We start from the raw sequence: 259,373 nt of genomic DNA, 5'->3' as shown, positions 1-259,373 counted from the left end.
GGGTCAACAAGACAAAACAACTGTGAACTAACAAATTACTTTTTCATGTCATTTGGTAATTTATCATTACCAGTATTTTTGCACACTTTTTGCACACCTTCATTCCAAAGTGAAGAGTGAAAGGAAACATCATGGAGGGTTTTAAAGGCCTCAGATCGCTGAGCCAACAGGATCCTTCCACACTATATGTATGGACTCTTATTTATCTATTTTGGAAAACAGCACATTTTGGAGGTCTCCTCATGCTGTACTGTGCAAACAGAAGAACTTAATGCCCTTTTATGCCCTTTACCAGCATTCATGTTTAATATTAAAACACATATTCGACCATAAGTCTCGATTTTTCATTTACAAATCTTATGATATGTCTTAAGATGATAAGTGTTGGATTTTGTCAGCTGCTCCATTCTTATTTACATCCTACAGAAATCAAGTTATTCAAGGTTGTCCACCTGCCTGTGTACCCAATGGCATTTGTTTATGTGAGTATTTGAGTGTGTGTTTATCCCTATGTACCCCATCATGCCCTCCACCCAGATCATTGAGTCATCCTTTGGCCCGAGAAACTAATAATACCCCCATGTCTCTGCTGCTATTTTAGGCCTTGAGGGCCTGCAGGGTTGGGCGTGTGTGTGAGCATGTTTGGAGGGGGGTGATACGGCTGTGCACTCTCTCTCCATGTCTCTGCCTCTCTCACAGGGCAGCTAGGGTGGGCTAAACTGGAACATAGACACACACAAACATACTTAGGAGTGGGTGGCACTGGGGCGTCCTATAGTTGCTCATTGACACGCTCACAAGGAGTAGGACCCTGTGGCAAAACCTGGAGGTTCCCTTTTGTTTTCATACATCAAGGAAACGGTTGTGAGGATTTCATTTGAGTTTGGTTGGATTACTATTGTCATGGTGCGGCTGCTGGATAACCTGCGTGGATATTTGATGTAACTCATTGCTGCCCCTGCGGACGCAGACACATATTTTGGCAATTGAGTGTCTGAGTGTGAGGAGACAACAGATAGACAAGAACAAACAAGCCAACACAGCTCCTGTTCATGGTGACAGAAGGTAAGTGGGAGAAGTACAGTATTTATTAGACGTATTTTATCCAATAAAACAGATCTGGTCTGGCTACAGCGTCTTGAGTACAGTCAGGTATTCAGGCAGTAATCCAGTTAATCATCCATTCATTCATTCAGTTAGTCATTAGACAGGAGCCTGTCCTGTCCTTTGGCCCTTGATTCAAATTCCAGTAACACTGTTCCTTTATGGGTTTGACAACCAGCTCTATCAATAGCTCCAATAAATCAACTGTTTATATGATCTGTTTGTTTTGTCTTCAAATAGAAACCAAGATGTTCAGTTGTCTTGCCCTCTTACATGATATCCTTGACATCCTTAATGTTCTATTTTTATTCTAACTACAGAATATCTTCGAATTCTTCCCGTCCTTTCTCCTCCACTTTCAGAGGCAACCCATCATCTCTATTAATTACCAGCTCGATATTTGAGATTTAGATTAGATGAAACTGGATCCCAATGGAACAGTTCCATTGACTAATGTAGGGCAGATGAATGATCGCGGCGCAGACAGAAAGCATCTGTAGTAGCTGCCACAGTGTATCAACTGCTTCCTATGAAGCAAGCAGGAAGTGGTTAGACATAAAGTGCTTTTCACAGGTCTGACTGTGTTTTATCGACACATCATAAAAAGCTGCCAGCTCCTGATAAATCAAATCACTCAATCCTTCCCTTTACTTTGCATCTCTGAGTTGGGATGGCTAGAAATAAAAATAGCATCAAAAATAAAAAGGGAGTCGTAGCTGACCTTCCAAATACAAAGTAGCCAATCAAAGTCTACAGCCAATTTGTTTTTGTGTTGCTAAACTGATCTTTGCTGGAAATATTTTGTAGATTTGCATTTCTTGGTATCCTGTCGACCACAGACCAAGCCTGGTTGGTCAACACGGCCACGCTATGTGCTGTTTACTGACACAAGCTTAAACGTTTTTTTGAATGGCCTTCGGAAGCTAATACTGTGGGAAGCTGCGTGGCACAGCTTTACAAAGATTATAAAGCTTCCAGATATATTGACTGGAAGGAAGGTGTTGACTAGTGGAGTGCCATCTTGAACCAGTTGGCAGTCTAACCATCTGTTCATCCCTCAAGAGGAGGCAAGATGTCGAGGCCTCCTTCCTCCCAGACCACCCCTCAGTTCTACAGGGTCAGCGACAGAGATCTCACCGAGATCGAGCTCCATTCTGTGGACTCCATCAACGACCTCCACCGAACACACCACGAACACAGCCACAAAGGTACACACACACACACACACACACACACACACACACACACACACACTATGGACACAGCTTCAAAGGTACACACACAGATCTCAAACACAGACACAAAGATGCACACACACCCGCGATCCAAACACAACCATAAAGGCACACACACAAACAACGGAGGGGCACACACAAACACACACACACACACACACCTTGAACCAGCGACAAAAGTACACACACATCGACACTAATTGACTCTGCTGTGTATGATTTCAGGTACACGGCCTCCTCGTCCTGCTTACACACCCTCCCCGAATGGGAATCTCTACACATGTGACGTGACAGCTGCCAATCAAAGAGGCCATCCAGTCAGCAGCAAATGGCAGAGCCGTCTACAGGAAATGTTGACACCCAGTTCATCACGTGCCTACGCCATGGGCTGCGCTATCATCACTTTGCTTCTGCTAACAGTATTACTCATCTTCTACTTTTTAGGTGAGATATCATATTCATTTTTGATATTCATTTGTTTCCCCTGATATATCCTGGATATTTTGCATTTCCTGGATCTATGAACTACACTTCATCCACTGTGTTTGCCCGGATGTCTTTGCATTCATCATGTGATTTCCAATTTTTAATGTAATCATTATAAACCTCTCTGTGAATCTAACTGAATTTTGCTTTGTGTAAACCAAGATGGACCAGCTGACAGGTGTGCCTTTGTCTCGGTTTCTCCTCCAGTCCAGCAGGGCGGCGCAATCCGGATGCTGACTGAGGCAGTGAGGGAGAAAGATGCCGCAGCCACAGAGCTGTCACTGCTGATCCAAGAAGTGCAGGCACTGAGACACAACCTGACAGTCATGAGAGGAGGGACATGAGGAAGACACGCACAGAAGACTAATCATGCACATGTATACATACACGCAGATACACTTTTAATATTGGTTATGAGATGCTTTAATAATTGAGTAAAACTGATTTACAGTGGCTTCTCCTTGAAGTGGAAACATTTGTTAAAATGTTCTCTAAGTGTTGTCTGTGTTTCAAGATTAAATGTAACTGACGAACCATGAGATGAAGAGATGGGAAGTTTCTGGAAACCTTTCCACTCTCTCCGGCCCGGGTCACTATATGAAAATGACTTTTGAATGAACTCAGATACTTTTTGTTCTGTGATGGTGCCGTCATTAGACCAGTGTATAACTGGTCAGAGTAAATGAATGGAGGCAGCATATCTCATAACATTACATTGCATAATACACATTTAACATCTTTAGCAAACTGATTACTCAGCATTATTGCTCAAAATAATGATTGACTTTAAACTGCTGGGTGTTTAAATGTCTTTTGAAACCTAACAGGTCTATTTTGTGCTGTCGGTCATGTTGTGTGTCTACGTGTCAGTATCATTTATTTAACATTGTGCATCGCTGAAAAAGTAGCATGTGGAACAACACACAAACAAAATGTGGTGATCACAAACACAAATCATTAAATGCGCTGACAAAGACAATACTGTTTTTCAAGCATGTATCTTTGAGCCTGTTTGTATTCTTGTTTTGTTCTTTTTTGATAACCCCCCCCCCCCCGTTATATTAAGCAAAGGTTAAACTTCAACCACCAATTTTAAGATACTAAATATATAATTATCAGTTACTTAACAGTTCATAAACTGTGTGTGATTACATCATCATTGTTACTCAGCTTTTTCTTTTTGCTGACTGTCACCAAAGTTGTGTTTCCTGCTGCAGAAACAGAAACTGTTCACTGCTGTTAAAACTAAATCGTCTTAGGGTGGCCACAACATGGAAAATGCTTCCAGTAACAAAAAGTAAAGAGAAAAATGAAGAAAATGAGCTGCTGCAGGAGAAGTGATGAATAAAAAGTTAAACTTACTTTGTGTTTGCACTATAGATTTTTATGTGAATTTAACCCTTTTTAAAAACATGCAAAATAAACACGGATGAATTCACGTATTTATTTATTTTCACATTACATAAGAAGCTGTCACTTCATTAAGCGTAATGATGTGGACGCCTCAAGCCTCTTTCATGAACGCTGACCGATGGCACCCTTGATAAAAAAAAACGTTTGGGTTACTTCTTCTCTTGACACTCCTGCCCGGTCCAGCCCGGGTAGCACTGACACATGAAGTGGTTGTGATAAGGTTTGCTGCCAGAGGAGTCAGTGAGGAGGTTGATCTCATTAGGGTCGGAGGTTGTAGCCGGACCCGAGGAGACCATGTGACTAGACCCGGGCCATCGCCTGGCGCAGCGGCCGTTGCCTTGGCAAAGCTGGAGGCTGCAGCGCCGGGTGTCAGACCTCAGTGACCGGATGAAGGGACCCAAGACAGTGTGTATGTAGTTTCTGAGAAGGATGCACTGATGCTGGAGGGTGGGAGTAGGGGAGAGGGTTACACACACACACACACACACACACACACACACACACACACACACACACACACATAAATACTTTGTCACAAACATTACATACCTTGGATTCTGCAAATGCCATCTCTCCCCACAGCACCACTCCAGCAGCTCCCAGCGCCGCACTCTCCCCCAACGTGTGCACCAGGTCTGTCTGCACACACACACACACACACACACACACACACACACACACACACACACACACACACACACACACACACACACACACACACACACACGTACAATAGCTACTTTGAATTACACATTTGTCTCTATTAAATTGGTATGTGTGTATGTTTTTTATGACTTGCAACAAACCCCACCTTGTTAAGAAAGGTGAGAGTGTGCGTGAACGCTGGCCTGGTGTATGGAAGGACTGGTGTGGCATGATTGGTATTGTTGCCATGGCGCCAAACTGACCCCACCCTCAAAGCCTCCCGCAGTCTGTGTCTGAGTGAAGAAGACAGAAATGTCCGTCAGTAACTCGTTAAACACCTTTAACATCCAGGGTGTCCAGCATTTAGTTCAACTATAGATGAATAACTGATACATAACATTAGCTTTTATCCTTTGTGTCAGAACTGAAGCAGTAATGTGGGTGAACGTTTCTTCATGTTCTCTCAGTTCTCTGTACCTGACCATCAGAGCTGCATCCGTGGACCCTGCCAGCCATTGTGGCAGGTAGATGCTGGGATAGAGAGCGGAGGACCGCCGCCAGAGCCAGGACAGCTGATCATTTCGCTTCTTGGTCCCCCTGTGGCAGCGTCCTGTGTAGCTTTTATCTGATTCCACACGCGAAAGAAGAAAAAACACAGGTCAGTAATTCATTTGTCATCAGTAATAAAACGTATAATTTTAAACACAAATAGCCTGTATGTAGGTGTTTCTTTCTTTTTAAATCTCTTTCTTAAAAGTGATAGACACACACTGCTCAACCCACGGTTAGGGTTCGTCCTACCTGTCTTTCTCTTATGCTTATTAAAGCAGAAAGGTAAACCATAAAACCCCCAGAGTCCTTTGGGGCGACCTCTGGCCGCCAACCGCAGTGTCTGCTCCATGAACCTCCGAGCACCCTCCTCAAACCTTTGCCTCGCCAACGATGTCGTGACCCTCTCTGACAAATCCGGTCTCTCCTGTCTCACCAGCAGCTTGGACAGCCTCCGGTACTTCATCTTGGCTCCAAAGTTTGTCTTCCACAACGGCCGCCACTCTTCCCAGTCGATAACGCCAAAACCGGTGAAGTTTGGCTGCAGCGAGCTGGAAATCTGAGTCGCTGCAAGGTACAGGTGAGCTGAGAGGTCGCCGAGCTGCGGCAACCCTCCGTTCACCTTCCTGTTGTCTCGGGAGAGGTATGGATATTTCCCCAGGCGGTCACGGTAGAAGATGGTCATTTTCTGGAACATTTGCCCATAGAAATTATTACCAAACTGTAGCTCTACGGTGCTTTTTAGCCTCTTTTAGCTTGTTGTTTTGGTTTTATGGCACATCTAGTGTTTGCTTCGGTCTTAGCACCCTCATCAACCCTGTTTCTAACAGCAGCAGGCAACTTTATTCAGCAAACAAGATCTGATAAACCCACTGTGCTCTACCCGCCCAGCATCAAACTACAGACAGACAAAATCAGCGACTAGCCTATGAATGTAGCCAAATATCTAGCAGCTAAAAAGCCAGATATTTTTCTGAGGAGTTGGTGGAAACCGAACCAAAGATAAAAGGAGAGTGAACAATAGGAATATTGGTGGATAGAGACACGACTCCAAATGAATGCTTGACTTTCTTGTTTGCCATAACACATAAGGTTAAAACATATTAGGCTGTGTCTGTCCATTTGTTGTGGAGTTCTTCTGCCTCAAATTGGGCAAAACCTAACGACAGCAGCTTTATAGAAATGTTTGAGCAAATGCAAAAAAGACAGCATCAGATTCTGACACCAACCACTACTATCTTGTCTATTGTGTTCATACAGATCTTAAGATATTTTGTAAATGTATTCACTTGAATGTATCTGAAAAGTACTCCAGTATATAATGTGAAAAGCTGTTTAAATCTTTAAAGAGTCTCAGACAAATAGTAGTTAAACACAACTGAAATACAGTACATGTACATGTCACCCACAGAGATCAATCACCTGTCCCTGGAAGCGCTGCTTCCGGTTCTCCACGATGTCGAAGTCTCCCAGGTCCAGGTGGACGTTGTAGTGTTTCTGGCACCGTGCCGTGGGCATGTTCCACACCACAACGAAGGGCTGGTCCGGCAGGATCGGACCTGCTGCAGCCACAGCAGGCAGGGGGCCGCGGGGGAGGGCGGCCGCTTGGGTGGAGGTTTGTGACACAGATGTGCAGGGGATGGGTGAGAGGAGGAGGAGGAGGAAGGGGAGAGGGAGGCGAGACAGCACCATGGCTGCTCACCCACTGATGTGTCCTTCCTGACAGGAGAGAGAAATGGACTTCTTAATGAATACAGACTGTTTCATAAGAAGTGAAATACACACATTTACAAAAAAATAAAAAAACGCCTGACAGTTATTAATATGGAAAAATAAACACGTCAAAGGCATGTTTCATTAAATTCTCTTTATTTCCATAATTTAATTCATAACTGAAATATCAGATGAAATAAGATGCATCACTTCCATCAACATAACAAGTCATAATAAGTTCTCTGGCAGTTCAACAAGGCACATTCACAACAGCGTCACATATTTCAATAGCAGCAGATACAGACTGGAATTTGGCAACATTTCTGAGGAGCAGAGCTGCTCAAAGGGCAAAAGTAATTTCATTGGTTGAGTTCTGAGCCGAAATGTTTGATCTTCACTGAGCTTTCACAGTCAACATTAAAAAAGTGAGCACAGAGAAACGTTCCCCCTTCAGCAGGTGAATGTGAAAATGTCTGCATGTACATCATCCTGCACAGTGAAGCTCAAACATCCATGTGAAGTAACAATGAGCAGTATTTAAGTTGTTTTTTAATAAGGTTCCACTTCTTGTACAACCTGGTTCTTATTTTCATCGTGTTGGCCACCATTTCCATTTTACTCACTGCTTTCGAGACACCGGGGGCCCAGGATGGACACAGACACTCCACTGTAAGCACGAGCTCAGCACAATGTGCAGTTTTATGTAATTATCAAAAGTTATTTGGAAGTGAAAACAATATCCAATAAGAATGGTGGCCCAAACTATGAACAATAAAAGGCTGTGTGAAGTCAAGTGTCTTGCAATTTTCACTTCAGTATCAAATGATGATCTTTGTTTGGAAGCTTACAGCACAAGACATCTGTGGTTGTGCGTTTGTACCTTGTGTGTGTGTGCGTGTGTGTGTGTGTGTTGTGATAATGTCTGGCTCTGTGTTTCAGATACAAGCATTTACAGACTGTGCTTGAAAGAGACTGTGTCTAAATGTGTAATAGCAGTGAATGAATGTGTAAACTCTGTGTGAAATTTCTTTGGTTTACTAAAACACTTCAGTCTCTTTCTGACGTTTTCCTCCATTACTTTACTTCTGTGTCTGAGAGACCATTAATGGTGTTTATGTTTCTGTCTTTTGATGTGTTCCTAAGTGTGTCTGATTGTGTCTTCCTCAAATGTCTTTGTGCATCCAATAGATGGGAACTCCTTTGGCGTCTCTGTGGGGAGTTTCAGTCAGAGTCTGAACTACAAGCTGCCCTGCAGACTGAGGAGGAGGAGGAGGTGGTGGAGGAGGATGAGGGATGGAGGGTGGAGGAGGTAGAGGAGGAGGAGGAGGTAAACTAGAAGGTGGAGGTGACCCTACAACACAAGCACCTCCTGAGTCTTTGTTCCCTTGTGGTATTTGAGGAGCCATCTTTGTCCGTGTTTGTTTCTCCGTGTTCGCCTCTTCACCCGGCATTCTGGAGAACCTCAAAAGCATCTCCATGGGAACAAACGCTGTCATGGCGCCTGCGTTCTGCACCGGCGTCGACAGCACGTAGCCAAGGTGGGCATAGAAGTGCTGCTTATCGTGGGTGGTCAGACACAGGCGCTTGAAAGCTCTACTCTTGGCGTAGCGCTCAATCTCCTCCATCAGAGTCCGGCCGTAGCCCTTCCCTCGTTCCGCCTTAGACACGACCACCGACTCGACGAACAGGCTGCTGCTGTGACCTACGACCCGCGACAACCGCGCGTGGCCGACCAGCCGCTCTGTCTCCCTGTGGCCCCGCAGGAGAACCAAGCAGACGGGGAACTCTGGACAGGACTTCTGGAGGGAGTGAATCCGGGCCGCCTGGCTCCTCTGCCACTCGGAGTTGACCAGGTCCGCGCAGGGAACCAGCAGGTCAGGACGCCGGTGGATCGGAACTGCACGGGTCTTCTCTGGTTGTTCAGAGTCGGTGTGCAGCTTTTCCGTAACTTCTCCATCCAGTGTTGAGATCTCACAGACGTTCTCAACATGTTGTGTCCGACAGTCTAATGTTGAGATGGGGTGCAGATCGGCGTTCGGCTCACCTCCGCTCTCCAGTTTGGAATTCGTTGACGTTAATGGCTCAGACCTGTGGTGATCAAGGTTTAACTAAAGTCAGTCTTCATTCAACTCGTACTGCTACGCGTAAAATGTTAGAAAACGTAGATGTGGGAAAATTCAAGCAAAAATGTAAAACGTTTGCTGGTCCCAGCTCCTTAAATGTAAGGATTTGCTGCTTTTCTTTGTCGTTTATGACAGTAAATTAAGAGTCTTTGGGTTTTGGACTGTTGATTGGACAAAAGAAGCAATTTGAAAGCGTCACTTTGGGCTTATGGTGAGCCTTTTTCTCAATTTATTGACATTTTATAGACTAAACGATTAATTGTGACGATAATCGGCAGATTAAGCGATAATGCCCATGTCTGCGTGTGCGTGTCTACACCGTGATGCAGCAGATGTTTGTGTGTCTTGATTCACTAACATCCACCAACAGCCTCCCTCTGCTGTTCAAGTTTCTATGTTTCAGAAAGTCCTTGTTATTAATGACACCGCTGGCTGTTAAATTAACTGCAGTCAAAACAGCGATGTGAAATACACGAGACTGATTTACTGATGATGATGATTTACAATCATATTTAGAATAACGTTTCTATCTGTTCCCATATTTTATTCAATCATTGGCTCCATGATACTAACTAGCTAAATTATTATCAGCTAAAGTTACTAAGCAATAAACGCTAGATCCATGCTAAGGTACAGCTAGTATTAGCTAGTTACAGTAATTTGCAAACGGCAAGCTAGCCAATTTACCAGCCAGATCAGCCTCAGGAGTCTGGATGAATTAGATGACGTTATCCACTCAAGTCAGTATTTTACTAAGATAGCTAGCTCGCAATTCGTCCGTGTTAGCAAGCAAGACTTTGTGTTGGAGTCTGTCATTTGTTGGCGTTAGCGGACCCCCCTATCTAAGCTAACGATAGCTAGTATTGCACACTGTTGGAAGTGTAGGGGAGCTGAAGAGGCAGCTGAACACTGAGCCGTAGAGAGGCTCAGGCACTCGGGAATGCACATAAATGTCACATCGTTTGGAAAAACCTTCCAGAGTCCTTTGCATAGAAATCAGTCCACAGGCTTTTATAGGTAACTGAGAAAGTCGGGGAAGGAGAAATTTTTAAAGTTACATTACAATCCGTTCACACATTGACAATAACAAGTGACTAGTACATGTAAATACATGTAAAGAAACTCCACATAGTACCTTTAACCACAGTTGTTTTTAGGACTACCAGATGAAGTCACAACTTTCATCTCAACAGAAAAATCACGCTGCATACTTTAACAGTGAGAGTCTGTATATATGCTTGTGTGAGTCTGTGTATGTTCAAATTTTGCCTGAGCAGAATGAACTGACTGACTTCTGCCAATGAGTTGCCTCTTATCGCACACGCATACTGATGACTGATCACATTGATGATAGCAAATATGAAGTCCTGATGTCCTGTTTGTTGAGAGCTATTAATCTACCTCTCATGTAGTACAAAATAGTCATCCATCCTTTGCTTCATACTGTAACTGGTTACACAGCTCCAGCCTACTGTCCACAAAGTAGCTGCAACAGGAGGATGCTGGGAGGTTGAGGACAGAGGGTGCCAGATTTAGTAATAAAAAAAAGTATTATTATTTTCTGCGTTTTTTCTTGGTAATTCTATGATATACTGGTGTAGCAACACGTTACCTTTGGCTTAATCCAACTGGATTTAACTGTAGATTGAAAGCTGGTGCATTTATTGTCAAGTTATATAACGTTTTAATGCTGCCATCATTCTGCCTCATCAGCCTCTGAATGGGGAAGTAGACCTTCATCTGACACATCTTACCACAGTTTGTTGAGAAGGCTGAACTGCAATGTAGTGAAGATCCATATCCTGCTTAGTATACTTTCTTACGTTTCTTTTTACAAATTATTCAAGCTAGTTCAAGTTTTAGCCTTGTATTCATGCCTATTTTCTTGATTTTAGTACTTTAAAACATTCCTCAGAAGTGTAAACTCTGATGGATTCATACTGCAGTTTCATATTCTCATATTATATCATGTTATTAGACCATAATGTCAATCAATAGTTTGCATTTTGTAGCACAAAATGAGCCACCACATGGTCAGAGATACCTGTGTTTTTACAGTTAATGCTATCATACATCCCTAAGGCGTCAACTCTGTTTACGAGTACAATTCATGTAGATTTTTCACAAGAGTCTCAAACTCTATTAGCCCTTAATATCAGCTTAAAGAGGCAGAAGCACAGATAATCTTAAAGCTGTGAGGAAACACTGAGGGGTCTCTCTATTTTCACCATAAAAGTTCCATGAAGAAATAATGCACATGTAAGATATTTATAAAAAAATGTTGTGGTCCAAATAGTCTGGGATTCTTTTTAGTATTGCAGAAATAGAAAAAAACAAAGCAACAAACCCCACCAATAACTAAAACATACTAACTTACCAAGAGGGAAAAGCTGAAGCCAAACTCCTGACTGTCAAACAGCTATGAACTTGGTACTGCCTACCTAACACAATGCCACATTCTCACAACATGCAAAACAAGAAAAACCCCAAAAAAGGATGTTAGAAAATGCAACAGGAAACTGGCAGTTGACTGATACAGACATACAAGATTAAAACATGACTGTTCAACCTCCCTATTACTTCACATATGGCATTTCCTTTGAGATAATGACCACCACTACTAATGTGACTTAGTAGATATACTGGTTACATGAGCATTAAAAGCAGGAAATACAGCTGATGGTTTTCCAAAGTGGTGTTTGGAGTATTCTTAGTGAGTGCCGCACTACAGAGAAAACTATAACATTAATTCGCGATCTGCATTCTCTAAATTTGTCTAGAGTAGCATTTAAGTATCAAAAATTACCAGAATTAATTTTTGATAGATTACCAGACGAAGTAGAAATACACAATCTTTGTTAAGTTTTATCAGGGTTATCAGGTTTTTTTTTTGTAATTGACACTGTCCTTTTCCTACTGTGACATGTCAAAATTTCTCCACTGTACTTTTTTTTGTTGTTGAACTTTTTAAAAATGTTATTATCGCAACATTTAGTGCTTTGATATCGTGTTTTGTCTGTTTGTGTCTTTCCTCCCCAGTGCGCCTTGTTATGCCAACATTAAGCTGCACAGCCACCTTTCGCAGGATCATCGTGGCTAAATGTACTATTTCAATGAAACATAAAAGGTGTCCACGCGCTTTTCTGCTTTAAATAAAATAATATTTAGGATCAGTTAGATTTAATTACCATGTGTCATGTGTATGACAATGTGACAAAGTTATTTTCCTATGAACATGTGATATAGACTAATTGGTGAGTTTGAAAACAGGGTTTTATGTGTATGTAAGTGACGTGATCCATTCAGGAAATTTAAGAATTAAATATATTCAAACATCAACCAAAAGGAGCCCTTTTGGACCAGTTCCCAATAAGACATATTTTAATCATACATTATTGTAATAAAGTTACAGTCTGTTCAGTATGAAAACATGTACTATCTACTCATTAAACAGACCAATCATGTTGATATTCCTGATTATATCATATTGTTGTTCTGACAGTGAAAGAATTCTCCGCCGATAAGCAGAGCATCAAAAAATTGATTTAAACTCTTATTGTTCCTCCCCACGGAAATCTTTAGTAAAAGGCGAAAGATTTATACGATCTGAAGAGAAACGAGAGCGTATTGAGGATATGTGGTTAAGTGCTGGACCCGATTCTCCGTCTTAGGTCCCTCTGTTATGTTTCAATGATGTACGTTAAGTAGTACACGCGAATCTAACTGCGTCAATCAAACACATACTGTGTTTATATTGTCTACTAATGGCATCACAACGTTTGGAGTGTGATATAAGTATAAATAGTTTGAATATACGGAAATTGCTACGCCCGCGCTATGCATTATGGGACCACGGCCACGCCTCTACTCCTTGAACTCCTTGTTTTGTTTTTGTTAAAAATGCCATTTCTTGTCGACAACAATTTGATGATTATGTGACATTTGAACGAAGACAAGATGTGAATTGTTTCCACCGGACTTTCACCACAGAATAGCGCGACTTTTCCCACTTAAGCGCTAAAACTGTACTTTACTCTAAGTTTAAATGAATGAATGAGAGTCGTGGCCTTCTGTTCAGCTTCAACAAAAATAATATTTCAAGCTAGTGTCGTTAATTGAAACTTACACCTCATATTTATTTCCCGGGAACACTGTGTGCTCTTCTTTCAATGTAGTGACCGCATATTCTGAATTTAAAACATTTTACAAAGTAAAAACTTTGCTTTGTAGTAGGGTCAGTTTCGTACATGCGTAGTATGACCATTGCGGCAGCTGCTGACTAGCTAACAAGCATATTTTGTCCCGGGAACTCTGCGTCTGATTGGCTGGTACTCGTTGGGAGGGTTAGGGTTATCCAATCAGAGGCAGAGTAAGGGCGACAAACTGTGATTAATCTAAGTTAACTTTGAAGTATTTTAAGGCTGTTACGCCAACGTTAAGATTTCTGGTCCATGTACCATCTTAAACACAACTGTATGGTGTTATTTTGTTGGGTCTTATTTCGTGTGTAAACATTTCTGATTAACAGAGATCAGTCATCGGCTATACTCTTGATCCAACAAATCTTTGCGACCTCTTCATCCGAGTTAGTTATTGTACTATCATGTACCTTACTGTAAGCATCTTCGCTTTTTTTAATAAATCCTTGCCCCAGTTTTCCAATTGACTTTGTTACTAAGAAAATAAACTGGGTGGGTGGGCAGTAAAATAAAGGCACGTTATATTCTAAATAGTAACGTAGCTTATGACTATGCTTTTAGGAAACGTCTTTTGCCCAACTGGTAACAGCAGTTGAAAGGTTGCAGATTTATGCATTATGGTGACTATATGAATATATGAGATTTCAAAATGTCTTCTTTATAGTTTGTTACTCGTATGTGTTTTTATAAACCCTAAAGTTAAAACGAATTTTATTACTTGACTTGTAACTGTTAGACACCCTGCTTTTAGGAGCGTGTTCTTCCTTTAATGAGACAAAACAATACATAGGACCCCCGCAACAGATATCTGTGACACACTTAATAAACCATTTCAACGTCCATGTGAGGCAAGTGTACTAAATTGACGGTTGGACGTCGGTCCTGCATGCTAGCTAGCTCATTTGGTGACTTTCAGCTGTAGAAGTGCATGGATATTAGCAGGAGCCACAAGCTTACAGTTCATTAGCGAACTAAATTCTACATTATTGATTGTTTCTCACCACACTGTAACGTTACGTACATTTTTAGTCTCGCGGTTCGTCTTCTCGATTCACCGCCGGTGGTCGTCCTCCTCACAGAGCTCGTGTTTCAGTGACAGCTGATCTGTAATCGGCTTTATTTCTTGCAACGCGGGACAGCGGCATGTAAGCGTCAATGATATCTGCTCCACGATCAGTTTCTAATCGTGAATACTTCTGTGACAGGAGGAAATGTTGTTCTCCCACTGGTCGCTGAGACCATGTCTGCCGCCCTGCGGATGGGAGTGTTATTGCATAGAAAAATAAGGAAGCGACCACCTGTTGGTTCTGTAGAATAAATCACAACTACCCTGCAGTAAATACATTATATTGTATCAAGGTATTCATTATTTACAAAACATGATAATCATCAGACTTCTGTTACAGCTAAATAAATATGACCTAACCTGTGTATCTGCATTTATTACAGTAACAGTACTGCCTGAACTGCTGGTCTGGTGATTGCAAAGAACACATGCAAAGGGAAATTTGCATGAAACAGTGCAGCACAGTTGTCTCATATGGAGCCTCACCAACACTGAAACACACTTGACAGGATATTTGTTTTATAGCACTGCAAACTGGTCCATCACAAATGATCATTGAGTTCAAACATCACCTACGACAGTTAAATACTGAATGTTATGTGCTTACCAATTTGTATTTACTGCAAGGCTGTTGTATTGCAAGGTAAGGTGTTTGTTATTGTGTCCATCCCTTGTGTATGAGTGTAAAGTGCATGACTGAATCATCAAAACAACAGTTATACCAAATGTTACACAAACGCACAGCATTGAAGTTGTTAGCTGAGTTTGGGCAGAAATTCAACAAAGAGATCGGAGATTTTTAACAAAATGTTTGCTTTATTTTTTTCAGTTTTTTTTATCCAGGACAACTCATTCAAGGATAATCAGGGAGAAATAAGCACTACTGTTTGTATTAGAATTTTTTTTCTGTTTTTACATTTTGTCAGAGATGGATGGTGAATCTTTATCAGAATTGGTCAAAGTAAAACAAAAAATAATAAATGAATATATAATAACAATACATTAATAATTAATTCAATACAATGAAGTGTGGCGTCAATGATAGAATAACAATGGCCCAGAAAACGTAGGGTTGTTATTGTTTTCACTGCTTCTTCTGTGGTACTGCAATAATCACCAGCACTAACTCAACTCAATCAACAACAGTAGAGGAAGAAATGGAGCGCGCCCACAAAGTTCTGCACCCCGGCCTCCCAAAGAGGAAACACTTTTTTTTATTTAAATAATATTTTATCAAAGCTTCTGTTTTTTTATCTTCATAAAACGTTTCTAAAACTTATCTGTCTTCTTTAAACTTTTCTCTCTTTTTTTTTTGCATTTTTGATTCATTTTCCTTGTCAGAGATTTTTAAAGTTTTTCGTCTCCATTTTACCACAATGTGTCCGTTTTTGCAAGTGTGGTAACCTATGTGTTTTGAGTATCTGCATGTGTGTGTGTGTTTGTATGTCGATGTGTCCTTTACTGAGGCTTCTTGGAACAACTTTGAGTTGGTTAAGCACTCGTGAATGTAAAGCCTGCGCATATGAAGGATGATGAGGTGTTATGTGTTTTTAAACGTGTATGGCGTGTGTCCGTATGTGTGTGTGTATGTCCTTACACTGCTTTACCTCTATTAAGGTCATTGCAGCAAAGACATTCATACTGAGAGGTTGAAGCTGGCTCAAGCAACAAGGTGTGTGCTAGCACTGTGTATGTGTGTGTGTCTATGAATCTACAAAGTGAGTTTATCAAGGAGTGTGTTGAGCTAGTAAGTGCACGAGGTTGTGCAGACTAAGTGAAATGGACGTCTCTCAGTCTCTACATAGGTGTCAGTGTACATGTATGTGTGAGTGAGAGTGTGTTCATACTGTGCGGGCAGTTATGTACTTGCAGGTGAGCCAATTGTCTCATGTGTTTGCACGGCCGTTGTAAAGCTTACAATGAGTCTGTACAGCCACTGCATGATGTGAGAGAGGACGTATGTCTGTGTGTGTGTGTGTGTGTGTGTGTGTAATAGAAGGCACGGAGGGTGGTGTGGGAGGCTCAGTCTCTCAGGTCCATGCTGGAGCCGAACAGGGCCACCAGCTGCTCCTCATAGTGGGCGATGTTCCTCTTCATGATCTCCTTACAGGAGCCCAAGAGGCGCTCAAACGCCTGCACGTCTATTACTGCAGAGAGAGAGAGAGAGAGAGAGAGAGAGAGAGAGAGAGAGAGAGAGAGAGAGAGGTGTTAGGTGTGTCTCTGAAGAGTCATCTCAGTTGCTCAAACAATCCACAGGGCTCATTGTTATTGGCTTTAAACATGAAGTGAAACAGTGACATATCTTTAATGCAACAACAACAAGTTAAGCGGTCCCGTCTTAAATGTCCTCACAGGGCCCCAGTGGAGGCTTAAAGTCCTGCACATCTTTTACAGCCGCGACACAACAGGGAGAATGAGAAGAGTACAACAGACAGCATCTGTTAGTACGGTTGAGTGACATTTTTCTCTGCTCCAAAGCTGAGCAGCTGTTCAAGACAGGCTGTTGTACTGTTAGTACAGTAAATAGAGAGTACAGCCAAGACAGACAGGTGAGTGAGTATACAGACAGCGTGTGCATGGTTAATATTGGAGGGGAGAAAATAAAGGAGCACATAGAGTGAGTGACTGACACTACATTATAAAATAATGTGTGTGAATAAATAAAAGCTGTGCAATTAGAGCTACAAAAAAAAGCTTAAGCAGATTTCACAACGGAGAGAAGTGAGGTGACAGAGAAACATGACCAGCTGTTAAAAATCCTGTGTTCATTTTCAAAAAGTGAAGAGCTGCTCATCCACTGTAGAGCCTTAATTAGAGCACCCACTTTAAAAGCAACATTATTACTCAACAGCCTTTAATCAACAACAAAAAAAAAATACAAGGTGAGGACAGACGAGATGAAGAGCCAAACGTGAATTAAACCAAACTCAAAAAGCCACTTGATATCTCATGACAAACCGCTTGTAACAGTTCAATTAGTGGGAAATGAATACCAGACATTGCTATAAAAAAGTTGAGTTGTTTTTAATTTCACATAAAGTTTGAACTATATACCAGGGGTTTCTTGAATATTTTAAACCATAGCTTCATAAAGAACTTGGTGTGCAAACACCTTGAGAATGAATGGGCTGAAAGCAACTCACAGAACAAAAACTATGGCATAGAACAATATGAAAAATGCTGTAATCAAATGAATGTGTTCACATAGATGTTTTCCACGTAGATATCACATTCGCAGACACTGGTGGAAATCTAATAAGCTACTTTATATGCACATCTGACTTCATTATTGTTTGTCTTGTGAGCAGCGGTAGCATCGATGTGGACAAATGCATTTAACAAGAGTGTCAGAGTGAATTTCGTCTTACCCAATAACTTGACACTGCCCACTGCGTAGGCTGAGGCGGCCCGGGGCTTGTTAGTGACCAAGGCCAGCTCCCCAAAGTATTGACCCCTGCTACAGCGCGTTATCTCCACCTCCGCATTGTCTGCATGGTCTGCCTTCGTCTGTAGGGAGGAGAGGGGAACAGAGGAGAGAAGAGGATTAAAGGTTAGCCCCATTGAGCGCCTCTTTTCTTTCTTTTTTTCCCCCCAGCGAGAAGCACTCAGAGGCTGAGCAGACATGTATGATTCCCACTGTTGCTAGGCAAAACCAGGAAACACTTGTACTCTGGCAGTTTTTACTAGGGAGTGTGGGTTGTCATTGTCAAAATGTTCTGCACAGAGACTACCCGGTAGAAGAATACAATCAGCGTTTATATCAGTGCATATTCCTGTACCAATAAAACTGTTTTTTAATATTCTGAACCAACAGAGAAGTGACAAGGGGGGAAATGTATTCACCTACATGTGTCTCTGTGGAATAAATTAACCCTCACAGTAAAATCCTATTAAAATGCAGAGTGGTGAAATTAGAGAAATGGAGAAGGTGAGGAGGAATATCTTACTTTACTCTTCATCATGATCTTGACCTCCCCAGATTCTACAACATAGAAACAGTCTGCCTTTTCTCCCTGAGGACAAAGAAAACAGACAAATTATAAATACATTTAAAAGTAGTTATGTACTGTATTTGTATGTTGAAATTGCTCTCACTGTACAAAACCACATCAGCTACTTCCATGTCTTACCTGTGTGATGATGCGCTCACCATCTGAGAACTGCTTCGCTCCTAATACATCCACTATCTTCATCCTCTCGTTTGCCTGGACAGAAAGAGAAATAATGAGAGAAACCGTGGGAGCAGAGAAGATTATGGATTATTAGCTATCTGCTAGCTAGCTGCTGCATCTACTGTGTAGTGGGACTCTACACTGTGAAGGAGAGGAGGGAGGGAAAGAGCTGAAAACTGCTGGAGACAGTGAGAGGATTTTCTACAACCACCAAACTCACCTCCAGTGACTTGAGTAAGGGCACAGACTCAATGAAACACTCGTACATCCTCCTCTTCTTGGCATTGTTCTTCACAATGAGTCTACGAAACGTGGCACGGTCCTAGGGAAAACAAACACGAGTAAACAAACACCTCCTAAACGCAGATTCTCTCAGACCGAGTGGCCGCTGCTAGTCGTCCTCTGCTTGGCCACAGAGAGGCGCTGCAGCAGCATGAAGCATCAGAGAAGAGCAGCAGGCTCCATTCATAGATAACAGGACTCCATTCTTAACATGTTTGAGCATCACAGCTCAATGTACTGCATCCTAACAGAAACTGTACCTAACCTGCTCAAAATGCAATCCTCAGAGACTTTAAAACTGAGCCTGGAAGACTTAAACGGGTGACACAGGGCAACATTAAAAACATTAAGGTATTGATTGTAATGAAACCAAATACAAATTGGATCATTTATCACTTAAAAGCACTGAAAATAACCTCTAGGTAAATAAGCAATTGTTTACTTTGACAAAAAATGGCTCCAGAGTGTTTTAACTTTAACTCATGATGATTATAAAATACTGTAAATATAACTTCTCCCCTTAAAATCTACAAATGCCTCAGGTTTTGCCGTTTATGTGTGTGTGTTTGTCTATTTGTATGTTCTTACTAGTCCCCATAGCGCCCCCTCCTGGGTGGCGATGATGGTGGCTGCGCGTGGCGTGTTGTACATGAGTGCCAGCTCCCCGAAGCTGCCCTTATTGTCATACTGACCCACGCATGTTCCCGACACCGCTATGTCATACACACCCCTGCAGAGAGAGAGAGAGAAGTGAGGGAGAGAGAGTTGGGGAAAGAGAAAACAGACATAAATCCAACACAGAAAAGAAATGGAATGAATTTGATTTATCTAATTGAGCCAAAAGTTAAGAGGTGGTCAGTGTTTTGTTTATTGACCTTCTGACTGGTTTAAATAGACATCTAATTACAGATTATCTGTAGCCTCTGGACAGAACCCTGTGTTAGTTTGACACACTGGGTGAGAAAATCATTGATTGTGTTTGTGTGGGTGCTCTAGTGTGTGTAATTGTGTGCATACATCTATTCAAGTAGATGTTTTTCATACATTTTTCAAGTGCTTAAATGTGACAATATGTTAAGGTGAGAGACATTTAGTTTATCTGCGCACACTGTTGTGTATCTGCAAAAATGTTGGTCATGGTTTTTATATGTTTCTGGCAGACAGTAATACTGTCTCCCCCTCCCTCCCTCCCCCTCTCTCTGTATAAGGATTAAACCTGGGGAAGGTAATTTGCAGCGTTGTCGCTCGGCAGGATTAACCAGTCATTTTAGCCTGTCCTCCCATTGGCTGCGTAGCGGGGATAAAACCCTTGTTGCTGGTGGATTATTAACTTGGTTTGACTGGATTACCATGACGATGGGGACGATGATCACTTGTGTCGTCGCCTACCTGAGCACACTTAATCGAGACGATCTACGCACCGTTTAAAATGCCATGCTGCTAGCACTTTATTAAAGAGACTAAGCAGGTGTGAACTGTAATCATTGATACACTTCACACAACAAATCAGCTTGGGCCAAGAAGGACAGATGCAGAAGAAAGAGCCAAGATTCTTTTAATAACCATTTTTACTTCTTGATAAAACAAACAACTCAGCCATGATCAGTTCAATGTTTTATTTGCCAGAATTTTGAGGTCTTACCCTAAAATCGACTTGCTAGTTAAATATTGGACAGTCACTGTACTCCACTGTAGCCAGAGGACAAATGGATGTTCCTTCTTGCACTGAGAGGATGTGTGCATAACAAGGATTTTCTTTGCCTCGTTGACCCCTGGGCAGTGCCAACAGCTCAATATCAACAAAAACAAAAAAGAAACCTGACTTGGGTTCAGGTTCTCAGCGTTATTGGAAAAATGCAAGCACTAAAAAGCTGTGATAGAATGACTAATGCAAGTTTGAGAGCCTTACTGATTTCAAAACTGCAACAGAGAAAGCCAACTAGGTAGTTCTTTCTTTATTTGATAACAATATAATAATAACATTGATACTGGATCTAGTGATGACTTTTTGATGGACCATTAGCATATATACAAATTAACTTGTGTGGTTAAGTTAAAGCCGCTTCAAACATGTTTCAGCCAATCAGAATGGAGGACAAAAATTATCCTTTTCACATCATACACGTCACCCCTCCCGTTATATATTTACTCCTCGTCCCTGAGGGCTTCTGAGTGATTTCCAGTTACTTCCTGTGTTCAGGGCTTCAGAGCGGGATTGTTTGTGAAGGGTTCTCCTCACTTTATAGTAGCACACAGGCCAGCTAGACACGAGGGTACAGTTACGCTTTCAGTCTTCTTTTTTGCCTCATTAAATTGTCGCGATGTACCATTTTTGATGTGCAGTAGAGATGATTCGATTACATAATAAAAAGTTTGAATAAGAAACGTGTTACTCTGCGCTATTTTCTTCCCTTCTTTTCTTTTTTGGTTTACGTTTATCCCTCCATCTCTGTGTGTGTCCATGCTCACACCACACCCTGCTGGTGACTTTAGCAACCACCTACGCCTTTTACAGGCCAGGGAAAACCCCGGGATATTATATGACCAGGCAAGCGTGGTGCTCTTAAAGGTCATCACATGTCTGTTGTACAGGGAGCACGCTGTGTTAGAAGGTGTGTATGAAGATGGAAAGATAGCACACAACAAATGGAACTAAACTGCTGTGCCGAACTGATATGTGCCACGCCAAGAATGAATAGATGCAAGGGTGGGCTAAACAATGGCCAGCCATCAGCCAAACACTGGCAGGTCTGTTCTCTCTTTAAAATCCATCTTTAGGTCTTATTCTATGCAAAGTAATCACTTGGTGATTGACTATGGCTGTTCAAGAAAGAAATGTTAATACCTCTCAGTGCAGTCCAACGGATTATCCAAGTTGCCTCCATTATTTCAAAATAATAAATTCAACAATCAAACCTACATGTTTTCATTTCACCTTTTTACACCACAAGGACTTGGGAATACTATACAACCGCCTGAAGCTTGATGCATAATTATAGTTTTCCAATCAAAATGCCTCATTCATCACACAAGTATAATGGAGAGACCCATTTCAGTGTTCCTATAACCCAACATTGTATTCTAGCCCAGGCAACACAACCTGCCCTATAAAGGCCTGTGTACACAGCTACAATTTACATTAGCAATATGGCAGGGAAATTACACACAGCCTTCATAGGTACTGTGTACATAAACACAGACATACACACCTCCCTAATCATGATCAGCGCAGCACAAACACAACCCAAGACCAGCAAAATGGCCATACTGAATGCTGTTCATACAACCACACCACAAAGTACAGCTTTAAACAAAAACAACAGAGCTGTTTTAACACACAAACATCCAAAGTAGTAAAAACTATAAAGGGCCTTGCATTATAGAAGTGATTAAATGTTGTCTAGTCATTCTATGTAACACATACATACGTATCAAACACACAAAATGAGCACACAGGCATTGTCCTCGTCTTCGTCAGTTTTTGCACCTAAACTTAATGACCCAAAACAAGTGTCTGCCTCCTACCTCTCTATGACGTAGAAGTTGTCTCCATCGTCTCCCTGGTCGATGACGTGGTCCTTGGGCTGAACCTTCAACTCAAACATGGCGTCCAGCACCTCTGAGAACTGCTCCTGGATGGGGGATGAGAAGCAGGACGTCAGACACAGATGGGGTGGAGAAACAAGGAGCAACAATGGAAATGTGTATGTGGAGTTCAACTAGCAATGTGAGTGCTGTTCCTGGAGGGAGACGAGATGAAATTGAATTATTCCAACAGGGAAACTGTGAGAAAGTACACAGCGGAAAGAAAAGGGGACACTTTTTTTTTTAATATCGTGACACTTTTTCCATGTTTTACCAGGATGTGCAATTTCAGGATATTGTTATCTCTGGGATTTGAGCCAATCACAATGTCATAGATTTATCATAGTAGATGCCAAGTGCAACATCGTTCACAATGGGAACAGAAATGGGTTTTATAAAAATGAAATAAATTCAAATAAAGTGCATCTTCTCCGCCAAAACAAACGTGGATAAATCAAGTATAGTGACATCACACAGACATAGGATTTTTGGAGTTGCTTTTTGGGAAACAGGGAGACAATCTACTTATGCCCAAATATAGGAGGGTTTAAGCAGAGTAGTTTTACATGGCAACAAAAAAAAAATCAAGCACATTAGAACACCATAACATGGGCTTCTATGACTTTAGGTTTCTCTGCAATAAGAAAAGCAGGTTAAGATGAGTAGAGATTGCATTGGTTCATGATATAATGTACACATGCAAAGATGTTTAACAAGTACTTGTTTGTCCTTTTTCTCTGAATTTCAGTGGTCACAGGTTTATTTTTGTTTTTGTTTTTTTACGAACTTATCATCTGACCCGCCCCAGGAGTAGTTGCTTCTAAGTGTGGTTCCTGAGGAAGTAAAGTGATGTTATACATTGATCGACTACAAAGGAACTCCCTGTTCTTTGTAAGCAAATCAAATGGAACAGTTATGCAACAAATACAACTTTTATGAAAGACAGAATTTGTCCTGTTGAAGCAGTAGTTTGTGCTGCTGTTGCATTATCTTATATGGTAAGCTAATATTTTTGCTCCATCATGATGGTGTAGTGACAAAATATTAAAAACACCTCCTGTATAATGCCCTAAAGAAACCAAAACGCTGCCGAAATCGACTCTCTAACTGACCTAATTTCAGTAATGTCAATGAGTTTGATAAATTCATTCCTTCACATAGGCAGCAACATACCCCTGTAATGTACTTGAAAGTACAACAATGAATACAACAATAGGCATACAAACACAACCAGTCAAAGTTTGATGTATGGGTTCATTTCATAAGTCAAGTCTGTATTGTTCAACCTAGCTTCTTTAAGCAATGTAATTATGTATGTCCAGTCTCACTAGAAAGCGACACAAATGCTTGAGAAAATGCAGCTGCAGATGAGAAACAACTGTTACAGAAAAAAGATGCCAAGTCTGTCATGCAGACACACTTTGACTTCAGTCAACACGATACAGGACAAAACGAATCTAAATGGAAACACGGTCGGAAAATAGAGGAGTCGTCTCCAGACAGCTGCATGTGTATGTGTGTGGAAAACAGCAGGGAACCAGGTGAGCTAGTGGAGTCAGTTCAGCAGTAAACAGTGAGTATAACAGACAGTGAATGTTCAGTATGAGCTACAGTTTGTTTCAAAACAAATGCAACAGCTCTTGAGAACCGGGCAAAGTTCCCGAGCTTTGTTTATCAGCAGCTCAGAATAGTGACGGGTTTTGTAATTTGTCACCCATCTGTATGTGAATAGTTTAGTGTATTGAGATGTTGACTGTGTGCACATGTCTCTTCCTGTGTAGGTTTGTACATTTTATTTACCTGATCTAGTGTTTTGAAGAGTAGGATGTCTCGGCAGGCCTCCTGCAGTCTGCAGCGCTGTTCATCTGTTTTTGGGTGAACCACTCTGGGCTCCGTGTCTTCGTCGTCCTCGTCTGGGTTGAACGCCTCCGCACACACTGTAAGGAAGACAGGTAAACTCACTTTACATATTGCATTACCACGTCCTGTGTGATTACATTGTAATTAGACAGAGCAAACAATCCAGGTAAGTAAGTATTCTATGGACATCTATCTATCTTAAGTACTGTAAATATTATGTATATTAGCAGAGGTGTAATGTAATTTACCCACACTTACAGATGCTTATTGTGATTCTACACTGATCTAAATACAACCTCTGCAGCTTCCACACAACACACATCCATCATAGTGACAAACAACTCTGATGCATGTGGAGATGCATTGAAATGCGACAGTTAAATGATATCTTGATACAATCTGGAATAGGGTTGCAAAATTCCAGGAATATTCAAGGTGGAATCTTTGCATGGGAACTAACAGGAAATACACGGCGATATAGGACTTAACATAAATAAAGTAATTTTCCTCTCAGGACTCCATATCTTCTCCATGGACTTCCTCCATGTCATACTCTGATGCCTTATCTTCACTATTCAAGCTTGTTGAGGACGGCTCTGTGTCAGACTCAAAGCCTGCATTCAGACCAAATAAGGATTTTGTTTTTATTGAAATTGTGCAAAATTTCCAAAATTCCACTAATTCCCAAGCTTAAAGGGGACCTACTATGCTCATTTCCAGCAAGGGATGGACTGATGGACAATGCCATTGTCTTTAAGAAACTTTGGCCACATTTAAAATGAACATCCGACATTGTAACGTTATATATATTGAAAATAAGGGCATGCATAATAATGCAAGACCCCTTTAACTTCCCATGGAAAATTTCCCGACCCTTTGGAACCATAATCTGAGCACAAGATGCAAAAGGTGTAAAGGGAAATCAAAGAATCATGTTATGTTTTCAACACACACGCAGATGAGCAAAGAAAACCACAAATATGCTAACACAGGACATCATTACTGCAGGGCACTGAAGGAGCCCAGAAGTGAGGAAGTGACACATGCACAGGGACATGTTTTACCACACTGGATGACAAACACTGACAAGGTCATTTCAAATTGTCACTGTGTATCTGTGTTTCCTCCAACTCTGTAGAGGCACACTCCACCTCTCACATGACATTTATCACAAAACACATGGAGTGTATGTGTGCGCGCAATCGTGACTGTAGTGTCTTATCTCTCAGCATTCATACCAATCATGTTTGGAGCAGCGTGACCTCTGGAGGGTCAATGTGTTAACTCCTTTAGTTCAGCTTGATCGGGCAGGTAAATACAATGGACCAAACAAAAAGCGGTTCAAATGAATGCGAGCCTCTGTGATCGGCCAACCAGAATGTGATGCAGTTAATTAGGAGCGAGGACATAATTTTAACCAATGACAAGATACAACCCCAAAAACACAAGGGTCTTATGAGTATGAAGTATAAATATTAAGCTTTGTGTATTCTTCACTGCTATGAATGCCATTAAAAATATGATAAAGCAGAGAGTGCAGGCAGGTCCATCATGCTTAGCTTAAGTTGCAGGAATCAGATTTGTTTAGTTTCCCTCATGTTGCCAAAAACCTCTATCTCTCCCTGGCACGAGGACAGGACATCAAAACACCGGCCAAAAACATGCTTTCGTTTATAAGCCCTAGTTCACTTGTAACAGGGCAGTGAGATCAACTATAACACACATATGTAATCAAGTCAATATTTCCACCCCGTTTTTGGCCAAAGAAAATAAACTGTGGATGCGATTGTGGCGTTATGTTTCTCATGTGAGAAAAAACTGATTCCTAATAACGCTGATGCTATCCTTTTTCCTGAACGTAGTGTGCATGTATCTGTGTCCGTTTAGATGAAAATGGTCAAGAATCTCTTAATTAGCTGTGTGTCATCTTCTCAACATGCATCACAAGTTTAGCTAAACCGGCCCAGGAGTAAAGTTAACCGAATTTGGGACATTTTTCTTCTTTGAATAACTGGCAAAGTAGACAAGTAAAGGCATGTTACTAAATGTATGTCACTGGAAAAGAAATACGTGAACTTTAATAAATAATTACTTCATGTAATATTAGTTCATGTTCGGAAACAAGCTAATTAACTGATTGATTTGATTGTTTTCTACATAGAAAATGTATTTTCTGAAATACTGAAACAAGTTAACCAATTTGGTAGCAGTAACATACAACTGGATGTAACAACTACCAAAGTCCCAAATATATTTAATGTTTAACATGTTTATTGGTTTTAAAAGTCAGATCACTGAACTCGTTAATCTTTTTGATGATGGCCAGAGGTTTACACCTTGCTTCAGTGATGTACAGGTGTGCTCCAGTACCCCGTGACATCACTGTTGGGTGTGGTTACAGGTGCGACAAAGCATACTTTAGACAAACACCCATCAGTGATGCTTTCTGTGGTCAGAGGTGAAAGAGACGTGAAACGATTCAGCCTTGTATTAAGTTGCTCTTTAAAAGTTTTTGTTGAGAATATGTCTTTAAATTGGTTGTATGTGATTCAATTATGCTGTAGTTAGTGGTGGTGTTGTATTATGCAGTGTATTGAAAATATATAATATGTGCCCACCTAATTTACATATATGGACGAGCAAAACGTTTTGAAACACCTGAGAATATAATGTAACCCAGTAAAGTAGCACAACAAACTGATCACCTCTCTGACAATGTCAACAATAATTAAAAAGATTATATAAATTACAGAACTAGTTTTCTTGGACTGCATTATAATGTATGAGAGCTTCTGTGTTTCTGCTAAGTGTTCTGCACTGAGAGTGTGTCATTGTGACACCTTGTCCTGTGCATTTTACCAAATAGCTATACCAATTATCTCAAAAAGGATCATCATGTCTTGCAACATCACCACAACACAGATGGTCTACTTGTATCACACAACATTTCTGTCAACAAAGAAACTTCAATCCACTTTGTTTACCACATCATAACGACAAGGAACTGGATGTTACATCTACAAAACAGTACAACGAAGTTGATAGCTTGCACAAATGAACACCACATACTCTGCTACAGACTTTTATGGCGTTGCAGTACAGACAGCAGGGTCAACAGTGACGGTAGGACAGCAGTAAAGATAAACATCAGCTGGCACACCCAGGGCCTAATCAAAGTGCAGCTCTCTGTGACGGCTGACGACATTAAATTACTCATATGTAAACAGTAGACGAGTACGACGGAGCGTGAGAAAACAAGAGCACCGTACACACAAGACCACAGAAGCAGGGAGAACGCAGACACACCGCAGTGATGCTCCTCAACACTGCATGTAAAACACATGCATGACATACACAAACACACTTGCTATGAAAGCACTGCCTGAACAGTGTTTGACATCAACGTCGGAGACAGACATGAATCAGTAAGTCTACCACTTGGCCTCAACATGCATGACAAACACAATAACCCTTGCACAAGCTGCGGGTGAGCCACTTAGGTGGTGATGTGTGCAATGTTGTCCCTGGTCTGGATTACACTTAAGGGACATGACGTCAAACACATGCATATACACACATCTTACCTGACACTCTCCTGTTGAATCTGCTGGGTGGTGGAGCTGAGGAGAGAAAGAGAGAGAGAGTGAGAGGTGAAATTAACATCATTGTTTTTACATAATGACATTTAACACAATTTTTTGATTGCTTTGAAATCCTCATTACCATTATCTTCTCTGAACAGACAGTGTTCATAGCAATAATTGAAGTGAAAGAAGGGGATTTAGAAAAGGAAAAGGGACAAAAAGGCAGACAGTGAGTCAGAGTGACAGTCAGCTTTGGGAGGAGAAAGATACAGACAGTCAGACAGATAAAAGCAACAAGAGGTGAAGAGATGAAAAGTAGGACACTTGCAAAGATATAGGCGGACGTGAAGAAAAACAGAGAGACAGAGCGTAACCAGGAAAGAAGACATGAGCTAAGAGATGAATTGGGGAAAAAAAGTATTTTCCGTATTGCAAAGTTAGTATTTTCTTTATACACATGAATACTACTGTAAGCAGTAGCTACAGCCTCCAGCATTATCATCACACACACATACACACACACTTTCCCTCTAACAAATGGCAGCAGCATTTTTTCATGACTGCAAATTGAAAACTAATAAAACAAAACGTGATCAAACTCAGCGGCAATAATCGCACAGTGATTGCCTGAATGCAGACTGATGTGAGTGGATTAACAAACACCTTAATAAAATCCCTCCCTTTACAAGTGAAATATTTATATGGAATAATGCATTAGGGGAGAGAAAGGAGGAAAGGGTAATGACAATTATGTTGATATCAAATCGGTTATATTATGGCTTCATTACATCATGTCCTAACAGCTCCCATTACATATAATTAGGCTGTCTGAACCAGCAACACACGTCTTTCCCCAAATATTATAAGTATCCTATCTTTATTTTTGATGCCAGTGTCAGCTATTCCCACTCTCTGTGTTCATTTCAAATGGACAAAAGAGGTTTGTTTATGTTTTGACTTGACAAGCAGACTTGTCTAACTGTGCCAGTACGGCCAGCCTCAAGCTTTTGCAACGTACTGTTTGGGACACCAGGATGGCACTTCTGAGGTCTCTCTGCTTTAAAAGTCAGCGTTCAAGGACTCCTGCCCAACTTAAGGGTTTCCATTAGCAAAACATGGAACCAGGAGAGCTGTTGAGTAGCTGGCCCCGATCTCTGACCCTCTCCTTGTAGATCTCTGTCAGAGATAGTATTACAATTATATTCATAAAATAAAAATATCATCAAATGCATGATGCCTCTCTGTAAAAAAAGTCAGTCATTACTGAGCCCTGCTTCATGCTCTAACATCTGGGTCGGATCCGGTAATTGAAAAATGGCATGTCTTTCCCAACAAAAGACCATAGTTAATCACACTGTTTAGCTTACTTAGAATGCAAACATTGTGCCAATGAATGTGTTTATATTCACATTATGCTCACATATTGTTTAAGATACTAATCTATTTAAGTGTTGGCCCATGAGAACGCCACGTGCCTCTTACACTAGGCCAGAAGAGCTTATACACTGATTATGTGAGATATAAATATAACAGGTGAGAGATGCTGATATTAGCTAGGAAAAAATAGCATATGGCCTAAATGTATTATCCTGTTAATGAGAGTAATGGTTCTATGGAAATATGCAGAATACTGTTTGCAATCAGGATATTAAGCTGATTAACAACCTAACCCAAATCAACTCCTAACCATAACACAAATAAGTATTAAAATGTAAAAATACTAGCACCCAGTGCAAAGAAATGTTTCTTGGCATATGCTTTTTTCTTCTTTAGGTTATTGGGTAACCAGTCCTCTGCTGTTAAAAAGTCTTTCATCCATCTATTTTCTGCTGCTTATCCAGGCTAATGCAGAGCAACCGTTTCCTTTCGCTGGTGTTAGGCTCACATGGCAGCAGCCCCACTTTGGGTTTTTTTTTTTTCAGGCTTTGCCCAGCTGAGCCCCATGAGTACAGGAGCGTCTTGCCTGCAAGCTTTCCACAAACCTGGGAGACCCTTGGGGCGAGAAGGCTCTTGCTCATCTGGGCCGATTTACAAAGATAGTTTGCTGATAAAATACTGAGGGTGGTAGGTTCAATGTATGTAACAGCACACACTGTAAATATGTTTAATATCAATTCAAAGCATGCAATCAAATACAATGGCTTTAATGCTTAAGTCAGCAATCATTTATTTCAGCATTTGTTTGGTAAATGTAATAAAACATTATGCAACATTTTGCCAGATGATGACACAGGAGCCAGCTCTAACAACTGTTTGTGACAACATCAAACAAAACACAGGAAAAACATCCTGTGCAAGGTAGAGGATGCTTCCTGGAAATGTCCAAACAGCAGCTGTAATCAAGTTTAATTTCTGGTCATGATTTCGGCGCTGTGCACTTCACACTAGACAGTATTCATCAGAGTGGAGGCAGCCTGGAAGGACACTGCTGAATATGAATATGCAGGGCTAATAAAGTGGCAAGTCAAGAGAGAAACAACTGTGTGCATGAGGGAGAAACCAAAGGGCTATGTATGTGTGTGGCTGCACAGTCAACAAAGTGTGTGTCTGCATTCTGCGTGTATGGATTCTGGCCTTGTGCAGCATTTGTGTGTCAATAGGGGCATCCTGACCTTGTGAATGTAACAGGGGTCCTAACAACCAGCTTACTAACGTTGGGCTGTTACTAGCCAGCATGGACATGGCTCACTGCTGACACACACACACACACACACACACACACACACACACACACACACACACACACACACACACACACACACACACACACACACACACACACACACACACACACACACACACACACACACAGTGTGTGTCCATTGCTACCTTATTACCATCCTGTCAGAGCCCATTAGATCTAGACTGTGAAGATGGGAACCTGGGGGAAACTCACACATACACACCACTTTCCTCCGGTCACCTGGGGAGATGGACAGGGTTTAACACTCTACTCTCCGTGGAGATCATTCTTACTATCACTCAACACAGAACAAGCAACAAGATGGTCTCAGCTACTGCTATGCTGACATTTGACGCATCTGCAAGAAAAGTAAAAAAACGTCTCTCTTTTTAGGGAATTACCTAGAACAGTCTACAAACTGGTTAAAAGGAATTTTGTTTTTTTACAGCACATAGGCAAAATGCATTAAGAATGACTTCTGCATATCCACTCTATTTGTATGCATGTGTGAACTCTCACATACATACCACAAATTCAGAGTTGGTTTGGCATCTGCTTTACCCACCTGAACTCTTATTCTGCCTGCCCACATATTAGGCTTTAATGACGTTTAAACACAGGGTTAGAATTTACAACGCAACAACCGCCAAATGAGTTACAAACCAAAAAGTGCCAAACACCAGCTGAACTTGTCCTTGGCAGATAATGATTTCCCTGCAGGCCACGGTACTTTCTGCCCATTAACCAATCAAAATAAAGCAAAACCATGGCTCTATTACACAAGCTCCTTAAATGGCAGCCTGTACACAAAGCTCTGGCAAGTAATCTCTCGGTTTCACAGACTGGGTGGTTAAAGTTAATGAATATTGGTTGAAACAGGAAGGTGCCGGAAGTGCTGAAGTTCACAGTGAATTATAGTCAATATGAGATTGACTCAAAACCAATATTTGGGTAGAGGACAATTGTCTTATAGTACAGATACAAGAGACACTTCATAATTTCTAGACTGTAGCTTTTATATGATTAAATTTATATGATTAAACATCACCTGCTGCATGTTAATATAATGCGTTTGCATCTGGCTGTATTTGTGTACTGATATTCATTTAATCTTCTAAGCACAGTTTTGAAGATTTGTTGAATCAGATGGCCAATAGGTAGTGGGTTTGCTGCTGAGTCAGGAGGATACAGTGTGTTAAGACTGACAACACATGCAAGTCATGCTATTTTACAGATACAGAATGTATACCTAAATAGAAAAAATACAAAAGGCCTTTCACTCCTCAATATCTTTCACTAGCTGACACTTAATGGTGCAGGAAGGCACTAATAATTCAATCACTCTATTCAGGAAATTAAAGGTTATGGGCCTTTCCCCTCATGAGGCGGCTTTGCATGTTATGAGTTGCATCTTGAAATAACAAACCTGTTTCAACTCAACATATAAAAAAGCTCAAGGCACCAAATGAACGCACAAAATTCTATCAAATTATTTAGAGAAAAAAAAAGAGAAGAAGAATTTATGAGGTAAAATGGTAAAATGTATGGGTAGCAACAGGTGCACTGTACACTGCTTACATATTTTTTTCTCCTTCACTTTGCTTGACTCTTGTCTTTACTCACAAAAGCTCATCTCTCTTTCTAGATATTTTCATTCCAGTCCATTCATCTGCATCGTGTCTGTAACTATGCATCTGTACGTTATGTCTCGGGACAGAACTTTGAGAACCTCACTTGTAACTACTCAATTGATTTTTAAGGATGGAAAGCAATCTCCAAACCATGTTTGGTTGCCTGCCAAAAAGACTGGCAGGCAAACCTACCAGCCACAGCCAAAATGGAGAAGAAAATGAGAAGCACCTGAGTCAATTCTTTGACCTGCAAGTCTATGTCTCCCTTTGTGTCTTTCTTTTATTTAAACCCCATCCAAGTACTTGCAGGGTATAGCTAACACTGTGACAGTGATACCAGAAATCCTTGTAGCTTTTACGATCACAATGCGACTGTTCTTAAAAATACCGAAATATTACTGTGTTCACAGTGAAGACAGTAAAACATAAAGCACACATTTAGATTTAATTCCCCATCAGCGTGATGCTTCTTGTGCATATAAAGGATCTCAGCTCTCTTCTTTCCATTAATGTGTCAATTCCAACCCTCTTTCTACAAAAGGATTACGGTGCAAGTAGTTGTAATACACTCACATGAGTTCAACACTATTCTCGGTTTCAGTAGCTCCCTCCTCTGTCATTTATCGTATACCTCGCCCCCTCAGCTGTCTCAAAGGAACAGACCTTCCTCCCCCGTATTGCTCCAAAAGCTTCATGACTCCTCTCCCTCCTTCCATCTTCTCTTTTGCATCCGAGTCTGGTTTCTTACTTTATATCCTTAACCTCAGGACATAGATTAGTCCTTTAGAGTTGGTCATTGGAGCTTATAACAAGATGACAAAGACTGTGAGAATGGCCTGACACATTTTCTAATTTAATGTCTTAACCAGTTTACACCCAACATCAGTAGTTCAGTAGTTAACAGATACTAGCCTCCTGTTCAATGCTGCATAGTAAGATTGTTTATTCTACTAAACACCTTGGCAGGAAACCACAATCGCACTTACACTGCTGGCCCTCATGTTCAGCTACAAAACCAAACCAATATGAATGAGCAACAATGTCAAAGCAATGACTAGAGCAACGATTACAGAAACACCTCTGCTTTTATTTTTCACGACCAATGACAGTTTATGTCTTAGAATGAAGACTGAACTGAGGCTTCCTAACATCTGCTATTTTCATACTGCTTTTCTCCCATGTGTGTTGTTGTACTCCATGCTAATGCCCAGCCGAGCTGTGTGGTGCCAAACTTATGAGTATCGTGTCTGGTAAATTACACTATATTTACACATTTTCAAGGCAACGCAAATGAGATTCAGTCAGAGCTACCACCACTCAATTACAGCTCTGGACCTGACCTCGATCTTTGACCTCCTTGAAGAGAAATAAGAGTATGGACAAAAAAAATATATAGATGAAAATAAGGGGATGGCTAGTTTAAATGTCTCGTGTTTGACTTCATTCAAGCACAAAAAAGCAATCATATAAATATGGATATGGCAGAAATTTCCATGGGAAATTGAATGAGTCATGTGTCCTAAAACATATACAGCCACATCCTTTAACACTACTGAACCTTCCACCCATTAGTCATCAGTTATCTATTCCCTGATGCTTATTTCCCATGACTCCCATTTAAACCTAAACCTCTCTTCCTCCTTCACAGCTGGACATTTTATTTACAGTACATATTCTTTGACACGAACAAATTAAAACTTTTCTTTATATTCCTTTCCATTCTAACATCTTTCAGTTTCTGCTTCTCCTGTCAGTTACATTCTTGCTGGCAGGCTGTCTATATCTTTAGGAAATGGTCAGCAGTAAGTAGAGTATAAGCAATTTGTGATAAATGGAATAAACATGTAAAACCACAAGGGTCCTTTAAAGAGGTTCATTCACAGAAATCACGACAACACCACCTGGGAAAGTAATTAGAATTATCATTTCAGCGACCTAATTTTTACCTCCATTAATACTACTTATTTGTTTCCTTCAACACAATCCTTCTGCCCTCCAAAACTCTATTATCTGCAGCATAACCTCCTACCAGGAGGACACATTCCAAGCTGCTAAAAACTATTTGTTTTGATCAGTCAAACTCATGAACAGGTCAGATCGCTGCAGGTGCAGGTAGCTCTCGAACTCTACTTAAGCACATATTATACAACTAGTAAATCACCTGAACACATTACCCCCATTTTTATGAGGAACTTAAATCAAGAAAATAGGATCAACACTAGTGAATTTTCCTTGTGTGAGTTGTTTGGGGGGGCATTTTAAACCAACAGCAGAAACAAACTAGCTTTATCAGCACGTGTTCAGTCCCGGTGTTTCCGCCGTTTGGAAAATGAATCATGTATTGTCTCCAAGTCTCCAACAGCCACATAGAACGCAGTTTTGTCTGTCAAGAGCAGGTGGACATAATAAAAAAGTGTGTGTGTGCACATGCTATTGTGTGTTTCGATGTGTGGGTGCGTAAGTCTGAGTTTGCAATGTGTGAAGTGCTCTCCCTACAGTCATGGGGGGGGGGGTATGTGGTGATGGTGGCTGTATAAAGTGTACGCCTGAGGTTGCCTTGGCAACCTTACACAAAGAAGATCTCATCACCATAACAACTCTACCCCTTCACCCTCCCTCCCTCCTCCGCCGCCACCCCCCCAATCCAAGTGGCAGATCACCCCCCACCCCCCTACGATCTCTTTCCATCTCTCCATCCCTCCCTGTACACCCACTCACTGCCATAACAGCATTAACAGATGGAGAGAACAGAGAGATAGAGGGGGAGAGAAAACGAGAGCAGGGAGGACAGAGGGAGAACCAGAGGGGGAGAAACAAAAAGACAGGGGAGAGAGAGAGAGATCTAGTGATGTGAAAAGAGAAATAGACAGAAACAGTGAAAAAAAGGAGAAAAAAAAGACATGATAGCAACCGCTAATATGATGGCAGTGATGAGTAGTAAGCTACTGTATATGCCCGTTGATATAGAAAAAGAAATGAGAGAGATAACGAAAAAATGGATGACAGCAAACGTGCAAGACATTGTTTATGTGTACATATCACTATAGCATGTGATTCAGAAAACATGTAGAAAAACAATCACAAAGGAAGAGAGAGAGATAATCATTGAGGCAGAGAGAGCGAGAGAGAGAGAGAGATAAAGCCCACTGAGTGAATAAGTGAATAAGGGAAAAAAAAAGGGAGCAATCATCCGTCCCTGCCTGGTGTTTTCCATTGATTTCTCTTACAGTCAGTCTCAGTGTGTGACTGTCTGTCTGCTTGGCCCGTCAATACATCAGCCAGTTAGCTGGAGGGGAGACCAAGGCATGAATGTGGCCACTCTGCCTCAGACACTTCCAATTTCAATATTTTACATTTAGCTTTAACAAAATGGCTACAGAGTGGTTAGACTGTTAAGATGGATGAGACAGAGGGCAATGGACAAAGAAAAACACATGGACAGAAAGACAGATCCGGCGACACACTTAAATTAAACGGATTAAACAAACCCTAACCTAAACTGTGGATGCAACGACTGGCTTTCAAGTGGGAGAGTTAAAGGAAAATAGGCAACATAAACTAAGTTTGGACAGGTCTGTTATTTGTCCGCCCACCTGTTGTTACTCACACCTCCTGGCTTCCCTCTTACCACTCTGCTTCCTGGAATAGAAACAGTAAAACGCAGGAATATTTTGGCTTTTAAAAAGGACAAGTCTGTCCATTACATTAGCCACTTTGGCGGCGAATCAACCACCATTTGGAGCCTTTAATTTATTTGACACAATGAATTTGGCAGAATAAAATAGTGACAAGGGCTGGAACATGTTTGGGGAAGGGTGTGCTGCTGGAAATAGTCATGTAGACTATGAATGGTGCCCGCCTATTAATTTGTTGCATTAAAGATTAAGCTGTTTTGTGACATCCCAATTCTAAAATGTTAACACACACTCACATCTAAATATTAGTAAATATCATAAACACAAGCCTGTGAGGAGTGGAGGCACTGTCCCACCACTTCAGCAGCTGACTCAGTGACGTTTCTGTCACCTAAATGGCCAATTTGTGTCACTTTCAAGCATCAGGGGGCAGCTGACAAGTTCTCCAGTCATTTATTCTTCTTCCATCTTTCCTTGATTCTCAGACAGTCCAGGGCACAGAGGCAACTTTTATTTACAGAGAAATTTAAAATCACAATTAAGCACAACCTGTGAATTTTTTCTTTTTCAATTCATCTAGGTAGCATGACTTTGCTTCACAGCAAACTGGAAGCTGAGTGGTAAATAATTAAATGATTACAGGTTGACCAACAACCTATTCCAACCAGACAAACCATTTTAGTCGTTTATCAAGAAAAAATAAACATTTGCTGATACACTTTTACATGTTTATGTTTATGTTCAGCTCCATTTAATATTATTAAGAGGAATGAATACTTTGAGTTCTTTGGGATGAAGCGAGCAATTCACAGACACTCTTTTGTTCTCCTTTAAACTTGTATTTTGGCATGTATTTATATTTTAAAGACTTAATGACATTGACTCTTATACACCCCCCACTGTACGTTACATTGACATAAGTCTTCACATCTGACTCAATGCATTACATTAACGCACATTTTTTGGATTAGTATCTTGCACATTGCAAATACTCTTTATACCCATACTGTGAACTTTTGCACATTCCTTAGTCAATATTTTACACATCCCTGCACAAAACTGTACAACTCTTTCATTTAAATAACAGCGATATTGTACATATTTTTTCACATTTTATTGTCAATTTTACATTTTAGATTTATGCTTCTTGAATTGAAGTACTTGCTTTATCTTTCTTTATATTTTCTACTTACTATGTTGTTAGCAGTCACACTTATCTCTCTCCCTTCCTCCCTCTATTACCCTCTCTCCCCCCTCACCTATAGTATCTCCCCATTTTTGCCCACATTTCTCTTCCCAAACAGCCTCCACCATCTGCTCCTCCTCTTCTATCCTCCCACTGTCTCTCCCTCCTTTCCTCTCAGCGTCTCTCCTCTCTGATATGCCTCTTCCCCTCTCTCTCTCTCACCCTCTCTCTCTCCTCGTCTCAAGGCCTGATTGATAACAGCAGGGTCAGATGTGGAGCAGGGAGCTTCCCTCACGTGTTGCCTCTCCTCCAGAGCTTGCAGCCTCAGACGTCACTCTCAGCCTCTGCTGGCATGCACTCACACAAAGATACGCATATGCGCGCACACACAAACACACACACACACACACACACACACACACCACACACACAGCGTCTTAATCATGCACTTGGGCACACAGTAAGGCAGGCAGACACATACATACAGTACATGTGTAACCTCATGCTGTACAGACACACACACACACACACACACAAGGTGGGAGATGCACAATAACTGGCAAGCTCGAAAGCAGACTCAATAAAGCACATCATCAGCTCCAGTCTCCTACTGCACACCCACGTATACATAGAGATTCATGTTCAAAATGCACACGTGCAGGAGAGAGGATTTTGTGGCAGTGTTTCCTCTACTATATCAAACGGTGGCTAACTGTGAAATAAACATGATAAACAAAAATAAGATTATTAATAATTCCCCCTCTCAACAGCTTATATATGATCGTTGAAATTAGCAGTTGTGGCATCACTTTCTGACTGTCTCCAAGAGCTTGCATGGCCAGCAATCTGATCAGTACCTTACCTTCTCCCAACTTTGAGCCACTGCTTTTTCATCATGATCTGTTATCAATGTATCTTTCATCTTTCCAAGTTTCTGTCCTCATGTTTTTTCTTCTGCCCTGTTTCATCTCTCCCCAAGACCCATACAGAGAGGAACAAACATAAATCCTATCCCTGCATGTCCTCCTCCCCAGAGAAGATATATGTAGTCTGGCTCTATATGTCAGCAGTCATTGCATGCTGAAGTGCTGACCTAAGCAGCAGGCTAATGTGGAAATCTAATCAAAAAACGTATAATGCCTGCACTACATATATAACTTTGCACACAATTATAAATGCAGTCTGCGAACTTGCAGTGTATGTAGAGAGACGTATAATGAGAAGCAGAGGCACAGACAGCAGAGGAGGTACACAAATACTGTACATACAGCCTTATTCATAAAACACCCACAATATCACCACAATCTATCATTGCTTTCTTTAAGACAGGCTGTCCACCCAAAAACAGATTTTACATGTATTTTTATAACTGAATTTGGGGTTGGGCAATATGGACAGTATGGACATTAGTGATATATTTTACTGAAGTAAATACATCTTTTGGAATGGAAATGTAGGTGTTGCAGCCCACCACAAGTGAATGAATGTAGCACAAACCTCTAAAATTCACCTCTAAAAGTTGCTGTTGGAGATAATATAGTATTGTTATGCGGCTCATAATTTTCAGCTTAAGCTAATTACAGGGTTCGTACAACTTTTTAAGAGTCAAATTCAAGCACTTTTCAAACCCTTTCAAGGTACCTAAACCAAACATTTCCAGACTCTGGAAGCCTTTATCATCACATCTAAATTGTTATTATAAATGCAATTGCGAAAAATAGTTTACAGAATTCCTTTATACCCATAGCAATCAATGTATAATGTTTCACTTTGTTTATTCTACCAGCTGTTCATTATTGAATAAAACGATTTTTGATGTACCTGAGTGATTGTGTAGATGAAACACCAGATATGTTGAACATCAAGCATTTTTCAAGGAGTATATTCGAATTCATGCATGTTCCTAACCTTGAAAACATAACGATTAAGATTTTGTATGAACCCTGTAATTATCACTGAAATGTACATAATGTTTTAAAAAAAAGGAGCAGATCTGATGAAACTGATTTTCACTCAGATTTGATGTCCCTAGTGAAATAATTAGTTTCGGTGTCATTTAGATTTAATCGGTTTTCCAATTTGCGAAAACTCATCCACTGTCTTCTAAGCTCGTGAAGTCATGACAAGAAAATAAACAACAGCGCTAGTAAAGTATTTTCTCCTCAGGCAGAGTGACAGACAGGGCAGAGCATAGTCAGACGGGCCATCGGGAGCACCGGGAGGACTCCAGTGAAAAATAGGATGTTCTGAGGTTCTCCTTTGTCATAATCACAGGGAGTTAATGTGTGTCATTAGTACTGGCTTTTTCACGCCAGCGGTTGTTTGTATCATATGAGAGTCAGCTGGGAAAATAGATGACATACCATTGGACTCGACTGTTAAGAAATAATACATTGTAATGTGGGTGGCAGTAGAATAGGGGTTACAGAGAGCAAGCTTCTGACCTTATTCTTACCAGTACAAATCCTAAAACAAGCCGTGAACATTGTGGCAACTAACTTTGAAACAGCTTAGAGCAAGGCACTAAGTTCAGTGGATCTCCTTGAAGGACTGTGGGTACACCGAGTAGTTGGCAACTACTACAACGACAACTTCATATCAAATGTTGCAGAGCTCATCTGCTTCGCATCAGCTGTTCACAGCCCACTTTAACAAAACCTAATTTTCAAAATACTGTAGGTGTAAACCTTGGGTTAACTTGTTAGCTGGAGGACTACATAAGAAAGCAAAATGAGAAAAAGGTTCTGTGTGTACGGTGAGAAATAACAATGAAATAAAAAAAATCAGGGCTACTCTGAAATGTGAGATATTTAAAGAAAGAATTCTAGAGCAGAGAGGCAACAACGAGGAAGAATTGGCGTGAAAAGCAGGAGCAATGAAAACTGGGTAAAGGTAGTGGTGTACTATAGGCTACATAAAATGTTGCATAAAAAGTCTTAACATGCGCCTCTGCGCTGCATGGCCTTTTGACAAAGACACAACAGTGTAGCTAGATATCATCAGGCACGGAGATCAACAAAGATGCTTTTTGACATGTGCAGACATTTTACAACTATAGACTTGTGTCCAGGAGAAACAGCTTTTACAACTTTGACAGTAAAGTACAGTGTGTTTCCTATAGTGACACCCTTTTCTGTCTTACAGACAGCTAACAGGATGAACTGGTAGTGCCAAGTAGTAGAACAGATTAACATGTTATTAGGTTATACCTTACACTCCCTGTTGTGTGCTATCACTTAAATTAATAGGAGTGGAGATCTCACATACTCAGGTTCAGCTGAACCTGTAAGCAGAAGGCAAGCGTGATATATGGAGCATTTACATGAGGAGAACACACATACGAGTTACATTAGCAAGCTTGTTGTATCAATCTACATTTTCTCAGCTCTGTGATTTATAGTAGTGAGAATTTGTTTGAATGTGGAATTTATTACACAGAAGTTGTAAACAAACAGATATATGAGGTTACAAGATATTACCATATAATAAATACGTATCATCTGCACTTCACATATACACAGATACATACTTGGGGTTTCCTCTGTGACAGATGTACAGCAGGGGTCCATTAGATTACTCAAATAATAGCTAGTCACTCTAATGGACACATTTTATCACCTCGTCTGTTCTGGCTTTTCCTCTCCTCCAACATACTGCCTTTCCCCATCAAACAATGCTTTTCCTACACTGAAACACTTCCACTTACTCCTTCTCTTCATGTTTTTACAGTTTTGTTTGCTTTCTTGTTTACTGTAACCTTTGTGCATCTTTCTGTTCCCTGGTTGAGCCCGTCTCATTTGCTCTCTTCTCTCACAGCCTATACCTCCCTCTTCCTATGTCATCAAGCTTCCACCATTATTCTCACGCTCTGCACTTTCTGTTTCAGTCCCTGTTTCCCACCATGCAACTCCCTTCGCACTCTTTACCTTTCCCATTATCTAACTCAATTTCCCTCCCACAAAATCTGTCTCTTGTTCTCTCTCTCACACTCTCTCTCTCTCTCTCTCTCTCTCCCCTTGCCCCATATCTGACTCCCCCCTCCTCCCTATTCCGCTCTCCACAGGACTTAAGCCCTTAAAAGGAAGTAGCCATGTCCTGCTTATAACTGCACTGGTGTTAACCCTTTCCCAGCATCACCAGGTTTGCTGATGCCGCTTAACCCCTTTAAGCCCGACTTGACCTGACCTTTCCTATGATTATCACCATCTATGCTTCAGCATGTCACAAGCAGAGGGCGATATCAACATCAGAAATTAACCACATGATTAATTGTCAATTACCATATAAAAGTAATAATATGATCAAAGCCTCTGCAGTTAACCAACTTCCCCAGTAACCCACCAACAGATACATGAGTTGCTAGGTAGTAGGGAGCAGATACACTCTTATTCACTTGTTCTGGCTAGTGTGTTAACAAATTGCTACCTAGTTAGACAGAAAAACATGGACATCCCAGTTTTGTTTATGTAATTGGGGTGTCGATTCTACACTACACTAGTAGTCTACTATGAAAGGTACTAGCAACCCTTGTACATAACAGTGAGTTTATTATAAATATCACTTATCGCACTGGAGTTTTAATGTAAAGAGGATGATGATATAGTAGCTTTTTTAATAAACTGAGGGAAGGAAACTGTCAACTTTTCTGGTATTTATCAACAACTGATGAATTTACAGAACCAATTTACACCTCAAAAAAGCCTCTATTACTTATGTCTGCTTGTGTCCACAGTGCCATAACGTTCTTAACATACCACTTAGTACATGGTTTACTGTGTGGTCCAAGCAGATAATAAAACACTCACACACACAAAAAAAATCTGACTAAGCAGTACAGTATACATACCATGGTGAACTCAACTCAGTTTCGCTAAAAAGAATTATGCTTACTTCGATTATGCCCTTGGCAAATAACATTATCCGATTATGGAGTTTACATGAGTAATCTCAGTTATCGCAATATTCAAACAGAAATTCCACAGTTTGTATGCATTATCAATCCACTGGCTACCATTTTATGCTTTTGGTAGCAATAGTAATGGCAGTACACATATACGCCATTTAGCAGAGGCTTTTTCAAAGTATCTTAGAGCACCATGAGAAAGTGCTTTAGTGTCCGTGGAAATCCCCCCATGACCCTAGTTGTGTTAATATTATGCTTTCCCCATTAGGTTACACAGGCCAGCAGTAGTTGCAGTGAAAGAAGGAGAAGTGATTGTTTTACAAATACCATGAGTGTAATATATATATTATTCAATAACTGGACATTGGATCAAACATAGAGGGCATAGAGACAAGGTATATATTCCACTTTCCTGCAAAGGAACTACAGACCTCTTACTACTTACTGTCTCTTCGGAAGAGTATTGAAAGGCTGTAGCATTTTATCTTCTTCTGATAAAAGAGGCTTATGGAAAAATTCTGCAGCAATGTAGAATTGCAGACTGTTTTGTGTGCTTGATGTCCACTTCAAAAAATATTGGTTAAATACTAAATCAATAACATGTAAGAAAAGAAATGAAACAACATAAAATAATCATTTACAATTAACGTTAACATGTAATTAGGGGTAAATGGGGAGGAAAAACTACAAAACTGTATACCAGCTCTCTCTCCTGTATACTGAAAGAGGGCAACAAGGCATTTGTTCAGAACTTATGCACTGTGTAACAGTAGCAGCTATGACCTATGTCAACCTAAATAACTGACTGCAGATTGTTTATGAGTTGCTTTTCCCAGACGTCTTTCCTCAGGGGGGAGCAGTAAGCAGTTTGAAAGCGACACATTTGTGAAGAGAACTAGCAGGCACTGCTCATCAATGATTATTGCTTTGTGCTTACATTGAAGCTGGTGCACTGTGTAATGGAACATGTGCCAGTGCTGAAGAATATGATAACAAATAAATAATAATAATAATAATAATAATAATAATAATAATAAAAGTCACATTCTAAATACGAGGCCATAGCTTCAAACTGGGAAAATACTACTAAATGCTACTAAATTTGTTCAAGCATTACTACGCAAGCCCAGTATTATGTAGCACTCAGGTTCTGTTCACAAAGTCCACCATGTTATCAGTGACAGCCTGTATGATTATAATCCTGCAGAACATGAGGAATGTTACCTGTCACCTGTAGATTGTGACAATGCAGAATGTGGCTGAAAGGAATCCTTTTTCTGATCTTATCTGGCGCTGAGTTAAAGAATATCTAGATGCTGCAGGTTTTCTGCAACATTTACAGTGTCAGAACCAACAAATAATTTATCTCTACCCTCCAGGAGCTTGTTTCATTTAAACATATTGCCTCTTTTGCTGTAAGGGAACCCACAAGAGATAGGCCTGTAATTATTTTGAGGTCCTGACACACAGTTTAAGAGATGAGACCCTGGAGACACTACATACATGGACCCAGTAGCCTGGGATGTGGAAAATCCTGTGTGTGGCAAAGACAAGGTGAAAGAGATTAGTTACAAAGACTCAAGCTCATATCCTCAGGATGACACTCAATTTATTCACTTTGGTTTCTAGGGTGACAAAGTTTACGAACGCACAGGCTAGAAGCTGAATGGTATTAACACAGGACAATATCAGCCAGAAGTCCTGTGTGGTGGTAAGACGTCAAACTGTAGAATAACATTAGCGGCCAGCCTGCGGGTAGGAGAACGCAACATGCTCTCAAACCACTGGGGTGTAACGTAAACAAGGCCAATCTGGTCTCCCATTACGTGACCATTTACAGTCACAAAAGAACTCCAAACCTCCACATTCTCAAGACTGTGTTTCGAGTCAGGCCATTAAATGTGACTTGGAGCTTGTGGGTGCCACTTGCTGTGCCATGGAAACTAAGAATGTACACTTGTATGCTTACTTTAAATCCAACTATTACTGCAGCCATAAAAAGACAAAACTAACATTTGACCAGGTACTTGTGTCTGGTGAGCAACAGGTCAAACTTTGTGTTACTTGAAACCTAATTAGCATGACATATACAGTCTTGTACAGGAAGAAAAGCAGTTTATACAATATACAACCTAAACAGCATGGGCAAAAAATGAGACAGTTTGTGCTCTTCTTCCCTTGTTGTGTTCAGCTCTCCCTTTCAATGACAACTTTATTCCTCACTGACAGACAGTAAACAGTGCAGCTGCCCTTTAACAAGATAAATAATAAGAGGGTTACACAAACACACATTATCAGAACTGAAATACAAAGACAGCGATATGAAAGTCTGTCATATCAAGGCTATGCAAATATACTGATAAAGATACTTGTTCAAGAGCGGAGGGCTGTGAACTACTAGTGACCTTCCGACTTTCTCTATCTGAATCATGATTAAGCGAGGCCACTGCCTATCACAGTCACTTCCAGCAGCGATTGGCCGAGAGCAGTTTCAATGTCAGTGGTTTCTATGGTGACCATGGTTGTGCCAGTTTAGGGTACTATGTTAAACCCACAATCTACACAGTATTAAAATGGCTCCCAAATTGATCTTTTTTTAAAGGACGGTTATTTGGCCTTCACTGGCTGGTAAATTGGCTGGTGGGGTTAGGGATCCATCAGTAATTGTTACGGAAAGAAAAAACTGCTTTCTCTGCTGTGTCTAGCCCAATCACAGCCCACACTATCCAACATAAAATGAAAAAGTGGAACCTCTTATTGCCCCCAACAAGGAGGTTATGTTTTGTCTGTGTGTATTAGAAACCTCAAAAACCTAATAACAAATTTCAATAACATTTGGTGGCCATGTTGTATTGGTGTATTTTTGGTGCAAATCCAGATCAATGTGCAGATTTAGGTTCATTCTGCAAAATCTCCAATCTCTAAACCATATGTACTAGGTGTAGACTTACCATACTAGGTGTAGACTTACGTAAAAGCGACAGTGCAGAATTGATAAAAATGTATCCCATTTTCACATGTATGCTTTAGTTGATGAGTCAGAATGATGTCTGAGGCCGGGTGCAATACAACCACCAGCGACACGCTGGTCTTTGTCTGTTCAGCTGTCTGCTCTAACAGCCAATTTGGCAGGAAACCAACCATTATCCCTTTTCTAAATCTCATACTAGCTGGAGGCTGGGAACTCTTCTGTTCACTCAACACAGTCACAGGTGAATCCCAAAGTTAATTTATTGCCCTGGTCTAAGGTTACTCGGAGCAGGCATGGACGAAGTGCAACAAATTAATCACCATTCCCCATATAGTATGAAACGTACATTTACACATATTGCACACGCATTGACTAAATCCAATATTTTTATACCTTCTCTTAAAGGGGGTATTTCACCCCTGGAGAGATGTTCTGCAGTAGAAAGAAAGAAAGAAAATATTGGTGCTATATAACAGGGTTATGGTATTCCCTTTTGGTCAAAAGGTAGAGAAAGTACAACAACAAAGAGCACTGAGCCTGTTGCCGTCCAAGGCCACTCCCAGGCCGCAGGCTTGACCAGAGCTTCCGGCGTGCAACTTTGTCTACAACCCCCACGTCAGCTGCAGGGATAGTGAGCACAAAGGATGATGAGGAATCAGGAAACGTCTATTGATTGCTTTTTTTCAGTTGTATTCTAAATGTGACTCACTCTTCGGTCTTTGTTTTTACAGAACACTGGTGGACCTGGCACATTTGCACCCTCCTCTGCATCACAGAGTGTCACACTCCACGGGCTCCCTTACCTCGCTGCACATGAACACTACTCCGGCTGATCGAGGACAGACTGTAAGTTTGGTCTACTATTGTATAAACAAAGATCATAGTCAATAAATCGCATTCCACATACAGGACCAGTGAAAATTATGGACACACTATCTCTTGGTGTAATACATTCAAAATAAAATCTGGTGTTGATGTAAACCATGTTGTATTCCAAACATGACTCACCCTTTGGTATTTGTTTTTACAGAACACTGGTGGACCTGGCACATCCACACCCTCCTCTGCATCCTCCACTCTCCCTTTACAGAGGACAACTCTGCTTAGCAGCCAGAAGACGACACCAGTGAAAATCCTTCCATCTGATCAAGGACAATCTGTAAGCTTTCAACGTACTAGTATACCAATTACTAAAGTAAAACTTATACAATATTTCACTTGTAACGAAAACGCATGGAATACTACAAATTGTCGGTTAATAAAATAAAGCAAAATTATTTTTAGGTTGCAGAGGCCTCCAGCTCTGTCGCAATAGAACCACTAGGTTTCAAACGGGCTATGACAGAGATCCTGAACCAAGGCTTAGAAGTGGAGGTGATGACCACGAGCCGCACCCCATCTACTTGAATTCCCTGAGCTCAAACATCAGTTTGACATCTGGCATACCGCCAAAGGTAAGTTCAAGTTTGTGTATACAGTTCTAGTCAAAAGAAGACTGGCCCTTGAACAGATAATTTTGCATATACTACCCACATTGTAAAGATGCAAAGTTTCCCTATATTTCGAAATGACCCCCCTCCCCCACACCAGAACCAGGCCATTGTCACCTTCATGCGATCCACTCCATTCTGTGATTCAGTCTGTTTCATGAGGATGGGTTTCTAGAAAGCTCTAAACTAAAGTGCTAAATTGGAATTCATCAGTCACATTTCTCTTCACATGGAAATCTAATGCATAGTCATGTTTTATACTGTACAGACATTTGAGAGACATGGATAACCCCAGTTGGCCGGAGTGACTGGCTGGCTGTTTAATTCTCTGTGCCTCCACGTTTGACAGAGCTCCAACCAACCTATCCACCTGAGGCCCGTCTCTCACCTGTCTGTCTGCATGTTTCTCTTTCACTCTCTGAAGTAAACGAGTGGGTATCCATGCAGGTTAAGAAGGATTTCAAAAATCAACAGTCACTTTTCAAGACAAACAACAATATCTAGAACGTGCCAAAGTGGCTGAAAGGGTAGACAAACCCAGCAGCCAAAGTCAAAAATGAACTGCATTTGGCTGGTATTTAATCTTGGCTCTAACCCACTAGTTTCTCTCATTCATGTTTTCCTTCATTCTCTACAAGCCCCCCGCTCCCCCCGTTAATTCTCTCTTTCTTACCGTGCCAAAGACGGTTCTGCTAAACCGCCCTTATAACCCCTTCTCTCTCTAAGCCATCTTGTCTAATGAGATTGGGCCTGTACATCGAGACCAACACAGACAGGAGGATAAAGAGAACGAGAATGTAGGTTCAGAGGAAACAGGGTGAGAGAGTGATGGCTGAATAATAATGACAGACTGACAGACAAATGAAAAACAAAGATGTGGTCATCAATGCCTTGGAATGATAGAGATCTAATCCTGTTTGAAGGCTCAATTTGAAAAGAAGCAACCAGGAATGTGTGACAGAGAAAAAGACAGAGAGAGAGACAGACAAAATCATGACGTGTTTCACCATTCTGTCACTCTGACCATAGTTAAGACCCAGACCCATGCAACCAACCCCACAATGGAGGACAAATTGAATGTGTTCCTGTGACCTGTTTTCACAAGCTTTTCTTGCAGAAAATGATAAAACAGGAATGCTAGGTAACACACTAGTCCCAAAACCTTGGCCAATTCACTCTTATCTTACATTGCAAGGTTGGGAAACGCTGACAAACAAGAACTGTGGGTGGTAAGTTTATCTACCCTTGTGGCAACCATGTTGAGTAACCAACCATTGTTTAATTTAAAACGATCTGGTGGCCTGATGTAGCAGGATATAGGGCTGATAAATTTTTGAATCCAATCACTGAATATATTTCAATTGCCTGCAATGATCTAACTATTGATCTTTTACCCTTCATGCAAATCATGCAAGAACACTGCTCCAAACTCATTTTTTGTAGAACACATATATACACACACACACACACACACACACACACACACACAAGTAGATTGAACTGGGAGATGGAGCTCAAAGATGGCTGCCCCAGGGAAAGATACAGCACTTGGAAAATGGCCACACAGGAACCATGTTTGTAGAGAATTAAGTAGTGGCAAAGATCGCCTGAAACGACAAAACAATGAAAGATATATAGAGTGATGTGTTTTCGCAAGGGAAAGTCTTTTGGCATGCATTGTAAAACAGACTGCCGGATATGTGACAACATGCTGTGAAACCTCAAACACAGAATATTTCCTAACTTGGGCTAAAGTATCATCCTAATTGGGTTAATACTAGAATATTTTCATGGATGAAAACACAACTGAAATAACTTGGATAACAAGTGATGCCATTTGTAATACAGGATAGTGTAAAGATAAAAATATCTGTTAGCTTCTTAAGAATGACCTTAACTCGCTCCTGAAGTCCCTGTTAGAGCCCTCTGAGCCGAATGTGGAGCGAGTCACAACATTGATCGCTGGAGGACTGATTCCCACATCTTCTGTAATTTAAGCACTCTCAGCCCAGTTCATCCTCCTCCTCAGTCTTATTCTGTTTTGTGTTTCTTCTTTCGTTCTCTCTTCATCTCCCTCCCTAACTTTGTTCCTATCCCATGCCCTTCTCTCTTCTTCCCCTCTGTACTTCCACTTCTCTCCCGGGAGAAGCATCAATGCATGGGCATACTTCCAGTACCAGTATTGTAACAGTATTATTTCAACCCAACGTTAGTATTACGGCTGCTATCTGGCCAATTGTGGAATTTGCATTTTTTGCAATCTCATCTTCTATAAGTATTTCACTTAATGCAGTCATCAAATTAGAATACTTTAAAATACTTTTATAAAAACTGCAAAAAGCCTCTTTTGTATATGAATTTATAATAACTACAACAAATGTTCAATTTGGTAATAGCCAATATGCTGATATCCAGTGACTGGATTTTAAGATTAGCTAAAAAAGATTCTTCTCCCTCTAATAAAACATCTTCCCCTGTGACCCTTCGTGCGCCCTCCTATATCCCACATCCCCCACCCATAAATGTCCCTCTGTTTTTTCATTCCCTCCTCTCCCCCTCTCTGTACAGAGAGGAACAGTGGTCAGTTTGGGTCCATGGCCATTGAGTGTTTCTCTTTAAACATCACCCACTTCAAGGCTTTGATGCGTAACTCTTTGCTGCTTTTTGTTTTAACACAAACATCAAAGATGCGGATCTCTGTCTGAAAGTAGTATTGAAAGCAGGATCTTCTTGAATATTTTGCACTCTGATTCCTCACATTTTTCTCAAACAATTTCACCCTCACATATGACCGTTAATGTTTTATTTGTATTATTTATTATTTTGTCTCCAGGAATGGGAGATGTGGCTTTTATCCCATGTTCCTAGTGTGGCCAACTAGCAATGCAGTCTGAGGTGAGAGGTAACTTGTAATGGCTTGTAAAATCACAATAACAACATAAACAGCGAAAGGAACGCACAACACACCTTCTCTAATCTAGATGACGCTGAGTAGGAGGTTAACAAATTCACATAAATGTTTTGGATTGTGTTAACTTACTAAAACAGTCATTCCTTCAATAGGACAGTGTGTGTTGGAGCAAGGGGGGCATGTGAGCAGTGGATGAGGATGTACAGCCACTGGCTAAAGGCCAGCCAACCCCCTCCATTTCCTCATTTTTCCACTACAGATGGCTTGAGGACAGAGAATGAGGAAGTACCAAAGTTCAAATGATGTCTATCAGTAAATGCAAGCAGACCAGGTTGTACCACAGCTTGCTCTGTCAATGCCTCATCCGTCTTCTCTCCTTTCTCAGGATGGGTGTTTTTGTTATTTTTTTATCCATTTCAATTTGTTCTTTCATTGGCTCAGACATCTATGTGTTTTTGTTTTTTCTTTCTTCCAACTTTGTCTCTGTACTCTTGCTCTTGTCATTCTAATAGGATCCTAATAACAAACAAATATGCTGCTCTGTTTATGTCCTTTTGTTAACCACAAAAATGTCCTAGTGGATGCACAGACACGTTGCCTTACATGGAGATTAGATAAAGGCGGATACAGGATGACACAGACTTTCAATGCCTTATTTGCACATGACGTGTCTTTATGACTTGAACTGTGGCCTAAGAATTGATGTCCTGAACTGCTACATTGCACTGTTTCAAGTTGTTTTTGTTTTATCTCCACTATCTAAGCTGCACAATACACAATGTGTCTCTAGCCATCACTGTTAATGTTTCCTAACATGCTCCTTACTTTAAGAAACTGACATAGACACAGAAAGGGATACAAAGACAAATGATTCAAAGACCAAAGAGTCATGTACAGAAATATGCTGACAGGAAGATATAGATGTGGAAGACAACAACAGAAAAATACAGAGAGGCAGAGAGATAAGGCTACAGAGAGATTCCAAGAAAGAGTCTCAAAAAGATAAAAGAGGACAACAATGGGCATGTGGGCAGGAAGGTAGACGAACCAGCAGAACCTTTCAAAGGAATGACGCAAAGACAAATAAGACAATTAAATAGAGAGGATTTTCAACAGGTGGAGAAAAACAGATATAAATGTAAGGAAAAGAGACACACACAGAACAAGACAGACAGCAAGTCCAGTTAACATACATACAGGTAAGGCAGTCAACTGGGCAGAGAACCAAAATGAGTGTTTCTAAGACTTCTTCAAAGGTGGTAAAAATAAATACAGGCTGAGAGAAAGCAAGACAAGACCTGAAAAGACAAGTCAGGGAGATAAACGGGTACTGTATTAAAAAACAGTCAGAAAGCCAGACTGAGTAGCATGAGCCGTCTGAGGGCTTTTCCACTTAGCGCCGTCAGTCAGCCAGTCCGGCAGGTCTCTGTAGGGATGCTAGGCTGCATTAGATTTGCCTGAAGGCTAAATGCACACTGTAGCCCGCTAATCAGGTCACCTGTTGCACAACACTGCACTGAGACCTTACACACACACACACACACACACACACACACACACACACACACACACACACACACACACAGTGATGGGCATTTGTGCACGCATGCGCTCCCTCTCCCTTTTAATCGCTCATACAACCATGAACACACACACAGCCCCTGCAGGATAATGAATACAGACATCTCAGCTCTGCTTACTGCACTAATTACCAGCGCCTATAGGGTCTCAGTATAATGTCCATTTATCACACACAACTAAAATAAATTGTCCACAGTAAAGATCTGAACGACACGTGTGAATTAGAAGAGCATGGGATACAATGAGAACAGATCAGAACAGAGAAAACAGTACATTTTAAAGATATTAGGCTCTCTTTGCTCTCTTCTATGTATGACAGTCATGGGTTATTTTATCTGCTAAACACACAGCCTAAAATCAGCGAGAAAGGAAGAGGGAAACAGAGAGAGAAAGGCAGAACAGCAGGAGGTAAAGCGAGGAACAGAGAGCGGGAGTCAGGGTGACAGAAACAAAGTAAGAGAGAACAACAATTAGGAGGAGGTCACAGAGCGAGGGAGGAGACAGAAAGAGGTCAGACAGGCAGGATTTCACCATGTTGTGTGTGATCACGCCACTCTGGCCACAGGCTTAACAACAACCAAACATGCGAGAAACACATTTATCTGCCCCACACACAAACACATTGCGGTCTGCAAGTTTGTTGGCGCATGCAGTCCGCGTAGACTCATACATTTTGGGCTCACCAACATGGGTAGATGACAAATCTGTCATCGCAGGGACCCTCGTGGCCACTTGGATGCGGAACTATAAATAACGCTTCATAGTGTATCTACCGGTGTATAACACTGTCACGTTGACGATGGATACAAGTAAACACACTGGTTTCAAATATGATAAAATCAACAAGAGAAAAGTTTATATATTATATATTAATGTCACTACTGCCGATTTGGTAAAATAAATATTTCAGTTTTAAGTTATGGAGACAGAGACAGGTGTTTCCTGTATGTTGTCTTTGGTACATAAACCCATATACAGAGGCAGTTAAGAATGAGTTACCCACTGTATGTGGGTAACAATTTTACAAACAATTTTCTTTAATTAAATCTTTTACACTTTTTATCACTGAAAAAAATAATTAAAACAACTGACGGTGGCTACCACTAAATACCACACTAACTGAATTTAAGGTTTTACACTTGAATTCAGTTACTGAAGGTCTCACTTTGGACCTTGCTGTATTTCAGATTATGTAAGGTCTTCAAACTAGTTGACAAAATTTCATTTTAAGACATTTTAACATTTTAAGCCAGCACCCTGCTTAGAACCTTGTCTATGTGTCATGGCCATCATTTTCAAGGCCCTTATGTCATAATTTACTGGAGTGTTTAACACCAACAGAAGAACCAAAATGAACACCGACCATCTGGGAGAATTTGCACCTTTACTGTTGCAAGAGGGCTGCTACGATGAATAGGAAACACTTTGCTGGCTTCTGTTGATGTTATGCGTCTCCCAAGCAAGACCTGTGCTTTCAAAATACCAGAGCTTATAAATAATCAACACAACACACCTAGGTAGGATTTTGAAAATACTGGCTGGTGCTTTTCAGGAAGAAGAAAATACACCCCCAAACAGATCACAGCACTCTGGAGGTAAATCTTCCAAAGTTCCTTGAAAAATAACTGAAATTTCCCATTCATCTGTGGTAAAAACTGCACTGTCCAGGATGAATAAGAGTTAAGCTTTAAGTCTTTTATGTATCCAGGCGACTCGTCATCTATCTGCAAAGCTTTGTTATGTTCTGTTGAGAGTTAGCATGAGGTGATTTCTATTTTTTCTTAAAGACTCCCAGTCTCTCTCCTGCCTCAGTCACTTTTTCATATAGCCTATGCTTTATCCCAGCTGTCTTTTCTTATAAAAAGCCATTTAATTCATTTCTATTATCATCCCTGGGACTCTTCTGTCCCTCCATCCATCTTTTAATAAAAAGCCCCACTCATTTCAGTCACAGAGGCATCCATTCATCCCCTCCTGTTTCTCTCGGTGAACACAGACTGCAAGACTGACACTAGACCTACCAGCTCGAGGGGAAAAAAAAGAAACATTCACATACTAGGACATATTTGTATTGCACCTTTTTTTTGTATAAAGCCTGTACATTCCTTCATCTACAGCTCTATGAAATTCAGGTGAATGCTGAGTAAAATGGAAAGATCACACATTTCACCTGGATCCACCAGGTAAGTCTATTTAAAGAAGACAACAGGTGATCCTGATACTTCGAGCACTCAGTTTTAGTCAAACTACATTTATTCTTAAATGTCTAGCCCATGCTTTAGTCTTTAAGTAAACTGTTAAAAAATAAAATACAGAACCTCTGAATTAAACGTTTATTTCAATCTGTCAATATACAATTTCTTAACTGAAACGCAGCCTCAGCACAGGATGGGTTACTTAAAACTCTTTGGCCCAACGTCACTAGATATGATGAAGGTACAACAGTTTGTATTCAAAACAATATCTCCTTTTGTTAAGCAGCTTAGGCCTGTGTAGTGATCCTGCAGTTGATTTAGGCAGCAAGAGTTAGGAAAACAAAGCAAGTAAAATAGGACATCATGTTTTATGTGTATACTGTACTATCCATGGGAATACATTACCAGCTATCTAACTCACTTACATTTTAGGGAATTTGGTCGTTAAGCACTCACACACAGTGATTTCCTGCTGCGCAAATGAAAGGTTAAGAGCACACTGGTGAATCATCATAGCTGTAAGTAGCCTAATAAAAGACACTAAAAAGGGTGTCAAGATTTTTTTACATACAACAGATACAGATGTTACACAACTGGCATTTCACCTTGAAGCTCTCTAGACTTTTTAAACAAATTCAGGTCCGATAAAACTTCTTCTCCCATACAGAGAGCTGTTCTGTGCGTCTCAGCTCAATACAATATTTAACAATGGCCATATTTCTTAATCAAGGGATCAAAACCCACAATGAGTCATTAGCCTACTTCTAGTGGGTTACTGCCTGACAAAAGCAGCATTATTTTTGAATGTGCTGTGCTCTACAGGTGAGAAAATGACTTTCACTCAAGTCTTCAGCCGAATTTCTTTCAAAGTCAGGCCTTAGAGAATATGCTCAATCTTGGCACTAAAATTCTGACACAACATGTAAAACACTATTTTATATTTTAGACAAAACGTTTTTAAAGTACTTATGGTTGCTTAAAGTACTACTTTTTTTCTTCCTTCCTGGATAGTGTACAGTAGACAGCTGTGGTGACATCCAACACAGAGCCCCAGCCGACTCAAACCAGGGAAGATGTGATTACATGGTCTTATCATCTTAAACCCCTAGGCCACCAGAACACCCCATAAAACTATATTACTTATATATTACAGATATGCTTTAAGTTACATACAGTGATACACTATTTATATTATAGTGGTCCAAGTACTGTGACTGTAATGTCTTATTCTCTATAGATTAATCAGGTTGGGTATGTGTTACCTGTGGAAATAACTAAGAATATCCATCCCTGTTTTGCAATCCTGAGTTTCAAAAGTTATTTTGGGGTTTGATTCACAAGACCAAACTGTTTTGGAGCATGTGCTGTTGAACTAGTAGCACTATAGTACTCTTTATACCTATAGGCTACGACAGTGGTCAGGCAAGAGCACATGATGTCTTTCATTACACAGGCCTGTGTTGTTCCCCTCAGAAATGAATATCCCCTAGGGGCAGTGTACACAAGCCTGGCTAGATAATCTACTGTCATGGATGTCGTGTGTGCAACCCACAGCATACAGGCAAAAGCTTCACCTTGGAGAACAACAGTATCAGCTCCCTGGCCTTTATTGCCACCTTGGATGATGCTTAACAACTGATCACTAATCAGAATGTACTAGGAAGAACTGCTTCATGCCGTCACCAGGCTGGAATTTGAACGGGCGTGAAATCAAGTCATAACACATCTGTTTGCCTTCACAAGCACGTACATAGACATACACTCACAGACACAGACGTACACAACCTGTGCACACACATGCACAGCGCTCCCTCAGCTGAGGTCACAGCTGTCAAACCCCACTTGTGTGAGCATAGAAACAGAAACTGTAATCCCCCCTTTTACCCTTAGCCAGCTTGTACCAATCTACAAGGTTGGCCAATATTGCTTTCAGCAGAGATGAACATTTGCATATGGGGCATGATAAGTATGGTTAACCTATAAATGAAACAGAGTAAAGCTGGAGCTTAAGTTTACAACAAAAAATACTATCCAAGATGCAGGAAACACGCCTGATGAATTCCAAAATTCACATGGGTGTTTACTACTTTACCCAGCAACTAGATGTTACACTTCACCAATACTAGTATCTGACAATCATACTAACAGGAACGAAACCATAATCATACTTCAGAAGCATTTAGACTGCGTTGCCATTTCCACACACAAAAAGCATTGTGAAATTCTGTCATTAGCTTTAAAATGTTTTACTTCATCAGTGAATTTTAGAAGACACACCTACGATAGATTCGCAGATCATCGCAGTGGATCATTACAATGGATAAACTCATTGAGAAAACAGAACCCCCATTCACAAGGCAACAGCCCCTGGCTCCACAGCACACTGATGTGATCTAGGCCACGCTGCTCTCAGCAGCACAGAGGAGAGCTGAGCTATGGAGCAGCTTACATCTTCTGCCAGTCTGTCAAACACAGGGGGGTGATGCGAAAGAGGCATTGCCTCGCTTTAGCTGAACCATAGTAGAGCTACAAAGCAAAGGTTATGCAGTTCATGAACTCTTAAATTTAAATATGTATACTGTTGCTAAGAAAAGGAATGCATTTTATCATGAAACTCTACTATTACTGCAAAGTTGTACGTGTGGGCCTATTTCAATTTTCTGACAGCATGGATTTAACTTTCAGAGCATATCCTGGTAAAATGGTATAGTATCAACTTATCGCATTAAAGTGGTAAAGACAGGCTGTTTGCCGATAGCTGCAAAATGTTTCTTCACTGCCAAAGTTTCTTCACTACTTCAAAGATATCCAGTTTTTCCCAGCTCACAGTGCATCTGCAAGTTGCCTCGTTATTTTTCAATGCTTGCTAGAATATAGAACAATTTAACTAAAGTGGAAAGCTTTCATGAAGGTCTGTGTAGTGAGACCTTTTAAGGCCTTGAAACTGACTGTTCACATTAAAACATTAAGTACTATTTCAGATCCTGACAGCCGGAGAGAGATAATGAGAATGGAGAAGACCTAGATTAGATGAGTGGCAGATGAGGGCTGCCTAGCTGACCTGTCTGCTCAATGGGATTTTCTAGATGCAAGTGTGTGTATGCAAATATGGCAGAACTCACACACAGAAATCTGTCTCTAAGGAAGAGGTGAGATATATTCTGCATCAATGACAAGGCTTCAAGCCTCATCTTCACTTTCTGACCCCCTCACAAAAACACACACATACACTCTCTCTGCCCCAAATCCATGACACAGACATGTTCAAAGCAACAGCTGACAATCATAACAACAGAATATCAACTTACGCTCAAAGTCAGAATCATCATCTTCGTCATCCTCTCCATTGGACTCTGTTTGCATCGGCTCCCCATCAAACATCACTCCTTTTCCCGTCTTGCCACCAGCCCCGGCCCCATCCTGATTTCTGGTGTCCCGCAAACGGGTGAAGTACTGTACTGCAAAATCCACCAGGTCTGACGGCCTTTGTCGCAGCACCTCCACAGTGTAGCCCTGCAGAAGTTCTGTCAAACCCACCGGTATCTCAATACTCATGGCTGTACGTGGCTCAGTGGCGGCGTTTGCTATCTATCTACAAAAAAAGAGAGAAAATTAGTCAGTTTGTTTTGGTACAGAGTCATACTTGAGAACTGGGCTGTGATGTGGTTTTGGATTGCCTAATTGTTGATTTAAACAGCTGACTTTGACTTTTACTATGCCAGTATGCTGTGTGCGGCCTGAGAATGTTAAGTGGCTGATGACAGCTCTGCATGGCAACTGGAAGGTACTGGAACAGCCTGGCTAACTTAAGAAATAACCATCAAGTTTGACCGTTGAACAGATACTGTATTGACATTAGAAAGCAAGGTAGTGTAATGCCGTACATTGAGTGTTACTGTGACATTGTCAGTGAGCGGCCACTTTATCTAGGGTTGAGCTAGAGAACACACAGTTCCCGCAGCTGCACCAAACAGATATTGGCCTAACATTTGCTATGGGGAGAACAGATAACCAGTGACATTCGTTGGGCTTCAACAACATTACTGCTTGGCATCGTCAGAAACTGAACTGTCAACTTGGGTGGGTGGCCGGCTGGAACTAGCTAGCCAAGCAGCTAATTAGCTAATACTCATGACAACTGGTTTACTGCGCTGATCGATCCACAAATAGACGAGCTGACTACTTAACTAAACTTACCTATCTAACTTAGCTAACAGGGGACGACTGTAGCAAATGTATTCGAGTTGCTATTGAAGTGCAGCCTCACTTTCAACCCATCAGACATTAGCTATCTTGCTAGCTAGTGTACCACCTTCAAGGAAGCCTTTACCGTTAGCTTATGCTATAGTATGGCGCATTGGCTGTAGGAGCTAAGCCACAGATAAGTGGCTGGCTGGATAAACGTTGCCATGCAAGCACAGCAAGTTGTACAGTACCGCTAAGCCGTTTGGTAAGCTAACTTAACGTTACCAACTGTGTGTCACTTACGTGAGATTCTGTCTCCCCGGCTAAACTAGCCAGTCCCCTCCTTCTCGGCGTCTTCCTTGTTCTCTCTTATTTCGCCTCTTCTTTTTAGCCAGTCTCTTTGCCAGTGTAGCGACCGTGTCCCTCCACAGAAGTGACCTGTCCAACGTTAAAGCCAACAATCTTACGTTGGCGTCACCTAGCTAACGTTTAGAGGGCTATTTTAGCTTGCCAGCCAGCTGAACAGCGATGCTGGCTAAGTTGAGAGGGAAAAGCACTCGACTTCACCGCTGCAGGTTCTTACGACTTGGTGAGGGTGGGACTTGTGTGGCAGTAGGGAGAGCTGGCTAGCTGACAGGCTAACTGGCTGACTTGCTAACTACTTGTTAGCAACTGCCTGTTTTCTCTTGGCAACTGCCTCGCGACTCCACTCTCCTCAAGACACAAGTAAGTCAGCTGCTGCAGCCAGGTGACAAATCCTAAGCCCAGTGTTTACAGCGTTGCGCCACACCGCCGTTCAGTGCAACCCGAAGTATCGACGAAAACCCTTTTGTACGTTACTCCAGCGGAATGACGGCTGATTACAACGGAGGAAGCATGCAAACATTAACTGAAAACACGTTTCTTCCCTCCCGGCGAGGTACTCCACAGTTCTACACGCACGAATGAACCGCTGGCTCTAGCAAGCGTGAGGAGGCGTGGTCAGTCAGTGAGCAGAAAGCGTTTGACATTGATTGACAGAAACCACGACCAATCAGAATAGCAGTCCAGAATACTCTAGCCAATTGGATATATTCATGTAAGTAGAGGCTGGATCAGAGGCAGAACCACATTTGTACACTCAGAATAGGACCACACCCACAGAAGTGGCCTTGACGATTTGGAAGAGAGGGTCGGGGAGAGCTCCAACAAATTCCAGCCAACTTGCATGGATCTGTAAAGGCTGGGAGAAGATGTGCTTTTAAATATATTTTCTAACCGTGTCTTTTCTAAAATGTGTTCAGAGTACTTTCTTTTGTCTTGCAATTAGTGTGACGTCTCCTTGGAAATATACCTGTGATGTGATAACTGACATGTGAAAGGAAAATGCTCAACGCAAGTGTTGTTTCATTGTTTGTGTGGTTTGACTGAATTACAGACTTAATACATATCTATCAGACACCTTGGTACACAAAGACTGCAACAGAATGCCTTTCTTGAAAATGTAAAAAACTATCTGGTATTAAGTGTAAAAAGACTTTCTTCTGTCCCTGTGCCATCATCACTCACTCACTCCCTCACCTGCCATCCGTCCATCATTTTTTCCTTCCTTTCTTCCTGACTTTCAAGGCTTTTCATAGGTCTGTTCAGATAAGACAGCACACTCTGCCCTTATCCTCTGAACATATCTATAAAATCTTCACGTAACCCACTAATTTCATTTTAAATTCATTTTTGTCTGTTTTTCTTTCTATTTTCGTAGACACAGCTTCAGTGCATTACTACTGACGTTTCCCCTTCCCTTTTCCTGCTCTTGTTTACTTTGTTTGAATCCAGGGCCCACAGTCAGTTTTCCCCTGCAGAAATAAGCCAGTTGAAATGGAGTGGAGGGGGTCACAAAGGTTGGATCTATAGGCACCTTTTCTGAGAGGTTTGCTAAGCACCACCACAGTCCATGTAGCATCTCCTCTCTTCCATTTCCATTCCTCAGCTGTCACAGAGGTAAAGCCGTTGCCATGGCCACAGAGAGCCCGGATTTAATTCCTCGAACTGGTTTCTGATTGGCTCAGGTCTTTGTTTCAAACAAACAGAGGAAAAACAGACCTCTAGGCTCCCTCTGCTGGGAGAATGAGCGGTAGAAATAACGCATTCTTTAAAAAAAATACAGTTTGCAACCAATTCCAAACTATGTTTTGTTTTTTTTGTTTTTTATAAATATGTATGAAACTCTTTAAAATAAACAACATCATCAGTATGACATTTCTTAGTCTCACAGGGAAGATGATGGAGGTTGATTACCCTGCTGAAATCAGTTAGCTTGTGAACCTTACCGCTCTCCCTTGTCATGAATAATTACGGCTCTATGTACTGTATGTGACTTGGGCCGCAATAAGATTCATGTCTGTGTATCCCCCATGGGAGTGCATTTTTCTGTGGAAGGATTTCCCACTGGACCCACAGGAATACGAACAAGTGACAGATGAATATTCACGTTTAAAGTTGGGACTCTGGTCTTCGCTTTTCCTAGAAGTGCCATCCTTTGGGAGTTGCTGCTAATGTGGTTCCAGCAAACTCCAAAAATGTCTCAAGGAGAGCTGCTAGCCTACATTTTCAGGGGGGGGGGGGGGGGTTGGGGGGGTTGGAGGGTGAAAATGGGGCAGGGAAAAAAAGAAAGCAAGGGAGACAGAGATAGAGTGAAAAAGGTAGTATGTACTGGATGTGAATGTGTGTATATTCTGTGTGAGTTTTATCTATATCCTCCAAACATCTCCGTCTTGGACAGTTTTCTCTTTAGTCATTATCAGGTGTTGACATGAAGATGGACGAGGGGGAGGAAGATGAGTGAAGACAGATTCACTCAGAGAAAACAGAGTGACGATGAGTACTGTACCATATGCTTGCAGTGATATGGGTCACCTGGCTTGTAAACCTTGTTGCATTTCATCCTTACTCATCTGTGCAGTCACTCTTCAATGTATGGAGCCAAATAAAAGCAGTAATGAAAGAAATGATCTTAAATGACACTACGGTCTAATTCCTAAAGATTATAACTGAAAGGTTTGGAGGGAAAAATGCATTGTTCAGACTGAGTGACATGAACAGTGATGGTGGAAAACAACACAAACAATGAATACAGTAGAGCATGCATGAGTGCTTTGGAAACTACTGCTAGGGCTCAAAATGGCTTGGTGGTAAAAGAGTATATTAAGATTTTATTACACTAGACCTTAGTGTTTGGATGACGGTTAAGTCACGGCAAAGTCATGCCCTGAGACTGAAAAGTTTGAGTTCCAAACCCAAATAAAACCCTGTTAAAAGAAACAGAAATCTCTGTATTTTCAGCCAAATCCTTGCTTCATTCATGCCTCGTGTGTGTGCGTGCACTGATCTGGAGACACAGCTTTAACACTACATTCATACACCTAGGCTGTCTTCAATGAATTCTGTGATGTAATACCACCACCTACTGGCTGATGTATGCTTTTTTTAATCTACCTAACAACCGACTACATTGATGATCAGACGAGGTGTTGCAAAGAACTTGTTTTCATGTGTGTTTATAAGATGTGAAAGTATTACAGTCAGTCTGTACAGTTAAACAGTCGTATTGTTTATTCGGTAAGAGATTATGGACATTATGAACATCCTAGTAACAAGTAGTTTGACTGTCAGCGATTCAGAAGTAATCCCATTTTATATACATCTTATATACAGTATTTTCTCCCACTTGAATTAAATTGTCTAATGCTGATACTCAACTTATTATGATGTGACTGTGATGCTTCAGTGAAAAGTGTAGGATTCTGACAATGTCTATATATTTGAGTTGAATTAAGGTTTGGGGTTACGCTGTCTTTAGAGATGTAGAAAACAAACGCGGCACGCTGCTGAACATCTCCTTTTTGTCACTTGATAGTTGAGTATCAGCACTGGGCTATTCAAATAAAGTGTCATCCAGTATTTAGTTAAAAAAAAACTGTGAGAAGAAAACATTACTTTACAAGGAAGACCCAAGAATGTGATGCTTCAACGTAACGCTATAATGAGCTGCCTATAAACACCAACTCCATCTCATGTCAAGGTTTGATTTACATTGTTTTCCCATAATATCATGAAAAATATAGCATTATTTTTTCCATCACATTTATACTGTATGTCTTGATGGGGTGAGCGTTACTTTTCTTGACAACAATTCACACTTCATTTTCCTAGTTTCTGCATCACATACAGGAGCTGAGTTCTCCACTACAGCTGATTGAAAATCCTTTGGTGACGATGCATTTCAACTCTGGCCAGAAGTGTTTGTTTGTTCAAGAATATTGTGTCTTTAGAGAGTGTTGTTCATGAATAAAAGTGCAGTAATGACAAACCATGTTAAAGTTTGTCTTCAGTTCTGCCAAAGATACAGATGCCAACTGTTGTGTTATTGTATAGTTTTGGCTTGAATGAAATCTAACCTTGAAAAAGCAAAGAAAATTTAGGGTGGTCCGAAAAAAAGTGATCTATCATGTTGATTTAATCCATTAGTGTATCTTCATTCAACGCTTCTGCATTGGCTCCAAAGTTTTAAATGTATTGTCACTTTTACAACAGCCTCCCAGTATCTCAACATGTACATCATTCAATACAGAACAGTCTTCATGGACTCAGAGCAAACCACATTTGTTTCTTGTTGTATTACAAATCATTGCGTTATTATCATGTGTTATACAGTCATTATAGCAACCCAAGCAGGGCAAAAGCCTCATCTTTGCTGTGAAGTATTGTGTTTCTTGATACTGTGGGTGTCTTTAGGCAGACTAAAACAAAACAGGTGTTTAAAGGAGATGGGAGGTATTTATGAGCCGTATCTCAGCCGATACTTAAAGAATTAGAAACTGTTTTTGTCCCAAGTCTGCTTAGACCCAGGATTGGACAGGAATTCAGACAGACAGACATAAATAGGAAGAGACAGACAGGAGGAAGACAAGCAGACAGACACAATTACTGAACCAGAAACAGATGTGACAAAAAGACAGCCAGAACGCCAGAGTCACAGATAAACAGATCTGCTCACGCTCATGGACTCACACACAGATACACACTCAGATACACATTCGTCATAGTAATAAGGCACAAACAACACTACACCACAATCCAAAAATAAACATATATTCCCATAAAAAATCTCTTAAATTGAGTGGAATTTTTAGTCGAATGAATCCGAGGCTTATTTTTCCCAGAAACCCGCTGCTGTTGGGAGAAAACCTGATACCTGCAATCGAGTCCTCAAACATATTTTGAGCAAATTGTCGTTGATCTGAGACGTAACTGAAGGTTTTATGAATGGAGAGAGCTACATTAAGTCTCTCACTCATGTCCATTTAATTATTAAGTTCCTGAAAAGCAAATCTGGGAAAGAAGTACATTTTTCCCAAACCTGTAGCAATAACACCCTGGTTGTTAAGATCCTATTACAAAACAAAGACATTTTAATATCAGATGGTTTAAACATTCATAGTTCTGTGACAAACTGCAACAAGATTTGAGTTTTTTCAACACAACGCCGACTTAAACACACAGTAGTAAAATAATCTCTATGCAAAACCATATCAGAAACATTGTCATTCATTTTTGGGACTGCTGACTGTACATACATACAACCTTGAACCAGTTTCCATCTCAAAAAGTATTATGGAGCTTCATGTAGAAGAGCATCAACAGTAAAAATTACATAATATGATGGGTTTATGTTATAAAAAGTGCCTTGTCATGATGTGTAATCAATATATAGTAGCCTATAAATAAAATCAATTCCTATAAATACTCTACAAGATAAATGTTTTTGTAAAATACATCGCAGTCTTGAGTTTTGTGTTTCCATCTATGCTATTAAACAGTGTGTTATAATTATGTCCAGTAATCAAGCAGTGTGGCCACTAGAAATAAATCAATCATTATTGTTGATAAAAACCAGCAAGATTTGAATTGGGGCTTTGTTCAAAAATGCAATATCAACCATTTGAAAATGGCATCTCAGGGGAGGAGATGATGACACTTTAACACCCTGGATCATCTGTATTTCAGACATGATGATGAACTTAAGGTACAATAAATCTTTTCATGCTTTTTGCAGCATCTTTGGAGAAGACCTTTTCCAATTCTTGCTGTACACTTGAGCACTGCCTCTAGACGTCATTCACACAAACACTGCACTTTCCAGTGCAGTTTAATCTCATAAAATTGCAGACAGACTAGTCTGTGCCACTTAGTCCTCCATCATATATAACAGCTCTTTTCTTAGAAACAGTCATAAAGTCGACATAATAAAAAAACAACGGCCCCATTGACTAACAGCGCTCTCCTGCTGCCTCTTATTTTCTCTCCCTTACTTAATATAGAACCTCTGTCCTAAATAAAAAAGATATTAACAGTCGAGTGGATTATTACATATTAACAGAGCAATGCATCTGTACATGGCTATCTCTCAGTATGGCAAAACTGCGTACAAGTCATGCTTGTGTAAGTATACGAGCCTGTAGAAAAGCACATGGATAGGGGAGGGTTACAGTACAAGGCTTCATCATCCACAACTTTTTAATCAAGACAAGAGATAGATGGGGGCAAAAATAAAAGTGCCTCGAAAGAAAATGAAAAAATTGGGCTTAAAATCTCCAAAAATCATTGTCTGCTAAAATGGAAATCGTGTGTTTTCAAGACAAACAGCAGAGCAGCCTGATTTGAATTCATGAGTGTGTGCAGCTCTTGTTATTCACTGTGAACTGATAACAGTAATTGTGTGCACGCTTATCACGACGCTCACACAAAAGGGAATCCTCGGAGCAGCAAAATGAACAACCAGCTCTGAAAGCGGGGCAATGTCTGTCGTTCATTCTGCACCATTAACAAATGCACATCTTTCACCGGCTGATTTCGCTGAAAAATAAAAAATAAAAACGTGCTGCCATGGTTACTGACAGCTTCTCTACTGCCTTTTTCTTTGTCTTCTCCTCTCACTCCATCTCCACCTCTCTCCGCCCCCATAGCTAACGATAGCAGTAATATGCACTCGTGGAGTCTGACAGGTAGAGCTTTTGAATTTTACTGTTCCATAGCAGGGGTGCTATGGAAGAGAGAAAGAGTTTCAATGCAAATGGGACTGTGTGTGCTGTGCCTGCCTGCCTGCCGGCTGCAGCCCAATCAGGAGTCGATTGTGTTTCAAGTGCTTGTGAAATAAACACCTGCAGCTCTGGTTGAGGTTAAGGGTCTGACTCTCTCCACTCCCTGCATCTCAATTTATGTCTGCACCCATGGCAATGTAACCTGATATTTGGTCTGGCAAAATGTCTTCTAATGCCTGAGAAAACAGGGAACAGGATGCACTTAGATCCTGAACTCCTTTTTTTTTTAACTTTTAAAATGTGTTTCTATGCCTTTATCTTTTTTAACATCTCATTTGATGCATTTTATCCATTCTGTAAAGCACTCTGACTTGCGTTTGTGTAGGACATTTACGATATAAACTAGCCTTGCCTTACTTTTCCTGCCGATCTCAAAGCAAAACAGTTTGCAGACATAAGAGACAATAAAAATAAAAATAGCAAAACATGTCGGTGCTGGAAGGTGTTTGCAAAGCGGGCGATTTTAGGGCACACTCAGAATTGTCAACTTTTTGCATGTAGTGTGGTAAGATCCCCAGCTAAATGAGAGGCAGCTCTATGAGAAGAACAAGAAAAAAAAAAAGGTAAACAATAACAAATGTAATGTAACCTCCTGCTGTTCTGATAATTGACCACTAGGGGCAGTGTAGGTAGCTGACAATACAACATGTTTGAATCTATAGTAGAACAAGGGGCTCTGTGATAGACAGAACAAAGAGCGCTGGTCACCACAGCAACTAAAAAAAAGGTGGTGAAACAGGGTGACACGGGGTGAGATAGGGAGAGTGAGAGAGGGCAAGAGTGAGGAAATAGAATGAGACGCGTTTCTGGCTTCATGCCTTCTCTTCCTCTCTTCCTTTCTAACTTTCTGTCAGTCTTGTTGTGATCACCCTGGTTACCACATATGTAAAATGGGATAAAAAAAAATTCTTCCGTGCTGCCGGCCTGCTGCCGTGGTTACACGTGAGTAACCGTGGATACTGCTCCCCTAAACTCTCTGCATGAGTCCCTTTGAACTCTGGGTGATAATGAAACAAACAACTGAAAAGCCAGAGTGACACGGTTGAGTATCTTGCCAAGGACTGCACACTTATTTTTCTATGTCTTTGTATCTCCTATAGGACATGCACTTGTATGACACTTGTATGTCTGAATTGCAACAAAAATCAAAATGTTTGATACCTTTCCATGTTTGATGTTGGGGGCAAATGAACACGTGCAACCTTAACCTCTTGACTCATGCTCCTGAATCTTTCTCGTGCTTGGTGAATAGGTGGGAAAAACTTCTAGCGTCTAGCGACATCTGCTAATTACAGTCTACCTGACAAGCTTATAATTAACAGCTACCAAAAATATAGGCTACCATGACATTATTGCTATCTGAAGCCAGGGTTGACTTCAAGTACTGAACACCGCTGCTAACACGTTGAGAATGTACTTTGAAAACATAGAAAGAAAAAGTGTTAGCTTAACCATGGCTTTAGCCACTTACTGTAGGTGGGATACAAAAACACATCACCTTAGTGTCCTCAATGGCAGCAACTGCCCTGCATGTATCTATTATTTAAACTGGATGATTTTAACATGAAAACATGTGGACTTTATACCAGACTGCTGTGTTTTTTTAGGTGCAGTCCACAAAAGTTGAATTCTCAGTAACATCACTCTCTGAAATGCAATTCCTCGTCGTCTGGAATCTATTCTACAGGACATCCTGCTTTCCCAAAAAATGATGACTATGGCATTGTTTCCGAGGGAGGGATTACCGCTGTGGCCGCCCATGCAAGAAATGCATACAGCCATATTACTTTAAGGAGGTTGGGTGAAAAGTGGTCGATGTGAAGAGAGGAGATCTACTCTTTTGTCCACAGTTACAGAGCGATGCGTTCTCTCTCGTTCTCCAGCTGGGTCGCTGCCTGCAGTCTGAGCTAAATGAAGAAAATATGGATCCAGAGAATGACTCTAATGGTGAAGTCAACTGTGACCCTGAAGGACAAAGGTAACACAGAGAACAGACCTTTTGACCTTTGCCCTCTCCCTCTAATCCCACCTGCAGAGAGAGCAGCTTCACCTGGTTAGTTTGCCTACTCTCTTAACTAGGCTCACTGAAAGAAGTTTAGCACTTTATATGGAAAGTTATTGTGTCCATTGGTCACTCAGACAATAAATGGAGGTGGTGGTGGTGGTCAGATCCATTCACTTAATTAGTAAAACAACAAGCCAAATGAATATAATTATTAGGACTGATATGACACTAGACCTCAGGCTGGGTTTAGATGGATTAGACCAATCTTATAATGTTGTGTAACAGTGCAAAGAAATAGGGGATGTAGGGGAAGTCGGGAAAGGAGAGGATTTGTTATAGATACACATGTGCTTAAAGTACAGTATAAATTTCCGAGTGACAGTGCAATCAAGGAGGAGGCAGAGGAGGTTTTGAAGAGAGTCACCAAATCTGAACCACAACTGGAAACTGCTTCTGAGCAAGCTCTTACAAAACTGTCTCACTGAACATGAGTATTGTATCTACTGATATTGTCAGTTACACATCTACTGACACCGTGAAGGCATTGAAGCAGCTACTGAGTATTCACCCTGCACTGAACCTACTGATCCTCACCTCTGACCTGTCTGTGAATGGTGGATGAGCAAAAAGGAAATGTCCCTGCGCAGATTAATAATGTATCACATTACTTTTTGTCTTTACTACCTCAAAGATCTGGCCCGTGTATAATCGAGGAAATGGAAACGTCATTATTGCACTTTGAACCCCAGCATACTGTAGCTTAAACTTTACTCACTTGGGCAGCACTTGAGTGAGGTCTAATGGAGGTGATGAAATAGTAACCAAATAAGCCCACTATCCAAAATACGCGAGACACATCCCTGATCATAAGTTATTGCAGGGAAACTGACCACTGCTGCTGAATATCTGCTAACAATAAGAAGTGGTTTCGTCCAATTTAAATCAGTGTAACTTGTACTGTATATGTCCAGAGGATAGTCAGTAAACTTTTCATATAGAGAAAATAATGTCAGTCTGTATGCCCAAATGTATCTCCCAGACCAGAGAAGTGTAGTAGTATTGTTATGCCTGACAGACTACAGGAAAGTGAGCAGGCCTCTTGGGATGCCTTGGAGCGCTGATCGAGTCGAAGCACGATTCTAGGAGCCCTTTGGCTGTGGCGACGTCGTGGCGGGGAGGCGCTCTGTGATCCAGCCGGTCACCTCCTTCAACACGGACTCGGCCACCTCTGGGAGGTCGTGGTGAAGGGCGTGGTAGCCTCCCTCGTAGACCTGAACAGGAACAATGAGAGAGAGTCGGGAAGTTGTTAAAAACAGGTTTATTTGAGCTACAAAAAAGGATTCTTTGTAATCTGAGCCATTTGGAAAACATCTAATGAAATGTGAGTGTCCGGCTTCTTTTGAACAGATTGCCGTCCAGGTTGTTAGGAGTCAAAGTTGAGACAAATTCATCACGCTTAGCTAAACCTCCAGGGAAATACTATAAAAGAAAATAAAGCTTTTCTGTGATCAACAGATTTCCTGATACTTTTTGTTCTGATCTGGAAAACCGCAGACATTCGGTACACCAACCACCTCTTTGACATGTGATAGAAACATGTGATAAATCCGTCCCTGAATCTCATGAACACCACCTGATTCTTTACAAATGTCTCACTTTCTGTGTCACTTTCTGTATCAGTCAGCCACACAGCTGTAGCAACCTCCCATACAGCCAATACAAGTGCCATTGTTAAAATGTCAGAAGGCAGAGGTGATTTCAGTTTCTTCAAATTATGATAAAAAAGAAAAAGAAAAAAGACTAAACTAAATAAAAAACAGACATCATTTACGTAAAATTGACTGTGAACAAACCCTCCGCACCTTGATTTTCTTGTCCGAGCTCGGAGCATTCTCGTGCATCATCCTGGAGCCTCTGATGTCGCAGAGCTTGTCAGCGTCGCCATGCAGGAGCAGGAAGGGCCAGCTGATGGACGGGATCTCCCTCTCGATACGCGCCGCTGCCCCCATCAGCTGCATGCCAAACGACACCCGCATGCCGCCATGGAAGTTCAGCTCATCAGCATCGTAAGCCTCCACCTGGCAGGAGAGAGGGAAAGGACTGAGTGGTGGGACAAAGCAGATGTTGCTCAAGTTTATAACATCTCCCTTTAATGCCGGGCTGATTCTGAACCTCTTAGGTTTTTCCTGCTCTTCTGTTTCTTTGAGTTCTTCATTTTGACCCTTTCAATCAACACAGTGTCCACCAACCTGTCAAAGATCTCCCACAGTACAATAAACAATAAACCTCTCTGTCTATCTCTTATTGTTTCTAAATGTAGCACTTGAAGCAGAACAGCATATTTGATAAAGTTGATGTACTTGCATGATTCTTGCAATTCTCTGGTTGTATCCACATGGTTGAATGCACTTATTATAAGGCACTTTGGTTGGAAATGTCAGCTAAATATATGTAAATAAATATATGTAATGTAACACAGAATCAACTCAACAGGGCAAAAATGTTCCCTTACAACTGTCAGAGAGCTTAATTTATCCTTTGATAATGACTGAAACTTGCAAACTTTTACTTCAAATTCTGCATTTTTTCCTCAGTTCTTTCTTAATGTAACCATAGCAACTACACGTATAACATATTTTGTTGGGAATTTAGAGAGTGGTAGTGTAAGGCCTGGATTTTTGTGTCTATATTTAACAAGCACAAGAGATGTTGTAGTTGAATCCAAATATGGAAGAAAGTCAAAAGAAGGAATGCTGCCATGGGAGAAAAGAGGGCCATGAAAATGAAAAGAGAGTTGAGAGTTGGCAAGTTGGAGTAAAGACGGTAAATTAATGGATGGGGCGAAAAATAAGAGTCAGAGAAAGGGAGGGACACACAAATATGAAGACACTTTACATTAGTTTAAGTCAGAGTTGAAAAGCAGAGGACGCATCCTGTTTCTCTGACATTAAACAGAAATTCTCTTAAGTCCCTGTGTATAACACACACACACACACAAACACACACATTTGTATTCAGCATATATATATGTATATATATATACATATATATATGCTAACAGATAACAGAAGCTTCTCTCAGGTCACATGCGCTGCTGCTTTGAATAATGAAGGACTGTAAGCTGAGCTGCGACACAACACGACCAGTTCAGCAGCTCAGAGGAGTCATGACACTCAGAAACGCACTTCAGAACTGAGATCATATCACAAAAAGGCAGTCGGAAGAAATTAGATATTACAAATCATCTTTAAGATTTTGTTTTGGGCCAATAGTTCTACACTTGATCTCACTGTGGCTACGGTAATATGTCATGGGGACCACGAGAACTGTGATTGGTCAACATGGGCTGCTTGTGTTTTAGAGATAATAGAGGGTGAAAATAACTAGGTGGTGGTTACATTATTAGATCTTTAATACTGTTGCATCAATGCATAAGCAGCATTTTACTGTAGCTGGTGGATCTAGTTTTAACTAGTTCATATACTGTCAGGTAGTGCAGCCCAGTGGTTCCCAACATAGGGCTCAGGCACTTTTTCCTTTCAACGATTCAGGTTTGAATCTATTGTGTCAAACTATTATTGTACATTGGACATGTGATGACACTACTTCAGAAATCAGAAATCAGAAATACTTTATTGATCCCCGGGGGGAAATTGTACAGTACTTCCCCCAACAGAAGCAGAAGCAGAAGCATCACGATGTGGGATCCTATTGTTACTACAGACTGAAAGGCCGGCTTTGGTGTGTCAATACTTAGAGACTGACACTAGTATGAAGTATGTGCACAGTTAACCTCAACAGTACAGAAACCACAGAACATGTCCACAGGCACGAGTACGTGCCAATAGAGGTGTGCAGACGTGCCTGCATGTGTGATTTGTTGTCTGTTCTGTAGTTCATCTTGAGGTTATACAAGAAATGTGGGTGCCTGAACACACACAATACACACACACATAAAAACTAAACTACACAATTTTGTTTGTTGAGACCTTGTGATCCCTTTGTCCCCTTGTCCTGTAAGTGACACAGTACATGCACCTGTTTTTATAATTACAAATAACACAATACAACCCACCCAAGGTATTACACACACACGCACACACACACAAGGCAAACCACTTACAGCATGGAAAGGATTCAAAGTATGTATTGTGGGGTGGACCGGACTGTCCAAACAGTCGGTGAATGACTTCCCACACGTACACATAAATCAAACATGCAAATTTCCCCCTTGAGACCCTAAAAATTCTATTTTCAGCAACGCCCACACCTGATATTTCAATCACAAATTACAATGCAGCTCTCCCACCCAAAGACGCAGCCAACATTTGTCTCTTACCTGCTTCTTGTCCCGCGAGACCCACTTGGACTCAATGGAGCCCAGCGTGAGGCTGGGCAGCATGTGGTTCAGGACCTTCGCCAGAAAAACCTGCAAACAGCAAAATAAAAAACACAAAACCCACTGAGCATTTCAGTTTATTTTCACACATCAACACCTCCCTGAGGAATGTTTCTATCCAAATATCTTGTTTTTTTTGCCATCTGCCTAGTGTTACAAAGAGATACAGTCATGAAATGTGTGCACTGTATAATTCACCTGTTAGCACCCAGTGTGTTTCCACTGTATGTTTATGTCAGTGCAAGATTTAAAAAACACATTTCCAATTGGAAAAACAAGTCTCCTCTCCTCCCATGCAGATTTTGACACTGTTTTCTTTCAGTGTTTGGCCTTGAAAATTGGACACACTTGTATCTGTGATTCAGTAAGAGACGGCTAATGCTGCGCAAGTGGCACTGATCGTCGAAACACACAAAATAAAAGGTGTCAGTATTGGCTGAGTGGAGTAAGACGACTGACTCCTGGGTTAACTGAGTAGTATAGTGTGACTCAGCTGGGAAGGAAAGAGGAGAGGAAACGAATGGAAAGCAGAGAATAAAAGTGAAGAGGACAGGCGATTATGTGGTACCTTGAACGGTGTGGCCGAGTCTGGGTTCATCTGGACCATCGGAGCAATCAGAACTACTCCAGCAAAATCACTGGGCCTCTCACAGGCCGTCAGGATGGAGATAGCACCACCCTGAGTGAGAAAAATCACAGAATATGTTTTTTTTAAAGAAGGTGTGAGGTTTTCTTTTTAAATGGTGCATGTTAAGTTGGACAATAGATAGAGTGTTTAAGGTAAAAGCAGGAGTTAAAAATGGAAGAAAGAACATGTTTAGGTAGGGGAGGATGATACCGGTAACTCCTCCGGCCTGTAACAGAAGACAAGGAGTGTCTTTTCTCCTCAGACAGGAGTGGGAAGGTCTCAGCAAAGTAGGTGAGAGGTTCTGATGCGAGGAGCAGTGGGAAAACTTCTCAGAGGTCAAGACGAACATAAAACAATCCGTCTTTTGTTTAGACGGGCGTGAATTTCCACCCAGCTCTTTTGTTGCTGTTGCTCTATACAGACTGGGGGAGAAATGCGAATGTGAACCCACGGCCCCTAGGGCACGGCGAGCACTGTGGAGCGGCAGCAAACAGTGGCGCAGGGCCACACCTTGGCACCCATGCTGACATTTGGGATTGTGATTTAAATCCTGTGATGTAGGGCCATGATAATTACCAGCTTTGTGGCGGCCAAGACTCAAATCAATTTGCCATGGTTCACTTTGTCGTGGTTTCTCCTCTTATATGCAACAAGTGCAACTGTCACACACACACACACACACACACACACACACACACGAGCACAGTGATGCTGCTTGGGTGAATCTGTCCCTCTCTCTCTCTCTCTCTCTCTCTCTCTCTCTCTGGAGACTAATTGGCTTCAACTTTGTTTATGTGAGCGTTCTTTGTCACTTGTGTGAATATTCATCAGGCTGGGGCCAATGACAGGCTCACTTCAAGAAAAGAGGCACTACAAGACAAAACATTTCCCATCAGAAAATCTCACACACACTGTTGCCTGCATGCATATGCCCACACAGAGTTAGAGGAGGAAGCCGGCCAGCCTCATGGCTTCTCATCTTCATGTCTCTCCTTTACACGCACACACATATTCAAAGACAAGCTTAAACTGAAATATCCACGTGTAAACACCATGACACACTTGATCAAATGGGGAAATTTCTCTTGGGTGATTTCAGCTGCCCAAACTGGCTGATCAGTTCAACACATTTGCTTTCCGGTTAAATGCAACAAAATGACAGAATGTAATTTGGTGAAAAGGCCCATTCTGGGTCATGCCCTTCCACACACACACACACACACACACACACACACACACACACACACACACACACACACACACAGGTTTTGTCTAGTGGGCTCCAATGATAGAGAGAGATAAGTGTGAATTAATACGAGAGGAGGAGAGAGAGAGAGAGAGAGAGAGAGAGAGAGAGAGAGAGAGAGAGAGAGGGAGAGAGAGAGAGAGAGAGAGAGAGGGAGGATCGGGACAGAGAAGCTCTTTAAGAAGTCGATTATAGGCCTCCTTACACTTTCTCTCTCTGAACTTTGGTTGAGAGGATGAATACTGGTATTGTATGCTGTCTGTCGCTGACAGTTGGCGGACATGAACTATTATAAATTGCCTGAGGAGCTAACATACTGATAAACAGGACAAAGTGGGAGAGTGAAGAGGTTACACACAAAGAAATGTCAACCAAAAAAGGGAAATACGGTTTAGCATGAGAAGAAACTGAATGAGTAGTACATACAGAGAGAGAGATGGAGGGTTGAAAAGCTGAACTAATACACCGAAGGCCCTAAACAGTGACAAACCATTATATAAAACTCTGGCACTGAAGAAGTAGGACAAATGAGCCACAGCCAGAAATACTGATGGAGAAGGAGAGAAATGAGGAAGAGTGAGAAGGCGCCAAAGCCGAAGGCATTTGTCAGCATTCCCATGAGCCAATACAACACCGGAAAAAACTCCAGTTCTTGAATTACTGCTAAACCAAACAAGACGCAGACATGTTATGTATGTGACACAGAAACTACACATTTGTAACTAATTTGTTTTGTCAGTTTTGATCAGTTCACATTTTATTCCCTCGTCCATGTTTTGGAAAACTGTGATTCTTCTTCGGGGAATGAATAAACACATTCTTCACATCAGCTTGCAGTGCTTTCAAAGTTATATGTTGTAATCATTCACTTATGTTTGGTAGAACATTATGGCAGAGGACATTTTCTTAACAAGACTAAAAATTTACAGTCATGCTAGCAGCTCTGTGAGGCTGTACTTAGGCACAGTGGTGCTTTGAGCCAAATGCTAACATCAGTATGCTAACATGCTGATGTTTAGCAGATACAGGCTGTGTCTGAGATCACTTCCTATTAACTATACTATGCTCTATATTTACTGTCTGCTAGTTTTTGATTTTCCTCAAACATTCCACAATGGAGCAAACAAATGAGTGTCACCAGCTTGTACACTACTTTCTGCTAACAATACATATATATATAATAATATGACAGTCAGGCAACACTACACCTGTCAGCGATGACGAAATAATTCAGAAGTGTCAGCAATCTCAATTTATAGACTAAACTATTGAATGTCTATAACGTAGGAAGGAGTGAATGAGTGAAGAAGTGAGTGATTTCAGACACAGCTACAATGTTTGCCATCTTAGTTTAGTGTGCTAGCATTTGCTTATTAGCACTAAATGCAAAGTACAGCTGAGGCTGATGGGAATGTTAGTAGGTTTGCAGGTATTCAGTCATAAATTCTGTTAGTATTGGACACATTAAACCAATGATGATGGTGCAAGAGGAAAAGTCAAAAGGTCATCACAGTCAATGTGGTGCACCCTTTGGGATCCATGAATGTCTTCAAGAAATGACATCTTTCTTTACTGAATCTACTCTGTGGCTGGGCTCCGCTAACTGCTCCACAGTCTCCTCAGGATGTTATCATTGGAGCAGCGTCTCCACGCACACTGTAGAATCCACAGGTGGTTTCCATTGTTTTGTAGTTTTTGCGTCATCCTGGCCCCATTAAACAGAGATTCGCACAAACGAGGAAGAGGAACAGGATAATAGAAACAGGATGAGGTCTCACAACACTGGGAAGCTGGGAAATGAGGCCTGTAAAAACACAGCGACCCAACATTTCATTTGGGTTGGGTTTCCCAAACTTTACTTGTCTCCAAGGAAAGGAGATAAAAAGGAAGGATGAAAGGAGGAGAAAGAAAGAAAACGAAAGGAAGAAGACAGACAGGTACGTGGAGGAAAGAGATGCCAGGAAATGAGAGCAGAAGATGGTCAGACAGGCTTACGTTACAGCACAGAATGAACATCTGATGAAACGACACAGATGGAGCGATGGACAGAAAGAACAGAGAGAGAAAAGAGGGAAGGATGGGGGGAGAAGGAAGAAAGGAAGGAGGTGCTGCTGTGACTTCGGTCAGCGCTGCCTTAATATTTACAGACTCAAATGTCTAAACAGGTGCTCATCCTCCATCTGGGATCCCACAGTTTCATTTACACAAAACTATTTGCGTCTGTGCTCCTACAAACTCGGATTGTTTTGAACGCAGCCTCGGCCTTTATATAAATACAGTACTGCTGCGTTTATAAAGCGCGAGCCATAAAAGGTTTGAAAAAACAGACTCATGAATTAAATGGAGTGTTGTTTAAAGCATCTAAAAGCCAAACTGATGCCGTTGAATATGACCTTGTTTACAAGAAGAAGCTGAACGGAGGTTTGATGTCAAACACACAGCCTAAAGGCTCCATAGCAGAAATAATATTTGGATAGTAAAACACAATATTGAACATAGCTTTGGAGTGTCTGACATATGCAAACATATGCAGTGTCTTTTAACAAATCATTTAACAATGTGCTAAATCCATTAAGCACCCATGGGTTTCTCACTTTCTAAGATGCCAATTCTGCAGATACAAAGTCGTTGATGAAACCTAATGGGTTTCTCACTTTATAAGCCATCGGGCCTGTGTTAGTAGTTCAGTTAGCTTGAGTAATTAATTCAATTAATGCTAAAGATGTTAAGTCATTCATTAAGTGTTCTACTACAATATACCGTCATGTCTGCAGGTGTAAATGTTGAGTCAGCCCCCCCCCCCCTTTCTTTGAGCTTGGCTTGTAAAAGCGTTTCTGACAAAGATGCCATTTCATGTAGAAATATTTTGGAGATTGATAGAATGGGCACACATTCTTCCTGTGTTGTGGGGATTTGAGAAAAAGGAATATCCTAAATCTTTGTGCAAGCTGGCAAGAGATGGATCCTGTTCCAGATGCTCTGAAGCTCTTTTCCAAACAGGTAAGTGATGGAACAGCCCATAGAGGGGGTCTTCCTGATAAATAAAAAAAAGCAAGCTATAAAGACAAAACTAGTGTTGTGCTGAGGGAGTACGTACACCCGGAAAAGGCATTTCTCCCCCAGTTATTACTGAGATAAAGCATTAATAAATGATTTGTTAACTTTAATGAAGACATAAGTTACAACATATGAAGCTTGCATAACTTGTGCCTCAACAGACCGGGTTACTAACTAACAACGGATGCCTTGGAGTTAAATGCTCAGTGTCTCGAACATATAAAGGAGTCAGTCTGCGAAAGTGTGCTTAAGTACTTTTGCTGCCAACTTTTCCTTAACAAGCGCACATTTTCCCACAAAGCTTGTTATATCTGCTGCAAAACCCTTTTTTTCTGTTGAATCCAACATGCCCACTGAATCACTGCTGTGCTGCGAGATAACAAGGCTACAGGCTTCTCATGGCAGAGCAGTCGGTAATGAATTTGCATTTATCCTCTGTGTTCCCTGCTTGAAAGGAGTCTTCCAGCTGTGAACTAAAATACTAAAAACGGTGTGTTCGGCCTGAAATGTTTCTGACTGATGCAGGTGGTGCTGACTGCTTTCTGTTCAAAGAGCCTCTTGTTTCATGTTTTGTGACAGTGACGTTAGCTTCTTCCTCACACAACACAAGATACTGCAAACATGCAAACATTTGTTTGTTCTGTATGAATAAAGAATCCGAGCAGCTTGTTCATCCAACAGAAACAAGTTCACATCGACTCGATCTACAAAACACTGACAGTAATCATTTATTATATAACTCATCACTGCTGTTTGTGTTCTGTTAGCTGTACTTGGAGTTAGTGGGTCACAGAGCACAACAGTGAGAGGCTGTGTGATGTTGAATGCAGCTCTGTGAAAAACTGAATAAACTGATCAGTTAAAAATAGTTCCCTGGCCGGCCTTGATGCTTTTTGTGTCCAGGCGTTATGTAATTTTTCTCATTGACAATTCTGGTTTGACAGTGTGTCTGTAGATTTCATGAAGCCACATTTAAGACTCTTCAAAGACTTTCTGATGCTGCATCCATTAGATTTAAGACCACGTTTTTAATGAACTGAGCTGATAAAAGCTCAAAAACTGAATATCTTTGGGGTTTGGACTGTTGGACAGACAAAACAAATCATTTGAAGATGATACTCTGGGCTGTGGGAACATTTTCAAAGCAAAAGTTCTATGTTTTGGGAACTACTACTGCTTTTTAGCGGATAATTTGATGAGAAGATTGATTCCACTCATGTCCGTACATTAAAAATACCACTACAACCAGCAACCTGTTAGCTTGGCTTAGCCCAAAGCTAGCCTAGTGCTGTACAAATGAAACAAAATCTGCCAACCAGCACATAGTTTTATATTTAACAGATATATATATGACAGTGGTATTGATCTCCTTATGTAACTGCTCAAATGAAGAAAACTTTACATAGAAAACATTAGGAGACCTACTGCTGTATTTACCAAATGAATGTGCTAATTTAATACTTGATACGTAAATACTCATACTACATTTTCAGAGAAACTTAGGCTAAAGGTGAATAATAACACACAGTCCACTGCCACAGAAGGGTAGCACAACATCACATTACATAGATTCCTGGACTGGCTGGGGAAAGTAACACAAATACAGCAACATGGACCTCGAGCAGGTCACTGAACCTATAACTGCTCTGTTGGAGGTTTTCAGCAACCAGCAGCTGCAGGCACAATATGTCACTGTGTGAAAGGTAAGCAGGAGACAACTTAGCTAACCTTTCCTGAACTGAGAGGTGGAATAACGTATCTGGTGCTAGGACCAAGACAAACCAAATAAAATGTCATGAAAAGCAGGGCAGTATTTTACCGCATTATACAGTTCCTTTTGAAAGTGCCTGTAATATCAAAACGCCCTGACTCTATTGTTATTCTTGTTATTATTGCTATTTAATCCAGATTTCATTCAGCTCTGAGCAGAACACCATGCACTCTGGTTTTTCATGGCTGAATATTTTGGGACATAAAACCACTTTGTACTGAAAGAAGAGCGTGTTCCATTCTTTCATTTGAATGTCACAGTATCGCAGAAAACCTCTCAACACTGAGCGTGGTATTTTTCATTCCTGTGCTTGAACAGGGCTTGCCCTTCCATTTCATGCGGCTGTCTCTCTCTCTCTGTGTCAAGCACACTGTACCAGGAGCTATGAAATAATAGTAGTAATAATAGTAAGACAGGCAAACAACCCTCGTCTATCAAACAAAACCCAAAGACTGACCCAAAAATCCCAGTTTAATTAGCAATTAACTGCAAAATACAGGGTGTCCTACCATGGAGTGACCCACGATGAAGACAGGCAAGTCGGGGTGGCGGGACTTCATCAGGTCTATGTGCTGCAGGGAGTCTCTGATGTAAACCTGGAAGTCTTTGATGTTCATCCTGTCTCCTTCACTCTGACCATGGCCAACTGTGGAGGGAAAGAGTGGGGAAGAAAAGACCGGTGTGAGGAAACTGGCACTGATACAAGATATTTGCATCATTTGTAACTGTATGATTTTAAAGACATTTTTAATACCTTCAAAGGAAAGATAACACACGCAAAAATATGACTGAATGAAAAGGACGATAAACTGTTTATTGCTGAAAGACATGATGCAGATTAAAAGGGGAAATAACGGATCATAAAGAGAAAAATCTCTCTTTAACAAACAACGGTTCGATTTATCTATGAGACCTACAGATCCACTATTGTTAACAAAATCTGCAAATACATGAATAAAATCTAAAACTTGGGAGTCTGGACCATGAGTTCTTGAGTTCATTCTGTTCATCTGTCTGTCCACTTTAGTATAAAACTGTAGTGATGTTGTGATGCAGTATCAGATCTGTCCAATCATCTGCAGCGTTCGATCCAATAAAGGGGTGTGTTGGTCCAGTAAATGACCTCTGAAAAGATTCATGTCTCCTCACTAATGTCTCCTCCCTCCTCACTCCTCAGAACAGCCTTCATGATGGCAGACTAGAACGATTTCAGGGTCAAGTAAGGATCAAAGAGTGAGGAACAATCAAGGGAGGGAGAGGATGAGAGAAAGACAAGAAGAAGACAGAGGAGACAAAAATGTGACTGACAGATGGAGAGTAGGAAAAATATATGAATATGTATGAGTGTGTGCATTCATATATTGTGTGTGTGTGTGTGTGTGTGTGTTCTCCTCAAGCTTTCTGCAGCAGTGGCTGAGAGGTGAGGCGGGTTGCCATGGTAACCATTGAACCAATAACACCACCGAGCTCCTAAACATTCGCAACATGTGCAGCTCACACCATCTCTCGCTCTGTTATCTGAAGATGTGCGTATTTATAAATACTGTGTGTGTGTGTGTGTGTGTTTTTGCACTGTGTATATGAGGATGTCTTCACGCTATATGTTGTTCTCCTCGTCAATACTGAAGCGATCATCACAGCGTGGAAATCAATGTCCAATAACGCCGGCAGTGAGCGATGGAGCGCTGCAAACTTCAGATCAATGCACACTATGTCCCCTCCCACGTCAGATCAATGACCACACAAAATCCACAGCTTTTGTTATTACACTCGACCACGCACACACACGCACGCACACAGTCAGATATTCACACACGAGCACACTCAGCCATTCAGACAACTGACACACAAAGGCCTATAAACACTGCAGACCACAGATCCACTGCTGTACGACTGGAAGAGCTTTTTCAGATTGTCTTGGTACTGGAGTTAATTGCATTTCAGAGTTGACTGTAATATAAAGCGCCAGCTGTTAATGTGACAAAAAAAAAGAAGACCAGTCAATGTTGTCATTTTGAAAAACTGCATATGAATGCTAAATAGTGGGAGTCAAAGTGTTAGTGAAATAAGCAGCTAATCCTCGCATTGGAGCAGCCGAAACCACCGAATGTTTGGCATCTTTGCCTGATAAATTACTTAAATCGATTATAAAATTGTTGATTCATTTAATGTAGATTTACTAACTGATTAATCGACTAATTGTTTCTGCACTAAACATAATCTTACATAGATACACTTCTGAGTTGTGGCGGCCATAAGATTGTGTGTAAAGGAGTGTGAGACCTGTTTATATAGGACGTGTGTTCCATGATGTGTTATGTACTTGGTGTATATAGTGGTACAGATGATTGCTATTTCATGGTGTGTGCAATGTTATCTCTTTTTTTAGTGTTTATTATGAAAATAAACCCAAATAAATATTTTTCCGGATCATGAGCTCTTGGGGAGGCTACTCCAGTCATTATTTTCCTATAATGTAATGGGAAGACAAACATGATTTGAGCATCACCAAACCACATTAGGCTGCTCCTGCCTGCTGCTCTGTTATCTGTGCTTCCCACAAACAATCCATCATGAATATTTCACCACTGCCTGATAATAAAATGTCAGCGCTGGTGCACACGTTGAGCGATATGCGTACATTTCTGTATCCAAAAGGCAAAATGATTTATGCGTGTCAGCTGTAAGTTTTGTATTTATGCTGTTAACCAGCCACTGTGCCAAATTTGGAGGTTGTTCTCTGGTAAATAAGTGCAGTGTGTGCCAGACGGAAGAAACCTCCGGTCTGTGCCGGCACTGTGAATGAAAAAGACCTAAAAGTGATATAATTAGAAAGAGATTCATGGGAGACAGAAGAAAGTGTGACAGGAAGAATAAGTGAACGATCTCAACTGCTGAACTCTATCAGGAGCTGCAAGGCGGTTGTGCTTGTGTGTGTGTGTGTGTGTGTGTGTGTGTGTGTGTGTGTGTGATGAGAGATGAAAACCACCGTCCACAGGGACTTGTTCCAGTTCAGTGTGACATTTTACAGCGAGTCACTGAGCAAACTGCTGCTGTGTGAGCCGCCTCAGTCATCCTCATCATTCACTCTCTTGTTTTATTATCTCTGCCAGCTCTTTATTGAGATCTCTACCTCTGTAAATATTTCCACACTACAGCTGAGAGTTTATTTTTATGTCTTCTCATCCTCTGTTTCTACCTCCTTGTTTGTCTGTAGAAGAGTTTACTGAACACACATGCTGCTCATTTACAGCGAGGGCGAGGCTGCACAGTCACGAGTTCACACATTCCTGCTGTATCTAAGACCTGCCCAGTACAACCACACAGTACAGCCCCTGAGCTGAGCTGGGGAGAAAACTGCCTTGCCCAAGAGCACTTCGGTGCAGAAATGAGACAAACATTACCTAACTACTATTTATTATCAAGCTAACACACTATCTAATCCTCATATTTGAGCTTGATGTTGCAAATGGTGAAACATGAGCCAGATTTTTTAATTATATTATTTGAAAAACATTCCTTGTGCAACCTGACAAACTGAAAAAGTAACTTTCTTCACATAAAAAATTGTGACTAAGGGTCTACAGCCATGCTAGCGGCTCTGTGAGGCAAAGAAATGCTTTGAGCTAAATGATAATATCACATTAAATGCCAACATGCTAACTTGCTAACTTGCTGACAATGACCAAATTAACATGCTGATGCTTAGCAGGTGGGCTTCAATGTTTACCATCTTAGGTTAACATGTTAGCATGTCAACATGTGCTAATTAGCACTAAACACAGAGTACAGCTGAGGCCGATGGGAAGGTCATTCGTTTTGCAGGTTTTTGGTCATATACCAAAGTGGTAGACTGACCAACCGACCTCCATAGAGCAATGCTGCTAGTGTGGCTGAAACCTTTTTGTACAGGTAATAAATATATAAATAACAGTGATGGCGTGTCCTTTAATGCACCACTAAGAACAGTGTTCTTAACAGTCCCTGCCTGCAACTGCATTACCACAGAACGATACCACGGAGCGACATGCGTAAAAGAAAATAAAGGGGATTTACCTTCGTTGTAATCATTTGCATATAAAACTGTACTGCAATCAGTGGATGCACATACGGTAGAAATGAAGAACAGTAGTGTAAAGTGTATGATTAACATTAACTACCAAGCTGCCCATCAACAGCTGCAAAACAACGAGTGTTGATATCTGATTATAATCCCTTTGTTGTGTTTGGTATTTAAACTAACTGTTTAGTAACTTTCTGCCTCGTAAGCTTTTATCCAGTTTTTTCTTGATGCATTAAGGACTTAAGGGGTGTTTCTCCTTGTCTTAAGAGATCTTGGGCTGAGCCTTCAGAGCCCATTGACACACTGTATGATACTGCAGCTTACAAATAAACTCGACTTGATGTGACCTTGAATAAGATGCTAAACCTTTACCTGCTCATGGTCATTCACTCTGGCAAAGAGAATCAGCTAACATCCCCAACCACAGTTAACTGTGACTGGTCTGTCTGGTTCGAGCAGTGCTGAGAAACCAGCACAACCGAGTTTCACTGAAACCTGAACAGAGCCGGACGTTTCATTCACAAACCAACACTCTTTGTCCTTGCAGTGCATTAAAAGAACGCCACCTACACACTTACACACACACACATGCACTGTGACAACAGAGCAATGTACCACTGAGCCTAATTAACAGGCCTTGTTCACTCAACAATTAACATGGGCTGTTATCAGACAGAGAGGGGGAGGGTGGGTTTTCTTTGAAGCTATGCACAAGCTATTCTGTGTTAGAACTACTGATCAACCATGAGTGTAGGTATAATCGTATGCATGCATTAAGGTAATTTAATGTGCGTGTCTGTGACTCACCGTGGTCGTGTGCAAATACCAGCAGGGACAGTTCCTTCAGTCTCTGTGCAACCTCATCGTACGGCCCACAATGCTCCCCGGCCCCGTGGGCGATAAACACCAGAGCCCTGAGAGGAGGACAGGAAAAAGTTCATTGAAGTGTTCACAAATTTATTTTTTATCTCTCACACACAGAGTCAAACAAACAGCAAATGTTTGCATTTTTCATCCGTCCTTGATTTATCAAACTGTTCCGGTTGAGGTAAGTCTCGGAGATTTCTCTCCCTCAGTACAGAACTTTATTGAGAGAGATTCGAAGGGGAGGAGGGCTGTGAGATGGAGGAACTGATGGGGTGGAGACGAGCTTAAAGCAGAAATGTACGAGGAAGGAAAAAACAGTCTGACAGTCTGATGCAATCATGATCTGAAAAATGCGTGTGTGAGCGACAGATTAAGGGGCAGGATGACAAAAAAAAAAAGATGAGAATGTTTTCAGAGATAGCAGCTATCATCCATCTGTCCGTCTAACTGCCTCAACACATCCCTGCCTGCCCGACTCAAAACAGACACTGAGGGATTCCAGTAAAACACGATGTGACCCATTAAAACACAGAAAGCAGCTTTGACATTCCTGCTCGCTTGTGATGGAACAGTCGTGTTGCTGACCTAAAACTATGGTTTGGTTTCTGACAGTAATGGAGAATGTGTTCAAATATTTCTTTAGAGACACACGTTCAGTGCCTCAGTTTCCATTCAAGTGCTTTTTTAAAAAGTGATTTATGATGTATTCACTCAATAAGGCTGCAAGGACTTCAAAAATTCTGAAGTTGGTTTGAGGCAGAAACATTTTGTTGACATAGAAATTTTACTCTTATATACTAATCAACCAATTTTTGCTTGTGCCAGCCTTGCTCATGGAGACATACCTGTTTGTATTTTGCAGATGTTGGCAGATGTTTCAATTAACAGCCACTGTACGATCTCCTCTGAGGCAAACTTGTGTCAGAGCGAAGCAAAGCTGGCTTTCAAAGAGTTTTCTGAGGATTTTATGCAGTATTGTGAAAAAGACGTGGAAAATTAAAGTGGCTATCGGTATTTCTTTTAGTAATAAATAATAAAATGTATCAAATGACAAAGTGAGAACTATATGACAAAGTGAAAGGGGTTGTTTGTAGTGATGAAACTACAGAGAATTACCACCCGAATCTGCAGCTGCCCTCTTGCCCCTTTACTGAGAGTCACAGTGAGTTTCAGCTCATTGTCCGACCAGTGACTTTACTGGTTCACTGCTATCATAGCGTTGTTTTCAGCCTCAGCAGGCAGCTGTTTTCAATGTAAAAGCTCTAAAAACGTACTGTCCACAAAGTTAACAACTAGCTGGTGAACATAGTGGAGCATTTAGCTGCTAAAAAGCCAGATATTTCCCTCAGGAGTAGTAGACCAAAGTAGAGACCAAAAACAGAGCTAACAGTGAGTGAATATTGAACTTATATTCGCCAGTTGGAAAGAAACACGACTCCACATGAATGACAATGTTACTCTGTAATTGCTAGATGTGTAAATAAGCAATTATTTGCTAACAGGTTTGTCACATCAGCTTAAAAGGTGATGATACGTCAGTGTTGAGGTCACAACCTGTTTCCACTGCCCTCAAGCGGCAGCTACAGCAGATTTAACATCACATCATATTTTGAAAGTTAAATATCGTGTCCATTGCAGGTCAGTCAATATAAGATATGGTTACATGACTATTTGTGATGTTTTCATTACATTTTCAATTAATCATGACATCCCTGTGTTGTCATGGCAGCCCTAGCAGCTCGCAAGTTGGACAATTAGATCTTTGTGTACTTTTACTTTGAGGTACCTCAACCGTCTCATTACACACTATGCAATTAGTGATTTATCAAACATGCCTCAAGACTAAAACCAACAGTGAGTGTTAAAAACATGCTCTTTTCACAAACTTTTGTCATTATGCAACAGGATAGTCCCTTGTTAATTTCACCTATTAAATCCACTACAGTCAGGGTAGAGGGACGATGACAGAGAGAAGAGAGGTTATGAAGGTGTCCCGTAAAGTATATTCTTCAAAATGTCGGTGTAACTTCATGTTTGCGCAGAAAGAGATACCTTTTGCTAACTAACGCATCGACTTTAAGACAAGGTTCTTTAAGGTTTTACTTCTTCTGTCGGTGCATATTAAGCAGCGGAGCAGCAGTGAAACGCTCCAGTGTTCGTCCTCTAAGCCGCAGCAATGCTGAGAAGCCTGTGAGAGCTTCAATCAGCAGCAGCGGCGGCAGACAATTAGCCCAAATGTATTCAGCGACAGAGGAAAAGGGAATGGAGTGAAACAGGGAGAAAGTGGGTGAGAGAGTGAGGCTGGGTATGAAAGAGTAGAAAAAGAGGAGCTGTTCATCAGGCTCCATGAGCAAATCGCTGCTCTTTCCCTCCTTTTAGAAAGCTAGCGCCTCAGGCTAAGACTTCCTCTGCACTTGTTGGCTCAGAACGAGTGTGTGTATACATGCATGTGTGTGTGAATGACTGCCTTTGTATAGGCACAATGTTCTGTAACACACATGCCGAGAATTAATGGGGCTAATCTGGGTTCATTGTGAAGACGAGTGTACAGTGAACAACACACCGAAACCCAGAGTTGTGATGTGACATTTGTAATTTGCTGTCTTGTCTTTCTTTCTCTAAGATTCTCTCCATCCATCATTCTGCACCTTTGCTTCCTCTTGTCAATTTCAGTTTTACGCACGTCTGAGTTGCCAGAAAGAGGAAATAAAAAATAAATCAAATAAAGGCAATACGTCTGGTGACAGCTAACAGTAGGAGATATAAAGTCTGCATTTTTTTTTTAAGTTTGAAGGATTTAATTACCCAGAAACTGAACCTTAACAGATGTATGCATTCATTCAGCCACAGGCATCCGCAGACAAGTGACAAGTGGCCGTGCAAAGCCAGCCCACATTTCCACTGCTAAAAGTGGTCTGCTGAGGCTCAAGAGCCATTTGCTTGGAACAAGTGTTACTGAGGGTGTGCCATTTTTCTACTTTACTCAGACATCAACCTGAACCATTCCCACCCCCGGGTGGACAGCTCTACACCCTGGGCTCTCGTAAGTCTTTAGGTCAGAAAAGCTCAATGACAGCCCCGTCGAAAGACTTATTAAAACATGGACGCTTTGAAAATGTCAAATGTTTTTCAAATGTTCCACCAACATTTGGTTCTGGGTATATTACAGGATAAAAGTAGTCCACACTGCTGCTTTATTTTGTATTTTGAACACCTACAGTACTTTCAGAAGGGGTTGTGAGTGACATCATCATCTACACCACTCTCCTGATTGGTCTGGCTTCTAGCTGCCGGACTCAGTTGATTCTTAGAGGATAGACTGAGGGCGTTTTCACATAATGTACGATTGATTCGTACCGGTCAGCTGTCACATTGTTCCGCACCAGAGTACACTTGATCCACACTCCGTAGCAGTTGGTGTCACATCATAATGCGCCATAATGTTGTTTGCGACCACCATAACACATCAAGAAGAAGAAGAGTACACTTGCGTCATCAACTACGCACATTTGTTTATGTTGTAGAAAAGAGTACTATGAGCACTATGCCTACTATTATTGCGATTGTGGAGACCATGTCAAGAACGACCCGCTTGCCTCCTTCCTACTTTATCAGCCACGGCCATGCAGTTCAGAGGGTGAGATCGGCGCAACCCAAACTGTACAGTCGAATCATTATGGCGTCACAATATCAGTCTTGGTACAGTAGTTTTCACACCTGACGCCAACTGTACCCGAGTACTCATGAACCGTACTTGAGACCACCTTCTCAAGTGGACCGCTTCGCTGATTCATGCCCGGGTACGGTAGACAGTGTTCACACTACTCAAACGAGCAGGACTTTGGGGTCAAGTATACTCTGATCCGGGTCCCTGATGTGAAAGCCCCCTAAAATCTTTTAAGGCTTTTAAGATCTGGGGCTGTATTCACAAAGTGTCTTATTCTACCACGAGGAGTCCTCCACTTAAGGTTCCAGGCAAAGAGTTTCTTCTTGAGAGCATCTTTCACTGACAGAACTCCTAAACCAAAATACATTTAAAACTAAATGAAATCAGATTAAATTAAATGATATAACAATTTCTTTTGAATTCAATTAAAAAATAATAAGACATTAAATTAAATCAAATTGAAATAGATTCGCATTAACAAATGTTATATACAAATATATATATAATAAATTGTGTCAGAAATTTCATTTATGAAACAAAGTTTATATTGGTTTGAGGAATAATTCTCACAAACAGCTGAGATATTTCAAGTTCATCAGCACTGCCAACTTCATTTTTCTCCCGTGTTATTGGATTGTTTCAATTTGCTGGTGATCTGATTTGATTCCTATTAACTCATGCCTACAAAATATGCTTTAAGTTTTATTATTATTGTTTTATTTTTACTTTAAGTCTAAGTTACTGTAGGACTGACCTTATTTTTTAAAAGTTTAAAAGTTAAGTAACCCTAACCCTTAACTCAACCAGTTAGGAGCTACTTCTAGGCTTAGGATGTTTGTGAACTTGGTAAAGCACTTGGCACTTGGTAAAGTGAGGCTGATGTTAACTTCCATTTGAAGGCAAAGTAGTATAGTAGTTAGTTTATAGATGAATAGTTCATAAAAAATGGCAAAAAAAAGGCGATGAAATTGCTTGTTCTGTGTGACCAACAGTCCAAAACCCAAACATAAAAATAAATGACTTCACAATGGATCAGTTATTAAAATAGGTTGATTTATTTTCTGTTAACTAAGTAGTTTCAGCAATAGATGTATTCAGCTGAAACAATAATGTTCAGAATGTATTTTGCCTTGAAGGTGGGAGCAGCTACACATTAAGTGGTGTTGTTCATCCCTCCAAAGGCTAACTGTGCATCATCACTCATCATCACGCATGATTCTGGTCAGAGATGTACAGATTACTTTGTGTGCAGCAGAAATACTTGAATATTCCAGTAACAAGAAGAGAGGCTTTTCATCTCTCTTCCTCATTATCTCTCTTCATCCTCTCTCTGTCTGTCTCTCTCATCTCTCATGGGAACTGGAGACCCCTTTGTCTCCCACACCGTTTCAGTTGCTGGAACAACATGGCTGATAACCAGCCTTATTAAAACACTCGGAGAGAGCGAGGGAGAGTTTTGTCCTCCCTCTGGCTCTACTCAGAGCTACTCTTAACAACCACAGACCCGAAACAAAGCCAAGACCCTAATCCCCTTAATGCAATGCTGACTGGCTACTCCAAGATTATACAGGAACTCGAAAACCTTCCAAATGTGCCAAATGCCTCATTCTGCCCCTTAAAATGTGAATTTTACAAGACAAACTAAAATCTTAGGCGTGCGGCTGATGCTCACACTTACAAGGAGGAACGACAAAATCCTTACAGGATTCCTATTATGGCGCTTTTATGAAATTCTAGGATTATTTTGCATAACTTAATCCACATATCTCAAATATCTAAAAATGTTGTTCCCACATTGCTTGTTAATTTGTTTTCACAAAAAAACCCAATCTGGTTTTGACCACAGTTGCACTCACTGCTTGGAAATCACCCAACCATCATCCAGAGCAATAAAGGTGTAAAGCTGCTATATTCCTGCAAGGGAGCTACTAATTGTCCTGTCTTTAATCACCAGAATGACAAGCAACCAATGGAGAGGAGTATAACAATTTAACAGAAGTATAATATGGAAACTAAATAGTGGGAAAGTATGTCTAATTCTCTCCTATAGTGTAGCTGAGTACACTCCAATTTAACATTAGATAACTGTTCATTTAGTGAGTATACTCACTGGAAACGTCTCTGCTAGCATACACATTTGTCTAGGCTAGGCTAGCCACCAAAAAGGAGACATTGACTGAGCCATGCAATCATAATGCCTGATGTTATTGTGCTTACATTCTTTAATTCACTTCCTTTGTTTTGCTTTATGTCATCTTAACTATCAAAAATCTATATTAGCATCTGAAAGATGTACATTTTTGAGAACGCTCTGGTGGTACCTCTGACAGAGCTACAATGCCTCCGCAAGCAAAGGCACAAGGCAATCTGCATCATGATTTGTCATTACAAGTCTGCATGAGGCGCAGCATCAGGACTGAGAGGCAGAAAGAGCCCAGGTGTAAATAGTAAAATTAATGATGGCTGAATTCCATTTAGATGCTTCAGTGTCAAGGTCCTGGTATGGCGCATGCTGGCTCACTGTCACAATATCCTGGCTTACTTGAATGTAATGGAGCTATCCATTTTTCTATTATGCCATGTCAAAATGTCTGCTGTGAAAAAGGCTTACACCGCTCTGACCCTCCCGTTTTTAATCAGGCAGAATAACTTAAAACACACATTTGCAAATGATGTAGAGCAGATATACATAAACACTATCCTAGTGTCACATTAGCACATTTTATTTGACATTTAAAAATGTTGATTGTGACATTGTCTGGGGCGACTGTTCAACACCATGTGAATGTGTTTAATTAGCTTTTGCTGATGTGGCTTTATATAAACACACTGCTGTGTTAAATGAACACTGGAGAGTTTAGTGTCCATGTGTCCAGACTGGACAGGAGCCAGAGGACGAGACAGAACGACCGAACACTGGCATGCTAATCTGATTAATGGACTTAGACTTAATGGTGTGTGTGTGTGTGTGTGTCTTTACTCTAATCCTGTGTGTATCACAATGTGTGTGTGTGTGTAGGAAAAAGAACCACAAATTGCTGAGCTTTCTTTGAAGAGCTGCCCAAAGGATGTGATGTACAGTTTGTGTGTGTGTGTGTATGTGTGGACATGTATGTGGTTGGGTTACCACATCAGTGCTGTTAAGTGCAGACTCAGTGAATGTACAGTTATAGGGGCGGGTATTCGGTATAGACATACAGAGGCAAAGATTAGGAAAAGAGAAAGAAGAGAGAGCCAAAGAACGAGAGGACAGGAAACAGGACACCAGTAGATATTGAAAACCCAAATTTGGAAACTTTTAAAACTCTAAAAATAAAACAAACAGCATGACCAGACTGCAAAATGACATGAGCGACTGTACTTGGAACTAATTATATTTAATTGTAGGCCAGATCTATCCAGCATTAAAAATCAAATCAATTTATTCCAATGGAGTTGTCACAAGCGTATTCACTCACATGGGCAAAACAAATCTGCACAAATTTCTCACATTAAGGAATTCACACTGTTGACAGGAGTCTATGATAAAAATATGTATTTTGAATAAACTGTGCAAACTTATTGTCCTGTCACAGCCGAGCCAACAAGCTTAATATTCCCTCCTCAGTAAATCTCTTTTGAATGGAGTGACGTACAATCCCGAAACCTAAATGTCAGGACAGTATAGAGAGCTTTTGTGACTGACACAAGAACTAGCACACTAGCATGTCCCAGCTGGATCATGCTTATCTCATCAGTCACAGTAGTTCACCTAGCAGGCCTGTGAGTAGAAGTTTCATGGTAACTGTATTCTGCTCAATTCAAGATGCTTCAATACTGTTTAAGACCCTGTCAGACTCAGTAAGAACCTGTTGATTCCCATGTGACAGTGAGGTTTGATGCACTTGGAGCAAAACAAAATGGATATGACAGAGAATAACAATGTGACAGGTGGAAAATGAGAAGGAGTCTGAGAGGAATGAAGTGTGACATAGAGGAATGGAAAAGAAAGCAAGTAATAGAAAGTGTGTGAGTGTGTGCTGCGCAGGGAAAAAAACAGAAGGGAGAGACAGGAAATTGCTGTGTGATGGAGAGAAATGGCGGCAGGCAGTCAGCAGGCAGCCACAGCAGGAAGGTTTACACCAGTAGACATGAAAAGGTAGACCAAAGAGACGCGCTATGTTGAAAATATTTCACTGCACAGCCAAAGGCTTCAAAAACATTCTATCAGTTCACCTTTCTTCTTTGCAGAGCGCAGATCTCAATACAGAGGAGCTCAAGGGTATTTCATTTGTGGTGCAATGCAATGCAAAAAAATGACATAAAAGCTCAACAGGAACCCTGTTACTTCAATTTACATGTCGTCACAAGCACAATGCACACTTTCTTCTGTGGATAGACAAACACATTACACCCAAACTATTTGCATGCAGATAGAGAAGATGAAAAATACCCTTTTTTTCTCAGCTGACTTGTCTTCTGAACATATTGAACCTTTTTCATTATGCACTAACACTGCCTTATTAAAAAATAAAAAAATAAATACTACCTCTGATACCACTGCTGATATTTTTCACTTCTTGTTACTACTGGGATTCTTCATCTGCACATCTTGTTCTTTGCGTGTTTGTATAACCCTTTTGCTCTCTTCTTATGTAATATTTAATACATCTGTGTAACAGCAGAAATCAATCAACTTTATGGCAATCATAATAATTATGAAGTATATCTTGATAATTATTTGCACTCCCATTTGCACAATCCATTTCTCAGCTTAATTTTAATGTTAAGGCCCTTGCTGGTAATGCTACTGATGCAGGAATTATAACTTACTGTTACAGTATTAATGAAAGCGCTGTGAATACGCTGTGAGTCACTGTGAATAAGAGCAACGGTGGAATGAAAATTGAAAACTGCCTCTGAAGTACTTCATCTCCATCTGCTTTCACATTAACTCACAGTAAATGATCACAGCTGGCACTTGGAATCACCTACTCTGTGAATTTTATAGGGATACAAGAGGCCCGAACATTTTATACACTCAGCCAGAGCCACGAAGGGAGCCGTTAGAGAGCTTATATATTTGTGAGGTATCCTCAACGAGAGCAACAGTGGCTGCAAGAAGCGGGGACGTTAAATAGCAGAAACACAAACGGCAGGAAACTCATCCAGACATCATCAGCAAAAACACAGATAACAGAATGACCTGTTTACACAGGCTGTGTGTGTGTGTGTGTGTGTGTGTGTGTGTGTGTGTGTGTGTGTGTGTGTGTGTGAGAGAGAGAGACTGTCAGTTGTTCTTTATGTAAAAACACAGGTGTGCAGTGCATGTATGGCTGGTATACTGGTCTCCATGTGAGTTCAAAGCCCCAGTTGGATGTCTATCGGAAGATCTGTCAATCATTGTTGATATCCCTCCCCTCCACCTTTCACCTACTTCCTGGTTCTAGTGAAAGGGCTTTTCAGGAGCCCATGACCTCTGACCCAATCTCATTCTCATTGCAACAAGACACATTTCAAATTAAGATAGTTGCATTTCAAATAAAGATTTGCATATTTTTGGATGTTTGTCAGCTGTCTGTTTGTAATGTGAGTCATACTGAATATGCCGTATACATATCTTTTCTTCCTGAATCTACACGTGGCAGATTTCTGTAAAGAAGTCTGTGTTTGTGGAGAAAATGTACTAGTGAATAAAAGTAGTCTCCTTCGCTGCCTACAATTTCATGCTGATTCATCAATGTGAAAACATGAGAGAAGCTATATGCAGACACTGTATGTGACAGTAATATCCATCACAGTAATATCCATCACAGCCAAATTCTAACATTAATGTACCGCTCTTCCTAATTACGGGGAAATACTGTGAACTTTTGCTGCTCTTACCATGTAACAATCAACCAAAGTCATCAAACCTCTAGTGGGAGAGTTAATATGAAACAGTCGGCTTAACTTCCGCTCTTTTGCTAAACAAACACTCCGCGATAAACTGTCCGGCCTACCGTTGGTCCAGTTAGTTGAGTCAATAAATGTAGATGCTGCTGCCTGTCACCATAGTTACAGCGCACCACAACTTTAGCTGTGTTGACAATGATGATGAATCATCTGCAACTCTTACTAACCAATTAAATGAGAAAGTCTTGATAATAATCAATAAAATGGCTCACTGCAGTGAATGAGTTGCTGCCAGTCTGGAGGCTGCATCCATCCAGACCACAGAGAACTCTTTTATTGTGAAACGTCAGAGTGCAGGGGCAGTTTGTGGCAGGAGGTGTGCAATCAGAGTCTTTCTTTGGCTGTCGGCTGTGCGAGAGACGCCGGGCTGGAGTGCCTCGCTTTGTGACACTTCCTCAACAGTTTTACTCTCTGATGACATTCTTCAGATGGCAGCGTGTTCAGGAGATACTGATTTCACTCAGAACTACTAACGATTATCCTCTGATAACATATCGATAAACACACAGACAGCGGCACATTATTAAGACCACTAAATGAGTTTTGGGATGTACTGCTGAGGGTGTGATTTTACTGAATAGGTCATGTTTTGTCAGCTTGTAAAACCTGTAATAAACCCACCTCACCCAGCTCTTAGGAGCTGCTAGCTCAGCTAAAAGAATCTCATTAGTCTGGGTTTCGGTGAAGAATTTAAGTGTCCTGTGAAAGTCTCAATGCAGCTTCTAAAGCTTTTTCACTGTGGTATGTATACAGTCTTTTTGGAATTGCTGAATGCTTATACTGCACACAAAACGGACACAAAACACCTGCTATTAAAAGCCCACATTGGTGGACGGATCACAACATTTCATGGATTTTGCATCCCTCTCTGTACCATGATTGCATGCATCTTTAGTACAGCCAGCTAGTGAGAAAGCTCTTATATAAGCCATCCAAAGCCTTGGCTCTAAAACAGTTACAACACAGGAAGATCTGCAGCTATTTTAAGCCTTAAGTGATTCAGCTTTTTACTTCCAAAAAAGATGATTTGCTGTTATGGTATGCCAATAAAATTGCATTTATTATTTGGTTTATTGATCTTATGGCAGGAAGAGCAGGAAACATTTTTAGAGTTGGTTATTTATCTCCAAGAATCTCCGCTGTCAAACTTTAAATGTATGAGTATGTCGGAGCATGAGCAGATTTTTGTTCATGTGGGAGTGTGGGCATGGGTCTGGGAAAGGCCTTCTGTGTGACCGCAGTGAGCCCTCGGGCCTCAGTGGCATTGTGGGCAATTATAAGGTCAAATGTTTGTCCCACTGCCCGCACAGAATCACTTCCATTTACATTTTAACAGGAGCTGCTGGAGTGCATCAGGCAGAGAAGTTAAATCCAACCACGACAACAACATCCCAAGGTTTGCTATCCACATCACCAGACTGCTACACACAGGTATACAAGCATCTGCATATACAAATACAGAACAAATCTAAGATGACAGCACACACACACACATGCACACATGGTATTGTAAATTATGAGCCACGGTTTATGGAGTAATTGTACAGCAGAGGCTCAGACACAATGTCAGTTAATGAGTCATGGCTCTACTGAGATGTGTGTGTGTGTGTGTGTGTGTGTGTGAGAGAGAGAGAGAGAGAGAGAGAGAGAGAGAGATCAGTAATATCTTGACTCCAGATGTTTTGTGGGCCTCCCGTTTCTGTCATGTCTCTTTCCTTCTGTGCTCTCACACTGCATGCAACTATGTGGTTTGTACGCGAGCTTTAAGTGTGACATCTGCGTTGTGTTTCATGCACCGCCACAGCCACATGTGTGGAGAGGAGAGTGCATAGCAGCAGCAGACTGTGGAAAACACCACTATTAAACTAGTGAGAAGTAGGTTGTTTATAAACTGGAGCCATAAATCTAGACGTGTTGTTCGATGTCTTTTTGGCCAAGAGACAACATTTCCATTTACACTCTTTCACACGGCAGAATGCCTGGTGAGTCAGGATCTCAGGCCTTTTGCAAATGAACTATGATGTTGTTCATTAGGGTTGACTATATACCTCAAATCAACTACAAGGAACAACCTCAAAACACAGGGGTTTCTGGGTATGAGGAGACAGATGTTGACATTTGATAGCCAGCGTTTCCTCATGCTTGGAAATGTGGGTTTTTCAAAGCAAAGTGAGGGGGAAACTACAGCTTGTTTGTTCCTTAAACGCAGTCTCTGCTGGACTGTTGCTGATTTTTGTGAAATCTAAGTGAGACATATACACAACATGCAACTATGTTGGCTTTCTCACTGCAGCTCAGGCTGAAGACACATACTCCACATGAGATTCCTCCTGCTGTTAAGATTTTTTTTTCCCAAATTAGACAAATGAAGGATCATGGTGTTCTCTGGGTACACACATATAATAATGTTTCTGTGACACTGCTTTCCATGATGACACCTTTGACTGTGACTAAAGCTGAAATCTGTAACTTTCTGCATTTTCTTGTCCTTCCCATCTCCTAAAAAGGTGACCAGTATTTCTCAATAGTGGAGTTTAGAGAGGATCTCCAACCACAGTAAATGTACTGCTTGATTTATCACCAAAATGTAAGTTTTAACTTGCTTAGTGGGCTGAACAAGTAACTGTTCCTGGGTCTTTTATTTTTAATGGGGTCATGACCCAGTATGAGTCACTGGTGCATCTGGTAGTCGCCACTATGAAGAGATTAACATAATTATAATGTTTTTAACGAGCTTGGGTCACAGATTGAGACTTAACTGTCCAGATTTACTAAAAACAAGGCTTACTACAGATTGATTTTATTGTATTTCATCTTTTCTTACTAATGTCATTTTGACCTATGATGTTTTTGTTTGGAATATAGTTAAGAAATAAACTGGTTACTTAAATAAGGGGTCAGACCAGGACCTTAAAATGGCTTACAATAAACTCCCTGGATATGAGGATGATGCATTGTTAGGCTGTAAGTATGGCCATATTTGCATTTATTACTGTTGAGTTACTGAGTTACAGCTCAAGTCCACAACGTAGGTGGCCTAGGTAGGTTTTCAGCCATTGCTCCTCATAATGTCACCCATGTGAAGTTTAAAACAACTAGTGAATGTTTAAATCAACACATTTCTAGTGTTGACTTTACTGTGACAGCATATGGAAGATGAGGAGTGCTCATTGGAGAGTTGTTTGGCCAGTCACACAGCTGATATGACACCCAGCACTGTTTGAAAATGAAACTTCATTAAAAAAAAAAGAAATTAATTGGGATGACTGTGGATACATTTGCACTGACCAGGGAGGTTTAAAGACTATACCCAACTGTGCACTTTCAAATATCAATTAATACTGATAATAATAATAATCAAGGATTAACATGCAGGACCTCAGAGTCCCCATGTGACTCCGGGACTGAAAACAATCATATGAATAGGATCACTTCCCTCAGCAACACAGGGAAACAAAAACAGTTGAAATGAATGAACCCAACTCTTAGCCGTATCCTATCTCACACACACAGCCTACTGTGGGCTACATAAAGAGAGGGACAACACAGTGAAACAGAGACACACTTTCCGCTAGTTTTCCCGCTCCGCTGTCCACCTACCTCGGCGGGCCGGCAGGCTCCCAGTAGCGGCAGAACAGGTGCTGTCCGTCGGCGTTGACGATGTGCTGGAGGTCGGTGTAGGGGACTCCCTGCGGGCTTCGCCGCGGAACAGCTCCCGGTTCGGGCATCGAGGGGTCTGCAACAGAGACACGGAGCAGCGATAACAACACGTCGCTGCCATAGAGGTAGCAGCTGAAGCCGGCGACGAGCAGGCAGGTGGCGGCGGACACGGCGTTCATTGTTTACGGTTGTTGTTTATTTATTTTGGTGCGTGTTTTAGGCACGCGCCAGAGGTGACACGGTTTGTAGGGTCGGATATGCCGGATCTAATCCTGAGCTGCACACACACACAGGCCTGCACACACGCGCGCGCGCACACACACACACAGAGGCAATGTTGTTAGAGCGTCCGCAACCACCGGCGTTACGTCACGAGACCATGCTCTGTTTTCCACAAGGTCTCTCTCTCTCTCTCTCTCTCTCTCTCTCTCTTCTATCTCTCTCTCTCTCTCTCTCTCTCTCTTCTCTCTCTCTCTCTCTCTCTCTCTCTCTCTCTCGGATTCAAATTAGCTTTATTGCTACGGCCGTGATTATTATTATGACACTTTAAGTGCAGTGCCAACATATATATGCATATATATATATATATATATATATATATATATATATAGGCTACTACAACAATTGCATTACTATACTGTAATGATAAGCCTATAATATAATAATAAGCAAATACATTAGAATACAAAACAAAGAATAATTGTTTTTCTTTCTCTACTTCTGTCAAACCCTGCAAAGCTGCACACACACACACACACACACACACACACACACACACACGATCTTTGTGTAGGCTTCCTTCTCTTTTTCCTGCAACTCTGAAGCACCCCCCCCCCCCCCCCCCCCACTCCTCTCTCTCTCTCTCTCTCTCTCTCTCTCTCACACATGAAGAAGCTTCCCCACAGCTTCAGGTCCAGCTGGATACACAGCATCTACATAGTGTCAATGGCATGTGCAGCATTACAATGAAGAGGACAGTGTGTGTACTGCCTGACACACCGCCGGAGGTAAAAATAGCACCGGTGTGAATCTATTTCCTGAGGTGATCGGGTGTCGCCTTTCAGGTTTAGTGACCTGGCCGCCTGTAAACTCGCAACTCGCAAGTGTTTCAGTGATCATTAGTCTATTAGAAGATGAGCAAACTATGTGGCTGCCTTAATTCACGAGTCTTGCTTGAAACGTCGACCTGATGGTATTAGTGAATGTCTATCATTAGGATTTATGTAGCCAATGATTTGGCAACCCGGACATCAACATGCGGGTACACAGGTTTTACCTTCAACAACATGCGACATTTCTGCTTTGTAGCCAATTCTGTGCGTGGAAATGTGGCGAATTTCAGCTGCATAATGACAGGATCACAACATGAATAACAGTGGGGAGTGTGCCATCACACATGTGGAAATAATCGTTATCACTAAACTTGCGGCTAAACCTGTGAGTGCATCATTATTGGAAACCGCTCCAGTGACATGCCTGCGCAAAACCTCCCTTTTGTTGTCATCTCTGCTGCAATCAACCGTTCCCACCTTCATGCACATGGGGAAGACTCACAACTGGACAGGAGGATGGTTATTGGCTGCATGCTTCCAGAAAAAAAGAGCAAACATTTGCTAAGCGGACATTATAGCCTTGTAAATGATCGATTCCTCTGGTTTGACTGCTGGTATCGATGCCAGTGCCTGTAGTAGTCGTGGAATACGCGCTATTTTAGCGCAATATTACGGTCTGCGGGGTTTTTTTTAATGAAAAGATGAATGGAGGAAGCTTAGAAGAGAAGATGCATGTGCGAATATCACTGCAAAACTACACTGGAGTGACCACAGTGAGGTTAAATCGGAGTCCTGAGCCCTGCAGACGCACCGTTAAGTCCCTGTGCAGAGATATCATGAGAATATTGTAGAGATGGCACCAACCTGTGCAGGAGCGTCTGCAGTGAAGTTTCAGCTTCTTCTCGGACTCTCCAATCCCACTCGCTCTCTCTCTATGTATGTATGTCTCTGTGTCTCTCTCTCCTCTCTCTGTGTATGTCTCTCTCTCTCTCTCTCTCTCTCTGCTCTGCTCTCGCCACCCGCCAAGAGAAGAATGCAGTCAGCGACGTTAGGGGAGAAACTAAATAAGTATTCACACACACACCCCCTCTCTCTCTCTCTCTCTCTCTCTCTCTCTTACACATACACACATAGACGTTTTCCTCCAGAGGCGGAGATACAGCTCTTCTGTTTAGCCTCATTTACTGTAAAAACTCACCATGGTTGAGTCCACATGGTTCACATTATGACCCAGAGATATTTATTATTGGTTGGTCTGTCATGTGTGGATCAGCGTCTCTTCCTCTTTATTTACCGTAAAGCTTCCTGATATGAGAACAATTCCTCCAGACTAAATGGCTGGTTGTTTGGTCGTCTGTCAATGCCTCACAAAACGAGCCATGTTCTCTCATCTAGTCCTGTTGGTACGTCGTTGATGGACATTGTTTGCCATTACAAGCTCCCCTCACAAAATAAATAATATGACTGCTTCCTGATCTGCCACCTCTATTCATGTTGGGTTAGGGTTAGGCAGGTAAAACTTCTTGGTTAAACACAACATTGACATTATATCACCTTATGAATGTGTTAGCAAATTGCCTATACACACAGCAAAGGCATGCAATAGGAAGAAGATTACAAGCTAGTAAACATGGATGTAAATAATGCAGGTTTCAAAATGATTGTTTGTTTTTTTAACCACGTTTGTTAAAGCTCAAGGATACACACAATGCGTTACACAGAACTTTTGTTTGTTTACAAGACAACGCCACAGGGCACCTTTAAGTTGATGTGGCGAACTTGTCAGCAAGCAGTTCCTCATTTACACATCCAGTAGATGCAGAGCGACATTAGCTTCCACTTGCAGTCATGTTTCTGGCAAATGGTCCCTCGTTTAGCTGTTTAACTCTCCACCAATACCTGTTTGTTTAGCTGCTAAATGCTCCACTATGTTCACCATTTAGCCACTAGTCTTGTCTCTCTGCCGTTCGGTGCTGGGTGTGTGTTCACATGGTTTATCAGAGCTTTTTTGTTAATTTATGGCTGTAAATGAGAGCAGTGAACCAAAACAGTAAAGTAATGAGCCCAAAGACACTAAAATGCTCCTTAGAGCTGAGGGAACCTGCAGAGTTGGTGGTTACTTCTCTAGTAAGAGCAACCACTTTCACATTACACACATTCATTTGATCCATCGAGCTTGAAGGTTAGGGAAAGATCTATCCTTAGCAATTCACAATTGCAGATTAGTCTGGAACCTCTCAGTTCATTTTTCGATTTCCCTGGGGTGTTATCAACGGGTGCAGACCAGAATGCCTCTGGACACTACAACCAGCCAATCAGAACAACGAAACACGTGACATAGCGGTAGGCTGCTAGGCTAGGCAGCAGACGCATCTGCCAAGGCAAATAAAATATAAGCTTGCAGGCTAATCCTTCCTGCTTCCATGCATCTGAATCACTGCCCATCTTGTTACTGATTAAAGTTACAACCCCTCCCAAACCAAGAAGCTAACATGACGTCAGACTGAATAATGAAGTGAAATGGCAGTTCAGTCTTTATTGGTTTAGCTTGTCACCTTGCGATGTTGTAGAAGTGTACTCCAGGATGTGGTCAGTACACTTGCGGATGTGCTTACAGGTACAACACTCTCGAAACTTTTGCTCCAGGACTTCAATATAGTGCTTTTCAGTATATCTTTATCTATCTATATCTTCATCCACACAGCCACAAGAAGTCCTTGTCAGGAAAAAGTAGGTTGTTTTAAGTGTTTAAGCAACAGTGAGTAGAGTAACATAAGAGTAACAAGTAACATAAAAGGCATTTTAAGGAAAGCCTTTACTGGAAAATGTTTTTGTTATGTTATGACTAAATATGATTCACAGTGTTCCTGTTCCAATAAACAATGACTCACCATACCTGGTTTTAGTTAACAGAGGATTGTTGCGGTTGCAAATCTTTGTGGTGGAACACTGGAAATGAATCTTTTCCCACTTCTCTAACTTCTTGCAGACACACGTTAACAAATATAGAGAGTAAAACAAACGGCAAACATGGAAGTGAACAACTGGAATCCATTTTTGAATCATGTTTTTGTTCTTATGTCCATATGTGACTTTAAACTGGAAAAAAAATGGTGGATTGAATCTGTAAATATGTAAAAATATATAGTTTCATAAGTGACTCAAGGTTAAGACAGGTGAACAAAATGATACACGATGCGTTGTTTGCTACAATATGGGAACTTGTGTGGTGGTTATCTGTGCTTGAGCTACTTTAATGAGCATCTGCTACATCTGGCAGAAGAATCGAAAGAACACCCTGCATCCATATTTGAGATGTTTCTCCAGTTTCATCTTTTCAGAGGTATTTGGAGATTTCCCATCTTTGCGTAACCAAATCAAAATGTCTTCAATGGAAAATTCAAATCAAAACAGAAAGTAAATGATCAAACAGAAGCATTTGACTAAATAAAATAATGTTATTTTTCATGTAGGACATGGCAGATTTTTTTGATTTCCATAAATAAACCATGCATTCAGGTATTTATTTTGTGTTTGTTAGTGATTTTAAGGCAATGTAATAACTTCATTTTAAAAAACAACAAATACATTACAGAAGAACATCCATCTGTATTAATATGTTTTAACTGTATGTTGATGTTGTTTTTGTATGACTGTGTGTGTGTGTGTGTCATATTGCTTTGATCCGTATACTCCTCCAGTATGGCATATTACTGTGAGACTCCATATGTGTGGTCTGTTGTCATTTATTTGCAATCTGTTGTTTTTGTCTTCATATATTGTGTTTGTTACAATGTGTGTGTGTGTGTGTGTGTGTGTGTCTGCAGGTTTGTGTTTGTGACAGACGGGAGCTGTTTGAAGTTCACTAGATAAAATCCTCATACAGAGTGTCTGGCACTTCCTCATAATATCCATCCATCGTTCCTCTCAGGACTCAGAAATGTGTCGCTGTGATCTCCTGTAAAAACAGAAGGACAGGAGCGATCAAAAGAGAGAAGAAGAGAGACACCAAGAGGGACAGAGAATGGAAGAGAAAAATACCAGCCAAATTTTTCTTTTCTCTCCGGCGGCATGAAAGTCTCAGTGGAAGTTAATGAGGAGGAGCAGAACAGGACTGTTGACATTCTGCCTGAAACTTTGTGCTCAGTAACAATTGCAGAAATAATGGTTCTGAGTCTGACTATTTTAAATCTGCATTACATTAAACTTTACATATTGTATTTCTGATGGGCCTCAGGGGTGAATGTAAGGCTCTACTTGCTTTCAGATATGCTGAAATGCTTTGGTAACACTGTTTCTCTTTCATTTATTCCAATAAAGATTACTTTAATGACTGGAATTAAATACATTTGAAATTAAGTGAACTGGAGGCCAGATGGGTTTCCAAACCAACCTCTTGCTTCTCGTACTTTCACTCTGAAAACCTCTCTCTCTCTGATGTGAAACCATTTCCATGTAAAATATAATCACAAAGTATGAGATGCATATATGAATGCGTATGCATGCATGTATTAATTCATTTACACATGCTTGCATGCACATCACTATGTGTGTGTGTGTTCGTGTTCTTTGCACAGCTCCCTAGACCAACCTCATGCTCCTTTTACCATCCACTCTCTTACATCATCTGTATTTTTGTATCCCCCTCTGTGTGTGTGTGTGTGTGTGTGTGTGTGTGTGTGTGACTCTATTTGTGTGTGTGAGTGCGAGCACCCTATCTCTCCCATGACAAGCCTTTGCTCCTGTAAACTGTACTTCATGGACAAGCGCCACGTCTTTGTTCTTTGCTAGACTTTTCCTATGGGAGCCGAAAGATAAAGTCACGTACCGAACTAAATACTAAAACAGAACAGGCAGAAACAAAAGCACACACACTGAACAATATGCAGACCTGCATGCAAGCACAGCTGTATAAATGAGATTCACACACACACACAATGCCCATGTGTTAAAACAGACTGCAATTTGCCTTCAGACAGAGATTGATGGTGTGTGCTGGGATGAGCAGTATTTCTGACTCATACATATGAAATACTAAATGTTGTTTAGAAATGTATGTTGTATGAAATAAACAACAACCACAAAGTGTTTGCACCAGAATATAATGAAATACATCAAGATGTAATATAATTATGAAAATACAGAACATACCAATCTCACCCATCCCCCCAACCATTTGACTGTGTGCAGTCAATTTGCAGTCCAGGTCACGCTGCCTGGACCTAGTGGGGATCAATGAACCAACCCAGACACAACATTTTAATCACTCCATTAAGATTACTTTAATACATCGTTCCCACACTCCGGGCTGCTGAGTGAACTGAGTGAAGTGTTTTAGGTATGTGATGTTTACTTTTTCTATCTAATTTATCTCTATCTTATCACCAATTCCTCAGATGCACCACACTGACTCCACTCATGTCTCTTCATCTAACAGTGAGGAGGTTCACTGGAAGAGTGTAAATGCACGTAGACATTTCTGCTACAGTCTCTATTTTTTGAATTACCTCCTGTGAATGAGCATCTCCTGAGACTCCTGCGTCAACTAACATCGAGGTAATCACTAAAACTAAATGTGTTTGTTTGAGTGCATGTGTGCATACTCACAGAGTATATCGCCTTGTCTTGGCTCTGTGCTCCGGCAGACTGACAGTGCAAAACGGCATCATGGACGGTAAAGAAGAGGCAGGACTTTGTCACTTTGTCATTAAAGAAACCTCCAGCCTGCAGGTCGTGCACCACACCAGCTAGAAAGAGAGGGAGAAAGGGAGGATACACAGTGAGAGTCGTGTATGAAAAGTTGTGGGAAGATAGGAGGAGAAATGAAAATGAAAGAAGGGGAAGAAATAGAGAAAATCCAGGAGGATAAAGTGGGGGAGGGGTGGGGGGGGTAGTCCTTGTTAATTGAACCTATTCTTAGGAGTCCCTTTGCAGCCCAAACACTCACAATAAACTATTTTTCTCATTACAAGCTATCAAGGCAGTACGAGCTAATTAGAGCTGTTGATCCGCTGAAATAAAACTGGATGGCGTCCTAGCGCTGTGGTTGTTTCCCTGGAGACACATCTTTTCCCATCCAGCAAGTCAGACCTAAATTTGTGGGCTATTTTGTAAAAAAATAAACATAGAGAGTAGATGCTTTATTACTTTAAAAACACAAGTGGCACACCAGATTTCAGTATTCTTTTTCTTTTTTCTTTCTTTAGGACTCAGGACTTTAGGAATTATAATCTTCTCATGACCCACTATTGCATATCATACCAGACTTAGAAAACTGTAATTTTTTGGTTAAACATTTTTTTTTTACATACCAGCTATTGACTGAACTACTTCCTTCACAGAAATGTTAAAACAACATCAGCAAACAGCTGAAATAACATCCAGTGTTGTTGAACAAATTCAAATTGTGTGTGGCTAAACGGGTCTGGAACATGAATGTAAAAATACATTTACGTTTCAGTATGTGGGACAAAGAAAATCCCAGTGGGAACTGTCAGGAGATCATTAACGTCTACGATGGAATAAGTTTTACTCAGATGGATTAAAAGCTTATATTATAATAGAAAGGAAAATGGAGAGAATCAATTCACAGATTGAAGAAAATACATTTTCTTTGTAACACTGATACATACAGAAAGCAGAACTACTGTAAAGTCATTCAAACAGCTGTAAACAGTGACATTTTTGAAGTCTAATTGTCCAAAATCCACACATGGCTTAAATTCTATTTTGTTATTTTCCAGTGATATAGAGGGACTTACTTTGGCAGCCAGCGAGAACCACCTCAATACCAATTTCCCCATAGTCTCTCCGGATCTAAAACAGACACAGAAGCACAGAGCAAAGGTCAGACTGGGGTTCATTTCATTAGTCTGACAATTTAATTTACAGTAATTGAATGCCTGAGCAGCTAATGGATAAGGAAAGGGATGGATGAATGGAGGATAGGTTCTAGTTGTTGTAGGAAGAGATGAGAGAGGCAGAGTTACGAGAGGCGGTTAAACAGGAAGACATTTACACAGCAAAGATAAAAAGATCAGAATCAGTAATCTTGTATTTGCCGTGTTCTCCCAACATGTCTTTACAACAGGTGTTTTACAACATTTTAGATGACAAGAATGTAGAAATGTAGCGCAACCGGTTAATTTTGTCAAACCTTGATCGAGTCTTTCCCTCTCTCTCTCTCTGTATATGTGCGTGCATATGTGTAAATGTGACTGCCATATCCATACGCTGCGTAGTGTCTTGACTCCCACAGTGTCCAGGAAGTTGACAGGGCTGAGGTCGAGGACCACGGCTCTGGGGAGTGATGGGTCGGGCTCAGGATCCATCTCAATCATGGCAATGTCCTTCTGCTCCCTCCTCTCTGGCTCCCCCTGCTGTACAGGAGGAGACATACAGTGCAAAGAGACTTGTGAGAGGTCCCTCAAAGTAAAATGTTGTGCTTTAGACGATGAATCACAACTTTGCTTACATTTTTATCAAACTGTCAAACTATCAAATTAGAAGACAGTTGCACCTGTGTCATAGATTTCAATCAAGCTCATCATTTATAGTGCATATCATGTCTCTGGTCATCCTCACCACGTCTGTGTTCGTCTTGGCAGCTTTCTTGGCTTTCTTGGCATTTTTCTTCTCATGCCTCTTCCTTTTGGCCTCTAGTTTCTTCTTTGCTGACAGGATCTTGGTAATGTCAATGCCAGACTAAAAGAAACAACAAAAGACAATCACACATGGTAACAGCAAAGTTCGTTCACATTTGTTTTCTACAGCCAGTCAAAACTTGCTTCCGTCTTCCGCGATGAGTACTTTCTTCAGCTGGTATTATAGGATACATGTTTGAGAATCACCACATATTTGTCCTGTACTGTTGCAACTATATCTTTTCTATTGTTTTTTTTTTAAGTTGAATTAAGTAGTCAAGGAGAGGATCGTCCATTGTATTTTCTACATTTATGTCAACATTTTTTAAAATAATTAGCACAGAATTTTAAAAATCAGTAATAAAAACGACTGAGTAAGGAGGGTCTTGTTAAATTCTCGAGTTTGCATCAAAGATTCTGAAAAAAGGACCCCAAAATACCTACTGTAAGAAGAAAACATGTAAAAAGTTAAACAAATCACTATTGTGTTACAACAAGGGATGATAGACAGCAGCAAAACAAATGTTTGTTTAGATGAACGTTGTTACTGTTTATAGCTGTTGCTGGCTGAGGTTATTATGGTTTTAGTAACATTGTCAGGTTGAGCTCATTACCAGTCGCAGGAACGCAAGCGGCCAGTTTAGCTAGTTCAGTCAGTCCAACTAGACTAATTTCTCAAACATCAAGAGCAGGTGTGGCAGGTAGCTGCCTGAAGGAATGATGTCATGCATGTCCATACGCCTTTATGAGACACAAGCACAGGACATTGCAGCAAAGTCAGTCTTACTTGGTGCTTTCGCTTGAGGGTTCTTGTGTAAAGTAAACATGAAACTAGAGACCAGACATAATATAAGACATATAAACACCTGGCAAAGTACTCATTATTGCCTAAGTACTCATGTAATAATATAGTAATGACTACTTAGTGTCACCCATCAATTACACTGACTTCACTTCAGGGAGGGATCTTGTATTAGCCAGTGTGAACAGGAGGAATGATTACAGCAAGCAAAGCCTGTTTCAGTGTACAAATGGGCTCATGGATATTGTAAGACACACTTGAAAAAGTGTGACCCTATCCTTTATGGCAAGGAGAATCAGTCAGCTAGTAGTCTCGGCATCTGTTAAGCTGCCACAAGAAGACGTGCAACAGAAATAGCCTGCTACTGAAAATCTGTGCATCCAAAAAGGGTCTTTTGCAAACCAAACCAAACCATACACATAGTCCCTCAAGCCTTTGTGGTGACAATGCTGTTAAAGTATACACAACATACACACTGAAATCAGCTCCAGTCAGGTCAGAAATGTAAGTAAGTTACTGTAGACGACTGATGTCTTTTTGAACTAAAGCAATGTATCATTCAAGCATCCCATTTATTTTTAAATAATCTTCATATAAAGTTGTTTTCATACCAACTGTGTATAAAAACACCATTTGCAATGAGTGAGGACTAAGGAGTAACCAGGAAATGGAAAGGCATGTCATGGTCATCAACAGTCAATCGGATTTTCGTTGTTTGTTTTACTCCTTTTTATTCCATGAATAATTCCCTGGCAATTGCAAAGTGGACCAGAATTTGATTACAGCCATTCAAGCCTTCCTTCTTATCTGAAAACTAAATAAGTTTGTAGGATGTATTAACGCATCAAGACAATGTAATAGTCTAATAGGAAAGAGAAGTCACGCAAAAACAATGTATGATTTGCTGCTGAAAACGTTTCTTGCTGCATGACATCACCAGTGGATGCAATTACAGCATCCTCTTACACAAGTGCAACCCGTCAGCTTGGTCGCTGCCAGTGAGAACAAGCTGTAAGTGATCCCAAGTTTTTCCCAGCACCTTTCACTATTTCATGGAAAACAATCCCATCATTTCAGTCATCTGCATGCCACAATGACTGGTGGAGTAACCACATCCAGATCCAAAAAGTACCAGGATTCATCTGTTGGCAATTTTTCACCTTGTAAACAAACATGCGGCCTCTGCCAGTCAACAGCAGCTCCATGAAAGCTAATTTGTGCATCAAAGATTAGAAAGAAAAGAGCGACCCTGTGGCTTTGACATGCTGACACTTTAATGAATGAGACGTTCCATTATCTCCCTCCCTCATTCAATCTCTGCTCCTCACCCTCCTTCCATCTTTTGTCATCTTTTTTCTACCTTCCCTCAATCTGTCTTCTAGTTTGCCCCAAAGAGACGTGACAGAAGAGGAGGAGGAAGAAGGGGGGAGGAGAAGAAGGACGGGAGCATTTGAACAAAAGTTTAACAGAAGAAAAGAGAGGAGAAAATGGTGGGATGACATTTTGAACAATGTCTGTCACAGTCGTGATGTGTGAATGGGTGAAACGTCGGGTCAGTTATTAGTGTGTCAGAAATAATGTTTGTAAGAGAGGAGTTAATTGCACAGAAATTGTGACAAGAGGGATTGTTTCCTTTTTTCTGTGTGTGTAGCTGTGGTGTGTTTATCTGTATGTTCATATAAATCTGGGCTTGTCTGTCCATCATGGTGTGTCTGTATGTCTGATACTGTTTTTAGGGTGTGTCCACACTAATATATTAATACACTTTAAAATTCCTGTGTGTGTCTGTGTTCTGGTGCAAGCACTATTGAATTTCACTTTTAGACCTTAGAGGACATTTTTGGAAAGACATTTTATCAGTCCTCACTTCTTTAAAGAGCTGTTTGGTTTTGGGGTTAAGTTAGGGATAAAGGTAGGTTAAGTGTGCGTGTGTGTGTGTGTGTGTGTGGGTGTGTGTGTGTGTGTGTGTGTGTGTATGTGTGTGTGTGTGTGTGTGTGTGGGTGTGTGTGTGTGTGTGTGTGTGTGTGTATGTGTGTGTGTGTGTGGGTGTGTGTGTGTGTGTACTCACCTTTTCCCCAAGGGCATTTTGGTACATCTCCGCATTGGCAAAGTAGAGGGTGGCAGAAGAGCGGAAGATCAAAATCCCTGGCAGCTGCCTCACCTAAAATCAATCGGTCAGTTAATCAATTGGACAGGCAAATATATCACTACATTTTCCATAATCATTAACAAAGTAATGTTTTAACAGGGCACTAGATGTTCAGAGAGATGTTCACGGTATCACAGCACAGCTACAATGTCACATCAGCTGAGAGGAAAGGAACAGTGGAACAAAAGTAGTAGCATAATGCTGCGTTCAACAGGCTGTAATTCAAAAGGGGAAATGCTTCCCGACTTCCAGTGAGGTTGATGGGAGTGTCTTGCAGGTATTTGGTTAAGGAATCACTTAAGTTATTACAATTCATCATGAGGGGAGGACGGATGTGTGTACCAAAATTCATGCCAATCCATGCAATAGTTGTTGAGACAGAAACCACAAATGTGAACCTCATGGTGGTGCTATAGGAAACGTCACAGGATTGCCAGAGCGATTAGGAAACATAATTTAGAAATCATGGACATCTGTACAAAATGTTGTAGTAATCTAGTAGATGTGGAGATATTTCCCAGGATAAGTGAAAACTTTGACCTGCTGGTGGCGCTACATGACAAGCCAGGGGATTGCCAAAGAAAGCAGTATTCATCCTCTGGGCACCATGATTATCTGCGCCGAATTTCATGGCAATCAATTGTTGTCGCCTGAACAACAAACCGCCATCACTGGGGCCACGACGCTATAGACTTAAAACACTGACAAGCACCATAAACTTACATCCTACTCATCGCCTACTCAAAAGTATAAACATCCTATCGACCATTGTCAACAGGATGTTTATACAGTTGAGCGGGCGTTACCATTGTTCGACAGCTTTTGTTTGACTGTTTATAAAATAAACATCTTGGCTTTCACATGTCGTCCTGGGAACAAAGTACGTTGATTGTCAAATGGTGGAACTATAAAAGTGAAATGCTGCTTGGTAAGACACCAACTATTACTATAATAATATTATATAATAATAACAGTAACAGTTTTGGAAGTGAGCTCTTACTGTCGAATCCTGCTTTTCTCTTTTGAATTTGGCCTAAATGACATTTGAATATGATTAATGCCAAAGTTTGGTATGTAATGTGAAAATTGGTATGGGATTAGCAGACAGCATCTTTAAGGCTGGACCATGGGACTAGCTAAATTTAAAGTTTAAAATGAAGATAAAAGCAGTTAAGAAATGATTTTATATAGTATGAGTATTGAATGCAGGGGTGAGGCTGAGCGTTGGGAGGCAGAGTGCAGTGTGGTCTAGACACAGACTGGTACATAACTCCCATTAACACTCTATATTTGACTCTTGGCAATACTGCCTGGGACAAGACAAACTGGGGGACAGGTGTACTTTACAAACTGTTCACCTCAAAGAGCCTACAGACAGTGTTTAGGCTACTAGCATTAATCACATCTCTGGACCAGTGCTCATCCTTGCTTTCAGGTTATCTAAATACAAAGTGCCATACCTGATTGTAGTCCTCCAGTGGCCTGTAAATGTCAGTATCTGGGATCTGCCCTAATAGCGAGTATTTGGGTCTGGAATGATACACAAAACAAAGAAGTGTTGGAACAATTTGTGATATTTTGTGTTTAAGTGTGGTATGAAAGACAATGAATTAGTTCTTTGTTGGGTGTGGTGATTGATAGCTTAATGTTCGACTTGAAACACATAATAGCGCATAATTGTGGGTGTGCGCCGCCCCACAGGAATGCATTCCTACAGCTGCGTCCTGAAGATGACGGTGAGCATGGAGAAACCGATGGCAGCGGCCAGTCCCAGGTCAGGGTTGAACAGCACGGTGAGGATGAAGGTGACCACCCAGATCACCTGGAGATAGAGAGAGAAAGCCCGTGTTGATGAGCAAGACAACTGTAGTGCTCATTGTCAGTGCAATACATATATATTCATACACAATAGTGCAATACATATATATATATATATATATATATATATATATATATATATATGCATACATATACATTGTTATTGTATATATTTTTTACCTTTATTTTTCACTTAAATATTGTAAATGTGTATATTTTTTATTTTCGATTTCTTATTTCGTACACACTCTCATTTCTAAATTTATGCTACTTTCTACTCTTGAATGGGAGCACCGGTACTGTATAATTTCCCCCCGAGGATCAATAAAGTATTGACACATGAGAAGCAAAAGTGTCGAATGGAAATAAAATGCTATTCTTAGATGCTTATCAGTAGTTGAGGAAAATGTAAAGTTTGACTTGATTGGCCATGTTGTTACCTAAATCCTCAATGCAGCTCAACCAGTTTGAGCACATTTGTCAGCCTCAGGTTTCATCAGCTATATAGATTTATGCCACACTCACATTCACACTTGTCAGAATGGGAAGACTGGGAATACCGCCCATTTTTCTAACTTGGGAGTGTCCTCGCATTATTCTCCCATGGGTTTCAAAATGTCTATCCCAGTTACGTTGTTGACACACTAGCCTAAACGTGCTATTTGTGCTATAAATGTGCTTACATGTTTTCAAGCACTTGCTAACAAGTGAAACCTGAAAAACAAACAGTGTATAGCTCCTTTTAGAGCTGAATGCTATTATGTGAATGTTAGCATGTTAGCAAAGTGTAAGATGTAACTTTGAGCATGTAGCTTTTAAGCATGCTAATTTTCTGCACTCATGTTAACATGCAAACAGTAACATTCAGCATGTAAAGTTTAGCATGTTAGCATGCTAACCTTAGAAAGTCAGAGTGATATGTCACTATAATGTCAAAGTACAGCAAAAGCTGATAGTAATTTGGTCATTTTAATTCTTCATGCTCATTTATTTCTTTACTTTCCATGTCACATAAGAGGTAGCTGTGTTGAAGAGATTTTTAAGTGAACATTTCAGTTGAGTTTTTCGAAGTGTTAATGTGGTAACGTTAAGCATGAAAACTTTAGCATGTTAGCTAACAGTATGTAGTATGCTTTTGTAACATGCTAACATTAGCGAGTCAGTATACCACAGTGTGTTAGCAATAATCTCAAAGAATAGGTGAGGCAGACAGGAAATTATTTTTTGGGGTCTATTCTGTGCTGGAGAAGTAGAGTTCATCAGAACAGACCATGTCACAAACAGCTTGAGAAGCACTGTGATCTACGATAACGTATAATCTAAAAAGAAAAAGACATCCACTACAGTGCAGCACATCCTATTACCAAAGGAATCTATCCTCTCAAAACATGAACCGTTTCCTTGTCTACTCTTTCATGCACTCACCATGTCTACTTTGTTGCTCTTCCACAGTGCGGGGATGTCCATGAATTGCTTCATCATGCCATGGAGGTTGACAAAGATGATGGCGGCCAGCACTGCCTGCAGAGTGAACCAAATACAACACAGTTTATATGGAGCGCTCCAGTTGTGAGTCCCAAAATATGAAGGTGAGTTAGATTGTTTGAGATAAACCTCTAAATGTGTGCTTTTTTCAGCTGAACGACTTTAGATATATCAATGTGATTCTTTCATTGCCCCTGATGTTTTAATTAGGTGTTTTTAAAAGTAGCCAGATGCTTGTTTAGACTGAAGCTGTTGGCGGCATTATAGCAACACAACCTTAGCTGTATTTTTCTGAGAGTGCTGAAAAAGGGCTTATCATTTTTGCAAACACATTCGCTCTCAGACTTGGCCGCATTTGCTTGCTTGTGCTCGTGCACAGATGTGAACACATGCAAACACCCACATTCACACACACACACACACACACACACACACACACGATACCTTTGGCAAATCTTCAAAGAGAGTTCCAATCCAGAGCGTGATGAAGAGGATAACTATTGCTGATAGAGCTCCAGCAACCTGCAGTAAAGAGAGAGGGAGGATAGAGGCTTGATGAATTGAAATCAGGAGAGGGAGATCAGAGGAAGAGAGTTAAATAAGAAAAACTGCAGAAAAGATGAATGATCTAGTGGTTATTAGAGTGAATTGGTACATGATTATGAGAGGAGTCAAGGCATCATCAGTTAAAGCCTCTCCTCTGCTCTCCTCTGTAATGGGCCTTAGCTGATTAATGGTGTTGTCAGACTAAATCGGTTTAGCCTTTCAGCAAATCTGTGTTTGTGTAGGTGGACTTCAACGACGAGAGGGAAAATCGATTCCCTAAGTGTTTTTTAATGATGCCACTTATCAGAGTAACGTTAATTATGACCGGCTTTTCACTCCGTTTTTAACCTTTGAGATTGCCCGGGTTTGTAGCTACGGGCCGAGTGGAGAGTCGGGATGAAAACACTGATCTGACAAATGATCTCAGGAAACTCTCCTTGTCAAGTATAAACGAAGCCAAGTATGAAAACCCCAAAGCCTTTTGTTTCTAAATGGTGTTAAAAAACGCACAGGAGAAGCAACAAATATCATGCAAACTAAATAAAGAAAACAGTAGAAATGTAACTTTGTGCTGGTGCATTAGTAGCAGATTGTTGCCAACAGATGTCAGATGTGTTGATGATGTTTTCATGTCAGTTGTGTGGATAATAATTTTGTAATATGTGTTGATTTTGTTTTTTGAGGGAAAACTGGCCTGTTATAGAACTAAAAATGTGAGGAGCTAAAATTAATGTATTGTTTTTTAGGGGGTGGTGGGTTTTTAATATTTTGGCTTTCTGTTTACATACTTCTTTATTAGTTCTGTAGTGATTTATATACTTATGGTGCCATTTTGGCCAAGACTCCCCCGAAAAATACGATTTTGATCTCCAGCAATCATCATCCGGGTTAAAGGGTAAGTTCACAAAAACAAAATATTTTTTAAGAAAATGTCTTTTGTTTTTTGTTTGGTATTCTGCATAGATACAAGGAGGGGTAAAAGTACACCCACAATGCATTGCTCAAGGGCACTTCAGCAGAATGTCCACTCATACCAACCTGAGTCTTCCCTCCTGTGCTCTCCTGAACCATGGTGCGAGACATGGAGCAGCTGATGGCAAAACACTGGAAAATTCCTCCGACGGAGTTACTCAGACCCAAGGCGATGAGTTCCTAAACCAGGAGAACAGACTATTTATATATAAGACATCAACCTTAAAATCATGTCATCCTTGATTCCATTTATCGCCTCCCTACCTGGTTACTGTCCACAGTGTATCCATATTTTAGGGCAAAGATTCGTCCCAGTGAGATGGCGATGCCGTAGCCAACCACAGCCAGAGCAAAGGCATCCCCGATCACCTGACCAAACAGAGAGGCAGCTGGGAGGACAGGCGCCTGGAGACTGGTAGACATGGGCAGAGGAGACATTTTTAATACTTCCCTTTTCAAATGTGTAAACACACATTCCTGTATGCTTGCTGTGTGTGTGTGTGTTTCTCACCCTGATGGAATCAGTCCCACCACATCCACTTCATATTTCCCCTTTAAGTCAACTTGCCAGGAGACGACTGTAGCAAGAACAACCTGGAGAAACAGACAATAAGAGATGTATTAGTGGGTGTCAGTGTAATAGTGTGTGTGTGTATTGATCTTTTTAAGGAACCAACTGTCAATCGAGTATACTGTAAGTGCATATATGTATTTTTGTGTACTCACACCAAGCAGCTCCACAGGTATAGGAATAGGTAGTTTTTTACTCATGTATGCATTGAGCTCCTTAGCGAGGATGAGGCTGATTATAGTGACAATACTGACCACAAGAGTGCCAATGTTTGTCTGTGGAATGAGATAACACACCTCCAACACCGTCTGGAAAGAAATAAACAATATAATTATAGCTCACACGAGGAAACGTGAGAGAAACAGAAAATGCAGTGCTCATTTTAGATTCTTGTCCATCACTGAGAAGACTGTCAGTGCTACAGGGTGGTAATCTTAAGGCGGAAGCAAATGTCTCAAACATGGCGTCATTTGTCATGGTGCTTTTGTATTGTGGAGATATGCGTATAAGATAACATTTTTTAATTTTCTAGCACAAGATTTTTTTTTTTATTAGTTGTTTGATTAGTTTCACCCTCTGTAAAACTAAAAGAACACAGTGTAAATCTTACATATATCAGTGAGAAGGGTCCACTGTGTCTCACAGGGCTGATGCCAAAGGTGTATTTGAGCTGGGACACGATGACGTGGATTGCAGCTCCTGTGGTGTAGCCGCGGACCAGCGGCTCGGACAGGTACGTCACAACGAAACCAAACTGGACTAGGCCGAGCAGAATCTGCATACATACAACACAGAATGAAAAACACATGGAGATTCACATTAATAAGGAGGGAGAACAATTTTGTCTCACCATCATTTTAATCACAGCAGAACTAAGCCATCTAATAACTGATGCATTACAATTTAAGAGTACATATGAAGAGCTCATATGGAATTAAAAGAAATCAGAAAATATAGAAAGAAGAAGAAACATCAAAACCTAAATGGAAGATTACTCCCAAACATTTGACTTCCAGAGTATCCAGTTAGCTCGAACTAACCTGAAGTAATCCAGATATGAAGGTGACGGCTGCGGCCACTCTGACCCTCTCTGCATCCCGGGAGAAGGTATCAACTATACTGGAGTTGGTCACATTGTCCCATATGATAAAGTTTGAGTCTGGGGCTAATCGCTCTATCACCCCTCCTATCATCACACTCATCACGGCGTATGTTCCTGGAGAAGGGAGACAGAGAGATAAAAACACATTTTTGCCAGCCACATAACAACATATTAAGTATTTTGAGAGACATCTTTCTCAACCCCACCTTGATCCTGAAACCGTGTTTTTAGTCTTTAAGGAGCAGATTAGTTTAGTTGTAGAGAGTTTGAAATTCTTGATAAATTTGTCTTATTTACTTATGAATATTAAAAATTATAGAAAAATACTAAGTGATTATTAGAGGGGAATATAGCTTCCTAAAAGTCTTGAGCTTCAGCTAAAGATTATACTGTATGTCTTTGCTTAAAACCTGAATCTTGTAGATTAGAGAGGAGCCTGCTGTATCACTTGTTCTCATTTGAGTGACTCTCACAGCCTTGCGGTGGGTTAATTTGACCCAATGTGCAGATACAGCAAGTCTTAAAGTACAAACCGACTGAGATGTGCTTGGACGTGCCGAAGATGAAGTAGACGAGGACTGGATAGAAGGAGGAGTAAAGGCCAAAGACTGGGGGAACAGAAGCTAGCAAGGCATAGGCCATACCTGCAGGGAGAGCGGAGGAAAAATATATAAAGTCCTACAGTACAGTAATAATTAGAAAACAGCATTAACAAGGCAGTTTTAGGGTAACGTGAAGAAACACCACAATGATGCAGAAGCTGCATATTACAATTCAGAATAAACAAATGATAACAACATCTCCTCCTTCATCTCCTCTACCTGTCCACCCCTCACTGCATCTCTATCTCCTGAACCTCCATCCTCACCCTGCGGCAACTGCATGATCCCCACACTGATTCCAGAGATCAGGTCACCCAGGGCATTTTCTCTGATGGAGTATCGAGGCAGCCACGATACAACAGGAATGCTGCCCAGCAGGCAGCTCTTCAGCCTGGGACCAGAGCACCTGAGTTTGTGTGTAAGGGTGACAAACAGCAGAGACAGTGAGGGGGGGGGGGGGGGGGGGGGTCATATTTTTGTAGGAATATGCTTTGATATCAGCGGTACGTGTGGAATCTGTTCTCGTACTTGAGTCTCAGTCTTGGTGTTGTTTTGACTGACTTAATTTTTTTTTTTTAAAGTTAATGAATGATCTTTTATCCCCTCAGCCTGTAAACTGTATGTTTATTCTTGCTCGAGCTTGGCAAACTATTCAATGCGCTGCATGAGTAAATCACGCATTTCCTGCCAAAATCCTCCTGTAATCATTTAAGAACTCACTAAACACTACTCTAACATTTGGAAAAGACATGACTTGCTGCTTATGGTCCCAGACATGGATGTGATCTTGACCCTGTTCGCTTTATTTTATGACATTATAAAAGTACATTTATCTGCTTATTTGTCAAATGACTTCCTGTATGTTTATGTTGGAAACAGGTGACTTACAAGTACCATTTTACTGTTAAATGTAAAAGTACCTGACAAAAAACTGTTGTTTGTGATAATATCCAGGAATTTAAAATCTAAAATATGGATAAAAGAGGAAAGTTTAACTACTTTTCTCATGTATCTTCATGTTGTATGTGTCCACCTGCCCAAAGACCTTTTGACATGCATACCCCAGTACGACTTTTGCAAGAAGATAATAAGAAGTAGATAAAGCAGGACTTGTTGCGCAAGTTGTTGATTGACATGATGTACTAAGTGAAAATTGTTCTTTTGATGTATTGTATCTGATCAAGGGCCAGGGGTTTTAGCTCGAATTAAAACATAGAAGTAGAACACATTACATTTACTACTGTATTTCTAACGTTAAGAAGTCTGTTGTATGAAGACGTAAGTAGTAGAAGAAATTGGCTTAATTTAAGAGGACTAAGTACACAGGTTGGGGTGTAATTGCTGTATGCTTTGATACAAATAGAAAATATACAAGACAGAAAATGTCTGATTTGAGAGATTTTAGTTGAGATTCACAGTAGATTAGATGTGGGGAACTTTACCTCATTGACCTTTTGACCCTCTCAGACAGGGATGTTTTTGAGTCAGACTTTTCTGCCATCTCATCCACAGCTCCTTCATCCAGGATCTCCCTGTGCACACTGTAGCCCATCCGTCTCCTCTCTGCCATGGCTAAAACAAGATGTAACATAAACAAAAACAAAAACTAGCCTGTTTGTTTTGGCAAAATAACTATTCCTAATATTATTGCAAAAATGCTGCCGTTACATTATCAACAGTTTCCCCATTTTTATTAGAAAATACCTAAAAATACCTTCTAAAAGATAAGATGATATTTTAAATGTTGTTTTGGGACAATAACAGTTGCAAAACATAATTCATGTCAATTCAAGTCTTGAATGACTGAATGACTGAGCTGTTTATCTCAACATGGGAGCAACAGTTTGAAACTTTTGATAATAATTACCTCGTGTGCTCCAGCTGTATCAGAGTAAATGTTGAAACTCCAAACGTTTGTCTATTTCGTTTGTTGCTTTTACAAAAAGCCCAGAACGTACTGAAGCCCCGAGATGAACCATGCAAGTTTAGTTTTAAGTTTTCAAGAGAAGTAATGTCTTCTTCGCTGGCGTCTTTTATCAGTGTTTCCAGGTCAGAGGAAATAGATCCAACTCCAAGTCTATCTCTGGTCAGGGTTGTAATGAAAATCTTGGCACATCCCTCTTCAAGAAGAACTAATCCTTCCTGTATGCAGTGATCCCCGGGCATCAAATACTTGAATATGCTGTGGAGTTTTCCATTAGATCCAAGTGGCTCCGAGTGGTGCCAAACAACAAGTCATGACTGAAGGTAAGGTTTTATCCTGAAACCCACAACAGAGAGGATTTCTCTGATACGCCTGCATACATATGTTGTCCTCTTTCTTCTCTGTCTCCTCTCTATCTGTGTTGTGGCTCCGCTGCTGTGCCTTGAGTCCTTGAGGAGAAATCTAGATACGAAATTGGGCGAATTGTTGTGGAGGCAGAGGGCAAAGTTCCAAACTGTATGCGCAGTTGTAGAAGTGGTAATAGAGGTGGTAGAAATTAGAGATGACCACGTAATATGCACTTGTTTTATCATTTACAGAGGGAGTTAGTTCACTGATGTTGTAGCTATTGTCACGGCTTTTGTCATGTATAGTGGGAATCAGCTTTTGCCTTTGAAGAAATGTGTTCAAAATGAAACCGGCAGACTCTGAATGTGAGTTTGACTTACAGGTATATACATCATGTAATACATTCAAAAAAGGAAACTAAACAAATATAACTTCAGATGGATATAGACGGAATGGCTGTACAAACAATAAGATATTCACTTTACTGTAGACAGAGTTTTAGATATGTCTTATCTGTGTGTTTTATGTCTTATCTTGTATCCATGTGTGATTAGATTAGTCAGCCATTTCAGCCAAGTCAGGGTTGTTCTCGTTAATTTATGATTATACTGCAGGGGAGCGAATGGGATACAGGACAAACAAACAATGTTTCTTAAAGACACAGCGTGTTTTATAGATTCATCTCACAAGTATTGATCTTTACATTGCTTATTCATACTTTTGACCTGTTTCTTTCCTCCCAACGAAACTGTCAAGTCACTGGACTTCCTTTTACAAAATAATTCCACTGATTTTTCTGATTAGCGTCTGCATTATTTTGACATAACCAGATGGCTCTAATGTAGAAACTCCATCAACTCCAACTCCAACTCTCTGTAGACCAACGTGCAGTTTGTTCTTGTCAACAACTTGAACCATTGAGCAGATCATTAGTGTACCAGCTTTGTGATAAATGAAGACTCAAGTCAAAATAGCTGGCTAACCCACTAATCTCACTTTGTGGTAGAATTCACTTGTCTACGTAGTTGCTGAAAATGCATCACACAAATTAAGCCTGTTCAAAGATGTATACAGTTACTCTCCACTGCTATGAATTTGGGATATAAGCCACCTTATGTGTAGATGTCAGGAAAACAAAGTTTAACAACTTGTACTTGTACCTGCTTTTTTTTGGTTCCAGATGGGAACCAACTTTTCAGGTCTAAATGCTATGAACAGTTCAAAATTAGGTGCACAAACCAGAACAGGCTTGTAACTTTTAACCAAGGAGGGTGGTGAAACAAAGCTTTTCAGCCTGGTGTTAGTTACTCTTTAATGAACAAATGTAGTCATGTCAATGGGAGCATACATAATGTATTTTTAGACAGTGAAAATGTCCCTACTGAGCCCGCTGTGACATGCCTGCGAGTGATTGCACAATCCATGAGACAGACTAAAGGTAGATGTCACCGATTCTTTACCTCTGGAGTTCTTCACAGCTCTTGTGTGTTTTTACTTGTGGGAGGCCAGTTCGGTTTTCCCAGCCTCCATGACGACATGCTCATTTAAACACAGCAGGATGTAAGCAGTGGACTTTTATGAACTTTGATCTCTGCCCCTGTGTTAATTTCTGGTTGGTAATAAGAGGGAGAGATCAATTATGATTATGAAAGGAAACTACTCTTATCAATAATGACTCAGCTGTAATATTGAATTTACGGCTGCATCATTTCATCAGATGGGAATATTCTACATGTCTGTTAATTAAGACACATTTTCCCCAATTTCAGCCTGACAGTTTTAGGACATGTGGAAACTTTAAGATCTCCTCTAGAATTTAAAATAACGTTCTGTACCTAAATCTGCCGGCACAGCATGAGCTTGTAGGGACTGAGCAACTAGTGGCCGCTGCTTGTTTTAACATGGATTGTAAACATAAGAAAAGAAGAAGTGAACACAATGCTTGAATGTTACTGGCACACACTGATGAAAAGCCTTCAATAAAACCAAGAGCACCAAAATTACTTTAGACATAAAATATGTTTTCAACCAAATATGTTCATGTATTAACAAATTCATCAATTTTGATAGTTTTGATAGTTGTCTGCAAATTGCTGTCTTGTGCTCATGATGTGTCTGCATTTTAAAATGGTACTTGCTATGTTTTGATTATAATTAAAGTTAGATAAAGATAATCTAATTTGTTTACACTGTAAATCAGAGGAATTGCTTTTCTGGACCGGAATGACACAATGTACACTCCTCTACAAGTAAGAGAAACTTTTTGAAAAAGATACAGAAGGAGCGGCAGCCACATATTTTCTATTATTCTCACCGTCTGCCTCTCTCACCTACATTAAACCAACACCGTCATTGTCACTTAATCCAAAACACACACAGGGCAGCACAGAACAGGACAGACCGAGACTTCGTTTTTTTTGAGCTGTCAGTGGAAACGAGTTTCTATTGCCAGGCCATCACCATCAGGGATCATGGAATTAACGGGGTGTGGTCAGCTCTTCTGTAACCAATGGAGCAATCGGTACTTGTGTCTAAAAAGTCTCTCCTTGTCTGAAGCGGAAGCATCATCATACAAAGACTCAGACATACAAAGTCTTTCACAGGAGTCCATTGTGAGAGGACGGGCTAACATTGTCAGGCCTAAGAATCTTTTCACTTTGTCTATATACCTGCTTTGCCCTCATCGGATATGTGTATACTTTCCACACCCAACACTTTGTCACAGGGGGCCTGTGGAACTGCCACAGTAAATACTTACAATACATAAATACTTAGTGACAGAGCGGCCAATAATGGTTGGGAACAGCTACATTTATTGTTTGGAAATATGTGACAAGTGTAGGCACATACATACTCTAAAAGGTGTAAATGGCTTTCTTTCAAAATAAAATAAAGCTGCGATTACTCTGTCTGCCTTCTTAAAGTCTGAACTGTCATCGCAGCATTTTTCTTTCTGTCCTCTTGCTACTGTGAGATGACTTAGCTGTCCTGTAATTTACATTCAAAAGCAGCTGACACATTGTAGGTTCAACATTCACTTGCATCTGGGTTGATTTCCTGAGAAGATATAAAACCAAATTATACAAACTTTAAAATGTCTTGAAATGCTATTTTACACTTCATATTCAACGAGATGTCAAAAAGAGTACTCCACTGATTTTACATTGCACATAACAGTATCAGACTCACGATTAACAGTTTAGGAAAAAGGATTAAAATCAATGCAGCAGAACCAGAGATATAAACATTTTTATTCCACCGGTTTTTCTTCCTTGATAAAACCTGGTGCCTACATTGCCCACAATGCAACGCGACTGCTGCTGTCAAGTGACATCAGTTGAGGCAATTTATTAGATTTCGCCCAGCTCTCTCTTATTAACTTAATTTTTACACATGCAATAGTACTCCTCAAGAGCTGTAAACAGATGTTGATTAGTAATATCGGTGGAGTTCCCCTTTAATGTGCATCCAGAAACACTGCGGTAGAACTCTCAGACCACTTCTGCAAAACACATACATAAAAACCTTTTCCTGATTTTAAAATATATTCTAACTGCATACCTCCAGAGGCCTGGGCAGGGTGCTGAGGCAGCGCTGGACAGCATGATGGACCAATGGGAAGAGACAGGAGCTGGGCACGCTGTCTGGTATACAACCCTGAGTCTGGAGCTGGGATAAAACTCTCTCTGTTGGCATACAGAGAGCGTCAGGATCGCACACTTTATGTTTTAAAGTTTCAAATACTTCAAATGCACTCCTGAACTACTAGAAAACACCGTTTGGATACAATCAACCTGTCTGATCGCATGTGTTGGTGGGATAGTTTAGATACAAAAATAAGATTATGTGGGAAAAACAGTTACTGTAGCAACATGAAGTTCAGAAAGGAAAAAAAAGGTTTCAAGGAGAGCTACAGTAAGGGAGGGGTGGTGGGAAACTGACTTGTGGAAACACGAGCAGTGTGTGTGTGTGTGTGTGTGTGTGTGTGTGTGTGTGTGTGTGAGTGTATGAGTGAGTGAGAGAGACATAGATGGAGAGTCACTCTATAGCAGATAAGTGAGTATGAAACATGAAGCTGACCTGGGCACGCTGCCAGAAGCACACTGACACCCTGGACTTTCAAGTCTTCTACAACCTGATGAATGACACACGCACACGCACACACACACACACACACACACACACACACACACACACACACCCAGTGTACACCAAGTGTTGATTGGTTGAATTTTCTTCTTCTTTTATCATTAAGGTCAAAGTGGAGGAACAGATAAAGTCGTATCAGTGCGGCTGGTAACTCATCTATTATTCAAAAGCTGTGAGAGGCGTTTGAAAAATATTTTCATTATCTAACGTGTTATTACTCAACATCTAGTCTGGTCTAGTCGAGTCTTAAATAATAATCTTCTTGTAAATGTCTTTGATCAGCAGAGAGGAGTCGGCGTAAGGACAAAGAATATGTACATCTTTCATATAGAACTTTAAATCTTCAGCATCTGCACATGTGCTATAGCTATAGCCAGCATACAAAGCAATAAACTACCACATCAAACAAATAAACATCTGCTCAAGTGCCAAATTTTGACTTTGACCATTTTTTATCTTTGTCATGCAGACATTTTCATCTTTTGTTCAGAGTAGAAAGGGCTGCCATAGGTTTTAGTAGGTCTTGTCTAGGAGAGCTCATTTGTTGCATTAGAGATCATCTATGTTAAATAAAACCAACTGAGTAGTCAGTGTGAGAAGTGACAGACGTCTTTGTTGGAGAGACAAAGAAAAGAGCACCAACTGCAGGAACTCCCAGGTAAAGATGCCACAGTACCGCCCACACTGTTTGATTGACAGATGATCTTGGGACAGTTTGGTGCAGAATCACCACACTAACGAGCGCCACGCACCAAAATAAAAGTAAAGAAAGAAAATCTAATATTTATTAGATGGTTTTTCGGTTTTTAAATGAGCCAAAATGAAAATGAAGATGAGACTTTAGACATTGTATTGCAATCAGTTCTCTTTCCTCACCTTGCAAAGTGATGTCATGGCCACAGAGTCCATGAAGCTGACCGAGCCGAGATCCAGAACCAAGCAGTGAGTGTATGTTGATGCCTGGGCTGAGGAAGACGAGGAGGAAGAGGTAGCGGTGTGGACTCCAGCTGGGTTCTCCTTCTGACCACGGCTCACTGTCTGGATGCGATGAGGTTACACGTGGGAAATTTACTTCATAACTTTTCAGGTGCCGTGTAATAGGAGAACTTCTTCAAACATCCTTGTGCAATATTTCTATTCCAACCAGACAGACATACACACATGCCAGCTGCATACACACACCTCGTATATTGCCTAACACAGGTGCTGCCACTGAATGTGGACATGCGGACATGACACTTATTGATGCACTTCATGTGGAAGAAATGTACCCTACATATGGAGAAGATGGACTGTGGGACTGCTGCTCATCTAGATTCATTACAATTAAAACCCCATCTCTCAATCTTGAAGACTCAAAATCATCTCTTATTTTGCTGATGCTAATCACTCGCTGTTTTCCTCTCCATCTTCCCAATCATGTACATTTCACCTTGTGTGTGTGTGTGTGTGTGTGTGTGTGTGTGTGTGTGTGTGTGTTGGCACCTGTCTAATCTCTGTGAAGACCAGTTCAGAGTTGGCAAAGTAAATAGGACTGGAACAGCAGAGTATAGTCACCCCAGGAACTTGCCTTGCCTTTTAAAAAAAAAATCAGACAACAGAGACACACACACACACACACACACACACACACACACAGTATATGCATTTAACATTGTACAGTACCTGCAGTATATGACTTGACAAGCTGGAGAGGCCAGAGTTTGCAACAACAGTATTTTCAAGCAGTCTGGTGCACTATGCTGCCTTGAGCTTGCAGATCATCATTGTGCGTCGAGAAACACGGTTACGCTTGTTTCTGTTCATTATAAACAAAAAAAAAACGTAACATAGGCTCTAAAATGTTTCAGCAATGAACCGTCCAATACAGTATAAATCAGAATAAGTCATTCTGAGGGAAATATTGAAGGAAGAATTGTGCCATATTTTCAAAAGTTAATATTTCAAATGATGAAAATTCATCACATATTATGAGATGAAAACATTATTACAGGTCAAACAATGGGATGCTTGTTTTGTAGGGACTCTCCTTTTGCTTGTGATTGTATTTCCCTTGCCTTGGCGTGAACCAAAATGTGTGGAAGCCCTGAGAGGCCGCTGACAAAAAATAAATTTGGTCTGATCTAAATAGTTTTGTCTCCTGTGTTTATGACCGCAATGCATTCACTTAAAAAAAATCTGCTCTGTTTTTTTGAATTAACGACATACTTCAAAATCCTGCCAGAGGGGGAGATCCCGGATCCGGCACAAATGATTCCCTGCGTCAGGCTGATTAGCAGCAGCAGCCAACATTCATATTTCTGGCACGATTATGAGGTATCTCGTTAATTCAGAAACACAGAGCAAAGTTTTTTTTCTCAAGTGATTAGCAGATAGCAATAGGCTTCATGAGGGGGGAAAAGTCGTTTTTTGTTTTTTTTTTACACAAATGTTCCACAGATGAAAAAAAGCAATTGAGGAACATAGAAAGATTAATCTGGCAAAAACTTTTTTTTTCCAACTGTTCTTAAGTCATAAACAGAGGAGAGAAAAACATTTAGATGAAACGTAGAAAATGGATCACCAATTCTTTTTTTCACTTGACTCACAGTGCTTCCATAAAAAAGGTCATAGATGTTGCTCACATTTATTTCGACATATTGATTAAATGTCAGATAAAGAGAGGAGATTTAGAAACAAACAAAAATATATTATTTGTCAAAACCACCACACTTTAGCTTTAGCCAAGACTTTTCTGACAAATGTACCTGCTCTTTCCATCTCAGAAGGATAGGTTCAGAATTGTTCAAGTCTGAAATACTCACATGGACATATACATTGAAACTGTTTCTTCTTGATGCAATCATTCCTCCTGTTCATACTGACCATTAAGAAAACCCTTGGAAAATGATGGCAGGCAAAATCCACAGTGCTCTGTCGGTGCAAAAATGCATTCTATAGTTTATCTGGAGCTAATATGAGTCTTCAGGAGTCTGAGTTTGTAAAATCAAGTGGGTCAAATCAGTAGGAAATGTCCTCTTTGTCTTATCCTGGACAGTGTTACCCTGTCCAGCGGCGGTGGAGGGAAAATAAAACATGTTCTATGAAGGCCGTAACTTGGATATCCTCTTGATTTTACTACCTCAGATTGCTGAAGCTTTATATTATAACACCACAGCTACTGTTCAACCCATTTTTATTTTAACTAAGTAAAAGGTGTGCATGCTGCTTAATTGGTGCAAACCCAAAAGGGATTTACTGCATTTGGCCAAAAAACATTTTATGTTCTTCGAACAGTAAACCAGTTTGAGACACAATAAAGTCTCTGTTTAAGTTAACTGATCTGGCTCTAGAGGGTGGGATCAAATTAAAAAAAAAGAAACAATATGTTATAAGGAGAACTTCTACAAAGAAAGCCACTACCTTCACTAATGCATGATAGATAGTTGACAAAGTACACAAAGGTGTAACAGATTGAGGAGAGAATCGAGACGAGGGAACAGAGAGCGAGAAGTTGACAGGAATTCACTGATGCTCTGAGCCCAGACAGCTTGCCTTCGGTGACAGTTTGGTGTTTTGATGTGTGACAGATGGTGGTTTTCATCCAGGGATTTATTTTTAGTGTGTTATGGCTGCGTGACAGTTTATAAAAGACTGACCTTCGCAGGAGAATTTGGTGCGTTATTCAGTGTCAGTTTACACAATGAGGACACTGTAATTCAATAACTTCGTCAATTCCAAATCATTTCCAAACCTGTTTTAATATAAACTTTAGGATCAACTTTTATCTTCACACGCCTTTTCATCAAGTGAAAAAAAAACTGGCATTTATTCAGATCAGATTCAGACATTGATCTACATCCTGCACATTGGTGCCTATCACATGCTTGCTGTGTTTATTTGCATTTGCATGGCAGATGCTGTGATCCAGTTTAAATTGAGATGTGTTTCATGTGCAGATACAAGACGGGCTATCGACCGCGTTTGACACTGTCATCATCATCAGGTCATGTATGGTCAGTGTTATTCTTCTTTTTCCCTGCATACATTTTCTTTAGTGTCTTAAGAGTTTCCCCCTAATTGTCCTATTATTAGGCCTACTTTCCATTATAATATATTATGAAAGTAATTTATAGTTGTGTAATAGTAGTAACTTAGTACAGTAGTGTAGCTGTATTTGTACTAAGGCCTATTGTGACGCTGAGGCATGATGGAGTAAAATGTTAAATATCCTGGGCAGCTTCTGTCAAATTAAATTCAGAGCTGCATGTGTCTGACTTAAGATGGTTTGGAATAATTTCAGTAAAGTTTCTGTGACTCGGATGCAGAGACACATTATAAAGTAGGGTGGAGGAAGGAAACAGGTGGTAGGTAAAAGACAGAACCATCCATGACAGATGGATTTGGATGGAGTTGGATGTTTTGGATTTGTCCCAAAGCGGCAGTCTTTACAGCTCATTATGATTTCAAAGGTTTAACAAAGTCAGCAGCAACTTTATAGGGAAATAAGCTTCTTTGCCTTCTTGCCAAGAGTTAGATGAGAGGATCAATACCACTCTCACATCTGTATGGTAAATATGAAGTTACAGCCAGCTGTCGATTAGCTTAGCTTAGCATAAAGACTGGAGGCAGAGGGAAACAGCTAGCCTGGCTCTGTCTAAAGTTTAAAAAAATCCACCTACCAGCACCACTAAAGCTCACTTGTTAACATGTTATATAAAATTTGTTTAATCCATACACAAACCAAAATGTAAAAAATATATGTGACATGCTGTAACTATTTCATGGATAGACACAGTGACTTCCTGTAATGATGTAATGTGTATGGATTAAACAAATGCGATGCAGTGTGTTATTTATAAAACCTTGAAATGCTGGTGCATGGCGGACTTTTTAAAACTTTGGACAGAGCCAAGTTGTTTTCCTCAGCTCCCAATCTTTATGCTAAGCTAAGCTAATCGCCTGCTTCCTCAGACATAAGAGTGGTATTGATCAACCTCTGGTAAGAAAGAGAAGAAGAGTATTTCCCAGAATGTCATACTTTTCCTACTAAGTTGTTGCTCGCTTTGTTAAACCCATGAACTCATAATGAGTTGGAAAGACTGCAGCTTTGTGACAAATCCAAAACATCCAACTCTTTACTTGACTCCGCCTGTCATAGATGGTCCTTACACCACATAGTCAAAACGTCTACCCCATTGCCCAAATGTGGATTTCGAGGCTTGAATATCTGTCAAAGATCACAGCCAGCAGTAACCTCCAGGCATCTAAGTACCCCTTTATGTCTGTAGGTGATGTCACAAACACTAGATCCATTTTCTCTATGGGTATGATCTACAATGTACCCTCTTGTCCTGTTGATTGTGGGGGATAGAAGATGTGGTGAGGCTGGTGGAGAAGAAGAATAAATAAACTTTTGGGGAAAACTAGGACAGTCAGAGGAGAATTCTGATAAAACCTATTGAGCTCTGACAACAGCTTTGAAAAGCATTTCAAAAGCTCTGACACCTTGTTCCTCACCCAAACCAGACAAAGGAAATGTTGAGCTAATGAACAGGGAACAGGGACGGTACAAGACAGGCAGACAGAAACATGATAACAACACAGAGGATGCGTTCAAAGCGTTGTTTGGTTGGATTGTGTTTCATGTAATTTCCAAATTACCTTAGGCCTTAACTTTACTCCTTTTACCTTGAGCAACAGCAAACTTTTAATCAAACAGCTTGAGGGTTTTTTCCCCAAAAATGATTGTTGTGAGACCTGTGAGACAGATTGAGTTTACCTCAGTGTAGAGTCCCACGTCTCTGAAACAGTCTGTACCAGGAATACGACCCAAAACAGCAGTGGAGGAGCTGGGAGACGGGGACAAGATGAAAGACACGAGAGAGAGACAACGGGAATATTAATGAGAGTTTTAGAGACAAGTGAGAGGAGGGGAGGAAATACCAAACTTTTAAGATGTGTGAAAAAAATATGATGAAATGAGTCAGTGAATAAATGAGTAAAGACAAATCCACTTTATGTCCCTTTAGCACATACTGTATATATACCACAAGTCTCTCAGTCTTTAATACAGATTAATATCAAAATGATAAAACAATAACAAAAAATGCTCTTACTCCTATGTTACCCCAATAATCTCTTTAAATAAGTAAATATACAGTATGATCATGATTAAACAGTAATGTTTAATCATTAAAGTAATAATAGTTAAGATCCCATATGCAGGATTTTATACACCTTTAAACCACTGTTAAATTAATTGTGATAACTTAATGTTTCCTTTGGAAGCCATAGTCATGCCACTTTGCTCTATTGTGTCTCAAAGTTAAGACACATTGTCCCATGAGCCTCTTTGGTTCCCACAGCAAAGATCATTGCTTCTTTAACAAGAAATTTGGCATCTATTTGATATAATTTACAGTATTATTGTAAAAATGCTTGCCTTCAAGTACAATGCCCTCCACCTGATGTGTGCGATAAAGCAACCCTCCTTTATATTGTACAGTAGTAATGTAAAGGCTATCTTGTAATCTGTGGGCCCTGCAGTTTACCTTTGAATATGTTGGGTCAACAATTACTTGCTACTCAGTCTTTTGGATTAAATAAAAATATCAGGAGTAGTTTTAGCGGATACTTGAAGGTGACATAGGCCAAACAGCAAATGACTGAATGATTTAAAACTTTCTATTTCTATGTTATTATATGTTTTGCACCAACAACAATAGTATCTGTAGAAACCAGATAGTTTGGCTGAGGGTTTATAAATGGCACATGTCAGTTAGTAGGGTTAGAATTAATGATATTATGCAACTGCAGGACAGGCACAGATTTCCAAATAAATAAGCATCATCAGGTCACTGTGGTTGACGAGTGGATAATTGAAGAGTTCATGTGGATTTATGTAAAGTCAGAGCTGACATTCCCCGTGAAATCAAACCCTAAAGACGTAAAATGTAGTGTAAATGCTGGTAGAGGCTGCCAATTGCGGCGATAACACAGATGTTGATGTAAAATGCTCCATGTGGAGTCTGTTAAATGATATTTACTGACTGCTGTGTCCTGTAGATGAGTGTGAGCAGAGAGAAGACGACAGCCGCAGCCAGACCCAAGTCCAGGTTAAAGATCAGCGTGCAAACCAGTGAGGCCACCCACACCAGCTGAAGGGGAGCAGGGAGGAGAGAGGAGAAGCCTGGGATGAGAGGAGGATCAGTGTTTTTAAGCACAGTTCTGTGCTATGAGCTTGAATAAGTATGTGTGTGTGTGTGTGTGCGTGTGTGTGTGTGTGTGTGTGTGTGTGTGTGTGTGTGTGTGTACGTAGCCCACCAGGTCTAATCTGTCAGACTTCCAGAGCACACACACATCTTTGAACTGAGCCAGTATCCCCTGCAGGTTCACCACGATGATCACTGCCAACACTGCCTGGAACACACAGCAAGGCATTACTGAACACTGGCTAAGACACGTGAATCATCAGTGAGTCTCATCCAGCTGGAGCATGACTTGACATTTCTTAAAACATCTTCACTGACATGCTCTAAAATTCATAGCGGCGGTTTATGGATACCCATACTGACTGGAGAACTGTCAGCAAATCTTTTTGGGGCATTTGGTCCTGTTACAAAAGCATTGGCACCACAATCACGTCTCTTCTGTAGATTGTTTTGTTCTCTCTGCTGTACACTGGGGACATCGACCTTTTAGTGGCCCAGTTCTATGATTTCAGTGAGAACCAGGACCATGGTTCTCACTGAAATCATAGTTCCCTAAGTCCTTTTCAAATCAACAACATAAAAAACTAAAAGATGACATGTTCATGTCTTTGGGAGCCCTCAGAGAAGAATAAAATAAAATTGTCATGGGTGAGATTCTGATGATTTGAATAACAACTTTTATGATGAGCATAAAGAGTATTTGTCATCTCATATGCACTTCACCTTTGGCAGCTGCTCAAAGAGGTGACCGATCTTCAACAAGATGGCGAGAATCATCAGAGCTGATACCAAACCAGCCATCTAAGACATGAGATTAAAACACAACAGGAGGACAATAAGTAAAGGAAAAGAGACGATAACAAAGAAAAGACCATTTAAACGAGTTGACTGAATAAAAAGATTAGATATTGGTTGACATTTTTGAAAAAAATTGAACTCCATGTCAACAATTTGGTCCAATCATGTTTTTTATAACATTGCAAAAATCAGACCAATATTATTAGACTTGCCCTTTTATCAAACTGCCCTGGCACGGCTCCAGCTTGTACAAAATGCAGCAGCAAGGCTCTTAACTAGGACTGGCCGTTGATCTCATGTCACTCCTATTTTAGCCGCGCTGCATTGTCTCTGAGCTACTTACACTACTGAGCGGCCACTTAGGTCATCCAACAAAAACCTGTTGGCTATACCCCGTGCCAAAAAACCAAAGACGACTGCTCGACTTCTTTAGGTTGGTTCTGTAAATAAAGTTTTACTTTACAAACCCACCTGTGATTTGACACCAATACTATCCTGGACCATACTGCGAGAGAAGGAGCAGCTGACGGCGAAGCACTGGAACATTCCTCCTATGGCGTTACACAGACCCAGAGCCAGCAGCTCCTGAAGCAGAGACAGACAACAGCATTTGGAAAAGTATGCTCTGAGGCTGCTGGTTGGCCTGTTGGTTGTCATGTTTTTATCTGTCCAGGTAGTTGTTCAAACATATTGTCCCAGGGGTTGAAAGGGTTAATCAGCCATGGTCTTAAAAGGTGCAAGTTATAGTGAGAAGTTTACATATTCAAGATGACAGCGATTTGCTCTGTTTCCAGCATTTAGTCAGTTATCTTTCGGAAAACACTAAACAAAATATTACACGTCAGTACTTCAAGTTCATCATCAAGAGGATCATTTTTAGGATTTTTAGAAACCAAGGACCATTCTTTTCACTAAAATCAATTTGTGGAAGTAAGCGTTGCTCTTTTCCGTTGATGGATATCTAACAAGACCTGCGTGACTGTGTTCATCGGACCAGACCGTGTTCTTATTGTTTGTCCTTCAGAGCTTTCCGTACAGCAGTTTTCATAGTCACATACAAGTCCCATCAGTGGACTTACACCAGTCAAAATAAGTCGTGGTCCTAAACTGCATTTTTTCAGGATTTTAACCGTGCGTTCTCATTCTCAGAATCCTCAGACTTTAAATACTTAATCTGTGATTTCTGTTACCCTCTGTTAGCAATCAATAAGAACTACAATAACACAGACGCAACTCAACTTTTCATTCCTTGAGTTTGTTGCCACAATGAAGTCATACTTTAATAAGACATGAGTAAGGTACCAGAGCAAATGCAATGTAAGTGTTTAGTGAAGAGGAGATATCTGCAAAATACTGTCATGTTAATGCTGCTTTGCCATTGTGGCTGTGGATCACAGCTGCTACAGCTCCTCGTACTGAAAGACCAATTCTTCCTGTGTGAGAGGAGGCTTTTCGACAAGTCTAAACTCAACTTAAACCAGTTTCTCTCACTTTCTCCACACATTTTCTGAATCCATTATCATATGATTACAAATTTTTGTTTGTTTTCTTGCAGTTAGTTCTTAAATCACCTAACATGTTTAATGATTATACATATAGTTAAAGCGGCTGTGAATGTACCTGTCTGGGGTCAAGGCGGTAGCTGTGTTTGTGGGCAAACATTGAGCCCATGGCTGAGAGGAAACTGAAGCCAACCAGAGCCAAGGACAGAGCTGGAATGAACAGCTCTCTGGCCTGAGAGAGAGAGGGAAGGACTGGGGGAGACAAGCTAGAGGAGAGGAGGGGGAGGAAGGAAGGAGATGACAGGTTGATCAACTGAATGACCGAATCAGAATCAGAATCAGAAACTGTTTATTGCCAAGTAACATACATTACAAGGAATTTGCTGTGGTCTGAAGGTGCTATTGTTTTGATAACAAATAAGTAGAATATAAAGGCTAAAATAAGAATAAGAATAAAAAAAAAAAAATAAAAAATAAGATAAGATAAATAACAACAGTGCAGTGACCAGAATAAAGTAAAGTGTCCAGATAAAGTGTCCACTGACTAATTTCTTATTTCAAGAAAATGAAATATAAGTAATATAAAGAATTATGACCACCAGTTTAAGCTGAGTCACCCCATGACTTACTCATCACACACTCTGCACTCTCTTAAAGCTATCGAGGATTACACAGTAAAACTAACTAACTTATTTTCTACGAGGAGAACAGAAGTGTGAAGAATTGAAGCTTAGAGGGAGGTTAGAGTGTCAGATATAAAGCATATTGGCTTTTCTTTGCATAATATATCTTTTCTTTTCAACAATGATTTGTTTAAAGGCCTCGACCTGAAGTTTTCCTTTAAATACTTCAAGTACCATGTCACGGTTACAGTTACAATAAAACACTTGCCTATAGGTTCACCAGCTTCACTCATCTTCAACAAAGTAAAAATCAACAAAATAGTCTAAGAAAATATATTAAAAGAATAGCAAATTGAATGACAAAGACACACACAAAACAGACAATGACACAGTTCTACTGACCCACTGGGTATGCGTCCCACCACCTGGACTCTGTGCTGTCCAGCCAGATCCATCTGCACTGACAGGATGGTGCCCAGGACGATCTGTGGGAGAAAAGCAATGGACGTGACATTTTCTGCACAGAATGCCCCAGTTTGGAAAACAACAATATACAGTATTCTACATCTAAATGTCGGATCAATCAGTCTGTTCATACACGTGCACGTGGAAGTACACAAACACACGCATTAGCATAATCAGATACCGTCCGTCTGCTGATACATCTAGCTTTACAGTGGTGGGTGTGAGCCATTTTACCATAACATACCGCAGATCAAAGATGATGATTTGTTGGTGTTTGACTTTGGTTTTGTATATATAGGATGAAGATTTTATTCCTCCATGTTGTTTATGCCATCAGATTACTATCAAAAACACACTTTCTGACAAAGTAGTCATGAATTGTCGAGATAATAAAAGACAATTGTCTAACTTCTGTTTCAAATAACAAGCTAAAACTTTTTGTCGTGACTTTTGCACAATTATTTTTACATTTGGGGGTTTAGTTACACTAATCTACAGTGAATTACTCTGAAATCTGAAATCTTTACAGTAACTAAAATAAAAAATAAAATAAACACCATCAGAAGAAAGGATGATGGTTAATCGGTGGCCAGGTGCCATTGTACGTGGGGATTTGTGGTTTTGGAGATAAAAACAGACTTTTATATAATTATGAGTCATTCATCAGTTCATCACTGTGGCATCTGTCCATCTGGGTGCATCTTATGGGCATGAGTCTACTGAGTGTGTGTGTGTTTGTGTGTGTGTGTGTGTGTGTGTGTGTGTGTGTGTGAGTGTGTGAGTGTCCCTTACCAGTATAAGTTCCCACGGTATAGCGACAGGCAGCTTGTTCTTAAAGCGCTCATTCAGCGTCTTGCCTCCAAAGAGTGTCACCATGGAAACCACGCTGACTGACAGAGCTCCTGGTACAGCACTGGTCACTCCATGCAGCACATCCTTTAAAGCCTGGAAGAGGACACAGACACACACACACACACACACACACACACACACACACACACAGTTTCAAACAGTATGGCAGCAGGTAACCTTAGTAACTGAAATCTCAACTATCATATCTTTAAAAATCATCTACCAGTGACCTGCGAACATCTTCAGGGAAAGTGTTTTTTCTCAGGAGAAGACCTGCACCCTGACACCTGCCGGTGTGATTTTAAGGTGTGAACTGTTCCAGTGCATATTGGAAGTCATGGTTTAGTGAAGCTAGAAAAAAAAACCCGCCACCTGCAAACAGCCGATAAGCAACCCTGGCACTTTCCAAACGTAGCCTACACCTTGAAATCCTGTCCATGCGGAGGTGACAAGGTGCATCCTTGGAGGAGTTTGATGCCAACCTTGAATTCGCCCTATGTAGCGTCAAGAATAAAAACAAAGCTATCACCCACTCACAGCAGCAGCCCCTGCAGCAATCAGAAAGGATCTTTAATTGCCAAGACAACACTTGCCAAGATTATTCAATTCTTCAGGTTCTCAGAGGTTAAGGTGAGGTGTAGAGACATGGTCAGGGTCTGCCAGCACTGACCCAGGAGATGAGATATGACCTCCAGTCTCCACACAATCACAGATCAGGATCAGCTATTATATCTACTGCTACTGCGGTTTACTCGATTATCCATTTAGCTAAAGTACAGACAGACTGATTAATTAACCATATGAGAAAACACACTGAATTTCATAAACTAGAGGAAGAGAGGTTAGCTAAGAGAGGACTAAGGCTTCAAAGTCTTGCCCAAGGATACTTCGGCAGTGTTGAAGCTTGCCAACATGTGAATGTGTGTGTGTGTGATACCACCACCAGTGTTTCAACTGACCCATGCTGAAGCCAGCAGTCCAGTGTGTCTCTGTGCAGGTATTCCAGTCATCAGTGGCAGCTGCAGGACGACCACATGAAGACCTGCTGCTGTGGTGTAGCCTCTGATTACAGGATCAGACAGCCAGCGACACACACCGTCTCCACGCAGCAGGTACAATAGGAGCTGAGGGAACACACACACACAGCTTTAATTTAGTTGTTTTTTTTTTAAATCTCCTCTGTCTCCCCATATAATTGTTGAATATATGCACAAAATGCTGGCTGTTTGATTCTGAGAGACTTACACCAAACATGAAAATGTATGTTTTATATCCCTGAAAAATGTTGAGCCATCAAACTTCACTTTAGCTGCAGTGTGGGAACCCAGTGAGGGATCTTGTCAACATCAGTGCACTGGTGACGCCTACAGGTTGGATAGGGAAACCTGCATGAAGCAGGTTGGGTTGTGGTGGAATAGCTTTGGGGCAGATATTCCCTTTGACAGCACAACAATAGATTAAATGATTAAAACAAATGTGATACTTTAGTGGATGTCTGCAGGGAAATTATCTTTTCCCCTGCTCGTCTCCATGATGGTGCCAGAGGTCAGAGGTGAGTATCAGCTGCACGGCGGTGTGCATACTGTTCCTGTGTGTGTGTACCTGTATGAGGCCACAGAGGAAGGTGAGTTGTACAGCCACGTTCACTTTGGCTGCTTCCACATCAATCTGACTCCCTTCAACACTGTTGCTAAGCAACTCCACGTTGGCTGTCACAGACCCAATCATGATGGCCAGGAAAGCAAAAGTACCTGTCACATAAACAGACACACAAGCCTTATACAGAACTACTGCAACAGTAAAAGGAAAAAAGGTCAGATTATTGATGGATGTCCTTCCAGAAAAATTATGGTTGACAGTCACCAATGGAGAGGTGCCTGGAAGTGCCGAAGATGAAGTAGATGACCAGAGGATAGAAAGAGGTGTAGAGACCAAACGCTGGAGGAACTCCCACCAACATGGCATTGGCCATACCTGGGAGAGAAGAAGAAAGGTGGAGGTGAAAAGCGTGCCTTGAATGTACAGCAAGTGCATATTACTAAAAGCAAAGGAAAACCCTGCATCATTTCAACTCAACTGTTCAGAGATTTCCTGAAGACACTTTATATTCAGGATGGTGGCTACGCATGAAAATGGGGGGCATCATCAGACCAATTCACAAATGCCTCTGGACGCTACAACCAATCAGAGCAACGAAACATGTGACGTAGCGGTAGGCTGCTAGGCTAGATAGCTAGCTCCAACATCCTATTCATATTGCTTCTAGTTCATCAGCCATCTTGGTTGTTTAAAATGCCTCAACAACGGTTGTGATGGGCCTGACCGAATGGAAATCTGTCTGAACTGGGGGGGGGGGGGCATCTGAGCAAATAAAACATGAGCTCGCAGATTCCGCTGGTTCCCAGGCTCGGTCTCTGCACTCAAGACATTTTCTTCCTACCAGGGATCACAGACACTGCCAAATATCACCCATCTTTGTCGCTGAATACAGGTTCAATTTAGAAAATTCAAGATGTCTTCAAACATCATCAATAGAGAGGTCACCTTTTTTATTTATTGTGGCAGCTTGTAGTTGTTTAAAACCTATCAAGACTCTTTATCATCTGTTGCTGCATCCTCACCCTGTGGCAGCTGCATGATCCCGACACTGACTCCAGACACCAGGTCTCCAATGGCGTTTTCTCTGATGGAGTAGCGAGGCAGCCATGACAGGACAGGAAAAAAGCCCAGCAGGAAGCTCTTCAACCTGGGACCGGAACACCTGGAGGAAAACACACACACACACACACACACACACACACACACACACACACACACACACACAGGGTTTAAAACCATAGAGCTTCAGAAGGGCCTTAAGTGGGCTCAAACTGACAGGCCAAAAACTAAACCTATCCTTTGACTCACCAACAGTGTGCTTTTACCCTCTCCAAAAATGTCCGGGACTTCTTCTCTAACCTCTCCCCGAGGAAATCCAGCTGTGCTTCGTCCAGGGCAACAGCGAGATAAGGCTGCCTGAAGTGGGGAAGGCCATTTTCCTCAGTGCTGTCCATCTGAAACCAATGTCAAAGTTTACTGGCAGCGCAGTCAAGTTCACTTTGTTCTTGTTTCAAAACTGGGTGTGTGTTTGACGTGTCTCTTTACACTTTTCTTTATGTGTGTAAAATGTGTGTATGAACCTACATGGCAAAGAAGACGAGTTGTAGCAACTGTACGGATCACCAAAACAAACCAAAGCAGTGAGAGAGAGAGAGAGAGAGACCGAGGGCTGACCGAATGTGTGTCAGCATGAAGCTTTGAGTACAAAGAGTTCCCATGTGTGACAACGTGCGAGTATGAGGATAACACACACACACACACACATACACACACACAGCTTGACAAACTCTCACATGTGAGTCGGGGAAGGTAGAGAACAGCCTTGACCTCTGCACATTACAGTGAGTTTATAGCCCCTTTTCTCCTCCCCTTTCGCGCTCCCCCCTCCCCCATTCAGTACGTCTGAATGGCTCTATTATCACAGCCCAGCTTTAGAGACTCGTGGTCTGAATGTGTCTGTGTGTGTGTGTGTGTGTGTCTGAATGTGTGTGTGTGTGTGTGTGTGTGTGTGTGTGTGTGTGTGTGTGTGTGTGTGTGTGTGTGTGTGTGTGTGTGTGAAAGAGGGCCAGAGAAAGTGAGAGAGAGCAAATGAGAAAGACAAATATTTTTTATTTTAATGTATTCAACTTTGCATAATGGATAATTATTGAAAGTCATGTGTGAAAATGTGAAATTAATTGAAAGACATGACATGCCAGAATTGAAGAATGAGAGGCGCCTGTGGATATAAAGAAACCAAAGAGAATGAAAAGAGAGGAAAACGTGGAAACTTTTAATCTCACCACAATAAGAAACTGGAATGAAATGTGAAAAGTCTTCAACAACAACAAATTGTTAAAAACAATGAAAGTTTGACTCTGGGATTATGCATGGCTGGATTAATAAAAAAGGAAAAGCCAGTTTAGGTCATTAAAAGTAAAGAAACTTTATCAACAGAAAATTCAAGCAAAAATGTGAGACTGTCAACTTTGGTTTATATAGAGGGGATATTACATTTACTAGACAAATAAGGTTAGTTCAATATGTTCAAAAGTTCAAACCCAAAATGCAGTATTTCAAAACATGATTCACACAGATCTAACAAGATACCCAAGCAGTTTCATATGTTCACAGTAAATATAGAAACGAACACATTCCTGTGAATAGGAAAATACAAGAATGAACTGTCCATGCAGCACTGATTCTTCAGTAATGTATCTGTCTCAAAAGCAGCATGAGGTTTCTGATGCGTTCGGCACGGCAGCGAGGCGACTGGTGCAGCGGCAGCTCAAAGAAAGAGAAGGTGAAGCTCCGAGAGAAACTGAGGTTGGTGACGGGACGCAGCGGTGGGAGACGGGGAGGACGAGGCACTCGACGCTGGGGTAACACCCTCCGCCTCACCTGCAACCCTCCACCCTCTCCACCTGCAGAGACAGAGAGGGCAGAGACATGGACCAAGAATGAACTTATACTGTCAACAGAAAGTTGTTACAGACATTGCCACAAAACTATAAAAGAGGACAGGGCCCGTATTAATCAAAGCCTGATTAGAACTCCTCTCAGGACTGAGCTGTCATGGAGAGTATCTTTTTTGGCTACTTCACATAATAAACCTCTTTTGACATTTTGACGTGTCGCAGGAAGAAAAGCATGGGTGTAAATAATAATCTTAGTAAGTTAAGTGTTATGGTTTATGCCATTTAGCATTTAGGACTAACTAGATATTTTAACATTATCTAATGTCACCTAACGCTGACTTGCTTCGTTGTTCCTGTTGCTTGTAAAGTTAGCTGGCTGGCTTTGTGTCTGTTGCTGCAGAAGGGTGTCATCACGTTTTCCCAAATCTTACTGACAAAATACAACCATGGAGTTGGTCCAATTGCACTTGCAAAGTCGGACAGAGGTCAGAATTTAGGCTTTTCTGCACTAATATTAGGATGAGTTTGCTGGTGTTGCTGAAAAACATCTAGTTTTTCTAGATGTAACTGCAAGAAAAGTAAGATACCCTGAGCTAGCAGGGTCTCTCTTACTGTCAGTACAGGGGTGGACTGTGTTGTTAGCTCCAACCACGAGTAGCGAACTCTGGGGCTGTAATGCTCCGGATAGCCAGAGGCAGAGAGGCAATCAGGGATGCTGTCACTGTCTGCTGGATTATGACCATGCTCTGAACTGTGGATCAGAGATGTTGCTGTCATCGTCTGATCGGTCTATTGGCTGGTCATGCTTCTAGGCCAGACTTTCTGAGTGTGGCCTTCTACTGCTTCTATTGTGTGAATGCCGACACAGTTGGTAGACATGGCGGTTACGCAATAGGGGTTGAAAAAATGATTTGGTAATATCAGTAATTAGCTGCATCCAAGTCTCAATAAAATACAATAAAAAACAAGATCCCTTGGAAGGATCCCTGGCTCCAGACATACCTGCACTGTCCTGAGGGGCTGCAACAGGTGAAGATGGAGCCTCGGAGTTGAAACTAGAACTTGAAACTTCTTCATCTTCGTTCTGTCTTCCACGATAAGGGGTGGACGGCGTGGGCTGAGGAGCAGGAGGGGGTGGAGGTGGAGGTGGAGGCGGGGGGATCGAGGTAAAGGAGGAGTTGGAGAGCACCAGGCCTTCCCAAGGCGCCATGGTGGAGTCTGAGAGGAGGATGGAAGAAGGTCCTGGATGAGGGTGAGAGGAGGAGGAGGGTGTTGTTTCCTGCTGGCTGCGTTTTCGGTGATTAGCCTGATGGGGGCGCGGGAGAGCCGGGGAGGAGAGAGGTGGTTTGGCTGTGGTAAGAAAGGGGAGATAGGAGGAAAAAATAAAAAGATACAAGGTAGTGTAGTTGGTAGATTAACTGTTAACTGTTCTGGCTTAAAACACATCTGTCCTGATGAAGTGTCTTTGAGCAAGACACACTGAATCCTTACTTTTTTATTTTTGACATTTCTGATGGCAATTTTAAAGCAGCACAAAGCAACTTTGTGCCTCAAGTAGGAGGAATAGAAAATGTGTTGACTTATCAGTCAATACTGATCAGTGCTGTACAGAGCCTCAGAGTGGCCATAGAGAGAAAAAGAGCATTAGTTTCCACGTTTTGATTAATTTGTGAATTGTATTTTGTGCTCAAGAATTAATCAAAATGTGGGAACAAACTGTATCTCATGCGCCCGCAACATCATTTCGAACGCTTGATGTAGCTAAAGTTGTCCTCGATATTTTTTTTTTCTCCTTAGTGCTGTGCCCCAAATCCATGATATATACTATAAATTATACACTATCTAGTTCACAGTGCACTATGGCAGTAAGTATATGAGTAAGTCAGTACACTTCTAGTTTCAACTGCAGTTTTGGAGCGCTATTGCCAATTTCAAACCCCAGAGTTTGTTGTTATATGTTGAATTTCCAGCATTATACAGGCACTGTTAAGAAAAAGGCATAAGTGAATAATCTGGATATCATCATGAAAACTGATTTCATGCAAAGTATGAAAATCATCAGTAAATGACGTGCTGCTCAACAGGTATAATCAATACTTCCTATTTTTGTTTGTTTAAGAAATCTGACCTATAAAGCCCCTATTTGTAGGATATGAAAGTGTTGTACTTGAGTGACTCACAAACAATACATTGCACTTTTCAATATGGCCCGATCAATGAAACATTAGGTTTTGACGTTTTAGAATTATTAAACAAATGACAGCCATTAACTGATGATCAAGTATCTCCAAGACATGCTCGCGCATACTCCATGCTCCTGCAGCATAATATCTAGCCTCTGTAAACAGAGAGGTGAGTGGGTCATGAGTGGATCACCTGTTGTTTTACTCCCTGATGAACCAATGAGAGGCAGTCGTTCACGTGACATCACCAATCCAGGAGCCTGTCAGCAGAAATAAGCTATTTAATAAGCTATAGGCTATTTCACAATTGACATGATCACACAAACATGTTTGCAGTTTACTGTGTGCCTCTTTCATCATACACACAGTGAAGTGCAGGGACAGCTCAACAACTGACAGGTTTTCACTTATCCAGTTAAAAATCTCAACATTTACTAGATAGATTTGCACAAACATGGTAAACATGACCTGCTCGCAATGTCACTGAGCATGTTAGCATGCTGATGGTTAAATATATGCACCACTGTCTATAAGCCTATACAGCCTCACAGAGCCACTAAAATCCATGACCTAACTGTCAACCATATATTGTTGAACTCAAGTAAGTTTTTGATACCCTGAAAATAAAGACATAGGACTGAAAACAGAACCACTTGGCAGATGTTGGAACCAAAAGAAAAGAAAAGCAAAACTTATGGATGTGTGCAAAACTGTAAGGAAACAGCTTTTCATGTGAGAAAGAATCTCTTTAAGAATGATTTAGAACAAAAGGGGGATACAACAGTATGTAGATACACACATTCGAAGGGAAGTTAAACTCAGGGTGTAGTTATTAAAAAACCTTGTGCCAGATTCAGACTGTGCCATGCTATTTTGTGCTGTGGTTAAAGTAAATAGCAAATAATCTAGCACGTGTAAGCTCATGATGCACTTCAGAGTCTCAGCAAAAAACAAAGTTTGCTAAAAACTATTCCTTCCGTTCAGTCAAATGCAACATTTAGCTCTTCTGTGAGTGACAGTTTGAAAAGGGAAATGAGGAAAGGTCAGTGCTCTGTCTTTGCACTTAATGTGCTGATAAAGAGAGAAAGATAAGAAAATCCTCTAAAATGAAGGGCACCTTCTTGACACCAAGTTCGTAAACAGCTAGCATCTTGGTATTGCAGATTAGGGTTAAGGTAAAAGAAAGACAGGAAATAAACAGCAAATGGCACATCGTCAGGAGTAGTGATGGAAAGCTGTGAGAGAGTGCGCATGTACCTCTTTGATGGGTGTAAATTGTCACTCTGTACTTTGACAGCAAAACAGAAGTCACTTCCTCTCTCTCCACATGTTGTTTGAAGACTGAAGATGATTACTCTCTTTTTCTAAAATCTTCCCATAAAACATACAACTAATCCCAGACACACATCCTGGTCTTGGAAAGGCATCTTCCTCTCTGTGTCTCACGTCACAGTGTGTCACATGTCTTTCTTGTCTTTCCTTCTTTCTCTTCCGCGACCCAAAAAACACCAGCAGTGACGCTCAGAGCAGCAGGTGCCTCCTCCTTTTCTGCACCCCCACCCCCTTCTCCCTTGTTGCCAGCCTCACCTTTGCCTTGTCAGCAGTGGTGCTTTCACTCTCCCTCCCCTCTCTTCTCTCACTCTTTCTTCCTCTTGTAAGTGATAGTGGTGGCTGCACAGGTACTTTGGCTCTTGCTTTCCCTCCCCCCTCCTTTTCTTTCTCTCCCTGGGTACAAAGGTAAGAAGGATGTACCTCTCTTTTTGTGAGTGGCAGGGGTGATGAACATGAGAGCTTTCATTCCCTCTCTCTCCAGGTCCCTCCTTTTTTCCATATTTTCTCCTCCCTTCACTCTTCATCTGTTCATTTTCAGGGTAACATTAGCTTTCCATCTTCCTCTCTCTTCCTCCCTCTTTCTCTCCACTGTGAGTGGCAGGTGGTGAGATGGGTGCTTGACAAAAGGCAATGTGAGACGAGGCTAAAATATTAAAATATTCATGGATACCTGCAGTCGGCCCCTTCATGGGCTCTGACCCCCATCTAGCCCTCCACACACACACACACACACACACACACAGGGATACAGATGCACACTTCATCTGAGATCTACATTTAAATTCCAGGCAGGTGACTGTGAATCAACACACACACACTCTCTCTATAATCTACAGTGAATGACATTTAAGTGGCGCAGGTGAACATGCTGCTAGCCGTCTCACACTTCTGACACAGCTACATTTGCATACCAGGCAGACAAACACACACACACACACCAAACATGCAAATACTTGTGCGCACAGTCCCATATCAACCTGCCACTTAAGCAGTATTAGCATTTCATATCACAACAAATTCTGCTTCAACAGCGCTAAATTAACATTTCAGAGCACATGCACACAATTTAATCACAGTATGGGGGAGCATGGTTATATAAACCCTCACCTTCGATCGACCAAACACACACTCCATGTTCACACTCTTGACTTACTGGTGAACAAAAATGGGGTCTTAATAATCCCAAAACAAATACTGTTTCCTGACTAAGTGGCTGGATACACAAACCTGCGCATGTACAGCCGTTTTTCGACTGTGTATTACACACAGTGAACCGTTCTGTTCTTAACATTGATGCAAAGTGTGACTAGAAAACCAAATAAATACAAATAAATTCAAAAAAGATGCACACAATTTCGGTGTGTGAGGACCATCACTGACGGACTTGCCACTAACGGTGACCGTAACCATCACAACTACACACCTAACCCCAACCCTTAACCTAATTGTAACCCTCAGTCCAAACCCCCAGACAACCTTTGAAGAAGTGAGGACCGGACAAAACTTCATGGGTGAACACTCAAACTGGTCCTCACAAATACTGTAAAAGTAGAAGAGCAAACCCACCTAATAAGGTCAGTTCTCTGTGGAGCAGCAGGTCCAACCCTTTTTGGCTTGTGAGCCCATGAAATTAACTAATGACCCATCATCACCAGTTATATGAAGGACTTATGAGCAGTTTAACCAGATTGATGAAAAATCGCAAGTGGAGAAAAATCCTCCCTAAATCATAAAGTTTGGCAGCTGAAATGTAATTTTTTTATTTTCTCTCTTATCTAGCAACAGGCTAGGAACCATGTCAGGTCATCTTCCCACTCTGCAGTGATTAATCAATCTCTAAACAACTCCTGCAGTGGTTGTGACATTGCACTCACTTGTAATAGTTTATATTGCTTATTTTATGTGTACCATCAGATGTTGTCTACCAGTTTTAAGTCTATCATGATGTCAGGACGATGTTTTTTGTGGAGGGGGGGGGTTAAGTGCCTTCACGAGTGGGCTGGCATTTTAAACATAAACTACAGTACATATAAACCATAAATATCCCAAATACTTTGTGGATCTTTCGGCATGGAGATATTTGGCTCAGGCAGTCTTAGATTTGGCATTGTTCTTAGTGAACGTCCCAAGGCTCTCTACAAGTAAACGGCTTTATTTCTTGGCTGGTTGAGAAGTCAACATGCTTTATTAAAAATAACTCCTGTCATTTCCGCCATCTTGTGCAGTGTGGTGCTATCCCCCTGAAGGAGGCCACAGATGGCTAAAAACACATCAGAGATGGTAGCCACGAAGATTTTAATGTTTCCTTGATGAGCACCAAATGCTTCTGAGTTCTTGTTTGGATTTTTTCAGGCTGGCAGAAATGAATGATGTTGTGGTTGTTGGTGATATTCCTGCTGGAACTATTATCCCTGTTTCAGAAACAGACCTAATATTTTTCTGATTGCTTTTTAATAAATCCTCATTGAACCACAACAGCAATAAATGGTTAACAAACGGCAATGTACCCCATAAATAGAAGAAAGCTGGAGAAAAAATACACTTTATTAAAAATTACCAAAGTATAAGTCATTTGATATCAATTCATACAGCTGCAATCAAGGTTTATTCATATATAAATTGTTTGGACCGCTGCTATCTTTTGATTCCACTTATGTCGACTTTTGTTGTAAAGTCACTTTAACTCTGCTCTTCTCTTTTTCTTATTGTGGTCCACATCTCTGCATCCGTCTCTGTATTTCTGACTTGCAGTAACTGGAAGCCCTGGCCGCAGACCAGCACCCATCCCGTCTTTTCTCTCTTTTTCTTGCTCTCACAGGAAGCCTTAAGACCGGTCTCAGCGTTTACCTCGCTCTCCGTCTTACCCGCGCCGTCAGCCTCTGTTTGATTTCTACGCTCACCAGCTGTCTCACCTCCCTTCTCATCCCTGGTCTTACAAACTGGGTCTCCTGTCTCGCTCGCGGCTTCAACAGGTTCACCACCCTCGACCTCATCAGCTTCCTTGTCCTTACTGGATCTCCCGTCTGTCTTACACATCGTTCTTAATCCTGTCTGACTCCCTTTCCCTCTCCAAATTGCAATCTCCTTCCCAGACTCAAAACATGTTTTCCTCTTTTTATCTCCTTCCTCCTCCTCTATCATCTGCCCCTCCCACACTGTGAGTCCTGCAGCATCTGCAACGTGGGAGCACAGCGCCCCAGTCTGGCTAATACCGGTACTGCAGACTCTCCACAGACAAACCCTCTGATCTGAGGAAGTTGAGACCACGAGGCCTGGGCTCAGGAGTCTCAGGGCAGTCAGAGGGGCAGCGTGAGCCAAGGGGATGTGGGACTGGGAGTGAAGGTGAAGATGAAGCTGGTTTGGGGGTTGGAACTGGGTTTGTATAGAAATCAGGGGCTCAGAAATTGGAGAAAACCCTCTGCTGCCACCAGTCGTCCCTTCTTCTGGGTACTGCACCCTAATTGTGGATACTGTCAGCTGCCCATCATCCCCTCCGCTAGCAACAGTTACCAGGCATCCGCCCTCTTGTTGTCCCAGTTTCTCTGCCCAAACAGCCAATGAGTTGATGCCGCTCTGGTGGGCGGGAATGTCGAGGCATGGGATTGGTGGAGTTGGAGCATTGCTCGAAGTACCAGCTGATAAGGAAGAAGCTTCAGTCAAATCCCACACTGCAATTTTGCCATCTGTTGCAGCACTGAACAGCAGGTTATACCTGAGAGAGAGACAATAATATAAATCAAAAAACGATTCTGAACGCATCAATTCTGGTTCTGATGATGAAGGTGCCAAAATCCTCCCAATTCAGGTTCTGGAAATAAAAACAACACTGGCTCACCTGTTGCCTTGTCCATCCTTCAGGCTGCAGGCGGCAACGCTGAGCACACAGCGCTGGTGGTAAAACGTCTCCCACAACAAATCAATTTGACGTTTAACTTCACAGACCGAAAACAACCTTGAAAAGACAGTAATGGAGGCGAGAAGACAAAAACATGAGGGAGCAAGAAAAGCATTTTAAGACAATGTATTATAAAATCAAATGAAGTGACAGAGAAGAGTGATTTTAATGTTGAGGAAACAGCATCTAAAGGAAGACGACAGAACACATGAATATCTTCAGACACATTCAAGCTACATTTTGCCAAGTAACAAAACATTTCAACACACTTTCTCTCACATTCAGCAACAATCACAGCTACCACCTTACTAAAGAAAATACAAATTTGAGAGCGTTACAACAATTGGAAGACATTCTGTTTTTCTACTGTAACATGTTTCTCCAGCTCTAGAGAAAGAGGTTTCAGACGTGTGGAAAACTTGGACACCAACCTGAGAGCTCCGTCGCTGCAGGCCAGAGCCAGAAGACCACAGTCTGTCTCCTCATCCACCACTGCTACAGACATGTATCTGAAAACACACAGACACAACTGGTAAGACTGGATGCTGGAATGAAGACGGGAAGGAAGGAAGTAGATAAAGACAAAAGATAGGAAGGAGGGAAAAAAGCACTTAAAAGTAGGTGGACTAAATTAGGTATTCATAAAGAAAAAATCCATCTCTTTATCACTGAAATTCCCTTTACATATGTGCACAAAACGGACACAAGTGGGATGACGCAGCTTCTCCATCTTTCTGTTCATGCTTCCTTCATCACAACGATTAACTCGCCTTGTTTCTGGGTCCATTTTCACCGTCTTGTGTCGGTTCCGCCTCCTCTCCCACTGTTCGTCCAATCGGTGAGCGGCCACCTGGATCACCTGGCAGGAGGGAACCAGTCTCTGCCTGTCCCAGCCAACCAACAGCCGGTAACACTGCATCTGAGCTCGCCCGCCAGCTGACACGAGCAGGGCAGAGAGAGACCGTGTCTGGTTTTCACCCCCTCCCGCTGGGTGTGTTACCGCGGTCACCGTCCGAATGCTTGAGATGTGGTCAGTAATAACTGAGAGAACCTCGATGCTGCCAGAGTTGGGATGCACCGCCAGGACGGTTAAGCTAGTGTCCTCTCCTCCCGTCACCACTATCTCCCAGTGCCCGTCCTCTCTCTCCACATCCTTTGCCTCATTTTCCGCCAAATTTCCAGAACTCTTTGTTTGAATCTCATTCCCAATTCCCCTTATCGTCCCCAGCCTGCACACACACCCGATCCCCCTCCCATGGACTCCCTCTCTCAGGCTCCATCCTCCAGTTCTTCCTGCCTTCCCAGCACAGCTTGGTGTCTCTCCAGGGGGTAGCGAAGCCAGGACAGCCCCCTGCTTGATGAAGACAAGAGCGCCATATCCGCGCCAAAACCCCTTGTGGGACGGCCAGAGACTCCAAGAGCGATGCCCCCCACCACAAGGCACTGCAAACAGCCTCTCCTGCCTCACAGGGTCCCAAACCACAAAGTGGACAGCATGAAAGCCAATTATGGCAAACCTGGCTTCTCTACCCTTGTTCTCCGTCTGTTTTTCTTCTCCTCTAAAGCTCCCGTCCTCTGTAACCTCCAGCTTTTCTGTCACATTGTGTTTTTTTGTCTTGTAGTGGTACTTACATTCCTCTCTGTGGTCCTCTCCTTCCCCCTCCTCCTCCTCCTCCTCCTCCTCCTCCTCCTCCTCCTCCTCCTCCTCCTCCTCCTCCTCCTCCTCCTCCTCCTCCTCCTCCTCCTCCTCCTCCTCCTCCTCCACTGGAATTTCAGGTTCAAGAATCAAAACCCTCTCCAGCCACTCCATACCCTTGCAGGCTCGCTGGACTCTGAGAACCTCCAGCTGAAGCCCTCCCTTGTTCTCTACACTCATTCCATTACTCTGTCCTTCAGTTTTTTCTGGTGGTGTTGGAGGCACTCTGAAGACCCTCACACAGCCGTCCCTGCCAGTGCTGTAGAGCAGTCCCTGGTATTCACACACTGAAGTTACACCCTGCTTTCCATGCACTCCAAACAGGCAGCTCAGTGGGTGCAGCATTAGGTCACCCACTTCTTCTCTTTCCCTCTCCTCCATTAGTTCGCCTTTTCTGTCTCCACTGCTTCCATTTTCCTCAGCTTCAACCCCGTCATCATCAGTTTGTTTCCTGCCTGTCAGCAAGCCTTCACCCATCCTTCCGTCACCTCCCATCTTTTGCTCCAGTTTTCCTCCTTCCTGAAACAAAAGCAGGGACCCTCTCCTGTCCCCACACACCCACAGCAACCCCCGTGATGTGGAGTGGAGGGGCACTGCAGCTGTCAGCCAGCGTTTGGCGCAGGGGGGGAGGAGGAAAGGAGGGAGGGGATTTACACTGAGAGCCAAGGAACAGTTTTCATCCAATTTTACTTCTATGCACCAGCGATAGACAAGTCCTTCAGCGCCTGATGCTAGCAAATGCAAGCTTTCTTTTACCTCTTGCCAAATAAGACTATGGATCTTCCTTGATCCACCTGTGAGAAGAGTCCCACACTGAGGATGAGAGATGGGGAAGACCTGGACGGACCCACTGAGGTTTCCTACAGCACATAAATTAACTTTTGCTGTTGAGTCTTTCACACTGACAGTTATTGTTTCCATCACACAGTAAGATTGAAACTCTGGTGTCCCTTGCCAAACCATCTCCCATTGCCCTTCGCTGTATTGATAAACTATTCCTTGGTCAGTGCAAACCACAAACTTACTCGGACTCCAAGTTGCATTTTCATCCTCTTCCCCTGCTATACAAACCACTTTAGGTAAACCTTGACCAGGAAATTTCAGATCACTTAGCTTCTCTGTCACTGCTTCCTCCATTTTCTCCGTACTCTCCTCACTCCCTTCCACCCTCCACAACCTCACCCCCCCATCTGCCCCCCCTGTAGCCACCCATCGCCCTTCATCTCCTCTTCCCTCACTGACTGCAAGTGCACGAACCCCCCCTGCTCGGTGTCCCTTCAACGTACGAACCACCTTGCCACCTCCAGCCCAGTCCCAGACTAAACAGGCGCCGTCTTCCCCAGCACTGAACACTTTCCCATGGGTGAGACGCACCGAGAACACTCTAGCCTGGTGTCCATATAGGACCCTTAAACAAGCTGGGTTCAAGTCCCCACATTTTCCTCCAGGGCCCCCTAAAGCACCAACACCCCACACCCTTACACTGCGGTCATCAGAGGCTGAAGCCAGCCATCCTTTCTCCTGGAGGTACGAGATGCTGAAGATGACCCCGCTGTGGCCCAGCAGACGTCTCTCAACTGGAGCTTTGTGCTCAGAATCGTTATTTTTGTCTCCTCCTCCAGGCTTCCAGAGAACCAGCTGGTTGAAAACAGTCCCTCCTACTAAGACTGCATCTGCCCAGGTTTCATGTACCAGAAGGAGGGCAGAGTACAGCAGACACCCCTCGAGACAGGAGTGCTGAACCAGGACATTTCCTGTCATGACGTCCAGGAGAAGAGCACTATTGTGGGCTACAGCCACACAGAGCAGTGAGTGTTTGTCTCCAGAGAGCCAGCGGACATCCAGGGCCCAGTCCTGTAGCTCCATGAGGGGACCCAGAATCTCCAAGTGCAAGTGCTCCCCATCCTGGAGATCCACATGGAGCCTCACCAGCCTCACTGCCTTGCCTCCAAACACCGCTAGGTCAAAGAAGTTGGGCTCAGCTGTGGACCACAGTTCTGGGGATTGACAGGAAAGAAGCAATTTTGTGAATTTATGAGTGAGAATAAATACAAAAACAACATCTATAAAGAAAATAACCAGAGGGCTGTCAGTGAGTGCAAACTCTTAACCAGAGTTATATGTCCATCTCATTTCACTCAAATCGGCTAGTCAATCTTTTATACATCCTGACCGAAGTGAAGAAATACAACAACCTCTCTGAACACAACAGAAGGAATTCATTTTTTAAAAAAGAGAACAGTGAAAATAAACATCTTTGTGTGCTCACCATCTTTCTCCCCCTCATAGGTTCCTGTGGCAGAACTCTGAGCTGGGCCAGTCGGCAGACTTCTAGGTCTTATCCCATGGATTCTGATGTGTTGGAGCACACTAAGTGAGATGCGGGCTTTAGGGCGAGGCTGGAGACTGTATACTGTCAAGACTGGACCCTCACCTGCGAGGAAAGGGTAACAGAACATTTAGTAGAGATGGGTAGATGATACCGAAGCTCCAAAGCTTGTTTCACCCCTGTGAAGCGCACTGTTTCAATACATTGTGTCAGAGCTTGTGTCAAATGAACAACACCACGTGACTGATGATGTCCGAAGTCTCACATCACTGGTGCTTCAGAAAGCACTTCATTAATTAATTAATTAATTAATTAATTCAGTTTGACAGTTTTTAAAGTTTTGCAGCTGAACTCTGATCGCCACATTAGTAGGATAAGAAGAGGAGAATAATTGAGAAATATGGAGATGTACACTAGCAAGACATAACATTTCCACCTGATAATACCAAATAATAATGGAATAAAAGTAATAGATGAATCTAATGAATATCATATCACATTGCAACTCATATGAAATATGAGAATATCAACCATGAAGTTAAAATAAATATGCCTTATATCTTTTTGGAAAACACATTTATCAATTATTTTACTGTAACATGATGCACAATAACATCTACATTTAATGCAGCAGTTCTGAATAAAAGTATTACAGATTTAATAATAACAGGCAGGCTTCTTGGACTTTTATTGCACATGCATGAGACTAAAACTCTAAAATCAGAGAGGTATTGTGCTGCTTCAGCGCCAGTGTTGAAGGCAAGGGCTGCTGCCAGTTTTACAAGCCACCAGATCTGACTGATATGGCGTTGTCCGAAGCCCCAAAACTTCAAAAACCTTCTCAGCACTAATAGAAAGGAAGCCCCAAAGCTTCATGAGGCGTGATCCGTCCATCACTAGTGATCCTTAGAGTGTTCAGTCTTTTTCCAAACAAGCAAGAAGAGAAATGACACACTACCCAGCACAAACATAATTAAAACATATGACAAACCACATTTAAAGCTCAACCTGTACAAGACTTGTACAAAAATGCATAACCACATTGGCCAATATGGTTCTGGTTTTACACTAGAAATGTTACTAACTGTCACTGCTTCATACCTGTCAGTAGAAATGCATCCTGAAGGAACTCCAGAGCTGTGACTGGAGCGACCAGGGCTGCTGTCTCCATCTCTTAATGAGTGCTAACTGTCATTCAAGACACATTATCAATGGTGCCTGAAAGATATAAAGTTACAATACACACTTGTTAAAGATGGTAGTGCCAGATGACAAAGATGACAAACGGGCTGTGTGGTCGGAAACATGAAAATGTTGATAAAGTCTGTGTTGAGTTCAGTCACTATTGAGTTCAGCCTTTCAGGTAGCAAAACAAGCTAACTGCAAGAGCCCTTCACGTGTTATTTTGAGGATATAAATCATGAAAAGTAACTTTTCCAGGACAATATCAATGCCGCTACACGGTTTACTCACGATAAGCCTCAAGCGCCAGATAAATGTGTTTCAAATCTGCTTTAAAACGCATTTATTTGCATCTACGATCCGCAATCTAGTACCCATGTGTTTATGTTCTGTCCTGTGTTCCCTGCCGCGTTTTAACCAATCAGACCTCAGACTGCTGACTTCATGAACGCTGATTGGTTAGAAAAAAGGTTAGCGACACATGTGACTGCCGTTGAGTTGTGCTGCCTCTAAGTGTTTACTGGAAAAATAGAATGGTTCGCATCAGTCGTAGCCATTTATTTTAAAATGACTGATATTCTAGTTATTCTGTTTCGTGATTCCTTTATCGTTACTTGACACGTATTTAGACAAATAAATACATGCTTTTTTCTTTACTACAGCAGCAGATACAATTGTGATCTTTCTGCACTTTCTTTCTAATGCTTTAAGTAACATTAGATTATTTTAGAAATATCATAGGAAGCCATATGACGCAGCTCAATGTACCAGTGGTACTTTATAAATATTTTCTAACTCTTTGTCAGAAATACAGAGAGCAACTTCAATCAATGTGCACTGTAGAAATAACTTCATTTTGATCTTCGGGTAGACCCTGAACGCAACAGGAGGCAGTAGAAGGTAAGAGGTTGTGCCTGGCCGTTAGGTAGCGGTCCAGCTAACTTCACAGCTAACTATGCCTGGAAAATGTAAATTCCAAGACTCCTGGCTCTCAAAGGGAATTTACAAGGACTGGCTGGTTAAGGACATCCAGGATATTCACTTCGCCCGATGCCGGGCCTGTTGTAAATCAATCAAACTTCAGACCATGGGCGAGGCTGCTCTCACCAGTCACGCAGGGGGAGCTGGCCACAAAGCAGCGGTCCGCAAGCTAGTGGAAGGTAGCTTAGCTTCAATTTTACAACGGGAAAACAGCTTAAGAAGCGTGCTGAAACTGTTCAGAAGTATTTGTGAGTGCATGTGATTCTTTGCCGTTGTTTGTTTGACTAGTATAATTGTGTGTTGTAGCAGTTCTGTAGTGGGTGTGTGCTACAACAACAGTATAGACGTGTGTGAGTGAAACATCTGTCCCAGGTCATCGACACAGCTTCTCCCGCTGGACATGGATCCTGTATGTGTGCATGTGTTAGATTTTCACATGACAACACGTACAGCGAATAAACCGTGTAGTGCAGTATGTGTGATTTACTGTCTTTTTATGTTTTATATGCCGTACTATTAGAGCTTTAGAAACCCTTCCCTGCAGTGGAGATGAGGAGCAGCCGTAGTTGAACATCTGCATTCGATTGAAGTGTCCTTGAGCAAGCGGTCCTCTCAGGGGAACTCAAATCTGACCCTGAACACCCTTTACAATACCATTTTTAAATCTACCCACTAATAATGTAACTAAAGTGTGTTTGATATGATTTTACGATAATTCTTCATGGATTAATTAATAGATTTTAATATATTGAGGTGTATTAATAGGTTTTCCACACAGTTCAAAGAGTTTTAAGGGCTAAAAGCCCTTGAAAGTTACCAAATAGCATGACAGCCATCCATTATTTAGTACCGTTTTAAAAGGTTGTACCTTAATATTTTATTTATGGAAAGGTAATGCTGTGATGATTGTATTTTAGAAGAAACCCCATTAATAAGCCCTTAATAAATCAGAATCCATAAATTAAGTAATCTGCTAATAAACAAATCTGGGGTCTACCTTGTAATATTTACCAAGTAACAAAGCCACCCCTGAATCTGCAGCGCAATTGGAAAAGTATGGTCATTTTTAAGGTGTGCTTTGCTGCTCAAGTGTTAAGACTCCCAGCACCTTTTGAGGTTTTCCAAGTATAGAAATTCTACCATCCCATTATACTGAATAAATGACACTTTTTTGCTCTACTTCTTATCTCTGGTGGGTGGTTTTATTTTCATTTGTGTAAAGTTAATTGAAAGTTTAGAGATAAATTAGAGTTCCTCTTTCCTCTTGACTGCTTTACAGCAGTGAGATTAGAATTGGCTGCAAAAGATTTACAACCTAAAATACATTCATGTCTGTCCACTTGTAATCATGCTTCATTACCTACAGAGTCTGAACAGTTTTTGGGTGTTGAGTGTGTTGCGAACTGATAAGCCAAATAGTGTTTTATTATGAAGGGGGTGTTGTACCTGCTTCCACCAGAAGGAAGCGTTCTATGCTCATTTTCCTGAAACACATTTACCTCCTGCCCCCCACCCTGACTGTCTCCCTGTCCTTTTTGCTTATTAGCAGGCAATTTGATGATGATAAATGCCGCTGGACAGGTGAATGGCAACGTGAATCGGGTAAATATCAAAAAAGTGATTGTTTTGGATTTACATTTATTTTAGAGACATCATTTCACATGTGCAGATATTTAAACAACATTAAGGGAAACGTGGAGCAGCTCATGTTAATGGACAGCTACGATTCAGAAACTAACATTCATGTTCCATCAGCGTAAAGTAATCCCTTAAAAAAACACTCTGTTGTCTCCGTCGCAGACTGAGGACAGCAAGGAGCAAGTGGCCATCTGCCTCCAGCGTGACGCCTTGGAGCGAATGACAGGCAGCGACTGGTCAGATCTGCACCACAGCCCCGCTACAAACTCCACCTCCCACAATGCAGAGCTACAGGATGTGACATTTCCTGCTGCCTTCTTCACAGCGCCAGGTACCCAAGGAATAAAGCTCTGCAAGCTGCCACAGTATTTTTGCCTAGAGACACTTGCTGTTGGCAAATATTGGTGTTAGTCTGGACCTTTGAATGAATATGTTTATATGATCTGTGATATTCCAGTATTAACCTGATGAGGACCTTTAGATTGTTTAGGTTACCTTTACTGAGGATGATGAGGAAGGAATGGAATTACACATACATCACAAATTTATATTTAAATAGACAATTTACATGCTTATGTGTTAAAATAAATCTACCATTATCTATTTAAGTACATTTGTGGTTGGAGTCGATGTGCAGTAAACTTAATAAAGTTAATAAACATTGCAAGAAATATCCGTTCCTTGTCCGAATATTTAGATACTGATAAATGAGCATGAAGCATTCATACAGATCACCAGAGGTCACTGAAATATGCAGTAAGGTTCCAGTAAATGCTAAATAGTTTCTTCCTGGAACAAGGTGCTTTACAAAAAGGTGCAAAAATGCATTTAGCAATAGATATTGGACCAATGCACTCAGGGACACAAGGCTCACCTCACTGACCTGTTGCAACTCCGACCTCACAGGCACCTCCAGGCTCATCAGCCAGCGTCTCCAACCGCCGGGCAGCGAGACGGAGGAAGTGGGCCGCCGCGCGACTCAGCACGACTGCGTGGACATGTCGAGGCTGGAGCACCAGCAGAGAACGGAAGCTCTGGAGCAGCAGCAGCAGATGAAGATACTGGAGTGGGAGAACAGGATGAAGGTGCTGGCGTGGGAGCAGGAGCTGGTGAGGGAGAAGAGGAGAGCGGCCCGGCAGAAGGAGAAGGCCTTCAGGATGAAGAAGGCGTACTACAAAGCCAGACTAAAGAGGATGGGCGAGGACGTGCCGCCGTCTTCCTCCAGCAGCAGTGACGAAGAGGAGAAAACGTCTGATCCGACAGGATGAACTGTCTTATTTTTATTTTTTTTCTTTCTAGTGCTTGTTTCAGTCTTGTTTCACTATTCTTTTCTCTATATGCCATTGAACTGTTATTATTGCTATTTTTATACATGTGTTTGTACTTTAATGCAAAAGGAGGATTCTCAGTTGCTTTAAGGCTTTTTGGTTCTTTTGAGGTAGACTGATTTAGGCTTAGACTTTTATTAATCCCACAGCGGGGAAATTTACACGTCACAGCAGCAAAGACAGAAAGGTGCAGAAACACACAGCAGCAACAAGCACTGTGTCAATAAGAATTAGAAGTATTTTTTTAAAAAGAAAAAACAATATACAAATAATAAATACAGATATAAAAAATATGGGGGACAAAAATAAATATATACACGGAAAAATATAAAGTATGTACAAATTGTGCAGGTTTATGTGCAGTTAAACAGTCTTATAGCCGTAGGAATGAACGACCTGCGGTAGCGCTCCTTCTTACACCGTGGGTCTTACACAGTCTGCTGCTGAAGGAGCTGCTCAAGGCCCCCACAGTCTCGTGCAGGGGGTGAGAGGTTTGTCCATGATGGATGTCAGCTTGGCTAACATCCTCCTCTCCCCCACCTCCTCAATGTCCAGTGGGCAGTCCAGAACAGAGCCGGCTCGCCTAATCAGTCTATTGAGCCTCCTCCTGTCCCTGTCCGTGCTGCAGTTGTGAAAAGCATTCGGCAACATCCTACTCAAGTACAAGAACTGTTACTACAGACTACTCAAAAGTTCAAAAGTAGCTCTTTTGAAGACTGACATAATATTCCATATGGTGAAAACGACCATCAGCCTCTGCAATGTGACGACCATCTTTTCTGTCTAAGTAAGCTTTCTCAAAGATATTCAAAGTAAACTAAACTAGTTGAATACAACACTTTGTTTAAGATCAACCCAAGTGAAAGTACATGGAAACGCTTTGGACACCAAAACGTCCGAACTGTGTAAAAGGGTTGAGATCAAGATCACAATGATCCTATTTTGTTTTAATCCCACTGTGGCTTCTGTATTCAAAATGATAAGATGTTCATTGATGTTTAAGGTTATAGTTTCTGTAAAGGTCAAAGCCTTATTGAGGGAGAATGTGTCATTCTTTATTTTAAAGAATGTGCTGCGATTACTTCTGATCACTTCAGATGTACAAATGAAATGACATTCCTAAATGGACAATCTTTTAACAGGATTTTACTGGCAAAGCTTCTTTCTGCGGTGCATGTTAACATGAGTATGTAAATTTACACTTTTTCTTTGTTTTGTAAATAAATTTGCATTTTGTGCAAAGTTGGAGTTGACGACAGGCAGGTGAGAAATACGTGAGAAACGTACCCTACGTAGCCAGTAGTACAGTATTTGGACACCTGAACGTTACATATGTGATTGCTGAACATGTCATCCCAAAACCATGCGCGTTGTGACGCAGCTGTAACAGGCTCTGCTCCTCTAGGAAGGCTTTCCACAAGATTTTGGGACATGACAGCAGGAATTTTCTCCCAAACATTTCTTTATGGACCTGACTTTGGGTATTGTCATGTTGAAACAGGAAAGAGTCTTCCCCAAACTCAGACTATAAAGTTGGAAGCACACTGGTGGCTAAAATATCATTGTTGTGGCCCAAACCATGAAACCAGCCTTAGAACAACACACGTTAATCAACATTGTGTCCCTTGTTGTGTCCCTGAGTGCATTGGTCCAATATCTATTGCTAAATGCATTTTTGCACCTTTTTGTAAAGCACCTTGTTCCAGGAAGAAACTATTTAGCATTTACTGGAACCTTACTGCATATTTCAGTGACCTCTGGTGACCTGTATGAATGCTTCATGCTCATTTATCAGTATCTAAATATTCGGACAAGGAACGGATATTTCTTGCAATGTTTATTAACTTTATTAATAAAGGACATAAATGTCCCAGTGTAAGCCATCTGGCTAATTTTCAGCTGCTTTGTTAGTGTAGTTCGTATGTGCTGTGACTACTTCTGAACTTCAGAGGTGTTGGAAGGCATACTTCTGAACTAGACAGAGCCAGGCAGTCGTCATGCTAAGATAAGCTAAGCTAATCGCCTCCTGGCTCCAGCTCCATGAGAGTGATATTGATCTTGTCACCTAACCCTTGGCTGAAAAGTGAATCTGCAAAATATCCCTTTTAATTTGTCACTCGTGTATGTTATAAAGCAAACATTTATTTTGTGTTTTACAAATATAAACATCTCATGGACCTGCGACTGAGTCATATCTGACAGAAACATCGACCAGCTTTAAATCAAAAGTCAATCGAAGGACCGATTATATTATATTCAGTCCTTGAATTATATTATATGTTGTGTCTCAGCTGGGTGCGTCTGTTTCGAGCTGTGAATCAAGGTGGCAGCTGAACGTCTCTGACTACTCTGAATGTGACAGAATACTTTGAGAGTCACAACAAGTCAGAGAGAGAGCGGAAAAGAAAGTGTCCCTCTGTCAGGATGTTTCCTCTGCTCAGTTCTTTCTCACCTGAAAATGTCTGTTCTCATAAATATGAAACAGCAAACCTCAATCTGTCACACACACACACACACACACACACACACACACAGACAGACAGAGAGAATAAATATTAACACAGCCGTGTAGGAATAAGTAATTTTTTTAATGTCCAACATTTCTCGTTTCCACGGTAACAGGGGAACAGCTGTTTCTATAGAAGGCATCCCATAATGAACACACAAATCTAACAAAGACAGTCTCCCATCCCTCCTCCTCTTCTCCCCGACTATCACATCCCAATTTCTTCGTTTTTCATGTTTCAGTCTCAGCTCAGTCTGTCTGTCTCCTCTTACTCGTGTGGCTCCTGTTGGTCTGAAACCAGATTGACCTGAAGCTGGACTTTTCTCTGACGGCTGACTGTGTGTAAAAGCAGAAACATACCCAGTTCATAATCTGATTATATGCTTGTGAGGCTTCAGCCTTGCATCTATAACAGAGAACAGGGAGGACAAAGGTTTGATTTGGGACAAATCTGCACAATTTTGCCCAGTATTCAACTTTTAGTTTGGAGAGGATAAATGAACCTCTATAGGATTGACATTTCAGTTTGTTTCGTCAAATGTTCCATGATTGGATAAAGAAACCAAAGCTAAATGTCCCACAACAGATTGTAATCCTAGGTGTAAATAGAGACATCTCTATCCTCACATTCCCGTCTTTTCTTGTCTTCCATCTGTGAATTTGTTGCAGCGAGAGACTCTGATCATAAGAAACATCACGTGAAAAAAAAGGGAACATTTGGACAAAAAAAATCCACACACACTTCTTTAACAACAGCCTCTCGTACAAAACGGCAACATAATCAATACAAAGTCAATAAATTATCGATAAATAAAATAAATCTCATGTCTGTACAAGTTAAAGGTACTGTCAGTTGAAGATAGCAAACGGGTATGTGAAGAAAATAAGTAAATGGAGCGACTGGATGAACACAGCGAGTGGGAATCGAAGTCGGGAGCATTTTTTTGGCAATACTTGTCATGAATAGTTCACGTGTCACATCCCAGGGACGAGGGAATGACAGAGCAGAGAGCAGGCTGGTCAGAGCAGGGAGATATGCATTTGCGAGGTTGGTGTATTTCCACCATCTGCATTTCAATCTGGTTTTCTCTGGGTGTTTTTTTTTTTCTTCCTCTCTGCGATGAGTAACGTCCACGCTCTCCTCCCTGCAGTTACATTTTGCACACAGTCATGGTTTCTGACCCAATTTGTTCTGCTTCCAACCTTCTCTGGTTTTGTACCTCATGATTTATTCTTATTCTCATTGTGTTCTATTTTAGCCTTCTTGTTTGTTTTTTTTATCCACTTCCTCTCTTGCTGTTTTAGCATTCAGTTTTTACGACCCACTGCATTTTTTTCATTACAAAAAAAAACCATGTAGGTTAGCCACAATCCCTTAATCCCTCTGAAGGTTGCTGGAGACTGCCTGCCTGTCTCCATTGCTTACAAATGCCAGCGTGTTGTTACCTTAAGGCCTGAACTCGGCTGTGAGAGACGAACAGAAAGACCTGCATCTGAAAACCACTTAGAGGCTTTTAGCGCTGATACAACTGACATCTCTCCTCAGAAAACTGGTACAGCGCCGCAGAAGCTACGCTGTATCTTTCAAAGGACCTCATCTTTGAACAGCAGTCTAAACAATGAGAAGAAATCTGTATTAATGTGTTCCGAGTGAACCTCTTCATCAACGACATCAGCGAAGTCAGAGCCCTACAGATTTAGAGCTAGTGCCTCTGTTCTGTTCTCATATGTAAAGGATATGGTGAAGTAATTGTGTTCAACCAGCAAGTAAAAACGTCTGGCATGGGATTCATGCGCTACAGACATGAGCTGATATATTCAGGGAGATACCATGCTGGATATGTGCTGCATGTCTGCTTTCAGGTCTCCAAACCAATATCTGAGCACATTAAGACATGACTCATGATGCCTTCCCTCTGATCCGATCTCCTTCTCCATGCCAAATCAAAATCCACTTGCTTATACAGTCTGCAGCCAAATAAAACACCCACCACAGCGCTCTGTTATGTTGTAGCGCAGATGTAGGCCCTCATTAATAAAAACTATTTTTCACTTTAGACTTGTTTCCATGGCCCAGTTATTTAAAAAAAAAAAAAGGAATTACATCTACAGCATTGACACCCTACACAAGTCCTTTTCATTAAAGAAAACTGGAGAACTTTGATACTGAATTTAAGCAGCTGTCCCTTTGGCTTGGATTTGCACAGAACTTCCGCATGAGAAGCTTTTATAAACGAGTCTCCCGGATGCTGCTGGAGAGATCCGGCTGCTCCTGTGGCGTCTCTTGAGGCAGGCTGAGTCGTGATGCATCAAAGTGCAAGATACCTTGAGGGGCTTTAAATGGTTGTTACATGATACAGCCTCAAACAGAGAGGCAGACGGAGATCTGCCTTCACCCACCGGGTCTCCGCAACACTAAAGATACGGTCTTGTAATATCGACTGATATGGTCTGGTTCAGACAGCACCAGGCACAAAGATGCACAGACAGATGACAAAGTCACATTCATATACAGTGGATCACAAAACGGCACAATCTCCTGAAAGAGCTGATACTTTCATAGCTGAACTCTGAACTTTAACTGTGGGGTTTTTAGCTTAACGTTGGCCATCTGTCTCTGCACAATCATCTCGTTCCATCAAATCTCTTCTCGTATAATAATCCCTTCCTCTATTTACAATCACTTCTCGCTACTTTGATACTTTCCCTTCAACCACATCTTGTGGTTTCCATAATCTCATCAGATACTATTGCCGGACCCCTGTCACTATACACAAAGTCGATGGGTGTGAGGAAAAGTTTCTGAGGAAAACTGTTTTCAGGGAGACATTTTGTTTTTTCTCTGTAGGGGAAAAACTCTCCCTCAGCAACGAACAAGACTGCATTCGCACCAACCTCACACGGACACAATCATTTAAAAAAAAAAAGAAAACATCACAAGAGATTTCTTCTTCATCTCCAATGAAAAAGATACAAAATGTATAAAAAATGTTATTTACAGTCTTTTCTTTTTTTTTCTTTTAGACCGATCTCCATCTGGATCAAGTTGACTTTCGTGTTTGAAATCTGAGGAGTTTGTGTTTGTCTTCAACAGTTTTTAGGTAGTAGAGGTGATTTGACTCATCGTCCAAAGAAACGTCACAGATCATTGTAGGCGGTGGGACTTGAAAAACTTAATTTACACAGTACAAACCACCCTCAAATGTTCTCAGTGGACACGCTCCCTGTCTTACTTTCCTTCCAACTCCGTGTCTCCTCTGTACCAAGTTTGTTTCTAGTCCTCCGATGTCCCAGGGTGTGCCAATGGTTCACTGCCATCCATGACCTTTGAACCTGTCCCTGGTGGTCCAAGCACTGTCGCAATGCATAAAGGGATATGGAGGCTGTCATCAAGACTGTCCTTCACTTCTGTTGGCTCTGGGGTGAAGGAAAGGGAAATGAGTCGTCAGTATGTTTATACAGCCACTTCTCCACTGATTGTAAATTCACTTCCACATAATGGTGACAATTTAAATGCAGGAGCAAAATGGAAATGAGCTGTCAGAGGCAGAAGGACAAAGGAGACCGAGCTGGAAAACCGAACAAAACAGACGAAGACACAAGGGACAAGAAGATAAAGAAGCTGAGAAGTATTGAGGGAGCTGAGTAAGGTTGAGCTAAAAAGGATGATGAGGAGTTTAAGACAGAAGTAGATGCAAAAGGGACAGGAGGAGAGGGATAGGCGAGGCAGATTTATTCACACAGAAGGACTTACTCAGAGTCGGGGGAGACTTCAGATATGCTGTGGGAGGTGGCAGACTGAGGCGGGGAGGGGGAGGGCCCGTGGGCAGAGCCATTAGGCCCAGGGTTAGAGGCAGCTGGGGGAGGAGTGAGGACGGTGGAACTGAAGGATGCCAAGATGGAGGACAGAATATCCAGGTGTTCACTGGACGGCTGTCGACCCAGAGGGTTTGGATTTGAACCTGCGACCTGGGGGACAGTCTGACCGGGGTACCTACATGGAGGTGCGGAGTCCAGTCGTCCTCTAGCGTGAGCTGACGCAGGGAGCTGCTCTTGCTCCTCTGAGATTGGGGGAGGAGGGGAGGAGGAGGGAGGCTGGTCGGGGTGCGAGGGCTGGCGGGGCGGCAGAGTGCGGAGCCACTCCCGACACGGCTGAGCCTGGGCTCCGACTCCGTTGGTCTCCAGCTGCTCTCGAGACCTACTGCTCATCAGAGCCCCCTCTAGGTGCTCCCGGGATGAGGCCTGCCGTCGAGTTAGCGAGTTCAGCTGTGACCTTGATCCGCTGAGGTATCCCTCCATTCCTGCTCCTCCGTTTCCACTCAAGTCCTCCCTCGAGGCGTGCACGCTGCCTCCGTGGTGGTTGTCAAGTCTGTCCCTGGATACTGCCAAGTTCTCCCTGGATGATGAGACGCGCTGGTGCTCCAGCCCCAGACCCCCTAGCCCTGCTCCCTGCCCCAGTCCCAGCTCTCTCCTCCGGGGTAAGAGATCCAGGTTGTCCCTAGAACCACGGGAGTCCAGCCGGTCTCTTGATCCCCCAATCGTCTGCCTCCCAAGTGGATCCCGGGACAACTGCCTCCGGGTGAGCGAGTCCAGGTGCTCCCTGGAGGAGTAGCGGGAAGCCGGTTGGGAAAGAGAGCCGGAACCTCCACCAGCGCCGGCCGTGGCGGAGTACATGCGACCGTAAGAGGCCGCAGGAACACCCCGGTGGCCCAAAGTAGAGGTTCGGTACCAGTTGAGCTCACTGGGGACCCGGCCCATGGTGGAAAGACCCTGGAGTGCTGGGGGACAGCCGAGACGATTCTTCAGGATACCTGGGAGGAGAGAATAAGAACGTGAGAAGGAGAGAGGAAGGCATGAGAAGAAATGGGATTCCATTGGAGGAGAGTAAAAGGGGGAGAAGGATACAGGAATAAGTGTTTTGGATTTATTAATGATATTTCTGTTAACATTTTATGACTCAAAATGCCATCTGAGTAATCTGGAAATCCTGGGGGAAACTAAAACATACACAATATACTGCCAAAAGTGTGTTTCTTGCTTTCAGCCACTGTACCATACCAGTGTATTAATACACTCCCTAAAATGTCACCCGAGCTTCCAGGCAACATGAGCAATTTCCAACTCTGACTGCATTTCTTATTCACTCACTCTCAGTGTGTCTTTGCATGTGTGCTGTGCCTGAGTGTGTATGTGTGCACACGCCAATTTTATATGTATGTATTCTGAGCGTACATACTGTACTGTACATATACAAATGCCACCCATGCTTTTAGGGCCAGATTTAGACCTTGACTTTAGAAGTTATTTGTTTGTGCACTCGGCTGGAGTTTTATGTTGTGGTACACAAACTCCTGCATGACATGCACATGTGGTGATCAAAGTGTAAATTATGGCATGTCCACCATCACATTATATTCTCACTAAAGATGAACATGCTCTTCTTTGTACATCTCAACAACAGTACAATTCTGTTTAGTAGTAAGAACCAACAAGAAAACTGTAAAAACAGACTAAAACAAAAAAAGAACAGATTAAGTACACAGGTATTTGTGGAGTCACATGGAGGGTGTGTTGAAATTATTAAAATGTATAACAAAACTGCACATGCAGCAGATAAAGTCTCAGTTATTGAGTTGTGTTTTAAATGACACTTGGCTGATTCAGCTCTCAAAGCGGACATCTCCTCCATCTTCCTCGCGGCAAAATGCCCCATCATTCTGATGACCAGTCAGACAGGATGTCTGGAGATTTTTGTATGATGAAGAAGATAATATATTTATAGTATACAGGCCAGACACTATTATCCAACGATGCATGGCCAAAAACAGATTACACTTACAGAAAGAAAAGAGAGAAAGAAAAACAAAACATCAAATTTAAAGGTATATTTCTTATTCAGTTTCCATGTGTCGTTGTCTTTACTAAAATTCAGTTCAAGAGCAATGCCTTTGCAAAATATATTTTATAAAAAAAAAAAAAAATCTATGACCCCATTATACATACAGGACGGACAAAACAAAGACTGGAATAATATCAAAACGTGTGCACATGGGTGTTTTTGTGTTTCTCTCACCCTTGCGGTGCCTGTGTGGCTGGGTGAGGCCGTTCTCGTCCCCACTGGTCAGTGCTGCATCAGGCTGGTTGTTATTGGCAGCGTCCTTGCTGTAATCTGCCCCCAGGGGGCGCTCTGAGCCCCACTTCTGCAGGGTGTGTGTCTCACACTCCTCCAAAGCGGGCCAGTAGGACAGAAGATCATTGCCATCCAGATCTGAAACACACAAAAAGACCAAACACTTAGTGGTCACTGATTAGCTCAACATCAGTTTCAATTGTTGTCGTTAGAAACACTGACACCTTCCCCAACATACATGTTCCCACGTCAGGTCGTGACTTCATCGACCAATGACTTATGATAAAGCAGAAAAGCTCATTAAGTAGTGATTAAGAAATGACAATGGAGACATTTGGGAAAGTGGACAAAATCACTGTATTATTAAAGCCAGTGAACACCAGTTAATAAAAGTTGCCAATATGTTCTTATGCCTCATATTCATCTTTTTAATTTGACATCAATCATTGCTGCGTGTGCATCCTAACGAACACAAAGCAGATGTCTGTATCAAATAGCAGGTGTCAGCAGGCAAATAGCATATGTTCATTATGAAATAACAGTCAGGGCAAATTTAAAGAGTCATACTGGTAGAGAATGTATCAGACGAGTGCAAATGACCACGAACAGGCAAAATGCATTTGCAGTCATGTGAGTTTGCTCTGGGACGACATCAACCCTTTTGGCCAATCGTTGTCTTTTGGAAAATCTCACTACAAAGTAGTTATAATCACCCACGTTTTTGTCAAAGTTTCAATCAATGGTGTCATTAGGGCTGCAACTAAAGATTCCTTCCATTATCAATTAATCGGACAATTGTTTTAGTCCATATTAAGTCCAAAAATAGAGAAAAAATGAGCCCAACGTGAGGTCCTCACATTGCTTGATAAATGACTTGATGATGAATCCATTATCAAAATTATTGCAGATTAATTTCTGTCTATCAGAAATGTAATAATCATTATTTATTCCAGCTAGAACACAAATGACGTCATTGCACCATCGATGTTGCGTGCTTACTTTGACTATTTGTTAAGAGTTCAGTGATTTTTCTCCCTCTGTAACATGCTTTTAAATAATACAACAACAAAAGGTTATGAAAACACATTTACTGTTTTTGTTCTGTCTTTTTCAGAAGACTAGCTATGCACAGTCCTCTAACACTGCCCAGTGGACGGCTCTCCTGAATCGATGAGGGGTTTAATGCTTTGTCACAACGAATAGGCCGCCATCTTCAAACAGTGACCTTTGAGTGAAAAGCCCACATCCTTCACTACAACTGCATTGATGAATTGATTGGACCTCACTGGCCATCTGGATCCTGTCCTCCTCTATTCAACTGACAGCTCTGGTCGACGTTTTACCCTGAATAGAGTTAATGTGATCCAGATGGCTTATTAAGCTAAGAATTGATTACTTATATGGATTTACAGATTTGTACATGTCTGGCCTTTTTTTCCAAAGTGAAACCTTTCACAGAACACTGTATATGCATGACATTTATATCACATACTTTGAAGTGCATAAACTCATACATTATGCATGATGTCTTTTCATGTGTATCGGAAGAAAGACGTTATTCATTAATGACTACTGGCACTGACATTTCCTTGAGTGGACTTTTTTCTACAGCAGGGACCTAAATTGACGCTGGGTGGTAGCGACCTTTCTGTGTGTTTCGTCCCACAGACCAAAGACGTGGCTACGGGTGTGAATGTGTGTAAATGAATTTTTGTCCAAATGTGTTATTCCTGTCCAAGGTGTATTACGCCTCTCATGCAGGATAGGATACACTCTAGCCACTTCCAGGCGATGATGTGACACAGAAGGAGTATACTTTGCTTTGTTGTGGAGGTACTATGAGTATTTAGAACACGTTGAACATGTGGATCAATCGTAAAGAAGAGGATTATGCTGCTGGAGTCATTTGGAAGGTTTCTATGGCGAATGCCATAAGTCTGGGTTGACATGGGAACTGCTGGTAATCCAAGCTGATACAGCTGCCTTCATCTGCAAAGGAGCCCGCTACAAACTTTAACCACCTTTCAAACTTGCAAGGGATGAATATTTGATACTCAAAAGACAGATTTTCTGTGGAGTATTCCTTTTTTTACACATGTAATGTGTGTATGTCATCATCAGTGTGCTCTCATCAACTGTTGAAGTGTCCTTGAGCAAGACATTTAACCATCACTGGCTTTTTAACTGTGAAAAGAAATGCCTTAAAAAGCAAAAGCGGATGATATATAAATCATATAGTGCTCGTCTACCTTTGGTGCCGTTGTGGGTGGGCTCGGTGAGCAGACGCTCGCTGTGATTGGAGCGCTTGAATCGCCGCTGGATGCGCCCACGGAGTCGGACGTTGTCCTCGCTCTCAGAGGAAGGGATGGAGAGACTGCGCTCCTCATCCATGGAGAGGTCTGAGTCGGAGTCGGAGTCCTCGCCTGGGAGAAGAGAGGGAGACGGAAGGACACAAAGAATAAAGAGGAAGGAGTTGACGGATTGTTATTCCTTCTTGTGGGTATATGAGCTTAAACTTTAATGAAATGCATATGAGAGAGAGAGCAATGAGAAAGGAAAAGAGAGAAACTGGTGTTTGCGTCTGTGTGTTTACCTCCGTCTCTGTGGAACATGGCTACATCCAGGTCTGTCGCTCCGGTGTGGACGATGTTTTGTTCCAGAGTCTGGCGAGCCAAAAGATTTTCTCTGACAGGGAAAGAGGAGAGAAGTGAGGACACACACACACACACACAGTATACTGTATATGCACTCACGCAGACAGATTAAAAACAGTGCATACACACACACACATATATATCACTTACTGTACATACACACACACACTCTCAGAGTACATTAGTGTTGCTCTACATACAGTACAGTACATTGTTCCATCCAATCTTCTTCATCTTTACCCCACTGACCCACAAAGTAAACGACAAGGTTTGTATGAGGGGATTTCCTCCCTGAGGCAAATTTTCTCAAATCAGAGTGACACAGAGAATAAATCAAACCTGACAGATTCCTATTTGAATGGTAATTTATCTTTTGTATATCGTTGGTATTAAACAATTTGCTCTGGAACTACAGGGAGATCTACTCTACCAGCCAAGGTGTGGATGTTTTCCATCAAAACTGATTTCTCGTTTGTTGGTAAAAGTTGTGGTGTGTGTGTATGTGTCTCTGTGTGTGTTTGTGTGTTTATATACCTGGCGGAGCTGACAGAAGAGATGGTGGAGGTTCCCAGGGTGATGCGGTGCAGCCCACTCTGCTCCAACAGAGATGCATTGTGATAGGGGTTCTGAGCCTAAACGCACACACACATGAAGTTAAATTCATAGAAATGAGAAGAAGCAACATTATTCAGATATATTACTTCAACCATTACAGTCTTACAAAACATAGCCCTTTATCTTTTTTAATTACATTTAAAACAAATTTCATCCCTGATGATGCTTTTGGAACATGGAAAAAAATGCATCAAATGAGCTGTACTTACACCACACACTGCAGTGTATCAAGAGTCCTACCCTCATTAGGGGCTAACTTGTGCTCCTCCAGCCTTGATTCCATGATATATTTTTGCAGAAATGTCTTTCTGATACTGACTTTTTCTACTCATACCATAAGATAATGAGTACTTAGTACTATAAGTACTAGATTTTCAATTTCTTTATTGCTATGGACCTGTGGTTCTGAAATAAAGTTTGAATTGATATAATTGTTGGTTAAAATTACCAAATTGTAAAAAAGACAGCATTGACATTTAAAAACTACAACCCTTGTGATATTTTGCTATAGCTTCCCGAGACTCATGGGTGCTATTATAGTTGCTGAATGCTGACCGGGGAAAAAAGAATGAAAAGGAGGCTCGGCCAGTGAAGCAGAAGCTGACCTGGAAATGGGGCACAGCTCCAGCTTTCTATACTGTATTAGGTCACTGTAGTCATAAATAAAGTATCATGCAGTATGAGTCAGAAAGGTGAAAGGATGCTAATAGGTGTTAATTTATATGTGGGGTCCATCAGAGGTAAAAAAAAAAACAGCATAGTGTGTGTGTCTAATAATAGTTTTGGGAAGGTACAGTCACTTTGCCCCAGATGACTCAGTGATGGATAGGAAGAGCTTCAGAGCAAATGGGGGTTAAAAGGGTGGAATGAACTATGTATAAACTAAGACTGCATGCATGTAACACAAATGTCTCGTGCACACACACACACATCCAAACTACATATTAAGTTAACTGGATAGAAGAGGGGATTAAAAGGGGATATGAGACTGTGAACATATGTACACACACACACACACACACACACACACACACACACACACACTGGCACAGAGGACGGAGAATTAGTGTTTTTAAAAGAGACGCAAAAGAAAACAGGGGTTAGAGTGCAGTGAGCTATGGACTGATAAACACACACACACACATAAGATAGAAGAGAGAGTGAAGGAAATATGTGAAAGCAGGATACAGTTACACACACACACACACACACACAGAGACACTTTTGTTGAAGTGGGCTAAAGAGCGAGCAGGGCTCCACCGGTCGGTATATTGTTTTATCTGGGTCAGCGTCAAACCCTGAGGGCAGAAGGAGACGAGAGACGGAGGACAAGAAAGATGGATGGATGGATAGAGGGAAGGAGGAATGGGGGGCAAGAGGGCTTTTGTGCTAGTCTAGTAATGGACGCAGTGAGACTGTGCATCTAGAAAAGAGAATATAGTAGAGCAGAATAAAACAGCCATTTAGCTTTAGGATCATGCAGGGAGACCATTTACAGCTTCACATCAGGGTCTTAGATTCACTGCAAGTTGTTATTGTGTGATAATGACCATTACATTTTTTTTGCATGCTTGCTGCCACAGTGCTGTATAAATGATTTCATAGTAATGTCAGTTTAGACAAAGATACCAGATGACACAAAACCATTTTAGGTTCAGCAGAGATGAGCTGCAGCACTGTGTGTGTGTGTGTGTGTGTGTGTGTGTGTGTGTAACTCACAGTGTTCTGCGGCGGTCTTGGTGGGTCTTCTCCAGGGCTCTTCTTACCCAAACAGGCGACACTCCAGGCCTCCTTAACCTCTGAGTTGAACACAGTGAAGACTAGCATCACCGACAGACCCTGGGAGAGAGAGCGGTAGAGAGAGGTAGAAAGACACAGAGTGAGACTGAGACCACTAATAGCAGGCAAACATCGAAGTTCAAGGTGCTGATCTGCAAGATCCCCGCAGAGGTTGTATGATGTCTTTTCCTCATTAGTCCTCCAAACTAGAGTCCCCAGCTACAGCTACAAAACACACACTTCAAAAACATACACTTCATACCTGCACTAAGCAGAGGACATCGAATATGTAGTAGAAAGCCAGGATGCTGTTGTTCACAGCCATCAGACCGCACAGCCAGGTGGAGGTGGCTACCAGCAACAGCAGGAAGGCATTGCGAATAGTTGCACTGGACATAGAAACAAGGGCAGTGAGGGAGACAAAGGTTAGATTTGGATTCACCAGGATGAATCTGAGATTTAACACACACTCTGGCAGCACACTCACAACATCAACATGTTGCATCTCTAAATGTACAACTTGGATGTCTCAATATAATGACATGGTTAAGCTTTGATTGGGAAGAGCACATGGTTATAACGTAAGAATGTAACATTAGGAAACAAATTCACTTGTAACTCACAACACTGTACATTTTTACTTCCATCATAACAATGTGGTCATTATACATTTATGCATTAATAGAAGAGAACCATTAAGATGAATACTGAGACAGATATGTGAGAGTGACGCCACAAAGCTTAAGTGATTTGCTTGAGTCGCTTATGCACATATGACCTGATCAACAACAAGGCCTGACATGATCATTGTCAATCGGATGAACATTGAATTAATGAGACTGATAGAAATCCAGATGTATTCCCCTCTGTTCCCTGTTAATTCACCAGTCACAAACATTTTTCAAAACTACACTCCCCGTGGTTTTGTGATGCACGTACGACAGCGAGGTCATCACTATGCTCTGCTAAAAACCAACAAATGAAAAAGATAAAAGCCATGAAATTTGGAAATTTAAGCACAGATTCAGAGTTTGATGTTGTTAGTGGTTACCTTTTATGTATGTTGTATCGTACTTCAATTTTAATTTACATTCTTTATGCTTCCATTGCTCAGCTCTATTGTCATTACACAATACAGGATTGCACAACGACATGCAGTTTTTAGTCCCTGCACGCTAAACTTTGTAGAGACATAGAAAAGCAGTGTATATAGATGCTCATAGAATCAATAGGATTGTGTTTTTTAGGTTAATCATCTATAGTGAGCATTTGTTTTTAAACTTATTTTTGATGCTGTGACACTTCAGTGGCCACGTGTGAAATTAATAAAGTTTATTGTATCTTATCTTAATCTCATGGAAACATCTAAGCCTAAAAATGTCCACACACCTCATAGCAATGTCATAAATTAACCATGATGCCTAAAGTCTAATGAATTCGTTTTAAATATTAGACAACAGACTCAAATTAGTAAAGGCTTCTTTTAAGACTTCTGACTAAGAGACTAAGAGTTCTGGTGTCGTTAAAAAGAGTTAGTCACCAGATCATCTTCATACAGTACCACCTGAAGCTTGAAATAAAGCAAAACTTGATTTCTTTCCCCCCAAAACATGAGAGGTACAGTAATACAAGACTGCAGGCTTATGTAAGACAATAAAAACTAGCCAAAAAGTGAAAGTGAGTCAATCAAAATGGGTGGGTACTCACATGACAGGGAGCTTCTTGGTCTCCTTCTGAGAGGGATTGCAGGACATCTTTGCTACAATCATGAAAATCCCTCCATTCATCTGGATAGAGAGGGATCAATACAAATGGTAAGCCAACAATTCTAATTCATTTCAGCAAATCCAACACTGTCGTTGGCAACATCAGGGATGAAGACAAACAGATGAAACAAAATCAATGTGGATAAATGAATCATCTACGGGGAGAAAAGGAAGATTTATTAAAGGCAAAGCCAAGTCTATGAATCGCTCCTTAATTCTGCTTTGGTTCATGAAAATGGACAAATTAACGAAATGAACGAAAGACAATGAATAAATTAATTAGTACAGAACAACCAAAGGCACAACAGGAGGAGGCACATAAACACATGCATGAATAAAAAGTTAGAAAAGACTGACTACACTGCCCTGCAATTATTCATAAGCTTTATAAAACATGGCACACTTTCATGTCTAAGATGTTGCAGTGAAGTTGTAAAGTGAAAGGTGTCAGCTTGATGTGGGGAGCAATTAAAATCATGGTCTAGCAGAGTTCAAGTGGGCCATCTTTGTAAAATCCGTTTGGAGTGCTGCCACTTACGACTGATGATAAGATCCTGCTAATTTTGGGAGAACGCCCAGCCAGCGATTCACAGGCAGGGAAGGAAGGAGCATAAACCTTAAAGTTTACACACATTTTTATTTGAAGAAGAGTTTACCTTAGGCTGATATCAAGCCTAGTAATCAGCTTTAAGTTCACCTGCGCTAGGTTTTATGATTATATAATCTTTTAGGGGGTGAATCAATGAGTTCACTTTGCTGAATGCTCATCAGCGGTCTACCCTACCACCCCTCACATCACTGTTCACAGCATACAGCATTAACTACAGTACATCGGACACACAGGGAGACAGTTACCAGTATGACGATGGCTATAGGACCGGCAAAGCTCCAGATGAGTTTGTCATAGATGGAGATCCAACAAAAGTCTGGGTTCCCATAACCCTCTGGGTCCAAGCCCACTGCCAGGCCTGCAGAGACAGATGGTCAGATCAAACAGGAAGATCTACTCTGAGATCTCTTCTACTGTCAATCCCAGAGAGAGGGAAAATAGAAATACACAGAGGTTTGGTGGTGGTTGAGTTTGAGGAAGAAAACAACTCATTCATTTGAAAGATGTCTTCACTGAATGCATTTTGTGTACAAGCAATGAAAAGTGAGCCACAGTTTAGTCCACATTGACTTCTACTGTGCTGAATGTGTGAAGAGTTTTGAAAAAGTGAAAAGTTGGAGGTAATCAGCTCCTGGGAAACAGTGGCTGTAAATGCATGACTACATTAGTCTTCAGATTTGCACTGGGAACGTATCACTGATGCTTCTGATAGATGTAATGTTTAGCTTGTATTAATATTAGTCACTGTTGAAACTATTTTGTACTTATTTTACAGACCAGCTTATATCAGGTAGATATTAGTGTTGGTGTTGAGGTTAGAAGTCATTTGTCAGAGACAGGAAAAGCCTAAATAAAGACGGACAGACAGATAAAAACACCTCTGGGCCCGAGGAAAGAGACATGTAGCCAGTATGTGTGTGTGTGTGTGTGTGTGTGTGTGTGTGTGTGTGTGAGATGGGAGACAGATCCATTCTTGAGGCAAGGTGAGTCAGCGGTCGATGTGTGTGTGCAACAGTGACAGAAACAGCAACGGATAGGGTTGGCATGTGTGAGTCTGGATGGAAATTACAAATGTGTGTGTGTGTATGTGGACATGTAATAGTGTGTGTGTGTGTGTGTGTGTGTGTGTGTGTGTGTGTGTGTGTGTGTAAAAGAAGACGTGAGAGAGAAGAAAGCAGACAGATAAGTATGTGTCAAGGAAGAAATTGCTTGTGTGTGTGTGAGTCTGTGCTTTACTATCTCAATATTAAAATGTCACTGAAACCTGTTAATACAAGTGTCAACAGGACACTTTATCTGCACAGCCAGACTCATTGTGAATGTGTGTAAAATGTGTGCCTGTGCACATGCAGTATATGACAGTGTCTGCGTATACATGGATGCATAGACAAGTTTTCCGACAAATCTCAGAGATCTTACGTGTCTGCATGTGTGTGTGTTACCTGTGATAATGGCGGGCACGCCCCAGCCGATGGCATAGTAGAACCTCATGGCACCATAGTTGATGTTGCGTTGCTCAGTCTGCATGCGGTAGATATGAAGGCCCTCCACAAACATCCAGGCAAACATGGACATGAAGAAGTAATGCAGGAGGATGGCAACGACCGTGCACAGGAACTGCAGGGAGAGAGAGAGAGAGGGAAGGGGGAAGCAGGAGGAAGATGGAGATAGCAGAAGGAAAGGGAGGAAGGAGAAGAAGCAGGGATGGGGGAAGGAGGAAGACAGGAGGTGTGAAACAAGAAAGGATCCTAATCCTTTGTACTGATTTTTGTGACAGTTGCAGAGCAGACATCTTTGCAAGCGATCAACAAGTCTTTATTGCAACACAGCAGGTGTCAGTGATGAAGGAACAGGCATTCATGATTTAATTACCAACCCGACTAATGAACAGAGTTTATGGCAGCATGTTACAGTATGTCTCCAGGAAATGTACAAAATAACTGATATGAATATAAATGAATGTCGTTAATGTGCTGAATTACAGTAATAACACCCAAGAGTGCGTTCTTAACTGATTTTATGGGTATAACAGTAAGCACCATCGGAGAGGAAAGTACACAAAGTAAAGAATGCGCTCGCAGGTAATGTGGTTTTCATAGCAGTTATGCGCGTAAAAGCGTTCAGATGAGAAAATATATTTAGAATACTAAAAACAAGACAAAAGAGATAACGGTAACTTGTTTCCTGGTTTTGAGGGCATTATCTGCTCAGTTGAAGCATATTTACACTCCAATTGTTTGGAGTGTACATCTCAAATATTTCAAGCTTTCATCAGCTTTTAAGGTCATGAACTGCTACAAACAGTGTTTCTGTATTAGTAATACACATTTTGAACCACACCATACATTTGAAGAGATATTTGAGAATGGAGAACTGTCTTTCTTGCCATGGATGTGTTGCTGAGAGGATGAATGCTGAGAGGATGTCTAATCAGTGCTAAGAGATGGTGCGGTCTGCTATAACATCTGAGGTTCACCCAATACCATGGTTTAGACTGCACATTGTCAGGTATGCATCCCAATACTTTTTGTCAGGACAGGAGATAAAACTTTCAAATCACTTTTGTCAGTCCTGCTGTTTGGTTCGGCAGTAACGCTGAACTTCCTCATGAATAATACAGAATATGAGCATTCAAGCTCCTGAGAAATTACCCTCAGGCTGCATTGAAGAACTCTCAAGCCTTTAGTCTGTTTTGTTTGTTTGGTCAGATGAGAATGGTCCCATTCAAACTCAAGTGGCAATGAATTACAGCACCTACTCTGAAAGAAAGCATGTCACCGTCTTCTAAGAGAACTGTGGTGCCAAACACAATCTAAACCAACCACGGGAAACAACTCGAAAACGCAAATAGATGGTTGCAACCGACTGCCAGCTTTCAAAACCATGCTTTGAATACCAAGAAACACAAATGAAGTGAGAACGCACAGTAGTCTTAACTAATATTTTGGAACTGAACTAATATAAACACCAGACAAGGTAGATTACAGCTTAAAAAACTCAAGCAGTCCATCCTGTTTTGGCTTTGACTCTCCCTCTCCTCTCCCTCTTCAAGGTTTACAGGTGACTAAATATACTGTCTAATGAACAAGCTTCCTGTGAGTCCATGTGAGCTTTTATTAACTCTGGTTACCTGAGATGTGTGACTGCAGCCTGGCAACAGGACAGACAGCTAAATATTCATGTTCACTTGAACCAATTAAATATAGAAATGCGTCAAATGAAACTTTTCAACTTTAGTTTGTACCAAAGAAAACAAACTGTAAATATAATTGCATTATGACTAAGTAGTCCTAAAGCACTTAAACACCTACAATTTAAATGTAAACATGCCTCTCTCTCAACCTTCATGGACTCTTGTGAAAAAGGAGAAATACTACAGCTGAGCACTCTACATCTTTAAATTAAGTCAAGCAGACTTGTAAGTCCCAGACTTTAAGGTTAAAAGAGGCTCAGTACAAATTCCTAACGACACAGCCAGAGCCGACACAGAAATAGCAGCAGCCTTAGCAGGAATATAGCCAGCCGATACATTTCACACTCCCACACACACACAAGAATACAAACACTATAAGTTACACTGGAAAAAGATATACAAAATATGCACACACATATGCAAAATATGCACAAGCATGTAAAAACTAGTGCGCACACAAACACACACGACCGCTGTGAGCACTAACATGCTCTCCCAAGCATGATGTACATGAATTAGCGAACATATTGTTCAACCAGAAGTAACCAGTCGCATCGTAAGAGCCGTGCGGTCGCTGTATGGGGGAAACTGCTTAATTAATTGGATTTCATGCTGAGTGAGCACATATTTTCACTCTCTACAAGACTCGCTGCTCTTTAAACACACACACACACACACACACATTTGTGATGTAACAAATCAGAGAAAGAAAGTGGTCAGGAGAGAGAAAGGTCAGTAAACAGACACTCTTGGTGTAGAGTTGCACAAAGTGAGCAGGAAGGAGCGATACAGAGGGTCAGAAGGAGGAGAAAGATGGAGAACAGTTGTCTCCAACAAACACTGTGAGAGAGACAACTATTTATGATTGCTTTGGGAAATGTCTTGATTTGACCTTTAGGGCTGCATCAGAGAAGGAGGATATATGATAATTTACATTATAAGTTAAGCCAAGGCAGTTTTCCACTACTAGTAGTGAGTACGCACATCTTCCAAATGCTGCCTAAAATGAGAATTTTGAGACCAAAAGCAAATTTTCATTTTAAAGCTGGAAGTTGGGAACTGGAGGGACAGTGACGTGAAAAGAAAGAGGAAGGCAAAGAAGCTAAAGGCATCACAAACAAACAGGGCTACAGAAACACAAGCATAAAAACCCCCCACCAGTACCTGTTGTTCAGTCTGATTGACTCCGAGCAGAAACACCAGCTCCGACAAAAACATGGCCGCCGCCGTGTTTGAATGGATGCTCCTGGTGTTGGACTTGAGGCCTCGGAGGCAGGAGAGCACCAGCACAGTGAGGAGGAGGGCCAGCATGGAGACGCACAGAGAGGAGTACGTGACCAGGGCCAGCGTCTCCAGATCCCCCTCCAACTGCTGCTCATAGAGAGGTGCGACAAGGGACAAAGAGAGGGTATTAATGGATTTATATCATTTTGGTGGGAGTAGATGAAAAGGAAGGGCAAAGGAAAGGAGGGAAGTAGTAAGAAGAGAAAGAAAATATGAGAAGAAAGTGGAAAATGGGAAGGCAAGGCAGACACAAGTAAGGAAGGAGCAAAAGATGAAAAATCGCACAGTGAAATAAGGCAAAGAGATTAAAACGAATCTTTTTAACAAGTTGAAATGCTGCTGCTTCAGTCTGGTTCACCGTGTGCCCTCCTCTGTCTGCCTTCTCTGAGTGAAAAACGAGCTGAGGAAACTAAAGCTGCACCAGCCATGACATTGTTTGAGATTAAAAAAACATCAATACCTACAAGTCATGAAATGTCATGTCATCTAACTGCACAGAATACTGTCTGGATTGTATTGCTAAATATGAAAAGCTTTCAAAAGACAGAGAGGCAGACGATCTCTGTATTTGAACTATTTAAACTACACTTTATGTCAAGGAGAAAATAACAGAAAACAAGAAAGATGAGAAAACAAGAAATATCTATAAAAAATACCTAGAGGACTCACACAACAGACCAAGCTAACTGGCAGACCTTTCTAATCCATCAGGGTAAAAACAAAAGGATGTATCAAAAGGATTAAATCAATTCATCACTGCCTTTGCACGCTGAGAAAGCAATTTGCTGCCAGTAAACATAACAGACACCACTAGGATTTTATTTGGGTAAATTGGGCACATCTAAAGCATCTCAAATTAATGGCAATGGGAAACCCCTCTTCTCATTGCACTTGACTCATGATGAATGAATAATGAATGAATAAACATCTTATTGAAGTGCTTAATTGAATGTAAACCATATACATTTGGAGAAATGTGCAACATCAACGTCATCATAAGGCCTGAGTTTCCTGTCTCTGTATCTCCGTCGGGATCTGATCCACCATCACTTAGTATGCTGGGCTGTGATGGGCAGGGGGTTTGCATTAAACCATGAAAATCTTCTACAGCTGTAACAAGGCTTCCTTTAGCCTCCAGAACGCCAGTCAGGATTTAATTCTTCCAGGATTTCAAACTTTCACACCGACTAAATCCAGCTATTACTGGCTAAGATGTTCAAATGAAAAAAAAAAAGAAGGAAGACCGACACACTCGCATACACAGGTATATATGTCTACACAGCAGGGTCACTGAAATGTACAATTAATCCACCGCATGCCTCATTATGATCTGTAAACAGTTCTCCACTGACAGATCACTGACCTCTCTCTGTGAACTGTCCATCAGCACACCAAAGGTGCCCAGTCTCTGGCACTGACAGCGGACATGAGAGGTGTTCCTGTACACCACCATACAGTCCCTGACTGTCCAGCAGCCTCCGATCTCATACCTGCAGAGAGAGAGCGAGAGAGAGAGACATTGTGCATACTGACTCACTGCAATGGCTTACTTGGACACGTCATGGAACTGAGACAGTTATTGTTATTAGTTACACAGACGAAAGTGTATAATGAGGCTGGCTGCCAGTCCAGTGACATGAAGTCTAAAGGCAGACATATTGAATATATTACATATTTAAAAGCAAACAAGAAAAAACCCAAACTCATCAAATTAACATTCAGTTGTGATGTTGAAATATTGCAGTTTCATGCCAAATTTTACAGGGGACAAAAAACATTCAGATATTTCTCAACACAATAAACTCGAATAGTAACGTGAGTACTTTTGTCTTGAATATTTCCACATTAAAAAGCTACAAAATTTCAGAGCACTGTACCATACAGATGTGTGAATTCCTTACACAGATTTACTAGATTAAGATGATTTAAAACACAAAGAAGTGTCTCTTTCGTGCATTAAAATGATACATATAGCCATATATAATAGTAACAAAACATTATAGACAGTGTAAACTTATTGAATTTCAGTACAGGCAGTATCAATACAGTGTGAAGCATCATTTACTATCAAAAGGTAACTGACAATGCCCAGCCCTAATGTACAGTGTGTGTGTGTGTGCGCGTGTGTGTGTGTGTGTGTGTGTGTGTGTGTGTGTAATCTGTACTCACGGACTGCTGTGGTTCCACTGCACACACAGTGGCTTGCTGCGATTGGCCGTCTCCAGCAGCTTGAACTCTAGCAGGATGGGCTGATCCAAGTGTCCGCCCACAAACGTCTGGTTGTTGTAGACGGAGATGCTGACCACTGGGGAGTTCATTACCGGGTGTCTGGGGAGCCTGCAGAAGAGGGAGTGCAGAGTTACCATCTGTCTACTAGATCAGAAAGTAGAGTTTGACATCGTGGTTACGATAGTGAGAAAGGCAATGACAAGGTGAGCAGAGAGGAACAAGAAATGTACACTAGACAAGACGTAAATTACTGTTTATTGAGACCCACTGAAAACTGGACAGTTTGTTACTCTTTAATGAAGCCCCGGAGGTGAGGTGAGGAAGAGCGGAGGGAGAGAGTAGATACCGTGAGAGACGTCAAGAAGAGTATAACGGCATTAGAACGGAAGCAATTACTCCTGTTCTGTATTTCACTATAGCGCCAGGGAGCGCCCCTTATGTTAAAGTAATTCCCAGTGTATCAAAAGTTGGACAATTTAGTCCTGAGCTTTGTATTGTAGGTACTTTCAGTTGTCATCAATAGCCGGAACCGAACACAGCTGCACATGCCAGATATTTGGTATCAAATTAAAGAGGGAGATTGGCTGTTTGTTTGGATTGAGAAGGAAAATGCTCATTTAAGAGAGGGTTCTCAGTGAACTGCAGCAACATCCTTGAAGTCTTTTGGGGTCCACAGGGTTAACCTATTACTCAACTAACAGAACATTAATTGACTGCTGCTTTTTTGTCTGTTATTTAATTGCAAACAGAATATCTTTGGGGGTTGATCCGACAAATACGCAATTTGCAGATGTCACCTTGGCTTTTTTTCACATTTGGTAGACCAAAATTATTTGTGGCATTTATTATTATTTTTGGATTTTTGATAAAATTCTGGCAAGTTGGTTAAAATGATAGATAATTCGGGATATTATTTGCATAATGTTGGTTGGTGGTTTATTGCTTGCTACTGAATAAAAGACACATCCAGCATGCTTCCTTCCTTCCTCAGGGTCTAAGGACAGAGGGTGTTGTGTGCAGCACAGATTGTAAACCCCCTTGAGGCATGGCTTGTGATTTGTGATATTGGGCTATTATATAAATACAATTGACCTGACTTGACTTGATCTTAGACGGCTCTGAGCTAATCAGATTTTTATGATTGATTCCTACCTCACTCCTCGTCTGTCTGCGTGGTACTTGGGAGGGAGGGCAGCGCCCAGACTGCGATAGATCAGCAAGATGACGATGGTGATGGGCGGTTCAGGCAGCGAAACAGTGCGTCTGGCTGCAGTGTATTCTCCTGTTTGATTGGCTGAGATACTGACAGGGGCGGGAGCAGCATTCTGAGGGACCAAAGCTGAAATGGAGAGGTCTGTGTGAGTATATTCAATTAGTTTCAGCCATTTGCCTTTAATTTTATTTGTGTCTGTTCTTACGTTCTTTCTCTGTCCGCTCCTTCTCCTTCCAGTTGTGTTGCTGCTGTCGTTGTGGCACCAGGGCAGCAGGGGGTAGTATCACATGGGTGTTGGGGTCCCACAAAGCCTGACCGCGAAACAGGGTGGTGTGGTAACGAGGGAAACGCCGCCGCACATGGGTCTGGTTCTCCACACGGTCTAAGTTCATGACTGACAAACAAACAGGCAACAATAAACACACACGTCGCTCACCACGGTACATTTGAGAACAGATTGAAGTAATCGGCCCGTTCTGAACAGGCAGTGTGTCTTTAACGGCCACTGCACTAGTAATACTAATGCCTCAAAATTAAAGTGGTAATAATTTATTGTTGCCAAAGCAATGTCCAACTCCCGACAGCACATTCAAAACCTCCTAAATCAAAGATTGATGAAATATTAGACCATAACCATACAATACCCACATTTTTTGAATTGGCCCAAAGCTACTCAAGCTAGAAAGTGGCATTTCAGCTTCCTGACAGCTGACAATCACTACAACATTGTGACACTTTACAGCACGATTTTACTGGTGGTTTTCCTTTTTACATACAATTTAAGGGAAAACCTGAACTGCCTGTGTCAATAAACCAATTTATTCTCTGTGGATTTGGGAGTGTGAAGAGCCAATACAAAATCCATAAACACACACACACACACACACAGGAGCAGAGGACCTGCCGTATTATAGGAAATGAGGTGGCGAAAAGGAAGTACATAGTCAATGTGGAGTGTTCAATAATGAGCGAACACTTGATCCAGCAAACAGAAGTGGAACAACACTCAATACAGACAGAGGAGAGAAACCACTCACTGTAACAGACGTGTATAACGTGTGTGTGTGTGTGTGCTGAAGTCTGTAATGACAGTTTTGATTGAGAAGCAAATGTCGTTCTAATGACTGAGAACAACAACAACAAAAATCTTAAAGGGAGCTCACAGATGGGTGTGTGTCAGGTCCGATATCGACATCCTCTCCCTGGTTATTCACATTTCATTTGGCTGAGAGCACCAACTGTCTGTGTTTGTGTGTGTAGGAGTGTGAAGTTTAGCGTTGGCTGTATTTCTTATTCCTTCTGCTTTCACTGCCGCTCCTAATTCTATGCTCTCCATCTGGAAATATGCATCAGGCTGTCGGTTTAAGGTCACTTAACAGCATTTGAGTGTATTCCAAAGGGGAAGCATATACAGTGAAGTAAGAGAGAGATGAGAGTCGCATAGAAAAGAAGCAGCCAATTCATGGTGTGGCCACCATGACAGGCAAGATTTCATATTTTCTTCAGGTCTGGGATTAACTGTGTTTCCAAACTACACTGGAAGAAGCTGCTGAGGCAAGATCCAGTAGTTGGTAACTTTGATGAGTTTTGGGTGTATTTTATAGGAATTCAATTTGTGTGTGTAACTAAGAGCATTAACAGAGGGTGAAATTCATTGTCTGGCTTCATCCCTGCCAGAGCTGCTGCTGTTGCTATTTCAACAAGTCTTGTTGTTGTATGTGGTACAGATTATTTGACAGCATTTTCAACACTGCTAAAGTGATAGAAAAACATGGAAAAGAGCAAAACGTACGAGTGACAGGATGCCAGAAACTAAATGACACAGGGCACATGGCCGTGTGTGTGTCTGAGGGAGTTATCTAACCCACTTTTCATTTACAGTAAATGCTAAAAGTTTTATGAGCTTAGGAGTTCAGTAATTATAAACTCCAGCCTATCATCAGTGTGTGTCCGTTACTCTGTGTGTAATCGTGTGTGTGTGTGTTTGGCATCTGTAAATCTAAATGTTGTATGTTGGCCAGTGCTAAAGCGCTTCAGGGACTTTTGTGCGTGTGCTGGAAGCATTAGCGGCTGTGTGTGTGTGGGAGTGTGAAATTCATCTCTGTGATGCTGCCAGCGCTCTGACTGTGCCATCATCATTTGCATTAGCGCTGTTCATCTCCCGCTTTACAATGACTCATTCTAGCTGATTTCACAGCCGTGATTTACAGTATTATGAGAAAACCGCTGCAAATCGTCTCTAAAGATTAAGACTCTATTACTGCCTTATTCTCTTTTATTGGGTCTGACTAGTGATTAGCTGTCGTATCATGTCTGAATGTCTGTGACTGTCATTCTGAGCTCACCTATGTTTGGAGCAACCAGCGCCACAGGGTTGAGGTAGGTGAGCTTCATGTTCTGGGCCAGATTCTGGGCGTACTGCTCCATCAGCTCCGTCAGCTCAGCTGGACCGCCGCCCGGGATGTGGTTCTGACTCTGAGCGAGAGCCCGCCACAGCCCGGAGGTACCGGGACCCAACAGCACACTGCAGCCCCGGAGAACGTTCTGAAAGCAGCAGAAAGATTAACAATAGTACAACAGTAAATTACTCTAAAAAAAGAAAATAAATAGAAGGAGGAAGTGGTGATCCGCCTTTCAGCAAGTGCTTCTGTTGAGTGTTTTTGAGGAGTCAGTGACCACATGTGCTAGAGTATTTGAGACGCGGGAAGAGAAAACAGGAAGAAATAAGAAATAAGTAACAACACAGTCCTGAATCAGGAAAGAGAGATAGATTTCTATGTGCAGTCACCAGCTAGAACTATCCAAAGACTGGAAACTGATTTGACAAATAAACGTAATATTTATTGTTACAGCATAATACAGTTTACACTTTACAGTACAACACTCTCACCAGGGACAATCAGCTGCAACGTTTTCTTCTAAATCTATAATACAAATTTAAAACTCTGATGGTTGCTGTCAATGTTCCTCTATTACAGCAATGGTTCTCATCCCAGGATGTTGGGATACAGAACCTACTGGTTTGCATGGTTGCAAGGTGGATTTACACCTGGAAAAACAGGTGAGCGCTGCTGCTGTACAATAGAGAGCCAGCAGGAGGCTTGTGAGATGTGACTAAATAAGCACTCTATCAGTTACTATCAGTTAAGTTATTTTGTAAAGATTACGATTAAGGCAGAGAAGTAGTCAGAGGTGGGACGAGGGAAAGAAGAACACAGTGTGAGCAAAAGGAGAAGTGATGAGGTTGCGACTGTTGCTCAGGGCTCACAAAAGCGTCACAGTGTACTTTTCCACACTAAATAAAGCCTCCAAGCCAAGCACCAAATCAACAAAAGGCAGAAGAAAAGTGACGAAGTAAGGTGAAAGACAGAAGTTGAGATTGTTACTGATTCTGGTCGAGGAGAGAAGAAATCGGAGGTAGGCCTCATTGTAAAGCCTTCCGTCGGGATGCGATGACCAGGACCACAAGAACATGGTCAAAAATTGCAAACCGAGCTGGAAAATAACATCCAAACAAGTCTTGACCCCAATTATAGCACGTTTTACCACAGTGGTGTGACCATTTATGCACAGTGCCTCCATTTTTATGCTTTTCATGGAAAACGTGTGTCTCTGGATAAAGGCCTGTTATAGATAGTAAAGACTGCACAGGCTTGAAAGATGTTCAGAACAAAGGGTAATATCAGAAAGGGAGAGAGAAGAGGAAAAAGTGCTCAATATGATTCCTTGCAGTCTGCCTGCACCAGACCCAATAAAGCACTGCAATATCACATAATGCTCTGGGGAGAAAAAATACACAAGCAAACGTTCAGACAAACAAGGAAAAGAATATACAGTGCAGTGCAGGGAGAACATAGTGAGTTGTAGAGGAAGAGGAAGGGAGAACCAGAAACTCTCTCACTCATCTCAGATTGTGGATAAGTAAGTGGCAAATTAAAGAGAACGAGAGAGATGGAGCTATAGAAAGAAGCTAATGCTTGGCTCTGAGATGCAGCAAACAGAGAGAGAAAGTACAAAATGGATAATTTTTGTTATATATATATATATATATATATATATATATAGTGAAGAGTGTCAGCTGGAAGAATGTCAAAAATACAGCTACAGTATGAATAAATATTTTGCTTCCTGTGTTCATGTCCAGTCCAGTTTCCATTAACGGCTTCCTCTGACCATGTGGTCTTGTTTGGAGAAAGCCTGGAACTCAGACACATGACTAAGATATGAAAATAAGCCAATATCTCTGCATGGAAAATGTTAAGGTGGATCTTGGGCTTTCAACCCATGCAGGCTGTATGCTGCCAGAGCTCATATGGCCTGTGTTTATCTATTGGAAAGAAACTGGGTGAAAAACAACAGAGACTAACAAAAGGAAAGAGATGCGAAGAGTTTTGAAGAGGCAGCAGATGACAGGATTAGACTGAGGCACAGGGCACACACACGCTGAATGAGAGGCAGCATGGACGACAGGTTGGAAACAAATCCTAGTTCAGTCAGTTCAACCAACAGATTATATGTGCCACTCAAACAGCAAAATGTTGTCATTTCCAAACTGTTTGCAACAAATCATTTCTGTCCCATTAGATTTTTTTTAATGAATTTAATTCTCTCTCCTCTCACCCTTTTTATGCTGTACAGATCTCACTATGACAAACAGTGACATTAGCAACCAACCAGGACCACTGTGCCATAATGAAAGCCACATGTTTTAATGATTATTACAGAATGGATAATATCTGAAGTTTGTACGTGTATGCACATGATGAGACATGAGCCTATCTGGAGGTACAGGAGTATCCAGATTGATTGGATCACAGCTTGAACATGAAAGGGTTTCATCTTCCTGCATTCATTGCCACATTCCTGATGTGAAAACACTTTCCTTCCTGCCTTCCTTTGTTTCTCCTGCAGCCACGGGGCTCTCTTACTACTGCTGGGTTACTATAGTAACTGTGTTCTACATTACCTGTTCGTCTGGCCTAATAGCTGCTGTTTAAAGTGAGGTGTCAAGTATTATCAGGGATATATATATATATATATATATATACTAGAGCCACATCATTAACTCCGGATGATGAGCTGTAGGCGGCACAACTGTTTTAGAGTCAGAGGTTGAGGTTACAAGTGAGACGAGCTGAGGTTTTTGTTCCAGAAACTGCAAGATAACAATAGAAATCATTACCATACTATTGTGGAAACATACAGCAGCTGTAAACCAACTAACCAAATGTTAAACACATAAAGGCCATATTTCTGATTTACTGTCAGGTGGAGTAGTTAAGTGAAATGACAGGCAGGAAAAGGTTTTCATTTCACTCACTATAGGATGCCATTAATGCAACCGCTGTGTTGCTACAGCAGGTGTCTTTGTTAGGCGAATATTATGTATTGATCACATAAAGCAATGGGCTGTATTTGTATTTATTTCACTCCAACTGTGATGCTTTTGAGTTCCCCAACAAAATGTTCATGTTCATTTCAGATTGGTTGTAAATTTGTTTTTATTTAACAAGAACTAATTTAACATTGGTTATAAATCAGATTATATTACTTTATCTTATTTTATTGTTCATCTAAGGAGGGAAAAGTACACTCTTCTCCCTTCTACCCACAGTGTTTAAAATGTGAGAGCAAAAAACTGCTTTAAACTGCTCTACGGCCCCCATTAACTCATCCGCTAAGGATAAATTAATTAAAATGTCAGGTAGTGTGAGATCATTCTTTACTTCTGATAGTAATACTATTGCTACTACTACTTTTAATGCTACCACTATTTCTGTTATTACTACTACAGGTCCTGCTAATAAACAATACAAAGCTGTGTATTGCAGCAATGTGTAACAATGTATGTTTGAATGACAGGGAGAAAAGTGGGACGAATTAAGATTAATTAAGATTTAATATTAAAATTCTCTTCATGGCTGAAAATATTTACAGTATTGTCAGTGTGCAGAGTGTCAATTTCAGTGACATGCAATTTGTCAATTACTGACAAACGAGCCAGTAAATTGAAACAGTAAAAGGTAAGAGGCGGGTTTTATTTTATATCTTCAGCCACTTAACTTGTCATATATGGACAACTACTTTCTTGTCGGCCAAATTTGACGCACAAGCTAAATATTTATAGCAAAATGATATGGAGATGTCTGTTAGCGTCTTTATGTCAAAATGCCAGCATGCTAAAATGATCCTGTGTCAGCTCCTGCGTCCTCAGCTGAAGCTGTCGTATCAGGTAAAATGAGACTCTGTCAGTTAATGTGGAGAGATGACATGTTGCAATATTTCATGAGCTACTGTCAATGCATTGCCATAGAAACATTGTCTCCTATTTCAGATAAATAAGACATCTTGTTGCACTATCTAGTCATTGGCTCTGTACCCCATAAAGGTACAGTGCATGACTCATATGTACTAACAGCAGCTATTTTATGTCTATTGGCAGATTCTGTGCAGATTTGTGGCTGCTGCTGGCAGTAATATAGAGTGGAAGTCTGATCATGTTTAGATTTTCACACATTCAAATCAACAGCGCAAACTGATCTTTCTCTTGTCTCCAAATCTCTTGGATTTGAACAGCAAGGTGAATCATAACAGTTTATAAACAAACCCTTGTTAATGGCAAACATGACTCCATATGATCCACCATATGCCGCTGCAAGAACATCTCAAGGCGTTAGCTGTACAGCGGCCCCCACTCCTCACTGCTCTCGTCTTTACACTGAAATGTATAAGAGTGTGTGTTCGTTGAAAATTGAATTGTGTGTTCTTCTTTTTACCTCATTGAAATGTGCGTCCTGAGTAGCGGTGAGTCCAAAGCCGCTCTGTTGGGTCTCGAAGGTCAGGAGGCGGGACAGCAGCCGCTCGGCGATCTGCAAGTCATTGCCATAGAGCCGGGCGGTTGCCTCGGTGACGTCACGGAGCTGGTGGGCAAGCTTCTTCTCCATGATGGTGTTCAGCTCCGTCTCATTACGCTCCAGAGAATCAAGCTAAATATGAAAACATGAAAAGTGAACCTATCCCCTTTACACATATTTAAGAATTACAGGGATTTAATATGACAATATTAATATGTACAGCAACACTGCTGCATGTCTACAGAGAGGTATTCTATTGAGGTATCGTATTGTACTTCTATTCATTTGAAGATGCGTATACATAAAATTTCTGCATGTATTTCATACCTGCATGCAAACAGCAAAATTGGAATTACATAGTCATAGTTTCCACAAATTCAAAATAAATCCCTTTGTTCATGGAAAAAAAACTCATCAGACTCCTGTAATGGAAGTTTTGAATTTACAAGTTAAGAACCAACTACTTTTTAATCAGAGAGTGTCCAAAACAGTTTGGAGCTGGACAAGATAACAGACACAAGTGCTCAAAACAAACTGAAATGACTCATCAGCAAATAGGGAGTTCATTCAGTTTTTTTTTTTTAATTGACAGGTAATATCGTATAATAATAATATAGTATCGTAACATCTTAGACTTGGCCAGGATTTGGCACTTTTCAGGTCAGTTTTGGGACCCATGAAGACATGCATTTACAGGTATTACTGGTAACAGTCTACATACAGCAGCATTGAGCTCCACAAATGGAGGCGAGGTACAGTTGTAAAGGTCTGGCTCCAGCCATCCTCTCTCTACATCACAGTGTCTGATGGCCGCACCTGTAAGGAGCAGAAACAGGAAGTTCAACAAAATCTTTTCACAAGGACATGGCGTATATGAATAAAACTTAAGTGCAAAACTGTGAGTATATGTATGTTAGTGCGCATGAGTGTGTACGGACCGACAGAGCCTTTGGGGCAGGGCACTGCGGCCGGCAAGTTGAACTTGGTCCGAGGCCACCAGATCCCCTGAGTGATGGTCTTTGGACAACCATCATAAATGACTGCAGAGGGAAAGAACATCTTTATCAGTTCGATGAATTTTTTCATTAAAAACATGACAAAAAGTCACAAATGATGTGGAAATGTTTTCTTTTGACTTACAGAGAAGAAAATGAACATGAGTGTGGGAGAATAAAATACCAGCTACAAATTAATGGAAGTAATTACAAGAGGGAAACTGGAAAGTGACAAAGCTGCACAGAGGAGAAAAACATGCAGACCATGCAGATGGACGATGTTAAATAGACGATGAATATAATGAACAGTTTCTTTGTTATTTTAGGCTTGGACACACGTTTGATAAACATGACCATTTTGAAAGACAGAATATAAGAAAAAACTGAAATCCTATGATAACACAGTTATGATTACATATGGTGGTGCCTCATTATTTTCATTCATGTCTGTTTGTCACCATGGATAATTTACTCAGTTTGAATACTGGCTTTAAATCCATCTTGAAAATTACACATTGTCTTAGAAATTACACAAGACACAGTTTTCTGTACCACTTGCCGAGGGACAATTCTACTAAAGCAACAAAGGAGGTAACAAATTATTTTTGCTATTGTTAGAGAACAACACTGACAAAGCTTTAAGATTAAATCCAGTTTTCCTAACTGTGGTACAAAAGCGGACAATTTTAGGCTTTGGTTTCTTTTTCAATGAACCACAAAGGAGCTGCAAGATAGTGACACATTTTTACCCATCAAAACAAAGTAGATGGTGGAAAAAGTCACATTCCAGATGCTGTCCCCCAGTCAATAACAAATATGTTGTTTTAACACATAATCTCATCACCTCCCGCTGGGGAAGTTACTGCTATTTTGGAAAGAACACAATGCAGCAATGAGATGTTTCATTTTTCCAAGTGTCTTTAAATCCAATCTGCAGAGATGTCATGCTGAGCAAGAGGACATTCGACTAAATAACCCCCCCTCCATTTTGAAATGGAACAGAGAGATACATCATTTCCAAAAGTTTGATCAAAATGTCCGAAAAAAGAAAATGAACATTGTCACCTTCACAGCCTGAATTCGTGACCTCAGCAAAGGGGTTGTCACATGTGTTGCACTGGCGGCCAATCACGCCGGGCCTGCACTGGCACTGGCCTGTTTCTGGGTCACATGATCGCGAGAAGGAACCCACTGGGTAGCAGTCACATGGCAGGCAGGTGTCAGAGCCCCGCAGACGGTAGTGAAACTCCTGAACACACACACACACACAAACACACATAGGCATAAGTAGGCACACAGATCAAACTCAGTCAGACGAATGTAAAATGTCACGGCCAAGAATAGTGTTGGCGATTACATCATCACATGCATTAGGGCAAGATTTATACAATGACACAAAAGGGGACACGGATATAACAGAGAATACAAAAGCAACAATCCATGCATGATGTGTAAAACAGCCAGAGATAAAGGAAAGCACTTAATCATTTAGTTTGCTAAACTTGCATGAGAATACATATTTAACACCGCATTTTGGAAAAAGAATGACGGTGCTGCCGTAGAGGATGATGGTGCAGCACCACTGTTTCATTCTTTAAACCCCCCCACATTATCATTCAAAGCATTCGGAGTATTTTCATATATCTTAAAACATGTCTGGAGGGGACCTTTAAGCAAAGCTTGTAATTACCAAACAAAAGAAGATTATCTCTGACGAGAATGTGAGCCTGTAGCAGCTTTATGTCGCATTTTACAAGTTGAAATTTACAAGTAATCTGCTGTTGCTTTATGGTCCAAAACATGAACAGGGCTCTCTTCTTCCAGCTGAACAGTACAGTAGATAGTTAGAGTTTTAAGTCTTAGATGATCAAGTAGGAGCGATGTTCAAGGGAGTCAAAGGCTGATGGAAAATCCCCTCAACATGATAATCATCTTTAGCCACATGTGGAGGAAAAAAGAATAACACCTTGAAAGGAGAGACAATGTTTATGGGAAATGTGGGCTCAATGCAATTAATTTAATTATGATGTGCTGGTCATGCATTTTTTTTTAAACTGATGGGGATTAAAATATTATCAATATATCAAATATGAATAATTTCATTCATTGTTAATGCAGTATTGATGGATATATGCATCAAAGAGACAACAACTACAAGACAACTACTAGCTGCCATTTAACACATCACTAACTGTGGAGAAAGCCAGATTAAGACGCACACTGTAATACTTGAGTTGTGTACGCAGGCTAAATCAAAACATTCTTACATTGTGAGCATGGCCAGCGGAAAAAAGGTTTCATTTCAAGCTAGATTTTTTAACAAAATTGAGAATAAGAAGCCAAAGGGCACAGGACAACATGTGGTTATGTACTTTGTTGAGGGGCAATATCAGAGATTAAAGATTAAGGTCAAAAGATCAGATTAAGGACAGGATAAAACAGGGTTAAACACACAAGCATATCAATATACACACTCACACATTCACACAAGGCTGAAATGACAATATGTACCATGGTTGATGTAGTTTGTATGTCTGGCTTAGCCTGTCAGACCATCAGACTGTGAGATGATTACTGTGTGTCCGGGTTAAACCAAAGCCAAAGTGATCTGTAGAGTTACACCACTAAAGTCCTTCTAATCCTAACAGTATTCAATGTGATGTAAAAAAAATCTACTTTATACCAGCAGGTCTGTAACCACTCAATAGAGCTTTTAACAGCAATAACAGTTCTGTAATATGAATAATAACTATCTTGTTATTAACACTAGTTAACTAGAAAAAAACAGGTCCTGCGCTGTAATCGTTAAAAATCAAGTAAAAACATGCCAAAATATCTTACACTATACATTATGCACAGTGATATACAAATTAGCGTTCTATCCATAAATGCCTGCCTGAAAGTTGCAGCATGAGTGTGTGTGTGTGTGTGTGTGTGTGTGTGTGTTTCCTGGTTACCTTGCAGTGACAGTGTCCGCTGGTCTTGTTACAGTTGGGGTCGAAGCCTTTATTGGTGTCACAGTGACACGGTCCACAGGTCGGAGAGCCCCACCAACCCCTGGGACACTGGTGATCAATTCTACGCACACACCAACAGGTAGGATCAGTATGGACACAGAAAGCCACAGAGCAACAGAGCATGTCAACAGCTTTTATTCGTTCTTCAAAGCAATCATCCTTTCCTCTCGTTTCTAACCAATGACTAACTAACTGACGAGTGGGAACAGAGAGATGAAAGCAAAAGAGAGAGGAAGTTTGAGAGGTCAGGACAGATATGAGTTAAAAGAATATGCACCAATAGATGGTAACCATTACTAAGCAAAAACACTTTCAGCTATGCATTCATTTCAAAATCATTGTGGGATTTACACTGTTTTCTAAAAGTGCTAAATTTCTGCTCCTGAGAAACACGCCTCAGATTTTATCACTCTTTTGTTCTCTTTGCTCACATTTACACTTTATGTGCTCTCCTTGTGTTCTCGGTGTGTAATGGATCACTGAGGAGACGAACGCTTCTCACAGTTAATGCAGATTTGCGCGTGTCTCTCTTCATTGGTCCTTGCGGAGAGTTTAGGGGAGAGAATTCAGATACTAGCGATCTTAATAGAATATTAGGATTGACTCTGTTTCTCTAGAGATGTTTTATTACATCTCCAGACAGAATCTGTTGTACAAATGAAGCACCTCTCCCTGCTGTGTAGTTTAGGCTGCTTAAAGGACAGGACGAACACATCCAGAGAGTCAAATGCTTTGTCTAATTATAATTGGGGAAGGAGGAGCATAGACTGTCTGTGCTCTGATGAATAGTTTTTCCTCAATGAGAAATGAGTTCAAACTGTCAGGTCTTTTAAGATTATTTATCATATTAGCTTCAGAGCTGATACAAGCTCTCATTTTTCTCAATTTCAAGACGCTCGTCACTTGAACGTAGCAGGGCTGCAGCTAACAATTACTTTTTATATATTTTTATATATGCTATATTGATTATTTGTGTTTAATCACTGAGTTTAGAGAACCAGAACACAAACTGATTACAGTACTTGTGTTGTCTGACCAGGAAAAAAAATCCAGAAATGTACAATAATGAAAATCAGCGAATCCTCACATTTAAGAAGCCACAACATTTTTGGTACTTTAACTAATCCATTATCTATTTTATCATCTTTCTGTTGATTGACTTATTGATCTATGTGATTAATGTGAGTTAGTTGGAAGTTAATTAGTGAGTCAAACTTCCAAATTGGTGTATTCATTTAAGAAGAAAGAGCACACCAGGGGAAATTAAGAGAGAGAGAGCGACTTGTAGACATAGATTTCATTAGCAGCCGACAGTGTGTGTCTTTGTGAAAAACACACACCAACTAGATAAAAGATGACACACACCGAACAGATCATGAGATAAATTTAAAGCTGTGTGGAATTCACAGGCAGGAAGGAAGGAGGCGGTAAGGTCAGGGTCATGCTCTCTTCACACAGTTTAACACACACACACACAGTGTGTGTGTTATTACGTTAAGGCTACACGGTGGATTACATGCAAGGCTGGAGATGAGGGACAACAAGGCCGAACTAAAGCTACCAGGACACACACGAACACACTTGAGCAGAGCTTAGCTGGGCTACAGGCAGCATCAAACAGCTTTGGATCGTGTCGGCATCTCACAGGTAAACTGTAGTTCAAATGTTGAGTCAGATTTGTGTGTGTGTGTGTGTGTGTGTGTGTGTGTGTGTGTGTGTATGTGTCTACCTGTGTTGGCAGTACTGCCCATAGTGGTTGTCTCCACAGTCACAGATGTATCCATGGGAAGAGCTGGGCTTCCTGTGGCACTGAGCCTCGTTTTCACACGGATTCAGATGGCAAGCGTCAGTGCAGCCTCTCCCATAGTAACCTGGGAGAGAGAGAGAGAGAGAGAGAGAGAGAGAGAGAGAGAGAGAGAGAGAGAGAGAGAGAGAGGGTAAAGGATTAATTTCACAATGCTTACAGCAGGATTTGTGCAACTGTTGCCATCCTGCAAGTCAAGTACAAACATGGCCTAGCAAAATATGCGACTCTATGTCCTACAAAATCTGTTTATATACAACTAATTTGCTTTACCAACTGCATGGATTACGTTCACTGACAAAATACATTTTTTTCCAATGTGTGTGTGTGATGTTTATAACTGTCATGCAGTCATAGGTCATAGGGAGGAGGTCCGGGTGGAGGGTTGGACATGGACCAGGGTTTTTGTCCTGTTGTTGGGTTTAGGCTACTAAAAGAACTTAAGGTTGGTTTTGGTTTTGGTTAAACATAAGAAACATGTGCTTTGAGTAGCCCAAACAGAACTACTATATAAAAACATGCTTTACAGAGTACCGTTTACAGAATAACTTCAAAGGAGGTCCTGTTAAAGGCCCTGTCAAGCTATTTTCTCAATAAGCTTATTCTATTATGGGCACTGGGGTCCGCCATGAACATACAATCTTCTGCCAAAGACAGAACAGTTTTGGTTATGAAGCATATTGGCCTAATTGCTGAGTTAAACTTAACTATTAATTAATAATAACAGTTTTTTTTCCAAACTTAAAAATAGTTTTAAGGGGCCTTACAGCAAGTCAGTTTGGGTTAATTTTACCTCTATATTCTATATTGATATTCTAGTCTTTTACCATTGGAAATAATGCATTAAATATTTGATCTATTTTGAAAATCAATGAAAATCATGTCCTTGAAGAACTTCCCTTATACATGAAATAAGGGAGCACAACACGAAATGAGAGCACAACACAACAGCTATTGAAATCTAAATATGCAGAACACCGCTCTATATTCCATCAGTGTGCCAGACATAATAACCTGTCAGTTCAAAAGTACACATCTCAAACATCAAACAGCGATTATCTCAAACGTCACTCTCCCGTGCATTACAATGCTGTCATCCACTGAAACACAAAACAACGCTTCCTCTGATAGAAAATTACTACCACTGCTCTACAAAAACACAGTCATTTGTTTCAGTGCAGCCACAAATAACAAACAGTTAAAGGACAAGAATGCAGCCCCATTCATGAAATGTTCACACAAACAGATTTTGGAAGCACAAACTATGGCTTATGGGGAATTTACTAATCTTTTCTTATTTCTGAAAAAGAACAAAATGCAAGCAGAGCATTTATTTATTTAAAGAATTACTACTACTTTCTAACAATCAATCAATTATTTATTTAGTCATTTATCAAGTGTCACAGGTACTCATTTGTTATTATATTGTGTGCTGCAAATGAATGCACAGAGGAGCTTTTCCATTTTGGAAAATGTATGATAACCCTCTTCCCCGAATTATTTAGGTTTAGTTTCTGTCTGCGTCTCTTTGTTAACCTAAATGAACTGAGACCAACAGAGCTCTGTGCACCGTTGCCAAAGCAAAGAGAAAATCAGGCAGAGCCAAAGAAAAACTGGACAAAAAGTTTAAACACCTCTCAACCATAATAGCACAGAAATTTGCCTCAGTAAAAAGCAAAGACAGCACACTTCAGCGAGCCACTTCAACACAACAACGGGCAACACACACATTCCCACCATACACACTTCAATGTGCGCCAGTGCAGCGCGGTGAACGAAGCCGTCATACACTTCAGTGCAATCCCCAGACACTCCACACGAACACGCCAGCCTCTTACATGGTTGTTCAGGCCAGCGCATAAAACCCCTCTTTAATGTAATGACTAAAGTGCTTCACACACACTTTGGGACGTATTTAGCACAAATAAAGAAGGCATTTCACCCTAACCTGCTTCCCATTTAAAAAGAACTGAATTGTTGTGTTTACAGTAGTCTTTAATGCACCTTATTAATCGTTGGATGAAAATATTATGGGATTTAGCCGCACCATAAGACATGTTGGGATGGAAATAAAAGCAATAAATCCAATAAAATCACATTCACACATGGCCCCAAAGGAACAAGTAGACAAAATTATGAAACTGGTGGCTGGTATTAATAATAATTTAGTAACACTGAATACTTATGATCCAGCTGGTCTTGGGATTGAAGGTATTTGTTGCATTAAATGTGCTAAAACATGCCAGAAAATGCAAATACAAGGACGTTTACACTCCCACTGATTTTGACCACACTACAGAACGTAAGACCTTACCACTGATACATATCATTATTTAACTTTTGGTTTTACTTTAAAACCATTGTCAGGAGCAGTTTGGTGTCAATAACAACAGAGAAAAAAAATTGCATTTGAAGTAATCTTTAAATGAGCTCATAGTACCCTATTACCCCACTAGAGCACTGCACTCCCAGAATTCCCAGAGTCTCCAAAAGCAGAACGGGAGCCAGACCCTTCAGCTATCTTGCTCCTCTCCTATGGAACCTGCTCCCAGTTTGGTTCCGGGAGGCAGACACCCTCCCCACATGTAAGAGAACGTTTTTTCTTCTTTGATAAAGCTTATCCCTTAGTTATGCTGTGGTAGACCTAGACTGCCAGGAGACTTCCCATGAGTTCCTCTACCTCTCCATCTGTACGCATTCTTATTCCATTAATGCATGTTACGAACTCAACATCTTCCCTCTCCCGTAATTGTGTTCATTCTCGTCGCCTTCTGTTGCTTTCTGCAGGTGTTTCTGCCTCTGGAGCTGTAGAGTCTGGATCTATGAGGTTTCTGCCACTGTTGCCAAGTGCTTGCTCATGGTGGGAATTGTTGGGTCTCTGTTAATAATATTGCAAAGAGCCCTGAGATAGCTGCTGTTATGAATGCTATATAAATAAAATTCAACTGAACTGAATTCTCCTTAGCGTTTAAAAGCCTAACAGCTGCTCCGAGACAAAATGCTCACTTTAATATTCACATCAAAACTAACCATCAAGTGAAAAACAGAAAACAAAGCGATCTTTGCAACAAGATATTACATTTTGCCCAGAGCATCACACGGATCACATTCTAACCGACAAAAATCTCTCATATCACATACAAGCACATCCCCTCCTTCAGCAAGCGAGTTCTGTTTTTTTCAATTTAACAGCATTGAATAGAAGGACGTCTCTATAGATTGAAGGGTGGCTGAAGTGTGTGTGCAGCCTTTTGAGGTCTGCATTCCTCCCCCTGGAGCTGACAAATCGTGTTCGTTTATAGAAAATGCAGAAACCACTCTGCTTTTCAAGCCTGTGGCCTTGGCTGCAGCTTTAGAGACACACAAGGTTTCCAATGACTCCTGTTCTTTAAATCTCTCTCTCTCTCTGTGTCTTACTCTGTTCTTTAAGAGACTGCAAACCCACGCATGCTGTAATTAGCAAAAACGCACACACTGGCCTTGCTTTGTTCAGTTTCCAATTATTTGTTTCTCAATGTCTTTTCACATACAAATAAACACACACAGGTATGATTATAAGATCACACACACACACACACACACACACACACACACACACACACACACACACACAAACAGTGTCAGCGTTCTGCCTCTTATTTGGTCTCTCATGATCCCCCACTCTCCGTCTCCAACTCTGTTGTTCTCCACTTCTGCAGCTTTCTCTCAAACACACACACACACACACACACACACACACACACACACACAATCATCTTCTATCAGCCCTATACATCTTTACACTTTCACCATGGCAACTGAAAGAGGGAGCTGAAGACAGCCTTGGTTGTTTTCTGACGCTCATAATGACACTGGCCTTGTCACAACAATGTGGGAAAGGGAGGGGGAGGGGCGGGGGAGAGAGAGAGAGAGAGAGAGAGAGAGAGAGAGGGGCTTGAGCCTGTAAGAGTTGTAAATCATATGTCTATGTATGTTTTTGTCTTTCCAGGAGCTTCTTTGAAAAGTTTTGCCTCTCAAGCTGTACACACATCCAGTGTGACTCACAGCTTCACGTCTGGCTTTAGACACTTTATTGTAACACAACATCAGCTTGACTTCTACATAAGACTACAATCAGGAAAAGAAAGATGAGTCATCTGTTCACTGAGCCGTTCATTCATCCTCTCTGACAGTGGAAAGATTGTGCATGTCAGAAATAACCCATAAAAATGTGTTTGTGAGAAAACAGAATGATAGCAGTGAACATTGAATTCAATGACTATGTGTTATGTGAATGTGGTCGCTGAACCACGTAAAACAATCATCCAACTACAATATACCATTCTATAGGGCTTTTTGGCCTTTTTACATCATTGTTTTGGTTTTATGGGATATTTACTGCTTCACCACTTTATTCAACCTCGTTTGCAGCAGCAGCAGCAGCAGGAAGCTGTTTCCAGCATCGAATGCTACCTGCCCAGCACCAAATGGGAGTTAGCAACTAGAGTTTGATTAATGCAGCTTTGAGGCTAAATCATAACAAAATATTTCCCTACCATTCAGTATGATATTTCTGGTATACCTGAAAATATTGTGATTAACATTTACTGGGTTTGGCTCAAAGTGTCCCGAGTCCAGGACTCAAGACATAGAGATCCGAAGTTAAAGGTGTATTAAAATATAAAAAATAAATTCATCTGGGGAGTTTTCTTTGGGAATTGTACAAGACGTACTCCAAATTAAACATCAAAAATACATTTGCCCACGCCCTCAAGAGCAACACATAGAAGACATCATTTGCCTTCCACAACCGTTGCAAACCAATGTTGAAAAATAAAACTGTTTTATGGTGTGACAAAGCTATGGCTAAGGTTTGGTTTGGTTATGTTTTAGGTTTCTTTAGGGGAAAGATCATGATTTGGGTTAAAATAACTACTTTGTTAAGGTTAGGAGAACTTCGTCGTCACGGTTACAGTAATAAATGCATGGTTGAGGTTGGGGAATGATCATGGTCTCGCTTTAAGAAAAAGCAACGTTGACTGTTGGTTGGAAACGGAAACGTTAAAGGTTAAACGTTAAACGTTAAATGACTTCCTCCTTTGCTCCCATCATATTCACTACGGCCGCAAGAGGGCTTTGTCACTTGAACGTAAACATATGTTGAATGGGGCACTTGCTGAGACGACTGATGCTGTCGTTCTTCTTGGGACGACAGTTTCGATCAGTATTATACAGCATTGTGCTAAAGTTGGGCTGGGCCAGTACTCAGTCTCAGATATTGACCTGACAGTGTATTGTATCTCAAACACAAAATAAATGGTCTTATTTATATTTTGACAGTAATGTGTTGAGAATGAGTCTGAACAGGCTTAAGACCCATAACATCTGAAAAACTTTCTCAACCCTTAGAGGACCAATAAGTTAAAGTAAAGAAAAAAACTTCATCTGGGTCAGTGAACACTGAGTAGTCGTACCAGCAGGTAAAACTTCCTTCAAAGAGCAGATTTTTCATGTTTAGAAAAAACTCACAATATATCCAACCTACTATTTATATAGACACACAACAGTGCCAAATACCTGTACATTTCTAGTTTTTATATCAAACCTGATCAATAAATGACATTTCTAGGCGAGGAGTCATTTGTCATGGGGAACAACTTGATCAGAAAACCTGATTCAGCACCTTGAGGGTCTGGCGTCTACTGTAGGTCAGAACACAGGACACATCTTGAAACTCATAAATCTCTCCCTCTTTCTCCCAGAGGGTCCCAGCTTGACATACTGCAGTAGAGCATCACACCCAAAAACAACAGCCTCATACAACGCACTTTTCTGACAAACCCCATCTGAAGAAATATTTATTTGGCATTTGTTGTTTCCAGTCACTATTTTAATGTCTCGGCAAAAGGAAGCACTGATGAATGACTCATTACTACAGTAACAGCTGAGCTCCTGTTCTCAAACCCAAAACATATGTTTTCTACATGTGACTGAGTTGAAACAGCTCAGGGAACTCAAGCAGACAAAAATCAACATGGCTGAAATTTATCATATTAAATTACATTTTTCACTGCAGTGGATCAGCCTGTAGCAACTGGCAGCAGCTTTCAAACACACACACAGGCCTACATACTATATACTCACTCAGAAATATACAAACATACACAGTGAGGGGGTGAGAGAGCAGATATCTCTGTGCTTTGTCATGCCGAACCTTGTCTCAGTGTGTGTGTTATTGTGTGTGTAACACACACATGAAAGGGAATTATTTAGAGTGCACCTCTCTTTTCTTTTGGCTCTCTGCTTTTATTAAACTTTGATTTGATTTGTCTCTAAGCAGCATTCATTGTATAACAGTCTCCATTTTTAATGCTCATTGTGCTGATGAAAGATAATGATAATGAGTGTGTGTGTGTGTGTGTGTGTGTGTGTGTGTGTGTGTGTGTGTGTGTGTGTGTGTGTGTGTGTTACAGTAAATAAGTGCATGCACAGGAAGTTTATGCATATGCTGTGTGTGTGTGTGTGTGTGTGTGTGTGATTGAGTCCAAGTGTGAAGGTGAAGGTGTGTGTGTGTGTGTGTGTGTGTGTGTGTGTGTGTGTGTGTGTGTGAGTTCACCCTCTCTGCATGTTTGTGCCTTGTTAATAAGTCAAGGTGTTAGCATTAGCTTGCGGGCTGGTGCAGGATGCTACGGGGATAGCAGCGCCTCTCTGCTTCCTCTCCCATGCTGTCAAGCCTGAGGCTCTCTCACTTCTACAAACTACATCCTCCACGTAACACACTCCCTTCGCCTCCACTTTAATCTCATGCTCTCATTTTCAAACTTTTCTTTCTTGGAAAAACTTTCCTTTGATTTCTCTTCTACCATCTGGAAGCAGAGAGGTAGCAGCCTGTGGCAGCAGGACACGTTTAGTTGGGTTGTTTGGTCACCGAGGGGAGACCGAGTCAACTTTAATGCCTTTACCTTACATCCATACATTTGCAGCTGGAACATACCGCAAGTCACTGACTAATTTGAGTAAAAAAGAAACTCTGTTAGCTTGCAGCTTACTAAGCAGAGACGCCTTGACACCTAGGTGTCCTATTTTGCTCTTCTGTGTTTTGTGGCAGCAATGTGGATTGCCAATCATGCCTTATACTTAAACACAATAGCATATTTCAATTCAAGTCAAATCCGGTGAAGTTGAAATGTTTACATTTCCGGGTTTCTGTGTGTTTCTGCTGCAGATGTCTGCACAAGCCATGAGACACAAACCTCAATCTAGTCCAGGGCTGCCAACTTTTCAAATGAGCTCGGAGTGTGATTCAGTATCTGTGAAGTTGGTGCTTTTTATGAGCCTTCTGTAACATTACCCACTGCAGGGATTGGAGTCATCACTACTCAACCCCCAGGAATTTAAAAAGTTCAGCAGCCAAATTCGCAATTTCAAAACATGTATAGATGAAAAGCCAAGTCAATAATCATGGTCAATGATGAAAAAGTATGGTTGATCAGCATACTTGCCAACCTCCAGACATCAAAGCCTTAATTGGGAGACCAAACATAGCAATGGTATCTGGGGATCTTCCCTCAGAAAGTTGTTGATTTCAGAGACTTTTTTCCATCATTATAGTGAATTTATGGAACAATTTTGCTTCTGAAATGTGGAGTCGGGAGGACAGGGGGGAAGGGGGCATTGAAAATGGGACTCTCAGGAGAATCTGCAGGGCTATGCTAGCACTATTGATAGTCCTGTTGGCCTGCGTGTATCTTCTACATCCACCGACAGGGTTAAATCCGGGCCAGAGCTTCCAACAGAGGCCTGCCACATGCTGGGACTAAAAGGCTTCAAATGGTTCAGAATGCTGCAGCTAGAATCTTATCTAAGACTAGAAAATTTGATCATATCACACCAATTTTACCTTCCCTTCACTCCCTACCCATCAGACTTTAAGGTGCTTCTGATGATTTACAAAATTATAAATTGGCTCGCTCCTTCATATCTGTCTGATCTCCTTAACCCTTATATCCCATCCCGCGCTCTCCGCTCTCAGAATACAGGGCTCCTGTCTGTCCCCAGAGTTAAGAAGAAGTCAGCTGGCTGTAGGGCCTTTTCCTATCTTGCCCCCTTTGGAATAACTTTCCTGCTGATATCAGACAATGTGACTCTGTTGGGGCATTTAAATCCAAACTTAAAACTCATCTTTTCGCCTCAACTTTTCAGTTGTGAATCCTCGTCCTCCAGCAGATTCGGCCTCTCCTCTCGTGTCTCTCTCTCTCTCTCTGAGTGTGTCTGTTTCTTTCTCCTCTCTGTGTGAATGGGGTGTTCCAGTTTTCCCTCGTGTGTTTGTGTAGTCTGTCCTCTTCCGTCTGATCTGTTTGGCGACACCTGAAGCTGCTTCTTCATGTGTGTCACACTCCACTTATAATTTTGTCATGGTTGTCCATACTCTAATTTTATTATGTTGGTCTATTCTGTACACGCAGGTTGAGATGCAGAGAAGGAAGTTGATGAATGCTCAGAAAGTATCAATATCCTGACAAACTGAAATGGCCACTTTCTCTCTCTCTTGTCTTTCATGTGGTTCATTTTCGCTACCCAAGCTCTTGTCTCGTCTCTCCTTTAATCATAAAAATAAGTAATCTCTGCTGTCTGCAGTCTGTTTAATCAATACCTGTAGAACTGAACTGCAGCTGTTGCATCAGTAGCTGCTAATGAAGTTCCGAATAAATACCAAACGTCCCTCGTCATCCTCCGTTGTGAGTGCGCCTGTCATGTTAATCTTCTCTCACTTCTGTGATTTGTGCATGTATGCCAGTTGTGTGTAGATCTATTCCCAAACGTGTCACCAGTGTTTTAAGGCTGTTTGATTTGACTTTCTCGCGCCTTCTTTCTTCTCTTCTTTCCTCTTGCCCCAAAACTTTTAGTGTTTATTTTACACTATTTCTGTCACCCGCCTCTTTCTCTTCATTAATAATGAATCATTTTCAGTCTCTCTGTACCTCCTCTGCCTCCCTTTCATCTTTCTATTGTTCTTTTATTCTTCTTTCTCTCTATACAGTATAAGTTTTCCCTCCATTTCTTTACTTCTCCTCTCCTTCTCTTTTAATCAGGTTCTTCTCCTCCACATTAATTCTGCCTCATTATATTCACCTGACTAAGGAGATTGTGGAAGTTGTAGCCTGCAGTCAGTCTCTTTCCCTCGCTGGATGAGAACTCATTATGCGTTCCCAAATATCTGTTTAACCCAGTTAGAGCATTGGCAGACACCTTTGTAGATACGGCCGCGTTGTAATTATTCCCTTTTTCTCTCTCTCCAAGTCAGCTGGCTACTTTCACCTCCTCCCTCACATCTCTTTTCCATCACATCCAATGTCCAGAGTGTACAAAATATTAGGACCATTTCCCTGGCGCAGAGGTTAGCACACATGAAATTTAACTTGCACTGACTGAAGTGAGAAATTGTTCTTGGCTGAGTCACTTGGCCAGTTTATTTAATGTATTCACTGGCAAAGTCAAAACTCGATGAGATGCAAGAGATTAGCAGTCATGCTAATTGTTCCACAGCTTAAAATCAAGTCTTTAACTTGATAAGCCTTTCACAGTAATAGAGCTGCAACTAACATTATTATTATAAATCCATGATTGTTTATCTTATAAAACACCCAAAAGGAGGGAAAATGCTGATCATACCATAATAATCTAACTGCAACTATCCAAAAATAAATATTTTAAATTTACAATAAACTAAAATAGTAAAGGAACATTGTTTTGCCAAACCTATGCTTCTCCTTTTTAAAAACATAACATACAAACACTTGTACTGATATTACAACACAGGCTCCTACAGTCAATCACACAGCAACAACATCATTATTAGTACTGTATCACTAATGGTGCGGTTAGACGAGAACAAGGCAAAATGTACTCTCACACAGTGGTGAAAAGCAGACAGGACAAGTGGGGGTGTGGCCTGTTTTGTAAGCATAATCTGGGGGAGCTAGCATGGCCTGCAGGCTAAGGACAGCATTCAACAAGTTTTTTTAACAATTATACAGCATCTTATCAAACACTTGTGACTGTCATTAACCTCATTCATCGTCCTATTGCAGCCAAGCAATATCCCTCCTTCTCTGCTGCTTGTATTATTACGCCATACCGTTATATAAATGAGAATGTAAAACAATAAATTCTTCCTGAACAAGACGTCAATCTCTCAAACTGGCTGGACATTAAAGACATAATGTCGCATGTTGATTCACGACTGGAAGCGAATACGCTGTGCCCCCTTCCTCAATGACAGCATCTTCGACCCAGTCTACAACACCATCTCTCTGTTCACTCACCAGGTTCGCAGATGCAGGTGTGCCGCTCCCATTGGTCAGAACATCGGCTGTGGGAGGGGCAAGGAGACGAGACGCAGGGGTTGCCAACGTTACAGCCTGTCTCTACTTTGACAGCTCTCGACGGGCGCAGCAGGGGAGGGGCGTCAGGCCGTACACCCAACCGAACACCCTGTAGAGAGAGAGAGAGTCTACGTTACAGAGAGTTAAAAAAATATGTCTAGCTTCCCTCTACCCATCCATCAACAAACATTAAAAATAAAATTCATCAGTCTTCACCTGTATGCAACCTCTTATCCCGTTCTGAACCTCTCCAGAGCCCAGCACTCCTCCCACATGCAGATGTTTCACCTTCAAACCATGAATCTCATTTCCCACTACCACTGTTCCCTAATGGGGAAGAGAAAGAGGGAGAGAGGTGAGGGGACAGGTGGAGACAGGAAGGGCAAAGATTATTATCATTATTAATAGCTGTATGCAAACTGAGTATCTCAACAAAGAGACACAAGGAGCACATTTGAATACCATTATTTGATCACATCGAAGTAATTTATTTAATATTAAAATATCAAGGTAGTCATAAGGGATGAAAAATGTGTGGCTGCTCTTTCCTTCCCTGTGGCTAATTTTTCCATCCCTTATGACCACCTTGATAAGGCTTGTGTAAAAATGTACAATGATACATTTACATTTTATTAGTTTACACCTTGAAAATAATAAAAACTAGAACCTTTAAAACTGAAAGAAGATAAAAAAAAAATTAAAGATTATTGAGTTTTCCCATTTTTCTCATCACCAACTGGAAGTCATGATTGGTGTATATTTTCACTATGTATTTTAATGGCGCTCATGTCAGTTGAGGGGAGGAGAGTGTGAACATGAGGGAAAATGATTTTAGAGCTGCAGAGTGAATGATTGACTTTATTAAATAAAAGAAAACAATAACGTGCAAACATCGTGGAGAAGGTCAATGCTCGACTGATAACACTGACAGTGTTGTGAGGCGATGTTGACAGGCAACTTAGCTTGCAACAACCATGAAAAGAAAATCAATGAGCCCCATTTATCACTGTTTCAGCAGCAGTGGAAGATGCTAAACGTTGACGATGAGATCTGGCTGATGCATGCCAAACAATTTCAAAGGTTATTGTTTAATAAGCAGCTATGATGCTTAATAATTTCATACTTTAAAATGTTTTCTGCAGCATTTATTTAGTGTGTTACTTGATGCACTTTGAAGAATAGCGCGGTGAACTACAATAAAAAGATGAAAGACATGACATGAAATCAACATGAAAACACAACAAAACAGGTTGTTTTCCTTAAACAAAGATGACAATAATACAGAGTGTGAAAGTGTGTCTGCTTTTCTGTGTGCATGCTACTGTCACATTTGTACATACCTATAAACACATAGACACAGACATCAAACAGACATCATCCGGTGTGATTTGACATATTAATCCACTACAGATTAGGGAAACTAGGATTACCAGCCCACATTTTGGAGGGACTGAGGCCGTCCAGGGTTGGAAAATCTGCATGTTTGTGTGTGTGTGTGTGTGTGTGTGTGTGTGTGTGTGTGTGTGTGTGTGTGTGCGTGTGCATAATGGGTGACATGGTTAATGTCTTGGTACAGACAAGGAAAAAAGGTTATTAAATGAGAAAGTGTGAAAGTATTATTTGCTCATTTTCTCCATTACACATATTATAATGTGACTCAACATTTCAGAGAGTCAACAGCACGGCTGCTGATGCAGACACATTATGTACAGGATAACGAAGGACATCAAGATCATTTTGAACAGGGATTATTGCCCCAACTGACCCAAAATTAAGCAAGAAGGCAGGTCAGAATTCAACTGAAGTAATTTCAAGCATTTTCATCATATATTAGTGTCTTGAACTGAATTTCTTGAAACGAATGATTTCCAATGGAAATGTACTTGTTTCATGATTAAATTTCAATTTCATATGTTCTGCTTTGACACAAATATAATTTTAAGATTGAAAGTGAGATCATACATAATTTATTCACTAATTTGCTATAATCTTTTGCAGTGTTCTCGTTCTCCGTACTGGCTCATAGCAGGAAGAGAGGTAGAATTCTGCATATATGGAGATATTCAGGATTAGAGGATATTAAAAAGGACTTCTCTCACATCTTCATTCATATTATAGAGGACCTACTATGCTATTCCTTATTTTTTGTCATATATATAATGTTACAATGTCAGATATTCATACTAAAAGTTGCCAAAGTTGCCAAATAATGAGGTAAATGTATGTAAAAGTAATCCCTTCAGACTGCTCTGATGTCAGATAGACACGGATGTCCTTATATGGTATCTCTGCTCCAGGCACAGACTAGATGTTTATGTTTATGTCAATGTTGCTTAGTAACGTTAGGTTTACATTTGCTTTTGGAAATTCTTCCAACTACTTCCGGAACTTGGCCGGCCAATCAGAAGAAAATGGGTTTTTAGGGAGGGGGGGCCTTAAAGAGACAGGAACTCAAACAGCTTGTTACAGACAGAGGGTGAACTGAGGGGCTGCATGAAGGGCCAGTATGAGATAAATCAGGACTTTTTTGAACTGTGAATCATGCAAAGCTACTCCAGTGGAATCACAAAATGAAAATATATAATTTATAATAATAGGTCCCCTTTAAATCCTTTACAATTCCAAATAGAGTTGTCTACTGATTAGACTGAAAAATGATGTCCATCATCAGTATCTGCAGATTTCAAACAGCCAAATTAAATCAAATCCAAAAATTAGTGCTGGAAAAAAATGTTTCCAATTGGGAATATGTTATGGGTAGTGTTGGAAAAAAGGGACACCAGATAATTCATTGTTATGGGAAAATAAGTCTTGATTGATTGATTTAGTAAAGCAGACAAGATGAATACCTTGTTATTCATTTAAATATGTGCTTGCAGGACAAATCAGACTTCTACATTTACATTATTCTAATACTTTTTAAGGACTTAAATTTGCTGCCCTTAAAGTTTCCATTGTATCACCCTGCTTATAGTTAAGTTGTACCCTCTGGTTTTAGTCATTTATCATTACCTGATAGAGTCCGAAGTCAAGCCGTAACGTGGCGACATAGTGCGTCTCGCGGCCACTACGGACGTCTCGCAGCTCCAGTTGGAGGTCGTGCCACCGGCCGTCTGCCACCTGAACCTGATCCAACCGCAAACGCACCGGTCTGGTCGAACCGTGGGTCACCGAGAACACCAGCTGACCATTTATCACCTGTGAGGGATGGAGGAACACACACATGAACACATAGGCAAACACCAGAAAAAAGAGAGGAAAAAAGGAAGTGTGAAGAAACATGAGTCACTGAAAACAGTGAAGGAATAAAATAACCTGCTTGAGGGACTGAGAGGTCTCTCTCTCTGTGTGTGTGTGTGTGTGTGTGTGTGTGTGTGTGTGTGTGTGTGTGTGTGTGTGGGAGTGTGAAATCCAACGTCTTGGCTGCACTCCTGCCAAGATGCTGCTAATTAAATGCCTCCTTTGGATGCAGCATTAGAAATGTAAACTGTATATAATTTCAAGGACAATACCAGCGCATGCTTTGACATGTTTGTCTTACATAGAAGATGATATTAAAACTCTGAATAGAACCACATTAACCATGAGACATAATGCCAATAATCAATGTGACCGCTGCTAATAGATTTAGCAGCCCACACTGCATTTTATATAGTAAAAAATAGCCACCAGTTAAACTGTTTATGGTACAAACGAAGATGGTGTTGCCATTTATGTTTTAGTATAAATGCAGCTAAAGCATTTTGAGCTCCTGGCAGTGGTGAAAGGCTGGTAAAAGAAAGAAAAAACACTGCTATGTCTTCAGCAGAACCAAAACCACCAGTCAGAGAGGCACTGGCAGCAGGAATCAACACATTTGCAGGAAATGTGGTCGCGTTTTCATAAACGCCATTGTCCCTGGTGTGATTTGAAAGTCATCAATTATCTCAGCCGTGGTCTCATTTGCTAACATTAAACTATCACAATTTTCCAGTGATACACTAATGTTCAAATACATTGTAGTACAATACATGAAAATGGACAACTGTGTGTGTGCCGGTGCGTACGCACCTGGAACAGCAGGCTGGTGTACTGGCCAGCCTGAGCCTGCAGCAACGTCCCCTCTCGCGCTCTGGTTCTGAACACCAGACCTAGGTACCAGGGCATGGAGATGGTCACGTCGTTCTTCAGATCCCACCAGAGGGCGCTGTTCCCCAGGAAGCGATGGGGGTGTGGCAACACTGAGGTGGAAGGTGAGAGAAAGAAAGTGAATAAAAGATATAAGCGATATCCAACAGCCTCAAGATGTTACTCTCTCACCTCATATGGTATTTTCTCTCTCCTGTCAACTATCAATTAAAGCGGTGGCTCTTGATTTCTGCGACACCCAGGACACCGCTGTTCGTGTGCCGTGTTAAACCAAAAGTCAGAGTTAACTTATTATTTTAACCCTTACCATGATCTTTTCCTAAACCTAAGCAAGTCGGTTTGGTGCCTAAACCTAACCAAAGTGCGACCGTTTCAATTCAACAGTTCCCACCATGACCAAGCACTTGGCGACAGTGACAAAAAAAAAACTTTCACAACGTTTCTGGCAGAAAGGCCTGAGGCCTATTAATGTTTAACTGGCCCCTGGCCTACTGTCATTTTACGAAAGTGGCCTCCGGGCAAAGCAAGTTTAGCATCCCTGTGTTACATGATTTCCCCAGAGGATTAACCGCAATCGCAATATAAATGAGTAAAACTATCACAACCGCTTATGTGTGGGGAATCACTCAGGTTTTATTTAGGTCCAATTATATACAGGAAATAAAGCCAGATATTCAGCTTGTAACAACTAGCTCACATGTGCAGTAACTCTTCATGATACTGTTAGTCTCAGTGTGTTGTGCTGCAGTTTCCAGTTAACATTCAGAATTAATGGGAATCATCTATTTCCCCTCTTTCCTTCTGTCAATACCTTAAGTCAACACTCACCTGTCCATCCATCCATCCATCCATCCATCCAGGAACACGCATTAACTTATACACTCACTTTACTCACACACTCTAAAAGCCTACAGCTGTGATGGCTCAGCACAAAATGAGGAATAAACACGAGAACAGAGGGAAACATGCTGAAGTGCAGACCGAGGCATTAACCTGAATGCATGAATGACACAGCAATTCTGAATCTGAACTACTGAAGTATTATTAAGTATTAAAGTGTGAAGCAGCCCATTAACACAGCCGTCTTTTGTCTGTCATTTAACACAAGTGTAAATAACAAAGCTGACAAATAAAGGCTGAAGATCATTTTAAAAACATGACAGAAACAGCCAATTATCTCAGCCATGGTCTCACTTTTTATTGATAAAATCAAAATGGCACAATAAATGACATTGTTAAAAGTAGCCATTGGTTAAAAATGTACTCATGTAGCCTCTCACCGTGGCTGCAGTTCTTCCCTCCGTACCCTAGGGGACAGTCGCAGGAGAACGTCTCCCAGCTCACCCTGCAGGTTCCTCCGTTCTGACACGGGTTGGTCTTACAGAAGGGGAGCTTGGCGCTGCAGCCTATAAGAAGCAACAGAGACAGTCGCATAATCGATTTTCCAAAAATGTATCACCATGGTGTGTGTCTCAGCAAATGCATGAAATGAATGCAGTGGTTAGCTGGTACATCATGATGTAAACACCTCACATTATCAGCTCTATAAAAAAAGATCCTCAGTTATCAATGTGTATATTTAGCAGGGGTGGGGGGAAAACATTGATAAAGAAAGGTAATTGCAATATGTTATCGCAATACTCAGCATGTTGCAACATGTTTAAAATCCCCATATCATCTTATCATGGCTTAAGTATTGTGTTAATATCGTATCGTGATTCCCATCCCTAATATTTAGAGGTAAACTTTTCCAGTTGCTTGCTGTCATAGGATTTCAAAATTCAATTTTTTAACTAGTACTTGAAGTATTACGTCCAATGAAGTCACGAGCACATAACAATAAACAAAGATGTAATACTGACCCTTTCGTTTAACCTATCATGAATCATTTCAACACAATTACACTGTTGTGGTAACTTATAGCCTGTAGAAAATACTGGAACTATACAAGTGCCCAGTTATCAGTCAAAATCTGATATAATGTCCTGTACCGTTTACTGTTAGTATAGAAACATTTTACAAGAGGTTTATAGCACACAACATTGAAAGTGATGCTTTAATTAATTATAATAATTTGTATCCGTTTATGGCCTTTGTGGACACCTTAAATGTGTCAGTGCTCATGCTTTTTTAGGGGAGAAATATGGTTAGTATTGCTGACCGGGGAGCGTTCCATTGTTAGCGATAAAGCCAGCCAAGTCCAGCGGCTTGTTGTCAATGTGCAGCTCCTTCATGCAGCCGATAAACTCCCTGGTGCCAAATGGGAAGTTGTCTGGTACGTTGGGAACTCCACCCAGAAACAATGGGCCGGTCAAGTCCAGAGACCTGAGGGAGAAGAAGTAAATAAGGTGAAGAGGAAATGTGAATAATGGAGCAATGGAGGATTATCCCTCAAGGATGAAGGGGAGAAGGGAGGAGAGGGATGACGGATGGGAGGGTTAGAAAGGGAAAAACATGAAAAAAGGGTATGTGAGAGGCAACGGGATTAAAGAAACCCAGAGATTAAATGTGTCATCAGAGGTAAATTTCAAAAGGAACAAGAATCAGAGAATAACATTGACTGTTGAGGTGAAATAAGATGACGACAATGATGATGTTGATGAGGGTAAAAGTGGAAACAGCAGGGGAAGAGAGAAATTGAAAAGAAGAGGAGACAGGCAGATAGACAGAGGAACAAACAGGAGATTAAATATGAGTTACAGCAAATATCAGGAGAGAAGGGGTAAAGGTGGATGACAAGGCGGAGGGAGAAAGGAGACAGGAGACAGCAATGAAAGGAAGGAGATGTTAGGGGATGTCAACAAGTAGCAGAGTCACAGGCATAAAGAGGAGACGAAAAACGGCAACGAGAAAAGGGAGATGTGGAGGCAGCCGTGGAGGCAGATGAACAAACAAGAGATTAAGTGTGAGCTACAGCAAATATCAAGAGAGAGCGAGTGCAAAGGCGGATGACAAGGCAGATGGAAGACGGGTGGAGGGAAAGAAACAGGGGTAATGTGAGGAGGACGACGTAGGGGACAGCAAAACAGTTATGGGACCGCATGAGCGAGAAAAAACGAAGAGACAGAAACAGTTGTGTTGTCACTTTGAGAGCATTATCTCTTTTTTTCCCCCTCCAATGTGAGTTGGGGTTTTTCTTTTTTCAGCTGTCATGCGCCGAGCCAAAAAACGCCAGAGGAATATGAATCGAAGGAAGCCAAAGAGACAAAAGGCGCCGGGATCAAACAAACAAGGGATTAAGTGCGAGTTACAGCGAACATCAACACGGAGCTTCATTAGAAGAGGATGTCAGGACAGAGTAAGAGGAGGGTGAGCTGTTTAATGGAGAAATGGAGAAGGAACGGAGGAGGAGAGTGTTGAAGCGTTAGTCTTTGGCCTTCCTCTTTGATCCGTCTTCTCTTCTCTCAGCCTCACTTAGCGCTGACAGAACACAGCCAACGTGATTACAGCCTACAGAGGCGAGGCCAGGCATCAGCGCTATGACAGGCTGCTTTTTGAGTGAATGTGTGTGTATAGGTGGTTTGTGTTATGCACTAGTTGGCCTACATGCAGACGTTCAGCTTGGTAGACACACACACACAAGCAGAATGGACAAATTTTGACAACAAAACTTTGTCAAGGTCAAACCACACAGACACTTAAAAGCAACGTAGTGGATTTAAAACTGCCAATTTAAATGTTTTGGTCGTACATAAACATTTGAAGAATGAGTGGGAGAGAGACAGAGAGAGAGAGAGAGAGAGAGAGAGAGAGAGAGAGAGAGAGAGAGAGAGAGAGAGAGAGAGAGAGAGAAGCAGAGAGTAATGAAAAGAAATTGAACATTAACACCAGACGAGTAACAAGACCATCAGAGAGATACAGACAGACATGAAGGAGCGTGAAGACGTCAAACAGTCGGGCCTCATTAAAGCCTCAGGTCCCAAAGATTTCTCCTTACAGCCAGCTCATCGGCCTGATCTGACATTCCCCAAAAATCCTCCCCAACAGCAGCGGTCTGAGTCAAAGTCTTAGCAGTAGTTTAACAGATTAGGCCGCTTAAATCTGCATTCAATGGTGTGTTGCACCTACTTTTCATGCAGACTGACCAGCTTTAATGGTTTTCTACTCAGTGAAAACTGCCTTAGAATATCTGTTAAGCCTCTGATCAGTCACAGAGCGAGTTTAATGAAAGTTGTCTTTAGCACATCCTGTGTAAACACCACCCACAGCTCAGGGTCAATCACTATTCAAAGTCCTTCCGTTGCTGCACTGGAGGTAAGAGAGGTCTATGGAACAAATTTACTTTAGAGAATTTAGCTGAATTCATGCTTTCACTGAGCCTTTTTGAGTCACAGTTATTTCATAAGCTAATCATAGATGTCAGACATGAAACCATGGAATTCATTTAATGATGAAGTCCATAGAAAACTGGGCTATGAGAGTAATGACACACAAGATTGTGCTACATGACATGGTTCCAGTGCCAATGTATAACAGTTCAACACCGCCTTTGGTGCTATCTTCTGTTGCTTAAGTTATGTAATGACAGTCATCATGTAGGAAGTATGTATGCATGTAATATTTTACACAATGATGCACAATAAATGAAGCGTCTTAAAATGCTAAACAACTGCTTTTAACTGCTATGACCACAAAAGGTAAAAGCGGTAGGCAGCAAAAGACATTTTACGGTTAAAATCATGTGTAGCCTGGTAATCAATAGTATATTCCTTTCATTCACATGCAGTAGTATTTATATACTGTTTTCAGATGTTGTGACTGGTTTTGTTTGTTAAAGCCTGGTTCACTCTTGCGTACGTATATTCCAGGATCTATGTTCATGCTGCAGGGCATATTTGACGTTTGACATTTCTAAGATATGTGGGCAACAGTGCGCTGACTGTAACTGTACTGTTTTCAGACTAGATAAATTGCTATTATTTCATGTCGTGTTTGGGTCAATTTTTCAGAAATTGTGACGCCTTCAAGTCACCAAATGGAAAACACCGGTATCGATACAGTAAGAAAAAGACGGAGAGCTAAAAGAAAGAGAAACTCACTTCTTGCTGCTGGTCTGCTTGCCCTGCGCAGCGCAGCTGTAATTTCCGAGCTGCATACCGAAGCGAAGCGACAAGGCTGTGTCACAGTCGTCAACGCTCACCACAGCAATCTTCTCATCTGACGGACCCTGCGCCTCGCCGCTCACACTGCGCCTCGGCTGAACACAAACACACAAACACAAGATTGAATACAGAGTCCAAAGAAACAGAAACCAACACCATGACATCAGACAACATGCAAGAAAGACAACAGCATTTACTAAATCAAGAGTTTATATCACTGCAGTCATACTCTACAGTTCCAACACATCACACTATGTTCAGTATCTCTGCTGCTACTGCACATCATGTTAGAAAGAAAAAGGGGGAATTTGAGTTAGTAAGACAAGACACAAACGAAACTGCATATGGGTAATAATATGAAAATAATGGAGAACACGTTTACTCTTCACCTACTGTCTGCTGGTGAAAGAAAGAAAGACAGAAGGAGAAAAAGAAAGAAGGAAGTGTATGTGCACCCTGACACACACTCATACTCACATAGCGTGTAGCTGGCTGAGGAAAATGAAAGAACATGAAGAAAATTAAAGGAGATGTGCGGCGAGTATGCGTGAATGAAATGGTGACAAGCGAACGCCCACATAACAGTATGCACACAAACACTTCAGCTCAATTCAACGTGCTTTGTCGGCATGAAGGCAGATAAACTATTCTGCCGATGCATCATCAGATGTACAGTACAAATGATCACGAGTATAAATGCAAAACTTCAAAGGATAACTCATCAAACAGACACCAGAAACACAAAATGGAAGATCAAAAGTAAGATCAAACTGGTCTGGGACACAAACAGCCTGCGATGTAAACCCACCTTGTTGTAGTAGTGAATGTGAACAGTGTGCCAGTCGCCATCGCTCACACCGCCAGGCAGGAAGGGACTCACCTGAGTGGACGATTCACCTGCAGGCAGACGGATGAAGTTTGTGTGATAACTTAAGCAGGTAATAATAAGAATAATAAAATCAACTTCACTGCTCACTGCTTTAGTTCACTATTTGTTTTTACAAGCCACTGAATATAAAACATACAAAAGTCTATACATTAACTTATGATCATTATAATTACCATCTCTATTTCATATGGTACCATTTCCAGCCTCACATGTGCATGTACCAAACATACATGCTGCAACTTCTGTACTTATAATTATACTCTTTGAGGCCACAAGTAGATATATAGATCAATAGTCTTTATTGTCCCAGGAGACAAATTTGTTTTCACAATATGCACATCTATACGTAGTATTCAGGATCAGTGTCACTTGCTATGTTGGGCGCTATGCATGTGATGGCTCTGTCGTTGAGCTCGGGGAGGTCAGGTGTAATGAGGCTAATGATTTTGGAGGCAGTGTGTCTGATCCTGTTAAGTTTGTTTTTGTTGGAAACAGTCAGCAAGGTGGAGAAGCAGGGGGAACGGTACAACAGGATGGTACTTTAACTGAAGTACTGTATGCACAATATACAGTTATTCAGCTCAAGTATTACATATATAGTATATACTGTGTCGTTTTTTTGCTGATTTCCCCAAGTGGGACTTAACCATGTAATCTAATTTAGCTTAATCTAACATGATTACTCTAAAAACTCTTATACCTCATATCAAAGTGAGAGATAGTAGGATTTTCTCACTGCTCCAAATTTGACTTTGTCGGTAGTTTGCTGCTTGTCTGACCCCTAAGGTTGCCTAAATCCTCCCCGCTACATGTCTACTTGTCTGTATGCTAATCACACATTTCACACAGTAACACAATTCTAATCCTGCACCTAAAAAAACGTCCCATAAAGAAATGATACACAACCTTTGAGAACAAAACCACATTTTTCTTACCCTGTGGGGATATATGGTCCTTATAAACAGGAGCTCAATCACACATAAAGATGGAGATATAGATATAGTACCTGTGGAATATTTGAGCACCACTTGTCCTTCTTGGATCTCCAAGGCGATGAAGTCATGTTTCTCATTGAAGCGTCCATTATAGAAGAGAAGACCGCTGTTTTCCAGGGTGGCAAAACTGGAAAACGCACACACACAGAAACCATTGTCCATAATACATTTATGGATGAATATACTGTACACAATATGAGTATATTTTTCCATTTTTGTGTCCTGACAATATACAGTACAAATAAATTAAGTTCAGCTGAGCTTCTTAACTCTGGTTTAGTCAATGCAATATTTGACCCTGATACAGTGAGACATATAATACCTAATTTCACATGGCAAAACAAAAATGACTGTAAGCCTCCTCATACAGGCTTAGTATGGAAGAACAGAAGGTATTCAAACAGTACCATGCTTAATAAACCACATCGCTGCAGCCCTCCACTCCCTCCAGCTGCTCAGAGTCATACAATAGTCTGTTTTCCATAGCAAGGCCAGGGGAACGTGCTGAGGCCAAGGCTGCCATGCAAACACAGCCTGATCAAAAGCACTGTTAGTTCTTTTTTTAATACTACAGCGCAGATGACAAATCTCATCCCCTGGCAACAAGACACAAGAAGACTTCCCACTGCAAAAAATATCCACTTTAAAAACTCAAAAACTATTAAAACTATTATTATTCCCACTCATTCTTACTCAGTATCTGCATTTCACATCCTCAGCTTAAACATCCAGTAGAGATCAATGTGGCTGTAACAATAGATGCAATACAGCAGTGTTAGAAAAAGAGCATGTTATCACCATTTCCATCATGACAACTATGCTATCTGAGAGCGTTGCCTTTGTCTAAAATAAACCCAGGGTTATTCGATAGCAGACATGTGTCTTGTTTGCATCTGCCGCAGCTCCGACAGCACCGGGGCATCCTAACATGGAGTACGCCGATGTAAACTCTTCAAGCCACCAGAAATAGCTTAAAAATAGCGTAACCTGAGCTTTGCCAGACTGTGAGCGGAGTCCTGTGAAAGAACTGCATTCGAAAGAAAACTAAAACAAATACAGAATATTTAACATGAGATGACTGTTTCTCTTGAAGCAATAAGCCTCTCTCACAAAACCCAAAAAGAGTAATGTGCATTTACAGTTGGACAGAATTAGTCACCATCAGATAACATGACAGTAACTTTACCCAGCAACAAATAGGACGAAGGTCAAGGGTTTCATTGTCTTGAAAGACAAAATCTACTAATGTGGAGCCCTAGTGAAGGCGCTGAAATTGTAGTTGATTATGTAGACGAAGGCTGAAGCTCCCAGATGTGACTGTGTTTAAATATGGAGCAGGGTAGTGCTGAAAAAGACCTTACAGTGCCTGTTCAACAACATCCCTGACTTTTTCAAAGGCACCATGACTGTAGTTGTTCAAAGGAAAGAGCATAAACTATCGACTACCACCATTACTGCCAACATTTGCCTACATTGGAGTCTTCCAGGGGAGAAATTCTACCACAAAAACCTCTTAAAAGCTCAAAGTGAGCTGCTCCTCAAGAAGCAGATCACAGATTCCTTGAGTTACCGTCCCTGCCCAACTGGATGTCACAAATCAATGAACAAATCACATGTGGTGCCTTCACGCAACAACAATGCACAGAGGCTCATTTAGCAAGAAAACCTTGACCGCAATGTCTCATAGCAACCACTCCATGGTGGCCACATCAGCCTAGCAACAACCCCATGAGCAACGTCACCTTAGCAACTATCATTAGACGACATCACCCATGGCAACCATCCCATAACCCTGCCAGACCACGCTTAAGGACCACTTCAGATCTCCCAAAGACGACCACTTGGTATGTCAAGAGGCAAAGGAGCAGCGCAGAAACGATGGTGGCGGGCGGGCTAGCAAGACAAAGACAAAGGACCTAAAGTAAGAAAACAATCACTGACCTCTGCAGTAACGTATTCTTACATACCATTGAAAAAAAATTGGAGCTTTTAAACTCCAAAGATTTAAAAAAAACAAAAAACAATCATAACTTCAGTTCAAATGGCAAAAGGTCTGAGCACAAGCCCGCCTTTGAGCAACAAAATGGTACAAATCCACTGTTCACAATGGCCCACAATGGTGGTTTTAAAAGGAAAAGCTAAATTAGGCATTTTAACTTACATCAATGCATTAACTCTGACTACTAAAAACAAAAAAATATAGAGTTCTGACCCCTTCACAGAGAGAGCACAGGGTGTAGCAGAAATGCAACATTTGCCTTTGGAGCTGCTGAAACAGGCAAGACTGAAAAAGGAGAATGCAGGGTGATAAGATGTAAGATAATACCAGGGAGAGTGTAAGAGGGAAAGCAAAAGACATGTTACTGGAACCAGTAAACTGGAGGATGAAAGAGGAGAGAGAGGAGAAACCGCACTTCTCATGGAGAGAGATGTGGAGGCATCAGAGAGAGAAACCATGAATAATAGCATCGATCTCTGAGACGGAGATGAAATAAATAGATTCAAGCAAAGAGGAGAGAGACTCCATAAGAGGAAGAGAATCAAAGAGGAGTGGTTATGGATCTCTGTCTGAGTGCAAGAGGATGATGAGAGATGGAGGCTGAAAGAAAGGAAGGAAGGAAGGAAGGAAGGAAGGGAGATAAAAAAGCAAATATCAAAGCAAAACATTAAAAAAAGATAAAACTTCCAATTTATTCAATCTACTCACGTTAACGAGATGGACAGGTGAAACCTCTGTCTGAGGCCGCGGAACATGACGAAGGACTTCGGTGGGAAGGACCGGGCAGTGACTGTGCAGTATGGACGCTCATAGCCTCCTGCAGGACACTCACAGCGGAAACCCCCGCCGGAAAGCTCCCGACACGTCCCTCCATTACGGCACACACCTGGCACACACCTGCCCTGCCGCCGATCAAACTCACATCGGTCACCTGGGGGTTAAAAATGAAAAGAAGTCATTGTTTCAACCTCTGCTGAACCTCACTAGGAATTACAGCAACACTGTCAAAAAAGCTCAATGACACTCAGGAAAGCCAAAAATCTCAGAATCTGTTCAAGTAATCAGTGACTCAGTGGGAGATCACCAAACTAATCGAGTATGTACATATTGAGCAGTAAAAACATTACTCAGATAAAAGACAGAATAGCATGGAGATACACATTTCCAGCCATCATCACTGCATTAATATTAAAGGATTTAAGTAAAAAAGGTTTTAAGATTTTCCCATCAGTTCCTGGACTGTCTTGCCGTTTCGGTGCTTGTTCCACAGAGACTTCAGGCAATTAATTTTCATGAGCTCTGACGTCATTGGACTCACTGGCAAGTCCATCAAAACAAACAACATGCTGTGCAACCAAGCTTTGCTCGAACCCACAGAGCTTTACTTTACACTCTAGTCAAGATCCTGAAGTGTACGTGCTGAATTTAAATTATGTTGAGGTTGAGATCAAATATTGTCTTGACTTTAATATCTTACTCATTAGGCTACAAGCATGACACACTGTAAGTTAAATGATGCACTAGAAGAGACTAATTAATCTATAACTTATAGCCAGGTATATTAAAAAGGAGTAGCTGTAGATAAATGCTGTGCTTACAGTGTGAGTAAAAGTTTTAATGTTAATTTTCAGGAAACAAATTTAGCACAGCAAAAGCAGCACATTCACATGCATAACTGCTCATTCATAAAAGTTAGCTCATTAACCGCTGAAGTTAGCTTGATAACTGAGCCTTTTTTTGACGGCCCAAGTTAGCTGGGTAAAAGTTGGATTGTTAAATGCTGAAGATAGCTTGACAACTGCCATGTTAATGATAACTTGACAGCAAAAACATAATTAGCTTTACAACTGCTGAAATTAGCTTTGTAACTGCTGATTTATCCTATGCATAGTGCTGCTGGTTTTCTTTCCTATCAGGCAATGAACTGAATGCAAAGATGTAGATTAGTACTTGATTAGATGGTGGAAGCAACAGGGTGCTGGTTCCTGAGGAGGGAAACCTTCAACCCTCAAATGGACACAAAATATAAAAAAACTAAATCAGAGTTGACAGCGATAAGATACTCAGCGTACAGTATTTGGAAGTGTATGCGTGCAGGGGAAAAGGAAAAAAAAAGTAATTTCCTGCAGATTGTGATTCTGTTTCTTTAGAAGTGTGTGAAAAACAAAAAACAACACAAACAAATCTGCAGACGAGAATAAACACAGGTTTGGCTGCCAGTCAAACAAGCGCTAGTCTGGAGTGTCTCGGGAGGCAGAAACACCCACGCAACACACACACACACACACATACACACATATACTGTATACACAATCACCCACATAGAAAGGTACGTAGGAGTAGAAGCTCACTCTTTCTTTTTGGTTTTCACCTTTCCTTGAGCATATTTGGACACACACATTGTCTGACATTTAGCAGCTGCACACAGAAAACACCCACACCCAGTGCCCTCCATATAAACAGAGCAGACGGGGTTTCAAACTAGCCTTAAGACAGATGGCTCCTTAAGGACCCACTTTAGATCCTGCTGACGGCTCCAAACACACACACACACACACACACACAAGATAACAAATAAACCAAAATACATACACATTAATAATGGATGCAATACAGATTTTTTTTTCTTTCTCAAACAAAAAAAACACATTCGGTCTCTAAAAAATAGCCTTTCTCTCATATTATATTTCCCCTCTCTCTCTCTCTCTCTTTCTCACACACACACACACACACACACACACACACACACACACACACACAAACGGATCATTGCCCCTGCCCTCGAGGCTGTCGGGTTTTATCATGTAGCTGTCTCTATTGGTACTTTGTTTGTGCTGCTTTTAGATGCCAAAGTACCCACTGGCAGAGTCCTCACATCTTTACACAAACACACAGATGACGTACTGCAGTTGTAAGTCAATAGAAGCCTTCACCTTTCCTCATGATCGTTTGGACACAAATATCATCTGACACACACAAGACATGGACACACACAGACAATCTCTCAACAACAGTCAAAACACAGCCACACACACACACACACACACACACACACACAGACAAACTGAGAGAAAAGCTGTAAAAGCACACACGCAGTCAAGTTGGATACACACTCTGATACTGACTATCTGTGATACATTCAACACAAACTCAGCCCCACGGTATGATGTGTATGAAGTGGGGAAAGATTTTGAGCATGTACAAGAATCTAAAGGTATAAATGGCTTGAATTACCCTCCATAATTGGTCTTTTCCTTCATCTCTCCATCGTTCGTCTATCCTCCTCCCTCCTCCATGAGAGGGATACAAACCCCCCAAAACTAGAAAGCGCTCCCCTTTGAAGACGGCGCGCAAAGGAAGCTTTTATTGCGCGCATGATTGTGACCTTGCTTGCTTTCAAAACATATTTTGCATCCACATTTGTGCTTCCATTTTATGTGCTTGATCAATATTTTTGTCGTCCATACTCTTCTAAACATTACATCCCTCCTGACCTTCTTTCCTTTAACTGCTAATTCAAGAGATTCATCCCATATTCGAACGCCTCCTTAATCTACTGATTTCTTTACAGCAACCTACTAATTTTCTCTCTCCTGTCATCCAAAATGTTACTTGTCCATCCATCACAATCACTTTACACAGTTTATTCACTTGTCCTACTCTTCACCGCTCCATTTCCCCACACCACCTCTCTCCTCATGCCACAGGGCAGCCGCTATCTGCCAGTTATTGGCTGACACACACACCACCAAATCACCCTGAAGACACACACACACACACACACACACACACACACACACACACACACACACAAACACAAGCACACACACACACACACACACACACACAGCGAGACACCCAGTCACACACCCAGCTCAGCTAACAATAGCCCAAGGACTCAAACTATCACGTCTGTCTGTCCTTGTTTGGCCTTCTCTCAGCCCCCCTCCCCTCTCACATTAAACATATACTTCAATATAAGTGCACACAATAGGGAACCAATTAAATAGGGAAACACACACACACACACACACATATATGCATCTAACACAGCACAATTTCCCTGCCTTTGTCCGTTGCGCCCATTCATCTGTACAGAACCTCTCATTAATATTAAAATAAATAAATAGACATTAATACTCATGAATTATGCGTGTGGTGATACTTAAACACACACCCACCTACGAATGCACACGCTGGTTCATTATGCACAGCGAGCTGCACACAGGTCGACATATGGGCAGGAAATAAATTGACAATGGAAGACAGACAGAAAAACAAAACAAAACACACACCTATGCATGCACACGTACAGAATCAAAAATAAGAACTGCAGACAAAAAAACAACAACACGCGCGCGCGCACACACACACACACACACACTAATTAGAGGAGGTAAAGCACAGCAGACGTGATCTCAGAGTGACTCGAGTTTTTTGTTTTCTTGTGTTCGTCCAGACGGTGAGAAGGCGTCCACTTCACTGAGGCACTTACATTGATCAGCAGTGATAGGAAACACACACACACAAACACACACACACACACACACACACACACACACACACACACACACACAAATACAGCGGGACAGAGAGACGCTTTAAGTGTGTAATCCCTCATTCTGCCCAGCGTTCACACTCACGTGGACACAAGGTCAAGCCATTACTAAACAAACAGTGAGTTTCCGATAGCAATGCAAGCACTTCATGTAGACACACAGATGGTTTTTAATGAACATGCCAGAATGGAAACACAAACACACACAAGATGCTGCTTAATGCATCGACACAAACAAACAAAGCACACACACACCCACACACAAACAATTGAGCTCACCATGCACGCACCCCACTGATGGAAAGTAGCTACATTTCTACTACACTGCCTCTATGAGACCCGTCTGTTAAACTCCTGAAGTTTGCAGACGGCACAACCGTCATCAGCCTAATCAATCACGGTGCCGAGTCTGCACACAGACGGGAGGTTGAACAGCCGGCCCTCTGGTGCGGTCAGAACAACCTGGGGATGACAGTACTTCCTGCGTCAGCTCAGAAACTACAACCCGCCTGAGAAGCTGCTGATCCAGTTCTACTCTGCAATAATCCAGTCTGTTCTCTGCACAGCCATCACTGTCTGGTTTGGATCAGCCGCCAAACAGGACAGGAACAGACGACAGATGATACAACGGACAGGACCGCAGAAATAAAATCATTGATGCCAACCTGCCCTGCATTGAAGACCAGAGTCAGGAAACAGGCAGGAAACATCACTTCTCCCCTCTGGCGGCCAATAAAGCTGATTCTGATCCTAATTGTTTAGTCTATAAAATGTCACAAAATAGCCCAGAAATTTAATTTACAATGATATGCAACAGAAAAAAGCAACACATCCTTACATTTGAGAAGTTGGAACCAGCAAATATTTAGTATTTTTATTGGATAAATAACTTAAACAAGTAATTGAAAATTGATTCATTTCCTGTCAACCGACTACATATCAATAAATCAGCAAATCATTTCAGCGGAGTTGCTAAAATTTGCTCCACTTCAAACAGCTACAACATTGAAGTGCTGCTTACATGATTCTTAACTACATTTTGGTGGTAACACTTCTGTTTTAAGTCAAACTTAAGGAGAATTTGAAGAATACTTTTTTTATATTGTGGCTTATATTTAAGTAAAGAATCAAAATTCTCACCACCAACACATCCACAAAGACAAGTCTACTAACATACTCAATAATCCAAAATACACACCCCGCTATCCACCCCACACAAACTTGAAAATACATCTCAAGTCTTCTCTGCTTGCGTCTTGCCTTTGTTTAAAAGCAGAAGACTATTTTCATTCACCTCCTTCAGTTTTCTTCCTCTCCTCCATCCATCCTCCTCCAGCTCATTATGCCTTCCTTCCTTTTCTATCTTCCCTCCACCTCACATCTCTATATATAAAACGCTCCACGCATTACTCTTCCTTTCTCCTTCCTTCCTTCATCTCTTTCCATATCTTGCCATTTCTCTTTTTTTTTCTTCCTCTTCTTCCTCTATGCCTGGCTTAATGCATTCACACCACCCCTTCATTCACGCGGATGTTTTATTCATCAAAGCCAGTATTATTCAACCACCCCCCGGCATCTTAGTTTGCTCCGCCCTAACTCCCATCCCATCGCCCCCGCCTCCACCCCAACACATGGTACATCCCTAGAGGCCAACACACTCCCACTTGCTTCCCTCTTCTCCTTCCTCCTGTAGATCTCACTCTCTCTCCCCTTTTTGGTGCTCTTTTTTCCTTATACACCCCTTAACCACTCGATGCCTTCAAGGCCTCTACGGATTTTGAGCTCTGGGTAGACATGTAATGAGTCAGTAATGTCCTGATTTAGTGAAGTGGTAAGCTTCCATGCTCCATGAGCTTTTCCATGTGCAGTTCTCTCTCTTCACTCTGGTGCACAGGGTATGATGCATTTTACCATTTCTAGTACTTCTCAAGTTTGGGCTATGAAGGCAAGACTGGTACGTCTCAAGGCAAAACAAGTCAGCATTTGTCTGTCTGCTAGTCTGCACGGACAAATGCACCTTTCCCTACTGCTTCAGATCAAAGTGGAGTTTTGTTAAGTCGAGCTTGATATCACCTGAGGTCTATTAGTCTGCTTCAAATCATGTGACTCGAGTCCACAACTCTGCCAGACGGTGTGCATTATTTTCAGATAATAACACAATTGAGAATGAGAGTGCTAACGAAGTGATTCTATTCAAATGGTGCATTGCACTAATATATACATCAATAAACATATATAAACAACCCTAAACACAACACATATATAATCTGATTGCTGCCCAGTCCCTGACTTAAATTGATTTAAACCCATAATAATAATAAACCACACAGCTCATTGTGGATTATCCTTTACCTAAAGTCAGTAGCTATAAACATCTACAAACACAGACTATTGTCTCCTTAAAAAAAAAAAAAAAAAAGAAGAAACTCAGAGCTTCAAGACACGAATAGTGACGAGTCATCAGATGAAACTGGCCCACTGATCACGTTTGGTGCCACGTTTTTTGAGATGCGTCATTTAATTGAGTTTGATTTGTAAGTAGGGTTTCCAGCTGTGATTCACAAAATGCCCCCGTGTCTTATTAGTTCTTCCATTATTTGCTGTCTCTTGAGCAGCTCCACCACTTGTATTTGGATGACATCATCACTGCACTGTGTCTCTCTGCTGTCCATCTTACAAAGAAATAAATAAATACACAAATTAAAACTGAACCGAACAATATCCCAGAAATCACACATTTGATTCTAGAGTAGATTACAGCTTTTATTTGAACTTCTACTTCCTCCTCACACACAGTCTCTCTCCTCCTCTCCCTTCGCTGGTTACATCTCCTCTCTTCTCCCTTCTGGAGTTTTTGTTTTAATTTTCAGTATTATTTGCCTGTATTATTGTTTCCTTTTCTACATTTTCCACTGCTTCCCTTTAATAATACTAAACTTGTGGTTATTTCCTCTGCTGCCATTTTGACCCTCTGCTCCCTCCTTCCCATTTCTTGATGTGCTCTTTCCCCCCATTTCCACTTTCATCTGCCTCAGCCTCCCTCACAATCCTTTTTTTTTTTTTTTTTTGTCTTTTTCAAAAGATCAGATCCTGGATATTGATAACCATCACTCCCACATTTATTTTCGATTCTGTTTAGCTTTCTCTCTTCACCCTGCAGCCTTTTCTTTTTGATTCTTTTGTCATCCCTCACATGCCTCCTCACATTTTATACTCCTCCCTTTCTACTACATAATCTTTTTTACTTTTTTTTTCACATCCAATGCTGAACGGAAAACACTTTCTTTTAATGTCAAAGATCGCAGGGTTGAGTTACGTTATGGATTCACAAAAACACAGGTCATTTAGCAGTCATGTAAAGTAAGCCTGTAAGACTGAAAATAATCTGACATGCATTCATGACTGTTATAAGAGTGAGCAAAGGTATATTGTACAATATTATGCAACTTGCTTGCTGTCGTTTGCATGGACCAATGGGACAAAGCTATGCAATGCAAAGTGTCTGATGGAACAAAAGGATTTGGTAAAATGCGTTTTTGCATTTGAAGTCAGTCTTTCTGATGTAAGTTATATTAATTGTTTATTATCTCTTTCGTCGAATCCTGCAAGCTTGATTGAAGACTTCAAGAGATCCAGAGCTTCTGTGCGGGTCCTGACCCTCAAAGCCTAATGCTACCCTGTGTCTTCAGAATTATACCTTTCATGCTCAAAAATCCTGCTGTTATCTTGAGCGACACTTATGCTATTCATGATTCGGCTCGCAACAAGTGGAGTAATGTTGGTAAAGCTAGAAATTATTAAGACAAACAGCTGACAAAATCATGGTCGTGCTCACATGAGGCTGCAGCTCAGCATCAGGGACACATCTCTAATATTGTGCACATTCAAAAGGACTGTATATGTATGCATAAGCATCTGCCGTGGCCAAAATACCACAAGAGCATCTCGTACGCTGTGATCACAGGCACAGCATTAACTTTTAATTCTTCACATGACATGCATATCTCCCATGAACACAGCAGAGGGGCCCGAGGTACTTGTAAAAAAGTTTCCTTCGCCTCCCTCCCTCTACCTCCCCTCGTGCTTTCCAACTTATCTCCCCAAAACTAATTTAGTTTCCTCTCTCCTCTTCCTCTTCCTCTCACACTGTTTAATGCATTTATCCCACTCAACTCAGCAAATCACATCCCCTGCAGTGGGTTTTTCCATATAACATGCACATTTCCAAATCATGTCTATTATGAATTTAGAAGTCTCTATTTCCTCTATTTTCTATCCTCCTACTCAATCTGTGCTCATTCCAAACCTCATCCCAAAAACTAAGCGGTCTCATTGCTCTGGCTGTTTGCACCACTTACTGTTTTTTCTCACTCTCCACAAAGTAATTTACTCTCCTTGCATGTCCTGCATGATTGCTTTCTCTCTCACACACACACACACACACATTCACGAACACACAACCACCGCCAACACTTCACAATTTTTTCATTTAATTAAGTAATTTAGTCTACCTCTCCTTTACTTACACACAAACACAAAAACACACACACACACACACACACACACACACACCTTATTTTCTGCTACCTTTCCTCAATTAATTTGGTTTCATTCTTACCCACACCACAACAACACACACACACACATTTTCATTCTATTAATGACCTCTAAAATTAATGTCACTGAGACTTCTGCATCCATCCAATGCCTTTACCCACAAACCTCAGGCCTCACCTTGTCCTCAAACTGTCTCCTCACTTTCATTTAGTTTTTTCAAATGTCTTTTTTCTCCTAACTTCATCCCTTGCATGATATATATCATCACATAACACTCCATGCCTTTGTTACACTTTGGAAAGTGATCTTTATTCCACGTTGTAGCACCTCCCTTGTCAGTTTTTTTCTCAAATACTGTCGCTGTCGCATCGTGTCTTATCGTTCCCAAACTTATTGAGTTTTCATTTGTCTTCCTTTTTCCCCTGCTATCAGTGGAAGGCTGATTAATTCTCATTGTCCTTAAATTACTTGTGTTTAACCTTATACAGTTAAGATTTTTGGTTAATTGCTTTTGTCTAAAACAAAAATTAACAAATAAAATAAAATATAAATACATCCCACCTCAAAAGTTGTCCACTGGAATAAGAAAGTCCTGTTGCTTCAGCCTTGCAAAAAAACGATTAGTCCAACAGGGAATATAAAGCTTCAAACATCAATTTTCTTGGCTTCATGTGGGAGTTGTAAGTTGGTAAGTACATAATTAACTCAGATTAATTTAATAATTAGCTCTGACTTCATGGCTCAGTTCTGCCATTGGGCATATGTTTGGTAAGCTGAACATTATTTCTGCTTTATCGCACTGTGAGTGCGCCACTGGGAGAATAATCAACAATTTTACAGACTGTCTGGTCAGATTTGAGTTGTGTTGGAACTTGAGTCTTGAGCCTAAATTACATTTAAATATATATTTTTCACTTTCTTTCTTTCTTTCCTCCCTCAGATCTTGGGTATTCATCCCTCCCTTATCTTGTCAAACATAATTAAGTCTCCTCTTCCTCCTGTGTTCATCACCCACCTCGTTCTCTGTCCCCCTATTTCTTCATTCTCTCTCTGTATTTCCTTAACTAACTTATTTAGTCTCGCAGCCAGCTCTTCAGTCTCATCTCAACCCACTAAATCTCTTCCCTCTCCTTCCTGTCTCTAACCTTCAAACACACACACCTTCTTCAAAAGGCTAAAACTATACACAAGCATTATTCTTCACATGTTCTTAGCTACCTCAAGCTAATTTGCTCTGTATGTGTGATCTCCCTATCTGATGGATTCAATTTCTCAGTGTAACATGCATATCTGCTTTATCACATCCAAAACTAATCTCACCTCTGCCTACCGCATTTCTTCTCTGTCTCTCTCTCTTTCTCTCGTTCTCCCTCTGTTTCTCAGCTGCACTCGGTGTAAAATACAGATCGCTTCAGCACAACCCCCCGATTTAATTTCTACTTGTGTCCTCTCACCATTTTATCTTCTCACAAAGTAATTTAGTCTGCATCCATGCTTCTCTCTCTCGGTCTTCCATCTCCTCTTTGCATCTCTCGACAAATCCCTCATATCATATCTTACTATAATCTGCATAATGTGCATTTCTCTCTGTCACTTCTGAGTCTATGTTCCTTCGGTCTGTGAAAACGATCAGATATCTTCTCTTTCTGTCTACTGTTATCTCCGTCTTCATGGTTGACTGTCCACTGGGAACTTCTCTTTACACCACTGAGGTCTTTTTCTTGTTTTCAGGGTTAATGACTGTTGCACATTCTCGTTGGCGCTGCAAGCTTTCCATGTTTCCGAGAGGAGTGAGCGCTAGAGGGTAGAAATATTTAAATTCTTATGAATTAAAGAGTGCAGATTGCTGAGCTTCAGCTGAGTTTAGCGTTGTAGCAGCAGGAGGTGGGACTACAACTTCCCTCTTACATTTAATGAACTCTTAAGTGAGGCACCCTGGAAATAGAGACGTTTATTTCTTACAGAAGCAAAAGCTAATTATTCCATACTCAATTTTTCCTTTTATCACTTGTTCTTAAACTGTAGCTATCTGATGCACAAACTCAGATTAAATTCTAGTTTAAGAGCACTGGTTAATAATTTCAAGTCTAAAAGCTAATCTATAATCTGAGCCAAACAAACAAGTCCATCACCAACAAGAACAGCAGCCTTTACTCTACATTTTACTTAGTGTGGCATGCAGCTGGATTTCACAAGAAATGGATTTGATTTACTTGATAGTCACTCGCTAGGCTGGGGGTTGTAAACAGCATATCTGCTTTCTCTTCAATCTGGTTGAAATTCTAAACTAATTCTACTTAAGGAGGCAGATGTCTGGCCACGAGAAATTAGAAATTTCAAATGTTCAAATTTTTGACATGAGTGGCAAAGAAAATACAAATCATACACAATGCAACAGGAAGCAATAGGGTTTATGGAGAGTAAGTTCATAATTTTGAAAAAGGCAGCACAACAATGTACTGGTGTAAGACAGAGATTACTGTACAAGGTTTCTGAACAGGGAACACTTCAATACTTCAGAGGAAACTTTCACAAAATTTCAAAGGCATGATCAGTTGTTTTCTGTTTGGCACACGAGCAGACGACTGACTACTTAACGCACACATCTGAAGCTGCCCTTTTTAAAATAGAAGACACTTTGACATGTCACGCTAGGAGAGGCAAAGTGCAAACACACTTGATTAGAACTGAGCCATCGTTAATGTTATTAGTAACACCTATGCTGTTCCTACAATGACAAGTCAAAACGTGTGCTGTGAAAAAGGCCTGTGAGCACATTAAAGCAGCACTGGTCAATCCGTATCAAAGTCTTCCTCAAATTCAATTAACTGATTTGAGGACTTCAGAAATCCTGTAACACACAATCAGTGAACTAAAAAGCTTTTCACATTTGAATTAAGACAAATTCTTACATTAACCCTGGATTGTAACACACCGGGGTTAATAGTACATCATAGTTTCAATCCTGGGCTGGGTTTTCAGTAGCCAGCTGCACGGTACATGACCCCAGCTGATGCAGTGTCTCACACTATTCATTCTTAGCACCACATCTCTGGAGTTGGCACCATAAAGGTAGCGTTAACCTTTCTACACAGCAGGGTTTACCATCTCATGTGGAAAAAATGTGGTTGTAACCCTCGCTCAAAGTGTCAAACCTCACTTATCTCAGGGCTAAACGTGTGGTTAAGAGAAGGGTTAGCCCGAGGTTACGTGTATTGTGAAATCCTTCGGGTGTCTTTGCCTTCATCTTAGTGGTGGAGGAGTCATCCTTAAAGAGTCCAGTTTTACCGGGATGAAGCGTTCACACACTTGGATTTCTTTGTTTTACGTCATTGTACTTCTAATCTTCCAGTTTGATGGTTATATATACATCTGAGATTTTCCATTTGCTTTTATTTTATTGAAAGGTGCTCTACAGTTACTGTCAATAAAGATTATTATTGTTATTATATTACACGATTATAGTTTAGTTACAGATTAGTGTTTTCTATTATACTTTTCTGTTTTGATGAGGCCCTTCCTGCCACAAAGAAATAAATAGAGCCAACTGATCTACATCTACAGCTGATCTCTATCTGACTCTAGGTAATTAAACAGTTTTTACATAACCCATTTGGCTTGCGTGGCCAAAGAAACAACTGTTCAAAAATCACATCTGACGCAGGTCTGCTGGAAGCTTCTGTTGTGGACTGAAAAATATTTCTCACTCAGAGGAGAAAGAAAGTTTCCAGTCTCGGTCAAAACCCAGAGCTTAGCTCCTGCCTGTGAGAGCAATCCATAGAGTTTCAGGGGAAAGCAATTCAAAGCCACAAAGAGCGTTTGGGGGAATGGATGAAGGCAGGTTGGATGAAAAAATGAAAAAAAAAAAAAACGGATGAGGGAGAGAGAAAACTTGGTTGGAAGATGACTAGAGATTTCTGTGTGTTGCAGAATCAATTCGTCCCTGTTTATTCCTTCTCCTCCCCCTCCTCTTCCTCCCACTAGCCTTAGGCGTTGACAAGACACCGCTACACCCGACGTCTGCGCAGGAAAAGCACCGACAACCCAGAACCCATCTGATTTCCCTCGCTCTACCCCTCACCTCTTATCCTCCATCCCTCCCTCTCTCATTGCTCTCAGATGTCTCTCGCCCCATTTTCCCCCGAGCAGCCTTCCTTCCATGTTATTCTCTCTGAATTCATCCGTCTACCTTGTCTCTCTAAAACGCTGTCACACCTGCCTCTTCTCCGTCCTTTCCTTCATCTCTCATGCTCTGTGTTGTTTGCACACTCTCTCCCATCTTTCCCTGTCCCTCCTTTTCTCCCACACTCACACTACTTTCTTTATCTTTCGGTCTCCTCTGTCTCCATCCTGAGGCCCCTACACACCCTGTGTGAACAGCTATCTTGCAGGTTCATTGCATGTCACACTGTGCGAGATGGGTCCAATAAAATTTGTAATGAAAACTGTATGACATCTATTCTGAGGAATATCCGAATGTGCGATGGATTGTGTCCTTGAGTCCTTGGAGTGCGTCTGGAGTGAATTGGAGCGGTATGATGTAGACACAAATAAATGCAAGCAATCTGTCTTTTTTTTTTCGTCCTAAATTTTGAATACTGTCAGAATTTTAATGGCGTCTACCTTCGGATACCAAAACTTCGTATCAGCCATCGGTGGACGTGTCTCACAGTGCGATCTAGGACCACCACTTTGGATTGTTGACTTCACCAGACAAGATTTCACCACATTTCTCTCTTGCAACTTGTTACTAGTATCGCCCAAAATCCAACAGTGTATAGGGAATTCTCTATTATCTGTCTCTTTCTTCCTCATAATAGTATTTCTTCTTCCCCTTCACGTTACCTCTCTCCCTGCTTTTCATCTTTCTCTCCATTCCTCAAACCTTCCTGTCTCCCTCCATCTCTATTTCCCTTTCTTTCCATCACACTCTTTCTCTCTCCTTCCCACTCGCTCTGTCTCTTTCTACCTCCATTTTTCCTTTGCTCCTTTCCCCTCTCTCTCTCTCTCCTTATCTGTCTTTCCGTCTGTCTTTGTGGGAGTTTGGAAAACATTCTGTCTCTCTCATGAAAGAAAAGTGATGCTTCACTCCCCAAGCCCTCTTTTGATTCAAAATAAAAGGCAATGTGAAATATCCCCCTGACACACACACTCACATTCATAGCCTCTATCCTCTCCCACATCCACTCAATGGCATGAAGACTGAAGCAATGCAGCAGTATGAAGACAGGGAGAGGCAGAGAGGCAGACAGAAGGAGAGAGAGAGAGCAAATTAGTCTGGAGTATTGGGAAAGGTATGAAAGAATGAAACGTGTGTGAGAGAGAGAACAAATTGGTTTGGTGACAGCAAAAAAGAGTAAGGGGTTTATTGTGGTGGTGGTGGTGTGTTTGTGTGTGTAAAAGACTAAATAACAGGTAGAGAGGTAAGATGGAGGAAGCTCTCTCACGAGGCAGAGTGTGTGTTCTCATGTTGTTCAGCTCAACATGACAAAACAGAGCGGATCAAAAAGGAAGTCAGTGTGGGACAAGAACAAAGAAGCGCAGACAGTCAGTTTGAGTTTACCAGGGCAGACTTAAAGACTACACCAGAACACAAACACACAAATTCACACACAGCACACAATCTGTTTCCTGTCAAATACCTCTGAACACATGCAATCCATCTCTTCATGTCTGTGCAGAGCTTTCCAAAAGTGCCGGCTACTGGCCAAACACTCATTTTAGATTCTAGTAGTTTTGATTAACAAGTTGCACACACAAGTTGTACATTTTATGACCATTAGCCTCCACTTCAAAACAAGAATGATGATAGAGAAACGTGCCTGTCTGTGTCAGTCCCGCCCCCACAGCGCTCTATGAATGAAGTGTGTGTGTGTGTGTGTGTGTGTGTGTGCGTGTGCGTGTGAGAGAGTATATATATGCTTTTAAGTTTTTAAGGTAGGTTTTAAATTCTACCTAGTTCCTGTGAAGTCTTGTGACAGTGTAAGCCTTTTTGCTCAGCTTGGTTTTTCTTTGTCAAGAGCCGACATTTTAACCTGCATGATAACTGTTAAGTGTCTCCAAGTATTTCACCTGAGATGTAAATCTTTCTGCTGAAGGACCTGTTAATTGGCCAGCTCTCACATCCTAATTGAACTCTTAACTACTGCTTTATCAAAGCAGGTGCACTGGAAAGGTTAAACCAATAACATGTAGACAGTAACTTCAAGACAAATATAAAGTATATTGCGTGCTACAGGTGGCTAACAAGAGTGATCAAGATCAAGGACATTTCCAGATAATCTACTGCTATAATTCATAATCAACGAAAATACCACCATTCCTACCACACACACACACATACACACTTCAACCCTTACTTGTGTATCTTCCTATGAGTGCAGAAACACACACACACACACACACACACCTAATTCAAGCCCTGATGTCTACCAATAAAGAACCAGTGATATCAGCTATATTGGTGACATTTTACATCACCTCACCTTTGCCATAGCAATAAAGAAATACATGCACACTCCCTCACTTCAGCACACACTCCCCTCCCCACTCACCAGTGTAGTCTTCACGGCAGATACAGGTGTACCCCCCCTCTCTGCGGGCGCACACCCCTCCGTTCAGGCAGGGGTTGGAGTAACACAGGTTGATCTCTGTCTCGCAGTAATCACCCGTGAAGCCGACTGGGCAGCGGCAGCGCAGGCCCGCGATGGGGTGAATGGGCCGGAACAAGATGGAGGGCGAGGAGATGAAGGGGGCAGAGCTGTTGAATCGCAGCACCGAGATGCACTTCATGTAGTTCTGGCACGGCTCACGCAGACACACATTGTCGTCAAACGGGAGAACCTGGAGTGATGGGGAGGAAAGAGGAAAGACGTTGGTAGTTCTTGTGAATACTGTGACTGCTGCGTAAACAGGTGTTCCGGATGGAGTCACAATTCGGATTAGCTTCCGCTATTGAGGGCGTTTAGTCATCATTATTTCTGATTAGCTGAAACATATAGGCTTTTTCAACACACTTCCGACTAGCAGTGAAAGCAGAGGTGCAACTACTAACATTCATGTTAGCTCTTTTCCGTTTGGGTGTTCCAGTCAGCCATGCAAGCAAGTGCAACTGAAGTAAAAGTTGTACCAATACAACAATGGAAATATACTCCATGACAAGTAAAATTCCTTTTCATCAAAATGAGGAAAGAGAAGAAAGCTTGGACGTCGCTCAATAGACCAGGATGGCGTTTCTGGTCTTCCCCTTTGTTATAGTTTTTTTAATCAACCTTGAAAAAAGGACTTTACTGATGAACCTTGAACGCTGAACTGGGATGGCGAAGCAGTTTGCTTGGGCTTGCAGTGGAAACAGCGGCAGCAGGTGAGAAGGATCACAATGAAATCTGGTCTGAAACGTCGTTGCTAGCCTACACGCCTAACGATACACCAATCAGAGAAGAGCAGCCTCTACAAGGAGGCTCTGTAGCCTAAGAGACGCGACGTAGGGAATAAATATCCATAAAACTCGCTGCCACTACTAGGCTTGTTACTGTGGCAACTTAGATAAGCGTGTCTATATTTTTAGCAACCGAAAGTTTCTTTAATCTTAACTCTGGCAGCTTCACAGTTAGAGGACGATAAATTAGTTAACAAACCTAAGCAGCAGCAAACGTTCAGCGCGTTTAATGGCCATTTATTCCCTGGGTAACGTCTCTCAGGCTACAGAGCCTCCATGTAGAGGCTGCTCTATCGTCTGTGATTGGTGTAATGTTAGGCATGTAGGCTAGCTTTTAGCAACCACATTTCAGACCAGATTTCATTGTGATCCTTCCAATTTAGCTGTTGAGATATTTCACTCTGCTCACAAGATATACATAAGTTCAAATAAAAAAATATATAAAATCAGTGCAAATAGTATTATGTTATTAGGATATATTATTATTATTATCATTATCATATTTTAAATCATGTGATTTTTGTTGGCATTAAGAATATTACAGCATATACCTACAGTCTGCAGTTTTTTTTTCTGGTGTTCTCTTCAGGTCAGACAGTCATTATGAACGCCTCCTGGGATACTCTCAAAACGGTTTATCTTAAGTAGTGCTGTACAGTTTTATCGCCCTGAGACTTATTGCTATTGGTCTTCTTTTATTTATCTATTTGCCCCAGTTTTGCTTTGTGAAACTATCGACTTTCCAGAAGAAGGTATTTGCAGTTATTGTTTGCTGTTAAGGTCACTGGATCAGATATATTTGCAGGATTGTGTATTCTTAGACAGTAAGAATATATAGATTCATTTTGCACGTGTTTATGTGTGTTTGTGTGAGGGTGAAGGTCACATGCATTCAGCCTTAAACTATGTATCTCTTGACACTGCTGTGCTGTCTCCCAGCCCTGTGCGTGCATGTATGTAACTGATGTGCATGCTGTGTCCAGGTGTGTGTGATTTCATGCATGAGAACACATATAGTGGTCATATCAGTGCATTGCTGCATAAAGCCATATGGCTGAGCTGGCATGGCATCTGTGTTGTATTATTATCAGTTCATATGCAATATGCACAGGTGTGTCTTACTACTTTTGTTTCACATGAAACCCTGATTTCCAGCTGCTGCGTATGTGTGCATGATTATGCAGGCATTTTTTCATATAATGTTCATTATGTGTCCATGTGTCTGTGTGGACGAATACAAACCTCCTCATGTTATTAATTTCAAAGAATGAAATACATTCACAAAAAAACAAAAAAGTTTGTATCAATCAATATTAAAGGCACATTCTCTAAATCTAAACATAAAAGGGAAGGGGAGCCCCAATACCAAAAATGAAAACTCAAGATTGAACTTTCTTTCTCTTCCACAACAATTAACAGATCCTTTAAAACACCACCTAACACTAGATAATAACTAGATCTATACTCATAACTAAATGTTCAGCTATCAGCTATCATTCAGTATTAAACAAACTGGACGATATGTTTTCTTGATTTTTCTCTATCCAGTTGCATCCAGAGGCATTTTGGTCTGCGCCCGTTGATAACGCCCCTTGGAAATCGTAAATGTGGTTGTGATTGTTGTCATCGTGTGTATTCGTATTTGTAAATGTGAACCAACCTCCATCTGTGTCAGTGACGTCAGCCTCAGCCTGCTCAGGTACAGCTGTTCCTCCAGAGCCTCAGAGGGGAAGAAGAGTCCGCCAGGAAGCGCGGCAGAGAAGCTGACATTCAGGATCCCTCCCGGCGCCGCGTCCAGGTCCGGCTGGATGTTGAAGATGAAAACATCCTCCACAGGCACCGAGAGCACCGCCGACACGCCCTCCAGGAAGTTACCCAGCAGTGGTGACAGAAAGTGCTCCTGGGACATGTTCTGGAGGCGGACGGTGACACTACTGCCCAGCATGTCCTCGGTGATGATGAGGACGCGGAGAACGCACTGGGCTGAAATGCTGTGGACACCATCTGCAGAGTTAAAGAGAGTGGAGAAAAGGTCAGGTGAATGAATAGATGTGCTAAAAAGTCATGGTCATTTTCTGAAATCCACTTCACCATTGTTAGAGAAGATGATGCAATTCTTTAATCATCCGTTCCAGTAAAAGTAAAAAGAAAAACGGATCCTCTGAAATCTACATTTGTTTGTGAGCCAGGAAGTTCAAGTCCATGTATTTGAATAAGCCACAGAGAGAGAGAGAGAGAGAGAGAGAGAGAGAGAGAGAGAGAGATGGAGAGATAGAGATGGAGAGGTATGCTCTCATGCAGAAAAATCATTCTCATCTCCCCCGACTCCTCACATTCAGCTTTGGTTACAATTTCAACACAAAATGAACTCATATGAATCGCACACAAACAGAACAATATCTGTTTCAACTACAGACACGTTTCATCTGCACTGTGTACAAACACATGCCAGTGCTGGGCTGTGTTGTATACTGTAAACCAATTTGGCGCAACAAGCTGGCTAATAAACTATAAAAGAATACAAATGCACATGACCACACCAGCATGAGGCAGCGGCACCGAGGCGTTGTGAAGGTGAAACAGGGTTGACGATGAAACAGAGAGAATGAAAGAGTAAGAATACAATACATGAGGGGTCTTGATGCAAAAAAGAGAGCATGGTAAGAGGTGGAAAGAAAGAACAAATGAGAGGAAGAAAGAAAAAGAGTGAAAGTAAGCATGGCAGCGATGGACAGAGGGTGAGGGGTGAAAGAGACAGAGGGAGGATGTTGACACAGGGAAAAACAGGTTTATTAAAAACTGAAAAAAACAAAGGAGGTGATGGAGGAGGACAAGAGAAGTGAAAGGGAATGAGGGCCTTTAACCAGAGATTAATAAAAAAAGAGAGAAAGGAGCACTACAATTATGGTAACTCACAAATAGGAATCAATAATAATTTAATACTTAAGTAGTACTGTAAATAATTGATTGATTATAGATGTTCACTTAATTTCCTTTGCTAATATTGTAGTAAAATATAATTCGAGAGGATATTGAATCGATTGAATGGTTTGTCCATATTAAATCATCAATTGATTTCCCTCATTTACAATTTGTTACTCATTTGGCGTTGACTTGAATAAAAACAAGACGGAAAGGAAGGAAGGTAGCAAAAAAAGGTATAAAAGGAAAGAGAGATGAGGAGTTTGTAATTATCAAATGTTAGAGAAGGAAGGAAATAAGAAAAAGACCAAGACAGAAACATAAAGACAAAAAAAATCAGAGAGGAAAACCGAATGAATGGAGGAAGAGATGGAGAGAAAAGAGAGAGAGGTGTGGACGGATGGGGGTTGGGTCGGGTGGCAGCTGGTTTGATTACCGGATTATGAGGAGCCTCACTCCCCACTGACCTCTAACACACACACACACACACACACACACACACACACACACACACACACACACACACACACACTAAAATCCAGAGCCCTTTGTAATAAATGAACAGCCAGAGGAGGGAGTGACATCATGAAGGGACAGAGTAGAAAAACTCCCACAGAAAATCATCAGGGAACATTTTAATGGAATCATACAGAGAAACAGATGTACAGACAGACAGACAGACAAATAAAACTAAAATTTAAAGAAATGTAGTATGTCTGACTTTAAAATAACATATCCAACATAATACAGTATTAGATGAAGGAATTAAATGTCACCTCCTCTTCTGGGGCTAAAAGCCCTCTGGATCACAATGCAAAGGCGTAATTGACGCTGATCTCCCATTGTCAGTGAAGTGAGAGGGGATCTATGAAAAGACCTGGGATAATGTAACAGAGTAGGATCAAATCTCACACACCATCCATCACAAATCCACATATTCACTCTAATTCTGTATATATACAAAACTACACCTCATCTATACCTAACCCAAACCCTACTAACTGTCTCATGGCTCTTAGTCTTAAGTCTTAACCCTCAGACAGTCCATCAAAAAAAATGAGGATCAGACAAAATGTCCTCTCCCTTTTCAAAAACATCGGTTTTCACCAAGACACCAAGCACACACACACATACTCACACAGTCCGTCTGCAACAAGGTTGTGTATTTTGTTAGCCTCTTGCAGACTGTGTGCTTGACTGTTTTCTGATGAGAAAAAAAATACTACAACTTCCTCCTTCAGGCACACTGAAAATGTTCCCTCTGAGTCTCTGGCTCCCAGGAATCCCCCTTAGTGTCCCACAAGGGACAACAGAGACGTTCAAACAGGAATACTTGACAACTCAACAAACATGTAAAAGGGTAAAATAAAAAATGGCACTCCAAAACATCAGTGCCTGTTTGCTCTGACAGTTTGTAACTTCACCGTGATTTTATCTGCCTCAGAGGTACTTTTGCCCCAAGCAGCCATTAAATTCTGACAGTAAACCTGCACAGTAAAATATATTCATTTGGCTTCCCAGCATGGCTTACACTCCAGCTAATTTGGCCAAACTGCATCAGCACAAGGCTCTTCACTCATCCCGTCACATGTGAAGCCATTTGGAAGCTTGAAATAGAAAAGAAAAACAATTGGGTAAAGCTAAATGGCCATTTAACCAATTAAGACTGCCAAACTCAGTCCACTTTCTGTCATCCCGGGTCAATGACTAATCCATCTCCTTCTCTGAGGTCAGCTACAAATTTTACACAGGTACATGTCCTGACATGCTGGTTACAGTTCTGCTGAAAACACAAAAGTCAGAACCAATACGTCTGCAGACCAATAAAAGCCATTTTCCAAATCATAAGGCAGGTTTTTACATTTTACTACTACTGAGGATTGTCGTTACAGCATGGGAACCTCACAAGAAATCTCGTGCCAACACTAAACCTAATTATAATGCTTCCTACCGTAAAACTTTGAACCAAAAGTGCATTCCCCCCTCTCATAGAAAATAACTTCAATCATTTATTAATGGAAGAAATTATTATATAGGTAACAATTACATTTATAATTAGATTACGGATTGGTCACTTCTTATCTAAATATATTAGCCCCTAAATGCATCATTTCATGAATAATAACGTTCTATATGAAGGACGAATACATATCACCTACGCTCAATAAACAGAGAGAATCCAGTGTGTACAAGGACATCAGTCAACTACTATCCTTTTGATCCCTATGGTTAATTAGGATTCTAAGGTCAACATATATTTAATATATATTACATCTGTAAGATGGCTGATGTGTCATTTTGGATGGAAACCCTTCATATCCAGAACCAAATCCAGCCGGCCTATCTCGGTGGAATATAGAGACATGGAGGACCTTTGGAATTACTTCTGAATCCTGGTGAGAGGTGAGTACGGGTGATCTTGCCCATAACTTCCCAATATGCCAGAAAGTCATAACTAATGCATCGCCCTCTCTCCTTGCCACTCAGCTTTAGCATGCATGGAAACAATAAAACATTAATAAACCTCCAAACTCAAAACCCCACAAATGGAAGGTTATTTTGGCATCTTTAGCACCGCGGGAAAACAAAGCATTTCGTAAATAACAACTTGGAGACGCCTCGGCGATCTTTCACGGCTCCTGTGGGCTTCGAGCCAACATTTTCCCCTTCGTGTGTCCGCACTTCAAAGAGGGAGGAGAGCTTGGGGCTGGTGTGCATAAAGCCTCTAAGAATAAACATCACAACATGCAATCATCGGCGAGGTCCCATGGATGCGTGAACATCAATGCGCTGTGAGAGAGAGACAGACTGGCCTCCGATCAGTGCTCCGGCTCTAAGATGCTTTGTGGGTATACGGTCCCCAGCGTTTCAAAGGGTTGAGGGAGTTCAGTGCTATCTCTCTGCGCCAGGTAGCCTGACTAATAGCACACTCATAGCTTCTTGAATGTCAGACCATCCCGAGCTCGCTTCCAGGAAATCCAGACGGAAATAGTCTGCAAAGTAGCGTACAATAGAAGCCCACAGCTGGAGCTGAAAACAGCCCCAGAAACATGTTTAAAAAGCTGCAACACAGGGCAGGAGGATAGGTCACAAGGCAGAGCCCTGGTATTTTCCTTTGAGGAAGAAAGCAAAAGAAAGTCCCAGAGTAAAGCAGCAGAAGGTTTGGAAATACTGCACAGGTGGTTTGAGAAGGAAAAGTCTTTAACTTCAAAATGATGTAAGTAAAAAAGCTCTATCGCAGCCAAAAAAGCGTCATTATTTTGTCTAAAAACCTCACAGAACTCACAGATGCTTTGAAATGTCTAAAAAAAAAACATGTTTCGGTGTTTTTATGTGCTGTTGATGTAACCTATTGTCCCACAGCGTGAAAGGAAACAGGAGCCGCACACTGGTAGAAAAAATGAAAACCGCAGCTGTTGGTTAGACAACTTGACAAAGATAAAAACATGAAATCTCTGAAAAACATTTAGCTTTCTCTTTGTCAAGTTTGATTGGCTGTGGCGTTCTATTGCAGCTTGATTGACTTCCCTTAGTGCGCTTATTGTGTCATTTTGTGTTGATACAAAATGGAAAAGTACATTTCTTGCTCACAACAACAGTAAATTGTGACAACTAGTGTGTAGTACATACCATAGCCTGTACAATTAGTATGTAATGTGGAAAGGGGACACACTTAACAACACATCTGTTGTGCGGTGAGTCTTTCATATCAATTGCTGTTTCAGATGCAGACTTATCTGAGAGCGTCATTGAGATATGCTTCATTTATTCACAAGACATCAGACCTGAGGCCTCACAGGAGGTGCAGCTTGCAGTAAAAGTAAAAGCAAGCTGTTCTTGTCAGTATTCACTTCAGTTACAGCATTCAGTCTCCTGTATTCAAATTCCTCCCAGTGTTACTGTTGGAAGAAAACCTTGAATATCCGTTAAGTAAGTTTTACATGAATTAATCAAAGTGCATATCTTACCAATAGGCATTCATCTCGATTCAAAGTCTGTTTTGAATGGGGATCATGGGACAAGTATTCTCAGAAAATACCCCTTTTGGTTCTTTTATCATTCATAGTGGCTCTGTGTAGTTCAGCCAGTAAAGGCTAACTCTGCCCGGGTTAGCAGTTCAAATCTCAACATTGTTCAGTCATTCACACATGGCATTGACACTGCCATGGTTAAGAGTCTGAATCAAACTGTCTGCACTCTTGGTACTATAAGGATTTGGGATTAAAAGGAAAAAAAGATACAACTAGCATGCAAAAACCAAAAACAGTCCAATTGGATTTGGACTGAACAAAAGCTGTACACTGCCACTCTGAAACACACTAAACTCTGTCATGGTGCCTTCAGCCCATTAGCTCACAGTCCATGCACCCACACTCACATGGGTTTAAATCCCATTTCACACTGTGTTGTCACATCCTTTTGTTTGGCCTTTTCCCGTCTCTCCACTGTGCTCACATTCCTCAAAAGGTCCTCATAAAAGACATGAGCGGGCTGAATTCTCAAAACGCTGCGTAACAAAAAGCTGTGAGCAGTTTTCAGCTGTGTAAGCCGCCACAGGTCAGGAAAAGAAATAGGTGCAGTGGCCGTTCAACAAACGCTGCCCTTTTTAAACACACAAAAACCGTTTGAAGTTGTTAACGGAGTACACAAAGGACCGTCTGATGCACAGTCACCTAAAAGTAATGACTGCAACTGCCAGAGAGAAAGTACGAAAAGCCAAAGTGGCTTTTACATACAAATAAATACACACAAGTGAATAAATGGGCAGCTGCAGACAGAGCAGGCCATACATTAAGGCCTGCAAAATAACACAGGCGTTAACAATACTGGGTACCCATCATTACAAAACACAGACACACTCACACTTGACAGCTGATTTCTGTGCTCTGTTTGTTTTTTAAAGCCTTTCTACCCCTGAGGTCTGAGCACTCATTATACTCAGTGCAAAGTGGAGCAGAGTAAAAAAATAAAGCGCACACACACACACACACACACACACACACACACACACACAGCAGCCCCAGCAACAAAATGGTTTAAACCACCCTTTTACAACAAGAGCACTAATCCTTCACATTAAACCAGATACACTTAACTTGCACACACACTGAAAAGACTCACATTTACACACACCCTCATGTCTTTTGTATTTATAAGCAAATCCAAAGTGTAACACAAATCCACCCTCTGACCTCTGTGACATGCAGACGTGATATCGGTTAGCAGCTGTTTATAGCAGCAGCCATCATCCTCCATCTTGCATCTGTTGTTGTTTGTGTAGGAAAAAAAACTAAAGCAGAACCACTTTTTCATGCAAAAATAAACACTTTTTTGTGCACAGGCGCAGCAAACAGGGCTCCACCTCATCTGCGGTGAGACACTGTTGTTTTTTGAGATAAATAATTTGGTATTTTGGAGCGTAACACTGTGGTCTGAATGCTCTCTTCTCTAAATCATTGCAGCGACTCCAGCACCTGAGGCAGGGTGTGTCTGCAGCAGCTTTCATCGCTCCTATCAACATGAGGGCCTCCTGTCGCCTGAAAAGATCCCAAATTAAAATTTTGCAAACAATTGCTCCTGTGGGGCAGTGTAATAGTGCAGCAGTAATTGTCTGCTCAGTACGGTGTGTGCGGTGTGTCACAGGCCTCCTGTGATGCCAACTTGTGTATGCCAATCACGCAATGCACACTTCTGAATAACGTTTTAATCAAAATTATTAATGTTCACAACTTAGAGGAATGGTAATTATGGAAACCATGCTCAAAATGGTGGAGAAAAAAGCTGAGAAACAGAAACTGAGAAATTAATCTTTCACTGGTGGTTGTATTCTGGCTAAATTTGCCACCACTGCAAAATGAGAGACAAAGTCTAAGGACGTCAACAAAACTGATGTTCAGCAATGAGCACAACTGGTGGTATGGTGTTTTTTGTTTTGTTTTGTTTTTGTGCAGACTTTTTAGTTCAGGCCATAGACTTTATATAAAAATAGACTTCCTCTCACTGTACGAAAATGAAGCCAAAATATCCCGGATACAGCCACTGCCATCAAGGGGTGGAGCCACGGGGTCAAGGTCCCGCCCATACACCCGCCCGACCCAATCGCAAGCAACCATGGTCAATAACAGCTGTAAATCATGACGTCACATCCCCTTTTTATAGCATCAAATAACTAATCAAAACCAAACTTGACCTTTACTGCAGCCAGCCACCAGTGGGTGATCAAGACATTTTGGCTTCACTTCACTTCACAGCTGTCATGTCGTCAATCTTTATATACAGTCTGTAGTTCAGACACAGAAGAGCATATGAAGAGATGTCGTCATAGTAGACATCTCAGGGCACCATTGTTTCCACGTTAGAGATGGTCAAGGGCCAAAGATTTTGGACTCAATCCGAAACAGACCCACAGGAAGGCACCCATGGAAAGTCAGACCCGATCCAAAAAGACCTGAGGATAATTAGACCTGTCCCAACGCAAAGCAAGAGAGAACATAAACACTGGCAGCAACAACTTAACTACCAATGAACAGCAGCAGCAGTTGAAACGAACAGCGAAACATGTCATTTATCCTGCACTCCACAGTTCACACTCGTGAAAAAATTCTAATGAAGGAAATCTGCCGGGGTGATTGTGATGCACCACGTGAACAAAACTGAAGGTGAGTCCGGATTAATGGTAAAGAATGTCCTTATAACTTCTCTCCTTATTTCAGTGATTTACCAGTCCATCATGACCTCCTGAGTTCGAATACCTTGTAGAACTAAAATAGTTACGTGTTATTTCCCAACTTTATGAGTTGACGAGCATCGCCTGTGTGATCCATTGAGGGATACTGAGGGCTATGTTGGTAATTTAGAGGTTCTAGCCACTGATTTTTACATGTCAAATAAACCCTGATTTACCTGAACTTTCTTTTCAGTGTTGCAATGCATTACAGCCTTAAAAGCAATCCGACAGACTTCAACGGACCCATCAAATCAGCCCGGTGTCTCACAGTTAAAGTGCAGCACAGAAGCTGGAATACTGTCCAGATTCTCTCTCTCTTTCTCTGCAGTGATCTTGTTTGTTTACAGTAATCATGTTAATGTTGTAAAGCTAATGTGGCAAAGATTTGTTGATAATAAAATGCTAAACATAGCATGGAAGTTCCAGTCTGTTGATGATCTTTGCTCATTTTCCCTGCATTGTGCCTCTCACTCGTCCCTGGTGGCTGATTTGGACTGAACCCATTTTCATTTAGCCTCAGACCAGCACAAACAAATCATTAAAATGCTATTTATGAACACTTATATTTCCATTTGCCATTCAGACTTTGCCTCTTTGATGTCTGAAAGGTGAGCAGACCTGGCCTTTGGATAATAAACTGGGAGTCTGTGATGCACTCGGGGATCTAATGTGTTTTGTACCTCTTTTTTTCTTTAAATGACTGTAAAACAATTGTTACTGGCACGCTAAAAATAAGCTTTGCTTGTGGATAAAGTTTTTACTGGGACTTGAACAAATATCCTCAGGTCCTAGGCTGTTTTTTTCAAAAGGACAAAGATGTATTATTTTAGTTTTATTAAAATGTAAATGGTGTCCTGGTGTCTTAATGCCGTTTTCTCCTCATTTAGTGGCGTTGTCTCGGTCTACTCGGTCCTTTGCCTCGTATTTGGTATTTTTGGAATCTTGTCCAGCCATGTGAATTTCAGACTGCTAATGGGAAACAAAATGTATGTAAATGTCAGCCTTCCCAAATAAAGAAACAGTACAAAGTACAAAAAACCTCCTGCAAGGTGCTGTAGCGTAGCAAAGGCAGATGGGGGGGGCATGCATTTTCTCCATGTTTGTGACATTTAAAAAATCATCACGCCTTTATCACAAACATTAATTGTACCATTTTAAAGGTTAAAGTTTGAACATTTCATTTGAACTTCTTCCCTGAGTTTAATGCATTATGCAGGATGACTATGCTTTCAGAGCAGATCTCACATTCAGCCTGCATAATACAGCTGTGATATGTATAGCAGGTTTTGTGCCTTTCTCCATCAGTTGATTGTTTAAAAACAGCATGGGTGTTGCTTTGTTGCTTTGTCACTATTTGTCTCCAGTAAAATTAGTATTATTTGAAGGTTTTAAGTGGATATGTTATGTCTACTCAGAAAAAAATGTAGGTGACAAAAAAGAGGTGTGAGCAGCAGATTTCATGCGCACAGGCTCCCCTGACCAACTGCAAATCTCTCAGCAGGGAACATGAATTTGTTATGCTCTCAACACCCTGAAAACTTCTGTCAAAATATTCACTCATGGCAGCAGCCCACCATGCCTGTATTTTCACTGTCACGGCATTCCCCTGTGCATAATGTTGCCTTATTTATCACCATTTCCCAGAAGTCACCCTGTCACTCAAACCACATTGTTATCACAGAGAAAGAGGCACATAAAATGGACTGTATTTGTACAGGGCAGCTCCCCGATGAGTAAAAGTACAAATCTAACAAATCCTGGAAAAATGAAAGAGAACATCTTATCGGTACGTTTAACGGTCACTCTGATTCCTCTCCATAAGGCTCAAAGAGAAATACATTGTTCATTATTTGATCCATCTGCATAAAATAACAGAAGCCATTTACTTAAGCCGTGGAGCTAGCCTACTTTCCTTTTAACACAAGCCTTGAATTGTCAAGCACTCAACTATGTGACGGTGTTTTAGTGTCAGACACACATGGCCCCCCAACACATCCACCACCTGATATCTTCAGTGAGCTAAAGCCCACTGCACAATATCAGATTAGTGTCCCTACGCAGAAAGCTTTAAACAGACACGGCATCTCTGTCAGAAACACTGGTAACACTGTGTAAATCATAATCTAGTTTATGAGTGAATCCAGTTTGGAGTAGCAGATATGCAGGCTCATGTAAACCCGGAACAGACAGAGGTTACTTGAGGTGGTGAGGGTCTTCCCAAAACAGTCACAAATACAACAGCTGCTCTTTTGTGTATAGTTTTGCTTTCATTTTAGATTTACAACGTTAATATTCAAAATAGCGTAAATAACCATGTGTTTGTGTCTGTGGCTTATCTCTACACAATGCACATATTCTTAATACTGTGAACATTTGCACACTCACTTTTTCAAACACTGTACAGCTCTCAATGCGATGCAGCAGCTCATCAAAACGTGGACATACGGAAGTAGCTGAAGAGTATTTCCGTAGCATCAGCCTCACGAGAGGGTTAAATAATATATAGCATTGAGGAGCTGTAGGGCAGTGTGTGTAGCCATGTTTGTTCCTCTGGTAACACTCATTGACTTCTTGCTTCTGCTTCTTCTAGTTTACCAGTAAACCGGTGTTTCAGAAAAAATTGCAATGAACAATGCGTTGACCATAAAAGCCTCTGTGTGCGCTTGTAGCTCGCCCGCACCACAAAGTCTTGCGCAAATGTAAACAATGCTTCACTATCCAGTAGAGAAACCAGCCATCTGTTTCTGTCCATCAGAGGAGAGAGAAAACTGTGTGACCTTCTCTGAACCATTTAGCTCCTGACAGGTGGTAGATGCATCGCGCCCCGACAGGCCGTAGATGTAGAGAGTACGTCTAATGGATTTCAATGGGCTGGTAGAAGTTTCTCTATAGTGTGGCTGCTACATAGTGGTTGGCCAGTATGTACTGTATATGTAGGTCATTGTGGTTGCTAAGTGAGCTGTAGTAAGAGCTGTGTGCTCATGATGGTGTGGGTTTGAGCCCATTTTGTACACTTATTCATGCTATATTTCAAGATCTTGTGTGTTTAAAGTCGATATGAATGTAGCAACACATACCATAACTGCATAATATGATGCCCATAGCACACATCGGGTGTGTCGCACAGACAGAGGAGTAAACATCGGATTATGCAAGAAAGGAAGTAGAAGGCAAATGTGTTTATAGCTGTTCCAAAAGGCCTCACTCCGAGGCAGATTGAAAAGTCTGTGGCCATATTATATGGTAATAACATGACAAAAAATGAAATTAAACAAGGCAAGTTATTTGAACTGAATAGACACACAGCAAGCAACCTGCAAATACACATGAATAAAGAAAAGTCTGTGTAGAAGTAAGGATTTGAAGGACTGTACCTCAGACTGCTCAAGCAGCTTGTAGAGAAACAGGCTGCACTGCTGCGGTAGTCAAAACAATCTTTTCAAGTTGACAGTAAAATGCACCAGTTGCCGCCGTAAAACGGACTAAATAGCAGTAATGTGTTCTAATAGTCAGCTAATGGTTGTTGTAATAGTGTTAGTGGTAACACTGTAGCTGTAATAGGTGTCACACTAACAGTAATAGAAATAGTAACAGTAGTAGTTTTGATGCTGCTGTCAGATATTCTCATTAATTGTAGTACTAGTAGCACTGTTAATTGTGATGCTTTTAATGACAGTAAAAAGTGTAGAAACAGTACAAAGATAAAACACCATGAAATTACATTCATCTGTGCGTTTAAAACTACTTGGATTAGGTTGTACATTTTGTAAACTAATAACGCATACATTGAGTTTTTAAGATACATCACAGTAAACATTGCAGCTTGCAGAGTGTGACCATAATGCACTGGCCTGTAAAATGTGTGTGTAAATGAATTTGCGTTATTGCCACTGATTAAAGCATCTCCAACTGTAGCTGCAGCAGGCTCTCCAATCTCTGACTAGTCAAATCAATACAGAGCAAGAAGGGGACGAGTGGTGTAAACACACACACACACACACACACACACACACACAGAAAGCTTTTCAAAAGGTCTATTATATAAAACCACTTTGTTTTGGTGGTGAAACTGAGCATGCAGGGCTTCCTGCGAGTTCAGAGGGCAAACCATGTTTTCATCACAACATGACACTAAAACTGGTTCATGACATTTACTGTTCAGTGCTCTTTTCTTTCCTTATGTCTTTGTTTTGAAATGTGTACTCTTGCTTCACTGAAGACAATAATAATAGAATTACAGGAATACAGGAATGATGACATGACATCAACAACAGGAATAAAACAAGAGAGTAACACACGCTGTACTCGAGCTGCCTTATACATGCACATCGGCGTACTCACCCATAATGCACGGGTAGAGTTCAGGTCAACATCAGTGCAATGACCTACTGTAAGTGTATCCATGGTGCACAGACCTTCTGTCGACATATAGTAAACCAGTGTGTAAATGTATTGGTGATGTGCCTTCATTCTTAACATCATCTAAACTTCCATTCATTAACATATGCATACAAGCGCCGTCTTGTGACAAATTTAAAAATGACAAATTATACACATTTCTTAAGTATGTGCTTTATTTTTTGTGTTGAACACCTTTGGTTTTACCTTTGTGTTCATTTTGTCGTTAAATGTCTCTGTACCAAATCTGTTCACTAAAATTGTTTCAGGGAATTGTCTTTCCATAAACAACTTGTAATTGTTAATATTTCTGTGCTGGAACAGTTGCAATAATGATTGGTTTTTATTGTCTTCACTGTGAAATGTTGTTTGATTATCTTAATTGATTATTCCCTACCTTTTTGGTTTATCTGGAGGAGGAGCTTCCTGTTTAAAAGCAAGGGGCAGAAACTGGGAAATGGGAATGGGAATATTGGCCTGGCCTATTTATTTTATTTTAGGTCTATTTGAGGACTATTTGAAATACCTCTCAGTGCTGAAGGATTCAATGTGTGTTGGCCTGCGATGTGTGAATATTCTGCTGTTGTTGTTTGTGCTGCTATTGCACATTCAAAAAAACAACATTTGTGTTAGGCCTCTTGGTAATTTTTTAATGGGTCACAGACATGCCTCCATTCTAAATATTACAATTTAATCTTGTCTGTTAACAGTTAACGATCGGTTAACGAGGGTCGGCTATCGGTCAGAAAAAACCCCCATCTCAATTAGCATCCCTCGGGGACACCAAACCAGAGCTAAAATGAGAGTGAATAATTGACCTACATTCAAATGAATGCTAATGTTCCTCCTTATCCACTGGATGTTTAAATTGGCAACTGTTTGCTAACACTTAGAGAGTGTGTTGTGGAGATCTTCTTCTCTTGGGCCAAAAATGCAGCTTTAACTTAACATTAACCTACTTATATATAGAAACACTGCTACATAGGTGGTTGATGACCAATTAAGAGTATTTTTCACTTATGACAGGGGTCAGCAATCAACACTCTGATAACACAAGAAAGCAGAGATCCAAACAGGTTAAATCACAATTGTGTCCAACTGGTGGACCTAAAGGGTGAGGTGAGGTGAGGTATTTCATGTATTTTTCAAACACCAAACAGGAGATTGAGACAAATGTCTTGACACCAAATACGTTTTTCTTTCAAACCACTTTCGCATTCACTGCCAATAGGCCTTTATCACAGCAGACATTTTAACAATAGGTAAAGCACAGGTGTTATAAACATTAACAAGGGCTCTGTTCTATTCAAGTGTCCCAGTAAGTCATGACAGTGAGACAGAGTGCACAATACCAGGACGCTGACAGTGAGGCAGCTAAATGGAGTTCAGCCATCGTTCATTTTATTAACTAGTGCTTTTCATACTGTCACATGTCAAATGCCTGCTGTTAAAAAAGCCAATTAAACAAAGTCTTTATAACACACCACAGAGTCTTTTTTCAACCTTCATCTACCCAGGAAAGTCCAGTTAGGCACATGTTTTCTTTTCCAGCAAAGCCCTGCTCAACATTCAAGCTGCTACACACATCCACAACTGGGAGTTCGCCAGTACAACCACAGTCTTTGCTGCTGGGCACAAGAGCAGTTGGGGGTTGCGTTTCTGAAGGGCACCTTGAGCTGATGCTGTTTGGGGGTGCCAAGCCGAAATAACTATTTTTTTCCTCGACCAAATGACCCTAAAGCCAGTTTCATGTGTGTAAACACAATGTGTGTGTGTGTGTGTGTGTGTGTGTGTGTGTGTGTGTGCTTAAACTGCTGGCAACACAAGCATGGATGCGGCATTTAATCTCTATGCACCATAAATATGAGAATTATCATGAGAATCAATAGTCTGGAACTGACTGTCATATGGAAAAAGAAGAGAGAGAGTAGGAGAGAGGAATATAGAAATAGGAGACAAAGAGATAATGTGAGAGAAGAAAGTGTGAAAGACTGAGAAAGTAAGAAGGCAAGAAATGCAGAATAAGACAGGAGTGTAGTCCCAGCACTCTCTGGCATGCATAGATATTATTCATTGAAAAGACATATTCACACACTCAAGTGCAATGCTTTGAGCCACCTGAGAGTACACACACACACACACACACACACACACACACACACACACACATGTGCACAGGACTACCATATGCAAACTGAAATTATGCACAAGCAAGTACACACTGAAAAAAATCTCTCTGCTACAAGAAAACACTGTTCAAACACACATATACATAAAAAAATGCACATGCCTGCGGAAACACACACAAATACACAACACATTCAGGCACTTGGAAATAAGGAAATAAGGAGAGAAGAAACAGAAAGGAGGAAGGAGGAGCAGAGTTGAAAAGAATATGCCATGGAAGAGAAACAGCCCAAGAGAGTTATGAGGGGATTACAGGGAAGTGTTGGGGGAAAGAGAAGGAGGGAAAATAATAAACAGGGTGAAGACTGAGGAGACGGATAGAAGGAGAAGAAGAGAGAGGACTAAAGGAGGGGAAAAGGCAGAAAGACAAAGAAACAAATGGAAAGAAGGATGATGAAAAAGAAGAGAGAGAAGTGCAAGGAATATAAATGACTAAGAAGAATTCATCCATCCATCCATTCAAGGACGGGTAGAATAAAGGAGAGGAAGAAAGTGATGAGTAGAGGAGGGACGGGTAGTCAGAGATAACACACGGCACACAATGAAAGTGACAGCTTTGCTCTGAGCCTGACTCTGGCTGACTGTTGTTTCATTATAATCTCATAACTGTCTAATCCTGGAGCGATTCGGTGGGGGGGGGGGGGTTAGAGAGAGAGAGTAACATACTTTCATAGTGAGAGAGAAACAGCGAGAAAATTGGAAATGAATGAATCTACACGTCTGGTTCAACCGAGCTGAATGCACATTGGAAGAGACAGAGGGAGACAAAGGTTGGCACACGCATACATACATACATACAGTTTATAGTGCACACACGCACACACGTGTTGGGTCGGCCTGATAGCTCACTCATTCACTCAGTCACTGCTCCCAATAAGACATCACTAGTTCACTCATTTGCCCGCTCACTCTTTCAGTAGTTCAACCACTCACTTGTTCACTTGCTCAACCACTTATCTACTCACTCACTCATTCACTTTCAGTCTCTTTCACTTTTATTCCCTCACTCATTGCTTCTCTTTCTCACTCACTCACTCTATCAGTCATTTGATCTCTCGTGCACGCTCACTCTATCGCTCACTCATTTGACTCTTACGTTAAACTCATTCACTCACTCATCCAAAATGACACCAAAATGAATATGCATAAGCCTGCATCGTCACCAGTGAGGCTGACATAAAAGCAGTGTAAATAGGGCAGCAGGTCACACACACTCCCAAGCCGGCGCTCCTCCATTAAAGCTTTCTGACAGAATACAAACACAGCACTAACCCGGCCTTCAAAGCAACAATGCTGCTTTTTTTCCCTCTTCTGTTTCTGGCTTTGATCACTGACAGCAAAGAAGCCTGTAATGCTTTTAGGAAGCCTTTATCTTAAAGCCAAAGCCTGGAAATGCCAACTAAAACAATACATCGAAAAACAAATTAAAATAAAAGACACTATTTCTCATCAATATATCCATTAGATGGCAATAAAATAGATCATTGTAGACATCTCCCCAAAACAGCTTAAAATATAAATTCAATATAGAGCCACAAGCATTATTTCTCAGTGCGTGACACCAACACAATGGATCAACAAGCGCGTCAGTTAAGAAAAATCCTGGAAAATCAAAATGTGTTTCTCTCCATACTAATAGGCCAATGGCTTTACGCTTAAGATTGAACTCTCACTGTCCTATTTCCTCAGGAAACATATCACATTAAGGAAGTATTGATACCATTTCGTGGGATATTTAACAGCAAGTGACAGCAATTGGCTTTGCCGGTCGGAATTGTCCGCTTCCTTGTTTCCCTACTAAGTGGATTTTCTGTCATTTTACAAGATCGCCATGGCAACTTGGATGGCACTTATCCCAGATCACCTGTCGATCAAACAGGTTTACTGTGATACCGATCACCGCTCATAACTACACAGCTCTTTTTCCACCAGCAAAGTTCTTATTGCCATGCCCAAAATAAATTACCTGCTTTACACCAGTTGTTTGCAACAGCATATCTCATAAACTGGCGACATACTGACTGGAAATTTGATATGATTTGATATGAAAAACCTACTAATAATTACCATCGGTTTTCTCACATAGATAGAAGTGTCTCCAAATATGTATCAAATCTGTTTCTTCACATTTTCTCCCTTCTGTGATATGTACTGTCACTTTTTCTCACACAAAAGCCACACTAAGCATCACACGTGGTTTTCTCCTTGTCATCCTTTTCTCATGCTCTTCTCACCTCTCCCACACTTTGAAACTTTGCTAGGCTAACAAGCATCAATCTCCTATTTGTTAACCTCATATGCTTTCAGGTAAATCTAAATTGAGTAACAGCTCTTTCACTGTCTAAATCGCTCTCACAAACACACAATTTCTCCCAAGAGCCTTCTCCTTAAGGGACTTAGTACATGCAGCATATGTCTGAGACACAGATAACAAATCACATTTTCTTGCTGGGCTTCTTGTGTTTCAGTTCAAGTTCATTCCTCATTCCTTCATGCACAAAAGTCAAGAGAAAGAGACAAAAGAAAAAGGTAGAAGCAATGCCCAGAGCTCAACCAAATGTCATCCAGTCTTATCACACCCCTTTTTCACTCACACTTAAACCTGTAGAGTCTGAGTCCTTATCTTCACAGTATTTGTTACAGTGAATAAAGCTACAGGGAAATCTAAACTGACTACACACACACACACACACACACACACCCTCCCTCCCATCCTCTCCTCCCATTTTTCCCTTCACGGTCTCTTACCTGTGACGGTGATCAGCATGGGAGCCACCAGCGGCCTGTTGTTATCCAGTTTTCGGCTCAGTCGGATCTCTCCACTGGTGTGATTCAGGAGCAGCAGGTGAAGCTCATTCCCTCTGTCGATGGTGTAGTACAGCCTGTCTGACACATCGGGGTCGTGGGCGGGTACCCTCCCAATTACCCCGCTGGGGAAACTGTTGGAGCGATTGGACACAAAGTTGTTGAAAATAATTTGGAAGTCCTGCAGAGTGGGCCGGTTGTCGTTCTGGTCCACCAATCGGATGCGGATAGTGGCCCGGCTGACTAGAGGTGCTGAGGTGGCCTGGACTACGATGACATACTCATTGCGGGTCTCATAGTCAAGATCAATGAGTGAAGTGAGCTCCCCTGAAAAGATGTCCATCTGGAAGATCTCAGGGATGTTGCCCTCCACGATTTGGTACATGATCTGAGCATTGGCGCCCTCATCCGGGTCAGTGGCCGTGATCTGGGCTACCACAGAGCCCACTGCGCTATTTTCCTTCACAAGAACCTCAAAGTCATCAGCAGGGAAGACAGGGGCATTGTCGTTCACATCTAGGACTGTCACCTGGATGTGGACGGGGGTTCGCTGAGGAGGCACGCCACGATCTACGGCATAAGCTGTGAGCTCATAGAATGGCACGCTCTCACGGTCCAAGCGGCGAACAGTTCGGACAATGCCAGATGTAGGTTCAATGGTAAAGTCTCCATCCCCGTCCTCACCGTTTTGGAAGGTGTACTGAACGCGACCATTGGCGTGTGCATCACGGTCAGTGGCTGAGATTTGGAGGACACTGGTGAAGGGAGGGGCATCTTCGCTTACTGTTCCCTGATATCTGGGGCTGAGGAACTGAGGTGCATTGTCGTTCACATCATTCACGTTCACCTCAACATATGTGGTGTCTGATTTCTGTGGTATGCCGTTGTCTTTAGCTGTTATAGCCAAAGTGTAGGTCATCTGGTCCTCATAATCAAGCTCTGCCTGGAGTGTAATAGCCCCTGTGGCGGTGTCAATGCGGAATTGTGGGATATTGTCCTCGAGGAAGTACGTGATTCGAGCATTTTCACCAACATCATCATCTGTGGCACTGATCACCACTACAGTGCTTCCAGGTGGTCGGTCCTCGTTCACACTAACAGAGTAGTGGGCACTCTGAAATACAGGCCGATGTGTGTTGGCATCTGTGATGTTGATGTGCACCTGACAGGTGTCGTGGAGTGTGCGGTCTGAAGCAGTGACTGTTAGAACGTAACGCCGCTCCTGTTTGTAGTCTAATGGGAGGGCTAACGAGAGAAGTCCAGCCCCTCCTGCCGTGCTGATGGCAAAGCGGTTTCTGGTGTTTCCTCCTGTAATCTGATAGGTCACCGCGCTATTGACGTCACGGTCCACAGCCGTGACAATCACGACACTGGTACCAACCACCGCGTCCTCATTCAGGCGAGAGTAGTATTCCTTTTGGAGGAACTCAGGGCGGTTGTCATTAACATCCATCACTGTAATTGTAACACTCGCTGTAGCAGAAAGAGGTGGCATGCCGTAATCCCTAGCCTCCACGCCAAAAAAATAGTGCTCTACAGATTCTCGGTCAAGTATGGAGCTCACTGTGACCCAGCCGGTTGCAGAATTGATAATGAACGGCGTGTCAGAGCTGGTGCCAGTTAACCTGTACTCCAGGCGGGCATTATCACCAGAATCAGTGTCGATGGCCTGGATGTGGAGGATGGAACTACCAACTGGGGCACTCTCAAGCACAGACGCCTGGAATGGTGTGGAGACAAAGATTGGTGGGTTGTCATTGACATCCGTCACCTGTACACTGACAATACCGGTGTTGTTGGAGAGAGGTGGACGGCCATTGTCCTGAGCACGAACACGGAGTGTATACTCCCGTTCGGCCTCAAAGTCTAGCGGTGCCACAACCTGGATCTCCCCAGTGACGCTGTCAATAGAAAACTGTCCACGGCTGTTACCACTGATGATATTATAGTGAACGGCAGCGTTACTGTCCTTGTCCCGGTCTGTGGCACTCACACGGAGGATCTCAGAGTGAGGCCGCACATCCTCCTTCACTGCTACCACATAGCGCTTTTCACTGAACTGTGGCACATTGTCATTTTCATCCAGAACAGTGATGAAGACTTTAACAGTGGCAGAGCGTGGCCCCGGTTCCTTCCCCTGGTCGCTGGCCTCCACCTGGAGAGTGTAGTGCTCGTTTGTTTCCCGGTCCACTGCTCCACGGGTTGTAATGAGGCCAGAGCGTGGGTCAATCTCAAAGGCCGCTCGTGCCATTGCAGCCGTATCACCGACAAAGCGGTAACGGATATTGGCATTGGATGGGGAGTCTAAGTCTGTCGCTCGCAGCTGTAAGATGGGATACCCCTCCTCTACGTTCTCCCTGATCGTTTCCCTGTACTCTGTCTGCTCAAATATAGGAGAATGGTCATTCCGGTCTGCAACAGTAATGGCCACCATTGTGGTGCCGGATAGGCGAGAAGAACCATAATCAGTGGCAGTGATCCGGAAGTAATGCAAATCCATGTGTTCTCTGTCTAGAATCTGAGTGGTGGTGATGAGACCGGTGTCTGGGTGGATGTGGAAGTAGTCAGATGATCGACTGTTCATCAGCGGGGCCATTGTGTAGCTCACCCTGCCTGCATCTCCTGCATCTGGGTCTGAGGCGGTCATGACAATGACTGAGGTGCCGGGTGGCTGGTTCTCAGCTACTTGTACTTGGTAGTTGTACTGGGAGAAATGGGGATGCCTGTTGGCTGCACGTCGAGAGCGAGGCCACGGCATCAAAATCTTCCTCTCCCTTTCTCCCTGTGAGGTGTAATCATCTGCCACTATTATCAGTCGTTCCAGACTCCTCTCTCCCCTTGTACTGTGCCTCTCCTCCTCCTCTTCCCCCTTCTCCCCTTCCACCTCCCTCTCATCCCCCTCTCCTCCCTCATGGCTTTCATCCATTCCTCTCTTGCTATCTGGCTGTGTGATGGTGGTGGTGCTGCTGCCCCCATCCTGACCCTTCCCTCCCTCTACCTCTCTCTCCACTGCCTGGCTTGCCTTTGTTATTCCCTTTTCCCTCTCCCACTCCTCCTCTTCTTTCTCTTCTCCCCCTGGTTCTCTCCCTCTCGTCAGCCGCGCCTCTCTCTCGCCCACCCCCACCTGTAATTTCCCTCCCCCAACAGCAACAGCGGCGGACCCCTCCAAGCCCTCTCCCTCCCTCTCTGCATCCCTCTCCCTTTCTCCCTCGGCCCCCATCTGCCGCCTATCTGACTGTCTGACACCTTCGGGCTCTAATGGCACTTGCTTACCAGATTTTAATTGCATGTGTGCACGGTCCCCCCGCTCGGTGGCTGCACAGTCGGGGGATATGCTGTCAGCGCACCCTGCTTGGACCATCTCTCGCAGTGCGCTCTCCCACAGGTCTTGCTGCTGCTGTGTCTGACCATGCCACTGCGAGTTTTCTTTTTCAGATTCATGACTATATCCATTCACCTCCTTGCTTCCCTCCTCTTCGTTGTTGTTATTACTGTTGGTGTTGAATGTGCGCCACAAAAACAGGCGCTGAGAGTCCAGGGGAGCTGTCCATCGTGCTGAAATCACGTCCTCCGCGGAGGGTGAGTGAAGCGAACGTGCGGAGTCATCCTGCCATGTGGTCAGGTTAATTTCCGAGAAAAGCGAGAGCTGTTTTTCTGTGGCGCGATCAGGCTGAGTGTGAATATGTGCTCTGAATGCTGTTGCAGAGCGAGACGCGGCTGACACAATACCGGGAGGTGTAACAGGAAACTTAGCAGGCGAGAAAAAGTCTGAGTCACCGGCAGAGTCTGTCTCTGAAGTTGCGTTTACTTCTTCAACAGATAGACGGAGCGGTTTGGATAGTTTCACACTTTCTGAATAATCGCCAGCTTGTGTTTGAGGGGGCGTATTAAGCACCGGGCCAGAACATGTTGATTTGATTTCGAGAATTGCGCTTTTGCTGGACGGAAAACGTTGGCCGGGCGTCTCTGTGATGCTGCTGGGGGGAGCTTGGATGGGGAGATTCCTCTGAGCTATGCCTCCCTCCGGGACCATAAACTCGGCTAAATATCCATCCCCCATTTCTACTCTGTCCAAACAACCAAAGCAACCACCAGGAACCTCCCTGTTTTCTCCCCGGGTTTGACTGCTCTGCCTTCTGGTTGCTGGTGTTGATTTCCCCTGCCGAGGCTCATTATCAGCCGTAGAAAGGAGCGTCAGAATCGGAAAAGCCAAATCATTATCCGGATAATTAGATAAATTAACGTGTTTGTTGCCTTGGTTCACCCCTCCTCCATTTCCATCCCTTCCCTCTCTCCTCTCATCCCTTTCCCTCCCCTTATCCATAATTCTGGCGTGGTAAAACCTTGCTTTCGCATCAGGGACAGGGGGTCCACAACAATCTAGGTGCGCCCTGGTACTGGGGTTAATCACTGCCGGTGCGCTACATCTGTACGCTTCCTTCCCTTCCCCCCTATCTCCCCCTCTCGTCGCCCCACTCTCCCTCTCCCTGCTCCCACTGCACCCAGTCGAGCAGCTATCATCACCCCCCTCTCTAATGCTACTGGGATCGATAACATTGTGCCTGCCCAAATGAGAACAATTACCAGCCCTCCTGTCCACGCTGGCTGAGCCCCCATCAGCTCCCCAAGCCTTGTTGTTTTTGCTGTTCCTGTAAACTGGATGCGACTGAATTTGATCTGTGTAGCCGGTCTTGGAGGAATTACAAGTTGAAAAATGACAGCTGTAGTCCAATTTTGATCTCTGGATACAGTCCGAATTGAGGGTGAAAGGGGGGTGAGATTTGAAGGTGTAGTTTGAAGCCTCACTGTGTGGCGAATTGTATCCAGAAAGAGCATGAATGCAACAAGAGCAACCGGTTGGCAAGGGGCCAGGTGAGGGGTAATTTGCCGGGGAGAGGGCTGGTTTGTCGGGGCTTGGCCAGCAGAGATGCCCGGGTGCCACCTCAGGAGCCCTCTCCCACACCTCTCCCCGTCTCCTTTCTCCACTTCCGGGTGCCCTGCACAGGCCAGAGGCGTGCACAAAGGCTCTGGCGGCGCCACGTTTAGCGAGGTGTGGCCTCGAAGCCGGCCACCGTTGCGCGCACGCTCTAGTCCTTTGTACTGCCCGTTTTTTGCCGTTTTGAACCGGCGAGGAGGTGAAAGCAGGTGAAGCGGGAGGAGAAACAACGCCCTTCCTCCTCAGTCTCCCTCTCTCCAGTCCCTGTCCTACGCCGACGCCATCAGAGCCCGACCTGCTCCTAATACCTGGGTGGAGAGGAGGAGGTGATGGTGCCGGAGGGCCGTTTCCACTCCTCCAAAACGTCCCGACTCCTTTCAGTCTCTCCTCCCGTGTCCCCCTCGCCCCATCCTGGGGATATCCTCCCAGCGTCCCCCCTGCGCGCTGCACTCCAGAGCATCCTTCTGTCTGTATCCGCTCTACGGTCCACCTGCTTGGGCGTAGATTCCAGCTGCCCCGCGGCGACTCCCCTGCTCCCTCGCACTGCTGCTGCTGCTGCTGTTGCTGCTGGCTCACTTTACCGGCGTCTTGGTAGTAGAGGCCCGGGGTCCATCGGTTGGAAGCCCCTCCTGTATTCACCGTCCCCGGGGTGAGGGCGAACAAAGGGCCGAGGAGAAGCAGGTGGAGTGCCAGAGACCAGTGCAGGAGCGGGGTGAAGCCCGGTAGCGGTGCAGCCATTTAGTCTCTTCCTTTCTCTGTCTCTCCCCTCCTTTCTCCCTCTTCCACCTCTGCCTATTCTCTCTCTTTCTCTGTCGAGTGCGTCCACTCCTCTCCCCGTTACTTCTCTCTCTCCTTCGTCCCGGCTAGGTGGCCAGTTCCCGGACCGCCGGCACCGCCCGACACCTTCCCCCAGGCTCCCCCGTCTCTCCGTCGGCCTGGAGAGTTGGCATCTACCCGCTGTGGTCCGTGGAGCTGGAGGGCTGACAGTTAGGAGCGGCGCGGCAGCAGCATCTCTCCTCCCGTTCATTCACATCCAACATGGCTTACACACTCACACCGACTGACTGACTGGCTCACACACTACCCCTCTGTGTATGTGTGTGCGTGTGTGTGTGTGTGTGTGTGTGTGTGTGTGTGTGTGCGTGTCTGTATGTGCGCGCTCTTCTAGCAGTGGCGGCACAGCCTGGTGGTAGGCAATCCATCCATCCACACACACAGTCACACTCTCCTCCTCTCTCCTTTCTTTACCCCTCCCCCTATTGCTCTCTCTCTCTCTCTCGCTCTCTCTCGCTCCTTTCCTCTCTCATAATGGTTGGCTCCGGTGCGCAGGACTGTTACACAGCACCCGCGGCGGCAGCCATATCCACAACTGGAGTAAGAAGAGGAAATAGCCTGTATCTTACACAATCACACCGTCATCACCGTATCATCTGAACAATCATCACCTTAACAAATAGCCCTGCAGGTCACCCTTTACCGGGGTTACACACAGACAAACCCAGCAGTGATTCCTTAAAATGAGATTCTGAGTGTTGCAACAGTGGGGTGGCTTTTGAATGAATTGTAGAAAAGCAATCCCTAGAAACTTTTGCAAACGGGGGAGGGATATCAAGTATGTAGTACACTCTATTGTGACAAAGCACTTAAGTCTATTATGATAGCCTATAATATGATATTTTATTTATTTTCATAAATTAGCTCCAGTTTCGCTTATTTACTGCTGTTTTGTGATATCATCCTCGTCAAGCTGCACACAGTATCTATATCCCAGTCCAGTGAGGTAAACTCATCCGGTTAGTTCTTGTAAAAGTGACGTCATCTCCCGTATCATCACCGATGAGTAATTCACACACACACACACACACACACACACACACGAACCTTCCATAGAAATGTCAGTTCAGTGACTTCATTGTGAATAATGTTTTTTCTGTGGTAGGATAAATGTATAAATATAGTATAATTTATAGGTTAAAATAGTCCCATAGGGATTCACGTATTTGCTGTAGTTGTAACCAAATGTATTGTAGCATTTGGGTGATTAATTTTAGTAAAACATGAGCGCCATCCAGCAATCATCCTAATTTAACACTCATTTGCGCATGACTAAATGGGCAGATCCATTTCCTGATACTTGTTGGAAAAAAAATCACATTATGCAAATATGTAGGCTACAAATTTCCTCCGACATTCACTCACCATCTCCCCATTCGATACCAATTTATAATGCCGGCTGGGTGGTGTATGGTTTTTCTAATGACACGGCTGGAATTGAATATGATTCCTTCCTGTGGCTGATGGGAGGAGATACACAAGGCCTGACAGTCGGGGGCTCCGTGCATCAGCGGCCAGAGAAGCTGAGGAGCAGCCAAATGTGAGCCCCGGCGCTGCGTGACCGAACGTCCCTCCCGTGCTCTTGCTGTTCCCTCAGTCTCCTGTGCGTGTGTCTGTTATTGGGTGTCTCAGTGAGTGTGTGTTAGTGATTTCTATGGTTTCTTCCGTTCAGATATGTAGGGTTTGGCCCAGCTAACCCCAGTCCTAAATATTAGGATCAGGCTTAAATCTGGGTAAGGCTTGGTCAGGTGTAAGTGTCATATGTGTGGGGGGTGACTGTCTACTGCTGAGTATTGAAGAGTATTGAACCTCCGTCCTTTTTTGGTACCAAAACGTGCCTGTCGTATCAGAAATGATCACTTATTATTTGATCAGATAGTTCCTTGTTTAAAATCATAATTCAGACAAATATTTTATTTTGGCTGCCTGTTTGTAGACATTTAACATTTGAAACCGTTGGCTTCTTTAGTTAGATGACAAAAGGGGTTTTGTATATAAAGCATGTTTATATGTCCATTTGGTCAGCTTAAGCTCTGTTTGAATGTGCTTTATAAATAAACTTTACGAACTTACTTACTTTATTCTTGATATTCCTAAATATATCAAAGTAAGTATTATTTTGGTTTTGGTACAGAAACTCAGTTACTGTATCAGCTCTTTAGTATCAAAAACTTTGTAATGATATCCAACCTTATTGTCATATACAACAGTGTTCACCACAATAATTATTTTAGCCATTATCTATATATTGTTTTAGCATGTTATTTACTGTGAAAAAGGAAGGATTTTATTGCGCTGTCCATGTCCAACTAAGTTGAGGTGTGATCAAACTTATGTCCCTGTCTGCTGTGCAATGCAGCAGTATGACCGAGTATTTGTGTGTGTCCCAATCTGTTTGGATTCCTGCCTCTTTTTTTTTTCTTCTCAGAGCTGGTAGAAGCTTGGAGCACAGCCACAGCAATATGGTGCTTCAAAATGCATATCCTCCTTTTCCAAATAAGATTTGAATGCACAAAAGAAACATGCCCTCCCTCCCTCCCTCCCTCCCTGCCCTCTCTGGGTGTCAGCAGCCTCGCGCTCTGTCACCAGGATTTGCTGCCGTTTTTCTGTCCTTGCTGCGACGCCCTCCCGTGCCTCAGTCAGTCAGTGTGATTACTGTGGAATGTAGGTTATTGTGGCGCGGGCTGGTGGCGTTAACAGGATTTGGAATGGGTGCACGGGGGAGCATGAGGACGTGTGAGGACGGTGTGACTAGTATTACTAAGCTTACTCATGCAGTGATGATAATTTAGATGTTGAGATATCTTTATCAGCCAAGCAGGGGGAGCTTTCCTTTTCTTTGCCACCCACCACAGAGAGGTCAGAGGTCAAAGTGACATCTGGAGCTGTCAGGGATCCAATGATCACTGACACTTCACTGACTATAGAACTTGGATTCCTCCACTTGAAACAAGGTCCTTCTTTCTTGCTGCTCTGCCTCAGAAATCTCTGCAATGGAAATTGAAATAGTATAATGTTACAATTCAGTTCAATACAACAAATCTTTATTGTCCTCCAAGAGCAATTCTGGTGCAGCATAGAAAACAACAGAAGCACTGTCAATAATAATAGAAAAAGCAAATATAAGTTCACATAGTACCATAAGTAACAATGCTCCTCACTGTGAAATGAACACTCTTAGGTTATTACTATTTCAATTTCAGTGATTGTGGCACAATTACCAGTAATTAAATCTCATTGCTATCATCCCCCCTAAGTGTGAGAGGGAAGTTCAGTTAGGCAGAAACTGCAGTATACGTAATGTGTCCCCTGCTGAAATCAGCGGGAAACACTGTCTTAACTCAGATTGTATTGTGCTAAAACATGACAACAGTCAATGCCGTTTGTTTTCTCTGGCAAGGTAACGGAGAAATCCCACATTTTTAAGGGTGCATTTGGAAAATTAAGGGAGTGTAATGTAACAAATACTACAATAGCCTACCTCTCCAACACCAAAAATAGCGCGCAGAGCAGAGGGGGATTTCCAGGAGGCAAATGGGATTACACAGCATATTTCACATCAAAAATATTCCCACTCCACGTTACAGAATATGAAGACTACTGTAATCCTTGTATGCCCTTGAAAGTATTTGAGATATTAATAGCCTTGGGTCTAACAGGGCGAGTAAAATCCAGACAGTAGTGAATCCACCAGGGGAAAATTTCTGGCGTGAAGAAAATGGATACTTAATTACACCGAATGAGAACTGCAATAATATGAGGATGTGAAAACTCGGAGAGCCTCAGTGTCCTTTTAGAAACTTGTTGCGATATAAATAGACCCAGATTGTCACCCCCAAAGTACATGAATCTCATTTGCAACTTTGTGGAATATAGGAGAAATTGGCTGTTCTAGAGAATCAGTGTGGGCTGATAAATTATTAATTAGTAGAGTAGAGAGCCCAACACAGAGAAATTGATCAGGCAAAGCCACCTTAAACCTCAGGAAATATACAGTAAACATAAAAGCAAAAGTTCGTCCCAAATACAATATACAAATGTATCTGCAGCCAAGGAGGCAGACTTCGGGTGCCCTCAGTCCTCAGTATATTTATTCTGATTTGGAAAGACTAGCTGCAGATTACATCACAGATCTTGGGACCTTGAAGAATCCCCAACGCACCCTTGAAAACTCTTGAATTAGAAATAGTTCTTGCCTGTCAAATCAAATAAAAATCGGGCATAATTTGATGGGGGCATATACTTGCTTGTCCGTGTTTCTCTAATTAAGTACACAAACTGTGTGACTGTTTCATGTCCACCTTTATTTTTATTTGGAGCAACTGGTCAGATTAATTAGGTTGAGTACAAAGTCTAATAGACGGAGCGTTGAGTGACGGCGCGGAGGGAGTGCTGTGCCACTTAA

At 41.6% G+C, this 259,373-nt stretch overlaps 8 protein-coding genes and 1 non-coding gene across 14 annotated transcripts; all 9 read right to left on the bottom strand.

Annotated features, from left to right (window-relative positions):
• Positions 1-4,255: 4,255 nt before the first annotated feature.
• On the bottom strand, positions 4,256-14,540 carry hyal3 (hyaluronidase 3). Of its 2 annotated transcripts, none has more exons than XM_070910626.1 (7): positions 14,489-14,540; positions 6,855-7,151; positions 5,685-6,120; positions 5,361-5,508; positions 5,050-5,176; positions 4,788-4,877; positions 4,256-4,678 (listed from the first exon to the last, which is right to left on the bottom strand). In XM_070910626.1, the coding sequence occupies exons 2-7, from the start codon at positions 7,122-7,124 to the stop codon at positions 4,388-4,390; spliced, it is 1,362 nt and encodes a 453-aa protein (XP_070766727.1). In that variant the 5' UTR covers positions 7,125-7,151; positions 14,489-14,540; the 3' UTR covers positions 4,256-4,387. The 2 variants fall into 2 exon arrangements, with proteins under 2 accessions (XP_070766727.1, XP_070766726.1); XM_070910625.1 differs by lacking the exon at positions 14,489-14,540 and adding an exon at positions 11,646-11,712.
• On the bottom strand, positions 7,310-13,891 carry LOC139288482 (N-alpha-acetyltransferase 80). The gene is made up of 2 exons (XM_070909785.1): positions 13,878-13,891; positions 7,310-9,233 (listed from the first exon to the last, which is right to left on the bottom strand). Exons 1-2 carry the CDS (start codon positions 13,889-13,891, stop codon positions 8,309-8,311), a joined length of 939 nt encoding a protein of 312 aa, XP_070765886.1. The 3' UTR covers positions 7,310-8,308.
• Positions 12,780-12,894, bottom strand: LOC139289599 (U5 spliceosomal RNA). The gene has a single exon (XR_011597468.1). It is a non-coding gene; the product is annotated as a U5 spliceosomal RNA (small nuclear RNA).
• An 808-nt stretch (positions 14,541-15,348) lies between the features above and the next one.
• Positions 15,349-58,306, bottom strand: prkar2aa (protein kinase, cAMP-dependent, regulatory, type II, alpha A). Of its 5 annotated transcripts, none has more exons than XM_070910068.1 (11): positions 57,691-58,306; positions 56,511-56,794; positions 28,017-28,052; positions 24,373-24,509; positions 22,513-22,619; positions 19,576-19,717; positions 18,926-19,027; positions 18,664-18,738; positions 18,481-18,546; positions 17,902-18,040; positions 15,349-16,680 (listed from the first exon to the last, which is right to left on the bottom strand). In XM_070910068.1, exons 2-11 carry the CDS (start codon positions 56,755-56,757, stop codon positions 16,556-16,558), a joined length of 1,176 nt encoding a protein of 391 aa, XP_070766169.1. In that variant the 5' UTR covers positions 56,758-56,794; positions 57,691-58,306; the 3' UTR covers positions 15,349-16,555. The 5 variants fall into 5 exon arrangements, with proteins under 5 accessions (XP_070766169.1, XP_070766170.1, XP_070766171.1 ...); XM_070910069.1 differs by having other exon boundaries at positions 56,511-56,790; XM_070910070.1 differs by lacking the exon at positions 57,691-58,306 and adding an exon at positions 57,099-57,106 and having other exon boundaries at positions 56,511-56,752.
• Positions 58,307-67,177: 8,871 nt separating this feature from the next.
• On the bottom strand, positions 67,178-97,794 carry mgll (monoglyceride lipase). Its single transcript, XM_070910780.1, has 8 exons — positions 97,740-97,794; positions 95,764-95,899; positions 82,503-82,609; positions 78,142-78,278; positions 71,499-71,609; positions 70,871-70,960; positions 68,394-68,609; positions 67,178-67,802 (listed from the first exon to the last, which is right to left on the bottom strand). The coding sequence occupies exons 2-8, from the start codon at positions 95,889-95,891 to the stop codon at positions 67,671-67,673; spliced, it is 921 nt and encodes a 306-aa protein (XP_070766881.1). The 5' UTR covers positions 95,892-95,899; positions 97,740-97,794; the 3' UTR covers positions 67,178-67,670.
• Positions 97,795-101,631: 3,837 nt separating this feature from the next.
• LOC139289413 (solute carrier family 26 member 6) lies at positions 101,632-116,136 on the bottom strand. The gene is made up of 19 exons (XM_070911015.1): positions 116,009-116,136; positions 114,833-114,972; positions 114,498-114,608; positions 113,903-114,078; positions 113,473-113,637; positions 113,018-113,170; positions 112,803-112,885; positions 112,556-112,703; positions 112,358-112,471; positions 111,218-111,295; positions 110,714-110,809; positions 109,186-109,292; positions 108,931-109,000; positions 107,390-107,482; positions 104,463-104,579; positions 104,108-104,239; positions 103,637-103,691; positions 102,495-102,622; positions 101,632-101,673 (listed from the first exon to the last, which is right to left on the bottom strand). Exons 1-19 carry the CDS (start codon positions 116,134-116,136, stop codon positions 101,632-101,634), a joined length of 2,136 nt encoding a protein of 711 aa, XP_070767116.1.
• A 4,251-nt stretch (positions 116,137-120,387) lies between these two features.
• LOC139288481 (solute carrier family 26 member 6) lies at positions 120,388-134,392 on the bottom strand. Its single transcript, XM_070909784.1, has 15 exons — positions 134,284-134,392; positions 134,023-134,171; positions 133,380-133,544; positions 132,361-132,513; positions 131,506-131,588; positions 130,599-130,746; positions 129,450-129,563; positions 128,904-128,981; positions 128,293-128,388; positions 128,020-128,126; positions 126,749-126,818; positions 122,473-122,562; positions 121,864-122,025; positions 120,919-120,973; positions 120,388-120,524 (listed from the first exon to the last, which is right to left on the bottom strand). Exons 1-15 carry the CDS (start codon positions 134,390-134,392, stop codon positions 120,388-120,390), a joined length of 1,716 nt encoding a protein of 571 aa, XP_070765885.1.
• Positions 134,393-142,994: 8,602 nt separating this feature from the next.
• Positions 142,995-149,522, bottom strand: wdr6 (WD repeat domain 6). The gene is made up of 7 exons (XM_070911014.1): positions 149,453-149,522; positions 148,292-148,456; positions 146,049-148,019; positions 145,097-145,967; positions 144,758-144,835; positions 144,267-144,383; positions 142,995-144,143 (listed from the first exon to the last, which is right to left on the bottom strand). Exons 1-7 carry the CDS (start codon positions 149,520-149,522, stop codon positions 143,111-143,113), a joined length of 4,305 nt encoding a protein of 1,434 aa, XP_070767115.1. The 3' UTR covers positions 142,995-143,110.
• A 9,853-nt stretch (positions 149,523-159,375) lies between these two features.
• celsr3 (cadherin, EGF LAG seven-pass G-type receptor 3) lies at positions 159,376-254,872 on the bottom strand. The gene is made up of 38 exons (XM_070910225.1): positions 253,701-254,872; positions 249,142-253,589; positions 231,820-232,163; positions 229,276-229,564; positions 214,315-214,537; positions 211,619-211,734; positions 210,532-210,620; positions 210,201-210,215; positions 209,661-209,818; positions 206,783-206,946; positions 205,902-206,027; positions 204,544-204,713; positions 203,506-203,691; positions 200,710-200,820; positions 200,434-200,602; positions 190,055-190,196; positions 188,266-188,386; positions 186,374-186,557; positions 185,252-185,353; positions 185,035-185,129; positions 184,236-184,445; positions 179,805-180,003; positions 177,665-177,853; positions 177,399-177,585; positions 176,187-176,354; positions 175,381-175,507; positions 173,898-174,104; positions 170,983-171,157; positions 169,786-169,898; positions 168,872-168,951; positions 167,427-167,553; positions 167,105-167,224; positions 165,305-165,402; positions 164,710-164,801; positions 164,366-164,539; positions 162,060-162,254; positions 159,741-160,797; positions 159,376-159,403 (listed from the first exon to the last, which is right to left on the bottom strand). Exons 1-38 carry the CDS (start codon positions 254,870-254,872, stop codon positions 159,376-159,378), a joined length of 11,970 nt encoding a protein of 3,989 aa, XP_070766326.1.
• Positions 254,873-259,373: the final 4,501 nt, after the last annotated feature.

This window comes from Enoplosus armatus, chromosome 8 (genome assembly GCF_043641665.1).
Source record: "Enoplosus armatus isolate fEnoArm2 chromosome 8, fEnoArm2.hap1, whole genome shotgun sequence".
Lineage (NCBI taxonomy): Eukaryota > Metazoa > Chordata > Actinopteri > Centrarchiformes > Enoplosidae > Enoplosus > Enoplosus armatus.
This window is presented reverse-complemented; position numbering and strand designations above follow the sequence as displayed.

Coding starts and splice junctions, on each gene's coding strand:
- hyal3 (XM_070910626.1), bottom strand. CDS start 7,124: ATGGTGCTGTCTCGCCTCCCTCTCCCCTTCCTCCTCCTCCTCCTCTCA. Junction 5,177..5,360: donor GATGCAGCTCTGATGGTCAG/GTACAGAGAACT, acceptor TTCTTCACTCAG/ACACAGACTGCGGGAGGCTT. Junction 4,679..4,787: donor TGGCATTTGCAGAATCCAAG/GTATGTAATGTT, acceptor CCCACCCTCCAG/CATCAGTGCATCCTTCTCAG.
- prkar2aa (XM_070910070.1), bottom strand. Junction 19,028..19,575: donor AGGGGGCGCTATGGGGACTA/GTAAGAACATAC, acceptor TGTTTTCCCTAG/GACCGTGCCACGTTTCGTAG. Junction 16,681..17,901: donor GGGCAGTGTCAAGTTATTGG/GTAAGACGAAAT, acceptor CTCTCTCTGCAG/TAATAGACGTGCAGGCGTTT.
- mgll (XM_070910780.1), bottom strand. CDS start 95,891: ATGCCCGAACCGGGAGCTGTTCCGCGGCGAAGCCCGCAGGGAGTCCCC. Junction 82,610..95,763: donor GAGCCTGCCGGCCCGCCGAG/GTAGGTGGACAG, acceptor TCCTCCTCTCAG/GGCTCTGGTGTTTATCGCCC. Junction 68,610..70,870: donor TCTCGCGGGACAAGAAGCAG/GTAAGAGACAAA, acceptor CTCTCCTGCCAG/GTGGAGGCTTACGATGCTGA.
- LOC139289413 (XM_070911015.1), bottom strand. CDS start 116,136: ATGGCAGAGAGGAGACGGATGGGCTACAGTGTGCACAGGGAGATCCTG. Junction 111,296..112,357: donor GCACAGGAGGGAAGACTCAG/GTTGGTATGAGT, acceptor TCTTTACTGCAG/GTTGCTGGAGCTCTATCAGC. Junction 102,623..103,636: donor GGTTCTCGCTGGCTGCCAAA/GTAAGTCCCTCT, acceptor CTCTCTTTCTAG/CTGGTGTGGTGCACGACCTG.
- LOC139288481 (XM_070909784.1), bottom strand. CDS start 134,392: ATGGCCAATGCCATGTTGGTGGGAGTTCCTCCAGCGTTTGGTCTCTAC. Junction 133,545..134,022: donor TCCTCTGTGGCCTCATACAG/GTACACACACAC, acceptor GTGTTCCCTCAG/CTCCTATTGTACCTGCTGCG. Junction 132,514..133,379: donor GACTGCTGGCTTCAGCATGG/GTCAGTTGAAAC, acceptor GTCCTCTTCCAG/GCTTTAAAGGATGTGCTGCA.
- wdr6 (XM_070911014.1), bottom strand. CDS start 149,522: ATGGAGACAGCAGCCCTGGTCGCTCCAGTCACAGCTCTGGAGTTCCTT. Junction 144,836..145,096: donor AAAATGGACCCAGAAACAAG/GCGAGTTAATCG, acceptor GTGTGTTTTCAG/ATACATGTCTGTAGCAGTGG. Junction 144,144..144,266: donor AAGGATGGACAAGGCAACAG/GTGAGCCAGTGT, acceptor TCTCTCTCTCAG/GTATAACCTGCTGTTCAGTG.
- celsr3 (XM_070910225.1), bottom strand. CDS start 254,872: ATGGCTGCACCGCTACCGGGCTTCACCCCGCTCCTGCACTGGTCTCTG. Junction 204,714..205,901: donor AGGGAAGAACTGCAGCCACG/GTGAGAGGCTAC, acceptor CTTCCACCTCAG/TGTTGCCACACCCCCATCGC. Junction 177,854..179,804: donor GCTGGTTGCTCCAAACATAG/GTGAGCTCAGAA, acceptor TTTGTTTGTCAG/TCATGAACTTAGACCGTGTG.